Source organism: Lagenorhynchus albirostris, chromosome 21 (assembly GCF_949774975.1).
Source record: "Lagenorhynchus albirostris chromosome 21, mLagAlb1.1, whole genome shotgun sequence".
Taxonomy (NCBI): Eukaryota; Metazoa; Chordata; class Mammalia; order Artiodactyla; family Delphinidae; genus Lagenorhynchus; species Lagenorhynchus albirostris.
This window is the reverse complement of record NC_083115.1, coordinates 18,202,095-18,490,452: the sequence shown is the minus strand read 5'-3', so window position 1 is coordinate 18,490,452 and position 288,358 is coordinate 18,202,095. Positions and strand designations below refer to the sequence as shown.

At 37.9% G+C, this 288,358-nt stretch overlaps 4 protein-coding genes and 1 long non-coding RNA gene across 25 annotated transcripts; 4 read left to right on the top strand and 1 right to left on the bottom strand.

Annotated features, from left to right (window-relative positions):
• Window positions 1-45,511: 45,511 nt before the first annotated feature.
• FRG1 (FSHD region gene 1) lies at window positions 45,512-59,168 on the top strand. The gene is made up of 10 exons (XM_060136259.1): window positions 45,512-45,614; window positions 45,723-45,800; window positions 47,823-47,893; window positions 52,126-52,251; window positions 53,050-53,107; window positions 53,450-53,564; window positions 54,824-54,928; window positions 57,227-57,318; window positions 57,816-57,926; window positions 59,066-59,168. Exons 2-10 carry the CDS (start codon window positions 45,739-45,741, stop codon window positions 59,100-59,102), a joined length of 777 nt encoding a protein of 258 aa, XP_059992242.1. The 5' UTR covers window positions 45,512-45,614; window positions 45,723-45,738; the 3' UTR covers window positions 59,103-59,168.
• A 17,335-nt stretch (window positions 59,169-76,503) lies between these two features.
• On the top strand, window positions 76,504-118,961 carry ASAH1 (N-acylsphingosine amidohydrolase 1). 4 transcript variants are annotated; one of them, XM_060136515.1, is made up of 16 exons: window positions 76,585-76,655; window positions 78,139-78,198; window positions 90,480-90,560; window positions 93,546-93,592; window positions 101,442-101,532; window positions 101,942-102,028; window positions 105,648-105,726; window positions 108,979-109,053; window positions 109,891-109,936; window positions 110,507-110,651; window positions 111,193-111,247; window positions 111,379-111,460; window positions 116,381-116,512; window positions 116,619-116,742; window positions 117,173-117,229; window positions 118,405-118,961. In XM_060136515.1, exons 3-16 carry the CDS (start codon window positions 90,531-90,533, stop codon window positions 118,492-118,494), a joined length of 1,140 nt encoding a protein of 379 aa, XP_059992498.1. In that variant the 5' UTR covers window positions 76,585-76,655; window positions 78,139-78,198; window positions 90,480-90,530; the 3' UTR covers window positions 118,495-118,961. The 4 variants fall into 4 exon arrangements, with proteins under 4 accessions (XP_059992497.1, XP_059992496.1, XP_059992498.1 ...); XM_060136513.1 differs by lacking the exon at window positions 78,139-78,198 and having other exon boundaries at window positions 76,519-76,655; XM_060136514.1 differs by lacking the exons at window positions 78,139-78,198; window positions 90,480-90,560 and having other exon boundaries at window positions 76,504-76,655.
• Window positions 118,962-135,357: 16,396 nt separating this feature from the next.
• On the bottom strand, window positions 135,358-223,821 carry PCM1 (pericentriolar material 1). Of its 8 annotated transcripts, XM_060136207.1 has the most exons (43): window positions 223,604-223,820; window positions 221,949-222,016; window positions 212,191-212,308; window positions 209,948-210,193; window positions 208,328-208,597; window positions 207,506-207,676; window positions 207,204-207,320; window positions 205,520-205,708; window positions 200,588-200,765; window positions 200,335-200,424; window positions 197,720-197,829; window positions 194,828-195,044; window positions 191,583-191,784; window positions 190,472-190,645; window positions 189,785-189,942; window positions 189,207-189,445; window positions 184,843-184,997; window positions 184,569-184,698; window positions 183,415-183,555; window positions 182,700-182,890; window positions 181,130-181,330; window positions 179,810-180,029; window positions 179,575-179,720; window positions 178,866-179,053; window positions 176,258-176,429; window positions 173,145-173,503; window positions 165,561-165,725; window positions 163,218-163,274; window positions 160,688-160,860; window positions 160,219-160,350; window positions 156,291-156,411; window positions 155,172-155,330; window positions 154,559-154,698; window positions 149,620-149,754; window positions 147,288-147,485; window positions 145,626-145,688; window positions 145,237-145,372; window positions 144,779-144,939; window positions 142,160-142,235; window positions 141,310-141,566; window positions 139,163-139,255; window positions 138,954-139,071; window positions 135,358-137,368 (listed from the first exon to the last, which is right to left on the bottom strand). In XM_060136207.1, exons 3-43 carry the CDS (start codon window positions 212,284-212,286, stop codon window positions 137,343-137,345), a joined length of 6,570 nt encoding a protein of 2,189 aa, XP_059992190.1. In that variant the 5' UTR covers window positions 212,287-212,308; window positions 221,949-222,016; window positions 223,604-223,820; the 3' UTR covers window positions 135,358-137,342. The 8 variants fall into 8 exon arrangements, with proteins under 8 accessions (XP_059992190.1, XP_059992191.1, XP_059992192.1 ...); XM_060136208.1 differs by lacking the exon at window positions 163,218-163,274 and having other exon boundaries at window positions 141,310-141,584; window positions 223,604-223,821; XM_060136209.1 differs by lacking the exon at window positions 163,218-163,274 and having other exon boundaries at window positions 141,310-141,584; window positions 189,207-189,442; window positions 223,604-223,821.
• LOC132512637 (uncharacterized) lies at window positions 168,526-170,019 on the top strand. Its single transcript, XR_009538249.1, has 3 exons — window positions 168,526-168,585; window positions 169,005-169,097; window positions 169,877-170,019. It is a non-coding gene; the product is annotated as an uncharacterized LOC132512637 (long non-coding RNA).
• A 318-nt stretch (window positions 223,822-224,139) lies between the features above and the next one.
• Window positions 224,140-280,819, top strand: FGL1 (fibrinogen like 1). 11 transcript variants are annotated; one of them, XM_060136495.1, is made up of 9 exons: window positions 231,961-232,076; window positions 255,667-255,760; window positions 259,697-259,776; window positions 261,944-262,124; window positions 272,491-272,650; window positions 272,892-272,989; window positions 276,118-276,206; window positions 276,376-276,563; window positions 280,460-280,819. In XM_060136495.1, exons 3-9 carry the CDS (start codon window positions 259,714-259,716, stop codon window positions 280,617-280,619), a joined length of 939 nt encoding a protein of 312 aa, XP_059992478.1. In that variant the 5' UTR covers window positions 231,961-232,076; window positions 255,667-255,760; window positions 259,697-259,713; the 3' UTR covers window positions 280,620-280,819. The 11 variants fall into 11 exon arrangements, with proteins under 11 accessions (XP_059992480.1, XP_059992484.1, XP_059992475.1 ...); XM_060136494.1 differs by lacking the exon at window positions 231,961-232,076 and adding an exon at window positions 248,941-248,958; XM_060136497.1 differs by lacking the exons at window positions 231,961-232,076; window positions 255,667-255,760 and adding an exon at window positions 224,140-224,402.
• The last annotated feature ends 7,539 nt before the right edge of the window (window positions 280,820-288,358 follow it).

Below are 288,358 nucleotides of genomic sequence, written 5' to 3'. Positions count from 1 at the left end.
AGATGTGGAAGACAGGCCTGGGTGGGAATGATAGGGGGAGATTGCTGGGGTATGAGAGATAGGTACAGGCGACATGGGAAAGAGAGTAAAGAAGCAGGGTCATTAGAAAGGCACCAAAACCTGATTTCTCCTGCTTTACAGTTTTTACCAGGTATCTCCCTAGGCAGACTCATAGTAACCAAGTTAGAAAGAGACCTGGTTGCTTCCAGCGTTACGAACAGCCATGAAATGTGGAGCATTAAAAGTAAAGAGTCCCAGCCATGGGGGTATTTAACCATCATATATGGGAAGTGCTGGAACATTTTCTGGTGGGGAATCTTTTTTAGTTCAGAACTGACCTTGACCTCTGAACTTCTCACTGTAATCAACAACCCATAGAGCTGCAGCAGACGCTGTCAGAGGATGATTAGAGAGGAGACCAAGCGGACAGCCTTGTTCAACGTATTTTCAAGATAAAATAGTCAGCTGGTATTTTGTATGATATAGTAAATGAAATCATCCTCCTTAGAAATATTTGATAAAATATGTGATATTTTTATGTTGAACAAAAGAAGCCAGACAAATGTGTACATATTGTATGATTACACGCATATGAAGTTTGAGAATAAGCAAAGCTAACCTATAGTGACAGAAAGTAAATCAGTGGTTGCCTGGGGCTGGGAGATGACTGGGGAGGGAGACTGACTGACAAAGGGCAAGAGGGAACTTTGGGGGCGACATAAATGTTCTACATGTTGGTTAGGTCACGTGCACTATCAAAACACATCAAAACTACCTCTAAAATATATACATTTTATTGTATATAAATTATATCTCCACTAAGTTGATAAAAAGAAACTGTCTTTATTTAAATATAAACTTTGAGAACTTTCAGAAAACCATAAAATCTCTACAATTAGTATTCAACACTGGAATACACATAGGCAACCAATCTTACATAGCTCAACCCAGCACAAACAGAAGGTCATCCTGTAACACATAATCTAGATAACAAACTCTCTTTATCAGTTCTGGATCTGATTTTCATGAATTACAAAAAAAAAGAGGGATTCAAAGTTAGCACCATATCCATAATGTAAGTATATTTAGTTGGTTTATTATGAATTTGTTTGTTTCCTGTGTTTAAAAAAGTGTATGTAGTTCTCCTTATGTATGTTAAGTTCATTCATTCTGTCTCAACCAATCCTTCGATTGCCTTTTAAGGTCTGCAGTAAGAACTCCTATTATGAATATCTAGACCAGGTGAACCCACCTGATAATGGCAATAAAGCTCTGGCAGCCAGGCTGGTAGATCTGACCAGCAATACCCCTTAAAGACTGACAGCTCAAGAGGTCTTGCTCCTGTTGGAGGATGATGTACTTGACTTCTAGGACAAACCCAAAGTACCCTAAACCAAAAAGCACTAACAGGACCCACCTGTCTCTGGGTAGAAAAATGTTTTTGTTGTGTTTATCTTTTTATTTTAAATGGGTCAATTTTTTCCAAGCTATAGGCCAATTTTCAATGAGCGTAGGGTACAAGACATCTTTCAGATGTAGCACAGTTCAGTGCAAAAGCATTGAGCTGACTGATCATTGGGAGACTTGGGTTCTAATGCTGGTTCACCTTTAACTAGAGGCATTGCTTCAGGCAAAAAAGGAACCTCCTTAGGCCTCATCTCTTAGATGAGGGGAAAGGGATGGACAAAACATAAGGAAAGATCCCTTCTAACTCTAAAAACCTATGATTCTATATGTCAAAGCCAGCAAAGGATTCCAGACATCACCTGGCCTTCTAAATTTCCTACAGATACAGAAGGGAACCAGACCTGTTCAGGTCATATATGGACTCACAACAAGGGACTCCATATTTCTGAATCTCATTTGACAACCACATCAAGCAGGACATCTCTAGAGAAAAAGATACAACACAAATCACACCTACTTATCTGGAAGGAGTTCTTCTGAATGGGTACTTCCTGCTACCATATACATGGCTACCACAACCATTAGTAAACTTTTGACATACCAGCTAAAGGTAGATACACACCTCTACTGTCTTTCAATAGCATATTTTCAAGGTGCAACCCAAACCATTATCATCATTTCTATATTAAAAGCAATAATCAATTTTGTTCAATATAAATTCAGGCCTTAATAACATTTCTAGAATTTGAAGAACATGTAACACTATTAAACCCATATGTCCCCAGGTTTAAGGGCTGGAATAGATCAAGGGGGGATTTCAGCAAAGTGGCATTTCCATATGTGGTTCTCCTATGTGTTTGCTTACGTTTTTCAACAGCCTCAAAATTTACTTACTAACTGAGGCCAGCTAGAGCAGATTGTTCTTTAATGGAGTAGCTGGGGCCGACCATGGTAGTTGTCCCTTCAGTTGTATTTTCTCAGAATTCCTTGGGTCCTAGGGCCACAATTATTTATGATACATTTCGATTTATAGAATTGTGCCTTCCATAATTTACCTGTCTCAGGGCACAAGTACAGAGAAAACACTCAAGAAATATACATCATTTAAAAGGTGAGTTCACAGCCTGCTGTGAGGGTCAGTAAGCTGGCCTTCTGCCAAACCAAGGCAGGTGAAGAATTCCATCATGTGGGCCTCAAGAGCCACGTTCTAAGAAGAACTTTGAGAATTATTATACAGAAACTCCTCGGTGATCTTAAATATTACCTATAATTAAGCACAAATTGACAAGTTTATAAGAATTTTTTAGAGAAAGCACATGTTTTATACTATCTTCACTGAGTAGTTTCTGCTATCTTGGTATATACAGAGTACTGCGTTTGGACACTGAACCAACTTAGTTTAAATATCTAAATGGTATCTATTCTAAGCAACCAGTGAAAAATACTAATTATACTAATATATGGCATTTCAAATATATTTCAAAATATGACTCTGAGTGAATGCTCAGAGTGGTTGCTCTTTTACTATAATGACATTTATAATTAACCTGTTAGAATAGCTACATAAGTAAAAATGATTGAAACAATTCACCTAATACTCTGGCCCTAATAAAAAAAAATTTGAAAAATGGATGTTTTTCTCTTTGTGCCCACCCATCTAATTGTAAGCTTTAAAATGTGCTTTCATTCATTCAAAAATATTTGTTGCATACCCGTCACTATGCTGGTAGCTAGGGAAATAGAGAAGATTAAAACAGATACAGTTGCTGCCTAATGGAGCATACAGTCTAGTGGGGAAGACAGACATTAAAAAAACAATCATACAAATAACATACATAGTTTAGTCACAATCCATGATAAATGCTAGGAAGCGGGGACATGCACGAGAAGGTATAACTAAGGGACCTAACTCATGTGGCTGATGGAGGAAAAATATTATAGAGGGGGTCTTCGAGGAGTGACATTTCACCAGACATGAATGATGAGTAGTAGTTATCCAAGCAGAACATAGGAGAAAGAGTTTCCTAGGCAGAGAGATCAGCATGTACAAAATCCCTGAGTCAGACAAGAGCTTGGCTTATTCAAGGAACCATAACAGGCCAGTGAAAGCAGCAGAGGCAACGTGAAGCTGGAAAAAGTAAAGCAAGAAAGATCAAAAAGGCATAACAGACCATACTGAGACTCTTTTATTTTACACTAATTACACGAGGAAGAGTTGTTCGTTCTGCAATGTCAAACAGCTTGTTTCCAGGCCTCACTTCTGAAAACACTTGTTTTCAGTTTTCTCCGGTCTGCTCTACTAGTTTTCACTTATTCATCTGTTTACCAGTGTTAGTTTCCTAGGGTGACCAGTACTACCATAAAGTGGGTGGCTTAAAAAAAGAAGAAATTATTTCTCTCACTGTTCTGGAGGCCAGAAGTCTGAAATCAAGTTTATCACATGGTTGCTTCCTACATAGAGGCTCATAGGGAGAAACTATTCTAAGTCCCTCTTCCAGCTTCCTGTGGCTGCCAGCAATCCTTGGCACTCCCTGGCTTGTGGCAGCATAACTCCAAGCACCACATGGCTTCTCCCTGTGTGTCCGACTCTGTCTTCAAATTTCCCTTTTACTGAAGACACCAGTCCAAGGATTAGGGCCCACACTAATCCAGTATGATCTCATTTTACCTTGATACACCTGCAAAGACCCTATTTCCAAATAAGGTCACAGTCACAGATACTACCAGGAAGGTTCAGCACACAACAGGAAGCTACTGAGGAATTTTACCAAGGAAGTGACATGATCATTTTGCATTTTTAACATCACATTGCCTATTAGGTACAGAATGGATTGGAAAGAGGCTAAAGCAGAAGGGGGAAACCAGTTAAGAGGGTATTGTGTGTTCCATTTTTAATAATATAGTAGAATAAATGTTCTGGAAAGTTCTCATATAAAACATATAGAAATACTAAAGAATATTTTTAAATTATTTTAAATATATAATTAGCTAGAAATAATAATATAATTAACTTTAAAGGGGGTAGAACTTTTCAAAGGCAGAAACTAAAATGAGGATTTCAGTCCAGAGTGGCAAGCTGTCACTGCAGCAGGGGTGCAATCAGGTATTTTCAACAACGTCTGGATCTGGAAGCTTGAGCTATATGGTTTATAGGAGACAGTAGGCAAAGCAGGATATCAACCCAAAGGAGTAGTTAAAATTAAGATCTACAAACAAAGCCAGGGTCCACACAGTCAATTCAAAAAGTATGTTCAGGGCTTCCCTAGTGGCGCAGAGATTGAGAGTCTGCCTGCCGATGCAGGGGACACAGGTTCGTGCCCTGGTCCGGGAAGATCCCACATGCCGCGGAGCAGCTAGACCCGTGAGCCATGGCCGCTGAGCCTGCGCGTCCGGAGCCTGTGCTCTGCAACGGGAGAGGCCACAACAGTGAGAGGCCCACATACCGCAAAAAAAAAAAAAAAAAGTATGTTCACCAACTGACAAAAAGAGATGACAAATAAAAATGTCATTCTTGGCCTAGACTCAGGGTGAATAAAAATAAATAGAAGTTTTCCATGACAATAACCACAGGGTTGACATACTCCAAAACTGGGTTTTAAATGATACTAGCTAGTAGGCCCAAGGAAGCTCAAACAAGAAACTATTTTAAGTAGCCCTGGGTTGGTTATACCTTGGAATGCCCAAGCGACACAAATTCTCTGCAGAAGGATGCACCATCAACATAAACTTTACAAGATTCTTGCACGTAAAGCCCAGGCATTTAAACATGAGCTCAATCCAAAACATGAAAACCTGTATTTAAGAGTTAGCAGAAACAATCAACAGTACAATTAAACTACCAAAGACTTCATATACTAGGAATATGGGATATAAAATAAGTATTTTTAATTATTCAAAAAATAAATTGAAATCACGAACTAGGAATAAAATGCTATTTTTAAAAAACAGGATAATTTGAAAAAGAACCAAAAAAACCTCTCAAATGAAAAATGCAATCACTAAACAATTACAAACAATTACACAGACTTGAGGAAATAATGAGTTCCAGAATAAAGTTCAGAGACATAATGAAATGCAGAATAAAGAGTAACATGCTAAGGTTTAACGAAGTTCTATTTATGATCCAGAAGGGGAGAAGAGAGAAAATAAGGAAAGTTGAATATTCCAAAGTAGAATAGATAAAAAATTAAAAAAAAAAAAGAAATCCACATCTAGACACATAGTGAAACTGCATCTAATTTAGTATTTTTAGTGTGTTTCCATCATGATTTATTTGAATATTCAGTTAGGACTTTGCTTTTCTACATAAAAACCATAAAGTGTTTTCCTGTGTCATTAACTATCGTGGGGCATTGGGAGGGGATTCTATTCTAGTAGTTCAGATAACAAAGAGATGACAATGATCTGGATTGGGAGGATAGGAGGTAGGATTAAAATAAATGAAGACAGAATTGTTTAGAGACAAAACTGACAAAATAAAGTGATGAATTGGGTGTGTACTTTAAAATAACTTTCAAGTTACATTGATATACATTATATTTTGACAAACATAAAGGTCTCATAATGTTATGATAAATCAAGCAAAGAACACAAGCACAATAACACCTTCACTGGAAGTACATGAAAATTTCTTACAAAGTCATAACTTGAAATTTTGAGTTCATGTGCCAGCATATTTACCTAAGAGTCAAAAGAGTAGGTTTATGGGAATTATATTTTCTAATAATTTTACCCAGCAGTATAAATGTATATGTTCCCTTCTGAGAAAAGAAACAAAAGGCTTTAAAATAATAGAAAAGAAAAAGTCTTGGCCCTTAGCCAGAGACTCCTATGGTATAATTCCATCTTCACGACATAACAGTGAAATCTATTAAAAATCCAAAACTGAAGCAAACTCAACTCCTCATTCTGCTTTACTAATTGTGTTCTGAGGGCCTTTGCTACATACTTGAAACATACTATATTTTCAAACCTAACTGACTGATTTATGAAGAAACACACATGTGTTTTCTGCTTCACAAAAGCAACCAAAAGCACATTTGGATATTATTAAACTGAAAAGATAAAATATTGCACAGTTCTGACAAATTAATTTTAAAATGTTTCTTTAAGATAAACAGTGTATCAACTATATCTTAAATGTCATCACTTTGGATGATCAACTAAGCAGATTTACAGACAACTGCATGGCTAAAAAGGAATTATTTTGGTCTGTCTGTCAAAAGCTATTATGTCCAAAGACATGCGCATCATCTCCATCCACCCTGTAAGCAGTGGAACCCCCAGTGATAACAAGGAAGATATATTCCACATCATGCATAATTCTTCAAAGTATTTTCTCATCTTAAGATCGGCTCAAAAGGGACCTGTTACAGGGGGAAATAAAATCCTAGCGGTCTCACGAAAGAAAGAACTGTCAGCATTCCATCCTTCAGACTGTAAATCAGAGCTGTTACACAAGTCACATGCTGATCTTATCAGAAACCTGCTTTCTTAGCTTTTCTTTACACATTCCAATCTATCTTCACATACTTTGAGTTTTTTGTGATGAAGTAAGAACTCTAAAATATAATCATTGGTTGCTGGTTTATACTTTATTAACCAGGTCTATGGCATGCATTTGATAAGTCTGAGAAAGGCTTCCACACCTGGCCGGCACCCAGCGCAGCTAGTCATGTGATCCTGGGAACAACCCCTCTGCTGACTGGCATTTCTCTACAAGGTTGATGCAGCCACCCTGAGGCCTTTCAAATTCTCAACTATGGCCCCTTGAAGAGCTGCAGAGTTTGGTAACCTAGGCCACAGAGTTCTGCTCCCTCAGGTACCGAGCCTGGAAGGAGGAGAGGCAAGTTTTTCTTAGGATAAAAGAGGACCAAGACATCAGTGCAACTCACTGATAACATTTTTCTCCCCATGTAAAGGTTATTGGAAATCAAGCTCCAACAAACCCACATCCCACAGTTTTTCTTGAGGATTCATTCATTCATTCCACAAATATTTACTGAGGGTCTACTATGTACCAAGCACTATTCTAGCTGTCAGGATAGAACATTGAACAAAAGAGGCAAAAATCTCTTTCCTCATGGAACCTATATCCCACATTTTGGAAGGCCTCCACTGCCAAAAGGGATTTATTCCTGCTTCTTCAGCATCCAAAGAGGCACTGCTGCACCCTTTAAAATAGATAGACCCAGGAGAAAAAATTGGAGCTCCTGATTATAAGTAATAACTAATAAAAAGGCTATAGCAGCTGAAATGTTACATTCCTTCTCCAAAGCTGATTTTCTTTTTCCTTTTGGCCATGCCTAGTGGCTTGCAGGCCCTCAGCAGTGAAAGCTCAGAGTCCTAACCACTGGACCGCCAGGGAATTCCTGGAATTTCTTTAGTCTTCATAAACATATAGCTGTACTTTTCTTAGAAGAACAGAAAGTATATCAGAGGATGAATAATTTGAACCACTTGAAGCTAAGTGTAAACAATCTGGTACTTAAACTATTCTGTTTCTTAAGAGAAGTTACCTGTGTTCATTACCTTGGGGGGAAAAAAATGTGTCACAGATGTTGGGAAAGTATTGTATTAGTAACAGAAAACCACAGTAATGTGAGGAATCATTCTAGAAAGACTTTAAATCCTCTCTCACCTTCTAGCACATGGGAGGCCTAGGGATCTTTAATAATATCTTGGAGGAGAATGGATAATATCTCTTAGCACATTGACTCTCCCAGGAACTCGAGATAAAAGCACGATGCTGAGGCCCCATCTTTCAGCAGTTTCTACTCACTTGTAGGAAAACAGTGCTTCCTTTCTTGTGTAAAGAATAAGCCTTGTATCCACTATGACTGAATTAATCTTGACATCTGATGAGGAATGAAGGCTACAGAGGCAAATTTGAAAGAAACAGTATTTTATTTTATAAGCTTAATTGAGTATAAGCCTTATATTCATGCTAACTGAATCCAAAAATAAGGTTACTCAACCCAAATGTATATAGCAAGGGAGGATCCATTTTTAGTTTTTCCCTAATTATAAGGCCCACCAGGAGAATAATAATAGGAAGAATTCTGTCATGGAACTGGATCCCACAAAACCTAGATATAAAGAAACGTAAAAATTGAAAAATACAATTATTCCAATTCTCCTTTTTTTGAATTCCCTTCTCTTTTTTAACACACCTAGCTGTCTACATTATGTATTCTCACCCTCTAAAAGCGAGCCTTCCTTTTGTGATACGTGTAACTCAAATATTTCTGTTAGGAATTTTTTTCTACATATGCATTGTTTTATATTGATATAATGTTTATTTTTATAGTCTGTAGATCTCAGTAGGTCATTAAATTAAAATTTTAGATGACTCGAGATGGAAAAGAAGTCATTCTTCAACAGGTAAGCAAGCAGATTAAAATAACTTTGCATCCTTGATCAAAGATATCGACATTCAGAAACAAGGCCGATCGGGGAAGCAACGTGGATATTCAGTAACTTGATCACAACCCACAATTTGTGGGCCCAGAGTGGAGCCTTTGAGTAATTCACAGGGCCCTATGTAATGGAGCTTTAATTCCTGTTTACACAGAGTCTACAGGTTCATTCTCAAGCACAACCCTTAACACCCGGAGAATTCCCTGATTTCTTGACCTTGGAATAGAACTGCAACTGAACTATAGGGAACAGAGCATTTGCTTGGACACCCTCAGAGGAGAAATAGGAGAACATTACCTTCCTAGGGTAAAGGACTCAAGAAGCACTTCTCGACTCTCTGTGAACACGGAACTCTCCCCGGAATGTTCAGAGCAAGCATCCTCCCAAATTCTTTATCAACTCATCCCAGGAGTTTGAGGATGGCTTCTGCTCAGTGTGCACAAGGGTTTCTCACACTCAGCAGCTCTGGCCCACAAGGATCCAGTTTCACACACACCTGCTAGGTATTCCATTCTAGATACACAGTCCAGGATGCAGTAATCACCAATCTCTCAATAAAATAGGTCAAGAGTAGCAGGTCTGTCAATTAAAAATTAAGTATAGGGAGTATATGAAATATATGGAATGGGATTATCTCATGGGGTTGAAAATATATCCAATACTATTTTTATTCCTTCATCACTGGAATATAGAAAGGTATCAGCAAATATGTCTTGGTTGATTGGTTTATTCCCAGTGTATCAAACCACATTATGCATAAGATTTGCCCACAGAGTCATAAAACTGGCCCCATGATAAACATACTCACATAAATGAGTGTCCTAAAGGCTTACCCCTTTGAGCTCTAAACATTTCTTGTTTGTTTCAGAGCCAATAAATAAACCACACAAGAAAAGCAAATGCATTGCTTTACAGTTACCCCTCGTTTTTGACCCAAGAGAATATGATTCAATCTCATTTACCATTTTATCTACCAGACTTAACTTGATAGATTTTGACTATTTCACTCTCCTCAAAAAACAAACACTCCTTCCCCGGTGATATCCAAATTAATGTGTCATAGAGTCCAAAGGCATTTTCAAAAGGAAAGTTCAGAGAATGCTTTGACTAAGAGAACAGTTGGACTAAGTATGTGGCCTCCCAAGGTCACACAAACACAGACATCCAAATGGCAAACGATGACCTGGAAAGGTAAAATTAGTGTTTTTATTACTTGACTTACTGCTTGATTTTATATGTATAGGTTACATTCCGGATGTGTAGGAAAAGAACTCATCTTTTACAGATTGTAAAACAGTGAGTACAGATTCTGCTCTCTAAATAACTGTGTAATTATATCACAGTGCCTACTATTTAACTGTTTTCATTTAAATTCTCACATATCAAAATGCAGCACGTCATTTAAAAATTCACCAAAAGTGAATCCTTATGCAATATTCCCAAATTGCTTATATTACTCTGAAACTTTTAAACTAAACCTCCTTCCAGGAAATTGTTAGGGCTTCCCTGGTGGCGCAGTGGTTGAGGGTCCGCCTGCCGATGCAGGGGACATCGGTTCGTGCCCCAGTCTGGGAAGATCCCACGTGCCGCGGAGCGGCTGGGCTCATGAGCCATGGCCGCTGAGCCTGCGCATCCGGAGCCTGTGCTCCTCAACGGGAGAGGCCACAACAGTGAGAGGCCCGCGTACCGCAAAAATAAATAAATAAATAAATTGTTAGATCAAGATTATCATTCTTCTTATAAGCAAATTAGTTAGCTAAAATTTCCAGAAATGGTTTTCTTTTACAACTATATCCTTACACACTAATTTTTAAAGGAATTTGCTCTGATTTATTTTTTCAGAAGCAAAATCATCATGATATAATACTAAAACCAGACAGATTTCACTGTAAGTCTTTTTTTACTTGAAATGTTTATTGAGATAATCATGGAGTCACATCCAGTTATAAGAAATAATAGAGAGAGATGCTCTGTATACTTTTCCCAGTTTGTTCCAATGGTAACATTTTGCAAAACTACAGTACAATACCACAACCAGAAAACTGACGTTGTACAATCCAATAATCTTATTCAGATTCCCCCAGTTGTATTTGTCCTCATTTGTGTGGGTGGGTGTGTTTATTAAGTTTGGTACAATTTTATCACCAGAGTAGGTTTCTATATCTACCACCACAGTCAATGTACTGGACAGTTCCATTGCTGCAAGAATCCCTTGTAATTTATTATTTTTCACTTGGCACGCAGCTACACTGTGGTAAATGAAAGACACCAAAGTCTTGCCTGGTTTTCATGTATTCAGGTTTCACCCAAATGTGATCTTTCACAATAGCTTTCCATTTTTCAAATTCATTTTTCATAATCTGCCATCTCAAAAGGATCCAGATTACAGCTGCAATTTGTTTAAATCAAGCCTTATTTTCAGCAGCACATCACTGTCAGAAGAGAGAGAACAGGAACATTTTTAAGATGGCAGAAACCATCATAGTCCCAAGGCTGATAAATGTTAGAGTCCCCAGCAAAGTGGATAACCAGAGCCCACATGCTCCTTTGCTTTTGGCCCTGTTGCTGTCTCCCTCTCTCTACTTCTATAATCTGTGTTATTCTATTCTCACCCTTGCTTATTTTTTAAGGAGATACTGACAACTAAAGGAAGTAACAGAAAGGAAAATTTTCTATTTTGAACTCCTAATATCGGAAGAATTTGAAGTCAAGACCAGAAGTTGATACAGAGTAGAAGACACAGGTAATCCAAAAGAGCAGAAGACAGGAGGATAGAGAAAGTGCAATGTTATAAATAGCCATTCAAGTCATTCCACCTTCATGGAGCCAGGAAGGTTCTGGCACAGCAGCAAATTTTAAAATAGAGAACATGGGGAAAACAGAACAGAACTGAATAGGTATGGAAAATAGAATTTAAGAACATAAGGACGTTCGTGTGTTGGCGCCCATAGCTAAGATTCTCAAGCTTACACTTGCAGAGGGCTCCGCTTTTACAGGCAAAGCTGAGTCCAGAGAGGGGGCTGCTCTGTCTCTGTACTGAGGGCATTTCTACAAGTTTCAAGGACAGGATAGCCATGTCAGGACAGTTGCACTACCTCGTTTATCTCAGCCAGTGCCCTTACTGGAAGGTAAAGCCATCTTTGAGGATTTCATAATAAATTCTACTGCTGATTTACCAAAAGCACCCATCTAAATTTAGGGTACTTTCTGAAGTTCACTGGAGAGATATACCTATTTCCCTGGTAGGGAAGGGGCTGGCTGGTTCCGCCAGAGACCCCCTGACTTGGACCTCACACGGGATACAATCGTGGGGCAGCTCCTACCCCTCAGTCATTAGACATCACCCAAGTGAAGTTTGCCCTGTGATGTAGTCATGCTTCATTGCAGTTTCAACTAATTCTACCCTTTGGCATCTCCTTAATTCTACTCACCAACTAAAGGAAAGTCTACTAAGTACCTACGGTTGTGCTGTGAAGAGTAATCAGTGAATAATATTCAATAGTATTCTTTCTACAGCTTCCTACTGCATTGCATTTATGCATGTTCTTATCACATTTTTATGAGAATTATATAGTATAGCATATGGGTTTTCAATAGCATTGCTAAAAACTTCCCATATCTCTTCCTCCTTTGGCCTTACAAATTCTTTTTATTTTAACTAATACAACTAAATTATTAGTCAATGCTAACTAACCCAAGTAAATATGTATTCTATGTTGATTCATCCAACTTTTTAATTCCAGTTCCACTGGAACTGCTAACAGTTCCAAACTTGAGAAGTGTCTGTTTTCAGTTAGTTCTAAAGAAGGTAGGTGCTCCCTCAATGGGCTTCTACAGCACCTTGAACTTCCTGGGTAAGAGCATCGTACTGAAATGGTCTTTCCGCTTGTCAGCTAACCTCAGTATAACACGTCCACAAAGTAATGAATATGTCCCTCTTATTCATCATTGCCATCCCAGCATCTGGGGTGGATATTCGGGTATTCAGTTGTTAAATGAATGACCATAGGTCATTTTCTGTTTGCCCTTTCTGCATGTTGTCTGTTCAGATTGCTGACACCAGTATAACTTGAACACAAAATTATCCCCACTGATCTGTTGCAAAGGAACTCAACCATGCCTTAACACACTTTGACCCTTTTCAATATCTTTTCCCAGCTGCTGTTTTCTACTCCTTGAAAGCATAACAAATCAAAGGACTTCTCTTTTTCAGTAAATTCTGAAAAATAATCATCTTACAAATCATGCCAGGTGAATCTCATTAAGCTCTTTTGCTGCAGTTAATACTAATTCATAAAAGAAAATGTCCTAAATCCTGACTTTAACAATGACGAAAGTTCAGGGACTCATCTAATTCAACTCACAAAATTGGGCTACATTCCTTTTGCCATGAGCACAGTGAAAGGGATTCAACTGACTGAAAGAAAACAAAAGGAAAGGTTAAGTAATTGCATATTAAATTTGTTTTGGGGTGGGGGGAGAATTTCTAATGCTATAACACGGATTTTTTTTTTGAACTGACTTTCCCCATCTTTATTAATGACTTTGGGGAGGAGAAGCAAACAGCATCTTAATAACCTCTGCAAGCAAATCACAACATCCATCTGTGCAGTGTTGTTAACATTCAGAGCTGAGAAATGAAACCAAGTAATACAGTCAGATTAGAAATGGAGGCAGGCAATAAAAATAAGATGCAGCCTATAAGGTAATATCTCTGTGGGGAAAGTTATAAAACACCTTTCTGTAATGGAAGGAAGGTCCTTGTAAAAGTATAATAGTAGAAGAGACATAGAACTGTTATAAGAAACTAAACAGGATTTACTATGAGTGATGACAGCTGAAAAAAGAACAGTGACTGAGGTGTGGGTGGTACTAACACAGGTATCTTGTCCCACTGAGAAGTGATATGGTTGTCTCAAAAAGGACCTCGTAAATCAGCACCACAGTGTTATGCCTAGTTCTCAGGACTTCTGGTGAGAAAAATACAGAAAATTAAAGTAAATTTAGAAAACAGAAAATAGTAAGAATTAAACACCTCAGTGAATAATTTATATGAAAAGATTTGAAAGGTCAGATCTGTGTGGTTTGCCTAAATAATGACTTTGGAGAGATACAACTATCTACAGATGTCTATAGAGAGTAAATATTTAAGAAAACATAAAATTACTTAGAAAGCTACAGAAAACTAATGACAATAATGAGATAGAATGATGAAACTGAGGGGAAAAATTTATGATGTCTTTACTTGGATGTGGTACTAGTCTTTCAACAGACATCAAGCAAACTCCACCATGGCCAAATCTAAAGTTTTTCATTATGTGATTTGGGGATATTTTATGGTACAAAAGAAAATCATAGATTCTTTGTTTTTCATTAATATCTGAGGGCACATTTTCCCCATCCTTTCTTCTTGGGCTAAACACCTGTGTTACCCAATGTGTGTTGAAAATGTGTGGAAAATATTTAAACCTCCGTTCATACTCTTAAAATGGAATATTCAACACTTCTGCACAAATATTTGTCAGTTGGGACTTACTCAAGTGTTGATGCCAAGGTTGGCGTTGATATTATTACAATCACCTTCCAACAAGCCAGGCGGTTACTCTGTCATATGTAGAATTTACTGTACAGAACAAAGAACACTCAGGCTAGGGGTACAGGTGCTATTTTCCAGGGGTTTTCTTTGAATTCTGTTTTACCCTAACTTTTGGGCCCAAAGCCACACAATGTACAATATGCCCTAATCTTTAACCATTTGTATACACTAACAGTATAACTAAAATAGATTCTAATGAAACCAGGTTTAATTTGTAAGTTAAAATCTCATTTTGTACCTAATACAAGTTTAGGACCCAGTCCCCACCCTCAAGAAATTTGTAGTCTTCTTAGAAAGAGTGGATATGTACGTAAAAAACAACTCTCCAGTACAAGGTAGAAAACAATCATCAAATAAATGGGACAGAGACACAGTAAGTGTCATTAAGAGTCAAGACACAGAGAGACTTGGGGGTATGAAGCTAGCCCAAATATTGAGGGAAAACTTTCAGAAAGGATTTGGGCTCCCTATCATTTGTTTGGGTTTTTTTCCCACAAATAAATATTCAGCACCTAGCCTACTGAAACAACCTTTAAAATAGTTTAACTGTACCTGTTGAATACACACATTCATGCGTGCAGTACTTAACCTGTATGCCTACCATATACCAAGTACTATTTTTAAAACCGGAGATACAGCAAAAAACAAAATTAAAGCCCCTGATCTCATGGGGTTTACATAAGGGAGAGGGGGAGCAACCAGTAAAGAAATTTTTAAATGTGTATATAAAATATGTCAGGTTGTAAGAGGTGCTATGAAGAAGAATAAAGTAAAATAAGGGACTAGAGAATGGTGGGGGGACCATTTTAAATGAAGTGGTCAGAAAAGACTCCTCTAATGATAGGGTAATGTTAAGCTGAGGTTTGGATAAAGAGAGGAAGTGAGTCATGGTGATATTTGGTGGAAGAGCTTCCCGGGCAAAGGGTGTCACAAGTGCAAAGGCCCTGAGGCAGAAGCAACCCTGCCTGACACCTTCGAGGATTACCGTGGAAGAGGGGAACATGTTGGACTTGAGAACAGGAAAGTGTCAGGGAACAAGATGATTTAAGGCCTTGTTCACTGTGGTGAGATAGTGGCTTTTACTTTGATCTGAAAAACGATTGCGAGGTTTTAAGCAGATGAAAACATGACCTGTCTCATGTTTTTAAAGGCTTACTCTGGCTGCTCAGTGAAGAATAAAATGCAGCGGACAAGAGTGAATAAATCAGAAATGAGTTAAGAAGCTGTTTCAATAATCTAGGAAAATGATTACAAAGTGAACTAGAGTGAACTCAATAGATGTGGTGAGAAAAGGTGAGATTCTGAATATAGTTCAACAGTGTTTGCTGGTTGGGGTATAAGAAACAAAGAGGAGTCAGGGTGAACCTTCTGACCTAGTAACTGGTACAGTGGAGCTGCCACTTACTGAGATCGGGAAGACTGAGGACAGAGCAGGGGTGGGGGCCGAAGAATGGGAGTGAGGGAGCAAAAATTCTCCTGTGTTTGTGCGGTTTGAGTTGTCTATTACTATTCCAAGCGGCAAGAATTAGCAGGCAGTTAGAGATACGAGCCTGGAGTTCAGGGTGCAGCTGGAACTAGAGATTCATATTTGTGCAGCTTTAGCATGTAGATGGCATTTAATGCCATTGGGCTTCACCAGGGATGAGCGTAGACAGCAAGAGGGCTAAGGATTGAGACCTGGGATGCTCTTGTGTTAAAAAATGAAGGTTTCTTTTACATTTTGAATCTATAAGAATTATGATACAATAGTCAAATGCTGAAACTCTGCTCAGTTCATAATAAAACAAAATTCCTATTTATCAGGTCACCAAATGGCACTTAAAGTTCAGAATTTTAGCAGGGATCACAAACCTTCTAAGAAAGGTTAAAGTCTAAACTCAGATCACTGGCCAAGACTCCGCCTTCCTTGATCCTCCCATTAGGGAATAACCACATCAATAATAACAAAAAATATATTTATGGATCACAAGGTAATGTCATAATATACTCAAAAACAGATCCATTTCGTCTACTGTACCATTGTCATGGACCTATAGCAACAAAACAGTTTGATTAGAAATACACTGTCACTCTCAAGCCAACAGCAGTTTATAGATTCAAGACAAGGACCGAGATCCAAGGAGGCTAAAAAATAATTGAGAACAAGTAGATATGAAGCTTACAAGTAACACAATCAACCAGAATCAGGCAGATAAGCCAGAGGCAGTACAAGTGGCAGGTGAAGCCTGGTAGGAAGACCAAAAACCAGGAGTGTACAAATACCAGAGAACACAACAGATGGGAGGTCCACACAGTTGAGACACCAGTCAGGTATCAGTCAATCAACTGAAGTTTAAACAAGAGGGAGGTAGCCGAGGGGTAGAGGGAAAGGCATGGAGGTCTGCAACAGGAGACAGGAGGGTGCAGGTTATTTGATTACTTTGGAGAATGAGGTGTTGAGAAAATAAGTGGAAGCCAGAACATGGAAGACTATCTAAACATATTAAAGAGTTGGCGCTTGATTCTGTATGTGTTGGGGACCCATGCAAGGTTTCTTAGTGAGGAAATGATGACATCACCACATCACATTTCAGAAAGAATATAAATTCGGGAGGGGTGGGAGGAATTTCTTAAAAATGATAAGGGTCTAAACTCACAGTGGCTGTGGAAATGGAAATAAAGTGGACAAGAGATTTTTAGAAGGCAGAATAAACAGAAACTAGAAGGGGGAATATAGGAGGGGGTGGAGGGTAAGGAGACTCACAGCTTTCTGACCTGAACAAGGTGGAAATAATAGAGACTACAGGAGTAAAAGAAATAGTCCCAGGGGTTGGGGGCGGTGGGGTAGAAGGATATATTAGGTTCCATTTTGAACAGGAGGAGGAGGAGCAAATTCAAGTAATTCATTTTGATTGTTTAAGCCAAAAAAAAGAAAAAATTGAAGCTAAACATTATAGAAGTGTCAAGAATGTTTTATGATGTTGAAGTATAGAAAGCAGGCCCAAGAAAGCAAAACATTTCACGTTTCTCTTCTGGTAAAAAAAAGAAGAAGAATTTTTCTGTTAAGGTTTATGATAACATATTGTTTCAATTAATCAAAGGTAGGCAGCATGAATTTGGATAAAACTAAAAATACAAAAAAATTAGTTGCCTCTCTGGAAAAGGTAAGTCAGTATTTCCTATGGTCTTAAATCATCCTTCAAAATGATGGGACAAATGTGATCCTATTTATTTATCTAGCCTTTTCCTTGATAAATTAAAAATTTATACAAAAATCTTAATACATCTCAAGGACACTAATACACTCCATTGCTAATCTACACTATACTAAAAGTATAAATCAAGGGAATTTAAAAACCAGACATGGTGTTCTAAAGGGAAAGATTATTCCAAAATTCTTCTGCATGCTTTAGACTAATTTCACAATTAAAATCCCTGTACTTTCTAAAATCACCCAACATTTAATAAACCATATCTATAATAATAACAATATTAGAACTTAGTTTATAAAGCACTTTCATTACCTCCCTATATTTAAGAGAACTCTACAACTGGCTCAGTATATTTATGCATATTAGAAAACAACAGTTTTGGAAGACTGCATTTATTAATGCAAATCACAAAGTTTATTTCTGACCCCTGCTATAGGTTTAAGCCCGGGAATTGGTATTGGTTATCATTTGGTCTGTAAATAAATTGCAGAAGGCAGACCATCCCCCCTGGAAGCATTAGGGTAGCAAGGCTCCAGTGCCAGAGGTGAGGTTGTAATTTAGTTCAATCATGCATGTGTTATGAGAACTCTGACAAGCTTCAGCTCATCAGAGTAAGCTTGGCAACACAAAGAAATTCTGTGAAAAAATATTGCACAAAAAGAATCGATCCTCTCTTCTTATCCTGAGATATAAAATGTGAGTTTTGTATCTCTAAAAAGCAAATGAAATAGAAATTCCGAACAAGTACAAAAGTAGGACATGTGACTAACAAAATGCCTCTCATATCTGCCTTATAAAATCCTACTCATTCTTCAGGACTAACTCAATTAGCACCTTCTCCTTGATACCAGCTCTGTTCCTCTCACCAGATACACTTGCTGACTGCGTCCTCTTGCCCAGAACACGAGGTACTGTCTCTGAGGTATTTACCCTTACATGGTAACTGAGTACCTATGGTCAGGGACTTTCCAATTCATTTGTGACTCCCACTACAATTGTCCTGCATCAGGCACACAGAAGACACTCACATTGGTTGAACACTTTGAAACCTTGGAATGCTACACAGTCGTTCCAATATGGGTAATCATTTTTAATAACATTTTGGAAGTTCTTTTGGTGCTGACTTTTTTTATGCCTTAATATTTCCCGTGATAGCAGGTCTTGCCCTTCCAGGTTAGATCTTATTTTATTTTATTTTAGAAACTGTCAAAAGTCATACAAAATCAGGCTTATATCTCTGAACATTCTTTCTTCTTTCCCCCTTGATGCTAAGGAATGGCCTCTTCTTCCCAGGCCAGCTGCTCTAAAAATAAATGTGTTGGATGAACGAACAAGTGAATAAGTGAAGTAAATGGGATATGAAATTGTATAAGGGTTTATTTATTCAAATATGAGGGATATGGGACTTCCCTGGCTGCCCAGTGGTTAAGACTCTGAGCTTCCAATGCAGGGGGCACAGGTCCAATCCCTGGTCAGGGAACTAAGATCCCACATGCCACATGGTACGGCCAAAAAATTTAAAAAATAAATAAAATAAAATTAATGAGATATTTTTTTAAATGAGGGATATGATTGCCAAACTGCTCTAACTAGGCTCTATCCTGACCTTGGCAACCGACAGCTTTGACAATGAAGAGGAAAGAGCCCTGGGTCCCTACCTGCCCCACATGTACTAAGACTTTTCCATTTGCCCAAAGAAGATGCACTTGCAGATGAGAAATAATGGTACAGAGACCTGATCATAAATGTAGAAGGAACTTTGTCCATGAATTTGACTGGGACAGAAGAGATTAAACTGGACTCTGGACTTAAAGCTACTAGACTCTCGACAAGGCAATAACTACCATCCACCTCTTATATCTGCCACGACCTTAGGCTCCAAATAACTCAGCACTAATAATGCCTTGACCAGAGATCCCAGGGACTGCCTAAGGAGCCTGCAGAGCATCATTTCCCACTCTCCTGACCTGCCTCACTTTCCTCCTAGGACCTGCAGGGGCCTCCAGCATCACAGATACCATTCCCTAGTTTCCTAACACCCAAGTCTAGCTCCTCATTTTCTAGCAAGCACCAAGCTTGATTGTGTACCTAACCTCTCAGAAGTCAGACCTCAGCATAAGCCTTGATGGAAAATCAGGGGCAGTTAAAGAGAAGGAGGGAAAGAAGGCACTGTACTGGATTTACACACATGACCACATTTAATCCACATACCATACTGTTGTTGTACCCAGAAAATGGAGACTCAAAGAGCTTAAATAATTTGTCTGAAACTTCACATCTCTACTGAGAACAGAGCCTGGATTCTGAACAGTTAAATGTAGCTTAAACCAGTACGACTGACTTCATCACAAGTCTTATCACTAGCTCTGAAGACCAATCCAATAGAAGAATCTTCAAAATGCTTTATCAGCAATGATAGCATCCAGGGTTACTACTTGGGACTCATTTGAGTTTCTTCTCTATACATAAAGTCAGAGTGAGGAAAAAGAATCTAAAGAGGAAGGGGCGGGAAGGGGTGGGGGGTAGGGGCCAATAGGGCTAAGGCTTACACAAGTGAACCCTAACAGATAATTTGGGGATTTTTCTTCCTTTTTTCCAGATAAATCCAATAAAGTTGTCTATATCTACTATCTAAAATCAATTTGAAATGTGCTCCCCCTCCGACCTTAGTGAATTTATAGACAGAACATAATTCAACTTTAGTTCCTATACCAAAGTTATTTCTTTCAATATTTTTGTAGTATCATTCAAAGCAAGTTTTTTACGTTATCCTTGGCAACCACAAGCAGAATGTTAACAATGCTCAACATATTAGCTCTATTAGCTCCATGAAACTCTAAAGACCTTGATTATTGAGGCAATGAAAAATTCATGCCCTGCTCTGCAAAGCTTTGGCAGTGGTAGTGAGACAACGTCAATGTGTACCAATGAAGTTTCCAATCTTCTGTTTCAGATAAATGGTTTTCATTTTACTGTTTGCTTGTATTTGATAAGGTTATTGGATTGATTCAAGTTGTTCACAGTGCCTTGAAGGCAAAGGATGTTATAGCATCCAGTGTCCTCACAGCTCACTAATGCTTTTCTAAGGAAGGTTCTTGTCATAATACCTGAGAGGGCAACAGAAAATACTCTGCTTCTCATCATATATTAACTTTGCTCTGGAGTAAGTAAATGTAACTACCAGAAATGCCCAATGAGAATTTCATGTTGATGCTTATGTGTGTATGCTAACCGGTAGGTAGACCACAGGAAGAGCCATGGTTCCAAGTATCAGACCACAGCAGGACAAGTATCAAAATATCTATTTTCAATATGGAGCTGAGAATGCTAATAAGAATTCTATTTTCTCCATAAGTATTGTTATGGTCTCAATGTTTGTGCCCCCCCAAAAATTCATATGTTGAAAACATAATCCCTAATGTGACGTAATAGTACTTTGAGGTGGGGCCTTTTGGAGACGATTAGGTGGAGCCCTCATGAATGTAATCAGTGTCCTTATGAAAGAGGCCCCAGACAGATCTCTCACCTCTTCCACCACGGGAGGTTACAGTGAGATGGCCATCTCTGAGGAAGCAGGCCCTCACCAGACAGTCTGCCAGCACCATGATCCTGCACTTCCCAGCCTCCAGAATTATGAGAAATAAATATGTATCATTTATAAGCCACCCAGTTTATGGTATTTTTGTTAAAGTAGCCTAAACAGATTAAAACAAGCATGAAGAAAACTATCTTGACATCTTAAAATACAGATCATTGGAAAGTAAATCCCTCTACCCTTCACATAAACAAACTGAAATTTTTGAAGTAAAACTTACCTCTTGTACTATGCAAACAGAGTAAAAGGATCAGAGAACAAATGAGGAGGAAAATGGTTTCTTTCCTTCAGGAACTTATAATCTAGAGTCAGAAGCTAATACAAAATGTTTGAGAATATTCCAAAGAAAGAGCAAAAACAAACATGAGAGAACAGATGAGAAACCAGAACTTGGGCAAATATTTCAACATAGACAAAGCAGTTCTGACTTGGGAGATCTCTGGAGCTTTTCAACATCCTCTAGAAGTTCTACCACTTGGTTCTCCATCACTGGAGAACCCCCCCATGTCATGTCAGTTTCTTTTCCCAAAGTCCTCCACCTAATTCATTTAAATAAATATCTCTATGTGTACATGTGTGTGTGCGTGCGTGTGTGTGTGTATAAAATGCTCACTAGGAGTTAGGCACTGTTATAAGCAATGCAAATGCAACAATGACATAAAACAAAAATATTTACCCTCATTCAGATTACAGTCTAGTGGGTGAAGGCAGACGACCAACAAAATAAACATGTAAAATATATAATATCCTAGCAGGTGATAATGTGTACAGAGAAAAATAATCAGGGAAGAGAGATTAAGAGTGCTGAGAGAGAATAGGTACAAAGTCAAATAGGATGCTCAAGGAAGGTACAGTGGCAGAATAATGGTCCCCAAACATATCCATGTCCTTATACAGCAAAAAGGCTTTGCAGATGTGATTAAGTAAAGAATCATGAGATGAGGAGATTATCATGTGTTATCCAGGTGGGCTCAATGTAATCGCAAGGGTTCTTAAAAGGGAAAGAGGCAGGTCACAGAGGCAGAGGCAGGGGATGTGAAGATAGAGGTTGGAGTGATACAACCGTTGCCTGGAAGGGGGCCACAGGACACAGAATGCGAGCATCCCCTAGAAGTTGGAAAAGGTAAGGAAATAGATTCTTGCTGAGAGAGAATGTATGTTCTTTTAAACCACTGAATTTGTACTAATTGATTACAGCAGTAATAAGAAACTAATATAGATGATCTCACTGAGAAGGTGACATTTGAGCAAAGACTTGAAGGAGGTAAGGAACCAGGTCTACAGATATCTGGGGGAAGGGTGCTCCAGGAAAAAAGGCAAACAGCGGGCAAGGGCCTGATTGGAAACAGGGCTCTCCACGTGGAGAAGCAGAGCAATGCTGGGAGTCAGGCGAATAGGATGAGGCAGGTCAGAGAGTGGGGTGGGTCAGCTCATTTAGGGCTTTATTGGCCACTGAAGGCACTTCGGCTTATTCTGAGTGAGACACGGAGTGTAGGAGGGGCTAGGAATACTTACAGGAATTCTGAATGTTTACAAAAAGAATAAAAGTGGTGTGCTGGTAAACCATTTGTAGCATTTGCTAATTTCCATGGTGTAAATACTCCCACCATGGTTGATTTCAAGCTACCAGGTGTTTAACAACCAACTCACAAAATTCCCGAATATTTAATTATCCACCTGGGCAGGGCATCATGCACGTGATCCCCACTTGACAGTCCCACACCACCTGCCACTTGGACCAAGCAGTTTATGAGTCACCTGGTGGCAAAATATATAAGAAAGGCCTCAATAAGAATCAGTGAGAGATTAGGAACCAAGACGGCGGAGTAGAAGGACACACTCTCACTCTCTCTTGCGAGAACACCAGAATAACAAATAGCTGCGGGACAATCATCAACAGGAAGACACTGGATACCCACCAAAAAAGATACCGCACATCCGAAGACAAAGGAAAAGCCACAATGAGATGGTAGGAGAGGCGCGATCACAGTAAAATCAAATTCCATAACAGCTGGGTAGGTGACTCACAGACTGGGGAACACTTATACCACAGAAGCCCACCCACTGGAGTGAAGGTTCTGAACCCCACGCCAGGCTTCCCAATGTGGGGGTCCGGCAATGGGAGGAGGAATTCCTAGAGAATCAGACTTTGAAGGCTAGCGGGATTTGATTGCAGGATTTCGACAGGACTGGGGGAAACAGAGACTCCACTCTTGGAGGGCACACACAAAGTAGTGTGCACATTGGGACCCAGGGGAAGGAGCAGTGACCCCAGGGGAGACTTAACCAGACCTACCTGCTAGTGTTGGAGCGTCTTCTGCAGAGGTGGGGGGCTGGCTGTGGCTCACCGTGGGGACAAGGACACAGGCAGCAGAAGCTCTGGGAAGAACTCCTTGGCGTGATCCCTCCCAGAGGCCACCATTAGCCTCACCAAAGAGCCCAGGTAGGCTCCAGTGCTGGGTTACCTCAGGCCAAACAACCAAAAGGGAGGGAACCCAGCCCCACCCATCAGCAGTCAAGCAGATTAAAGTTTTACTGAGCTCTGCCCACCAGAGCAACAGTCAGCCCTACCCACCACCAGTCCCTCCCATCAGGGAACTTGCACAAGCTTCTTAGATAGCCTCATCCACCAGAGGGCAGACAACAGAAGCAAGAAGAACTACAATCCTGCAGCCTGTGGAAAAAAAAAACATATTCACAGAAAGATAGACAAGATGAAAAGGCAGAGGGCTATGTACCAGATGAAGGAACACATAAAACCCCAGAAAAACAACTAAATGAAGTGGAGATAGGCAACCTTACAGAAAAAGAATTCAGAATAATGATAGTAAACATGATCCAGGACCTCGGAAAAACAAAGGAGGCAAAGATGGAGAAGATGCAAGAAATGTTTAACAAAGACCTAGAAGAATTAAAGAACAAATGAACAGAGATGAATAATACACTAACTGAAATGAAAACCACACTAGAAGGAATCAATAGCAGAATAACTGAGGCAGAAGAATGGATAAGTGACCTGGAAGACAGAATGATGGAATTCACTGCTGTGGAAAAAAATAAAGAAAAAAGAAGGAAAAGAAATGAAGACAGCCTAAGAGACCTCTGGGACAACATTAAACGCAACAACATTTGCATTATAGGAGTCCCAGAAGGAGAAGAGAGAGAGAAAGGACCTGAGAAAAAATTTGAAGAGATTATAGTCGAAAACTTCCCTAACATGGGAAAGGAGATAGCCACCCAAGTCCAAGAAGCGCAGAGAGTCCCATACAGGATAAATCCAAGGAGAAACACGCCGAGACACACAGTAATCAAATTGGCCAAAATTAAAGACAAAGAAAAATTATTGAAAGCAGCAAGGGAAAAAACGACAAATAACATACAAGGGAACTCCCATAAGGTTAACAGCTGATTTCGCAGCAGAAACTCTACAAGCCAGAAGGGAGTGAGTGGCATGATATACTTAAAGTGATGAAAGGGAAGAACCTACAACCAAGATTACTCTACCCGGCAAGGATCTCTTTCAGATTCGATGGAGAAATCAAAAGCCTTACAGACAAGCAAAAGCTAAGAGAATTCAGCACCACCAAACCAGCTCTACAGCAAATGCTAAAGGAACTTCTCTAAGTGGGAAACACAAGAGAAGAAAAGGACCTACAAAAACAAACCCATAGCAATTAAGAAAATGGTCACAGGAACATACCTATCAATAACTACCTTAAATGTGAATGGATTAAATGCTCCTACCAAAAGATGCAGGCTCGCTAAATGGATACAAAACAAGACCCATCTATATGCTGTCTACAAGAGACCCACTTCAGACCTAGGGACACATACAGACTGAAAGTGAGGGGATGGAAAAAGATATTCCATGCAAATGGAAATCAAAAGAAAGCTGGAGTAGCTATACTCATATCAGATAAAATAGACTTTAAAATAAAGGATGTTACAAGAGATAATGAAGGACACTACATAATGATCAAGGGATCAATCCAAGAAGAAGATATAACAATTATAAATATATATACACCCAACATAGGACCACCTCAATACATAAGGCAACAGCTAAGAGCTATAAAAGAGGAAATCGACAGTAACACAGTAATACTGGGGGACTTGAACACCTCACTTACACCAATGGACAGATCATTCAAAATGAAAATAAATAAGGAAAGAGAAGCTTTAAATGACACAATAGACCACATAGATTTAATTGATATTTATAGGACATTCCATCCAAAAACAGCAGATTACACTTTTTTCTCAAGTGAGCACAGAGCATTCCCCAGGATAGATCACATCGTGGGTCACAAATCAATCCTCAGTAAATTTAAGAAAATTGAAATCATATCAAGCATCTTTTCTGACCACAACGCTATGAGATTAGAAATGAATTACAGGGAAAAAAACGTACAAAACACAAACACATGGAGGCTAAACAATACGTTACTAAATAACCAAGAGATCACTGAAGAAATCAAAGAGGAAATCAAAAAATACCTAGAGACAAATGACAATGAAAACACGATGATCCAAAACCTATGGGATGCAGCAAAAGCAGTTCTAAGAGGGAAGTTTACAGCTATGCAAGCCTACCTCAAGAAACAAAAATCTCAAATAAACAATCTAACCTTGCACCTAAAGGAACTAGAGAAAGAAGAACAAACAAAACCCAAAGTTAGCAGAAGGAAAGAAATCATAAAGATCACAGCAGAAATAAATTAAATAGAAACAAAGAAAACAATAGCAAGGATCAATAAAACTAAAAGCTGGTTCTTTGAGAAGATAAACAAAATTGATAAACCATTAGCCAGACTCATCAAGAAAAAGAGGAAGAGAATTCAAATCAATAAAATTAGAAATGAAAAAGGAGAAGTTACAGCAGACACTGCAGAAATACAAAGCATCCTAAGAGACTACTACAAGCAACTCTATGCCAATAAAATGGACAACCTGGAAGAAAAGGACAAACGCTTAGAAAGATATAACCTTCTAAGACTGAACCAGAAAGAAACAGAAAATATGAACAGACCAATCACAAGCAATGAAATTGAAACTGTGATTAAAAATCTTCCAAGAAACAAAAGTCCAGGACCAGATGGCTTCACAGGTGAATTCTATCAAACATTTAGAGAAGAGCTAACACCCATCCTTCTCAAACTCTTCCAAAAAACTGCAGAGGAAGGAACACTCCCAAACTCATTCTATGAGGCCACCATCACCCTGATACCAAAACCAGACAGAGGTACTACAAAAAAAGAAAATTACAGACCAATATCATGGACGAATATAGATGCAAAAATCCTGAACAAAATACTAGCAAACAGAATCTGACAACACATTAAAAGGATCATACACCATGATCAAGTGGGATTTATCCCAGGGATGCAAGGATTCTTCAATATACGCAAATCAATCAATGTGATACACCATATTAACAAATAGAAGAATAAAAACCATATGATCATCTCAATAGATGCAGAAAAAGCTTTTGACAAAATTCAACACCCATTTATGATAAAAACTCTCCAGAAAGTGGGCATAGAGGGAACCTACCTCAACATAATAAAGGCCATATGCAACAAACCCACAGCAAACATCATTCTCAATGGTGAAAAACTGAAAGCATTTCCTCTAAGATCAGGAACAAGACAAGGATGTCCACTCTCACCACTATGATTCAACATAGTTTTGGAAGTCCTAGCCACGGCAATCAGAGAAGTAAAAGATATAAAACGAATACAAATTGGAAAAGAAGAAGTAAAACTGTCACTGTTTGCAGATGACATGATACTATACATAGAGTATCCTAATGATGCCACCAGAAAAATACTAGGGCTAATCAATGAATTTGGTAAAGTTGCAGGACACAAAATTAATGCATAGAAATCTCTTGCATTCCTATACACTAATGAAAAATCTGAAAGAGAGATTAAGGAAACAGTCCCATTTACCACTGCAACAAAAAGGATAAAATACCTAGGAATAAACCTACCTCGGGAGACAAAAGACCTGTATGCAGAAAACTATAAGACACTGATGAAAGAAATTAAAGATGATACCAACAGATGGAGAGATATACCATGTTCTTGGATTGGAAGAATCAATATTGTGAAAATGACTATACTACCCAAAGCAATCTACAGATTCAGTGCAATCCCTATCAAATTACCAATGGGATTTTCTATGGAACTAGAACAAAAAAATCTTTAAATTTCTTTGGAGACACAAAAGACCCCACATAGCCAAAGAAGTCTTGAAGGAAGAAAACGGAGCTGGAGGAATCAGACTCCCTGACTTCAGACTATACTACTAAGTTACAGTAATCAAGACAATATGGTACTGGCACAAAAACAGAAACATAGATCAATGGAACAGCATAGAAAGCCCAGAGATAAACCCACAAACCTATGGTCAACTAATCTATGACAAAGGAGGCAAGGATATGCAATGGAGAAAAGGCAGTCTCTTCAATAAGTGGTGCTAGGAAAACTGGACAGCTATATGTAAAAGAATGAAATTAGAACACTCCCTAACACCATATACAAAAATAAACTCAAAATGGATTAGAGACCTAAAGGTAAGACCAGACACTATAAAACTCTTAGAGGAAAACATAGGAAGAATACTCTTTGACATAAATCACAGCAAGGTCTTTTTTGATCCACCTCCTAGAGTAATGGAAATAAAAACAAAAATAAACACATGGGACCTAATGAAACTTCAAAGCTTCTGCACAGCAAAGGAAACCATAAACAGGGCGAAAAGACAACCCTCAGAATGGGAGAAAATATTTGCAAACGAATCAACGGACAAAGGATTAATCTCCATAATATATAAACAGCTCATGCAGCTCAACATTAAAAAAACAAACAACCCAATCCATAAATGGGCAGAAGACCTAAATAGACATTTCTCCAAAGAAGACATACAGATGGCCAAGAAGCACATGAAAAGCTGCTCAACATCATTAATTATTAGAGAAATGCAAATCAAAACTACAATGAGGTATCACCTCACACCAGTTAGAATGGGCATCCTCAGAAAATGTACAAACCACAAATACTGGAAAGGGTGTGGAGAAAAGAGAACCCTCTTACACTGTTGGTGGGAATGTAAATTGATACAGCCACTATGGAGAACAGTATGGAGGTTCCTTACAAAACTAAAAATAGAATTACCATATGACCCAGCAATCCCACTACTGGGCATATACCCAGAGAAAACCATCATTCAAAAAGACACATGCACCCCAATGTTCATTGCAGCACTATTTACAATAGCCAGGTCATGGAAGCAACCTAAATGCCCATCGATAGATGAATGGATAAAGAAGATGTGGTACATACATACAATGGAATATCACTCAGCCATAAAAAGGAATAAAATTGGGTCGTTTGTAGAGATGTGGATGCATCTAGAGACTGTCATACAGAGTGAAGTAAGTCAGAAAGAGAAAAACAAATATTGTATATTAGCGCATATATGTGGAACCTAGAAAAATGGTACAGATGAACTAGTTTGCAGAGCAGAAGTTGAGACACAGATGTAGAGAACAAACGTATGGACACCAAGGGGGGAAAGCGGCGTGGGGCGGGGGTGGTGGTGGTGGTGGTGGTGGTGGTGGGATGAATTGGGAGATTGGGATTGACATGTACACACTGATGTGTATAAAATTGATGACTAATAAGAACCTGCTGTATAAAAAAATAAAGTAAAATTCAAAAATTGAAAAAGAAACTGAATGGGTGATGGAAGTCAGAATAGTATTTACCCTTAGAAGAGGGGTGAGATTGTCTAGAAAGAAGCGCAAGCAGGCTTCTGGGGTTCTGGTTACAAAAGTGTATTTATTTTGTGAAAATTCATTGAGTGTTACTTTAAATCTGTGTACTTTTCCATATTTAACAACTCTTACATTTTTAAAACATGAATGGACTGGATTACAATCTTTGATCCTCCAGTTAATAGCTACACTTCAGGTTCCCCATCTTTAAAAAAAAGTGAAAAACAATAATACCTATTTTGTCTGATTATTGTGGCAATTAATAGAGAAAAAAGAGTTAAGCATTCAACATGCCAGGCCTAGTTTAAACACTTAATAATTTTATTAACAATAATAATAATCGATTATCTGGAGAGTTACCTTTTTTTACAGCAACTGTTAAGATATGATTGTTATTATTAGAAATAACAATAGCATGAGTACATTTAAGAAATCAAAATTATTAAGACAGAGCAAAAATATCTACATACTAGATCTTCACTAATGTTTAGAATTACCAAGAGATGCCACTTTAATTTTCTGACAGCAGAAACCGCCCCCTCTGCCCATCCCTTTAAAAAAAAAAAAGAATCAGTGAGAAGATACCCAAGTTTGACAAATGCAAGATTTTGGAATCTAATTTCTCTTTACCTGCTCTGCCTCATATTAAACGATGAGTTAAAAAGAAGCACTCTTACTTTCTTATCAGAATGTTGCCATTAAACAAACAGAAGACATACTGAACTATATTCAGTCTTGCCTATTTTTCACAGAAACAGTATCAGAGGCCAGCTTCATAAAAGGAGCTATTGGGTAAAAAAAATAAAAAGTTTTAATATACATTGGATCAAACAGAGGGGAAAAAGTAGATGGAGAGGAAAGAAGAAGGCAGGCTTGGCCAAGCCAGTAAATGAAGCTAGACTTAGGAGGCACCAGGAGAAAAAGTAACTCTGCCATGGAAGTATTCAATCTTAGAGTTTTAAGAGAGCAGAGAGACTGTTTAGTCCAACACGATATTTCACACTAGAGGAAAGTGAAATGTATATCCAGAAGCAAGATCCAAATTCAAGATGGGTTGAATAGACATCATATCTGTATTATGTCCTAGGAAAAACATGATCAATATGGAACATAGGGACATTTCTGTTATAGAGAAGAGCATTCCGCATTCTTTCTCTGGTGTAAGAAGCCAGTATGGAACTAATCAAGATTCCTGAATTAATGTAATTCAATGCAACTCAGCACCCTCACTTAAACCATGCTCCTTCATTAAAGTGGGTGGAAGGTAGATGACTGAAGTGGAGGATGGTTAAGCATCCGGACCCCAGGGGAAGCTGCAGGGGGCAAAGGGGAGAAACAGAATAGTAGAGGTGGAGAAAGGATGTGAAGCCGTCAATTTCCCTCACTGCTCCTGGCCGCTGGAGTTATGAGCCTGAGATCTTCACTGGGCCTCAGAGTAGCTTCTGGCTCTATTCATTACTCTTTCCCCATCTCCAGCTTTAGCAAAAATAAAGACATTTTTGACATACAAATGCCTGACTGAATGGTGGGGTTTTAGGGATCCTCCACTCTCCAGGGAGTCATATGGGTTAATAGCCAATAATCCTGGAGATTATTTGGTATCCTACAGCAAATTTTGATTTTCTCTTAATGCCTAGCTGAGGTAGGTAGAGGGTTGAAGTGAGAAGAGGAAGAAACAGAGCTGGCTTTGATGCGTGGAGCTCTTCAGAAGCAATCAGGCATAAACTGGAAACCAAGGGGGATTTTGGAACAGCTCTGAAAGGACAGCTTGAAAGCAGAAGAAGGTAGCTGGGGGACACTGATGCCCAAGACTCAGCTGATAGTGGAGCCCAAGCAATGTGTTAAATTTTATTGTGATAAATATAAATAGCATAAAATTTATCATTTTAACCATTTGTAAGTGAATATTTCGGTGGCATTAAGTGCATTCAAAACGCTTTGCAACCATCACCACTATCCATCTCCAGAACTCTTTCATCGTGCCAAATAGAGACCCTGTACCCATTAAACAATAACTTCCCATTCCCACGTTCCACCAGTCCCTGGTAACCTTTATTCTACTTTCTGTCTCTATGAATTTACCTATTCTAGGCACCTCATGTAAGTGGAATCATACAATATTTGTCTTTTTGTGTCTGGCTTACTTCACTTAGCATACGTTTTCATATCCATGTTGTAGCAAGAATCAGAATTTCATTTGTTTTTATGGCTGAATAATATTCCATTATGTGTATATACCACCTTTTGTTTATTCATTTATCCATAAATGGACTTTTAGGTTATTTCCACCTTTTGGAATTTGTGAATAATGCAGTTATGAACATGGATGTACAAGTATCTCTTTGAGTCCCTGCTTTCAGTTATTCTGGATATATACCAATCTATAAGTGGAATCACTGGCTCATATGGTAATTCTGTTTAAATTTTTGAGGAATTGGCATAATGTTTTCCACATCAGCTGTACCGCTTTACATTCCCACCAGCCATTCATAAGGGTTCCAATTTCGCCACATCCTTGCCAACACTTTTTTTTGTTTATAAACTTATTTTATTTATTTATTTTTGGCTGCATTGGGTCTTCATTGTTGCATGAGGGCTTTCTCTAGTTGCTGTGAGTGGGGGCTACTCTTCGTTGCAGTGCATGGGCTTCCCATTGTGGTGGCTTCTCTTATTGTGAAGCACGGGCTCTAGGCACATGGGCTTCAGTAGTTGTGGCACACAGGCTCCATAGTTGTGGCTCGCAGGCTCTAGAGCGCAGGCTCAGTAGCTGTGGTGCACGGGCTTGGTTGCTCCGCGGCATGTGGGATCTTCCCGGTCCAGGGCACGAACCCATGTCCCCTGCACTGGCAGGCGGACTCTTAACCACTGTGCCACGAGGGAAGTCCTCCAACACTTGTTATTTTCCATTTTCTAATAGCCATCCTAATGAGTGTACAATGTGTTTTTTTAATGCCACTCCTATGATTTTAATGTGTAACGGTGGGGTGAGGGGAAAGCATGCATCTGGGGCTCAATTTTTCATTTGGGTAAAATGGAATAAATAAGCCTCATCTCAAAGGGTGGATGTGATGATTAAATGAGTACCCCATAGAAGGTAATCAACAAATCAACAAATGTTGGTCTCTCTCTCATTCCCTTAGATTTCCACTAAACTTCCTCCTTCAATGTCCAGAAAAACTCTGTGAAGTTTTAAACTATGTAGATTTGACATAGGGCTGATTTTAACTTCTGCTTTGCTTTACCTATAAATCATGGAACAGATGTCAAATGTGTCCTCCATTACCTCTAAATAGCACTACACCTGCGCCCAGCTTTCCTCTGAAATTAAGTACTCATCAGCTCTATTAAACAAACAAGGAGCAGCTGTAATGCTCAAGGATCGTGTGGGATTATACTTTAAAATGACAGCTCTGCCAACACTTTGTTGAATAACTCCAACAAATTGATCCCATTTTTTTCACTTTTTATTTGATGTTGGAGTATAGCCGATTAACAGTGTTGTGATAGTTTTAGGTGCACAGCAAAGCGACTCGGCCATACATATATACATGTATCCATTCTCTTCCAGACTCCCCTCCCATCCAGGCTGCCACATAACATTGAGCAGAGTTCCCTGTGCTATACAGTAGGTCCTTGTTGGTTTTCCTTTTAAATATACCAGTGTGTACATGTCAGTCCCAAACTCCCTAACTATCCCTTCCCTCCACCCTTCCCCCCCCCGGTAACCATAAGTTCATTCTCTATGATTTATATTTAAATGCTGACAGAAAACATCAAGGAGGAGAAAGACTGAAGATGCAGATGAGAAATGGAAAAGTGATAAACAACAGAATCCCTGAAAGCCAAGGAAAGAAGAGACCCAGGGATCCTGTAGAAATTCCGTAGAGGGATCTTTTACCAGAAGAGGGACTTCCTCTAGGGTCATAGGATTGCAGAAACTTATAAATTACAGATAATATCGTACCTAATTGTAAAGCTTTATGATTTTCAATAAACCTGGCTACCCATGATCTAATACAGTCACCCTGTGAATTAAGTGGGGCAGACAAGTTATCTACATTTTACACATGAAGAAAGGAGCCGCAAGATGAAGTGTTTTGCTTGAGGTCACGCAGCGGGTTAGTCCCACTGTCAGCTTTAGGTCACAGGGCTCCTGACACTATTTCACACTGGAAATGTAGACTGAATTAGATAGATACAATGTCAGTTACTATACTTTTAAATCTTGAAAATTAGAAGCTTCTTAGTAAGATTTTTATTCATTAACAAAGTACAAATCAGGGAGTCAGCACCTCAAAATGTTTTGTTACACAAATCACCAGATACAAGGAGAGGTTCCCTTTTCTGCTTATTTGCAAGAATGAAATAGCTCTGGGTCAAATAGAGAAAACTCAAATAGAGGAAGATTATTTTGAAGGGATGAAATTAAACCTAGCACAATAGGTGAATCAAGTTCTAATTAAGTGAAAGATGATGAAGTTCAAAATGAAAGGATTTTACTTTCAGGAATCTGAGATTTGGCAGAGAGGAGTGGGGTAAACCTAAAGACACAAAATCAGAAGCCTTCTGGGGCAGGGAGAGAATATGAGAAACATCAATTAGAAAAGCTTTTCAAATTCAAACAGACTATTAAAACTAGCAAATCCCTAGGACTAAACTCCAATTGGGAAAAACTCTGAAGGAAATATCTCCCACTCCCATGAGATATCAAACATGATTTAGGTAAAAAGCTTTTAGTTTTATGGCTGGGGAGGTAGCAGTAAAGAAAATGAACTTCCTGCCAGTGATTCTTTTTCAAGCCCTGCCAATTCCTGTATCTGGAGAAACGATAAAGAATGTCCAGCCTCATGTTATAAGAGCCGCCGCAGATCTCCAGCTTACCTGCATTCAAGCATCAGAACATCCTAAGTCTGTTTCTAGCCCAGGCTGGAATTGAGAGGAACAGGACCCTTGGCTGTCGTTCACCCTCAACTACACTATCTGTATGTCAGCATAACAGGGCCATCAGCAGTAGGTGTCAGAGAGATACAGATTGCTGGAGTAAACAGCTGATGAAAAGCAGAACCTTTTCTCTTTGGCAGCAGTACCAATACCATGAAGCACGTCTCTTTTGGAGCTTTCCAAACTACTTCAAAGCAAGTTTTCTGGCATGGATCAAGAAAGCCAGGCCAGTTGCCCCTGAGGGCAGAGCCACCAGCCAAGATGTTGATGAGGGAAGGCAGCTCAGGACCCATGCTCAGGCCATGGAGCAGTCCTTCTCAGAGCTCTGTTAGCTCCAGCAAACCCGAGCAACACCTGAAGAAAGCAGAGTTGAATTCTGTGATCTTTGGCCAATCCAAAGGTGCCCAGTTCCCTAGATGACCAGTGCCACCCTCCCCCAGACCCCGCCTGCTCCCTGACGGGTTCACTAAAGATTTCCAAGCTCAATTCTGCCTTCTTCAAATTGAACCAAGGTCTGTTTTAGGTTGAACAAAACTCTGGGACCTAAGTATGAGATCTGAGTTGGCTTTTTATCTCTCTCTCAGTCCTTTATTTTGGTTTTTTTTTTAGTGTTTTAGAAATTTTCCTTAATTTAATCTAAAAGAGAGACTTATGACATTTGAACTAATATGGAAAAGCCAACAGGACAGAGAATTTGGAGTCAGTCTTTCAGAGCCCCACAAGGTATTGGGTTGGCCAAAATGTTCATTCGGGTTTTCCATAAGCTGTTGCAGAAACTTTTGGCCAACCCAATACATGAAGTTTATCAACATAACTCTCCCCTGTGCCTCTCCCCAGGTTCCAAATCTGCACTTTTAGCCACAAAGTTTAAAGTGGCAGCTCCTCCCTGTGAAACCTACAGCTGAGGATTAATTCCTGAAGACTAATGACTTTGAGGAACCAAAGAACTCACTAGTGAAGAGACAGCATAAACGTGGTGGTTCAGAATTAGACTTGCTGCAAATCTCAGCACCATTTCTTCCTAGCTGTGTGATTCTTAGTCTCTCTGACCCTCAGTTTTATAATCTCTAAAATGGGACTAATAACATGTATATCAGAGTATTGTTGTGAGGGTTGAATGTGAAGATATTCAAAATTATTTAATATGTCCAATGTTTAACATAGTGCTAAGCATACAACAGGTACTCAATAAATATTAATAGCCTTCCCAATTCACATCTCCAAATAGTGGAATTTCTGATTGAGACAAGAGATAGTTCCCAGCAGTCCTATGGGAGGCAGTCAAATTTATTGCTAACCCATCAGGAAGTTTGCCTCAGACCAAAACATCACTTTTATGCAAGCCTAGAACTTGGTGAATAAGGGAGAAAACAATCAATGTCCCTAAGAAGACACTAAAGGATTTACCCCATAACATAATTCTCTCACTATACTTGTTCGCTGAATCTCCATTTAGATTTCAGTTCCACACGGTAATACAATTTGCCATAATGGAAGTGATGAGGATGGTATTTGGCCAAGGAACAAATCTCCACATGATGTCCCTAAGATAGATACATATGTACAGAAAACAAAGCACAGGAAAATAACACTTTATTGCTACCTGGAGATTTTCCCCAAACACAGAGAGAGGTCTACTGAGCTGACCTTAAAGCTGGAAGGACTCTGTTACTAACTTGGTCTGGTGCCAAAGCAAGCCAGAGACCCCTCCCGCCTACTTCTCCCAAAGCCCAGGCCCAAGTCTTAGATCTGGACACTCTCTTATGAGAAAGGGACAGAACACCTGTCGGAGAGGAGGATGAGGAAAGCAGCCAGAGAGAGTGTAGTCCCAAGGAAGCCAGGGGAGCTTGCTTAGGTTTTGTTTTAGTTTGTCTTGTTTGTTTTTGGTTGTGTGTTCAGTGAAAGAGAGCAGATATCCTCTACTGCCAAAGGATTAGAATGCAGACTTTTCTTATGCAGCATTTGGGGGAGCAAAGGGGGCCCCCAAAAAAGAAATGACTAGACTTTCTCCCAAAAGGAGTAGTCGCAAGCTAAGTTAGCTCTCCACCTTGCTCATAAATCTTAACCTAGAGTTAGGAAAGTTCTACCTCTAGCTGTGGCTCATAAAAGATCCTTGAATTTGACCAACTATAGAAGTCCATCTTCATGGAGATGAAGTAAAAGGGAAGGTATAATAGAAGCTGTGGGTTTTCTGTCCTCCACAGGCCAACAGAAATGTCTCTACTTCTTACAGAGCTGGTGCACAGAGAGCGTTCAAGTGATGCTTACCCACTGAAAATACCACAGAACTGTTCCTTACCTCACCACAAATATTAAAGATTTCAAAGAATTTTTTGTCTGTATTATGGTACCCTAGTCACAGATCAATAAAGCTCCTACCCAGAAAGAAGTGAGATTTCAAAAGAAAGAATGTTAGCATTCTCTGGGTCTTAAAAAGCATTGTAGGAGAACGGTAAATAGGTCCTGGAATCAAATAGACTTAGATTCACATTCCAGCTATACCACTTATTAATTGTGTGACCTTGGGCAAGTCTCTCAAATTTAGTTCCTCATGGGCTTCCCTGGTGGCGCAGTGGTTGAGAGTCCGCCTGCCGATGCAGGGGACAGGGGTTCATGCCCCGGTCCGGGAAGATCCCACATGTCGCGGAGCGGCTGGGCCCGTGAGCCATGGCTGCTGAGCCTGCGTGTCCGGAGCCTGTGCTCCGCAACGGGAGAGGCCACAACAGTGAGAGGCCCGCGTACCGCAAAAAAAAAAAAAAAAAAAAAAAAAATTAGTTCCTCAGCACAATTAGAACAGTAAGAGTAGTCAATAATAGGGTTTTGTGTGGATTTGTTCATAAATTCTACTGTATGATTTCAAAGCACATGCTTTTACCTACAATATTATAAAGCCTCCTGAGATAAAGCTATTAGAAGTCTCATGTATGCAACTCTTTAAAAATTCTGTAAATATAATGGATTAAGAATGAATAAATCTTTAGATGAAATAGTAAAGTATGGTTTGTTTTTAAGAAATCCAGACTGACAGTTTGGACAAAAATCAAGTCATAATTTTACATCTCTTTTAGGGACTAGATTTTATTAGCTAAGGTGCTATGGACTACATATTTGTGTCCTCCCCAAATTCATATGTGAAAGCCCTAACCTACAATGGGATGATATTAGGAGATTGGGTTTTAGAAAGGTAATTTAGTTTAGGTGAGGTCATGAGGGTGAGGAACTCATAATGGGATTAATGTTCTTATAAGAAGAGAAAGAGAGCTCTCTCTGCCATATGAGGATACGAGAAGCTAGCCATTGGCAGATCAGGAAGAGGTCCTGACCAGACATGAGATCTGCCTTAGTTTTGGACTTCCCAGCCTCTAGAACTGAGAGAAATAAATGTTTTTTTGTTTATGATAATAGGTTATGCAGCTCAAGCAGACTAAGACATAAGAATTCTCTTTTTTAAAAAATCCAGTTTAATTGCAGTCACCTACCGTCCTGAGATGCTGTCTCCTCTCTCCTCCCTTGAAATATAAGCTCTAGGGCTACAGCTCCAAGAAGCCAGACCTCTAACCCAAATCTGAAGAGTTTGTCTCTGCTCCTGAAGGATGTTTCTGTCAAACTTAGACTATCAAAGAATGTTTACTAAGTGGAATGAAACATCTCCATGCTGCTCGCCAGCCAACATCTGCAGAGCACACCTCTGTGGGTTCTGTTGGACCGCTGAGACTACTTAATCCTGCCCATCAGACTGAGGTCTTGGATTCAGCTCGGAAGTCTAGATTCTGGTATCAACTTTGCCCTCAGAATGCACATTAGTGCCCTGCTTAGCTTTGAACACTGAACAGTGAACATTTGGCCATTACCTCTGGCCAGTGGCCTCTCTCCCTGTTTCAATGCCCGTCAGCCTGACTCACAGTCAGCCTTGGCCTTCACCGAATATCAGGCCTGCTGGGTCCACCTATGACTCCATCAAAGTCAGAACATGATCTGCTGGCTCCCGGTCCAGGGTCTTCCCTCAACTCCATCAGTATATATATTAAACAACCAGGCTTGCTTTATTTTCATTTTCTCATTTTGCCACTTCTTAGAATTCTCTTTTTTGAGAATCCTGACCCTCAACATTCCGTAATCCTCTTGAAAGGGACACAGCAAATATGCTGCATGCACAGTGCAAACAGAGGCTGATTTCATTTTTCCATCATCTAAAAAGCACTTTAGGTAATTTCTAAACCAGCAGTAAAATCTATTTATAAAGAATGCTGATTTGTTTTCTGCACTTTCCAACATAGCAGTTCAATTTATTTCCTTACCATAAAAGGAACCATTACTTTTTTAAAACAGAGTTAGTACATTTTCGAAATGTTTTAATTTCAAAAAAAAAAAAAAGAAAACCAACTTGAAAATCAGAGTGTAAATAGCTTTCTTAAAATGGCCCCATTTCAGACCCAGTTTGCTGATTAATGATTTCGCTGTGCTTCAAGGCAGATGATTTCACAGTCATTAGGTGTATAATATAATGATGTTTTTAAGAAGCCGTTAATATCACTAAAAATATAATTATTATAAATGAAATTATAAGGAAAAAAGAAATCTTCACTCTAACAATGCCAAATTTTAGACTAACTTATAAATTATGTTTCTATAAGAAAAACCCTACACGTTTCTTCTATGGGACAAACCTAATTGCACCCTGAAAACTTAATAATTATGGAATAGGAACGACAGTAATTTTTTGAGTACCTTGTGTTCTTGGGAGCAGCTGCCTTGTGTTATTAGAAGGGAAACAGCAGCACCTTGCGGACACATAAGAAAGTAGACACATTTTGTTCAAGTAGAATCAGGTTGTATTAAAAGTATCATTTTTTTAGGTTTCTGTAGTCCTTCCTACATGAGGAATAGTGTCATATTTGTATTTTAAGGACAGCATAGCATTGCTTATAGAGATTGATAAATGATCTCAAAGTGTATTCAGGGAGACACATCATCTAAATACACCTTCAAGGGCACTTTCTAAATTCCAAATTGGGGTGTGGGAAAAAATGAGACAGCTTCTTTGAATGCACCAAAAACTTAGAAGATGGACAAAATAAGTCTTTAATCAAGCAGTATCAATGATGTCCATTCACACAATTCCTAATTTCTGGCAATACTGTAATCTAAAAAGTAAATTCTAACAAGAGTGTAAAGGAAAATGAAAGGAAAGAAGAGCACAACCTTCATTTCCACACTCCCTAACCCCGCTCTCCCTGCCAGTCAACAAAACCGTCCACAAAGTCTGCTTTCTCATCTGAACTTACCCTCTACTCTGTGCTCACGTGGTCCAGGGGATGCTGGGGGGCCCTGAGTCCCTTTCAGGAAGCCTGCAAGGTCAAAACCCTTTCCGTGACAGTACTTAGGTGTTACTTGCCTCTCCCACCCCCATCTTCTCCCCAGTGTACACTGGAGTCTCCCATAAGCTGCCCGGTATGTGATATCACAAGAAATTGAATGTGGAAGCAGATAGGAGAACCAAAATCTCTTCGTTAAGCCAGACACTAAAGATATATATGCAAAAATATAAAACAATGCCACTCTTCTCATCAATTTTAATAAAATGTTATTTATGTTAATACATAATAGGTCTATTTTCTAATAATTTTTAAAATTTCTCAGTTTTAATTTTTAGTATGGTAAATATAGATAGATATAATCCATATTTTAAAAAACTTCTATAGGGTCCTCAATAATTTTTAAGAGTATAAACTTTTTGACACCAAAAAGTTTGAGACCTGACGCTTTAAAGCACATACCCTCTGAAGTAGCTTCCACCTACTCCATTTCTTAAGGACAATACTTGACTGATCATCTCCCATCCCCCTCACCCAAGCTGTGTTGCAAAATCCAGAAACTATTTCTCTACTCCAGGCCTCCCTCATATGGGGAAGTGCTCCATATTCTGGGAATTATTTATTAACTTCTCTACAAAGAGCACCCTTCAATGTCATCAACCTATTTGAAACCACTTTCTTCATACCCTCTCTCTCTAAGACATGTATTTTACATGTTCCTTCTCTCCAGCACAAGTAAATAGGGCTCTGCTTAGTAATGTGTCAACAGAAAAAAAGAAAAAAGAAGATGCTTTGAGGCTTTGATAAGTGAGAAAATAATGATAGAATGTGGTAGAATGTCATATATCTCCTGTCCTGTCATCTTGTACTCTATATATCTTCTGTGTATATTAGCCAATGTTACATGTTGAAGGGGTAAATCCATAAAGAGTATAGTCCAGAATGTCCCAGCTTAGGTCCTTAGAAGATGTGCTCATGATAGCCTACATAACACTCTTGAAATGTTAAATATTTCTACTGAAAATGATTAAAGACTTAAATATAAGACCTGAAAACATAAAACTCCTAAACAAAAACATAGAGAAAAAGTTCCTCAACATTGGTCATGGAAATAATTTTTTGGATGTGACACCAAAGGCATAAGCAACAAAAGCAAAATAAACAAGTAGGACTACAACAGACCAAAAAGCTTCTGCACAGCAAAAGAAACAATCAAAAAATTAAAAAGGCAATCTACAGAATGGGAGAAAATATTTGCAAATCATATATGTGATAAGGGATTAATATCTAAAACATATAAGAAATTAATTCATTAGAAAAAAACCTATTAAAAATGGACAAAGGAACGGAATAGATATTTTTCCAAAGGCCAACAGGTATATGAAAAGACACTCAATGTCACTGATCATCAGGGAAATGCAAATCAAAACCACAATGAAATATCACCTCACACCTGTTAGAATGACTATTAGCAGGAAGACGAGATAATAATTACTGGCAAAGATGTGGAGAAAAGGGAACCCTTACGCACTGTTGGTAGGAATGTAAATTGGAGCAGCCACTGTAGAAAATAGCATGGAGGTTCCTTAAAAAAGTGAAAATAGAACTTCCATATGACCCAGTAATCCCACTTCTGGGTATATATCCAAAGGAAAGGAAATCGGTATCTCGAAGAGATATCTGCACTTCCATGTACGATGCAGCATTATTCACAATAGCAAAGATGGAAACAACCTAAATGTCTGTCTATGAATGAATGGATAAATAAGATGTGGTATATATATGTGTCTGTGTGTGTGTGTGTGTGTGTGTGTGTGTGTGTGTGTACTGTCTCATAGAAACAGAGAGTAGAACAGTCGATGTTTTCATGTCAGATCTATATGTTTTGCCTCCATTTTCTTTTAGTCCAAACAACAGAACACAATTTTAGTAGTTAGTGAAATTAGTCTGGACCCACTGCTCTCATACTGCAATCACTGTTAAACCTAATCTTTTGCCACAAAAACACTGGAGAAGAATGTACCATATGCACTTGTCAAAATAAATTGTTTTACCTTGCTTTTAAAAACTCAAGGTAAAACAATTCCTTCCAGAAAAATTAAGAAATAAAAACTTGGAAATGTAAAATATGTTGTTAAGTCTTTGCATAAGGATGCTAATAGAGCATAAACATCAGTTTTTCAAATTTTCATTTCAAATGAAAATTTTTAAGAAGGGGAGGGTTAGTAATTTGTTAAAAACTTCCCATTTAAATTAACTCAAGTAAATATAAGGATTTTCCTTCATTTAAAGCCCTTTTTACAAGAACACTTTAAAGCATAATTGGTTTCTCCCCTAAATCTAATCCCAAGCCACCATTTACAACTGAACATCAAAGATTTCAGAAATGATTTTGAAGCTCTTGCACCTTACTAAGTGCTATTTGCAACCTCAGACTTCTATCATTTTGGACTTTACTTTTGCACAGCAATAAACACACGTCTCCCATTATTCTCTACCTCCATACACTTCTCTTTTCATTTAATATCTAATTTTTCTCATAGTATTCTTACCCATCTTTAAGTATACAAATGACAAAAGATACAGTATAGTACAATACATATAATATGTGTATAAACATTGTATCTAGTTATAAAATTTTCCTTTTAAAAACTAAATATTTAATTTTCAGAAAAGATAGAAGTTTGGGGAACAACCTTCTCCAGCTGCCAGTCATGAAAACATAAATTCTAGGTCAATGTTTCCCAAATTTGCCTGACCACTAAGAATCATTTGTGACACTTACCAAAAACACATATTCCTGGGTCCCATCAATGATCTTCTTGAATAAAAATCTCTAGATAAGGGGCCTGGGGGTAAGTGTTTCTAAAAAATATCTTCAGTGATTCTTTTTTTTTTGTCCGCACCGCGCAGCTCGTGGGATCTTAGCTCCCCGACCAGCGATCAAACTCAGGCCCACAGCAGTGAAAGCACCAAGTCCTAACCACTGAACCACTAGGGAATTCCCTGCAATGATTCTTAAGGTCAGTAAAGCTTGGAAAATTGCACAAGGATCCCTCTCATTGAATAACCTTGAAAACTTGGCAATGTTAATGGAAAATATGTTAACAGAATTTCCAATTTCTCCCCTTGCTAAAAACATGTTTACTCACACCTCCTCAATTCATTAAGATCCTAGAGGACTTATGTGACTGCTGAAACACACAGAAACCTGGAGGAGTTGAAAATAAAATTAATAAAAAAAAAAGTGGCTGTTTAACTTCAAAACAGAGTGTGGGACTAGAAGGGAGAGTCATGAATTTATCTCTATTCCAGTACAAAGCATCGTCTTAGATTCTACAAACTAGACTGGATACTAATCTACTAAACCATTTGTCATGGTTTTGCTTTGAGTTAGGTTTGAATTGGGCCCATCTTGATTCTCTGGTGCCACCAGGAATCAAGAGTTTAATATTGCCAAAGATTCTTTAATATTCAAACTGGTTTCCATTTTTTTTCTATGTCACAAAGAGCTATTGCTTGAGTGGGAGAATCCTGGCATCACTTACACAACCCATCATACCCACTGCTGCAGAATAAGTGTCCTGGAATACCACTTTGTTCATTTCACCCCACTACTATTTAATCACTCTAAAGTGCTTACTGATTTCATGCAAATTCTTCAGCCAAGGGACTTCCCTGGTGGCGCAGTGGTTGAGAGTCCACCTGCCGATGCAGGGGACACGGGTTCGTGCCCCGGTCTGGGAAGATGCCACGTGCCGTGGTGCGGCTGGGCCCGTGAGCCATGGACGCTGAGCCTGCACGTCTGGAGCCTGTGCTCCACAACAGGAGAGGCCACAGCAGTGGGAGGCCCGCGTACTGCCAAAAAAAAAAAAATTCTTCAGCCAAACAATGACCCCAAGGACTTCCCTGGTGCACGGTGGTTAAGAATCCGCCTGCCAATGCAGGGGACACGGGTTCAAGCTCTGGTCTGGGAAGATCCCACATCCTGCGGAACACCTAAGCCTGTGCGCCACAACTATTGAGCCTGCGCTCTAGAGCCCGCGAGCCACAACTACGGAGCCCGTGCGCCACAACTGCTGAAGCCCACATGCCTAGAGACCGTGCTCTGCAACAAGAGAAGCCACCGCAATGAGAAGCCCGTGCACCGCAAGGAAGAGTAGCCCCTGCTCGCCACAACTAGAGAAAGCCTGTGCGTAGCAATGAAGACCCAAAGCAGCCAAAAATAAATAAATTTATGAAAATAAAATTTTAAATAAGTTAAAAAAAATGACCCCAACTTGCCTTCTCAATCCTAGTTCCCACCACTCTAATCTACATGCCCTGTGCTCCAAACAACAGGGCTGCCCACTGCTCCTTACACAAGCCCTTTACTCTTCTATCTCCATGCCTTTGCTAATACTGCTGCCACTATCAGACATGCCTATCCTCCCCCATCTCCAGCTATCAAAACCCTACCCATTGTTCAAGACCCTTCTCAGATGCCACTTTGACTATTAATCTTCTCCTGATCCCTAGAGCAAGACAGAAGCACAAACTCCTATAACATGTCACCACCACATCCTGCTACAACGTTTTGTTTATATCTTTCTCAGGACACTTTGATATCTAATAATAATAGCTAACATTTATGATGTACTATTTATCAGGAACTTTTAAAAGTATTTTCCTATATTAACTCTCTTAATATTCATCATAACCCTAGGAGGTATCATCCCATTTTATAGCTGAAGAAACAGTTATGTGGAGGTTAAATGACTATGTCATCTAACTTATGAAGACAGCAAGGCTTGTCCACCCAAGCAGTCTGTCTCCAGAAGCTACACTCTTAATTATGTGTTATACTGCCTCTCACTGCACATTATTTATTTAGATGAAGGCCCTTAAGATCAGGCCCTGAGTCTAAGCATCTTTTGTATTCTCCTATCACCAAGCAGTGTCTTTGCAGAGACAGCTGATAAATAAATAAGGAATTGGCTTCCAATGGCCTGCTATTCCTTACCCATCCAATATGTCTACTTGTGTTTTTCTATCACAACCCATCCTATCTAGTCAAGTCACACTCTGTTCCACTCTCTTCATTATCCCACACCAGGATTTAGACTCTTACTATTTTAACTGACATTTAGGTAAGGTCTACTGTGAAGCAGGCATTGGGTACAGGTGTAGGTGAAACAAGGATAAATAAGCCATGGCTCCTGCGTTTAAAAAGCACAGTATTAAACTACAGAGTGAGAAACGAAGACTGTTTGGGGAAATAGAGGAAGTCATTCAAAGATGGCTTTTTGGAGAAAATGAAGCCTGAGTTTGTCTTAAAGGCTGAAAAAAAAGGGTCGCATGAAGAGGGTGGGTAAGAGTCTAAAGCAGCATTCTAGGCAGCAGAAGCAAAAAGAGCTCTCCAACATTTCCAATAATTTTGTGTGACTGGAATTAAGGTGGCAGGGGTTCAGTGGTGGGTAAAGAGGTCACGATCACCAGTTTACTAAGTGATGCTAGGATCTTCCCTCCAGAAAGCAACAGGCTTCCCTTTAATAGATTTTAGGTAGGGGAATAATGATCAGCGATTTATTTAGAGAGATCACTCAGCACTACAGAGGACGGTTTGGAAGGTGGAGAAAATGGAATCAGGGAGGTGGATAATCAAACTGATGAGATCGGAACAGGTGATTGAAGTTGTGAAAGCCTCTCAAGACACCCCCCCCCATATGGAAAGATCTCTCTGATTACATTAGTTTCCACGGTCACCCTCCCACTCTACCTCCGCCCAAATTCCTGCAGCACTAGTGAAATCTTCGGCCCAAATGTTGGCACTTAATTGTCTTTTATTTTATTCCCTATTTGTTTCCTGTACATTACTCGAGTCTCCCTAATTAAAACAGTACAATAAACGTTTACGTAATTGAGATGGCTCGTGACGTCGTCCAAGGCCAGGTAACGCGCTCTGTGTTACCCAGCGCCCCCGCCGCCCCGCTCCCACACGCAGGCTCAGCCCTCGGCCGCGGGGCGCAGTCAGGACCTGTCTGCTGTGCAGAGTCCGGAGGGTTGACAGAGTCATTTATTTCACCCTCTGATCTAACTATCGCCTCCTCCCGAGACCTAGCAGGCGGCTCTCTCCAGAGTGGCTCAAGACGCCGAGCAGGGCTGTGAGACCCGCCACATTCACCAGAGGGCGCATCTCCCCAGTTTCCTCGCTTAGAAAGGCCCTAAGGTTCCCGTTCTCAGGACGGAGCAAATGAACGCTGGTATATTTAGGCCCTCTGCGGTCGCCGTAGCCCCAGCCTGTCAACAGGAAGTAGAATTCTATTTGGGGCTCATTATCCGGGAGAGAAAGGCCAGGGATTCGGGGGAAACACGCCCACTCCGCTGCTGCGTAAGTTCTCAGGGAGTTTGGACTCCAACCCCACTCTTGTGCCTCCCTCGCCTGCTTCTGCCCCGGTTCACGTATCTTGCCCTGAGCCAGCTCCCTGTCTTAATACAGAAGCGTCACCGCGACCATGGCCGAATACTCCTACGTGAAGCCCACCAAACTCGTGCTCAAGGGAACCAAGGCCAAGAGGTAAACCGTGAGTTTGTGCGGGAGAATCTGCCCCGCTTTTCCGACAACCCTCCGCTCTCCTCTCCCTGCGGCTAGGCTGTGGAAGCCGCCGGGAGCTGTCATTCAGGCTCCCAGCCCTTGGGCCTGGCCTCCTGCCGAGGTGGACTCAGTTCCCGGCGCCGGTGCGCAGACGCACCGCCAGAGTCTCGCCCTAGCTGGGCGGACCGATAGCCGAGGAGCCACAAGTTCGGGTCCCTTGATGAGCACCCCCCACCTCCAGATCTATGCTTGGTGGGTCTGTATTAGTGTGATAGTGTAGGTTATAACAGTAGCTTCCTTTATTAGGAATAATTATTTTCAACATTGTCTCCCTCCCACCTAGAAAAAATTAGCTTTTAATGCAATATGTAGATGTGGATTTTGAAAAGGATATGGGTTTGAACCTGGACTCCACTGAATACTAATTTTGTGATTTGTGGCAGGTACGTTAATATCTTTGAGCTTCCACTTATTCGTTTATTGGGAGAGATTAATGATACTCTAAAAGGATTATGAGGATTAAGTGAGATAATATGTACAGTAAGTAACTAGAGCCAAATACAAGGAAGAAGTTATAGTGGTGATTTATGAGTATTAGATTTTTAGGAAAAGATATCTGCCCACTCATACCTCCACCTCGTTTTTAACTGCTATATTTGCTCGGGGTTGATTATTCACAAAAATGTTGAGCATTTCATCCTGGTCTGATAGAGTTTTAGGTACGTTTATGAGAGATGGAAAGAAAGTGTCAAGGAGCAAACTGAAGCCACTGCACTTGAGAACTCTGCCTAGGGGTCTGGCATCAAGAATTTATCCTGAATACATGTGAAACTGTTACTGTCTGAATTCATAGGAGGGAGGGGAGAGTTAGCTTCTGAAAGCTTATTTTGTGATGAAAATACAAACAAGTGTGTCTTATAATCATTATAACTATCAATATAATTAACACATACATAGCACTTCCTATGTGCCAAGAACTGTTCTAAGTACTACATATTAACTTTTTTTTAAAGTCACTCTGGGTTTTCTTTTAATTATTGAGATATAATACATATACTATAAAATTCACCCTTTTAAAGTAGAATTCAGTGCCTTTTAGGATATTCACAAGGTTCACCACTGTCAAGTTGCTGAACATTTTCATCATCTCAAAAAGAAACCCCACAATCATTAGCAGTCACTCCCCATTCTGCTCATCCCCTAATCCCAGGCAACCACTAATCCACTTGTCTGTATCAGTTTGCCTCTTCTAAATATTTCATATAAATGGAATCATACAATATGTGGCCTTTTGTACCTGGCTTCTTTTCCTTAGGATAACATTCTCAAGGTTCATCTATGTTATATTAGTACTCATTCCTTTTATGGCTGAGTAATATTCCATTGTATGGATACAACACATTTTGTTTATCCATTCATCAGTTCATGGACATTTGGGTTTCCACTTTTTGGCATTTGTGAATGATGCTGCTATGAATATTCTTAATACAAGTTTCTGTGCAGACATATGTTTTCTTTTCTCTTGGGTGTATACCTAGGAGTAGAATTGTTAAGTCCTATGGTAACTCTGCGTTTAACTTTTTGAGAACTCCAAACTCTTTTCTAAAGTGGCTGCACCATTTTACATTTTCATGAGCAATGTATGAAGATACGCATTTTCTTAATCCTCACAACAGCCTTAAGAGTTGGGTTAAATTATTATCCTCACTGTGTAGGTGGGGAAACTGACTTATTTTCCAAAAATCACAGAGCTAAGAAATGACAGAATCAGGCTTTTAAAAGTCAGTCTGGCTCCAGAGTCTGTTCTCTTAACTGTAACACAGTATGTACAGGATCAGAAGTGACTTCTCAGGATTAGAAGTAAGAGGGCATATCAATGTATATCGTTGTAAATCAATAATTTATATATCAATGTACATCTTAAAAGAGTCTTCTAAGATTCCATCATATGACAGTATGCAAATCAATATATCTAAACTCATCTATATAAATTATCTCCTATAGTAAGAAGAAAAAGAGCAAAGAGAAGAAGAGAAAAAGAGAAGAAGATGAAGAAATTCAACTTGATATTGTTGGTGAGTCAGTTTTGTATACCTTATTCTGAGAAAAGTTAACATTGGTTGAGATCCCTTTAAAACTATTTTCCTAGTAGGGATAAGTAGTAAAAAGGAAGTAGAAGGAATTTATGACCGACTCATATTTGTCTTAAAGTGCTCAAATATTAGTTATAGATTGCTTTTATGCTCTAGCACAGTAGATGTCACTGCTGAGGCCTTTTCTTCATCATCAGGACAAAGCACAGGAGAGAGGAAACATGGTTCTCTGAATCATTACACTGCTTAATAACCCAGAGATTCTGATATATCATTTTTAAAAAGGCCTAATATAGATAAATATTATTTTGTATTTTATTGTATTTTATTTTTTGTGGTACGCGGGCCTCTCACTGTTGTGGTCTCTCCCGTTGCGGAGCACAGGCTCTGAAGGTGCAGGCTCAGCGGCCATGGCTCACGGGCCCAGCCACTCTGCGGCATGTGGGAACCTCCCGGACTGGGGCACGAACCCGTGTCCCCTGCATCGGCAGGCGGACTCTCAACCACTGCGCCACCAGGGAAGCCCAATAAATATTATTTAACCAAATACATTTTACAAATTATTTTCTCTTTCTCTCTTTTTTTTTCATATTGATATCCAGTTGTCCCAGCATCACTGATAAATAGACTTTCCTTTCACCATTAAAGTGCTTTGGTATCTTTGTCAAGAATCAATTGACTTTATATGTGTTAAGTCTATTTCTGGACTCTGTTCCATCGATTTGTCTACTGTTCTAGTGATATATTTGTCTTGATTACTGTCATTTCATAAAGTCTTGAAATTAGGTTGTGTGAATCTCCCAACTTTATACTTCTTCTTTATACTTCTATACTTCTTTATACTCTTCTAGATCCTTTGCATTTCCATATAAATTTTACAATTTTCTACCATAAATCCTGTTGGATTTTCTGGGAGAATTATATTGAATCTAGGTCATTTGGGGAGAATCAACATTAAGTGTACTTGGTCAAAATGGCACAGAACATATAAAATACAAATAATTTAAAATCATTAACTATTACATTTTTAAGAAAGTTTTAATGATCATAGGATGCTGATAATGATTCTAGGTAAAGCATTTTTTTTTTTACTGAAAACAATTATAGCTATAAGTCAGAAATAAATTATGTAAAGCTCTCACTAAATTATTTTAATTGTGGTAAAATATACATAACAAAATTTATCACTTTAGCCATTTTTAAGTGTACAATTCAATGTCATTAAGTGCATTCACATTGTTATACAGCCATCACCACCATCCATCTCCAGAATTTTTTTCATCTTGCAAAACTGAAACTTTGCACCCATTAAATTATAAATGCCCATTCCTTACTCCCCCCTAGTCCCTGGCAACCTCCATTCTATTTTCTGTCTCTCTATTTTCTGTCTCTATGAATTCAACTACTCTACCTCAGAAGGGTGGAATCATACAGTATTTGTCCTTTTATGACTGTCTTACTTTGCATAATGTCTTCAGGGTTCATCCATGTTGTAGCATGTGTCAGAATTGCCTTCCTTTTTAAGGCTGAATAATATTCCTTTGTACGTATATACCACATTTGTATATCCATTCATCTATCAATGAAAACATGGGTTGCTTCTACCTTTTGCCTGTGAACATGGTTGTATAGATATCTCTTCAAGACTCTGCTTTCATTTCTTCTTGGTATAGACCCAGAAATGGAATTGCTGGATCACATACAGTAATTCTATTTGAAATTTTGTGAGAAACCACCATACCATCTTACATTCCCACCAGCAGTGCACAAGAGTTCCAGTTTCTCCACATCCTCATGAACACTTGTTATTTTCTGTTTTTTCTGATAATAGCCATCCTAATGGGTATGAAGTGGTATCCCATTATGGTTTTGGTTTGCATTTTCCTAATGATTAGTAATGTTGAGCATCTTTTCATGTGGTTATTGGCCATCTGCATATCTTCTTTAGAGAAATGCCTATTCAAGTCCTTTGCCCATCATTTGAATTGGGTTGCTTTTCTTGTGGTTGCTGAGTTTTAAGAGTTCTCTACATATCCTGGATATTTATTCCTTATCAAATACGTGATGTACAAATATTTTCTGGTTGTCTTTTTACTCTATTGATAGTGTCCTTTAATGCACAAAAATTTTTCATTTTGATGAAGTCCAGTTTGTCTGTTTATTCTTTTGTTGTTTGTACCTTTGATGTCATATCCAAGAAACCATTGCCAAATCCAGTGTCATGAGGCTTCTCCCATATGCTTTCTTCTTAGAGTTTTATCTTGATAGTTTCAGCTCTTACATGTAGGTCTTTGATGCATTTTGAGTTAGTATGTGTATATTATATTAGGTAAGGTCCAGCTTCATTTAAGCTAAACTTTTACTAATTTTTTTATTAGTTATGAAAAGCCTGACCTGTTTAGCTGAATAGATAATTTTGTACAGTGTGATTAACTCAATTTTAAAAATGTTTTATTATGGAAAATTTTCAAACTAATACATAAGTAGAGAAAAGAATGTAATGAATCTTCCATGAATATAATGAATCACTGAGCTTTAGTAATAATCAATATTTTAACAGTCTTGTTTCATTTACACACGTGCCCACTGTGAGATAATCTCTCATACATTTTTCTGGAGGATTTTAAAATAAATAACAGATACTAAGTCATTATAAATGTGCATTTCTTACAAGATCAGTCTCTCTCTTTCTCTCTTTTCTTCCTTCTGTTTTGCTCTTTCTTTTAATACATAACACTATCTCATTATCAGACCCAACAAAAATTGGATACAATTTAGGTTTGTACTCAACAGTGAAAAGCTTTTCCTCTAAGATCAGGAACAAGACAAGGATGCCCACACTTGCCACTTTTATTCAACATAGTATTGGAAGTCCTACAGAGCAATTAGGCAAGAAAAAGAAATCCAAATCAGAAAGGAAGAAGTAAAAATGTCACTATTTGCAGATGACAGGATATTATATATAGAAAACCCTAAAGACTCCACCAAAAAACTGTTAGAACTGATCAACGAATTCAGTAAAGTTGCAGAATACAAAATGAATATACAAAAATTTGTTGCATTTACTATACATTAATAATGAACTATCAGAAAGCGAAATTCACAGTCCCATTTACAACTGCATCAAAAAGAATAAAATACATAGGAATAAATTAACAAAGGAGGTGAAAGACCTGTACACTGAAAACTATAAGACATTAATGACAGAAATTGAAGAAGACATGTAGAAAAGATATTCCATGGTCATGGATTGGAAGAATTAATATTGTTAAAATGTCTAAACTAACCCCAGAGCAATCTACAGATTCAGTGAAATTCCTATCAAAATTCCAGTGGCATTTTTCACAGAAGTAGAACAAACAGTCCTAAAATTTATATGTACCACAAAAGACCCCAAATAATCAAAGCGATATAGAGAAAGAAGAACAAGGCTGGTGGTATCACACTTCCTGATTTCAAAGTATATTATAAAGCTAAAGTAATCAAAACAGTATGGTACTGACATAAAAACAAACACATAGATCAATGGAGCCAGATAGAGAGCCCAGAAATAAACCCATGCATATTCCAGGAATATACAGTGAGGAAAGGACAGTCTTTTCAATAAATGATGTTGGGAAAACTGGACTGCTATCTTGTACCATACACAAAAATTAACTCAAAATGAATTAAATGTTTAAATGTAAGACCTGAAACCATAAAACTCCTAGAAGGAAAATATACGTAATAAGCTCCCTGACCTCAGTCTTAGCAATTGTAATTATAATCTGGAGGGATACATAAGAAACAGGTTGCAGTAGTCATTGCCTCTGGAAACCAGTCGTGGATGACTGGAGGCTGATATGAGAGAGTCTGTTCTCTATATATCATTTTGTGCCTTCATGTGTACTGCTACTTGACATTTTAAAAGAACCTAATCTTGCCTGTGGTGGTGGTAACCTCGATCTACATACCTGCATAGAAACATACAAGTGAGTGTGTATAAAAGTGATGAAATCTGAATAAGTTTCATGGATTTGGTTTTGATACTGACTATAGTTATGCAAGATGTTAGCCATTGGGAGAAAGTGATTAAAAGGTATATGAGATCTCCCTGTATTATTCTTACAACTACAAAATAAAAATTTTAAATATGTTATAATGACAACAGCAACAAGTAAGAACCTTCTGTCAAATCCAGAATATAAATTTAAATTACTGATTTTATTTTTTAGGAATCTGGTGGACAGTAACAAACTTTGGTGAAATTTCAGGAACCATAGCGATTGAAATGGATAAAGGAACCTACATACATGCACTTGACAATGGACTTTTTACACTGGGAGCTCCACATAAAGAAGGTTTGTGTCTGGTAGAAGCAATGGAAGGGAAAAGGCTACAGTATATATTTTATAACATTCATTCACTTAGGCCAAATTCTAACAAATCTCGAATATATTCCAAAGGAATGAATCCATTGATTTGACTCTTCCATTTTTTTTCCTTCTTCACTATTTACCAGTTATTGGCAACTCCCTCTTTCCAGTATAAACATTTGAAAACATTCTGTATAGTTCCGGAAGAGTATCCATGGGAATCAAAAACAATATGAATAATTGAAATAATAAGTAGAAAGAAAAAGAAAACCTGGTTGAGTCAAAGGTTTGAATTCCTTTATTCTTTAGACCTTTTGCCAAAACTAATCTGGAGCATTAAATAACTGTTAATAATTTAAAGTTTTCTCATTCCTTTTAGCCCATGGGAAGAAGCACTAATGAGATACGAAGAAATTAGAAGATTAAAAAGCAGTAGCTTTTTGTCTGAATGGCCATCCCTTGAATAACTTAAAGCATTTAGCTTTTTAAATATTAAGTGCTTATTTGTCTATGTGCTGACTGCATTTTAAAATACAAAGAGATAGTATCTTGGAAGTGACTAAATAAGCATCATGCTGACCTATCTTGTTAAGTATGTAAAACTAAACATGAGTTATATAGAAGATAAAGTAACTCTTGATACTACGAATACTGTATTATAATTACATCATAATATAATATTCTTATGTTTGTTTTTAAAAGAGCTACTTCTTTCAAGCTAAAGAGTATCTTTATATTTATAAGAAATGTCAAATTTATTTCAAGTTGTTTTTTCTCCTGTAGTTGATGAGGGTCCTAGTCCTCCAGAGCAGTTTACAGCTGTCAAATTGTCTGATTCCAGGTAAGCTTGAGTTGAACTATAATTAATACATTGTAATACAATATGATACATTGTAATGGAATATTATATATCAATTAAAAGTAGTGTTTTTGAAGAATAATGAATTTGGAAAATGTTTGCTATATAAGGTATTATATAATACTTGTATTAAGAAAGTAGAATATTAAATTGTATACATAGAACTTCATTGTCCAATACGGTAGCCACTAGCCACACATGGCTTTTGAACATTTGGACTATGGTTAGTCTTGAATTTTTATACACACACATACTATTTTTATGTTCCATATTTAATTTCTTTTCGCTCCGTTTTTAACATTGATCTATTTTATTGATCTGAAGAATTGCCCTGAAATCTGGTTATGGAAAATACCTAGGTATAAATTCAGATGGACTTGTTGTTGGGCGTTCAGATGCAATTGGACCAAGAGAACAATGGGAACCAGTCTTTCAAGATGTAAGTACTCTTATTGTTTATAAAAGTTCCTTGTCAGTGAATGGGAAAGTCTCTAACATTCATTGAGAACATATGTTCAAAAAAACCAAAAAAAGTAGACTGCAATAATGCATTAAATTTTTTAAAACCAACATGAATTCATAACCTTAAAAAGAGCTAAAAAAATAGTGCAACACAGGGGAAAAAAAAATCAACAAAGTGAAAAGACAAGCTATGGATTGGGAAAAGTATTTGCAAACCATATATCTGACAAGGTGTTAATGTCCAAATTATATAAGAAACTCATTCAATAGCAAAAGAAAGAAAAATTAAAAAATGGGCAAAGAAACTGAATAGATATTTTTCATTATATCAACAGAAAACACCAACATATGATAAGGCCAGGATGATAAGTCAGATACTACCAGTTATACAGAATTTGAGGGATGTTCATTTCACTTTATTTTTGGGAAAAACACTAAGTTTTAAAATTTTAAATTTAAATGAAAGAAAGACTTAAAAGTCCCTGATGTAACAAGTAAAACTTTGTTACAAAAAGGTACTCAGCAGAAAGATCAGCAGCACATATTTAAAGCACCTTAGACTATACAGCCACATCCAAGCTTACCAAAAGTCACCCAGGTGACCGAAAACCCAGTCCTTACCACCTCAAATAAGAAATTAAGTCAAATCCATGTTATTAGCACTTTTGTAACTGGATATGATAGAAGATTTAATTCTTCCTACACCCAGAAGTCCATCAGACATTGATTCTTAAAGTTCTGAGCAATAAATTCAAAGGCATCGAAGGCTAGCTTTTATGAGATATATTTTCTCTGCATTTTTTTTTATTTTATTGAAGTATAGTTGATTATACTTCAATCAACTATATGTTTTTATATTTTCTAATTATGGAGAAAAATTTAAAACACTACTATTATAATTTTTTTTGTCTTTAAAGCTAACTTTTTAAAACACTAAATCAGTTATATCCTCAATAAATCTCTGAGGCCAAGGGAAATAATTCTATTCCATACAGTTAGAATTTAGTCCTACTAATAGAATATACTAAAAATATTTAATGTGGTTATCTTTGAGTAGTAAGATTATAGGTGATTTTGGTTTTCTTTTCTGTATGTTTTTTTATTTTTCCAGGTTTTCTTCACATTATTTTTCCTGATTACTTTTAGACATGGGAAAAATTCAATTTAGTCTCAAGACTTAAGAATTTTTTTCACAGGTATTCTCATAACTTATTTCTTATTATTTTGTTCATTTAGGGGAAAATGGCTTTACTGGCCTCAAATAGCTGCTTTATTAGATGCAATGAAGCAGGTGATATAGAAGCAAAAAGTAAAACGGCAGGAGAAGAAGAAATGATAAAGGTAATCATGAGACTTTTCTATAGACTAATACATGTCACATGTATGATGTGACTGCTTCTCTTTAAAATGTTGTAATCTGATCCAGATTCGCTGTGTGTAATGCATTAGTGAGGGCCAGAGTGGAAGGCTTAAAGAAACGAGGGAAAAAAGCCTTTTGTAAGGTGGCTTTAATCCTTATAAATAAAGCATAAAAATCCATGTTACATTTTCTCTACTATCAGCATAATTTAAACACATCTATCAAGTATCTGCATATGTTTTGTTTTAAATTCTGTGTCATATATTTGATTTTATTTTTAAAATGTTCTCGATTTTCATAATCCTCAGTTTTACAGTCTTACAGTATTCTTTTTACCTTGAAAAATATCACTAATCTTTTTAAACAAGAATATTAATACCAGTAACTCTTCATTTCATTATTTGGAGTTGACTGATGGAGAAAAAAATACCATTCTAGACAGCTCAGGAATTAGAAGTTTTGGTCTATCTTCCATAGTTTTCTCAAAAGCCATTTTCACTGCCAAAATCTCAAAAAATTTAAATCTAAAACCTAGATATTCTTGTTATATTTTAAAAAGTATTAGTCATAATATTTTTCAATTATATAAACAAAACTACAGCAAGTAGCTGCAGGTACTCTGCTGAGTGAGGCACATGCATAGTTGTCTTTTATCTTCATAGTGTTCCTGTGAGGTTATCTTAACTTTACAGAGGAGGAAACAACCTTTGACCTTCCCTACATCCTCACTGTTTTGATCAGTCACTTCATGAAGTCACACAGATAAAGTGGAGACAGGATGTGTACCCAGGCCCAACTGACTCTAGAAATTACGTTCCACACCACACTACTTCTCAGGAAGCAGTCATTAGAAAAATGCTGGTGGATTTCTGACTCACCTATTTTTAATTTTATTTATATTTAATATTATTGTATCGTGCTTGAATTGTTTTTCATCTGGATTACATTATAAAAGTATGATTATTGAAGACAAGCAGTACAAATGTATGTGTAGTACTTTGCACATCTACAGAAATAAAAAAACACTGTGCTATATATTTATCAATAATTACAACCGTTTTTATATGAAGTACCTGTCAGATTTCCCTGGGTCTGTCTGGTTAGTCAGGTACCTGAAAGCTCTGAGCAATGATAATCCAGGACTCTTTCCACCTTGCCTTTTACATTGCAGGCTCTGCTAGTCTGTGTCAGCATCCACCTTTATAGCCTAGCCTTATCTACCAGAACACATTCCCTCCTGCCAAAAGCAGTACTGTGTCACAGACCTGGCCCAGAATTTCCCCAGGTCTTCTAGGACTCCTCCAGCCAAAACCGTCACACACATATTATTTGCACATGCCTATTGCTCACCAGTTTCTAAGCAATCTTGGAATTGTGCTCTAAGGCACAGAGATCCCTTTCCAATGTGGGTCCTTTGGGTTGCAAATTGCCAGTTTCATGGCCCTGAATTCTGTCCTCTTCTTACCCCCCTCAGTTGATCCTAATTGCTGTATCTGTATCAATTAATTTATGGAATGTGATAGTAAGTATCTGTCAAAACTGATGAAAGTATAAGGAGGATTTAAAAGGGATAGATTCCAATTAGATGAAAACAAATTGTGTTATGTTAAAAGTTTTAATGTGTTGGTAATATCTTATGCATAGTAAAATAGCTACTATCGTAAACTTTCAGTGTTATAAAATGAACACTAAATTGCAGGATAATTTGATCCTACTGTATTTACTTTTGCAGCCAAAATTAAATTAGTTAAATTATTGCCTAATTGGCTTAGTGAGATCTGATCTGTAAAATGCTTTTCAAATAAGTTTCTCTTCGGGCTTTCCTGGTGGCGCAGTGGTTGGGAGTCCGCCTGCCGGTGCGGGGGACGCGGGTTCGTGCCCCGGTCCCGAGGGATCCCACATGCCGTGGAGCGGCTGGGCCCGAGAGCCATGGCCACTTGTCCTCTGTGTCCGGAGCCTGTGCTTCACGGCGGGAGAGGCCACAACACTGAGAGGCCCGCGTACCACAAAAAAAAAAATAAAAAAAAAAAAATAAGTTTCTCTTCAGTGTTTCTGATATAAGGGCTCTAAAGAAACGTATAATAGCAATTATTTAGATAAATTATATATATAAATAAAAACACATATCTAGAATCTGTCTTTTTCTGAATCTAATTGCTAAGTTAACTGTTTTCTTCTTTTGCATAAGAAATCACCTAGAATATTCTTCTGTAATAAGTAAGGTGGAGCAGGGGGAAGATAAATGTGTAACCTGTTGGGTTCTCATCTCCAATATCCAGATTAGATCCTGTGCTGAAAGAGAAACTAAGAAAAAAGATGATATTCCAGAAGAAGACAAAGGAAATGTCAAACAGTGTGAAATCAATTATGTGTACGTATATTTTTTCCTTTTAGAACTGTAGATTTGGCAGTGAGATGCTTCTCAAGGCACCTAAAATAAAATAACCTGAAGGACAAGCAGAGACAACATAATGTAGACTCTAGGACAGAGCACTAAACCGAATGCTTCTCTTAAGGCTTCAGTTTTTGTAATTATCATCCTGCTAGCTTTCAATACTCAAATCACTTGAGTTAATTTATTCTCCCTACTCTATAGAGTGTCTGTCATTGTCAGTACATAATGCCAACCAAATGCTTCCAGGACACAGGAGACTCCAGCCAATATTCCAAATCTTGAATTTGTAGAGCTATCCAAACAACTGCCTCTTTGATGGTAGGGTACTAAAGTCATTTTTGTGTTGAAAAGTTGTATATTATTTAAGAAAAAGTTTTTTTAAATAAAAAACTTTTAAAAATATTTTAAGCTCATCAGTAAACATGTATAATCAAAGTTTGAGATATTTTTCAAGAAAGATATTTTCTTAACAGAAAGAAATTCCAGAGCTTCCAAGACCACAAACTTAAAATAAGTAAAGAAGACAGTAAAATTCTTAAAAAGGCCCGGAAAGATGGATTTTTGCATGAAACACTTCTGGACAGGTAGGCATATTTTTAATCATTTCCAACTATTTTCAGTGGCCAATAGAAGTAGTGTATATAAACCCATGTTCTTTTTTAATTACTGTAATTTTCAAATTTTTGTCTTTATTTTTAATTTTTGAATGTGGTGGTATTACCTTAAAAGTGTCCTCATAAGTCTGGGAAAAGATCACCAAGAAAGAATATCTGGAAACAGCCAGATTCCAAGTGCTTATATATTTTATTGCAAGAAATTCAGGTCTGGCTGAAACTGTTTCATAAATTTATTTACCATCAACTTTTTATAACTATTAGAACCAGGGCTAGAAAGAAGTTCTTTGACTAATTTCAAAATTCAGTGAGTTCTGTTAAAGTAGTGCAGCTTTCCAAAAATGAGATAAAAATCAGTTTAAAAATTTCTAAGTATAAAATTGAATAACAAAATTGAAGCACTTTTATTAAGTTGAATTCAGATGTGTGCAGGATATTTATCATAGCACATTATTAATATTTATTTATTAGTATTCCTATTTAGGTAAGTAGTGTCCTAGATTTACAACATTTAAAGAATGCTTAGGGCTTCCCTGGTGGCGCAGTGGTTGAGAGTCCGCCTGCTGATGCAGGGGACACAGGTTCGCGCCCCGGTCCGGGAGGATCCCACATGCTGCGGAGTGGCTGGGCCCGTGAGCCATGGCCGCTGGGCCTGCGTGTCCGGAGTCTGTGCTCCGCAACGGGAGAGGCCACAACAGTGAGAGGCCCGCGTATCACAAAAAAAAGAAAAAGAAAGAGTAAGGCCTGTGTCCTCTAACTTTTATCACTTATGAAAATACAACATTGCCACCTTGTTAAATAGAAGCTTAGGGCATGCTTAAATTCAGAGGCAATTAAAATCGCTGTTATGGATTTAAAAAGCCCTTAAGCAACATGAGTTAAAGATCAGGAAAAGATTTTTTTTGTAAGAATAAAATCCATGTAGTATGAAACATAAAATTGAAAAGTAAAATTTTAATTAAACTATTTTAATATAGGCAGTGTGGTAATATAATAACCAAAATTGAGAGCACAATTTCTGAGCATGAGTTTATGTTTAGTAGCAGTTGGCTATATAATGACATGTTTCTACATAGATTAATTTTTATTATTTGTTTTTGTTTAAACAGGAGAGCCAAACTGAAAGCTGATAGATATTGCAAATGACCAGGATTTTTGTTTCTGTCTTCTTTTTTTCTGAATAAAAAAATCAGTGGAAGTGTTTTGACAGAATTATTGGGCTGTTATGGAATTACTGCTGAACCAGTTGCTAGATTTAACCAAGATTAATCAAGTTTAATTGAGATTCTCCATGGATGTACTTTTTTAGTCAACTGCAGTGTTTCACATGGAAATGAAACTTAGAGTACACACTTAAAGTACCACAGAATTCTCTTCTTTTCTGGATTTCCTGTCATAAAGCATGAAGTGCTACTCTGTGAAACTGATGCTTCTTGTGCAGCTTGTGGAAGCTGTCTTATTGCTTTACAGTCTTACTTTGCATTACTTAGTACAATAGATGCCTAATCAGTACCTTTAAAAGGAAATTAGAAACTCCCAATCCAATCAGTCAGCAAGGCTTTGATTCTACCTCTTAAATATTGCCCAAATCACACACAAGCCAAACAAATATCAGGACAAGGGGACTGCACAGAGAGAAAGAAATCGGGTATTAAGCAGTGGGATGGGAACAGGAAACATTTTACAAAAGAGCGAGTAGGTTCAGAACAGAGGATAAGAGTAAAATTGGGGAAATTCCCTACTTAGGACAGTTTAGCCACAATGGATATGTATTTATATAATGCTTTCATCCTCACGTGTGGGATGGGATGGGAGCTATTAAAGAGGCTCAGACACTAAGCATTGCTGAGGTCTGCTATGCTGAGACAGTTTTATTCCTAGCCTGTCTCTTTCTGAGTTCCTGAAAACAGTATTCAGGATGTCATCTAACTCTGTGAGTGTTCCCAAACCAGCTTGTGTACAGTTGCCTGGACTTCACCACTGGAAATTCTGCTTCAGAAGAGCTAAGGTTGGCTGAGGCATTTTTATGTTTTTACAGTTCCACATTGATTCCAATGCACAGCCATGACTGAGACCTGGTGCCACACCTTGTCTAATTCTCAGCTTTTATATTTATATTCCATCTGTCCCCAACTCTAGACTTACATGGCCCCTCTACAGCAAGGTAGCTAAGCTACCAACATAAGCCTTATAAAGGAGAAGCTCTTGCTGTAGCTCTGGCCCTAACTTGGCATTCCAATTCCAATAGGTGGACATTCCCCCATATTGCTTTCTCCTTCTTCTGATCCTTGGATACTTACTACTCTGATCCCCCAAAGCAGCAGTTCTCAAGCAGGGCCTATTTTGCCCTCCAGGGGACATTTTGGAATTTCTGGAGGCATTTTTGGATGTCTCAACTGGGAGAACAGGGGGTACTCTGGCATTTAGAGGGTTAGAAACTAGGGATGCTGCTAAACATCCTACAATGCACAGGACAGCACTCCCTTACAACAAAGAATTATCCAGCCAAACTGTCAATGGTGCCAAGATTGTGAAACCTGCCCTAGGACTTAGTCTAGTCCTTGCTTTTGTCAGCTCCCCAACCTCTAAAAAGAAACAGTTCAAATTTATATACATAAGAATTGCCTAGGGGGCTTCCCTGGTGGCGCAGTGGTTGAGAGTCCACCTGCCGATGCAGGGGACACAGGTTCGTGCCCCGGTCCGGGAGGATCCCACATGCCGCGGAGCGGCTGGGCCCGTGAGCCATGGCCGCTGAGCCTGCGCCTCCAGAGCCTGTGCTCCGCAACGGGAGAGGCCACAACAGTGAGAGGCCCGCATACCACAAAAAAAAAAAAAGAATCGCCTAGGGTACCTGTAGATTTCCAAGACCCATCCTTAGAGGTACAGGCTTAGCATATCTAGGATTAGTCCCCAAAACTGACATTTAACAAGCACTCCAGGTAATTCGGAAGCAAGTGATCTGAACCACACTTTGAGAAACACTACCCTCAAGAGACTGAAGTCTTATTTCCAACGGTAGCCTGGTACCAAAGACCATCTGCTGGCCAACTGATTGCCCTGGAACAAACATTCTGTCTGCCTGAATTTTTGAACGTAGTATATTCCTGTACTCCTTGTCACCATGCTCACCCTCATGTTCACCCAGTTCTTGCCCCCATTTGAGAGAGCAGGACTAATTACAGGTCCTGGCAACTGGAGGATACAGATTAAAAATAGCCATCGCCTGCCCTCATGGAGTTTATACACTAGTGAAGGAGGACAACAAATGAATAAAAATTGCAGGTAATAGGTGAGTGTTTCTTCCCTGTTTCCAGCATTGCACTTTATAGAACCCCCATTATGCAATGAAGTTAGTCTGGGAGAGTGGCAGAGATCAAGAATGAATGTTTCTACATATAGTCATGTGGTGCACATTTTTCCATCTTGTGCATGAGCGTATCATGAGAAATTTTGTTTAAAGCACTATCAAAATCAAGATACATTCTGATCAAACATTCCCCTGATTTACTAGTTTAGTAAACTTATCAAAAGGAAGGTTATATACAATAAAAGCACAAGCAAAAAGCTCCCCACACCCAATTTTGACTGCTCACACATTTTCAGATTAGATCATTTTGATTTTTCTATCTTCAAGTTCACTGACTCTCTCTTATCTCTAAACTGCTATTAAACCCAACTGGTGATCTTTTAATCTCAGACACTATTTTTCACTTCTAGAATCCATTTGATCTTGTGGTTATTGCTACTGTTGTTATAATTTCTTTTTCTCTGCTGAAATTTCTTATCCATTCATTAAAAGCCTTTTTTTGGTGTTTTTGTTTTTAGGCAGAATTATAATAGCTACCTTAAAAATCCTTGTCTTCTAATTCCAACATCTGGGTCATCTCGGGATGTCACCACTGATTGCCTTTTCTTTTTAGTATGTTTCTTCATATGTCTGATATAATTAGACTGTATCCTGGACATTGTGAATAATACATTATAGAAACTGTGGATTCTGTTTTGTCCTTCTGAAGAATCTTTGTTGTTTGGTAGGCAGTTAATATGGTTGACCTCAAGCTCCAAATTCTATCTCCCCACAGTGGGCTACAGCTGAAATATCCTTTCAGTTCTTTCAGTTTTAGCTGGGCTGCTTGAAGTCTGCCCCAAAGATTTGGAGTTCTGAGATCAGTGAGAGATTTGGGCAGTATGGCTACTCTCCATGGCTTTCTTCTTTTTTCAGGATTTCCTCCTCACTTTCTAGACTCTGGTTACTCTGAACTCTGTCCTCAGATTCCTCAACTACTAAGACTAAAAGTTTCTATATGAGTTTTAATGGCACTGCCTGGGGCCTGCCCTAAGTTGAAAAAATGTTGAAAATATGATTCCCTTCTTACTAGAATTAACTCCCCTCAAGTTTCTGCGTACTTTTGGTCACTCTCCATTACCTTTAGATGATTTTTAATATTTTGTCCAAAGTTTAATTTTTGCGTGTGTGAGAGGGTTAGTCTAGTCAAGCTACTCCACCATGACATGCTCAAACTCTTATTTTTTCCTTGCCCTCTTCCCAAATTAAGGACCTGTCTGGACCTTCCTAGATACAGATACAAAACTCACCAACATCCTACAGAAATAAGTTAATAAAGAAATCATTAAAATCAATGAATACATTCATACATCTTAAAATAGGCCTGAATTCCTAAAATGGACTCAGCATACCAGATGACCCAGTACCCACCCAAATGCTACGGAGTTCCTGGGTCAGCTCTAGTGTAGAGCTAATCAGGGCATGGGTTCAACTCCTTATTGTAGGAATTATATTTACTCAGTTATTCTAAACTCTTATAACACAGAAGAATATATTAAAATATGCTAGCTTAACATCATATTTTATTAACCAAATTATTATGACATGATAGCTTTCATAATGGGTGAAAAACATCAAAAATTACTTTTCAAGATATTGTTCTTTTATGGTATTATTATCATCAATATTAGCCTAAGGAGATTAATGCAGGTAACCTCTGTGATAATTTTTTCAAGCTCACTCATCTTGAAATCCATTTCATTTAATTAAAAGATTAGAAACAAAATGAGAAAAAGAACAATTTCATACCTTTACTTCCCTTTTCCTCACCCACCTATTAGTTTACAGGCTTTTTTTTTAATGCATATTTTATTAAGTGAACTGGATGGTGTTAAGGCAGGTTTTGCTTTATGACATTTCCTGTGTACTTTACCCCAGGAAAATCTCTGGCACTATTTGATGTATTTCTGTTTAATTTTTTGCCACTGGGCTACTTAAAACATTACTGAGGCTTATTTTCCAAGATGGAGAAAAAACAAGCCTTCTTTCCATTTGGCCTTGTGTTTCAACCCTGCCTTTGTATTTCATTAAAAAAAAACAGATTTTCTTTTCAGACTGCACAGCAAGGACTTATAAATTAAAATCTGCAGGTGTTCTTCTTACAGTGTTCTGCAAACCTAATGAGGTTCTGCAATCCTGTTAGTGCTGCTAGTAGAGAAAAAGGGGCATAGCACTACTTATTAGTGTTTATTTTTCCATCATGCTATTTCCTAATTCTGATCCTTAGATACTAAGTGGTATCGTAAGGAAGAGAACAAAGAAAACAGAGCATGTCTCTTTACTCCTTTAGAAAGGTGTAAACGTAAATATAAATAGACTCCAAGGTAAGGAATCAAGTCATGACTTCTAACCTTAGTTCCCTAACCACACCACCTGACAAAATTAAGTTGTATGGCTGTAGTCATTCACATGGGGATGTCTTCTCATGTCTTATTTTTTCTTTATTATCCCTTATGCTTGTGTAAGTACTATTCCCTGTTTGTTTTTTCTTTATCCTGCTAAATATAATCCCCCAAGGCTTTTTGTTTGTTTGTTTTGTTTTTTTACCTGATACCAGAAAAAAAACAGGGAAAACTTAAAATTAAGATAATAGTTTAGCAGGCCACCAGCATTCATACAGTCTGATGCTACCTGTGTATGCAAAATGGCTTTCTAAAGTGTTTGGAAATCGCCAGTGGACCTCAGACCAATCTAGGCTGTTGTGCAGCTCCTCAGCCCTAAATCCTAGTATAGATCAGCTTTAACGCAGAGCAGCAGGAATTGTTTAAATATATCCCTTCCTACTGTTGTTCAGGAAAATAATTTTTCCCCAAATTCCTACAGATACAGAACCTTCTTGTATGCTCCCTTGTTTTCCATTTTTAGCCCAAAAATCCTCTCTAGAAGCCCTTCTGTACATCCATCACTGCCTCTTCAACCTCTCCCACCTCTCCACCTATGATTACCAACTCTTCTTTTTCCATGTTCCTTTTACTGCCATAGCCTCATTTCACACCAGTGTGCCCTTTCCATAATGTAGAAAAATGGACGAAAACTTAAGCATTTAGCAGAAGGTAAACAAAAACTTCTAATAGACAAATTTCCTCTTGACTCTCCCATGAAAATGCCCCTTCTGACTTTTTCCACGCTGAATTCAGCTCTCATCCCAGTGCACCCAGTTAGAGAATCATATACTAGAGCCCAAGTACCAGTTTTGAAGCTTCTCATTACCCCTCCCCATCAACTCAGGCCTTGTAGCACATACCATCCACACCCATTACCAATGCAGTTCTACACTGCTGTACATCAGGGTCCTCGACCCACACAGAACCTAGTTCCCGGTCTTTCTCTTCACTGAGCCTCCCATCCTCTGTTTCACTGACTTCAGCATTGACACTCTCACGACAATTCATTCCAAAGATTCTGTCGACTCAGCTCAGCTGATCTTTTGCTCCACCTTAAATTATCTACAGACCAGCAAGGTTAAACACTGCTTCTGCTACACCTTCATCCTGCATTGGAAATCCTTATCTCTAACTCTGAACGACACTCCAGGAGCATGACTGTTCATTCTTTTACCAAGTACACTTTTCATTTTTAAAAGTTTTGAAATATACCTTCTCAGTTCCAAGCCCTCTCTTACTATTAGATTTAATTTTCTTGCAGTTAGTGTTTTATTTCTAAACCTAATAAATGATTTGCTTTTTAATACATTATTTTATAGTTACTGAATTCATAGAATATAAAGTATCATTTTTCAATCCAATACTAATATTTTCTTACAACAAAGAAACATATAACAAATATATTACCTCTAAGAAATTCCACATCTTGCCCAATTCCAACTGTAATCAGGACCCTCAGTTTTCTCTTTAATATTAGAAAATTACTAATCAATTCACCATGTGTAAATAAGAAGTGAATAAAAAGTCATTTTATTAGGTCTAAGAACACATTTACTATTTTTCCTTCTGCTTTCTGCCTCCCCCCACTATTCTAATGCATACCCAGGAGTTGGGGGGATATGGTGCTAATAGACCTACCATTAACTACACAGAGTCACAAAATAATAAGTACTAAACGCACTGACTTCTTTCTTGGGATTTCTCATCTCACTCATATCAAACCCAGGAGAAGTGGGGTAGTTTCACCATGATTTTACAAAACCAGGGCTTGCATTTTCAGTAATATAGCAGATTAGACACCATGAATGGCACTCCTTATTAAAACAACTAATACACTGGGTGAAATATTTTAAATATCTTTTAAAACACCACTCATCCACACAAAAGAAAGGAAGCTACAGATATCAAACAAAGGGAAAACAGTAACCCACAGAGATGAATGAGGACCAAACCTCACTCTCACCTGGAAGTTTCTTCCAAATCCTGGAGACTGAGCTTTTGCTTTGACAAGTGTCCAAGATATGGGAGGTAGGAGCCTGGACTCACCCAGGAGGGAATCTATGACTATAAAGGGCTATGCCTTCAAGGGTAACAGTGCATGAGAAATAAATCTTATTGCACAGAGGTGGGTGACAAAGAAAGTTTTTCTTTTGTTTGACACTGAGTAGAAGGAAAGGAAAAAATTAAAAATACACAGAGAAAGAACCATTCATGAGAATCAGGAGAAGCAAAAACAAAAATTAATCATCAAATGTATAATATTAAATAACTATACTTGACATGTTTAAAGAAATAAAACTTATTTCTGGGATATAAGCTGGAAATAAGAGATTATGGGACTTCCCTGGTGGCGCAGTGGTTGAGAATCCGCCTGCCAATGCAGGGACACAAGTTCGATCCCTGGTCCGGGAAGAACCCACATACTGCGGAGCAACTAAGCCCGTACGCCACAACTACTGAGGCTGCGCTCTACAGCCCGCGAGCCATAACTACTGAGCCCCCGTGCCATGGCTACTGAAGCCCATGTGCCTAGAGCCCATGCTCCACAACAAGAGAAACCACCACAACGAGAAGCCCATGCAGTGCAACGAAGAGTAGCCCCTGCTCGCCACAACTAGAGAAAGCCTGTGTGCAGCAACAAAGACCCAACACAGCCAAAAAATAAATTAATTTTAAAAAAACCCTCATTAAAAAAGTTTATAAAAAGACTAAGAAGATTTGAAACAAGAACTTAATAAAAATAAGAACTTAAAAAAATTAAAAACATAATTAAAAATTCAGTGGATGGATTAAACATCAGATTAAACAAAAGCAAAGAAAAAAATAATGAGCCAGAATATAACTGAGTAATTGATCCCAAATACGGCTCACAGAGACAAGGAGATAGAATATACAATGAAATAAAGATCGAGAGACACAGAACATGATGAGAATGTCTAATATATGCCTACTTCAGGTACAAAAAGGAGGTAATAAAAAGAATGAGCAAGAGATAATAGACATAACAACTGAGAACTTTTCAGACATCAGATCTTGGCATACCAGTGAATCCCAAACATGATAAATAAAGATACACACCTAAACACAATACGGTGAAAATACAGAATTACAGAGAAAAAAGTTTCATCTTAAAAGCAGCTGGAAAGAAAAGAGTGATCACTCCAAAACTTCAGCAATTCAGCTGATGGCTAGCTTCTCACTAGCAGATATGAAGCCAGAAAACAGCAGAGGAGTATTTTCCATGAGCTGAGAGAAAAAAATTGTCAACCTAGAATACTATAATCTATGAAACTATCTTTCAAGAATAAGAGAAAAGCACTAAAGCAGAATAAAGACACTGTCAACATAAAAATTGAGAGCATTTATCACCATTAGATGACCATTAAGAGAAGTCTAGGTAGAACAAAAATGATCCCAGAGGGAAGGTCAGAGGTATAATAAGAAATGTGAAGCAAATATACTGAAGATAATAATGAGTAAAGTATTTATAAGATATGAAAAACAATTGTGAATGAATCAAAAAAAAAAAAAAAGATAGGGCTTCCCTGGTGGCGCAGTGGTTGAGAGTCCGCCTGCCGATGCAGGGGTCACGGGTTCGTGCCCCGGTCCGGGAGGATCCCACATGTGGAGCGGCTGGGCCGCTAAGCCTGCATGTCCGGAGCCTGTGCTCCGCAATGGGAGAGGCCACCACTGTGAGAGGCCCGTATAACGCAAAAAAAAAAAAAAAAAAAAAAAAAGATAGCCAAAAAAATTTTAAATAGGCAAAAGACACAAACAGATATGACATGGATTGAATGCTTATGTTCCCCCAAAATTCATATGTTGAAACCTAATTGCCAATGTGATGGTATTCGTAGGTGAGGTTATAGAGAAAAGACGGCGGTCTATGAACCAGGTAGCAGGCCCAGACCAGATAGCAAATGTGCCAGCACCTTGATCTTGCACTTTTCAGCCTCTAGAGCTGCAAGAAACAAATTTCTGTTGTTTATAAGCCACCAAGTCTATGGTAGTTTGTAATAACAGCCCAAGCCACTCAAGATAAATAATTCAAAGAATTACAAAAGCCCATAAATACATGAGAAAATATTTAACCTTATCAACAATGGTATATAGGTAGGTAATCTTTAACACTTGGCTCTCCAGAGGGGAAAGCCCTGATTTGTAATGTTTGCTGATTTCCATGGGGTAAATATCATATGATGAATCAAACGACCAACATGATGTCACTGAACACAATCACACTGTGATGTCACTGGCTCATGAGAGCCCACCCCAACACTGCAAAATAAAACTACAGTGAGACAGCATTTGCAGCCACCAGACTAGTGAAAATTTAAAAGTCAGTCAATACCAGAGTTGGCAAATATATGAAACACTAGGAACTCTAATCCACTGTTTGTGGTAGTAAATAGGGTTAATCGCTTTGGCTGAACATATGCATATCCTACAACTCACAGATACCACTCCTTCAGATCTTTGTATTTTAGGTACAGATGCAATATTAACATCCAGGATTAGATTTGGTCTTTTCCTACATGATCCTGATAAAATGAAGTATAGGATTATGGTTGGTTTGGTTGTGCTTCTTGTATCTTTAATAGAACAACAACAACAAGATCCCTAAAGCTTTATTTTAGAGCCTGAAGAATAGAAAGAAAGCTTATCTCTGAGACATTCTGAGATAAAAGCCAAGGTGTCTTACCCTAGGTCCTTGACCCAGTCCTTTTTCTAGAACTCACACTTCTTCCAAAGCCCATCACAAACTGGAGACTTGAGAGAGAAAGAGAGAGAGAGAAAATGAAAGAAATGTGATTGAGGGAAGAGAAGGGAAGGATAGGCTTGTAGAACCCCAGTTAGCACTTGAATGCATTCCCCACAAAGTATTGTTACTTACAGAAGTTAGGATCCTGAGCTCTGTAAGTAATAAGTCACTTAATCATCATATATTTATTCTACACCATCATTATGTCAGAAATTGTGCTGGATATTGCAGATACCATGATAACAACATAGACATGACCCCTGTCTTGAAAGGGTTTATAGATTAAGGAAGGCAGACTTTAAACAAATAGTAATTAATCAAATAACTACGTGTGCAAAGGACAAGGAAAAGTACAGGATATCTGAGAATTGATTAACAGGGTATCAAAACTTGGTTTGGAAAGATGTAAGTCAGGGAAGCCTTTGCTAAGGAAGATATAACTTAAGCAGAACTCTCAGGAGTTATATGTGTGAAGGCGGCGTGAGAAAGAATATTCCATGCATAGAAAGCCAGTGAGTAGGTACACTAAGGTGGGAAAAAGCATAGTATTTTGGAAAAATTGCTTTAAGGGAATGAGCGAGCGGGTGTGATAAGCAATAATTCCTTCCAGAGAGGAAGTCAGAAGCAATCCAGCTTCTAAGCAGAGCCTTCTGAGCTATGGTTGAGAATGCGGGACTTGACTGTAAGAGTAATGGGAAATCACTGAAAGATATTAAGTGGGGAAGTGAGAACATGCGTGAAGAAGGAAAGACATCTGAAGACCAGGCTCTGGGGCACCCCACATAAAAAGGTCAGTTGATGAGTAGAAACCAACAGAGGATATTGAAGACGTGTCCAGTGAGGAATATAAGAATCAAAGAAGAGTGTTATTCCAGAAGCAAAATCAAGTAAGTGTTCCAATGTCTAAGATATGACAATGGAATTGGGCATTTGAGGTAAAATACAGAACATTGCAAGGGAAGAGGTCAAGAAACCGAGAAAAACCAGAATATTGGAAAAATTGTCTTTGTGGAAGTTGCAATCACCGAGAATACTGACAGGTATCAAATTTAAAAGAGTGACAGTGAGCCAGATGTGAAAAATCTTCAAGGGGTGAGGAAAAGCAGGAGCCATCAGAGGTCTACAGATGACGTAGTATGATGGCACCAGCTTCCAAGTAAAGCCAAATGACTGTGAATGTTTTGGGTGTCGGTAACATCAGGTAGGCCATATGAAAGTATCGGTAGTCAACTACTTATTAACCTACAAAAACGGCAGTCTCATATGGTTCAACCCAATATAACTGAATATATAAAACATACATTTGAATTGTAGTTGGCCTCATAAGTTGATATATATTTATGTTTGTGGTATTTTTCAGTTGTAAACTCCCTTTGATTAGGAATTCCTATTTTACTGCATGTGTGTCTTTCATGGCACCTAGTGGTCTGCTTGGTACTTTTAGTAGGTCATTTAGTACTTTTAATATATATATATTACTATAATTGCTACTGCTGACATATGTTGTCATTTCAGGATAATAATCATTCTCCTCACCTTTCCTGTTTGGGAAATGACTGAGAAATATACACAGGCATCGGGTGGCAATAAACATCAGCTTTACTGCTGATTAAGCTGGAAAAGAGAAAACAACTTGGACCTGAGGCCAAGATGGGATGCCAACTCCTTCTCCTCTGGAATGAATTTATGCACTCAGTCATTTGACAAATGCAAACTGCTTCCCAGGGGCACACCCAATTTCTAACATGACAGGGAGTAAACTGAGGGCAGAGTAGGCCAGGTTGGGGGGCAGCAGATGCAAGTACATACAAAAGGCTCCATTTTTTTTTACTACCTTCTCTCAACGTCTCCCAGAGCCACCCTTTCATGATGCTTTCTTCAAAGTCTTCACAGCCATGACATTAACATAGTATTTTAAAAATTTGTTGGGTAGGTGCCAATTTTGGAAGATGTAGTCAAAGACAGCAATTACTTCCCCCTCCACTCTTGTCATCCAGGACTTACCACTGTGGGCACACAGATCTGAGTGAGAGAGCTAGAGAAGTCAGGCCACACATGTGCAGTGACCCATCCAGCTATTTACCAATTAGGTAAGTCACTCTTCCCCTAGGGAAACATGAATTAAAGGTATTGGGGAGAAAGGTGGAAATTTTCTCCTTCAAGACATCTGATGGTTTTTTTTTTTTTAACATCTGATGGTTTTGTAAGGCCTAAAGCTTATACAATTTGGATGGTCCTCTTTAAAGACAAGAATACAAAATTACAAGTGTAAAATTGGGTAGAAGGTTTGGAAGATGCCTGAGCAAGTGAAGGTCCTGAAACTTAAGCGTTATAGCTTTAAAAATTCTCCTCTGCTCTTCAGAAGGTAGACATATCTATTTTTATGTGTGCATCCCCTAGGATGCTATCAGATACAACAATTCAACTTGCAAGCAAACCAACTTGAACTGGCTTCAATAATAAAGAAGAGTAGTGGCTTACCACAATTAAGAGTCCAGTTGTTGGACAGGCTCTGTGTTTGGTCATCTATCAGCTTAATGTCATAATGACCCAGTTTCTTTCCTTCTCTTCTCTGTGCTGTCCACAGTACCTATTCATCCTTAGGCAGCTCCCTTCAAGTTTACAGCATGAATGCCAGCAGCAATGGAGACTAATAGCTTACTCTTTCCTGTTAAAAGAGAAAGGACAATTGCCTCAATCATAGAGCAAAAACCCTGAGATTCAAACCATGGCCTACTGAATTCAAGAGTCCGAGTGACTAAGGCCGAAGCCAAGCATGGTGGCAAGAGGACTAGGGTAACCTTAAACATCAGGCCAACCCGGGCCCACCTCCAGAGATGAGGCTAAGGATGGGGACACGGTTCATCCAAATCGCATGTCTGTTGTATAACGGAGGAGTGGAACTGAGGTTGGCAAAACATCCACAATATTAAACCAGAGGGTAGAGCATGGAATTAGTTAAATCTATTGATATTTTACAAAATAGTCATTTGATTTACATTTTCCCTTCCATCTTCATTTTTCTCTCCCACAAGACAAAGCCCCAGGGCAGGGATCATTTGTTCGCTAGTTACCCAGCACCTAGAGTAAGTACTCAGAGTTTACTGAGGGAAAAGTGAATTTACCACAAACTTATGAGAAACGACTGGTGGGAAGCATTAAATAGGTAATTATAATGGTTTATGTAAAATGGAACTATGCAGGAATATGAAGTCAGAACAAGAAAAAAAGATTTAGAGATTATTGAATTTGAACTGAATTGACGAATAATTTTCAGGTCAGAACTATATGTCTTATCAAAGAAAGTAGAAATAGACAAAAGGATTTTTTTGTAAAGTGTCTCTTCAGATTCTTACATGTCTGTGGTACCAGGGGTTCAGTAAGACATCAAAAATGATTAACAAAGTAACAGAAAGATAAGTGCAAAATAAAGGATAATTAAGATAACCTTTTGATATATTTTTTTTTTTTTTTTTGCAGTACGGGGGCCTCTCACTGCTGTGGCCTCTCCCGCTGTGGAGCACAGGCTCCAGACGCGCAGGCCCAGCGGCCATGGCTCATAGGCCCAGCCGCTCAGCGGCATGTGGGATCCTCCCAGACCAGGGCACGAACCCGTGTCCCCCGCATTGGCAGCCGGACTCTCAACCACTGTGCCACCAGGGAAGCCCAACCTTTTGATTTTGACATTACATGGGGGGCAATTAGATTAAATGTGAGCAATTAATTTATAGTTTTGTAATGGAATAAAATATCATTATACCTTGAGCCAAAGGTAATAATTTGACATATTTTTCTTTATAAAAGTAAAACATAAAGCAAGTAATCTTGCTTAGTGTGATAAATAAAGCTCCTGGAGGAAAAGAATCATGTAACAGTTTTGCAAGATTTCTGATTTTCCATCTATTTCATCTTTCATTCTCTAGATTCCTTCCTGAAAATATGGATAAAAATCAAAGCTTTGAAACTCAGATTACATTTTAGATATACTAAGTCTTTTCTTCTTAATTAAACAATTCATTGGTAAATACTTCTGGTAAAATTTTTTTAATTTATTATTTTTAAAAATTTTTATTTATTTTTTTGGCCGCACCGCGTGGCTTGCAAGATCTTAGTTCCTTGACCAAGGATTGAACCCAGGTCCCCTGTAGTGAGAGCTCAGGAGTCCTCACCACTGGACTGCCAGGGAATTCCCTAAAATGTTTTTTTTTTTTAAACTGGAACATTATTTCCATATTTCTTTCTTTTTTAGTGCAAACCTTTGAACATTCAGTTTTATTAAATCAAGTCATACCTGTTCTAGGTAATGTGTTATGTGCGGCAGATTCATTAAGGGTTGGGTGATTAGACTGCAATGATTTTAAATCACCTCAGGAACCCAGGAATGTTAGGTAGGAGATTAGAAAAGGTCCACAGCTTGCCAAGAACTTCAGCTATTCTGATAAACAATTCGATTACTGATGCTGACTCTTGCACATTAAATATGTTATCCAAGTCTTACACCTGATGCTTGCTGTGAAGATAGTATTTGAACCACCCTTCCTGCTGACATAATCATTCCTTTGTACACTTAAATACCATTTCCATGAATATGTCAGTGTGCCATAAACCATAGCAAAGTTTCCTATAGCCACATGCTTTGCCTTGGCCTTCCGTACATTTCTAGTACTGAAGAATCGAGTAGATTAAGAAAAAAGATGTAGGTGTAAGAAAAAAATGCATAGGGCTTCCCTGGTGGCGCAGTGGTTGAGGGTCCGCCTGCCGATGCAGGGGACACGGGTTCATGCCCTGGTCCAGGAGGATCCCACGTGCCGCGGAGCGGCTGGGCCCGTGAGCCATGGCCGCTGAGCCTGCGCGACCAGAGCCTGTGCTCCTCGGCGGGAGAGGCCACAGCAGTGAGAGGCCCGCGTACCGGGAAAAAGAAAAAAAAAGCATAAAATGGTATAATTTTAGGGAAGTAGGTTTAAATTTTAATTTGCCTGAAAATAGAATCAATGGTATATAATAGGGCTTTGAAAGTTAAATGCAAAGTTATATGAAAATTAGAATTTTTCATGCCTAAGAATATCATGCTAATTGACGTAAATTTTCTGTATAAAGATTCTGATTTTGCCAGACCATCTAACCAGCAATTAATATCCTCTCACAGGGAAAAAATGTGTTTGGTGACATGTTTAAAGTGCTCTCGGTAGTATTTAAGATGAATGATCTTCAAGGATGTGGAGAAAAGGAAACCCTCATACGCTGTTGGTGGGAATGTAAATTGCTGAAGCCACTGTGGAAAAGAGTATGGAGGTTTCTCCAAAAACTAAGAATAGAACTACTATATAATCTAGCAATTCCACTCCTGGCTATATCCCAAAAAAACCAAAAACACTAATTTGAAAAGATACATGCACCCCTATGTTTATAGCAGCATTATTTATAATGGCCAAGGTATGGAAGCAACCTAAGTATCCATCAAGATGAACAGATAAAGAAGTAGTGGCATATATATACAATGGAATACTACTCAGCCATAAAATAGAAGGAAATTTTGCCATTTGTAGTAATATGGATGGATTTTGAGGGCATAATGCTAAGTGAAATAATACAGAGAAATATATATACTGTATAATATCACTTAATGTGGAGTCTAAAAAATAAAACAAACTAGGGAATAAAACAAAAAACAAGCAGACTCAAAGATATAGAGAACAAACTAGTGGTTACCAGCTGGGGAGAAGGGAAAGGGGAGAGGCAATAATGGGATTATATGAAATCATGTGCATGAAACTTTTGAAAACTGTAAAGCACGGGCTTCCCCGGTGGCGCAGTGGTTGAGACTCCGCCTGCCGATGCAGGGGACACGGGTTTGTGCCCCGGTCCGGGAAGATCCCACATACCGCGGAGCGACTTGGGCCTGTGAGCCATGGCCGCTGAGCCTGCGCGTCCGGAGCCTGTGCTCCGCAACGGGAGAGGCCACAACAGTGAGAGGCCCGCCTACAGCAAAAAAAAAAAGAAAAAAAAAAACTGTAAAGCACCATAGAATTTAAAGAATCTTTCATTCAATAAAAAAAAATGTTTTTAAAGATGAATGATCTTCAAACCAAATAGCTACTTATACAAAAGATGGGAATCCTCTACTTTTTTCTTTTTTTTCAGACTTATTTTAAGGTCCAAGATAATTCAACCTATTTACACATTTGCACAGAAAAGCCCAGGTCTTTACAATAGCTCCTTATACCCTATATAATCTGCCCTACCCCCCTTACTTCTCAGACTTCTACTTTTTTTACCCCCTCTTCCTTCTGCTCTACACACACTGACTTCCTCGCTATAGCCAAACATGCCAGGCACATTCTCACTGTCAACCCTTTGCCCCAGCTGCTCCCTCTGCCTGGAATACTCTTCCCTAGGCATCCACAAAACTAACTTCTTCACCTCCTTCAAATCTCTGCTCAAACATCACTTTCTCAATAATGCTTGTCCTGTTCATCTTACTTAACATTGTGACTCTCCCTACTCTTGATCCTCCTTACTCTGCTTTTACTCTATAACATTTATTACCTTGCAACATCCTATATAAATTTTCTCGGGTATGATGTTTATTGTCCATTTCTCATCTAGAATGTAAGCCTCATGAGGGAGGAACCTCCTGTCTTTTTTTTTTGTTCCCTGCTTATTCCCAATGTTTGGAAAAATGATTAGCACATTGTAGGTGGACAGTAAATATATTTCAATTAATGAACATTTCTATGATCTGCTTGCTCACTTTTCAATCAGGAACCACTGATATGTTTCAAAATCATGTGATATGTTTCAAAAGTCAAACTTCCTCCTCAGAGACAGGAACCCTGTCATTTACCAAAAACCAACCAAACAAACAAAAAACCCTAGGAAAACAGCCTTCAAACATCAATTCTCGTTTCCCAATCTCCAGCAAAAGGATTGTTTGGTTTTTCTAACCAAGTAATACAAATGGGTAAAATTGCAATTTCAAACACACACAAGAAAAAAAAGAATATATGAAGATTTTAGTGATAGTATTCTGAGTTTTACTAAAGCATTTAAAAAAAAAAAAAAGCTAGTTGGATTTCAAAGAGGCTCAATCAGAAAGTAGAACCCAGAGGGTAGGATTTCCTGTTGGACTTCTAAGTAACTCATCCTACTAGGGCGACGGCGTCCATACAAGGGACGAATGCCAAGCAAATACATCTGTAAAGCTGTTTTTCAGGTGCGAAAGCCTACCCTCCTCCCAGGTTCACCCCCGGCTCTGCCAACCAGAAGCGTTTCATCAGTCAAGTGAAAACACACAGCTGCTTCCCATCAGTGAAGGAAGGTTCGCGGCTCTACCTGTACATTCCACCTGTTGTCTAAGTGCAAGGAACTGAAGCCTAAATTCTGTGCCTTGTCAGCTCGGCTGCTAAAGTCTAAATGGGTAATTCACAGTCTTTACTATCCGTGAGAATTAATTATCCCCCCTCCCGGGTATCCCCCCGCCTCGACACCTGTTCGGGGACCCCACAGTCAGGACGAAAAACCTCACTCACTTCGGCCCTGCCCTCCTTAGAGCGCAAAGACGGGTCGCGTTCGCGTGCTACGCCGCGTTTTGAGACCCTCGTGGCTTGCGCCCGTTTCCTGGGCTTTTGGTATCGAGCTGCCCAAAGGCGGACTTCGCCCTGGGCTGTTTGCGGACGCTGCACAGCCGCACCCGGCCGAGAAAGGAGTCGGAGAAGGTGTCCAGCCCCAAGCTCGGAGGTGGGCGCGGCCCTTCGTGAGGCAACTCGTCGGCTCTAAGTTCCTCAGACGCACCCGCCGGCGCGAAGCTGGGGCTGGAGCTCGGGCTCGGCGCAACCATTGCTCGCGGAGCAGTGGGGGGTGGAGGGGACCGACAAACACCACGGTCCTAACGGAAGTGCTGACCCCCATCCTGTGGGTTCGTTCTTCCTCTCGGAAGGCTCCCTTGTCCTGCAGTGCCACCGAAAAGCCCGGCCCTCTCCATCTCCTGCGCGTCCGTCTCCCCCCGCCTCGCGTGGTGCGGTCCAGCCCGCGGGTCACGCTGCGGCGGGGGCGTGGTCTGCTCTGAGCTCAGGTGGTATCTTGTGCGGCCTTTTCTGGCGTCATTTGTAGCGGCGTTCGCAGCAGGAGCGATGCTGGGTTGGAGTCGCCTAACCTTCGTCTTACTAAGCGTGACCGTCACCGGCTCGGTGGCGCAGCACGTGCCACCGGTGGGTGAGCTGGCGGCGAGGGCGCAGAGAGGGGCACGCGGGAGCACGGGGAAGTGGGGTGCCCAGGTGCGGGGCCGGCGGGGCTTGAGGGACATCTAGTCCCGGCAGCATCTTTACAGGGGTCGGTGTTTTCCTGAGCAGAGGTGTGGGTGCAGAGCGGGCTGGGGAATTTCACCCCGGGTCGATTCGGTACAAGCTGGAACAAGGAAACCTTTTGGGGAAATCCTGATCTCTGCGGATTGGTGATTATGATTTGCATACCCTCACGTTTGATGGATTGCATCTGTTCTACCAGTACCAGCCTCCAGCATCCAGAACTGTAAGAGAAAAAGTTCCAGTTGATTTGTGTACATGAGTAAGTGACGAACTTCCTGAGGACTTTGGCATCCTCTGCCTGGTGACGAGGTGCTGAAGGAAAAGTATTAGCTAAGGATCCTGAGGGCCCTGGGAAAGGGCGAGGCATCCCCAGTCAGGGCAATGGGAGCAGCCCAGGCCAACCTAGATGTGGATGCCTGGCCTTTATATCCGAGTCAAGTGAACACTGGGCCTGTGGCTATTTCCCCTTGAGGGAAGTAGCAGGAACACAGACTTGATAACTACAAGAGACAATGAGGGACCAGTTTCACTCTTACTTTGCAAGGGAGGAAGTTGATTCCGAGAAAATGTCTAGAAGCATGACTGAACTCAGGCTTCTGGACATCTGGTCTGGTGGTCTTGCATAATTCTCTTCTTTAAAAGCAATAAGACTGCATTTTTCTTATCAACAGATCAGATAAATAGGAACTTGGGTGCATGTGACCTAAGACTAGGTGAGGATGTTTTTGAATAGTTTAGGTAGAACATTGACTTCGGGAGCAAGATGTGCATTCTCCTCTTTTATTTTATTTCTCTACGGAGAAAAGCTTTAAGAGTAAGATCATGGTGAGATATTACTCAGCCATTCAAAACTGATACAAGATAAAGCAAGTAAAAGTAGAATACAAAATAGTATACACAGCGATTTCAGTAACAGAAAAATACACAGTATATACATGTGGGTGAGGATTGGAAGAGTATAAGGAAAAATAAAATTAGTCTGCTTTAGTGTGGGTAGGGAGTTAATTTACTTTAAAGTGGTTGGGATTATGGGAATTTTTAAAGAATTTTATACTTTGACACTGTCAATGCTTTCAGCCAAAGACCCCAGGAAACACACCTGTAGTTGAAGAAATTGGGTTTATTATTTTGCAGTGAGTGAGAATGCATGCCATGGGCAACCGTGGGGCCTCTCAGTAAAAGGGCATTAGGAAAAACCTGTTTTATAATTTGGACTTTGTGTGTTTCAGGGGCAGGTCTAAGGAATCGGGGATTTGTTCTAGATTGGTTGCTTTTAGAAAGTGAGGCAACACTATGGGTAAAGAAGAAACAGTTATTTGTTTAGCAAGAGAAGGAGGTGTTTGGTGTTTAGCGTGTTACACGTACCTTTGTTTTTGTCTGTGCTTAGAGTCATGAAGTGGCCTTGCTTTGTCTCATTTGATCATGTCTCAGATTAACCTTCACTGAGGTGGGTATTCTGTGAGTTGTGTCTAACAAGAGAAGAGAAATGGCCTGGCTTTTGAGTGTCAGAGCAGCAAGTTAATACTGAGAGGTCTAGTTGTGGACCTCAGAACAGTTTCATATATCAATATCTGTCTTTTATTTTCGTTGTCGGTACTTTATTTTTTCAAGCAAAAGTACTTTAAAAGGTATTTATAGAACAGGAAAAATCAACAGCCCCTCCATGAATTTCATAGTTCTTATCTGGAACAGTGGTTGTCAAAGTCTAGTCTGGCCTCTGGTGTCAATTTGGGAAGCTGCTTCCACAAGTCTTTAATGAAATGAGAAAAATGAGGCCTTGAAATTATTAATTTAGAATGTTAGCTTTTATTCTGATTATGACCTTCCAATTTTTGTTGTTAAAATGTTCTTTTATGTGTGTGAGTTGTTTTGTTTGTTTTAACATCTTCACTTTGTAGAACAAAAACTGGGACTCCTCTCAGTTTTTTAACTGATCTGGAAAACCTGGGGGCCACTGGCTGACAGGATTTTGGGAACTTCACAGAAGTTCAGTGACCTCATCCTTTGACAAGAATAAGCATTTTTTTTTCATTTTGAATTGTTCTGTGATAAACTGTAGCCACACATAGTAACAAAATATATTTCAAAACTACTTTTGATAAATATGATAGTGGGAACTGGCTTTAAATTACAAACAAAAATCATTGGATTTGGAATGTCTGTGGATTTTGTTTTGTTTTGTTTTTGAGGCGCTTCAGACTATGGCATATTTTAAGGTCTTCTCGAGTTATTTGATTCTATTAAGAGATGGTGGTGACAAGCTATCCCACTTCTGGGTATTTATCCAAAGAAAATGAAAACACTAATTTGAAAAGATATCTGCACCGCCATGTTCATTGCAGCATTATTTACAAGAGCCAAGATGTGGAAACAACCTAAGTGCCTATTAATGGATGAATGGATAAAGAAGATGTGATTCTCAATCTCACACACACACACCCACCACACACAATGGAATACTAGTCAGCCATGAAAAAAGATGAAATCTCGCCATATGTAACAACATGTATGGATATTGAAAGTATTATTCTGGGTGAAATAAATCAGACGGAGAAAGACAGATACCATATCTGTCTAATAAATGAACAAACCAAACAAAAACAAACATGTAGATACAGAGAACAGCAGCGTAGTGGTTATCAGCAGCGTAGAGGGAAAGGGGCAGAGGGAGGGTGAAATGAGTAAAGGGGATCAATTGTATCGTGATGGATGGAAACTAAAATTTTGGTGGTAAGCACGCTGTAGTGTATACAGAAGTAGAAATATAATGTATACTGGAAACTTATGTTATAAACCAATATTATGTCAATAAAAAATAAATTTAAAAAATATTTTAAAAAGAGAGATGGTGGTGACAGAAGTGGTGCAAGAAAATCTGGAGAGGGAGATGGAGATGACATCATCCAGGGCTCTGTAGACCTTGATAAGGATTTTGGAATTCATCCTAAAAACAATGGGAAGCTGTTGACTGGTTTTAAAAAAGATGTGATAAATTTCTCACTTTCAAAAGATCAGTTTGGATTGGAAGGGAGCAAGGGTGGATGTGAGGAGACTAGTCCAATAGCACAACCCTCCTGACTTGACGGTTGTGCTATTGGAAAAGGAAAGAAGTGGATGGTTCCGGAGAAGATTCGGAAGTAGAATGAGAAGAAGGAGGGGTTGGATGGGGATGAGGGACTGGCACCTTTCTGAAGTGCTCAGCTGGGAGAATAGTGGCATCACTACAGGAATATGAGGAGGGAAGAATGAAGATCATTTTTCACTCTGGTTATGTCGAATTTCAGATGGCACCAAGACATCCAGCAGACCTTTGGGACTGGAGCTCAGAAGAGGATATTGGAAGTCGCAGGCATATTATTTTGAAGCCCACTGGAGTGAACAATGAGCAGATAGAAGAGAAGAAGAGGCTTAGAGAAAGGCTCAGGGGACATGCATGTGTCAGGTCAGGAAGAACTGGCAAAATTAAAGCAGCAGCCAGAACTGGAGAGCAAGTGTTAGGGACGCTCAGGGGAGAGAGGGACAGGCCACCTGTGTTGAATGCCATTGAGATGTCTAGTATCTGTTGTACTTGGCACCTAGAGGTCATTGGTCACCTTGGCCAGAGCATGTTGGGAGCAGAAAATAGATTGTAGTAGCCTATGGAGTCATCAGAAGGAAAGGAATCAGAGTAGGCGAGATGGCTGTTCTCAGTAATAAATCTAAGCAGATCCCTAAAATGTGTGAAAATTAAACACACTGGCTCAGTAGTGACTTACTGAATCGAACTTATTTTTATGCATCAGCTTTTCAAGTGAGTGATAACGTTGTTGACATTAGCCACTGAATCAGGTTTTAGCAATGATTTTTACAACGTTTTCCCAAATCACTTAAACCCCGTCTGGCCTGGCCAGTTTTACTGTACTGCATTTGTTTTCCACCCAGTACTTTAAAGGAAGGAATACACAGATACCATATGTTTGCTTAGTCAACAAATACTGCACGCCTACTCTGGGCCTGACTGTTACAGATGCTGGGAACAGGTCAGCGAACAAGATAGAGAGGTCTTTGCCCTTATGGAGAGTTTGTTCACATTCCTTTTACCTAAATATTCTCAATTTAATAGGGTACCATTCCATCAAAGGTCAGAAAACAAGTGAAAAACTTTGCATGCTCATTTGAATTTGTTATATATGCAAGAAAACATGCCTTTTCTTATTCAAGTGTGTCTTGAATATGTGTCTGCTCTGTCTTACATAGAGAACACTTTAAGAAACAAATCTTATTTAGAAAATAGTTGTCGGTGAATTAAAGAATTGAATTGAAATTGTCTTGTTGGACTTCTCTGGTGGCGCAGTGATTAAGAATCCACCTGCCAATGCAGGGGACACGGGTTCAGGCCTTGATCCGGGAAGATCCCACGTGCCGCGGAGCAACTAAGCCCGTGCGCCACAACTACTGAGCCTGCACTCTGGAGCCTGCGAGCCATAACTACTGAGCCCCCGTGCCACAACTACGGAGCCTGCGCTCTAGAGCCCGCGTGCCACAACTACTGAAGCTCACGCGCCTAGAGCCTGTGCTCTGCAACAAGATAAGCCACTGCAATGAGAAGCCCATGCACTGCAACGAAGAGTAGCCCCCGTGCAGAGCAACAAAGACCCAATGCAGCCATAAATAAATAAAAGAATAAAGAAAGAAAAGAAGGAAGGAAACAAAAGAAGGAAAAGGAAAGAAAGGAAGAAAGAAAGAAGGAAGGACAGGGAGGAAGGAAGGAAGAAAGAAAGTTGTCTTGCTGAAATTGTTCAGCTTCTTTTCCGATGGTAAGAACACTGGTGTGAGCTATATAATTAAATTACTTTTCACTGCCTTTTTCTGGTTATGGGAATAAGACAAGCACATGAGGGCTTTCTGAACTCTTTTGTACAGTCTTAGAAGCATACATTTCATTGAGGTTCTCATTCCGGAGGACTCAAATATTTTAGGGAGCTGGATGAATTATCTCATTTCTTTTAGGCATGGAGCGTTCAGGTTGCTAATGGAATAATTTTCACTTTATATTTTATTTTCCTAAATACAGTTTTGTCACGTAGCTCTGTAGTTAGTTTTTTTTTTTAGTGAGTGGGGAGGACGTAAAGAATGATTAATTTTGAAGACGTTCAAGTTCTTATTAAATAACTAGAATAATTAGAGAATTCGCTGATTCAGGAAGTATTAACAAAACATTTTACAGAGATTTTCACCACTTTCTTTGGCTTTAGGAAGCAAAAATGAGAGCGCACACACGTGAAAGATTGAGATTTTAAGTTGGTTGTATTTTTTCACCCTTTAACAAGGTAGCACAGTATACCAAGCAGACTACCTAATATCACTCCCTTTCATCTATTTACATTCTATACCTATCATCTGTTTAAATTTTTACTTACCTTGATAAGGTTGTCTATTATTAAAACCATGTATAGTTAAATTTGGAGATAGTAAGAAACTTTAAATAACAAGTGAGCTCACTGTGATTTTATTTCAGGTCTGTACATAGATTTTTGAAGCTGTCTTTCCCTGTTGAGGTCTCCCTTGAAAGTAAGGATGTACCTGTCTCCACTCTACCCCAAATCTAATCTTTTTGTTTAAAATGACTGTTGTTAGAGGCTATTATGCTTAGTGAAATAAGTCAAAGACAAATACCGTATGTTATCGCTTATACAAGGAATCTAAAAAATAAAACAAACAAAAGAATATAGCAAAACAGAAACAGACTCACAGATATGGAGAACAAACTAGTGGTTACAAGTGGAGAGGGGGAAGGGGGAGAGGCAAATAAGGAATAGGGGATTAAGAGATACAAACTACTATATATAAAATAAATAAGCTACAAGGATATATTGTACACTCCAGGGAATATAGTGAATATTTTATAATAACTTTAAATGGAGTATAAGCTATAAAAATTTGAATCACTATGCTGTATACCTGAAACTAATAAAATACTGTAAATCAACTCTACTTCAATAAAAAAATTTTAAAAACCAAAAAAAATGACTTCAGTACCTTATGAACACCTGAAGTACCCTGATCTTATGGCTGCTAGCTTTAAAAATTACAATCACATTTACCCTTTTACAGCCAATTTCTATGCAGATTTCATGTCTTTGTATTTCATGTTTATTTATTGCTGTCAGCATTATCATAGTAAAATGTCTTATCAATCTTAGACTCTTGCATATATGATTAGCTTGCTCTGTTACCTCTGGGGCAGTTGAACTCTCCTAATATTTGATAGAGCACTTGTAACTTCCCTCACAGTCGTAAGAAATATGCCTTGTAGTTTAATTTTATATTGGCTTTGGAACCCAGGTCATGCAGATAAAATTACTAGGGAAAGACGAGCATCATTACATTTCATTTACTCACTGAGTTGATTCTAGTGATCATCAAAAGCCCTGAAGGGAATGCAGATTGTTCCCTATTAGGAATTAAATTGAGGTTTTCTTGTTATCTCTGTGGGAAGCTATGAGAAAGATCAGGGGGAGCCTGAACTGGGGCTCTGTCACCCGTTGTGTAACCTTGTCACTAATGGAGCTGGGCCTTGCATCCAGAACATGACCCCATGACCCTAAAGCTCCTGAAAACTTGAACTTCAGTGAAAAGGACATAAATTAGATTTTTGTGAATCAAATCACATTTTAAACTCACCAAAAGCGCTGATATTTAGAAGAATCTTATAGTGAATAAGTTAGAATGAAGTAAGAGTTGTATTTCTAAAGTTAATACTTGCCCTTCTTATTAAGTGCTGTTCGGAAAATTCGTAGTTTTAAATCAAGATGTTCTTAAGTAGAGTGTTGCTTTTTGGTGTCCATTTCCAATTTCACTAAGCAAGGACTAGTGAATTTAGAATCCCTGCCCTCCAATGCAGTCATATGTTGTTATCTTAAAATAATTTTAGATACTGACAGCTAAAAATACTTAAAATCAGGGTTTGCCTGGTGGCGCAGTGGTTAAGAATCCGCCTGCCAACGCAGGGGACACGGGTTTGAGCCCTGGTATGGGAAGATCCCACATGCCGCGGAGCAACTAAGCCCGTGCGCCACAACTACTGAGGCTGCACTCTAGAGCCCATGAGCCTCAACTACTGAGCCCGTGTGCCACAACTACTGAAGCCTGTGCTCCGCAACAAGAGGAGCCACCGCAATGAGAAGTCCGCGCACTGCAACAAAGAGTAGCCCCCGCTCCCTGCAACTAGAGAAAGCCCGCATGCATCAACGAAGATCCAACACAGCCAAAAATAAATAAATAAAATAATTTTTTTTTTTTTTTTTTTTTTTTTGCGTTACGCGGGCCTCTCACTGTTGTGGCCTCTCCCGTTGCAGAGCACAGGCTCCGGACGCACAGGCCCAGCGGCCATGGCTCACGGGCCCAGCCGCTCCGCGGCATGTGGGATCTTCCCAGACCGGGGCACGAACCCACGTCCCCTGCATCGGCAGGCGGACTCTTAACCACAGCGCCACCAGGGAAGCCCAAATAAGTAAATTTTTAAAAAAAAACTTAAAATCATGTCAGGGAATCACTCTGAAAATCCTCAACATAATGTAAATAAAATGTACATGTAAATGCAGTAAATGCAGTTTTTTAATTTGATATTGTAAAATGTGTATCAAAGTGTACATAGTTAAAGAAAATCAAATAATATAGAGAGGCTTATGATTAAAAAAACCCAGCCGTCTCCCTGCTTATTCTTTCTACCCCATCCCCCTTCTCTGGAAGCAAACACTTTTTTGTTGTTTTTGTTGTTAATTGTTGTCGTGTTTTTCGAAGTATAGTTGATTTACAATATTGCGTTAGTTTCAGGTGTACAGCAAAGTGATTAAGTTATATATATTTTTTCAAATTATTTTCCATTATAGGTTATTACAAATACTGCATATAGTTCCCTGTGCTATACAGTAAATCCTTGTTGCTTATCTATTTTACATATAATAGTACATATCTGTTAATCCCATACTCCTAACTTATCCCTCCCTACCTCCCTCCCTTTCCCCTTTTGTAACCATAAGTTTGTTTTCTATGTCTGTGAGTCTATTTCTGTTTTGTAAGTAGATTCATTTGTATTGATATTATTTTTTATATTCTATATATAAGTGATATCACATGATACTTTGTCTTTCCAATTTACTTCACTTAGTATGATCATCTCTAGGACCATCTATGTTGCTGCAAATGGCAATATTTCATTCCTTTTTATGGCTGAGTAGTATTCCATTGTGTATATATCACTTCTTTATCCATTCATCTGTTGATGGACACTTAAGTTGCTTCTATGTCTTGACTATTGTAAATGTGCTCCTGTGAACATTGATTGAGGTGCATGTATCTTTTCGAATTAGAGTTTTCATCTCAGAAGCAGACACTTTTAACTGTTCGTACTCAAGTGATGTTCAGCAAGATACCACCTCTACTGTCCTACTAGTTATTTGCAGCTCAGTCTGTTTTGATTAATTGGTGCCCATGCCAAATTGGGTGCCGAAAGATCCAAATATCACCCCTGGTTAGCTTTATGAATACTGCTACTGATAATGTGTTTATGCTGAATTTGTCAGAATCCACTTGAGGCATTGTCTGCTCTCATACGTATCCATCTCAATGATGGATAAAAATTTAGTTTACTTTCAACAATCTTCCCTGAACCTTTCTTTTTTCTTTTTTTAAGGGTTACTGAGATATAATTCACACCATACAAATCACCCACTAAAAGTGTACAACTTAATGGCTTCAGTATATTCACAGAGTTGTACAACCATCACTACAATCAATTTTAGAACATTTTCATCACCCCCAAGAAACCCCTCACCACTTAGCCTTAACCCTGAAACCTACTTCTCAGTCTTAGGCAGCCACTAATCTACTTTTTGTCTCTATAGATTTACCTATTCTGGACATTTTCTATAAAGTGGATCATACAATACATGTGACTGGCTTCTTTCACATATCATAATGTTTACAAGGTTCATTCACATTGTAGCATCAGTACAGTAAATGTGCATTCCTTTTTATGACTGAGTAATATTCCACTTATGGATATACCATATTTTGTTCATTCATCACTTAATGGACACTTAGGTTGTTTCTGCTTTTGGCTATTATGAATAATGCTACTGTGAACATTTATGTACAGTGTTTTTGTGTGAACACATGTTTTCATGTCTCTTAGGTTTATACCTAGGAGAGTAATTTGCTGGGTCACATCATAACTCTGTGTTTAACTCTTTGAGGAACTGCCAGACTGTTTTCCAAAGCAGCTGCACTATTTTATATTCCCACTGGCAGTACATGAGGGTTCCAGTTTCTCTACATCCATGCCAACACTTGTTTTATTATTATAACTGCCAACCTATTGGGTGTGAAGTGGTATCTCATTGTGCTGGTTTTTTTTTTTTTTTTTTTTTTGCTGTACGCGGGCCTCTCATTGTTGTGGCCTCTCCCGTTGTGGAGCACAGGCTCTGGACACGCAGGCTCAGCAGCCATGGCTCACGGGCCCAGCCGCTCCGCAGCATGTGGGATCCTCCCAGACCAGGGCACGAACCCACATCCCCTGCATCGGCAGGCGGACTCTCAACCACTGTGCCACCAGGGAAGCCCTCATTGTGCTTTTGATTTGCATTTCCCTATTGGCAAATGATGTTGAGCATCTTTTCATTTGCTTATTGAGTTATATTTTATGTGGAGAAATGTCTGTTCAGATCCTTTGCCCATTTATTAATTGAGTTGTCTTTTTATTACTGAGTTGTAAGATTTTTATATATTCTAGACAGATCTTTTACCAAATATATGCTTTGTAATTGGCATAAATGTAAGGGTTTATTTCTGCACTCTCAGTTCTATTCCATTGATTTATATCTTTATGCTGGTAGTGCACTATCTTAATTACTGTAGCTTTGATAGTATGTTTTAAAATCAGGAAGTGTCAGTCCTCTAACTTTGTTATTATTTTTTAAGAACGTTTTGGATGTTCTGCGTCCCTTGAATTTCAATGTGAATTTTAGGATCACTTGTCTATTTCTGCAAAGAAGCCATCTAGGATTTTGATAGGTATTGCATTGAATTTGTAGATCAATTTAGGGAGCATTGCCATCTTAACAATATTAAGTCTTCCAATCTATGAACAATGTATATCTTTCCATTTATTTAGGTCTTTAATTTTTTTTCTAGTGTTTTGTAGTTTTCAGTGTACAAGTCTTACACATCTTTGGTTAAATTTATTCGTAAGTATTCTATTCTTTCTGATGCTGTTGTAAGTGGAGTAGTTTCTTAGTTTCATTTCAGTTTGCACATTGTTACTGTATAGAAATACATTTGATTGTTGTACATTCATCTTGTATCCTGCAACCTTGCCCAACTTGTTTATTATTTTTAAAAAGTTTTTAATGGATTCCTTAGGGTTTTCTGTAGAAGATCGTGTCATCTGAAAATGAGACCGTTTTACTTCTTTTCCAATTTGGATGCCTTTTATTTCATTTTCTTGTCTAATTGCCATGGCTCAATACTTAAGCACAATATTGAAGTGGGGCAAGTGGACTCCTTAACCCCTCTACCTTTTTCTCCCTTTTCTTCTTCAGTTCTATGTGCTTTCAGTCTTGTTTAGTAAATATTGGTAACATAATTGTAACTGTAATTGAGTCATCTATGCTTCGTATATCTCCTTTCAAAGAATGAAGACGGTAAACAATGTTTAAAGAAGTGTGACTTGAAAACATTGGTCATTGCTCAGTGTGCTGTGATTACATGTCCTTCTCTATAATTCTAAAGCCGTAACTCTAACGGCACTAAAATATATATATTTTATATATATATAAAATATATGTATTCAAATATATTTTCTACCAAATACTCATATTCATGCCAAATGCTCATATTCCTTTTAATTTGCTTCATTTTAATTTGCTTCATATTTATATTATGCCTTGTACAAACTTTTTCATTGGAGTTTCTAATTTCTTTCCCTTTTTCTCATTAGAAGAAGAAAACAAACCTATGCCATCATCACTGTATCCTGTATATTTTTCAGCTTCTGACATATCTTCTCAATATTCTGTCTATTCTTCTTGAAACCTACTGAATTCCGCTTCTAGTTGAGACCATTTTCTTTTTATTTGGACCATTCTTTTCCAAGACTGTAGCTTCCCCCTATAGTTTCTGGTTGTTTTTCTTTTTTCTTACACTGTGTGCCTCTAATCATATTCTCAAATTCTTCCAGCCTTTCAACTGTACAGTTTATTCTGTAGAGTCCCACTTTTTAGGGCACCTGTCTCCTTGATATAATGTTGCACTATTGCTTTCTAGGTCTGTTGACTAGCTGTCACCTTAAGGGCTCCCTTTACCACTCTATGTTAAGTGGGAGCCATTCTTTTCTGGATCCTGTCCCATCTTTCTCTTGGTTTATGCCAGTGTTTTGCTAGAGTACATCTTGAAGTAATTTAAGAAAGAATGTATGGGAGGTGAACTTTCTGAGTCCTTGCAGTGACCTAATAGTAAAGACTTTAAATAAACTCAAAATTGATCGATGCCTTTACCAGCTATAAAATTCTAGTTTTAAATCAATTTCCTGCCAAGTTTGGAGGCATCACTCTCTTCTAGCATTTATATAGCTGTTGAGAAGTTTGGTGGAAGTGTGATTCTTATTCTTTTGTAGGAAACCCACTTCCCCTGGCCCAAAGGCGGTGCTAGAAGCTTTTATGTTTTTCTCTTTATTCTTTATGTTTTGAAATAACTCAGTGATGTGTCTGACTGAAAGCCCTTGTATTCAGTCATTATTTCAAATAATCAGTAGGTCTTTTCATTTTCAGGACTCATCTCCTTTCAGCTGTGGGAAATTTTCCTATATTATTTCTTTCATAATTTTCTCCTCTTCATTGTCTCTGCTCTCTTTCTGGAAATCCAGTTAATCAGATGTTGGTCCCCATGCACTGATTCTCTAATTCTCTTCTTTTTTTTTTCCCTCCTGTGTTTTCTATATAATGTTTCCCCTGTATTCTGGGAGAGATTTCCTCGCCTTTATTTTCCTATCCTTTTTATTTCAGCAGTTACATTTTTTATTGAAGTATAACTGATGTACAATATTATTTAAGTTACAGGTGTACAATATAGTGACTTACAATTTTTAAAGGTTATACTCCATTTATAGTTATTATAAAATACTAGCTGTAGTCCTCATGTTGTACAGTATATCCTTGTAGCTTATTTTATACCTAATAGTTTGTACCTCTTAATTTCTTACCCCTATATTGCCCCTCCCCGCTTCCCTCTCTCCACTGGTAACCACTAGTTTATTCTCTATATCTGTGTCTGCTTGTCTTTCGTTATATTCAATAGTTTGTTGTACTTTTTAGATTCCAGATATAAGTGAGATCATACAGTATTTGTCTTTCTTTGTCTGACTTATTTCACTAAGCAGAAGGCCCTCCAGGTCCATCCATGTTGCTGCAAATGGCAAAATTTCTTTCCTTTTGTGGTTGAGTAGTATTCCATTATGTTTATATACCTTCTTTATCCATTCATCTATTGATGGATGAGCAGTTATGGGTTTTTTTTGCAGTACACAGGCCTCTCACTGTTGTGGCCTCTCCTGTTGCAGAGCACAGGCTCCGGACGCACAGGCTCAGTGGCCATGGCTCACGGGCCCAGCCGCTCTGCGGCATGTGGGATCCTCTCGGACCGGGGCACAAACCCGTGTCCCCTGCATCGGCAGGCGGACTCTCAACCACTGCGCCACCAGGGAAGCCCAGCAGTTATGTTTTTAATTACCTGGTTGAACTTATTTTTTATAACATCTTGTTTTTGTTTTATAGATATAACAGCATATTGAATTTCTCTTGAGGTTACTATTAGAGTATTGAATCCGATATTAATTTATATTATTTTGTTTTATATTTTCCTCTGTTCCTTAAAGTATTGGAATATTTTGGAGCTAGTTTTTTTATTTGTTTCTTTTTTTTTTGGCGGTTCGTGGGCCTCTCACTGTTGTGGCCTCTCCTGTTGCGGAGCACAGGCTCCGGACACGCAGGCTCAGCGGCCATGGCTCATGGGCCCAGCCGCTCCGCGGCACGTGGGATCCTCCCGGACCGGGGCACGAAACCATGTCCCCTGCATCGGCAGGTGGACTCTCAACCACTGCGCCACCAGGGAAGCCCAGTTTTCTTTGTATTTTTCTAAATGTTAGAATAGGAGGCCTTTACTCTCAGGCAGGAGTCGTTAAACTTTTCCTGCACAGGGCCAGATAGTAAATCTTTTAGGCTTTGTGGGCCAAGAGGCAAAATCAAGGATGTTATATAGATATTTATATGACAAGAGAGAAGACAAATTCCCACAAAATTCTTATTGATGAAAATGTTTTAATAACAAGTTAGTACACTTTTTGTAATAGAGTTCTGCTAATGAGAAGAATTGAATTCTTGTGGGTTGGGCATTTGATTTTTGGGACTTAGGGTTAGTGTCCCAAAGTGATTGCAAATGTTTCTATGTTATTCCTGATCTGTAATGAGATTTTACATATTTCATCTTTGAAAATGTCTTTTTGTATAGATATATGGTAGGATGAATAATGGCTTCCCAAGGATGTCCATGTCCTAGTTCCTAGAACCTGTGAACGTGTTATTTTTTATGGCAAAAGGAACTTGGCAAATGTGATTTAGTGAAGAATCTTGAGATGGGGATGTTGTACTGGATTATCCAAGGGGGCCGATATAATCACAGACATCTTTATAACAGGGAGGCAGGAGGCCAAAGAAGAGAGAAGATGCTATACTGCTGACTTTGCAGATGGAGGAAGGGGGGCACAAACCAACGAATGTAGGTGACCCCTAGAAGCTGGAAAAGTCAAGGAAACAGATTCTGCCTTGGAGACCCAGGGGAAACTCAGCTGTGCAGAACCATTTTAGACTTCCAACCTTCAGAGCTGTAACATAATACATTTGTGTTGTTTTAAGCATTAAGTTTGCAGTAATTTGTTACAGCAGCAATAGGAAACTAATACAACTAAGTGCCACCAAAGTCTAATATCAGTCCACGAGCGTATGATTTTAATTGAGTCGCGGTATGTCCGAGAGATTTTTAGTTACTTCTCGGCATTTAGGTAGTAGGTGGAGGAGTTTTGACTGATGAAACAAAGTGGACAAAGCTGTTTTGAGGAAAGGAGATCCCAGAGAGGTTCCTGGCTCAGAGTAGCATTTATTCTGGAGAGTAAGAATAATAGATGAGGATGAAAAGAGTTTAGTTGAGGGGCCAGCAAACAGAAAATAACCCCCATCCCAACCTCTGCACAGAGAACTGCATATAACATTATAGCTAAGCAAAAGACTAAACCCACACACTCTCTTCCCTTCTTCTCTCTTTTTTTCACACATACATACCACCTCAGAGGGTTTTCCTTGACAGAAACTGAAGAGATCATCTGGCAAGAGCAAGGGCAACTTGTATGGGTGTTAGTTCCCTGAGTGGTGGTTGGCAAACTACAGCCTGGCACCTGTTTTTTTAAAGTCTGCGAGTGAGGGATGGTTTTTACGTCTTTTAAAAGTTGGGGGGAAATTCAAAAGAAGATTAATATTTTGTAACGTCAAAATTTTGTAAAATTTACACGTCAGGGTCCATAAACTGAGTTGTATTGGAGCACAGCTACACTTGTTCGTTTGCATTTTGTCTGGCTGCTTCAGCACTACAGCAGTTGGGTTGTTGCAGCAGAGCCTGAATGCAGTGTGCTCGTAGCTTTCATTGCTGCTCTGCACACTTCAGATGACACTTATGCAGTTGTAACTCAGCTGCATTTTAAGTGCCGCATGTATCAATGCACCAGGTTATTTTTAATCTTTAAGAAAATTACTAGTCTAAACCTATCACATCAAAACAAGAAAAGAAGAGAAAAGTGGACTTCAAACTTGCTTTCAGGCCAAGCGGAGTAGGGATTATCTTGTTAATTAGCTGGCAAAGCATTGTGTTTATTACACAGTGACGCTAGAGTTGTGCTAAAAGAATACAGTGTATGTTGACATTACGAGACTGAGCAGTCATCACAGTATTCCCAACTCCTAGGGAAAAAAGTGGTTAGAAAAACAAGATCTAGAGTATCTCATCACAGCAGAATTTATTTACACATTTTACAAAGTAAAATGAGGCTGCAGCCAAAGTAAGTCTCCAAGTAGCTTATTTGTTAGCAAAGCAAGAAAAGCCATTTGCCAAAGATGAGTTGATGAAATCACATTTGCTTGTAGAAGTTGAAGAAATGTGTCCTGAGAAAATTTGTTTCACACTATAAGCTTTTAGCCGAGAACAGTTGCCTGGGACTTTGGCAGCAACATCAACATCAATTAAAGAACAAGGCAAATGATTCCTAGTTGTTTTTCTTGACTCTTGATACTGATCAGTTATCAATATTTATTAGAGCATCCGATGCCAAGTTTGAGACTAAAGAATTAGTCTCTATGAATAGTCTGCATAAAACAACAACAGGCAGGGACGTTTTCAAAGAAGTTGAGAATTGAGTAATTCAGAAAGACCTGAAGTGGAATCTGCCATGATGTGTAACAGTTGACAGTGGTAAAAATTTGTGTGGAGCCAAAAAAAGCTTAGTTGGACAAATGTACAAAACTTCTGAAAATGCAAGATGTTTAAAGCTTGTGGTTATTAAATATATTGTTGATTGGCAGGTACTTTGTGGACAATACTTAAATCGATCATTCTGTTATTATTCAACCATGAAGTTCTTTTGCTCTCATAGATTTTCACTTGAGTGAATTTTGTAAGAAATAGATGCTGAATATCCTGACTGCCCCTACCACTTAACAGTTAGATAGGTTGGCAGCAGTGAAGTTTTACTACAACTTTTGAGCTCAAGGTTGAGACTGAAATTTTTCTGAATAAGAAGAACCACCCTCAGTCACTATTATCGAACACTGAATGGCTTTGGAAATTAGCTTTTGCTAATTTGATACTGAATTATCAAATTGATATTATTTAATATCTAATATTTTGTATTCTAATAATTTAGAAACAGAATTTAAATGCTAATTAAATTATCCTTTGATAATTTAAGTTTACACTTGATGCTGTTACTTAATGAGGTCAAACTAAAATTACAAGGCAAAACAGTACTTATATGGGAAACATACTGTAGTATTTTGACAACAATTAGTGTTTGAATCTCAGGTAATGTCAAGCTACCTTATATACTTCCCATACAATCAAAAGTTAAAACAGGATGTGAGATCTCATTCCCACACAAATTTGCTGCAGATATATTTTCTGAGCTCAAACTACAGTTCTAGTAGTTTCCTTCCCTACTTCTCCTTCCTCTTATTGTGGATTTATACTTCTTAAAAAAATTTTTTTTGTCTTTTACAATATTGGGTCTCCAGCAGAAAGGAGATGAACATGCCTTGGCATCATGAACTAGTAATAAAAGAATGATAAATCACTGGGGGGTATCTCAGTTCCCCCACCATGGATTGAATCCGAGCCACAGCAGTGAACACCCAGAACCCTAACCACTGGGCCACCAGGGAACTCGGTCCATCTACGTTCTTATATTTTCTCTTTACTCAATATATTTACAGTAGAAAAGGGAAATTACAATACCTGGCAAATAGTGCAAATTGCATTGAGTGAAAATGCACTTAGGTTTGAGATTCTAGATGTTTTCAGGGGAGGAAAAGACTTTTAAGAGGCATTGAAATGGTCTAAAGTGGCAGATCACACTTGATTTTGTCTTCACAAGCTTCAGCTGTTTTTGCAGATTTCCTACTCAGTTTGTTTTTCTGAAACTTAATTGTCTTTGTTTTTTAGTGGACAGAAGACTGCAGAAAATCAACCTATCCTCCCTCTGGACCAACGTGAGTAAACATCAGATGATCAAGACTCACTCTGACCTTCGTGGAGACTTTTCTCCATGTGATGATCTCATAATAATAATGACAGTGAATAAAAACTTAAGTCATGTCTTCCTTTATCCTGAGACAAATTTTTCTTCCCTCAGGTTTGTGTATTATGCATTTGGCTAAGACTTTGAACAAATATGAAAATACCCCATGATGAAAATGTCCATTTCTAGCCTTTTGAAATCATAGGAGAAAAAAACCGATTTCCATTCTCCACTAAATTCTTCTATCTACCCCTGAGTATTTTTCTCATCATGACAAATGCAGAGGTGACCTGTGATTTTCTGTGGTGCCTGAGTATAAACTACTGGATCATACTGAAACAAAAAAGTGTAGGGTCTCACGTGAAACATTAAAAAAATTAACCCTGGCATGATAATCAAAGCTATTGAGGACAAAACAGGATTGGAAAACATAGGGATGGGCCAATATCATGTTTTAGTGTGTTTCCATTAATATTTTTAGTTTAGGGTTTTGACCTTTTCATATCCTATGTGGCTAAATAAGCCTGTGGGAAAGACATAAAAACAGCTCACTGGCCCAGAGGGTAAAGAATGTGAAAAAGAAGGAAGAGGTGTGTCGGGAAGGGTAACGTACTATCCCTGCTCTTCCCTCTCGCTAAAAGCTTGCTGCAGGGAAGGGAAGGCAGAGTACGTACAACTTTAACCAGTAATATCAAGATGACATTTCAGTTTTTATGGCACTTCAAGTATATATATATTGTGCTACACTTGTCTGGATTATGTTTTCTAAATAGCCTCTGTCCTAGATACAGTGAAACCATAATAAACTAAATTCTTTGTATTTACTCACCTTTCTGTAGAAAGAAGGAAATATTTGGCAGGAAGTATTTAGAAGTTACCAGTTTCTATGTTGCTATGAAGCCAGTGCACACTCCAGCCCTCTAGCATGGCTCGGTCTCTGAGGCTCTTCCTTTTCATCACCACTGGCATTGTATTGATCTGCAGTGCCTTACTGATTGCGACTGTCTCTTGGCTGCTCTCTCTGCCCCAGTTCATCGAACATTTACTGAGTACCTGCCACATTTAAGGCTCTTTTGTCCCTACTCCCTTTTATGTGTAGGTGTCAGTGAATTGACTGCCCTGCAAACTGTCCCTGCTTGGGCATTTAACTGGTTCCACGTTAGCATGTGTGTGTGTGTGCATGCACGCACATACACACATATGCAAATAAACATTTTTCTTATATTTACACATCTACATAATATAAATATGTTTGCCCTGGTGTTTCTGCTGGATTCCTTCCTACCTCACTGGCTTGTTCGCAAGACAAAAGTCCTTAGCTCCGCTCTGATCTTTGTTCTCTATGAATTATAAATGGATGTTGAGGACTCGGAGAGAAGTGTGGTATTCATATACCTTTGAATGACAACACATCCTCCTGTACCTTTTTTTAAAATTTTTAAAAATTTTTGGCTGTGTTGGGTCTTCATTGCTGCACGTGGGCTTTCTCTAGTTGCAGCGAGCGGGGGCTACTTTTCGTTGTGGTGCACAGGCTTCTCATTGCAGTAGCTTTTCTTGTTGCAGAGCACGGGCTCTAGGCAAGCGGGCTTCAGTAGTTGCATCTCGCAAGCTCGGTAGTTGTGACACATGGGCTTAGTTGCTCCATGGCATGTGGGATCTTCCCAGACCAGGGATCGAACCCATGTCCCCTGCGTTGGCAGGTGGATTCTTAACCACTGTGCCACCGGGAAGTCCCTCCTGTACCTTTAAGACCATCCTTTTTAATCAAGTGCACAGATTCTGGATGTATGCATTGGCAGTTGTGAGGGAGGAGAGAAATACCTGTTTATCCAGCCTGACCGGTCAAATCAGTGCTGGAGGTCAGGGGACTGACAACAAGGGCACTCCTGTATCCAACTGAATCCCATTATCATTTCTTTTCTACTGCTCACTGGTGCTAGCATCTGCTGTCTTATTTGTGTATCTGTGTGTGTTGTGTCACTTGGACTAGTTACCAAACAACCAGGTGGGTTCAGTCAATGATTAATGTTGCTTATGATGACCAGGGCACAGGATGCTAAGTTTCAAAAATAATTTCATGATGTTTATTGTTCACAGTAAAGGAGGAAAATATTCTATAGTGATCACTACTGATTAAATACCAATGCAGTGAGGCTACTGAAATAAGATGGTGGAGTAGAAGGATGTGCTCTCACTCCCTCTTGTGAGAACACCAGAATAACAACTAGCTGCCGGACGGTCATCAACAGGAAGACACTGGAATTCACCAAAAAAGACACCCCACATCCAAAGACAAAGGAGAAGCCACAATAAGACAGTAGGAGGGGCGCAATCACAATAAAATCAAATCCCATAACTGTTGGGTGGGTGACTCACAGACTGGAGAACACTTATACCACAGAAGTCCACCCACTGGAGTGAAGATTCTGAGCCCCACGTCAGGCTTCCCCACCTGGGGGTCCGGCAACAGGAGGAGGAATTCCTAGAGAATCAGACTTTGAAGGCTAATGGGATTTCACTGCAGGACTTCGACAGGACTAGGGAAAACAGAGACTTCACTCTTGGAGGGCACACACAAAGTAATGTGTGGATAGGGACCCAGGGGAAGGAGCAGTGACCCCCAGGGGAGACTTAACCAGACCTACCTGCTAGTGTTGGAGGGTCTTCTGCAGAGGTGGGGGGTGGCTGTACCTCACCGTGGGGACAAGGACACTGGCAGCAGAAGCTCTGGGAAGAACACCTTGGCGTGAGCCCTCCCAGAGTCCACCATTAGCCCCACCAAAGAGCCCAGGTAGGCTCCAGTGTTGGGTTGCCTCAGGCCAAACAACCAACAGGGAGGGAACCCAGCCCCACCCATCAGCAGTCAAGCAGATTAAAGTTTTACTGAGCTCTGCCGACCAGAGCAACAGTCAGCTCTACCCACCACCAGTCCCACCCATCAGGAAACTTGCACAAGCCTCTTAGATAGCATCATCCACCACAGGGCAGACAGCAGGAGCAAGAAGAACGACAGTCCTGCAGCCTGTGGAACAAAAACCACATTCACAGATAGACAAGATGAAAAGGCAGAGGACTATGTACCAGATGAAGGAACAACATAAAACCCCAGAAAAACAACTAAATGAAGTGGAGATAGGCAACCTTCCAGAAAAAGAATTCAGAATAATTATAGTGAAGACGATCCAGGACCTCGGAAAAAGAATGGAGGCAAAGATCGAGAAGATGCAAGAAAGACTTAACAAAGACCTAGAAGAATTAAAGAACAAACAAACAGAGATGAACAAGACAATAACTGAAATGAAAACTACACTAGAGTAATCAATAGCAGAATAACTGAGGCAGAAGAACGGATAAGTGACCTGGAAGACAGAATGGTGGAATTCACTGCTGCGGAACAGAATAAAGAAAAAAGAAGGAAAAGGAATGAAGACAGCCTAAGAGACCTCTGGGACAACATTAAACGCAACAACATTTGCATTATAGGAGTCCCAGAAGGAGAGGAGAGAGAGAAAGGACCTGAGAAAATATTTGAAGAGATTATAGTTTAAAACTTCGCTAACATGGGAAAGGAAATAGCCACCCAAGTCCAGGAAGCGCAGTGAGTCCCATACAGGATAAACCCAAGGAGAAACATGCTGAGACACATAGTAATCAAATTGGCCAAAATTAAAGACAAGGAAAAATTATTGAAAGCAGCAAGGGAAAAATGACAACATAGAAGGGAACTCCCATAAGGTTAACAGCTGATTTCTCAGCAGAAATTTCTCAGCAGAAAGCCAGAAGGGAGTGGCATGATATACCTAAAGTGATGAAAGGGAAGAACCTACAGCCAAGATTACTCTACCTGGCAAGGATCTCATTCAGATTCGATGGAGAAATCAAAAGCTTTACAGACAAGCAAAAGCTAAGAGAATTCAGCACCACCAAACCAGCTCTACAACAAATGCTAAGGGAACTTCTCTAAGTGGAAAACACAAGAGAAGCAAACAACCTACAAAAACAAACCCAAAACAATTAAGAAAATGGTCATAGGAACATACATATCGATAATTACCTTAAACGTGAGTGGATTAAATGCTCCAACCAAAAGACACAGGCTCGCTAAATGGATACAAAAACATGACCCATCTGTATGCTGCCTACAAGAGATCCACTTCAGACCTAGGGACAAATACAGACTGAAAGTGAGGGGATGGAAAAAGATACTCCATGCAAACGGAAATCAAAAGAAAGCTGAAGTAGCTTTCAGCTACTCTTATCAGATAAAATAGACTTTAAAATAAAGAATGTGGGCTTCCCTGGTGGCGCAGTGGTTGAGAGTCCACCTGCCGATGCAGGGGACACAGGTTCGTGCCCCGGTCCGGGAAGATCCCACATGCCGCGGAGCGGCTGGGCCTGTGAGCCATGGGCGCTGAGCCTGTGCATCCGGAGCCTATGCTCCACAACGGGGGAGGCCACAACAGTGATAGGCCTGCGTACCGCAAAAACAAAAAAACTAAATATAGAATTACCATATGATCCAGCAATCCCACTACTGGGCATATTCCCAGAGAACACCATAATTTAAAAAGACAAATGCACCCCAGTGTTCATTTCAGCACTGTTTACAATATCCAGGTCATTGAAGCAACCTAAATGCCCATTGACAGACAAGTGGATAAAGAAGTTGTGGTATATATATATACAATGGAGTATTACTCCGCCATAAAAAGGAACGAAATTGGGTCATTTGTTGAGACGTGGATGGATCTAGAGACTGTCATACAGAGGAAAATAAGTCAGAAAGAGAAAAACAAATATTGTATATTAATGCATGTATGTGGAACCTAGAAAAATGGTACAGATGAACCGGTTTGCAGGGCGGAAGTTGAGACACAGATGTAGAGAACAAACGTATGGACACCAAGGGGGGAAAGCCATGGCGGGGTGGGGATGGTGGTGTGATGAATTGGGAGACTGCGATTGACATGTATCCGCTGATGTGTATAAAATCTATGACTAATAAGAACCTGCTGTATAAAAAAAAAAGTAAAATTCAAAAAAAAAATAATAATACCAATGCTGTGGAACTTCCCTGGCAGTCCAGTGGTTAAGAATGCGAGCTCCCGATGCAGGGGGCACAGGTTCAGTTCCTGGTTGGGGAACTAATAAGATACCACGTGCTGCATGGCACAGCCTAAATAGATAAATAAATACCGATGCTGCTAAGTATTTTTTGCATATTTCATGTAATCTTCACTGCTCTCATAAGGTAAATACTCTTTATTTCTCTAGGAAATTGAGGTGCAGATGTTAAATACTGCAATACTTTAGAAAAGTGTTGAATGAGAAGTGAAACATGGGATTATAGTTAGCCAAAATCATAGTAAGCTTTAGCTATTAAAATAATTTTCTGAATCAGATTAATAACAGTTTTGTCAAAGAATTCTGACGAGTGGAGATTTTACTGTAGAGAGGCTTCTGGGGTCTTCCCACTCCCACTTAACCATAATCCTCTGCTGTAATGAGTTTGTCCTCTCCATTTTTACTTTGGAATCCTATACTGAAAAAGAATCAGGAGTTTATCGCAGATATAGGGGCATGTTTTGGGTTTTGTTGGAAGTTACGCGGGGAGAAGCAGCTGATTGGAGTTCACAGGTAGAACACGTATCTTATGACGGTGCCACCAACGTGCCTGCGTCCAGCGGGCTGCTGATTTATCATTGCTACTAGACGAGGAAATCCAAATGCGTGCTGGCGGAGAGGCGAGGGAGTTGTAGCCCCTGCCATAACAGGAGGAACAGTCATTATTTTACTGAATTGTGGGACAGAATTTCACGTGTGAAATTATGGTTAGAAGCTGAATTCATTTGTTTTTATATAAAGCTTTTTTCTGGGATTTAAGTGTTACAGTATTTAATATAGATATCAGCTACTAAGGAAATGGGAGGTTGAAAGTGCTTTGAGAAAAACAAAATTCAATCTTGTGATTTGGTTTAGATGTATGTTTCCAGAATTGCCTGTGCTTTCCTTTTCTGTCTAAATCACAACGTGAGTGGCTTCTGGTTAACAGTTTCATAGAACCGTATACATACGCCCAGGCCCCAAGCTCAGCAATGTGAATCAAGAAATTATTCATGACTCTAGAAGTATAAATAGGACTGCAATTCTTGACTTTTAGGAACTAACTCATACTCCCTTAACCCATCCCCGCTGTACACATAAGTCTGGATTTATGTCTGTACATTTAAGAGCCTGGTAACATTGTAGCACCCACCAGACCCCACCTTCTGCTTCTCTGAGGCAGGGCAGTAAGGGAGCAAATGCTGGCTACTTTTAGGCCACTTGAAGCTGATCAGTCACTGACTGGCACGCCCTTAGAGGCTATTTCAGTTCAGTAGCAAGTGCCAGAAGGTAATGTTTCTGTGGCGGCAGAGAATAGTTGTAGAGTTCATCCATCAGGAATACGGCCCAAGTCCACTGGTACGGGAGTGGGTGTTTCTATATCCTCATAGTAGAAATTGCTGTGTGTAAACTGAGGAGTAGGACTTTGAGGAATGGGTATGATCAAACAGTGCCTGGGCTTGGACTTACTACAGAAGACTGAGTGTTGTAGTTTTTCTTATGTCAGGGTTTCCGAAAGCAGGCTCATCACACGAGATGAATTGTGCCGAAACACAGCAGTAGAGGGCTGCCGCTGGCTCAGGCAAAACGGCGCTGTCTGTCCTGCTGTGGTAGCTTTTATTTAAGTATTATCTATGTTTACATTTTAAGACTTGTTTTCTTAACATTCCAGAAATGTCAAAGCAGCAACATATGCTTTTATTGATTATACAAGCAATAATGGGCTTTCTTGAAAACATGCCGTGCTTCGTCCTTGAGCGCAAAAGCAGCACAAGGACGTTTCCTTGTGTTCCCACCATTCTGATTATACTGAAGTAGCACAAGGACATTTCCTTGCGTTCCCACCATTCTGATTATACTGAGGACATCTCATGGATCAGTGCCCAAAGCACTCAATGCTTATTCGCAGGCCCCTGGTTTGCCGGGGGTGGGGTGGGGCTCAAAACATCCAGGACTGTTTACAGTTCTGGCTTATTCACATGCCCCCGGTTTGCCGGGGGCGGGGGGGGGCTCAAAGCAATCAGGACTGTTTGCAGTTCTGGCTTATTCGCCAGCCCCCAGTTTGCTGGGGGGGGGGGCTCATGGGTCACATCTCCTTTCCATGTCCTCAGTTATTCCACTACAACTGAGAAGAGAGGAAAGAGAGGAAGTACAGTAGGAAGAGTAGCATGACCGAGGGAATGGTAAAGTTTCTTGAAGTCAGTCATGGGAAGCTCATACACTGTGTTGCCACTCCGGGGGCTTAAAAAGTGACCTTACTGAAGCCAGCACTGGAGTCAGTGGTTTGACAGTAGTGTTAAGACCGTCTAAGAGGGAATTCTGAGACTGGGAAACCAACTGGGGAAGTGCCCAGAGCCTAGACTAAATCTTCGTAGAGATTTAGGAGGGAAAAAAGGGCAGATATTTTCTAGCAGTGATTTCAGCTTACGTATAGCTCTTGAGCCAAAGTTGATTATTTTGCCTATCACCACAACACGTTAACCTTCTAGAACATATAATTCTATTCTAGGATTTCTAAAATGTCTTGTGATTGTATATACAACATACGGCAGAAGCGCTGGGTGGGAAATGAGCTTTTTCTACGAGTTTTGGTTTGAGTACCAGTTTCTCTATTGTTATTAAGAATATGTCTCTAACATATCCATATAGATGTAACTGTCTGACCATCATCAAAAAACTGCTTTTAACATTTCAAGATGATACACCTCTCATTACAGCTATAGGGGTCCGGTTCCGTGGTACACTATAAATCTCGATTTACCACCGTACAAAAGATGGCATGAATTGATGGTTGACAAGGCACCAGCGGTATGCTATGATTCTTAAATCTTTTGTTTCTGACTTTACTGGATATAATTGCATTTGAAAGAACACGTCATGATATTGTGTACCAAGTATTTTAAGAATCTGCTTTCCATGGTTCTCTGCCATTTACAATAAATGATAGTAGAGGAAAGATGTCATTTCTCTGTAGCGTCTTGCTCTTTTTACTAGCCTTTGCCTTTGTTTCTTTAGCTCATATCATATGCATCATCTAAATGGTTAATCAAATGTCATGTTAAAGATGTGTTTACATATACGTTTTTAAATAGTACTCCTCTATTTAGCTGCATATGGGTAAGTCAAAAGGTCTAGATCTGTTTTCATTATACCAGTATTAATCTTAAATGTCAACACTTCTTTATGTGTCTTATCAACTTTTAAATTTATTTTTCAGCTAAAAGTTATAGTGAATTCCCTGAAAAATATGATAAATGCATTTGAGCCAAGTGGAAAAATTGTGCAGTTGGTGGATCAAAAGTTGGTAAGAAATATTATTTCCTACAGTAAATGTTGAACACACACAGGTACACATATACACACACGAGTTCAGCAAAGGCTCTGTTGTTTATTTAAAGGCATAATTTGGACAAGTGTGCTTTTATTCCAGACTACTGTCAAAACTTCAGAGGGACTTAAAATTCTGGGGCTTGGTAATATTACAGTAATAGGACATAAAATAGCATGGCAAATTTTGGCAGTTAGCTGCTCTTTAATGTTTTCTAAAAGTATGAACTCTTTTACAGAGCATTGGGCAAATATCCGCGTTTCATCTGGGAGTACAGCATTTCCTTCTGTTATGTGTACTTAGGTTTGCAAGTTCACTATTGAAAATTTGGGTTTTTCTTAAGTACTTTGCCTGAGCATGTCAAGACACTGAGCGATGTTCTAGATATGACCACATGACACGCTCAGCCCAGCCCTGCCCCTCAGTAGCTGTGACCATTGAAACACACTTGGGTTGTGTGTTTCGTGTCTTTGTGCGTTCACCAGACCATTTCATTTCTTGGTCCTGCAGGAAGATTCCATTTCTCAGACCCTTTTTTTATTTAGATGAAACCAGTAGAAAATCTAGGGCCTGGGCCCTAGAGCCCCCAGAGAGATCCTCATCACACTCTTTCAGTCTTTGCTTTGGGGAAAGGATTGGGGAGGAAACCAAGGCCCTAGGGCAGATGTTTTAACCTCAATAGTGATGACATGTGGGATTGGATAATACTTTGTCGTGGGCACTGTCTGTGCATTGTAGGGTGTTGAGCAGCGTCCTTGGCCTCGACTCACTGGATGCCAGTAGCACCCCTTCAGTTGTGACAACCAAAAATGTCTCTAGACTTCACCAGATCTTCCCCGGGGGAAAGCCATCCCCGGTTGAGAATCATCGTCCTAGAGGCTGGACGTTCCGGGCATACCATCCCTATGACACTTGTACCTGCCAGCCACCAAACCTGTTATTCCTCATGTTTGTGCTCTCAGAGCCTTTGATTAAGGCTATCCTTTATGTTCATACTCACCAGACTTCCCCAAAATACAAACGTTGGCAGAAGCAGTAGCAGAAGAGGCCCCCAGATGCCCCAGGTGCCCTAATCCCCCTAACCTGCGTGTCAGCAGGGAGGGCAGCATGCAGAAGGTTTAAGTGCCCAGACTTTGCAATCAGACATTAGGGGTTTTGTTTGTTCTTTAAACATTGGATTTTAAGGTTAGATCAGTCACACACTAGCTGTGTGTCCTTCGACAAGTTTCTTAACATATGCAACTTCAGATTTCTCTCCAGGGAGAATTTACTAATAATACATATTTCATATTGGTGGTTGTGAGGATTAAACGACTTACTGTATGTAAAGCCCAGTGCTTGCATGTAAAAAATGGTAAACAAGTGTTCAATAAGTCATTTTCATTTGTTAAATTGGCAGGAGGGTTCCACTTGTGCAGTGCTTTGAATTCCTAGGCAAAAAAATGATTTGCCTAGTTAGATAACATTACATATAATTACCAAGTTAGTGGAAAATGAGACTTGCAAATCTTAAACACATTATCTTAGCAAGAGGCTGTAAGCTTAATTCTTTATCTAATTGTTAGTGAATAGTTGCAGTTGAGAATAAAAGTATATATGAATGGGTAAAGAGGATGTGGCATATATATACATACAATGGAATAATAGCCATAAAAAAGAATGAAATCCTGCCATTTGTGACAACATGGAAAGACCTAGACGGTATTATGCTAAGTGAAATAAGTCAGAGGACAGATACTGTATGTTGTCACTTACATGTGGAATTTAAAAAACTGAACGAACGTTAAGAAAACAGAAACAGAGTCATACATACAGAGAATAAACAGGTAGTTGCCAGAGGGGAGGAACAGGTGAGGGAGATTAAGAGGTACAAACTTAAAGTTACAAAATAAAAGAGTCATGGGTATAAAATGCACAGTGTGGGGAATATAATTAATAATAATAATTTAACGTCTTTTTATGGTGACAGATATAACTAGACTTGATCATTTTTAAATGTATAGAATATTGAATCACCGTGTTGTGTACTGGGAACTAACATAGTGTTGTAGGTCAATTATACTTCAAAAACAAAGTAACTTATAGAAAAAGAGATCAGATTTGGGAAGGTGGATTGGATGAAGGTGGTCAAAAGGTACAAACTTCAGTTACAAGATACATAAGTACTAGAGATGTAATGTACAGCATGATGATTGTAATTAACGCTGCTATGTGTTACATATGAAAGTTGTTAAAGGAGAAAATCCCAAGAGTTCTCATCACAAGAAAAAAATTTTCTTTTTTTTTAAATTTTATATTTATTTGAGATGATGGATGTTCACTGAATTTATTTTGGTAATCACTAAATGACATATATAAATCAGACCATGCAAAAGAAGTATGTATGTCCACCATTGAATTTGCTCATGTGTCCGTTGTTTGCTAACAGGATGTGGTAATGCATCTCAGCCTAAGATTGGCTGTTAACCTTACAAATGTTTTGTGAATCACTAGAATACAGATTTGTTGCTATGAGTGTGGGAAGGGACTAGTACATTAGTACCCCTCATCCTTGGGAGATACATTCCAAGACCCCCAGTGGATGCCTGAAACTGTAGATAGTACTGAACCCTATGTGTACTTTGTTTTTTTCCTATAAGTACATACCTATAAGTTTAATTTTTAAATTAGGCACAGTAGGAGATTAACAACAACTAATAATAAAATAGAACAATTATAACAGTACAGTGTAATAAAAGTCACGTGAATGTGCCCTCTCTCTCAAGCTATCATACTGTCCTGTACTCACCCTTCTTCTTTGTGACGATGTGAGATGATTAAATGCTTACATGATGAGATGAAGTGAGGTGAATGAAGTGGGCATTGTGATGTACCATTAGGCTACTAGTGACCTGACGTTACTTCAGAAGCAGGAGCATCTGCTTCTGGTGATCCTGGGTCATCAAGCCATGACAAAGCTGATGGTTGAATGTCAGGAGCAGACAGTGTCAGTGGTTGGGGACCCCAGGTGGGACAGGGTAGGATGGCAGGAGATTTCATCGTGCTACTCAGAATGGCATGCAGTTTAGTACTCATGAATTGTTTACTTCTGGGATCTTCCATTTAATATTTTTGGGCTGTGGTTGACCATGGGTAACAAACCTCAGACAGCAAAACCACGGTCAAGGAAGGACAGCAGTAATGAGGGTGTGATGTTAATGGCTAGAGGGCAAGTTTGAGCAGAGATGAGGAATGCTTGTTGTGATGTTCCTGTGTTGTGAGCCATGTTAGGACATCCAAGTGGAATTATTCTAGTTCATCTCTCTAGAGAATAGGGTGAACTATAAGGCAGGAAGAAACAATCTGAGAATCATAGGTCTCTGCCTAGTACTTGAGATGAGTTTATGAGTTTATGGGGTACACAAGCAAGAGTTATAGGGGCCCAATATTGAGTATTACATAGAATCTTTTAGAAATACCTGATGTGAAAGTGCTTTCAAAAGTAAGCTTTGATCATCTATTATGGCAGCAATAGCTAGTACAAATTATATGTAAAAGAACCAAATCTCAAAGCCACACTTTAGGCTGAATGACTGTTAGTGTATTTGTTTTTCAGCCTGGTCTACTTGGCAACTTTCCCGGGCCTTTCGAGGAGGAAATGAAGGGGATTGCAGCAGTTACTGAAATACCTTTAGGTAAAGTTCACCTGGCAGCTTTTTTTCTTTTTGCGGTACGCAGGCCTCTCATTGTTGTGGCCTCTCCCGTTGCGGAGCACAGGCTCCGGACGCACAGGCTCAGCGGCCATGGCTCACGGGCCCAGCCGCTCCGCGGCATGTGGGATCTTCCCGGACCGGGGCACGAACCCGTGTCCCCTGCATTGGCAGGCGGACTCTCAACCACTGCGCCACCAGGGAAGCCCCCACTTGGCAGCTTTTAAAACATTGAATAAAGTACTTAAAATTTTTTTTATTGAGGTATGGTATACATACAATAAAGTGCACAGATCTTAAGTATACAGCGCAATAGAGGTTTTTAAATGCATACATGCGTGTAATCACAGCTCAGAACAAGATACAGAAACAAATTCCAGCAATCCAGCATGCTCCATCCTGCACTTTCGCACAGTTCTGAGTCCCCTGTTAACCACTGTTCTGACCTCACTGTAGATTAATTTTGCCTCTTGAACGTCTTACAAATAGAGCCGAACAGTATGAACTATTGTCTGGTTTCTTGCACTTATCATTATAGGTAGTAGGCTATTGTATGAATAGGATATTTTTTGTTTCCAGATTTGGGATATTAAGAATAAAGCAGTTATGAACACTCTTGTACATGTCCTTTGATGGGCATACGCACTCATTTCTCTGCGATATGTCCTCGGTCATAGGGTAGCTATATGTTTAGCCTTGTACACTCTGCCAGCCAGTTTTCCAAAGTGATTGTACCCATTGACAGTCAACCTAGTACAAGAGTTTTCGTTTTCTCCACTTGCTAATTCTCCACGTGATAGTCTCAGTCTTTTATTTGGTCCACTTTGTCGAGTGTGTTATATTCGCCCATTATTGTTTAATTTGCATTTCCCTGATGACTAATGAGATTGAACAGTTTTTTGACCTTTTCCTTTCTTCCTTGCTTTCTTCTTCCCTTCCTCCCTCGCTTTCTTCTTCCCTTCCTCCCTCCCTCCCTCCTTCCTTCATTGTGCTTGTTAAATCTAATGCCCCTTTTATTGGTTTGAAGGAATTCTTTATATGTATACTGATACAGGTCCTTTGTCAGATATATGTATGCCAAACCTTCTCCCACACTGTAGCTTGCATTTATTCTCTTATTGGTGTCTTTTGATGAACAGAAATTCTTAATTTTAATGCAGTCCAATTTTTCAATTTTTTGATGGGTAGTGCTTTTTATGCCCATTTAAGTGATCTTTGCCTACCCCCAAACATATTCTTCTGTGTTTTCTTCTGTATGTTTTTGTTTACTTTTTTCATATAGGCCCATTGTGTATCTTGAATTAACTTTTGCATGTGATATGAATTATGGATCAAGGTTCAAGTTTTCTCCAATTGACAATACCGTTTATTAAAAAGACTATCATTCCCTCAGTAAATTGCAGTGGTGCCTTTGATATAAATCACATGATTGCGTGTATCTGATTCTATTTGGGGACTTTCCCCCTAGTGTCATTTGTCTGTTTGTCTTTTCTTACACCAATACTATGCTACTGCAATTACTAAAGCTTTATAGTAAGTCTTAATATCAGGTACTGTAAGTTTTCTAACTTTGTTTTTTTCTTTAAAATTCTCTTAGGTAGTCTAGACCCTTTGCATTTCCACATAAATTTTAGAATCAACTTGACAAAAGAACCTACTGATATTTTCAGTGGGATTATAATACTGAGTTTTCCAAGCCACAAACTTGGTATATGAGATTTCAGCATTTATTTAGGTTATTGATTTCTCTGAGCAGTATTTTTTTATTTTCAGGGAAGAGGTCTTGCATATCATTCATTCATCAGATCCTTTGTTATATCATTTATCATATTCTTCATATTCATCATATCCTTAAATTAAGTATTGGTGTTTTTGGAAGCTGTTTTTAAAATTTCCATTTCCAATTTATAGCACTTAATTTAATGAAAAAGACTTTTTCTGTTGCCCCAAAAGTTTTATTTTTAAGCCATCAAATCAATAGAGTTGTTATTTTAAGTAAACTCTATATACCTTGGTTTTACAAGAGATGACTGAGAATTTCTAAAAATCAATAGTATTTATCAACAAAAGTGGCTAGATTTTTTTTGTTTTTGCTTCTTTAAAAAGATAATTAACATACTAGAAATATGTTTTTTCAGTCTATATGAGAAATGTCTTTAATTCCTTTATTATGTAAAGGACTCTAGCAAATGAATACCACGTATAACTCAAGAGAAAAATGGATTGAGAAGATTAACAGATGAGTCATAATAAAATAAGAGTGGAATTTCACCAAAATAGAAATCAAATGGAAATAAAATAAACATTAGGGTGGGAAAAAAACATATTAAGCTTAACATGTTAACATGAAATGGAACAGAGAAAAAGTGTGTTGTATACCTTCAAATTAAAAGCTGAGTGGTATTATTATTGTACAGGTTAGGAAAAATGTTCAAAAATTAAAAATGTTTTACAATGGAATTTCTTGATAAGCTCAGCACTTATTTTATTGTCTCTTTTCTCACCTTAGAAATATTAGTCACACTCTAAAAACCTGAGCAAAATACATTTTCGGCATCCAGCCAAGACCCAGATGTATTAAATTATCATATTTGAGCCCTCCAGAGAAAACTAAAATGAAGCATATTGTCGAAAACTATGGACATTATGTTGCCGTATAATTCCAGCATGCCCAGATGTTCAGCTTGTCCAATAGTTGCTTCTCTGGGGACTCATTTTATCTTGAATCTGCAGAAAGTACAGGCTACTGAGACACCTGCACCCAACCAGCCATTCAGACTCACTCAGACCGTCTGCGGACACTTACGTATGCCCAGGCAGAAACTCACACGGCGATGATATTTCAACCTTTTCTTTCTTTTTTTTTTTTTTACATCTTTTTTGGAGTATAATTGCTTTACAATGGTGTGTTAGTTTCTGCTTTATAACAAAGTGAATCAGTTATACATATACACATGTTCCCATATCTCCTCCCTCTTGCGTCTCCCTCCCTCCCACCCTCCCTATCCCACCCCTCCAGGCGGTCACAAAGCAGAGCTGGTCTCCCTGTGCTTTGCTGCTGCTTCCCACTAGCTATCTACCCTACGTTTGGTAGTGATATATGTCCATGCCTCTCTCTCGCTTTGTCACAGCTTACCCTTCCCCCTCCCCATATCTCAACCTTTTCTTAAAAAAAGAATTTTCTAACAATGTCATAGTTCTATATATTGACCAAAAGTTTCCTGTCTTTTCTCATAGGAGAGATTATTTCATTCAATATTTTCTATGAATTTTTTACCATTTGTACTTCAATAATAACAGAAGACAAAGAAGGTAAATAAATGTGTGCTGAGGGAAGGTGGGTGGTACAAGGTACAAAGTAGAAGAAAAATCTTTAACTAAATGAAATTAGAACTTGTAAAATACAGGCTTGCTATGTAAATACCATGTGCATGTTGCGTATGGTTTTATAGATCTTGGTAAGTTTTTGAAAGTGAATTGAAAGCTGTTCTTATTTTAAGACCACTGTAATGCCTATTAAAGTTTAATTCAGGTATGCAAAACTCTTGGAAGAAGTGTTTCAGGATTATAAACATTCTTACTATTCTTCATAGTCTACTTATACCCCTATTTATGATTTGATATAAGTACTCACAGGGGCAGGACAGACTTTCTCCCATCATTTTCCAGCCAAGGGACCCTGTGCTCACTTTTCCATGTTTTTCCTGACAAGTGCCCAGTGTACAAGGCACAGGATGATTTACCCTGATTCACTCTTAGTTTTGACCTGTTCTCTGGGTATAGCTGTAGGTGACAATCCCTGAAGGGAAGCATGTTGGTAAGTTGCATTAGATGAGGCTGAGATAGCTGTGTCTGAGTAGGACTGTGTCATAGTGAACCACAAAATGACCACCTACCCTTGTCCCATATTCCAGTCTCAGTTCTCTGGAACGCTGTGCTCTCAGGTATTGGGGGGGAATCTGGCCAGTGTGACAGGGACAGCAGTTTGATCTTGTTACAGCCTATGATATCAGATGCTGCTTAATTCTTATTGTTGGATTGAACAGTTGGGAATATCACTTAAACAAAATTAAGTGTCCAGCTTTGGTTTAGAATCAGTCATACTGTCATAATTGCTGTTACATGTCTCTTCTGCTTACTTTGAATTAGGTCATCTACTACATGCACGAAACATGGATTTTGGAGTATTTCTTGGGTAAGTAAAACATGTGGTGTGTCTCAGTCCCTAAGAAGAGTAGGTTGTATTACACTGATGAAAAGTAAGTCCCAAGTCATTCCCAGAATATGACCAGAAGTAGAGATCCTAGATTCCGTAGTTTTGAGACCAGGTGGGCACACTCTTATTCATTTATTTGAGAGTTTGTAGCTGAGGTGCACCCAGTGGACAGAAATCTGGAGCATGCTTGAAGGCCCTAGATGCACGTCTAGTTTATTGCTTAGAAGGAAGAGTAGCATTCTATTTCATGTGTCTTCTTGACCTTTCTGAAAAAAATATAACAGGGCTTTGTAATTAGAGACCTAAATACTAACCTGGGGTTTGCTAATATAGGCTGTGCCATGTTGGGGGAGTTACTTAACTTCTCTGAGCCTCAGTTTTATCATGTGGAAAATGGAGGCTAAAACTACCCATACTGAAAAATCCTTGTGAGGATTGATCATTAGGGATTAGGTAGATAAAGCACATGGTATAATGCCTGACCATCATTATCATATTCGTCATTATTATCATTGTTATCAAATGTCAACTGAAATTTGTCTTTTGTAGGTGGAATGTAAATAATAATACCTGGGTCGTAACTGAGGAACTAAAACCTTTAACAGTGAATTTGGACTTCCAAAGAAACAATAAAACTGTCTTCAAGGCGGCAGGCTTTGCTGGCTATGTGGGCATGTTAACAGGATTCAAACCAGTAAGGAATCTGTTGTTACATAATTTTACAGGTAGCTCTCTGTGAAAGGTGGAGTCTAAGGAAATGAGGACCTAAAAAGAATATGAAGCCCCAGTTCATCGCATTGTACTTGTTGTTACCTTCCTTCTTAGGTTTGAGCTCACATGGTAGAGAAGAGTAGGAAGTGGGGGTTTCAGAGCCTTTTGTGGAGATAAAGCATGTGGTGGGTCTCAAGGGCTGGGAGTGTAAATCTGGAATCTGGCCATGGGTCTGCCCCTCAAGCAAGTTAGTCATTAAGTCTCTGCACTTAAGTTTCCTGGTCAGAAAATTGTGGCCAACAGCATCCCACCTACTTATCTCACGCAGTATATGTGAAAAATGCCTTGAACTTCTAAAAAAGCTCTGTTAATAGAAGGTGATAGTATCATGGTTTTGATTTTCCTCCCCCCACCCCGGCTCAATTTCCCAATCCAGGACCTGATATAACAGTGTAAAATAGCACAGTGAGGGGGCCTTAAACAGGATGGCTGAGGTTTCTGACATTGCTTGGTTTTCTTTTCAGGGACTACTTAGTCTTACGCTTAATGAACGTTTCAGTACAAATGGCGGTTTTATGGGTGAGTAGAGAGTTCTTAAATAAAATGGGAATTTCATAGCTGTTTTAAGAGGAGGGCTAGACTGTGCCTTCTGGTTAATAGTTTAATGTCTTCTAGAACCTGTGACACTGTGTGTGTTTGATCTCTTCCAGGTGTCATAGAATGGATTTTGGGAAAGAAAGATGCCAAGTGGATAGGGTTTATCATTAGATCAGTTCTGGAAAATAGCACAAGGTAATCTGTTTGGTTGCTTTATTATCAGATTTAATATTTATTATTTTTTTCTTGAGATACAGTTGACATACTAGTTTAAGATGTACTACAAGATGTTTAGATATTTGTATATATGGCATAATGATTACCACAATAAGTCTAGTTAACATCCATCACCTCACATAGTTACACATTTCTTTTTCCTTTTTTTTTTTCTTTTCTTTTTTTATTTTTTCGCGGTGTGCGGGCCTCTCACCGCTGTGACCTCTCACGTTGCGGAGCACAGGCTCCGGACGCGCAGGCTCAGCGGCCATGGCTCACGGGCCTAGCCGCTCCGCAGCATGTGGGATCTTCCCGGACCAGGGCATGAACCCATGTCCCCTGCATCGGCAGGTGGAATCTCAACCACTGCGCCACCAGGGAAGCCCTCTTTTTCCTTTTGATGAGAACTTTTAAGATTTCCTTTCTTTGCAACTTTCAAATATGCAGTACAGTATTATTAACTGTATACACTATGATATACATTACATCCCCAGGACTTATACTTATTTTATAACTGGAAGTTTGTACCTTTTTGACACTTCACCCGTTTTGCCCACCTGTCACCACCCACCCCCAGTCAACCACCAGTTTGTTCTCTGTATCTATGAATTCCTTTGTTTGTTTTTTGATTCCACTTATAAGTGTGATCACATGGTATTTGTCTTTCTCTGTCTGATTTATTTCATTTAGCAAAATGCTCTCAAGGTCCATCCATGTTGTCACAAATGGCAAGATTTCATTCTTTTTTTTTGGCTAAGTAATACTCTTGTATATCTACCACATCTTCTTTATCCATTCGTCCTTAGATGGACACTTAGGTTGTTTCCATAACTTGGCTTATTGTAAATAGTGCTGTGGTAAATGTGGGGCTGCAGACATCTTTCTGAGTTCATGTTTTCATGTCCTTCAGATAAACACTTGGAAGTGGGATTGGTGGTGGTGGTAATGGTGGTTTTAGCTTTTTGAGGAACCTCCATACTGGTGGTTTCATAGTGGCTGCACCAATTTACATTCCCACAAACAGTGCACAAGGGTTCCCTTTTCTCCACACCCTGGCCAACACTTGTTACCGCTTGTCTCTTTGATAATAGCCAGTCTGACATGTGAGATGATACCTTATCGTGGCTTTGACTTGTATTTCCCACCTTCTCATGCACCTGTTGGCCATCTTTGGAAAAATGTCTATTCGGATTATCTGTCCATTTTTTAACCAGGTTGTCTTTTTTTTTTGCTATTGAGTGGTATGAGTTCCAGATATATTATGGATATTAACCCCTCCTCAGATAAATGATTTGCAAATATTTTCTCCCATTCACTAGGTTGCCTTTTCATTTTGTTGATGGTTTTGTTTGTTTAGAAGCTTTTTAGTTTGAGGTATTCCCACTTGTTTATTTTTGTCTTTGTTGCCTTTGTTTTGGTGTCAAATCCAAAAACTCATTGCCAAGACCAGTGTCAGGGAGCTTATTGCCTGTGTTGTCCTTTAGGAGTTTTATGATTTCAGGTCTTACATTTAAGTCTTTAATCCATATTGATTTTTGTGTATGGTGTAGGATAGTGGTTTGGTTTCATTCTTTGCATGTAGCTGTGCAGTTTCCCAAACACCATTTATTGAAGAGACTGTCCTTCTCCAATGTATATTCTTGGTTCTTTTTTCATAACTTAATTATGGGCTCTCTATTCTGTTCCATTGATCTATGTGTCTGTTTTTATGTCAGTACCATCGTTTTGATTACTATAGCTTTGTAATACAGTGTGGAATATAGTTATTCTTCTTTTTCAAGATTGCTTTGGCTATTCAGGGCCTTTTGTGATTCCACACAAATTTTAGGATTGTTCTATTTCTGTGAAAAATGCCTTTGGAATTTTGATAGGGATTGCAGTGAATCTGTAGCTTGTTTTGGGGTAGTTTGGACATTTTAACATTAATTCTTCCAGTCCATGACAGTGGAATATCTTTCTGTTTGTGTCTTCTTCTGCTTCTTTCAACAGTATCTTATAGTTCTCAGTGTACAGGTCTTTCACCTCCTTGGTTAAATTTATTCCCATGTATTTTATTCTTCTTTATAGAGATTTATATATATGTATATAAATTTATTTTTTTTTTTTTTGGCTGCATTGGGTCTTCGTTGCTGTGTGTGGGCTTTCTCTAGTTGCGGTGAGCGGGCTTCTCATTGCAGTGGCTTCTCTTGTTGCGGAGCACAGGCTCTAGGCACGGGCTTCAGTAGTTGTGGCTCGTGGACTCAGTAGTTGTGGCTCGTGGGCTCTAGAGCGCAGGCTCAGTAGTTGTAGTTGTGACATATGGGCTTAGTTGCTCCGCGGCATGTGGGATCTTCCCAGATCAGGGATCGAACCCGTGTTCCCTGCATTGGCAGGTGGATTCTTAACCACTGTGCCACCAGGGAAGCCCTATTTTATTCTTTTTAATGTAATTGTAAATGGGATTGTTTTCTTAATTTCTCTTTCTGATAGTTCGTTATTAGTGTATGGAACCACAACTGATTTTTGTATACTGATTTTGTGTCCTGCAACTTTACTGACTTTATTATTCCTAACAGTTTTTTTGGCAGAGTCTTTAGGGATTTCTATATAGAGTATTATGTCATCTGCAGATAGTGACAATTTCAGTTCTTCCTGTCTGATTTGGATACCTTTTATTTCTTTTTCTTGCCTGATTACTCTGGCTAATACTGCCAATACTGTATTGAATAAAAAGGGCAAGAGTGGGCAACTTTGTCTTGTTCCTAATCTTAGAGAAAAAGCTTTTAGCTTTTCACTGCTGAGTATGATGTTAACTGTGGGCTTGTCATATATGGCCTTTATTATGTTGAGGTATGTTTCCTTTATACCCACTTTTTTGAGATGTTGAATTTTGTCAAATGCTTTTTCTGCATTTATTAAGATCATATTTTTATCCTTCATTTTGTTAATGGGTGTATCAAATTGATTTGTGGATGTTGAACCATCATTGCATCATGCTGTATGATCCTTTTAATATAGTTTATTTTAAATTACTCATATTAAAATATTTCCCAGCTTTATCTTCCACTGAGGAACTATTTCAGAATTTCTTAGGTGAACCTTTGACACTCATGGAATTCTTCATGTTTTGTGTGTGTATGTTTATAGCAAGAAAATGAAATGATTTATTTAAAAAGTTCTGGGGATAGTGCCCCTATGAAGGGAATCTATGAATTTTTCTTGGTGTAAAAAAAAATCCCCACCCATACAGAAAATAAAAATTTGTATAATAAAATCTTCATTTAGATCATAGTACCCCAGTGCACATATGGTCACCTTATCTTTCATAAAGGAGGCAAGAATATACAGTGGAGAAAAGACAGCCTCTTCAGTAAGTGGTGCTGGGAAAACTGGACAGCTACATGTAAAAGAATGAAATTAGAACACTCCCTAACACCATACACAAAAATAAACTCAATATGGGTTAAAGACCTAAATGTAAGGCCAGACACTATAAAACTCTTCGAGGAAAACATAAGCAGAATACTCTATGACATAAATCACAGCAAGATCCTTTTTGACCCACCTCCTAGAGAAATGGAAATAAAAACAAAAATAAACAAATGGTACCTAATGAAACGTCAAAGCTTTTACACAGCAAAGGAAACCATAAACAAGATGAAAAGACAACCCTCAGAATGGGAGAAAATATTTGCAAACGAATCAACAGACAAAGGGTTAATCTCCAAAATATACAAGCAGCTCATGCAGCTCAATATCAAAAAAACAAACAGCCCAATCTAAAAATGGGCAGAAGACCTAAATAGACATTTCTCCAAAGAAGATACACAGATTGCCAACAAACACATGAAAGGATGCTCAACATCACTAATCATTAGAGAAATGCAAATCAAAACTACAATGAGGTATCACCTCACACCAGTCAGAATGGCCATCATCAAAAAATCTACAAACAATAAAATACTGGAGAGGGTGTGGAGAAAAGTGGGAACCCTCCACTGTTGGTGGGAATGTAAATTGGTGCAGCCACTATGGGGAACAGTGTGGAGGTTCCTTAAAAAACTAAAAATAGAACTGCCATATGACCCAGCAATACCACTGGGCATATACCCTGAGAAAACCGTAATTCAAAGAGTCATGTACCACAGTGTTCATTGCAGCACTATTTACAATAGCCAGGACTTGGAAGCAACTTAAGTGTCCATCAAGAGATGAATGGATGAAGAAGATGTGGCACATATATACAATGGAATATTACTCAGCCATACAAAGAAACAAAGTTATTTGTAGTGAGGTGGATGGATCTAGTGTCATACAGAGTGAAGTAAGTCAGAAAGAGAATAATAAATACCATATGCTAACATATATATATGGAATCTAAATTTTTTTTTAAATGGTGCTGACAAACCTAGGGGCAGGACAGCAATAAAGACGCAGACATAGAGAATGGACTTGAGGACACGGGGAGGGGGAAGGGTAAGCTGGGACGAAGTGAGAGAGAGTGGCATGGACATATATACATACCAAATGTAAAATAGCTAGTGGAAAGCAGCTGCATAGCACAGGGAGATCAGCTCGGTGCTTTGTTACCACCTATTTTATATATATATATATATATATATATAAATTTATATTATTTTTTCTAGTTCTATTGTTGAGTGAAAGGTATAGACTATAAGGGTGAAAGGTGATCTCTTGAGACCGTTTTTTTTTTTGTCCTTCAGGTTAGAGGGAACATTTCAGATCTCAGTGTTTCACCACATAGGAGTCAGCGATTGTTTCTTCCTGAGCCATTGTTCACTATCCCTTTTAAAAAAAGGTGTTCCTCAGATATTTGTTTCCCTTTAGTTTCCACAGCTAAAAAATTCCCATTCCAAGTCGACTAAAAATGTTTCCTTTGTTTCAAATGTTTCTGTATAGTTATGAAGAAGCCAAGACTATATTGACCAAAACCAAAGTATTGGCCCCAGCATACTTTATCCTGGGAGGCAACAAGTCTGGGGAGGGTTGTGTGATTACACGAGACAGAGAACAGTCTTTGGATATATATGAGTAAGTACATTTGTTAAAGCAAAATAAGCAGACAGTAAAGCATAGACTGACGTGTGTACAGGTTTAAGGCATGAAACCTAGGAGGAATCTCTGTTTTTGTATCTAGACTCGACCCCAAGCAGGGTATATGGTATGTGGTGCAAACAAATTATGACCGTTGGAAAAATCCCTTCTTCCTTGATAATCGCAGAACACCTGCAAAGATGTGTCTAAACCAGACAACCCAAGAGGTACGTTCACAGTGTCATATACAGAAAGAAATGGTGACTATTAAAGGTTATGTCCATTCTGGCATTTTTCATTGGCCTTTGAAGAATTTATAAACCTCCCATTAGTCATTGTCTCTGGACAGTCCCAACTGAGTTTCTGTTTTGTTTTTAATGTAAAGAGCAAAATTTTGCCGTACTTTTTCGTTTCTTAGTTAATGCCGGACACCACTCTGTGGAGTTGAATGGCAAGAATTCAAGAGGGGAGGAAGAGAAAGAAAGAAAATGTGATATATTAGAATCATCACCTGTAACAGTGACCCCAAGGGAAATTCTTTTATGGAGGAGCAGGGAGGTTGATTGAAGAATGTCTTGGTCTGATGACCCACTTGTGTGGATAAGGCTGCCAACATCTGTATTTAATGTACTGAAAACAACTATTTTTGTGTTTTAGAATATCTCATTTGCAACCATGTACGATGTCCTGTCAACAAAACCTGTCCTCAACAAGGTATTTTTTTAAATAATTAATTAATTAATTTGCTTTTAGGAAAAGAATTTGATCCCATGTTTTTATCTTTCCCTGTTGTCTTGGATTAATCAGAGCTAGAATCCCAAGTCATGTTCAGCTTAAGGCTGCTTTTTAAAATGTTTTTGTGACCAAAGCCGTAACTCTTGGAATGTGACAAAGAAGTTGGTCACTGCAGCTTGATAATGCAGTTTGGTCAGAGTGTTATTTCCAGCTTTTCTTACATGGCATTTGGACTGAGTCTAGCATGTCAGTCTTGACTTCTCCGTCTGTGGGGAACCGAATGTTGTATGCTGCACCTGATACTTGACAAAGTCTGAAGTATCTTTTCAGACAACTTGCTTTCTTAGTGGATTAGGGTTTCTCTTAAACGTTATTACATCCTTTTATCTTATCCCTACTCTATAGCTAAAATATGCAAAAGTGTCCTAATCATCCAATTTGCCAGTAGCCCCTTCTTGTGTATTTCTGATCCTCTGATTTTCCCCATTTGTTCCTTCTCTTCTTTTCCTTGGTCCTTTTCCTAAACCCTCCCTGAAATCAGTGTGCCTCCGTCACCTCTGCCAGAACAAACTGTCCTGTTCGTTAGCATGTGACTGAGAACCCGGCCCTGAGGGAAGCCTTCCTTATGCCCACTGACCCTGCCATACTTCTCATTTTGCCCACTCCATCTTCGTGTGAGCTCACGGTTGGGTTACTTACACATTCTGTGTGAGCTGGGTGTGTGCCTTCTGCATGTCTGCAGAGCTTCCCTCACTGTGTGAGAAATGCTTTCAGGATAAGGATAGCCAAAGCTAAACTGTTTATACTCCATAGTACACCATTCGTCTTTGTAAATTATGCATTGAGGAGGGTTAAGTGAGCCTGAAAGCTTTGGTGGTGAAGCAGTATACTGCTCAGAATTAAGACCTTGTAAAGAACTGAAGATTCTCTCCCACGCCTGTTTATATCATGACCTATTTTAGTTGTTATTGACTTATTAATTTTTGGGATCTTTATATTATATGATACTTATTTTGTATCTTTTCACATATATATTACATATTAATTATTTAATGTTAAGAAACTTCATAAGCAATTCCACAAGAAATGCTAATATGAGGCAGGTCATCTTAGAATTGAAAACATCCTCAAAGTAAAAATAACTTTTCTTTCAGCTGACGGTATACACAGCCTTGATAGACGTTACCAAAGGTCAATTTGAAACATACCTGCGGGACTGCCCAGACCCCTGTATAGGTTGGTGAGCACACACCTGGCCTATAGGGTGCGACCTGTATGACATCAAGATGGGAGCTCACACGGGGCTGAGAAGTACAGCTGTCTGATCTCCTTCAGAAGACTGAGACTGAGGACGGGTTCTCTGAGGTGTGAGCTTGTCCTGCTTGGTATGTTTACAATTCACAGGCTGTTTTTGCCGTAATGGTTGATTTTTCTTATATGCAAATTAACTCCTTATAGTGAAGTACAACAATCATCCAGAACTTACTGTGGTTCATTTCAGTCTGATTCATTTGAGGATGGGGATGGGTAATTACAACTATTGCGGGACCCACCCCCATGGAATAAAGCAAGATTCTCTGTGAGCACAGAATCCTGTACATCTGTGTAATAGTTAAATAGTCCATATTATTCAGTTTTTCACTTTTATTTACATATTTGTATGTTTTTGTCTTTTCTTCCTGGCTCTTACTATTAAAATTAATATACCATTGTTTTTGCTGTCTGTGCTGTCTCTGTTTTTGTATCTAGACTCGACCCCAAGCAGGGGGTCGAGTCTATTTCGAGTATTTTCAGTGTATTTCACTAATTTTGATTGGAGGGGGATGAGACGGGCATTCAGCTGTATGTTTCTCTTCATGGGCAGCACATGGGCTTTTGACTGAACAGAAGTATTTTCTGGGGTTCTTGAAGTAACAGCTTTGCAAGGCAGTCTTTTATACTCAGCATTGAAGTGTTTGCTTTTTCATAACTAACCTACCACCCACTAACCCCAGGAAGTTATTAAATAAATTTCAAAAACAATCCTGGGTTCTATGAATCAATAGTAAATAAGCAGGTCAAAGACTAGTGGAAAATGGGAGGTGAACTGTTAAACTCTCCTAAGTATCATTCATTTAATAAATAGATTTTTAGTTTTTCCTGATCAATATGTATTTTTTTAACTAAGTATAGTTACTAAAAATGTTTTTCAGAAATCTATGAGAAGTGCTGATAGGACTTGTTAACCTTTCAGACCTTCAGTTTTGAAATGTATGACAGTTGGGCAAGACTGTAGCTACTCCATTTCTGTATAATGTCAGCTGTATTCGTGACATTCAGTAAACAGTCATTGGAAGAAGTGTCAGTCAGCAGTCATGTGGGCTGAGTGTGTAGCTCACGTGTTGGTTTGAGGGTGGGGATATGGAGAAATCTGAGCTGAATATAATATTTGAATTAACATTACAAGGGTTATGGAAGTGGGTTATTCAACTTAAGACTAAATGGTCACAGTCTTACATGACTAACCCTAACTCAGTGCTATCAACCGAGTGTGTGTCCAGAGGCAGCTTCTCCCCGACAGGTGGTGTGACTGCAGTGATGCTAGTATTATCTTAGTGAAGCAAGGAGAATTACAAGAGGATTTGTGTTGAAAACAAGATTCGATTAATTTTTTAAAAAATATTCTGTAATGTACACGTTTCATAACTTTTTAATAGAAAATGTCATGAATTTTTCATGAAGTCCCTTGTCCCCTCCAGTTTACCTCAGTGTGTCTTAAAACACTGTCATTTTCTATGTGCGCCATGGCACGCGAAAAGGTTGGAAAGCACCATCACAGAGCTCTGGGTGGAAAGTGAACCCGGAGGCCTTTCATCGCAGCTGCGTGCCCTGGGACAAGCCACCAAGCCTTCCTACACCCTCAGGTCTGCCTTTGTCAAGTGAGGGTTTAACCCCAGTTTTCTCCAGGGTTTTCTTCTAGCTTTATGAATCCAGATTTAAAATGCATCTCAGGTTAGGAGGCAGTTAGGTAGCAGCCGACCGCCAGGTGCTGTTGGAGACGTCAGAACCGTCGTAGTTTTCTTTATTCACAAACATGCATGGGTGAATCTAATCAAAAGTTTTCTTAGTAAGTATTTCAAAATAATGACGACACACTAATTTGCAGAAAGCATGTGCATTGTTAAAGCAGTCATGGGCAGCTAGCTCGGATGCCTCCAAATAGCCTGTCAGTTGGAAGTGGACGTTATTTTTATACACAGATAACATCTGTATAATACATATGTATATCTTACACACTGACAGTAAATTTGTTTCATTTTGAAAACATGTAGCACCTGAGTTCAATGCCAACCCTATTTCAGTCTCAGGAAAACATAATCAATTCAAGTTATGCTCTATAGTAGCCCACTGGGCTAAACAAACAATTTCAACTCCCACATACAGATATGAGACTGGGGTGAGAGCATTATTTCAAAATATGATAAGAGATGGGTGTTCTAACACATCAACTTGCAAGACCATGCATACCCATGTATGTGTGGGTGAGTGAAATCTCATTACCCCCAGGAGCAATGACCAAGGAGAAAAAACTTGATGTTAATAACAGTTTCTGTTATTCACATACTCAGGTACAATGAACCATTATCGCCAAATGGAATAAGTAAGACTTTCCATCTTAGTTACTGAAAATAAATATTTCCTTGTGTACCTAACACCTAATGACTGGCTTGCCCTGTCATTATCAGTAGAGAATTAAGTTTATCGTCTTGACTGTAGAAAATAGATTTTCAGTATTATGTGTTTTATCCTGTTAATTTACAGTTGCTAGATGGAATAAGGGAATCTGTAACAAATCAGTATGTACTGAACAATACCGTTGTCTTAGAAGCCAGGTAAAAATTTATATTTTTCAAACCATTTTCACGTTGAAAATCTGCCATGGCCAAAATAATCTGATATTGAAAATATTTTTCTGTCATCTCCTTAAGCTCTCAATATGCCAAGAGCTAATGTGATGGATTTTTAAAAAATCGTTAAGTTCTTTTTAGGAGAAGAGATTATAGCTATTTTTTTTTCTTTTTTTAAAATCATAGAATTGATGATAGGCTATCCAGCTAGATCCTAGATTTCAAGAGTTGAGTACAAGTGCTTTTAACTTTTTTTTTTCAACTAAGCTACTTAAAACAGTGACAAATTCAGCACTAAAAACACAGAGAAGAGCTAATAAAATTTTCAAGTTGTTTATTAGAATTTTAATCAAAGCGATTATCCTTTGGTGTATCATTTTGTGTAAAATACTTTGAAATAAATTTTTAAATAACCAGTTGCAGCTTTGCCAAGTTAGTTAGAAAACAGAAGTGTAACTTTTACTGAAGAATTTTTTATAATTTTATTTTTGACAATTCCATTAGTTTTCCTACAGAGCAACTTTTTTGCCCTTCAAATTAAAACAAATTTAAAACTTTTAGCACTGAGCAGCAGTATTTTAGAGTTAATATTTTAGAGTTTAGCATAGAAAAACAGGAAGGTGCAATTTTTTTAATCAAGTGACATTTATGACATTGATTTAGAAGGAATGTTTTTTTCATGTTCTGCTTTAGATACTGCCACAAGGTTTACTTAACAGTAATTTTAAAATTTTATTAATAAAGTTATGTAACCTAGGTATAGGTGTGTGGGTTTATACCTACTATACTAGGTATAGTAAAATAAAGGATTTTGTCTGTGTGCAGAGAATACCACATTAAATTTGTGTCAGACCTACTTTTTATCAGTTACACCTCTAAGCTACTTGATGGCTTCTGTACAGAAGCCAGTGGGCTACGTTATTTTAATATTTTTTTGAATATACAAACAATATAGTACTTTATTCCTTTTGGTTAGAAAAAAATTTTTTTTAATGAAAAGAAACAGAAGTCTCTTTATTTCACTCTCTCTAATCCCACTCCTCTCCTGGGAGGTAACCCCTCACACACACTCTGTGCTATGTCCTATGCTTATTTTTGTTTTTCGTTTAGCAGTATTAATCTCCTTCCATGTCACTATCAATTTTCATCATACTTTTAAAATGCTTTGTAGGATTCTAAAATACATTTTGTGGACATTTAGTTTTTCATAGTTTTGCAATTGTAAGTAATGCTACAGTGAACATATTTCGAGTATGTGAAAGTTTACAGAGCAGATAATAAAGATGTATTTAGGTGCACACTTACTTTGTACGCTACTACGGAAGCGCCTGCCAGAATGCTGGAATCTTTATACACTTCCACCAACAGTGGGGAGAACGCCTTTTCCCAAGACAGTAATTGTTGTCAAATGACATCGGTGAACACATTTGTAAGAGTGAGTACAGTTACTCTATTTCCATTGCCAGATTCATTTTCAGAGAATCCCTGGGGCATCCTGTAAAGACATTCCTGGGGAGACGGGGTCAGGTGGGCTACAACTCCAATTTGGCAAAGGGTCCACTATGAGTACTGATAACAGGTGCCTGTGTCAGGGCAACTGAAAAAAAGGAGAAGGAAAACCCGATGGAGGACCCTCTAAACCTGGAAAATCTGATCTGAAAGGGTGGGAAGAAATCTAGGAATTGTGACTCTTGGCCCTGTGTTCCAAGACAGTATTTTCCACCTAGACAGAATCAACAGCTTGTAACTGAAGCACTTCACATTGAAGTCAACAAGTTCAACACTGAGTGGTGTATCCAGGGCTCTACAATTACCATTTCGTAAATCAAGTCATTCTGGAAATACCAACTTACATAACATTCAACCCTTCTGGCTACTGAGTCACTGAATTCCAGAAGCCTTTGGGGACAACAACTTATCCAGCACTGGAATAAGAAAAAGATTCTATTCTGTCCTTCCACAGTGTCTGCCCAGAGATGGATAGAACCAGGCTGGAGTGATCCTTGGCCTTATTCATAAAGGCAATACTTAAGTGGTGCTCTGCTTGGAAGGCTTTCAAGGTACTGCTTTTGTCATGATTACATTTTATCCTAAGTACAAACAGGTCTGGCTCCCTTTTCTATATCCTTCTTACTTCCTGCAGCTCGACAAAGAAATGAACTGAGCGAACATTCATTCAGTAGGTGCACGTACAGTTCAGGAGAAAAGGGATAGTATTTTTAACAAATGGAACTGGAACAACTGGATACTAATCAGAAAATAAAGCAACATTGATCCATATCTCCATATACAAAAATTAATTCAAAATGATAATCAGTGACCTAAATGTAAAAATCTAAAGCTATAAAACCTCTAGGAGAAAACAAGAAAAATCTATGTGACCTTGGGTTATGGAAAAATTTCTTAGATATGATACTACATGCATGATGCATAAGAGAAAATAGTAAATCAGCTTCCATCAAAACTGAGAACTTCTTTAATAAGCACTGAAAAAAGAATAGAAAGCCTCAGGAAAGATTTGCAGATCACTGATCTAATAAAAGACTTTAGAATATATAAACAACTCTTACAACTCAAAAATGAGAAATCCAACAACCCAATTTTAAAAATAGGCACAATATCTGAAGACACTTCAAAGACAACATATGGACGGCAAGTGTGTACATGAGATGTTCCAGATCATTAGTTATCAGGGATGCGCAAGTCAAACCATAATGAGATACCACTACACACGTATTAGAATGTCTAAAAATTACAAAGACTGATGATACCAAGTGTTGGCTGGGACGTGGAGCAAGTGAAGTGGAAGCCTCAGTGTGTAATGGAGGAGTCATGAAAAATGGTACAGCTACACTGGGAAATCCAAACCAGAAACAATCCAGTGTGCATCAACAGATTAACGGATAAACAATGGTGTTATTCATAGGGACAGAGTAAAGGGACAAATTAGGTAATTAAAGAGTGAATCCCACTAGGGTCTGTAAGTAAAGAAAAAAGTATGGGAGACCCCTGTAAGTTAATGATCACTCAAGAAAGCAGGGTTGCTTAGCAACAAAACCATGCAATAGAAGCATGAGACATGCCCCAAAACAATAAAACAATGGTGGCAAGAGACCCACATCCATCCACCATACAGTGAGCTCAGTAAGTTAAATGATGCCTAGCACATGCTCTTCTGCGCACACTAAAAACAAAATATGAGGAAAAGGTGACATTATACCAAAACCTAAGATGATTTGCCATATTTAAGTACATGTTAATATCTTTTTGCTTGGCTTGACCAGGCAGGGACAGGAAGACCCCCCCCCCCCGAACGTGGAGGAGGAGCTGATGATGGAAGCCTGACGTCTACTCGGGAGTGAGGAAGAAGGGGGTCTTTTCTCTCTCCCCACTTTTCCTTTGATTATAAAGCCGTAGCCCACTAAGTTCTCAGAGCCTGGCACCCTCTTGCCCGCCTGCCTGTAAGCCTCACAAGCGTCCTATTCTAGTAGGTCACTTCTTACGTATCACTTTGCCTTCGCTGAATTTTTCACTGAGACATAAAGAACCGGAGCTCCTCGGAGCCCCCCGAAACACCACCTAGCAGTCTCAGTATGTCCATACAATGTAACATTGTTCAGCAATTCAAAGGAATGAACTATGGATACATGCTACAACATGAATCTCAAAATAATATGCTGAGTAAAGAAAGCCAAAGACATACGCTGTACAGCTGCATTTATATAAATTTCTAGAAAATGCAAGCTAATCAATAGTGACAGCAAATCAGTGGTTACCTGGAGATGAGGTGAAGTAGGGCAGAGGTGAGACGGAAGGATTCCCAAGAGGCCTCAGGAAGCTTTGGGGGATGATGGGTACGTTTATTATCTTGACTGTGGTAAGGGTATCACGGGTGTATACCTATGTAAAAACTTAGCAAATTGTATAGAGTTCACAATAATCACTCAAATAAGGTTGTTAAAAATATACCTGGGAGCACATTCAACAACATGGGTGGTCTGCTAGGTACTGGGGATACCATGTTGGGCAAAAAAGAAAAGGCAAGGTCTCTGTCTTTGTAGACACTAAAGACATTAAACAAAGAATCCTCCCTCCCATTTCCTTCCTCAGCTTCCCCTCCTTGCCACACACTCCCTCTCTGGTGACTACTGTGTCACAGGAGGAGGAGGTTAACATCAAAGAGGATTTATTCGATCGCTGCTTCAGGCAAGGGCTGCTAGAGTTAGTGATCCTAGAGTTTGAAGCCAGACTTGGGCGCTATTTAGAAGAGGACAGAATTCTCTTGTCTCTGTACAGATTGTTACATGCATTTTTGTGCTCTTAAAAAAGCCTATTAGCTCTCCTCAGGAAGAGCCAGCACTGGGTTAAAAAAAATGGCTCAAAAATAAACCCACACACCTACAGCCAATTAATCTTCAACAAAAGAGGCAAGAATATACAATGGAGAAAAGACGGTCTCTTCGGCACCTAGTGTTGGGAAAGCTGGACAGTGAAATTAGAACACTCCCTCACACAATATATAGAAATAAATAAACTCAAAATGGTTTAAAGACCTAAATATAAGACATTACACCATAAAACTCCTAGAAGAGAACATAAGCAAAACACTCCCAGACATAAATAGTAGCAATATTTTCTCAGATCCGTTCCCAAGGCAAAAAAAGTAAAACCAAAAATAAACAAATGGGACCTAATCAAACATAAAAGCTTTTGCACAGCAAAGGAAATCGTAAAACGAAAAGACAACCTATGGACTGGGAGAAAATATTTGCAAATGATGTGACCAACAAGGGCTTAATTTCCAAAATACACAAACAGCTCATACAACTCAATATCCAAAAAATAGAAGGGGTAGAAGAACCTAAATACACGTTTCTCCGAAGACATATAGATGGCCAACAGGGGCACATGAAAAGATGCAAACATCGCTAATTATCAGAGAAATGCATATCAAAGCTACAATGAGGTAACACCTCACACTGGTCAGAATGACCATTATCAAAAAGCCTACAAATAATAAATTCTGGAGAGGGTGTGGAGATAAAGGGAACCCTCCTGGACTGTTGGCAGGAATGTAAATTGGTGCAGCCACTATGGGGAACAGTATGGAGGTTCCTTAAAAAACTAAAAATAGAGCTACCATATGACCCAGCAGTCCCACTCCTGGGCTTAAATCCAGAAAAGAGGAAAACTCTCATTTGAAAGCTACATGCAACCCAATGTTCATAGCAGCACTATTTACAATAGCCAAGACATGGAAACAACCCGAATGCTCATCAATAGATGACTGGTTTAAGAAGATGTACACACACACGCTATGGAATGTTACTCAGCCATAAAAATGAAATATTGCCATCTGCTGCAACATGGATGGACTAGAGAATATCATAATAAGTGAAGTAAGTCAGAGAAAGACAAATATTTTATCACTTATATGTAGAATCTAAAAAAATAATACAAATGAATCTATATACAAAACAGAAACAGACTCACAGACATAGAAAACAAACTGTGGTTACCAAAGGGGAAGATGGGGGGAGGGATAAATGAGTATGGGATTAAGAAACTACTATATATAAAATAAATGAGCAACAAGGATTTACTGCATAGCACAGAGAACTATATTCAGTATCTTGTAATAACCTATAATGAAAAATAATCTGAAAAATATATATATATAACTGAATCACTTTGCTGTACACCTGAAACTAACACAATATTGTAAATCAACTACACGTCAATTAAAAAAAAAAGTTCTCAGAACAATGAAGGATGCAGAGTGTACTGAACAGTACCCACACGTATGCTTTCTTTTCTTTATCCTTTCCTTTTAATTGTATTTAAAGTGCTAGGGAAGGGTAATGATAAGGATAGAGAAATAAATTTGACATGACGTTTTATGGTGACAGATGTGGATTTTAAAACATTTCAGTGAAAAACAAGTCAGGAGGTATTGGCATCTATTGTAATACTAAACACCTTCAGTAATTGTATAGATCACAAAGACTTCAAATTAATCTCCTCTACCCAAACTTCTCGGTATAATTTTCCTTGATGGGTCTGATGCTTTGCTGAATTCATGGTGTTTTTCATACAAACAATATTCTTACTTGGCAGAGATGGCCTTCAAAGGGCTTGACCAATCACTGACGTCTCATTTAAACCTTGCTGTCAATACACACAATGTCACAAGAGTTGGTGCAAGATGTATATAAGTATACTCCCCACTGCACCCACCCCTCCACCAAAAAAAATGAAGAAATTAACTCTGCAAAATAGCAAATAGAAAACGGCCTTGTTTTTGCTGAAAAAACATAACGTGATGTTTGTGGTCTAATACTATGATGACACTGTACTTGTTCTCTGACCTCCTATTTGATCAGCATATTCCCCACAGACAAGAGAGGCTCACACTCATACTGCTCTTCCTTCTTTGCCCTACTCGGCCACTCCCTGCAATAATAGGAAGATGCCAATGCAAGCAAGGTTCCATTTTCCTTTAAGGTTAGAAACTATCGATAAGGTTGGCCCTATCCTTTGTTCTTCCCACATCTTGGATCCTCAGTGACAATATTTACTGAACACTAGGGATGTTTGGCTTTCTATTTGGAGAGGTAGGTAGAGTGGAATCCACTTGCTCTGAAGAAGAGTTAACATTAAGTTGTTTCTGTCTCCCACAGGGAGGTTAATTTAGCCACCAGGCAGTAAACAGTGGTGGTGATTTAACAATTACCTCTTTTCTAGAACAACAATTTCAAAGAATCAACCTAGCCACTTCCCTTTTCACAAATCGGTGACAATGAAATCAGCAATGCAAGAATACTGCCGATAGCCAAAGTCCTGCAAATAATAGGTGAGCTGAGTTATTACACAAGTAGTAAATGTTGTAGACAGGTAGTTACACTGCAAAGTTGACAAATACTATCAAACCAAATTTCTGTATAGAGCCAAAAGACAACCTAAATGAATGGAAAGCTATACACGGTTCATGGATTGGAAAACTCAATACTGTTTACATTTTTATTTCCTCAAATTGATCTATTTATTCAATGTTAATTCCAATAAAAATCCCAGCAGCTTTTTTGTTTGTGAAAACTAAGAAGACAGTTCTAAAACTGTAAATGCAAGATTATGGACACAGAATAGTCAAAAGTTCTTGAGAAAGAAGAACAAACTTAGAGGTCTTATGTTGCCTATTTTCAAGACTTTGTATAAAGCTACAGTAACGACATGGACGTAAGACTACACATATAAATGAGTGGGAAAGAGATTCCACATACAGATCCACACACACATGGCCAACTGATTTCCATGAAGGTGACAAGATAATTTAATAGAGAAGGATAGTCTTTTCAACAAATGGTGCAGGCTGGATTTCTATATGGGAGGAAAATAAATCTGATCCTTACCTCACATCATACAAAAAAATTACTCAAAATGGAGGATATATCTACGTGTAAAAGCTAAAACTATAAAACGTCTAGAAGAAAATAGGAAAAAAACCTCAATGACTTAGGCATAGGCAAATTATTTCTTAGGACACAAAGTACCAAGCATTAAAAACAATGACATAACATAATTAACAGCTTCTTTGAAAGAGAAAAATGAAAATGCAAACCACAGACTGGGAGGAAATATTTATAATAAATATATAAGACAAAGGACTAGTATCCAAAATATAAAAAGAATTCTTACAACTTAGTAAGTTGTTTATCTTTAGGATACATCTCTAGAAATTGAACTGCTCTGTCAAAGGATATACATATCATGAAAAACTTCGGTGCATATTGCCAAACTACGGTACCAATTTTCATGGACCATTTAGTAGAAAAATGGGGGGCGGGGGGAGAATCCTCTTCTCACAAACCTTTAGTAGATACTTTTAAATTTGAGTAAAAACCTGGTCTTTCTGAAAGGCTTTCCAATGATTAAAATCTGCTGTCATATCACATCACTGAATTCACTGCATTTTAAATAATTCCATATTCATTTTGATCATATCAATCAATGCATATGACTTACCTATTAGCAGATTTGAAAAAGAATAACTAGGTATATATTTGCATTTTCTTCAGCTGGAACTCTTCCGTCTGAAATACACTACTATAGGAGTATTACACTGTTCTTTTCAAAACTGTTGAAGTGGAGAGAATCTGTCATAATTAAATGAGATAGCCAATCCTACTTAGTAAAATGTAAGAACTTAAACCTCTCTTTGGAGTACTAAAAGAATTTAATCATTTACTCATAGACAGTGAACACCTTCTATATGCCAAGAACTGCTCTAAAGGTTAGTTATATTGCAGTGGACAAAGCAGAGAAAAATTCCTGCCCTTATAGAGCTTACCCTTCAATTGGGAGTAAAGAGGAAACAGACAATAAGACAAGTTAGTAATACAGTGTTGATAAGTAATAGGTAAAGAAATAAAACGTGGCAAGGGAATAAGAATGATTCGTGGAGGTTGTAATTTTAAGTTGGACACACATAGATCTCACTAAATGTGTGCCATAAAGATATCTGGGAAAAGCATTCTAGGTTGAGGGAACAGCAAATGCAAAGGTCCAGCAGTGGGAGGATCCCCAGCATGTTCGAGAAACAGCAAAAAGTCAGTGTGACTGAAACTGAGTGAATAATGGGGAAAATAAGAAATGAGGTAGAGGTAGAGAACCGGTCCCATAGAGTCTCGTAAAGACTATTTTGCTCTTAACTGGAGTGAAATAGAAAGCTACCGACATCTGAACAGAATCACTCTGGCTACTGTGATGAGTTTCAGTTATAGAAAGCCAAGGAAGGAAGACATAGGGGCATTAAGAAACTACCGTAATAATCCAGTCAAGAGATAAGGGTGGCTTGAATAAAGAGGGTAGTAGAAGAGGTAGTGAGAATTATTAGATTCTAGTTACATTTTAAAGGTAGAGCTGACTATTTGGATGTGGGAGAAGAGCTACAGATAATTTCAGGGTTTCTGTCTTGAGAAAGTAGAAGGATGGAAGTGCCATTTATTAGGTGGGAAAACGGCAGAAAAATTAGATTTGGAACAATCAAGAACTCAGTTTTGGACACATCAAGTTCAGAAAACCTACTAGACATTCAAAAGAACTTAAGACTTTGAGAGGGGAGGGAGGTTGTACTGACATATAAACTTGGAAGCAGGCAAGTTATAAATGATGTTTCAAGTTATGAGGTTAGATGAGATCACCAAGGTTTTACAAAGTATAATTGAGAGATCTAAAGATTAAGTCTTAGGGAATGCCTACATTTATTATAAGAACTTCTTTGTACTTCCATATGAATTTCATAAATCTCACCATACAGAAATTCTAGAATGTCAAAGATGGAAGGCTTTAATTTAAAACATCATTTCGTTGTTTACATTTAAGGTTGGGGATGGGGCTGTATAACATCTGACTTTGGTTTTACAAAGCCTAGAGGGAGTAGGAAGAAAAATTGTTACTCTGTAGTAGCACCTTTCTCCCATCCTGTGGAGTTTGTTTCGGGGAACATGCCCAGGAAGATCTCTATTAAGTAACAACAAGAAAGTATACATTTTTTTCAGGCTGTGCCACCATGCCAAGGGAAGGGGCCAGAGCCTCACAAATCATGAAATGACTGACAAAAGCTGGGGTCACATGGATCCTTGTAATTTAATCCCAATTTTCTTACAAAATAAACTATACGTTTTCAACACTGTCTTGTTCACTGTGATTTTAATAAACACTGATAATTATTTGTACAATTGCTTATTAATTTCCATTTTTATTTGTTTTCATAAATCTTCCTTTGAGGGACTTCTCTGGTGGTGCAGTGGTTAAGAATCCACCTGCCAATGCAGGGGACATGGGTTCAAGCCCTGGTCCAGGAAGATCCCACATGCCGCGGAGCAAAATAAGCCCGTGGGCCACAACTACTGAAGCCCACGCACCTAAATCCTGTGCTCCGCAACAAGAGAAGCCACCGCAATGAGAAGCAAGTGCACCACAACGAAGAGTAGCCCCTGCTTGCCACAACTAGAGAAAGCCCATGCACAGCAAAGAAGACCCAACGCAGCCCAAAAAATAAAATAAATTTATTAGAAAAAAAAATCTTCCTTTGAAAGATGTAAACAGTTACCATTTGATAAAATGTAAATACTAAGAGCATCCTTGGATCCAGGATAATTCATTTTGCAGACAGAAAAATGAGGAATAGAGTGGGCTAAAAACATCAGTATGTTTTTGTGCATCATATGTTTCCAAAAGTCATAGTAATACTATCTCTTTATTGCTTTATAATACTTGTCCAAATATTGTCTGTGAAAGAATTTTAAGCTAAAGAACATAGGACTCCAATGTATTAAAATGACTGCTAATACTGATAGAAGAAAAAAGTTGAACTATACAATGTTATATGAAGCTGAGCTTTTAAGTCCTGACAATCCCTTGGAAGGTACAGAGATTTTCTACATGAAATTCTAAGACTAACCACTGACACAATCAGAGAATAAGTTTCAAAATCACATGAAACAAGAAATGGAATATTTATGTATCTCTTTGGTTAGAAAATATTTACATCTTGAAATATACCTTGTTTTTCTAGCTATTATCAGAAATTATACTCAAATATAATAGAATTCAATGACAGATAACAAGCATTATAGAAATTAACCTATTAAACACCTGTATAACCTAAACTTGGCAATTGGTGGTGGTGGAATATAAAGAAAGATAGGGAGGAGAAAAAGGCAATCATATGTGACATAATCCAAATAAACTTGAAAATTATAATCCCAAAAGCTATTTAAAATAGCCAAAGCAATCTTAAGAAAAAAAGAACAGAGCTGGAGGTATCACACTCTCTGACTTCAGACTATACTACAAAGCTACAGTAACCAAAAGCATTGGGTACTGGCACAAAAACAGACACATAAACCTACGCACTTATGATCAATTAATCTATGACAAAGGAGGCAAGAATATATAATGGGGAAAAGACAGTCTCTTCAATAAGTGGTGCTGGGAAAACTGGACAGGTACATGTAAAAGAATGAAATTAGAACATTTTTTCATGCCATATACAAAAATAAACTGAAAATGGTTTATAAGACCACAAACCATAAAACTCCTAGAAGAAAACACAGGCTGTACACTCTTTGACATCAGTCTCCAAAAAGATTTTTTTGGGGGGATATATCTCCTCAAGCAAGGGAAACAAAAGCAAAAATAAACAAATGGAAGTACATCAAACTAAAAAGTTTTTGCACAGCGAAGGAAATTATCAACAAAGCGAAAAGGCTGCCTACTGAATGGGAGAAGATACTTGCAAATGATTTATCTGATAAGGGGTTAATATCCAAAACATACAAAGAACTCATACAACTCAACATAAAAAACAAACAAACAACCCGATTAAAAAATGGGCAGAGGACCTGAATAGACATTTTTCCAAAGAAGACATACAGATGGCCAACAGGCACATGAAAAGATGCTCAACATCATTAATCATCAGGGAAATGCAAATCTAAACCACAATGAAACATCACCTCACACCTGTCAGAACGGCTATTGTCTTTTAGTGCTGTTGAGTGTGTGGAGAGAAGGGAAGCCTTGTGCACTGTTGGTGGGAATAATTGGTGCAGCCACTATGGAAAATAGTAAGGAAATTCCTCAAAAAAACTAAAAATGGAACTACATATGAACCAGCAGTTCCACTTCTGGGTACATATCCAAAGAAAACAAAAACAGTAATTCAAAAAGATACATGCACATCAATGTTCACTGCAGCATTATTTACAATTGCCAAGATATGGAGACACCCTAAGTGTTCATCAATAGATAAATGGATAAAGAAAATGTGGTATATATATACATATACACCCACACACACAAGATGGAATATTACACTCAGCCATAAAAAAAGAATGAAATTTTGCCATCTGCAACAACATGGACGAACCTGGGGTTCACTTACGCCTAGTGAAATAAGTCAGACAAAGACAAATACTGAATGTTATCACTTATACATGGAATCTAAAATATAAAACAGACAGTATAACAAAACAGAAACAGTCTCATAGCTATACAGAACAACCTAATGGTTACCAGAGGGGACAGGGAAAGGGGGGGGGAAGTCAGGGGTAGGGAATAAACAGGTACAAACTACTATGTATGAAATAAATAAGCTACAAGGATATATTGTACAGCACAGGGAATATAGCCAATATTTTATAATAACCTTAAATGGAGTATAATCTATAAAAATATTGAATCACTATCTTGTACACTTGAAAATGATATAATACTGTAAACCAAATACACTTCACTAAAGAACAAAGTCCAAAAAGCTATTGGAAATACTAACTTTGTAGCATAAACTCCATTACTCTACCTATGTCTTAAACATTTTTGGGGGATTTGGGGATACTAAGAGAGTGAGGAAATGGAAAGAAGAGTAAATAAAACTAAATAGGAGGAGGATAACTAGAATGGTGGAAGTGACACTGTGGGAAAACTGCACCTCTAAAATCCATTATGGAAGGCTCTTTAGACTTTGCCTCTTTACCTAAAGAGGGAAGAACTACAAAAAGAGTATACAGCCAGGACATGTCAGAAAAAAATGTTTGTTAGCCAAAGAACACATGGAAGCAATTATGGGTTCTTAATATGTAAGTCTAGTTTTTAAAACTCTGTCAGAACACTGAAAAGTAGGCAAAAAACCTCACTACTGAGTTGTGTAAGTTTGAGGAGAATCTTAGCCCTTCTTTTCCTGGACCTTTCTTTTCTCCAACATGAATACACATATGATACCTTACATTTATATATAGTACCTGTCATCAAGGCATTTCCATGAACACTACTTCATTTGATAAGAGTAACCCATGCCTGTGCCCCTTCTAGGAAGATACTGAGTATCAACTGTGAGGCAACAGGAGATGGAGCAGTGGAGACACTAAATGTACACAGACACAGTCTCACTGAAAGCAAGGTTAACACCAATGCTGAGTGCTACTACTGTGAACTGGTATAGCACTTTATATTTTTCAAAGCCTTTTCATGATGTCATTTGATTAAGAGAATGGCCTTAAAAAGGCAACTATAACTCTGGGGGATACAGTTCATTAAAGGTGAAGATTTCTAATTAATATTTCTAATTAATAATTCTAATTAATATTTCTGATTAATATTCTTAATATTTATAACTATATTATTTATTTTAAATTAATCACATGTGATTTGCTAGACCTATATATGGGGGATAACTAATTACATGTAGGAAAAGTCATAATGCAAGAAATATATTAAGTAGGTGGGAGAACAGAACTGTTATACAGAAACATTATGCTGTGATTAGTTTTCAAAATAACCAAATCAACAGCTTTCTATAAATTGCTGGCCTAAAGGATATTCTGTTGTGGATATTTCTGAGTCTGGGCAGACGAAATGAACTGATAAGATAATTAAAACTCTGTTTATATATGAATCACAGTCATTTGTAGGCATAGAATTTTCCTCTGTTCCTTGTTCCTTAATGGAAAGTGGGTCAGCCAGAGACACTACTTAATATGAGGAAAAAACTAGACATGTAAAGACAGTGAACATTAAAGTAACAATTAGAATTGTGCAGAAAGAACAAGAAATGCTGGCTCTTCCAAGCAAGGTGACTGAGCAATTACACGTGTATACTGAAACAAGCGAAATCCAGAGGCAATTATTTCTTTGACAGATAAAGAACGAGTTTTTTATATTAAAGAAAGTTGAGCAAGAAACATGCCAATCTAATTCTGAATAAATATGAGAATGTTCTGTATGTAGTATATAAGACAGATGTAACTAAAAAACAGAAGAGCATGGCCACTATAAGAAAAATGTCTCAAGTTTAATAAATCTTCTCTCTGGTTGGTTGATATGTCATTATTTTTCTTATCTTGATTTTTTTAAAAACTGAAGTATAGTTGATTTACAATGTTGTTTTAGTTTCTGGTGTATAGCGAAGTGATTCAGTTATACATATATATATATATTCTTTTTCATATTCTTTTGCATTATAGTTTATTACAGGATACTGAATATAGTTCCCTGTGCTATACAGTAGGACCTTGTTATTTTTCTATTTTATATATAGTAGTTTGTATTGAGGGTTTTTTTTTTTTTACACATTTCAAATAGTCAAATAAGCCACAATTCTGGAATAAATTCTAAAGCGTAAATGAGTATGTCAATTTAAATGAAAATGCAATTCAGGGCTGTATGCAGGATATACATTTATTAACAGTGAAAAAGCATTTACCCAAAGTGAATGTTACAAAATACAAAGAGTACCTGCTGCACAGTCTGGCGAGCTCACTCTTTTAGGCATTATTTCAACCTGCGAGGTTTCTCTCTCACTCATTTTGACCTTTTCTTCCTCTTTTATCTCTAACCAAATTTTTAACTTAAAAATGAAGACAAACAGTAATATTCAATGCCTAACCCTTTAGCAACAGTTACCAGGGAAAAACATATTAAACAAGTTATCTGCTCTCAAGTCCTAGGTATTTTAAAACTAAATTATCTACTATAAGAGAAAAAAACAGACCATATTACAACAGCTATAACATAAGTCAAATAAGCAAGTTTGATAAGGTTCACAGATACTACAGTAATAACTAAGGTATAAGTACAACGCTTCCACTGTATCGATCTTTAAAATGCATGCAGAGAGAGAGACAGACAGTCTTAATATGTAAGGCTTGGCTTGAGTATCAAAATGAAGTTTCTGTACAGAGTCTAGAAAACAAATACAGAACTTAAGTATACATATAATGTAACTTATGTTTCAATTTCCCTGAAGTCAAGCCAATTGAATAAGAATTCCTGTTTCTGGGATGATAGTTTTCTGAATAAGTTTTACTAATTCAGAAAGTTGGAGATATATGTCTCACATAATTTAAGTTATGGAGCAATACAGTCAATGCCCTCATAGGGAAATCCTCATTTAATACTCCCTGACTGGACATTATACTTTTACACTGAGGTATCAGGCAAGAATTTCAAAGGAATACCAACCAAATTCTTTTCTTATGGGATACTTCAGTTAATTTTTGACAAATTTAAAAGACTATTTGGAACAATTCTTCATATTTTATTCAAGAAAGAATCTGTAAAGATGACTTAATTGTTAACTGGCTATGTGAAGCCTTACTGGGTATGTGGCAAGTCTGGGATCTAAAGCTACACCACCTTTAAAAGCTGATTTACTTCATGACAAAGAGGTCATGTAGATTTCCGTTACTCAAAACTTCCTCTGCGAACCTGCTTCTCTCTCACTGCATACAGAAGCAACTGCTATGCTTTGGTTAAACTATCATCTCAAAAGGCAAGGTTGTCCGAAGGCATATAGAACTTTAATGTGCTGGTACATAAATTTAGTTCTATTAATCTCTACTTTAAAGATCTTGGTTTTCCTTTTAAAATTAATCACAATGTTACTTTACTTGGCTGTGCAGAAATACTCTCTAATTATAGAAAACTTTTTTTTTTTTACTTTTAGACTGAGGCAACACAGATATGAATTGAAATTCTAGAAAATATTTATCTAATAGATAATTATGTAAGTTCTACGTACTAAGGACAAGTGTTCTAAACTTATTATCCAATTTGAATAGAATATTAATATATATTCTACAATAACCTGGAAACCTTTATAACCTGCCCTATTCTTGCACAGGAATAAGACATGCAAGTATCTAAAAGAACATTAGACCCAATAGCAGCAACACTGGCATTATTTGGAAGCCTGGCCTAAAGGCTGGGCTTTACAATAAATAGTATATTTCTCTAACTCTTGACCATTGCTCTTTGAATAGCCTAATTATACAGAACAGTGACTTGCTGTATAGAATTCAACATAATTTCCAAAAAAGATAGTTTACAGGTTAAGTCCAAACTTTATTTAAAACTACATTTTAAATTTAACGTTACCAAACATCACAATGGGGAAAAAAAATCAAGACCAAAAAAAATGACAGAAAGAAAAAGAAAAAAACCCCACAGTGTATCAAGGCTTGAATCTGTCCAGAATTCAGTTTTTGATGTTTTAAACTGCCATGGGCAGAAATTAGCACACCTACCAAAAATGCAGTGTCAAACTAATTTACATTTTTTACAGATCAAAACAGATGTTTATTTAGTGCCATTTCCATATATGCATTGACTATGTAAAGAGAGTTAGATGAGCCTCTGAAGACATCTCATGTACTTTGGGCTCCCACTGTTTCTGAAAAACAGAATCATAGTTAATGCCTTATAAATTACTTACTAAGTTAAGACCTTATAGAATTTAGTTTAATACTGCTCTCTTCCATTAAAACTTTCACTTCTAATATGAAGTTATTACAAAAGAAACTTAGTTTGCTACAATAATTCCCTGATAACACACAGCAAGAGTTTAAAAGGCACAGGTAAGGGTTTCCATTTTAAGATGGCAGACTAAGCAGATACTTCCTCTCTCTCCAAAAGAAAGCCCCACTAGAAAAAAAAAGATATAAAAATGAATAAACCCAGACCAACAGAAGAAGACTGGCTGTGAGAGAACAGAGGATGGCGAACCACAAGTTCCCAGGATGCTCAAAGGAGACGGAGGCACAGAGAAGAGGGGAGGAAGCTGCAGCCTAGACACACTAGGACAGGCGGCAGTGCAGAGGGTACCAACTGAGTCCTAACAGGCAGAAATGGGCTGAAGAGTGAGGAATTAACTGAAGGTTTGACATTTGGTTTGCACTTCTCTTCACCCTATTTCTTAAAAAAAAAACAAAAAATCTTATATGAGTTTAATCAACTGATGAATTGATGAACAAAAAGAAATCTTTGAACTTGATGCAAGAAATGTGCTCCTCTGAGTGGCCCTTGGGTTGTGCTATTAGACCCATAAAGAAGGAAATCTGGGACTATCACTTGGCTCTGCAACAAACCATATTTATATAGAATCATCTTCAGGAAATTATAGAAGATTCAATTATTATAGTTACAAAAACAGAATGTAAGTGTGTTTACTTTAATAATGTTAATAACGTAGGAATATGAGTAAAACTGAACAGAGAAGGCAGAAGGAAAAGGGGAGGAGCAAGTAGTTGGGTAATGACCAAAGTTGATGGAACTAGAAAATGTATATATTTATAAGAACAAAGGTAACAGGAAAACCAAAAATATAAACACTGAAAGAAGAAGAGGTAGGTCTAAATACTTTCCGTTTGGGAGACAGGAAAATTATCTAATTTTTAAAATTAAGAAAAATTATAAGAATAGTATTCAGAGATCTAGAGGGTCTCCTCCAAAAGAACTGAAAACCAATAATTAAAAGAAACGGGCTCTTGCCAATCATCACTAACTGCTTTATACCTTTCTTTCTTAAGCCATGTGCATATATTACTTTGTTAAAACTAAAAACAGGGGCTTCCCTGGTGGCGCAGTGGTTGGGAGTCCGCCTGCCGATGCAGGGGACACGGGTTCGTGCCCCGATCCGGGAGGATCCCACATGCCGCGAAGTGGCTGGGCCCGTGAGCCATGGCCGCTGAGCCTGCGTGTCCAGAGCCTGTGCTCCACGGCAGGAGAGGCCACAACAGTGAGAGGCCCGCATACCGCAAAAAAAACCCAAAAAAACCCTAAAAACAGAAAAAAATTATCTGATAATACTATTTTATAAATTGGGCAGCTGAACGAATTTTTATAGAACTACGCTTCCTTTCTAATGTTTATCTTAGATATTCCAGGTACTAGTAGCACATTTAAAAAACAAAACAAAATGACAGTATCAAGATTCAGTAGCTTTTCAATATGATATGGTTAAAAATGATAACTCTTACCAGGTTCTTTTAGTGTCTGAGAATTCCCAGCTAGTTCTTCAGTCTGCATTTCACGTAATATTTCACCAGATAAATGGTTTTTCTGTTCTTCTTCTACCATTTTCTTCCTTAGATCTGCCTTTAGAATGAAAATTAAAAATACAAAATCATTTTTCACCTTAACAATATTTGTTATATAAAGACAACTTTAATTAAAGAGAGCAAAATACCTCTGAATATATTGTCAGTTTAAGTGGTAAATCTTCAACTTTCACAAAGTCTTCTTCATCAGATTTTTGACTTATGTTACCAGATTCTGCTTCCTATAAGATTAACAAATTATATTTAATGACGGCAATCCACTCTATCTCTGGATCTAAACCAAAGTAATCCATGCCAGGAGATAAAGCGGATTCTTACATGTGTATATATGTCAGTAATTCTATCATATTTGCTTTTCTTCTATATTCAGCTCAGTGAATAGAACAGAAATCTAGAGTTCACGAGAAGAGCTACACACTTGCAACTATGGGCACACAGTCAAGCTTTTCTGTCCCCATTTTATAAAACAAAGAGCCAGTTCACACAGGTTAGAGGAAAAAATAGTAATAGTAATACTGAGGGCTAAAATAATTAGAACTACTCTTATTACTTGATATGTTTATAGAATGCATCAGAACTGTATCCAGCAGAATATAAGTAAACATTTACAGTCTGTCTTCCTTCCTTCCTTCCTTCCTTTTTTCTTTCTCTCCCTCTTCCTGTCCCTCTCCCTCTCCCTCTCTTTCTGGCTGTCTTGGGTCTTCATTGCTGCGCGCAGGCTTTCTCTAGTTGCGGCGAGTGGGGGCTTCGTTGCGGTGTGCGGGCTTCTCATTGTGGTGGCTTCTCTTGTTGCAGAGCATGGGCTCTAGGTGCATGGGCTCAGTAGTTGTGGCTCGTGGGTACTAGAGCACAGGCTCAGTAGTTGTGGCACATGGGCTTAGCTGCTCCGCAGCCTGTGGGATCTTCCCAGACCAGGGCTCGAACCTGTGTACCCTGCATGGGCAGGCGGATTCTTAACCACTGTGCCACCAGCGAAGCCCCTACAGACTTTCAGTATCAACTCCAGAGGTTCAAACAGAAAGATGAGGTATGAACTTAGTAACTCACAAAAGTTACTAAAAAACACCTCACACTGTTTTCCTGAAAACTGAAGTCTTTTATTCTCCTAGTTCTTTGATTTTTAATAGTATCATCATTCTACCAATTACCCAGTAGAAACCTTAGGTTTTTCTTTTTCTTGAAACATTTCTCACCCATGTCTCTCTATTAAGCTCATTTTGTATTTATATGATAATGGAGGCTCCTAACACAGCGTCCTTGACAACACTTCTTACATAGTCATCGGATTCATCTTCAAAAACAGTGACTTTGACCATTTCACTTTCTTGCACAAAGACCTTCAGTAGTGTTCCCTGCCTAAAATTCAAATTCAAGACCCTCTAAGATCTAATTTCAAGTTAATTTTGATTGAATGCCTCCTACAGTAATTCTATGCACTCATCAAATGATAACAAGAACAAATCTAGTAACTTTCAGTTTTAAATGCAAAATTTTACAGGTAGTGAAGCAAATAAAACAATTAAGAGAGTACTCTTTCTACGAATGTTTTGAAGTATTATAAGCCCCCTTGCTGAGAAGCTGTGAAATCATAAGTATATCTTTGGGCAGAAAACTGATGTTAATTAAAAAATATGTGAAACACATTCTTTAGACCTAAAGGTACATTATTACAAATCCCTTCATTTTTACTGACAAGAAAAAGTAAAGTATATATAACATATACAGCCCAAGGATCCACCAAAAAAAACCTATTTGCTATAAAATTAAATTGAAACAAACGTCCAGAGTAAAACTAAACTCAGCTACTTACATCATAAATGCAGATTTGCTAGCTTACTTTTCTGTCATTCCCTATACAGAGCTAGGGACTCTAGTGCTGTCAAACTGCTTTATTTCCCATCCCAAATGTAAACTTTCAGGGTTATCAAAGATTATGAAGTGTTCCAAACTGTTGAGAAGTCAAGCGTGGATGGCGTAAGAGATGATTCACATATCACTACCCCTTTAGATCTGAACTTGAACTCCCTCAAGGTTTCCATATAAAACTCATCTCTTTGCTTCTCAAAACTATGAAAAGTGGAATTTTAGGTTTTGAGATGGTCATCTTAATTCACTATCACTCTTCTGTTCAAGTTTAAAATAAATCTGAGTAAGAAATAAAAATGTTCCGACAGTTTCTAAACCTAAACACAAAGCAGAGTTGTGTTTATATACTAGAAATGTTAACCTGAAAATGAAAAAATATGCACAGAAATGAAATGCAAATGATACATACATAGTCATTCACTAACACTGGAGATTCAGTATCAGGACTTCCAGCCAAAGAGCTTTCAGGAGTTTCCTGGGCAGATTTAACTTCTTTGACTCTAGGCACCAAGGTTTCAATTTCAGTTAAAGGTAAGGGCAAAGCGTTAGGCTGATTAGATGAATCGATGGTAGTAAGAGCGTCCTTTTGGACAGTGCTGTTTAAAGGTTGCTCATTTTCCAAGATATTGAGGTAACAGGGCTTCACAGGAGTGCTATCTTGGTCATCTGTCATCAAAAGAAAGTCTTAACATTAGTGTAATACAACTGTCATTAAATTTACTATTATACTAAATAAAGACTAAACAGTATAAGTGAGAGTAATCAAGACATTTAAGACCCAAAAGAAAAGGCAACTAGAAATTATCCTTATCAATGGTTCCCAAATTTATTTGACCAGATTCATCTGGGGATGCTTTAAATATTAGATACCTGAAATGCACCTGATTTCTAATGAAATAGGATTTTCAGGAGTCAGGCCCAGGAATGGGTATTTTTTAATTTAATTTAATTTTTTAAATTTAATTTTTAAAATTTAACTTAATTTTTAAAAATCCCCCACATTGGTATCTAAAGATACATTCCTTACAAAATTTTTTTCTGTGTTTAAATATTTGTCAACTATTCTTTAACAGCTGTTTGCAGAAACAAAGCCCTTGTGTTTTCTACAAAGGATTTATGGAGGAAAAAAAGACATACATCAGGTCCAAAACACCTTTGAACTTCTAATGGAAGTTCAAAGAATTTAGATTTTTTTGTTTTTAAGCACATAAAGGGCACTTCAGATAATCTTAACATTGAAACTTATTTAGATTTCTTACCTTTACTAGTAGTGGGTTCTTGTTCCGATGGGACATTTTTGCTTTCCGCTGATTTTTCAAAATCATGCTGTGGAACCTGGAAGGAAGAAGTGATGTCTTAATAGTAGGGCCTAAATATATGGTCACTATACAGGAGATGCTTGGTAAGTGTGGTATGTCCACCCTGAGACCTCAGACAGGGGAATTTTAAAACACCTCCTAAAAGTGTTTCAGGGAGGAGGCGGTGGCTGCAGTTCCAAGGCAGCTCAGTACAAGGGCTCCTCTTCTTAGCCTCGCAGTAACACAAGGAACTGAATGTTATGGACTCCACTAGTTTTCATTGTTTTTTTTCAGACCAGACTCTATCTTAAACTAAAAGACACCTATTTATATGCAGATGTTAAGTGAAAGGAAGAGGAAATGACGAGGAGGAGAGAAAGATGAACAGAGCTAAGTGCCTTCTGCAGGAGGACAGAAAACTGAAGACTCACCTCATAACTGGGTGTACCAGATTCTAGGAAGGAAGGAGTACAGTAGTGGGGTGGGAGCTGGTGACAAGGGGACGGTGCTGGTGGTTGTTTGAAGCTGTTTAAGAAATATGTGGACGTTTAGATTCCCTCTCCCAGGCTCAACAGAAAATGCGAGATTATGTTTTGGAGAAAATGAATTAGTGAGCCTCAGACCAGGGGCCAGCAGGAAAGGGGTAGGCTGCAGAAAGCACAAGTGAAGACAGGATAAAGTGTCACACTGAAACAGAAAGATCTAGTGCAAGTCTGTATAGAGGTGGGACCCTCAGCCCTAATCCTACACCTAACTGCAGAACACCAACAGCCAAGGAGGCAGAAGGATACCAGAGGACCCTCCCTACTTTGGAGAAACTAAACCACCCCAGAGAAAAGACCAATAGGAATTAACATTTGCGATTTTCTGTCAAAAAGCTATACACTCGGCTACCCTATGGTGAAGCCCAAAAGAACCCCAACTGGCTTTTTGATGTATTATTCTTTAATATAAGCACCAAAGGTACAGTGGATATTTAAAGAAAGCCTCTAGGTGGGTAAGAGAAAATATTGCTTCGATGAGGTAACAGGGTGCTATAAAAAAGTAACAATCAGGAAAAAAGTACTTAGAAATTAAAAATGTAACAGTTGAAATAAAAATAATTTCACATAGGTATTAAGGTCAAAGAAATCTCCCAAAAAGTAAAAGAGAAAGAGCAATGAGACAATAAAAGAGAGGAAAAAATTAGATCAACCCATAAGAGCTAATAACGTTTGATAACATTTATTCCAGAAGAAAAGAAGAGAAAATGGTAAGGAAGAAATAAAGGAAATAAAAGAAAATTGACCAAACCTGAAGAACATGCTATATTGAAAAGACAACTGAGTACCTAGTGTAGTGAATGAAAAAAGACCTGCAACGATGTATATCACTGTAAAGTTTCAGAACTCTGGTGGGGGGATGGAGGGAAAGCTTCTAGAGCTAGAAAGAAAAAAAGATATATACAAAGAATCAGAATAAAGAAAGGCAATGGCAACACTGAAAACTAGAAGACAAGGACAGTGCCTTCAAAGACCTGAGGGAAAATGATTTTCAACACTGAAGCATTAAGTTTTCTTAGACAATATAAAGTCTCAAAATATTCTTTGCACTCTTTCTTAGAGAGCTACTGGAGGATGTGCTCCACCAAAATGAGGTAATAAACCAAGGAAGAGAAAGGCAAGATTTGATTCCAGAAACTGAGATCTAACAGAGAACAACAAAGGGCATTCCCTGGCTGGTAGCTATTTAAAGGTCTAAAGAAGAGCCAAACCCAGAATGGAGCAGGAAAGGAGAATGCTCCAGGAAGGACAAAACTGACTAATTGGTTCATGTTGAAAATTCTACTGAGAGGTTTATAAAACTATTGATGGGCATAGCAAAGACTTGGGTTTGTGATGAAAGAAAAGAGAGTAAATAAAAATATTGAGACAATTATTAAATTCAGGTGAAAAAATGTATAAGACTTAGCAATAAATAATATTTGCTTAGCTCAACAGTCAGTAATATTTACATATTTTGGTTAAATCTAAATATTTGGTTAAATACAGATTTAACCAAAAGGTATAATTAAATGAGGTGGACAGGATTAATATAATTAAATGAGGAGCCGTAAGTGACCTAAAAATCTTCACCTGCTATAATAGAAGTCAGTAGGTAATGCCTAATACATAAATGAATAAATGCACACACATATTATTCAGATGTAAGGAGGTAAACAGCAGAAGAAATCATAAAAAATTTTGCCTCTGGGGCAGGATGAGGTGAAGGTAGGAAAGGAAATGATTTTATTTTGTTACATACCACTTCCACGTATAACTAGAAAAAATAAAACTTAAAAATCCAGATCTTCTGAAGTAATCACATAGTTTTTTAGGACTTGTTATCAAAAAAACATTTTTTTTGAAGTGCTTTAAATGTAAACATTGCTAAATACAAAAATAATAATAGTGTTTATGATTTCAATAAGAATATTAAAGTAGTTTGTATTCATGAAAATGAGAATGGTGAAGTTGTAAATTTTAACATCTGTAAAAAGAATCAGCTTTTTAGTAGTTACAGTAAGACTGGTGGAGGGTGTGTTAGTCTGCACTGGAATACCTGATCGTCGTGTTCATTTTCTTCTGTAGTTTCAGTGTTAGCCTGCAGTGAAGTCTGGACATCTACAGGTCCCTCTTCAAATTCTTCTATTTCTTCATCTTCATTCTCATCTTCTCCACTTCCATAATTAGTCAAAGCCTGAGTTTCAGCTTTGGACAAATCTAAGTTGATTAATAACACAATTTTTAGTAAAATTTCAGCTCTTAATAATAGCTACCATTTATTGCATTCCTGCATTGCTCAAGTGCTTTACATACAGTATCTGAAATCTTCAAAACAGTAAGTACTAGAAAACTGTGGTGTAGAAAGGACAGGTAATTTAGTCAGGGTCACACGGAAATTCAAATTCAGAGTTGTTTGACACCTAATTCTATAATCATTCCACTCCACCAAACTGTTTCAATAAGCGATCTATAAAGAACTAATGTATAAACCTAGTCTAGAGCCTTCAGACTTACTAATAGACACTGGACATTCTTCACTTTCTTCATCTTCCTCTTGATCAGAGACATCAGAGCTCACATTTTTGGGACCGTCACCATCATAAACCTCAGATGTTTGAGTCTGTGCAACTGTTTCAGTCTCATCCTTGTCCTAGCCACAAATAAATTTGAGTAATTAATTCCTTAAAGTACATTTTTCAAAGGTATATAGTACGTCTATCATAAAAATTAATAATAGTTATTATCTAATAAAAATATAAAGAATCATTTTAAATTTAGTTGTTTTTAAAAGAAAAGTTTGTCAGAAGAAAGGATATTTTATGATATACTTTGCTCTCAAACATTAAGGTAAAAGCTACTTAAGTTATTTAATCTTTTGTTTCAAAAGAATTATTAGCACATACTTTGTCTTCATCATCAATTTCTCCAGCAGGTGAGCCATGATCTCCTTCAAGAATCCTTTTGGCCTAAAAGCAAATCAATTAAGCAGAACTTAGGGGTAACCATTCATCATTACACTTAAGTACTCAGTAAACCTTAACAAATGCTGCACTTTTTAACCATCATCCAAAGAGTTGAGTGTTTTCTTAGAAATGTAAATTCAACTCTTTCATTTAAATCTTTTAAACGAACAAAACAAAAAGCAACACTGTCTACCGGACATCTCCTTGGATGTGTAAGAAATATCAAGAACTTACTAAATCCAAAACAAAAATTTTGATTCCTTTCCTTCCAAAACCCCATCTTCCTTCAGTCTTCCCAATCTCAGTAAATGGCCCTTCATCCACCCAAATGCACAAGCCAGAAAACTAGGAACCAGCCTGTACTTTACTTTTATTATCCACACTGAAACTATCAGAATGCGTTATTGACTCAATCATCCAAAGGTACCTGTTGTTACACACTCAAAGATAAGACACATAATTTCTTACCTGGACTATTGCAACAGCCTTACAACTGGTCTCTCTGCTTCCATCTCTACTCTTCTACAATTCCTAATCAGTATCATATCCAGACAAATCTTAAACTGAGATTATGTCACTCCTCTATTCCAAACTTTCCCATGAGTTTCCATCATGCTTACAACAAAATAAAATATAAGGTCCCTACCACCGTTTCTAAGGTTCCCTAACTTGGTCCTACCTACCTCTGTGTACCTCATCTCCTACATGCTCGTCTCATTTCAAGTGTTCCTGCCTCCCTGGCCTTCTCTCTGTTCTCCAAAACACTCAATCCTGCCTTAAGAGTCTTTCTTTACACTTAACAGTTCTCTCTGCCTGGAATGCTCTTCCCTTTCATCTTCATTATAAACTCCTCTTGTCCCTCCATGGCTTACCTCCCTTTTCATCCCCTGAAGGAGCCTCGTGATTCCGCCATCTAAAGCAACCCTTCCTATCACTGTTTTATAGTATCATCCTCTTTTATTTTTTTCAAGCTCTAAGCAATGACTGAAATGATGTGAAACTTATTTATGTCTACAATAAAAACATTATAAAAAGTGTGAAAAAGATGGCTTGACTTTATCCACCTTAGGTTTCAGAAAGAAGGGTTATCTGTTTCTGTTTTGGGTCTTGACCTGCTTTCCCTCTCATGATTAGAGTCAAGAAAAGGGTGCTTGTCTAGGGAAAAAGCCTCCTGGTATGCCTTAAGTTGAGGGGAAAAAAACATCCAATTACATATGTGATCAAGACTAATTTAACAGGGTATAAGCAGCTACAGGGATATACAACCAAAGTCCTAACTAATAACAAGCGTAAGTATTGGCTGCGGTGATAAATACTCCTGGGGCATCTACTGGGATTGGCAATAACCACTGCAGGCAGCTGGCCAAGGGCCGGATCCCAGCCCTCCTCTTTCTTCTGGAAACCTGCATAAGTGGCAATAACGTGAAGTGGCTATCTGATAATTCCGGCCACCTGTTCCTGCCTGCATTCCTGATTAACTCATATTACTAAAAAACCTACTTTTGCTGAGGTCAAGTATGATTTTAATTACTCATAATGATCAAGAACTATATTTATATGCTAATTATAACTACTCCTAAAATCAAAATGCATGTAATTTACCTCTTTTGCATAAGACTGTATCACTCCAGCTGCTTCGATTTTCCTTTTGCATCTCTGTTTAACAGTTATACTATTATTATCCAAATCTTGCATGAGTTTAAAGAAAGCCAATTCATTAAATAACACTTCAGATATCTCTACAAGAAGATCTTCTCCACAATCTTTCAGTTTTCTACCAGCAAATTTTGCCAGTGAATCCTGTTCAAAGATAAACCAAATAGCTTTAAAGATTACAGTAAACTTCAACTGTGGGTAAAGCAATACAAACAAGTTTAAATTATAATACTCACCAATGAAAAAACAATATTATTACTTTTTAGTATTGAAAAACTTAAAACTAATGACTAAGACAGGCTAAGAAAAGATATATTAATATTACTAAAAACATGACTAAGTGGGAATCTTGCTAGTTCTGCTTACAGAGTATACAAAAGAACATATGGTCATCCTAGCTTTAGTCCCTATGTAATATAACTGCCAGCCACAAATATATAAGATAAGGGATTCCTAATCTCAGAAGAGGTCCCACACAGTGCCAGAGGATATACATATAAACCACAGTGAAAAGCTGAAGTGCCATGAGAGAAGAAAATACCATTAGAATACTTTTCAAGTTTTCCCCTTTATGTAAGGCAGCCAATCATTCTAATTTAAATGTTCTCTTCAAAATCAGTCTAAAAGTAAACTTTAGTTCTATTTAAGTTGAAATATAGCATCATCAAATGAACAAGTCTGCTATATTCTACACAGTTTTTACAAAACCACTTTTATTTTTCTTTCTTCCTAAAAATATGGACTATGCTATTTAGAAAACAGGCAAACAACTATAATGCTCAGTGCCCCCTCCCTCCCAAAAAACTACCTTATCTAGCACAGTGACGGAGAGAAGTACAAACCCTGGGTCCTTCATGAAAAAAAATTCATTGAATAGGTTTTGTAAGAGAAAAATTAGAAGACAGTAATTTAATCTCTACCTCAAGAAGAATTTTCAACTCTGGGCAAGATTTAATGTAAACTAACTTTTATTCTTCATGTAGATCTCCTTGTGAAAAAAATTAGGAATACGAAGAAAAGCAGTCGGATTTTCTTAGACTTAGGGAAAAAAAACCTTACGTGCAAATTAATATATGGAATCTTCCCACAATTATAACAGTAGACAGAACTGAGGAAGGGCTACATGGATCCTGATTAACAAAAACGTTTAAAGTATCAACAGTTTCTCTTTCAACCTGACTCTAAAATGGAGTTTTTTCTTTCTGTAGGAATAAGTTACCTAGTTAAATTTATAAAAATACATTTACCTAAAAATTATCCTAAACATTTTTAAACAATGCATAACACCACAGATGTCTTACATTCCTTATGTGTTAGTACAACTAGATTAAATAGAGCCAGGACACTTTAGGATCTATTACTATAGATTTATATAGATTATATAAATTTATATAGATTATTATAGATTTCCTGAAATTTATACTTCAGTCTTATTAAAAACAAAATGAAAAATTATAGTGATGGAAAAGCACATCAACCTAGGGTTTTTAAAAATTTGATGGACAAAGTGAAAATACTATCTCTAAAACAAATTTAAATTAAACACAGAATAGGAAGCAAGGAAAAATTTTACAGGAAAATTCTGTAATACAGATGAAAAGAAAAACATATTTTCTAGTTTGGAGCAATAATACACATCACTGAACTATTTCAATGGGAAAACATACTGGTGAATTTAACTGTCAAGATGTTTATTATATGGAGTAATTATGGTATCCCTACTCATTAACACAGGAGTTCTCATCCCTGGCACTGTTAACATTCCACAAGGTGCTACTACCAGCCCCTCCCTGCCTGTTGGTCTGAGGACACTGCTAAATGTCTCCCGGGAGGCAAAACTGCCCCCAGTTACAAACCACTAACTGTCGCATAATTTAAAGTTACTGTTACAGCCTAAGAAGTCTCTACAATCAAAAGCTAGCTTCCGGCTTCTACAATTTCCCAGATTGGTAAAAAAAATTATTTTAGAAAATATCATGGAATACTTTTTAAACAATTCAAACTTGAAATGCTCTTACTGGGTAGAAGAAAAATCAAAACAAAATTTTATTAGAGTTGGGACAGGCCTTAGAGATGATAAAGTTAAATGAAGACACAGGCCCTAATCCAACTTTTTTTAACTAAGTAAGCAATAACCTAAGAAGTATTAAATTGTCATCCCAAATGGATGCTAGAATGAATATCTACTTGAATAAACTGTGTAATGCCAGAAAATGGCAGAAAAAAAAAATCCTAACCGCATGGTACTTATTGAAGTCATACAAGTACAAACTCTTACCTGTAATATACTTCCAAGTTGTTTATGAAAGAACTTTACAAACTCTTTGCTCTCATCGTTTTGCTGGGTAAGAGTCAAAACCATGCGTCTTACTGAGGTTAGAAGTTGAGAAGAGCATACTTCATCCATGTGCTCCTGAGAAAAGTCCTAGTTGGTTAGGCTATAACTTATCTTGCTTAAAAAATATTAATCCACATAATGACATTGTATTTTTTTTGCATAAGCTCTTCAGCTTTTAGATGCACACTTGGAAACTTCGTTCATAAGAATAGCCAAGCTCCCGCGTACAAACATTAAAAGGTTTGCAAATTTTGATTCACTATAGCAGATAATAGCCAGTAAAAGAAACTGGCTGATTCAACATTTTCCATCACTTCCTTTCTGTACTTTAAGGAACTACTCATGCCATGGTTTCCATATTGCCTGTATTCCTATTTGCAGTTCAGTTCATTTCAACTACTCTCACCACCACACTTCACCTTCCACCCAACTTCCTCTGTGTTATCTTCTAACTTCTCTAAGCCTTGGCACTGCTGACATCCTGTGCATTGTAGGATATTTAGCAGCCCTCTGGCCTCTACCCACTAGAAGCTAATGGCACCCTCCACTCTCCCAAGTTCTGACAACTAAAAAACATACCCAGACATCACAAAATGTTATTAGGGTCAAAATCACAGCCAGTTGAGAACTACTGTCCTTTCTTAACAAGCCCCTTTGGGCAACTCTCTTCACCACCTTAATCTTCCTTTAGAAGCATGTGCAATCTACATAATAATCCAAACCAGAGTTAACTTTCTGAGGTGAGTCCATAAAACATCCTTATCAAGTAACCTCAAGGTTCTGATCCTCTTTCTGCCACTAAACTCATTTGGGCAGGTACTCTAACCTTGACTCAGGTTAAGTTTGTGGGGTTTTTTTCCCCTCCATTAAATGTGTGGCCAAAGGTGGCCAAACTAGATGATATCTAAGATCCCTTAAATCTAAGGATTGAAGCTCATTTTTAAAAAATTCATGTGTCAAGGCAGGCAATTAAAAAAAAAAGACAACAGTCCCTGTCTTCAAGGAATCAAATACCACTGGAGGAGTCAGATCATGAGCACATCAATCACTACAAGCTATGCACCGTCCAGTAGGTGATACTTTTAAACTGCAGGGACTGTTTCTTACTCATCACCTAGCACAGTTGCTAGCTCACGGGAGATACTCATTACTTGCTGAATAAATAAGGATCATAAAAGAAGCACACACTAGGTGCCCTAAGGAGCTGTGGTAGCACATCAGAGCTCTGAAGAAAGGTCAGTCAGGCAGAAAAGAGTGACAGCATTTTATATTTTCAATGATGACTAGTTGCACAAAGGGCTGATATATGAAAAAGAAATGGCAGGTATAGGAAATGTTGAGTAGTTTGAAATGAGTATTTATCTAGATGGAAAGCAGTGAGAGAGAAAGCTGGGAAACTAAACCATATGCAGTGGTGAAATCTCTCGACTTCAAAGATATGAATTAAGGTTATGCTATTGGAGAGAAGGAAGTAAAACTAACTGCTCTCAGGGGCAAAATCAATTTTTTCAAACATCAATTTTTGACTCACAGGTGATAGAGGATAAGAGAAAGTTAGGAAGTCTAGCTTAGGTGACTGGGTGTAAGGCTGACACTAACAAAGAAGTTCTATAATCTTAACCAAAAAGTCAAGATTTGAAGTGAAATGAGACATCATAAAGTAGTTAAAATCAGACCATTAGTCCTACTCATTTTGTTGGCCTCAGAAATTGTCTGAAATGCTAAATTTAGTAGGGGATCCTTATGAAAGGATATAACTTAATCAGACACAAAATTGTAAATGCAATAAAATTTCCTGAGATGGTCGCATTCCCTACACATAAAGCTAAATCATTTATATTTTTTAACACTTAGAAAATAACTGTACATATCAAATAAATATCACTACCAATATACCTAATTTAACCAAAAAGCCATGTTTAAAAGTATTTATTGAATTACAATAAAACAAAAACCTAAAAGAAAAAAGGCAATGCTTTGTTGTCTATGCCTAAGATAGAAGCAAGCAATACCTGAACAGTTTGTCAATTTACTTTAGGGAATGGTTTCAAACTCTTAAATGAATATCTACCTATCTATCTATAAGAATATATACATATTCTTATAATTTATAGGAATATAAATATGTGAGGGGGGTGAATACATATTTTAATAAAGGCACAGGAATAACGGATGAAACTGATGTATTTGTCTTATCTCCTCAGATTCCCTTCATCTAGTCTCTGAAGTCCTTCTTGAGTGAAAATACTAAGAAATCGAGAAAGACATTATTCTAGTGGGGAGATACAGGCAAAAAAATTGTGATACGTTGTCATATGTACCAAGTATCCCAGAAGCAGTTACAAGAAGGAGAAATCCTGCCTGCAAGTACATGCTAACATATACGTCAGCTGGGTTCTCAAGGGTGTGACTGCCAGAGGAAGGGTGAAGGGCATTCGAGGCAAAGGAAGTAACATGGGCAAGGTGCCTTTTTGACAATGTCAAGTAGGATACAAGGTATGTGGGAAGGAACAGTTATGAGGCTGGGACCAGGCTATAAAAGTTTTATAAGCAATGCTGAATCTGATCTGGATTCTATAGGCCAACTGTTTTCAAACTATATTTCAAACAACACTTGATCAGTTTGAAAACCAAAGTCAAGGTTTGGTGGATCCATTCACTTACTAATTAATTATTTACTGAGTACCTACTACCTGCATGTACTATACTTGGCACTGTTAAGACAGTAACCAAAACAGTTTAACATCTCTGATGTAAATCTTCCATTACTTCATGGAGCTTACATGTAACAAGAGAGACAGACAAAATAAATAAGCAAATATTAAATAGGTTATAAGGTGACAAGCACTATGAAGATAAAGAAAAGCAATAAGGAGTAGGGGAGATCTGCTCACCCAGTAAGTAACATTTGATTAAAGCCTTGAGGGTTCAAAGGAAAAAGCCATGCAGGTATGTGAAGGAAGAGCATTCCAGGTAGAAGTATCAGCAAGTGCCAAAGCCTTAAAAGTGTTAGCAACGCTAGCAGGAGAGTTGAAAGATTAGAAGAGGAAGCAGAGACAGAAAGAACCATTTGGAGCTGCTGTGGGTGCCCAGGAAAAGGCTAAGTTTTTCACTTTTCACATGGAATAATTTGGGCATAGACAGATGGATCCTCTCTCTCCTCTTGGCTATCACATCTCTTCAGAGAAAGCAGTTTCTATAATTGCCTTTACAAGGATCTCTCTTCTCTTAAAATATTCCAAAGGAAAAAAAAAATATTCCAAAGAAAGCAATTACTTCCACCAAGGGAAGAAATGTAACTATATGGAAACAACTTTCTGTTGTCAACATCCTACACATTGGCAAGTACAAGTAGCTTGTAAGAAATGAGCCCAATGACAACATATTTTGGAGTTTCCCACATCTGAATGAAAAGACCATCTTTTCATTTTTAATTTTTTAAATTTCCACTTTAAATGAGAATGTAAAAGGGGCCATCTCAGAAAGAAGGCCTGGCTTGCACGCTTCTTTCTCTCCTCTTTTGTCATTAAACAAAATTAATGGTACAGCTTACTATTCTCACTGTTAGTAGGAATATAAATTGTTAACCTTTCTGAGGGACAATGCACATAAGGCCCCAAAGCCTTAAAAATATTCATACCCTTAAAGCTCGAAATTCTATGTCTAAGAATTATTTCTGAGGAAATAAAAATGGCATGTGTATTTAAATTTAGCTAAATCATTTAAGTATTGTTCATAATAGTGAAAAAGAAACCAGAATAAACATAAATGTTTAACAACAGGAACTGACAAAATAACAGGCAATTCTGTTCTATGAATACTCAGCACTCACAGTAGCAATCAACATAGCTCACTGCTGGCAGTCCTACTAGTCAACTCTGGCTCTTCCTCTTTTGCACAACTTTTATCCTGGGCCCCAGTTCTAGGCCACCTTCTCTTATCTAGTGCTGGGCTTTAGGTGACCCTACCTACTGTTAGTAGGACCGGATTTCCAAAATATATCCCAACTGTCTACTTCTCCCCATCTTTAGTGCCACACCCTTGTCTAAGCCATTATCATTTCTCACCTGTCTCATTGTTCTTCTGAGCCCTATATTTAATTCTCCACAAACAAACCAGACTTTGTTTCTCTCTTACTTAAAATCTTCTAGGAGTTTCCCTTCGAACTTCGAACAAAATCCAAACTCCTAACCATATCTATGATGTTCTATGTAACTGGCCCTTCCCCCTTCTCCAACATCATCTCACACAAATTTCCTACAGCCACATGATCCTTCATCCAGTTCCTTAACATGCCAAGCTAGCTTCTAATTTAAGGCCTTCCTCTCTCTGGCAGGATCTTGCCTTAAGCTGGCTCCTTATGCACACCCGTTTAAACGTTCCCTCTTTAAAATTTAGCCTTCCCTGATCATCCAGTCAAAAATAGACACCATCACATCACCATATTTTAATTCTCTGCATGGCATGTATGACTACCTGATATATATAGCATGTAAGCTCCATGTTAGCAAAGGTCTTGACTTGTTCACTACTATATGCCAGGTTTTGTGGACAAAGTAGGCATCTTACAAATATTTTTGAATGAATAATGAATCAACAGTGTGTAACCACTAAAAAATACGCTGTAGAAAACAGCAATTCAGAAAGATGTTTGTATTATTAATATCTGAAAAAAGAAGAATGCACAAATATATGGACAAAATATTACAGAAAGGTTGACAAAATATTGACAGGAGCTATCTCTGGGTGACAAAATTATGAGTGATTTTTAGTTTTCTCTTTTGTTTACCTATTTTCTTAATTTATTACAATGGAGTCTTTGGTATGAATTTTAAAAATAAATACAGAACAGTTTATTTTTTTAAGATTAATTGCTTACCTTCAAAAAGGGAATGACTTCTTTCATAATTGCTTTAATTTGCCGGTCCAGTTGCTGCGTATCAATTCTAGGACATGGGACGGTAGAAACTTCACTTACAGATTGCTGTGAACTATGATTTTCAATAACAGGAGTTTCCACTTTAAAAAAGAAAATGCTGTATTAGCAAAATAAAGTCTATGATGTTATATGTATACACTTACGCAAAATTCTAAAGAATATTAAACTCTGATGATTTTATGCTAAAATAACATAATGGAACAGCCATGTAGTTCTAGTACCCCTGATAATTAAAAGAAAAGTGGTCCAAAAAATCCCCATTAGGGCTTGCCTGGTGGCGCAGTGGTTGAGAGTCCGCCTGCCGATGCAGGGGACGCGGGTTCTTGCCCCGGTCTGGGAAGATCCCACATGCCGCGGAGCGGCTGGGCCCGTGAGCCATGGCCGCTGAGCCTGCGCGTCCGGAGCCTGTGCTCCGCAACGGGAGAGGCCACAACAGTGAGAGGCCCCCGTACCGCAAAAAAAAAAAAAAAATCCCCATTACACATCACATGGGGCTCTTATTTTTTTAAATATGGAGCAATGAGTCTTACTTTTAATCAGTTCAAGAACACACCTTCTAAACTATCAACCGTAGTCGGGGCAGCAGCACCATCTTCATCCTCAATAATCCTGCAGGTGCATCTGACATTTGTGTTACTTTCAGTCTCAGTCTTCATACGCTCATATTCTCTCATTCTGGCTAATGCTTGATCTAAGTGAATCACAGTGTTACCTGCATATGGAACAGAAATATTTCTAGAGGATATAAAAGCAAACTTTTTCATGTATTCCATAAAATTTATTAATAAAAAAATAATGTCTGAACATAGGTAAGAAAAACTACCTTTAACAAGTTCCAGATACTGTACTATTTGGGTACTTGGCATACACTATCACATTTACTTAATCCTTAAAATAACCCTATAAAGTAGATGATGGTACCCTCATTTTCACAGAACTTAAGTGACTGCCCAAGGTTTCACAGCCAGTTAAATACAGAATCAAGAATTGGAACCCAGGTCTCTCAGACTCTCAAGTCCATGAATACTTGGGTATAGTTTGATGTGCTACAGTCTGGAAAATGAATCAGGCACCTGGGCATCTTTCTTTTCTCTAATTTCCTTTCCAAATTTAGGACTTGGGTTTTTTTCTCTCTGACCTATGCAACCCTCTAAGCTTTTGTTTTACTACTGATGTAAAAAAATGCAATGTGCCATGCCTCAGAGTTACCTGGGTTTCCCACTATAAATTATATATGCTAAGAAATTTCAGTTCTTACCCAAATTATGAAGTTAACATTTTTATTGAAGACGTGATTGGATGAGGCATTGCTACCTCTGAATTTTTCCTACTAATTAACTGGAGATCTTAAAGGATGACCTTTAAGGGAAAGGAAATTAACATTCTCTGAACTTCTATTAGGCATGCTAGAGAGTTCTGTGTATTTTTCACAAGAACATAGCAAGGTAAATAGGACCTCATTTCCTTAGTATATGCAGAGAGTCAGAAAGGTTAGATGATTTGCCCAAAGTCAAAGAGTTAACAATTCTTGAATTTAGACTGATGGATGGATAGACTTTTAAGTCCACGTTCTTTCCACCACATCTTGCCTTTCTAGACTTTTGTTTCCTTATCAATGCCATTCAAAGACTATATTAAAGTCGTGTTCTAAGATTATAAAAATTTTGCTTACCCAGATCATCTGTTGCAAAAGGCTCAAAATTTGAAGATACAGACATGACACTACCATTATCAGCATCATTTTGCTCACTTATTTTATGTGTTTCTCTCTCAAAGTTCTTCTCAAAAGTTTCCTAAGTTATAGTTTAAAAAAACAAATAAAAGTCACTAATATTTCTTTTAAAATTTTATGATTAATATTAAAAATTTAACATAGAAACTAAGTATTTGCATAAAACACTTAAAACTGTGATATAATGAAAGTTATAAAAAGTTGAATACAGAGAATATTAAAATATTAAGTAACCTTGCAGAACACTTTGTCATTATGGAGATGAAAATACACAGGCCCAGCTACTAATTAAATTCTATCTTGGAAAAGGTAACATTATTTCTACACCATCAGAGAAACTCTATCTTCAAACTCTAACAATGCCTAGTACCTTACTATGATATCTGGTTGTCTCAGAAGAAAAACATGACAGCATATTCATATTTTTTAAAATTAACTTTATTGAAATATAATTTACATACAATGCACCCATTAAGTGTACAGTTTGATGAGTTTTGAAAAATATATGCACCAACGCAACCATCTTTCCTAAATATAAAGACCATTTCCACCAGCCCAGAGAGTTCCTTTGTATCCTCTACACCCCACTCATACGATTTCTATTACCACACATTAGTTCTGCTGGTTCTAGAGCTTTATATAAAATGGAACCACTCATTATATACTCTTCGGTGTCTGGCTTCTTTCACTCAGTATGTTTCTGAAATTAATCCATGTTGTTGTGTGTTTCAGAAGTTCATTATTTTTTAATGGCTGAAATAGTATTCCATTGTATGGATATACCACCGTTTGTTTATCCATTTATCTGCTGATGTTCCAGTTTGAGGCTATCATGACTAAAGATCCTATGAACATTAGTGTACAAGTATTTGTGGACATGTTTTCATTTCTCTTGGATGAGTACCTAGAAGAGAAATTGCTGGGTCACATGCCAAGTTTATGTTTAACTTTTTAAGAAACTGCCAAACTGCTTTCCAAAGTGGCTGTACAATTTTTACAATCCTACAAGCCGTGTGAGAGTTCCAACTGCTCCAAATTCACACCAATACTTCTTATTGTCAATCTTTTAAATTTCAGCCTTTCTAGTGGATGTGAGATAGTACCTCACGTAGTTCTGATTTGCACACTGGTCATTTACATATCTTCTTTTGTGAAGCGTATGTTCAAATCTCTTGCCCATTTTTTTTGAGTTGATTTCTTACAATTGAGTTGTAAAAGTTCCTCATATAGTCAGGATTTGTCTTTTACACAGTCATTTGCCAGATATATGTACTGAGGTTGTTTTCTCCTAATGGTATCTTTTGAAAAGCAGAAAGATTTTATTTTTATGAAGGCTGATTTATCCATTTTTTTCTTTTCATATTTAGTGCTGTGTCCTACGAAATCTCTGCTTATGTCAAAATCATGATTTTGTTTTCTTTTAGAAGTTTTATAGTTTTAATTTTTCCAGGACTGTAAGTAGTTTCAAATTAATTTTTGTGTATAGCGTGATTAGGAGACAGCCTCAATTATATTTTGACTGTAACTCATTTCACAATTGTGTTCTTTCCTAGCTACTCATCTTTTAAAGTTTTCTCTTAAATTATGAAATGACAGGTTTGTCCCTGATTAAAGGAAATGCAGGCATTAGGGAACATGTTTTAAGAAATGGAATCATTTTGCTACTCCTTTAAGTAAGACTTGAAGGTAGATGTACCTTTGCCATTTTATAGCACCCTGGAGTAGAAGATGCAAATTGTTTCTTCCTCTTCCTAAGTCTCAATTCCTCAACCTCCTTGACTATAATCCCCAGACGTCTACTTTAATTCTCTCTTTCACGGCATGAAGACTTCTACACGCTCTGAAAGGTATGTGTAAAAGCTCCATAAATGGAACTCAAAGGACCTTGGCCTAGAAACGTGGAGAATGAGACTCTATATCCATCCAGTATGGTAACCACTAGCCCTGCAGCTATTTAAATAAAATTTAAAATTTAGTTCCTCAATTCCAATAGTCACATTTCAAGTGCTCGATAGTGCCAATAGTGCCAATAGTCACATTTCAAGTGCTAATGGGTACTGTATTAGACAATGAAGATATAAGACATTTCCATCACTGTAGAAAGTTCTACTGGATAGCACTGCTCTAGATCTGCTAAGACACCTACTTATAACGTATTACTGTATCTTTAAATTTTAACTTTAAAACCTTGTCAGGTTAACTTTATCATAAATTGCAGCTTAATTTTCAAAATTTACTGTTGATGATGCAAACCAATGGGTTCAAATCCTTTAAAATAATTGGAAGTAATGCCGCCTATCTGAAATTTGGATAAAAAGAAAGGCACTGGAGTTAAGGCTATAAAATTACTAAAAAAGATTTCTAAGAACAGACACTCTTCATGCTCCCTCAGTAAGTTATTTCAGTACCTAATCAACTTAAATGTAACCTAGTAGCTCCTATTTTTTATGTATACAGCTGGACCACTTTTCATTTCCCACGAAAAAAGAGAACACAATTTTCAATTAGTTAAAGTAACAATTAATCCCAAGTAGCAATTAGTTACATTAATTTGTATTTGCCATTATAAAGTCAACCAAAACCATGTAGTTCTTGCACACAGGTTTATGTTCATAGTAGTATAGGAGTTGGAGCCTAGTGAAGAAAAGTTTTAAGCAGGAAAGATGACCTGGGGAAGTATTGTTTTAAACATGAGTAAAATAAAAGAGCAAAAATTGAGAAAAAGTCCTCAATAATTGTAAGGAAATTACTATACATGAAGAAGAGAAGATGATCTTTTTGAGAAAACACTGTCTTTTCAGAAAAAAACGTGTATGTTATATTAACAATGGGCAGAAACACAGTAATATGCTTCCAACTCTATACCTATAGCAGGTATTTGCTAATCAATTATGACACTCTTATCCATGAATATCCAGGTGCTGAAGTTGGTATAAAAAAGAATGTACTGGGCTTCCCTGGTAGTGCAGTGGTTGAGAGTCTACCTGCCAATGCCGGGGACACAGGTTCGTGCCCCGGTCTGGGAAGATCCCACATGCCGCGGAGCGGCTGGGCCCGTGAGCCATGGCCGTTGAGCCTGCGCGTCCCGAGCCTGTGCTCCGCAACGGGAGAGGCCACAACAGTGAGAGGCCCGCGTACCGCAAAAAAATAAATAAATAAAAATAAAATAAAAAAGAATGTACTTGTTATCCCAGGACCACATATAATCTTTTACAACAGAATCAGGGTCTGAACCTTTAAATAGGTGATTTCAAATGCCTAGTTCATTATCTCCTCAGTATCCTCGTAGTTTGCCATACAGTTATCCAATCCAGTATGTGTGAGGTAGGTGTTATTTGGAGGACATAGTTTATTGAAAATATACATTTTCCTCACCACTCTTTTCCATTTCCAGGCCTTTTTATTTTACTCAAAAATTTCATCAATTTTAATATATTAAATTACATTTTCTTCCAGGCTTTCTTTTGTCTAGGCTTCTCTTCTAACTCAAAGACTAACTCAATTTATCTTGTATTTACTCAAGGGTTCTTTGATCTAACTGCTGTCTGGTTTACTCAATGTCTTGAATGAAGACAACAATTTTTACTGAGTGTCTATTATGACTCAACTCCTATGTTGGACAAAGGAGATATAAATATGGCTATTTCAGACCTTATAACTTATTAATTTTTGGTGTTTGACTGCTGTCATATTGTGACTGAATTTTATACCTCACCTCAAAATAAAGCAATACACTACACTCAGCTTTTTAAAAAAGCTAAAAAACAAATATATTAGGTATACTCACAATTTATTAACAACCTACTTAACTTTTGTTAGCTGCATACTGAAATTATGTCTACAATTTCATTAATCATTATCAGCTTACATCATCAGTAGTAGCAAGGCTTTCACTGGGAGTAAGTTCTGAGTTTGATGCTATCCAAGTACCAGAATTCACTGACTTTACGTTTTCCCCTTCTTTTTCATGGTTCTCAGAAATATGTCTGGATACTATGTCCTAAATAAGGAAATAAGATAGATATGAAAAACATTTGTGTTTAATCACAAAATTAAAAGTAGAAGTAGATACCAGAACAAATGCAATACTCCTGACCTCAAAGGTTAACTATGAGGAAGACATAACATTTAGGATAAAACACTAAAAAACTGCTCAGAAAAAGACTTTATCTAAAGCTACATAAGCTATATAAGATTATTAAAATGGCATGGAAATACATAAAAAAACAGATCAAAATACTTATGGAACAAGGACATACTTCAGTCTAAGAAAGTAACCAGACAGAATGGTGAAAAATGGCAGTACCAGAAAGCGTAGGGGAAAAAATGTTAGATACCTGCAATGCATATAAAGCCCTCTGTCTCAAATAGTCTGTATTCAGTAGCTGAAGTTCATGGAAGAGTTCAATAAGAAAATGTGGACGAGATTCATTTTGAGAAATCAACGTAGCTACTTCAGAATAAATGGTATCCCGCAAAGCTTCAAACATGGAAAAATCACTCCCGGTTTCTGGAAGATATAAAAAGATCAGGAAGTTAATATTGATGAAATACATTCCTATTTCTTTTAACTTGCAACATTACTCTCACCTTTAAACTACTTAAAACACAATTCTATTTCAGAGCTTTTAAAGTGGAATAAAAATCTTAAAATTACCAAGAAAAAAATAATCTTAAAAATATCAAGATATACACTAAATATTTACTAGAGAAATAACATTACTTAGCATTACTTAGAGCAAAGTTATTTCTCAATGGAAAATTTTACACATTTCATAGGAATAATCAGTGGAAATCTTTCAGCACTTGAATGAAATAAGCAAATTGCAAACAATTTTCTTTTTTTGCTAATATGAATTTTTTTACAGAAAAGGAAATTCGTTTATTTTGTTAATGTTGAGAACTAAATGCTGCCAAGGAAACATACTATTTTAAGGCTTATCTAGTTAGGTCTACTGATTCTCAAATCTCTGCAATCATGCTGTATTGATGAAAAACTGAATTTGTAACTATAACAAAATAGGTCAATTTTACTACAGTGTCTTACTGACATACTCATTATAAGTTGGAGCAAGCAGTGAGGATAATGAAGTTTTCAGTTTCACAGAATCTAGGCATCACTCTATTATTTAGCAACAATTCTGCTACATATATTTGTTTATAGCAAAGAATTATCACCCTTAAAGGTATACACTCATACCTTTACTTTTAAGAGCACAAATTAGGAACTGTTTCCATTTTGAGTTCTCTACCGAAAAAAAAAAAATTTCCCAGTGTTCTTCTAGCTATCAAATTCTGTAAACTTTCTAGAGTAATAGTAGAACCACAAGCAGCTAAATATTCAAGTTCTACAAAAATCAGTGATAAGTTTTCAAGAAAGAGAATTTGAAATGTTGAGTGTTTTAATATATTGTGTTTTCACATAAACATGCAAAGATCATTAAGATTTTAAAAATTCACTTTTTGCAAGAGAGAAATTTTAAAAATGCAAAGCAAATGTGGTTTAATGAAAAAACTTTCCATTAATTTACTAGGCAAATTAACATCCTCAGGTCTCAATTTCCACAAGTATAAAATAATAAGGGTAATAAATATGCAACTTCCCTATCTTGCCTCAGACATTTATGAGTATAAAATGAAATAATATACTAAAATTCTCTTAGTAGTTTTAAAATGTTCAAATGTGCTATGTTACTATAAAAATATTTTCTATGAGCAGGAACCAGAACTGTCTCTGTAGTAAATCTCTATTTATAGGAAAAATCCAGGTAAGAAGATGGGATGTCACACAAACTTTCCCAATTTATACACTATATTGTAGTTTGATCAGTTGTTTTAGAAAAAGTTTTTTATTTTAAAGATATAAGAACAAAGCATATTTAATTACCTCTGTATGTGATAAAATTATCACTCTAAATTGTATATCAGTAAAGATTAAATTATTCCCAAATAATGAATTATGCCAAACATATGCTTCATCCCTCCCACCTACAATAGAAAAGTGGAAAGTTTTTGCCAGTTTCTCCTCCTGGACTAAAATGCATTAGTTTAGGCTAGAAAAATCCTTGATCTCAGCCAGATTTGTCTGACTCCATCTTGTTTTTATCCTACTTTCAGAGTTCTGTTCTGCTTTAGGAAGTACCACTGATACATTTAGCTTCCTCCATGCTAGGTCCTTGTTTTTTTTGTTTTCTTTAAATTCCCCTAGAGGTTCATACAGGCTTTTCTTTTTTACTCATGTATAGCACAGGAGGCATTAAAGAATATTTACAATTCTAAATCATACAGAACCATGTCTAAAGAAAATTCATAGTTTAAGGACAAAAATAGCATTCTGCAATTTTCCATGACCTTTATGTATCATGGTCTTTGCATGTCATAGTTGTTTTTGTTCAATGGTTTATTTTTTTATACATGTTGACTGGTAAGGAAAAATAAGAACTACAACAGAAGTCATACACAATACTTAACACTGTAAATCAGAGCTAAGAATAAAAGTAACTATATTTTTGTTTCCAAAAAATATGAATGCTCATAAGCATTTAAAGAATACAAGATAAATAACTTCAAATAAAACACTAAATTATAAAAATGTTTTCTATTACCTACATGAATGTGTTGGTTATGTTACATACACTAACAGAAAATGAAAATAAGAAAAGCAGCCAATTTTACCAACCAAGTAAAGAATTATAAATGAAAACCTTCAGAATTTAGTAAGTATGAATTCTTTCTCTTTTATCAGCCAAATAACAAATACACACTAAACTAAATCTAAAAAATTAATTAGAACAATAAAACTAAGGATTTTTAGGACCAATGGAAGAACTAACAAAAAGTGGACACCAAAACTAAGCAGATTGTTACCTGGCGCTTCATTGCATGCATTTCTGTTAGACTGCTGTAGTATTCTCCTAGCATGTGCTGTAGGAAAGGGCAGACATAAGGATGAACATAAAATGTGTATGAATAGTAAAGACAGGGTCTGTAACATGAATAAATGAATGAAAAAAAGAAATAAGCAAATTTCTTTAAAATCGTTTGCCTGAACTGAAATGTTATCACAAGGTATGGTTTATGCTCTGTTTAAAAATAATCTCTCTTCAGGGAAAATATCAAAAGATCTGCTATAAACTTGTGTTGATGTGACTGATGATGACTATCATAATAAACTTCTACCATTCACTCTTAGAAGCATACACATCAAAGGGAACCCCCCACAACCCCCGAGGGAGAAGAGGACTGTATACAGTTCAATACTAGCAGCCGTATATGCTACAATCTAATGATCATATAACAAAAACTACTCTTACGTGCTATAAAGAATTTTAGGGTAATGCTTAAAACTATAACTGTCTTTTTAGAAAAGAGGAGTATTTATATTATTCAAACATTTTTTTAGTTCACCAAAATTTGATGGTTATATGTTTCTAAGTGACAGTAATAAGATCTGAAGTACTATGACCAACTATCAATTATTTAGGTAACTGACATCTAAGTTATTAAGCCTATCAATTTAGTGCCTTTCTCCAACCTCCACCCAACTGTTTATTGTTTGAAGACATCAGTATTTGATAAAGATAGTGAAAGGAGATGGAAACTACAAAACTTTGGTAAAATGCTAGGGTCGGAACAACAGAATTGATATGTTTGACAAAAGGATCTTGGACTTAACAGGAGACCAGGATTGAAACTTCGGTTCTACCATCTGCTAGCAATACAACCTTGAGGAGGTCATTTCAAAATATGAATAAATGTGATGTTTCTTTTCTGATTACAAAAGTAATAAATACTCATTATAAGTTTTATAAAATATAGAGGAGTTTAAAGATAATAAAACCACTATTAACATTTTGATGCATTCTCTTCCAGCTTTTTTAATCCAGATTTTTGTTTAAAATAGTTGGAATCATAATGTTCAGTCAACACCTAAATCTCAATTTCTTCTTTTCACTTTTGTTTCCTTAGGATGGATGCCTACAAGTACTGGGTTAAGGGCATGACATTTTTCCCAAAAAACTGTACCAGTTTATACTACTGGTCCTTTATGAGCACTGGGAAAAAACAGGCACCCCCTCTGATCATGTTTCCTCATCTGCAAAATGAAAACAAAATGAATTCAAAGGATTATGAGGCTCAAATGAGATGAGTAATTTGTTTAGTTTGCAAACAGTAAAGCATACTACAAATGGTAGCTACTATTATCATTTTCACCAAGGGTCTTACTGACAACTGAAAATGTAGAGTCTATATTTACTGCCTCCCTCTCCATATTTCTTTGAGACGTACTTATTCTTTATAAATCAGGGACGTGCCAGTATTTACTTAAACTAAAATGGCGGCAAATACTTATGACTCCATTCATTCAGTAAACACTCACTGAGTGCCTACCATGTGTCAGGTTCCATGCTAACATTTAAGATACAAATATGAAAAAATATTATCTACTGCCAAAGGAACCAAAAAGGTGATACAGACACTTAAACAAGTAAATACTACATAATGTGATACAGGCAACAAAAGAGGTTTACACAGGCTATGACAGAAAAACAAAAAGGAGAAAGGGTAACCTCTCCCAGCTTGGATTTGGATACAGTTCCAGAGTTGCAGAATTAAGATTTTACTTAAGAGCCAGCAGAGACAAAGGCCAACAAAGAGCAAAAAGGACTTGAGGTAGGAAGGACAACTGCTGAGGTAAGACAACTGCTGAGGTGGCTATGGGAAAACTTCAGTTTAGTGCCACTGAAAGAGTCAAGTTCAAGGCACAGGGTGTGAGAAATGAGTCTGGAGAGGCAGGAAGGAATCAAATCTCTGCTGGTCAGATATGTTACATTGAGGCATCTGGACTTTCTCCTGCAGGCACGGTGAAGGCCAAAGATTTTAAGCAGGGGAACGATGTGATTTTATATCCAACTCTTATTCAGATAATATTTTCAGAATTTCAAATTAGGAGTACCAAATTAATGTCAACTACACTTGTTCATTCAGAATTTTATCAAAATGCATCAAAAGATAGTATCACAATAACAATAAAATATATTTCCAGTCTACACTTCTTGACATCAAGAACTGTGTACTGTAAACTCTACTATAAAACCTTTCACATGATAGAAAAGTGTGATAGATGAATTTTAAGCTTGTTTTAATACAGCTTTTCAAATCTAAGGTGAAGAAGTCTTTAAATTAAAACAAACCAAAAAAAGAACATACCTGAAGATATTTCTGTAGACCTACTATATCTTATTACTTTTTCCAGCTGCTCATGATTCTTTCTGCTGAATACTTTTGCTTGAACAGGCTCTTCAGTCTGGGCTGAATGTCTGTTCCTACTTTTGCAAGGTTCACATGTGCTAGACATACTGGCACTTTCATACCCTTGAGTAAAAAAAGTGACAACTGTTATCAGTTGCAACTAACTCAAACTGAAAGGGAAATTGATTTCCATAGTGAAACAGTATAGGTCACTCAATTTAGAATGCTGTGAAGGCCTGGTATAACTAGAAATCAAACTAGTAAATAGTATGTTTCAGAAAAATCTTTGCGATAACCTTTGTAGGCACAGGATAACAGTAATAAATTCTAACACTTCATTGTCCTTCAATATTCATCTCAATGAATACATCCCAACTCAAACTACATGGCAGACCTTATATAACCCAAATTCTCTACTAGACTCCAAGCTAACAATTTTTCAGTATTAGGAAATACAAGAAAGAATCACATCTAATCTATATATGTCCATGATAGACAGAAGAATAAGGGGCATTAAATAATCAGATGTCTGCTTTTGTATACCTTTTGTTTAATATGACTTGGTATAAATGGTATAAAGCCTTCCCCACCCATAGGTTATACATATATTCTATTAACTCTTCCAAGTTTTAGAATTAATCTTTTTTCAGTTACTTTTCGGCATCTAGCACAAGGTAGGAATTCAACTTTATTTTGTTCCACATGGATAGTTGGTTACACCTACCCTTTTCCCACTGAATTAAAATGCAACCTTGGTCGATATATTAAATCTCCACATTTATTGGGTTTTATTTCTGGGCATTCCATCTATTTAACTTATCTAATCCAATGCCACAGAAGTTCTACACTATGTTTAAACACCTGGTAAGACAAGTCCTATCTAGCTTCTTTTCTTAGCTATTTTTGGACACTGGTCCTTCCACAGAAGTTTTGAGATCTTTTTCCCCCAATTTCAAAAACAATCCATGAGGATTCAAAATAGAAACACATTAAAAGTATTTATTAATTTGAGGAGAATTTACTTATTTTTAAATATTTATTTATATATTTATTTGGCTATGCCAGGTCTTAGCTGCAGCACGGGGGATCGTTGTTGCAGCGTGCAGAATCTTTAGTTGCAATTTTATAAATTCTAACTTAAGAACATAGTTATGCTTTTATATTTGCTTAATCTTGTTTCGTGTTCTTCAAAAAAATTTTTATAGATCTCGTACATTTCTTGTTAAATTTATTCCTAAGGATTTTTGGTCCCAGTAGCTTTGGATACTACTATGAAAAGAATACTCCCTGCCACTTCCATTTCTACTGGGTATTACTATGATAGAGAAAAATATTTACACACTTATTTCATAATCTTATTTCATAATTACTTTACTAACTTAGCTAACTTAGGCAGCTGTTTTCCAGTGTCTCTCGGGCTAGCTTAGAAAATATATAAAATTTGTTTCCCTCCTTTTCAAATATTTATTCCAATCATTTAATCTTGTCATAATACTTTCCAACCAATGCTAAATAATGATGGTGGTAGAGAGGGAATCCCTGTTAATTCCTAATTTTGATAGAGATATCTCTGGAGTATTTTCATTTACAATAGTGCCTGTAAGTGGCATCAGCTAACAGCCTTTATTATATTTAAATAACTGCCTCTCTTTCTAGGTGCATTTTCATTAGGAATGACTTAAAATTTTATCTAACCTACCACTATGATTACATGACTTCTGTCCTGTAATGTGGTTGACAGAATCAATTATGTTGACAGATTTCCTGATAATAAATCACGATTACATTTCTGTAATAAACCCTGCTGACAACAGTCTAATACTCTTTTCATATACTGGCAGGTTCAATTTGCTAGTATTTTACTTTTGAATTTACATTAATAGCTGAGATTAAACTACTGCTTTCTTTACTGAACTGTTACCTCTCCTTTTCACCTTCCCTTATATAAAGGTCTCTATCTGATTCATATGTTGTCTCCATAGTTTTCTTCAGATAGGATACACCAGTATGTTTTTTCAGCTTGACAGGTGAAGAGTCTCTTGTCAGAGAGTAGGATTCTTGAGTTGTAGTCCCTTTTTGTCCACGAATGGATGTCATTTCACTTCTACTTTTTTAGGTTTTAAGTAAGACTGTCTGATGTCAGTTTCTCTTTTTTCTTTATATGTAACTTGTTCTTCCAACCTGGAAGCTTAGAGGATTTTTACTTTTTCCTCGGAATCCAGGAACTGTATCAGTCTATACACAGGGGAGAAGGGGTGTGTACTTTGTCTCCGTGCCTCCTGGCTGGGCAACAGTCAGCTATTTTGATCTGCGGTCTTGAGTCTTTCTTCATTAAAGATTCCCCTTTATTATTTGTTGAATTACTGCCTCTCCACTTTTTTTTTTCTCCTTTAGAACTCCTTGTATATCAGATCTCCAAGATTTGTCCTTAAGCCTCTAATCATTTCCCTCTTTATTTTATCTCTTAGTACTTTTTGCTCTGTGTAATGACATAGTTCTTCCCTTTAATTTTCTAGGCCAGTAATTTGGAACTTAATAGCATTTGTCCTCTTTTTCAAATAATCTAAACATTAAATGTGAAAATCATTTTTTCTAGTTCTCAAGAATTTACGTTATAATTCAATCTGCTTTTTAAAAATAATTCAATCTGCTTAAGTATTCTTATCATTTTGCTCAAGTGAGTATTTCCTTCAGTAATTCTGTTTTTACTAGATTTTACCTGTTCTAGTGGTCTGCTTCCATGACTTCTCTCTGGCTGCTGGTCCCTTTTATGTGCACTGTTATGTTTACTGGGTTAGCCCCGACTCTTATCTACCCTTCAGGCTGGACCTGACTGCTGGGCAGCTTTAATGGCAGCACGCTGGCAGTGCTTGGGAGCCTCATGCCCATGGTGAAGCAGTGGTCTGGCTGGCAAGCTGTCAGCCTCCCATCAAGACGATGAAGAAGAAAGCCTCTCGACCCCTCAGGCTCCTCAGCTGCAAAGGTAAATGCTTTACCGTGTTCAGAGTAGGTAGGATGCCGCTTCTTTTTTCAGTGACACCCTTTCCCGTTAGTACTTTGAAGTGGCAAAAGACTGCTCCTCTTGGAAGGGAGGGAAGCGCCCTCCCCGTGGAAGGAGGGGTTGCATGGATCTCCTCCAACAAAGTTTTCTCCAAGAACCACAGGGCTCTGATTTTTGCTCACTCTCTGAAAGAGCCAGCAGAACCTAAAGCCTTGCTTCTTATCTCTCTAGATCACAACGGCTGCTCTGTTAATAACAAATTAGTTCCCAATATATTGTCAAATTATTCTCTGTGATATCCTATCTGGATTCAACTTCCCTTTCTTTCTCTAAGGCCATCATTCAAGTTAGGACTTCATCATCTCATGTATAGGTTCCTGATTTCTTTGTTGGTCTCTCAGACTCTCAAGCCACTCTCATTCAATCTGCATGAAACTTACCGGAAAAAGAGCCCTGTTGGTTACTTTGGACTACTACATAAAAAGCAATAAAAGGTATGACTGCCAAGAGTAATATGTAAGATGATATAAATGGTAGTACTATTGCTTATTTAATTAACAGCAAACATAGCTCTGAAGAAAATAAAGAATGTTATTCTAACAAGAACATTTATATAAATGAAATTAAGCTTCTAACTGCTGTTACTGAATCATGTGAAAAGTGCTGAATGGATTCTAATCAAAATTAAAATATGTATTATGCAGCATACACAAAATTCTCTTTAGGGAGCCCCAGTAGTGAGGGGAAAAAAAAAAAACTCAGTCATCTTCCAAAAGAGCTAAGACTGTGAAGAGAAACATGCTATAATTTTTAAGATGCTATAAAAAGAGGGAAAAAAAAACCCCATGGTTTTACATGAGTCCCAATTTAAAAATATCAAGGGCTAGATTTCCAAAGTTAAGGTACTACTGTTGATTTGTTTCTCTTTGGGACACTTTAATAGTAATCCTCCAGGGAAAGTAGAAGATTTAATGAAAGTCAGTAATACTTCAGAGTAACACTGGCCAGGCCAGCTGATATAACAACAGCAACAACGACATATGATGGTCATTATTATAAGGGGGTTATCTCCTGTCTTTCTCAGCACAAGTGGCTGACAGAGCTGGAAGAAACAGTATTTCTAGTTGTGTCTCCAATACAGGGAAACAGCTCAGCCACAGCACCCTGGAGACCTTCCATGTACCTACACAGGCCACACTGGGAAGGACTGAACCGTCGCTGAATCTAAGTCTTGGCGGAAGGCCTTATGATTTTCCTCTCTTTCCCCTGAAAGGCTGTCATGAGAGAACTTCTCATCTCCTCCTGGGCTCTGATGAAAACATGAGACCAGTTCGCCTCACCCCCTGAGGGTACATCTCCATTCTCGACTGTGGCTTAGCTACAGCACAGCATTGGCTCCTAGGCTACAGGGTGCCCCACCACTCATGATGCAACTATCATCTGGCCCCTTCTGTTTCAGCGTCGCCCTTGTGGTGAGTGGAATAAGGGACACAGGGAGCTGGCACCTTTGGCTACCCTTCCTTTCTCTGACTTCATTAAATAATAAACTCTGAATCTAAAATGGGCCACATCTGTCAGGGCTTATCTTGCCTAATGCGAGACATCCATTTTATCTCAATATTCATTAGTGAGCAAGAAGAGTGGGGGAAGAAAGAAACAAAAAGGTTCAGGACTGGGTGGAACCCAGAAGTCAGTATACTAATAGTCTCATCCAATTTCCCAAGACAAGAATGAGGACCATCTAGACTATACGCTTCTACTCCTCTCTAATACCATCAAAAGAGGAAATGGGTCTGGTAGACTGTAGCCAAATTATGGGTCTGTAAACCAAGTCATATGTCTGATAACTCAAGTACCCAGCAAGGCAAGAAGTCACGCTCAACTCATAAAGTCTGAATTTGAACTGAAGCTTAAAAGATAATTAGCACATAATTTGTAAAATCTTACTCTGCATGCAATAATATGTATCTTTATATATAAAGACCTTCTAAAGATTACCATCATTCATACATTACCATCATGTGAAACAAAGTTAAATGAAGATTTAGCATGCTACTTCTGGAAGACTGTCAACATGTGCAAAAAACATAGAAACAGCTCAAATTTGGAACAGTATAACTGGCTGTACTATATCTTTTAAGACAGCAACTTAAGTCCCACTGTGCTGGCCTATTTGTCATATCCTATTTCCTTCCCCAGTTCTCTCATCTTCTCTTCTTGCTTCACCCTGACTCTGTATTACTTTTCCTATTGTTACTACAATTTGGAATGCTTTCCAATCTTCCCCCCATCGACCTCCATTCCTACTTCCTTTAAGACAGAGTAAACATTCTTTCTTCTAAGAAATCATGGCTATTCCTATCCCACAAAGAGAACAAACGCAACATAAATTAGTGGTCTAGCTCAGCACTTCTCAGACTTTAATGTGCATATATTCGTATTAAAACATCGGGGATCTTGCTAATATGCAAACTGAAAAACAATGCGTACTGATTCAGTTGGTATAAGGTGGGGCCCAAGAGTCTGCATTTCTAATAAGCTCCCAGATGATGCGGATGCTGCCTGTCCATGGTTCACATTCTGCATAGCAAGGACTTAGCTCATTTGATTTTGCTACATATTATTTTGACTCTGCATATATTAGTTCGGTTCTGCTATCAGGTCTTTTACCTTTGTGTGTGCACCTTAAAGTGGAGCTCCCACTAACAGATGGTCTTAAAGCCCTCTTGAACAAATGTGAATGTGCATTCTTGGCAAGTATTTTTATACTGAAGCATGAGAAAAGAGAGCAAATAGATCAGAATGTCAATCTTTGCCTTGAAGTAAAAGAAAAGCTGAATTGTATATCTGGAACATAATTCTTCAGAATAAAGGGGTTTCAAAAATACAAATACACCAGGATTTCTAGGCTCAGGCAGACATGGCCATATGCTGGCTGAGTGCCCTCTAAGACCCTGCTACTCAAACTGTAGTCCACAGACTACACTGTCAATGCTGGTCAACAACGCATGGGAGAACTCGTTAGAAATGCAGGCTATCAGGTCCCTCCTCAGACTGACGGAATCAGACTCTGACTTTAAGCAAGATTCCCAAGAAGATTTGTATGAAACATTATCAAGTTCAAGACGCACTGCCCTAGCACACTCAAAATAACCAGCTGAATGAGAGAACGCTGGGATAACAAAGGTTAGTTTCTTACCATTTACTCATATGACAAAAAGCATTTTGTTGGAGCAACTACGTTAATAAGAAGTTCAGAGTTACCCCGAGGGCCTCTCTCAAAATGGTCACTATCTCCTTAAATCCTCTCTAGTGGCACCAAGAGTGACCATGGAGAAGGCATCGTAGTTGTATTTTCATTCATTTGAATGGTTTCAGATCACTAATCTACTAAGTAATCAGCTCCTCCCAAACCTAAATAACTGAAAAATTATTTCAAAGATGATAATGTGTATGCTGAGAAAAATGTTACCCCTGTTCACGATTGCTTGTTTAACCATGAAATCAGATTCTTTACATGGGAGTAGGAGTAGCAGCCCAGGACCTTAGGAAACATGAGGTACTGAAATGAAAAAAAACGTACATGTATTCTTTTTCACATCCATAGTTTTCATCAGATTTTTCAAGGGTTCCATTATCCAAAGATGGCTGAGATGAATGCTGCCAAAGCTTACAAGTGGATTTTAACTGCAGAGTGTCCCAGGACCTTTACTACACTTATAATGTACTGTGAGCTTCCAAGAGAGGAAGTTAGTAGGTGCAGTGAGTTTTCACAATTTTCTGATTATAAGCCTAGAATATTTTGCTCTTAAGCACCAAATACTATCTCCTTGAACGCAGAACGACCTTTCAAGGCCACAGCCAAAAAGTATCCCTTGCAAACTGGAAGGAGCATCCTTTAACTATAATATTCCAGATTTTAGCTAGTAAATCAATTTTTAACCAGTGTTAGACTTCACTAAGTTCTTCAAAAATCATAAAAAAATCTATTTTTTAAAGAAGTGGCATGCAGTGAACACTATAAAGAGAACTTTGATATTATACTCAATGACAAGATTCAATAAAATATGGATTAATGTTTTCTCCTATTAACTAAGGTTCAGTTCCTGAAGGACTAAGAGCAAACTTGTTCTAAAAGTGACTTCACCTACATGATATCCAAAGACTGCAGTGTAGTCACAGGCCTGCATTTCTTTAAATGAATCCATCGCGGATCTAGCCAGAAGTCACCAACGAGGTCTTGCACGTAATATTAAACAAGAGAACAGTAAAAGTTCTGAGCTCATAGGAACCACATACGTAGTAAGAAGTTTCAAGAAGCACAAAAAAGAATAAATGCCATGTTTTAAAATAGCTACACCATTAAACCCTATTTGATAAATTTTATTTAAAAAGTTCTCAAAGGTAACTAAAAATGACTTTGCTCAGGTGGGTCTACAACAGTGCCTCCTCAACAGCCACACCGAAATGATACACGCCAACATGTGAGAGTAAGTGTACCAACATTTATGCTGATCAAGTCAACAAATTTCAGTACTTACCAATATTTTTAACTCTGCTTTTCAGCTGAGTAGAATGCCTCTTCTTACTCTTTGATTTGGGAGTTTTATCTTTAGATGCCAGGCTGGCCTGTGCAGATGCTTTTCTTGACTTGAATGTTTTAGTTACTGTTGTTGGATCTACTGGGTCAGGCATACTGCTAAAGCTTTCTAACGACTCTTCATCAAATTGGCGTCTTCTCCTACTGGTATCTAATTGATTTTTGCGATTACTATTTGTTGTTTTCTTTACAGACACTGCACATCCAGTCTTGAGAAATGGTTTTTCTACTTCACCTTCTTGGTCATGTAACCATGGTGTCCTACTGTTCTCCACCTCCTCTTCGGGCTGTTTTTGATTCCTTACCAATGAAAATAAGTTTTTATATATTACAATGATATATTTCTATATCTACTGAAAACTCCAGATATACTTATAGTCTACTAGTAGATTCAGGTAAATAAAAATTGTCAACAGGCTATAAAAATATTCCCACAAAATACACATTAAAAATGAAAATGTTACACAGGCTAAGGTACTAAATTACTTTAAACTTTAATCTTAGACCTTTCTCACTAAACCATTTTCACTAGTGAGACTTCCAAACCAAAGGTCCAGCATTCATGATGGAAAGAGTGGGAAGGTAAGATCAAGGGAGGATGGGACATACAAGGAAAAAACAAAAAACTTAAAAGAAACAACTGAAAGAGAACCACAGTAAAAAGTTTGGAAACGTACATGGATCTGTGTCACCTAAAGCAGTTCAAATATAACCAGAATCTGGTGAAAACAATTGGCCATGTAACTAGTAATTTATTTCTCTGCACATTAAGTCTTATTTAGCTCTGTTAGCTTAGTGTCATTTTCCAAATTTTATCTGCTAAACTTTGGCATCCCTTAATATGTTAATAGGTATTCACTGGTTATCTAAATCTGGGAAAAAATAGGCAAAACTAAGTTAAACAGGTCTGCGGTACTTCTCAGAACTTTCAATATGCCAATGTGTTTTATAAATGTCTTCGAAGGGAACATAGTGAACATGCTGTCTGAAACTTTTTATGACAGAACCTGACATGGACAAAAGAGTTCCTAAGAATATAATTTGGGAGACATTGATCTATAGGGATTAATTCAAGACAAAGATTAACAAACCTACAGTTTACATGCCAAATTCAGCTTGCTGCCTGTTTTTTTGTATGGCCTGAGAGCTATGAATGATCTTTATATTCTTAAATCGTTGAACAAAAATTAAAAGGAGAAATATAGTTTATGAGACATGAAAATTACATAAAATTCAAATTTCACTGTCCATAAATCAAGTGTTCTTGGAACACAGCAACTTATCTGTTTACATATTGTTTATAAATGCTTCTGTGCAAAAATGGCAGAGATAAATGGTTATGACAGACACTATGGTCTGCAATATTTACTACGTAGTCCTTTATAGGAAAAGTTTTCTGACCCGAGCTAACAACTACAATGTTTTATCTGACCTCTTTGTTATCTCCAGCCATTTAATTCAGGGAACCTATAATAGCTGAAATTTTGGAAAGAGATGAGGTCCAATCTGAAGTAGGTCTAATATCTAAAATAATAATACTCAGATGCATCTTTTTTTTTTTACTACCAATTACATATAAACTATAGATAATAATGAAGTAGGGACCTTCCAATAGGAAGACCATTCACTAAAGCTTTGAATAAATTTTTATTGCTTGTGATGGAGATTCATTCAACCACCATTTCTCAATGTCAATTGAGCACTAAACACTGTTTTAGGCTCTGACAATAGAATACTTTCACAGAGTAACACAAGATTTAGTAGGAAAAAAAGGTTAGTGCAGATAAGAAAAGGAGTCAGGCAAGGTCAGGGAGGTCTACCACAGGATTCCTGGAGGTGAACACCAAGTTGAATTCTAAGAATTTTTGGTTAATTAAGTAAAGAACAAAACCAAAATGTTCATGATTTAACAATTAAACTGTCAAAATGCTAATTTAAGAGGCTGAGACATGCCCACACACCTAACTAAAGGGAGAAGTAATGTGACCTATATATTTATAAAGGGATAGGAAAAACAAAATCATAGAGATACTTCTGACAGAACAAGTATTAGGCTCAACTGACCTCTGATTTTTCCTCCTTTTAAAAAGTTTTTCTGAAGTAAATAACAACAATAAAAAGGCTATAATCTTTTTACCAGCAGGCTATCAAAATCATTTTCTGGATTAAAACAATCATTAAAAACATTATTTATCAAGCCATAAAAATGCTTTAAAGAATGATTAACCTGAGCCAATCCAATGAGTCTTTCACACACTATTTGGGTCAAAATTATAACTGGGAAGATTATCATATTAAAAAATAATAAATGTGGGCTTCCCTGGTGGCGCAGTGGTTGAGAGTCCGCCTGCCACTGCAGGGGACGTGGGTTCATGCCCCAGTCCGGGAGGATCCCACGTGCTGCAGAGCGGCTGGGCCCGTGGGCCATGGCCGCTAAGCCTGTGCGTCCGGAGCCTGTGCTCCGCAGCGGGAGAGGCCACAACAGTGAGAGGCCCGCGTACCGCAAAAAATAATAATAATAATAAATGTTAGAAACAGAGAGAAAAAGGAATCCTGACTATGTATTGCTAAAACTTCCTTGACAAAACTTGTTTTTATAACCTAATAGTACTCAATATTACATTTGGATGGGCCTTAGGAACTTACTCTAATCAGGGGCCATGAATCAAACAAAGGAGCCATCACTTTGTAACAACTATCCTCCAGCAGTTAATATTAGTTTCTATTTCTACATCAATGAACAGTGAACTGGTATAACCTTAAAGACAGATATCAAATCAAGGCCAAAGACACTCTATGGGTTAGGTCATATCCTTCCAAAATGAACCTCAAGGGACACCCTGATCAAAACTCTGAACTGCTCTTGTACAAGGGTTAGCAGCAGGTATACACCTGAGTGACACCTGGCAAGATGTCAAAACTTCATATTCCCAACACTATCAAGTCAGACAATCACAAACATCCTCCCTAATTACATTCTCAAATTACAGATAATTAGATGTAATCACAAAGTGATGTTTAAGCAAATAATGGATTATGTTTACAATCAAGTACCTTCGTTTTTCTGCTCCAACAGAAGAACTACTTTCAAAAGGTTTTGGAAAAGCCATGTATTCTGTTCTCCCTGAAAGATTCTGGGCTAATGGTTGCTGCTGTTCAGTGGGTGCAGAAATATTTTGAGAAAAATCTCCAAAATTAGAAGGAAATAAAGGGCTGAAATTCATACCTAATAAATAAAAACAATGGGTAAGACAACAATAAAGAAGCACCTTTAGCCTTAAAATGAAATTAAAAAATCGTTTTAATTAAATATGCCATTCAAATCCACCAAAAGAAAAATTTGTGATTAAAATAAAGTAACACTCATTTACTCAATCACTGTTTTACAACTCAGTCTGCTATGTTTTCAGCATTGGTGATTCAAAGATAAATACTGATCCCCAACCCCTTAAGACCTAAAAGTTAGCAAAAATAATGCTTGATATTTATCAGAGTATTACTGGGTACAAGACTCCACTGTAGGCACGTTACATGTTACTTCATTTAATGCTCAAAACAACACTGTGAAATAGGTATTATATTCATTTTACTAGTGAGAAAATAGGTTTAGAGATCAAATGCCTAGTAAATGAAAGAGCAGGTTAGATCTCGGGTCTGCATGGCTCCAAAGCTTAGGTTCTTTACACTCTACATGGGAAGTAAAATATAATCACATACTTAATATATATTGCTGTATCAGAGGTATTTACAAATGGCTACTTACAACTTGTGGGAGAAGGGGATCAGGGAGGGTTTCACAAAACTGAACTAGATTGACTGTGAAGAATGAACAGTCTTCGTACAGGGTTGGCATGGGTATAAGGCATATTATGACAAAAAGGAACTGCATGTGCAATTTCTTACATTATTTGTTTCTTAAATGCCTACTCAAACAATACCTGCTGGGACTTCCCTGGAGGCACAGTGGTTAAGAATCCGCCTGCCAATGCAGGGGACACAGGTTCGAGCCCCGGTCTGAGAAGATCCCACATGCCGCGGAGCAACTAAGCCCGTGTGCTGCAACTACTGAGTCTGCGCTCTAGAGCCCATGAGCCACAACTACTGAGCCCGTGTGCCAAAAGTACTGAAGCCTGCATGCCTAGAGCCTGTGCTGCACCACAAGAGAAGCCACCACAATGAGAAGCCTGCGCACTGCAACAAAGAGTAGCCCCCGCTCGCCGCAACTAGAGAAAGCCTGCAAGCTGTAACGAAGACCCAATACAGGCAATAAATTAATTAATTAATTTTTTTAAAAGTCTGCTGCCAATATTAATCCACACCTAAGAACTAAAAACCTTGTTAAATTGTTTAACGGCCATTGCTTTTATAATCCTGTTAAGAAAACACGCTGTATCTGTGAATATTTATATTCACAAAGCCCTCCCAACCCTTTTCCTCTTCCTATATTCTCTGGCAAACACCTTCAACTCCTCTCCCTTCATGACTCACCTCACCTAACTGATCATTCTACCTCCAGAATGTCTTTAAAATTACTCCTTTTTCTTTACCGCTACTGCCGATGCCTTAGGTCAAGCTGTCATTCCTTCCCTGCTATTACTGCAATTGCCTTCCAGTCACCATCTATACCCTTAGCACCTTCCCTCCAATCTCAATCAACACTATCACTAGTGTAATCTTTTTAAAATACAAACCTCATGCTATTCCTCTGCTCAACATCCTCCAATGGCCCCTCTAGTAAGCAGCAGAAAGTCTAAGCTTCTTTGCACAGCACAAAGGCCTCCACTGCTCACCAGCCACATCAACTACTACTTCCCCTGTCATGGCCCTAAACACTAGCCATACTTCATGACCTCTAAATTCCCTAAGTAATATACTGTTCCACTGCTTTGTAACTCTAAGTGGTTCCATTAATCAGAAAGTCCTTTCCCTTCTAATCTCCCTGGAAAAAAATTATATTCATTCTTTAGCTTTAATATCACTTTCTCTAGGAAAAAAGAGATTTGCTGATAATCTCTTGCCCCAAGGAAAAGCAGGTCATTCACCTCATCTGCACCACTGCTACAGCACCCATGGCAAAGCACTAAGCATTTATTAACATTCTTGGCTTCTTCGCTAGACTCTAAATTCCTTAAAGCATCAGGCTTAACATCTTTGAATCCCAGTCATTTATATAGTGCCTGGCACATGACAGGTACAGAAAAGTCTGAATAAAAGCCTAAACTAAGTAAAAGTAAATATAAGCCTAAGCCAAACACCTTTACTCTAGTGGTATATATCTCCCTACCAAGACACAAAGCTCCTCTACAAGAGTGTTGCCTTATTCACCTCTTCTCTCCTAATATTTTACACAGTGCCTGATGTACAGCAGCCAATAGACAGGTTAATTCCCTTTCTCCTTGATAAATACTTGTTGAATAATTCAAAGGTAAAAGACTAAGCAATCATTCATAATTTACTTAATTTCATTAGCAACCACATTCAGTTTAAGAGTTCACTATAAAGAATCAATGTAGAAAAGAGTTTATAACTTTCTTTGCCAACATTTCCTACCACTCCAAAAGGGACTGATAAAAATCCATGCAACAGACAAATGTTATTCTCAAACACTCTGCATTTATTTATTTTCATTTAAGTTTTTTCATTTAAGTTTTCAGCCACCTACCTGGTGCAAATGATGAAAAATTAGTAAACCCCGGTAGGTTGAACAGATTTACAGGCTGTGCTGGAAAGCTGAAAGGACAAAATAAACTGGGAGAAGGAGGGTGTGATGCACTACTGACTCTTTCCTTGCTTCCAGGTTTTTCTGGATGATTTTGTTGGCGCATAAGTTCATTTAGCATTTGCTTCAACCTGTAAAAATTTAAGGAGTCAGTAATTTAAAGATCTGTTGTATTACCATCTATGTAAAGTACATCCAGAAAGAATATATGTAAGACATGATTCAACAGTATGTGGAACAAACTGACTGCTCTGATGTTTACAACAAATATCTGCTTGTCCTGCATGCTTAGTTCAGTAACTTCGCCTCTGCAAGAAGAACTGTGCTTATTAGCACTTCTAACAGATAGTAGGCATAATTACAACACTCATTGTTTATATTGTTTACAGCTTTACTGAGGTATGATTTACACACCATACAACCTACCTAAGGTAAGTGTAAAGTTGAGTACTATAAAAATTTTTTTTAAAGTCAGGTCTACGGTATTAAAAAGGAACATTGAGCAATATCTCTGCTTATAAAATTCCCAAGTGTCAGAATATTCAAAAATGATATTTGGTTCAGGCCCTTTTCTCCCAGAAGGTAACTGTAAAACTCTTGCTCAGTTTTAGCACTTACTATACACTCTCACTACTTCTAAGAAACAGATTACCTTTGTACATTATTCTGTTGCCATGTTAGCTGGGTATAGCACTGGTTCAACTGGTGCATTATAAGGTGTACTTGAGGAGATGCAACATTGCTGGGCATAACACTGTAAGGGCCCGTGAGAAGAGTTTGTAGCAGACAAGACAGAGTCTGTGGAAAGAAAATTTTCAGAATAGTTGCCGATGACATGAGAAAAACGTGTACTGCTTCAAAACCAAGATAAAAAAATTCTACTTTACCTGCTGGTCTTGCATCAAAGTCTGACAAATATTGACACTGAAATCAAGTTGTTTCTTTAGCTGATTGATTTGTTCTTGCCACTGTTCTTTCTCTTCTACATAAGAGAGTTCTGACACCCAGCGAAGGTTTTCCTGACGCTGCATGCTGATATTCTGTTGTCTTGTCCTGGCTAAAGGACGATAATTTCCATCTGCTGAAAAAGGGCGATTGTTCTTCCACCTAACACAAGATTTAAAGCATTAGGTCATCTTATGTAATTATTTGGTTTTTAAAATCTGGCAATAAACCTTGATACCCTGGGTCCATACGTCTGTATTCTCTTCACAGGACTTAAAATGTATGGAAAATAGAATGAGAAAAATTCTGGATTTCTAGTCTTGTACACTATCATTTTTCATTCCTTTCGAATCTTTTTTCATTTATGTTTTACCGAGAAGTGTCTATATAATTCTGTATTCTTCAAAATGAAAACAGTTATGGGACTTCCCTGGTGGCACAGTGGTTAAGACTCCACACTCCCAATGCAGGGGGCCTGGTTCGATCACTGGTCAGGGAACTAGGTCCCACATGCATGCAGCAACTAAGAGTTCACATGCCACAACTAAGGGGCCCACGTACCGCAACTAAGGAGCTGGCGAGCTGCAACTAAGGAGCCCACCTGCCGCAATTAAGACCCAGTGCAACCAAATAAATAAATATTAAAAATAGGGAGGGCTTCCCTGGTGGCGCAGTGGTTGAGAGTCCGCCTGTCGATGCAGGGGACACGGGTTCGTGCCCCGATCCGGGGAGATCCCACATGCCGCGGAGCGGCTGGGCCCGTGAGCCATGGCCGCTGAGCCTGCGCGTCCAGAGCCTGTGCTCCACAACGGGAGAGGCCACAACAGTGAGAGGCCCGCGTACCGCAAAAAAATAAAAAATAAAGTGAGGCACTCTTGTGGGACTGAGCCTCTTAACCTATGGGCTCTGCTCTGACTCCAAGTAGTTAGTGGTGGAATTAAATTACATTGTAGGACACACAGTTGGTTCAGAGAACTGAAGAACTGCTTGGAGTCAGAAAGACCTGAGACTCTTAAAATCAAGCAAAAAATTAAAACAGCAAAACTAACCTATTTTTAGTTTCCTTTACATGATAGGAGTTATGATTTGCATGGCTAGGAGGACACACGGAAAAGCTAACCTATTTTTAGTTTCCTTTACATTATAGGAGTTATGATTTGCGCTGCTAGGAGGACACACGGAAAAGCTAACCTATTTTTAGTTTCCTTTACATGATAGGAGTTATGATTTGCGCTGCTAGGAGGACACACGGAAAAGCTAACCTATTTTTAGTTTCCTTTACATTATAGGAGTTATGATTTGCGCTGCTAGGAGGACACACGGAAAAGCTATCATGGGAGCCGGCGTCTTGCTCCTCCTCCTCCTCGTCTTCATCTGTCCGAACTGCTTCAGAAAGGTAACCATCTTCATCTCCTTCTTCATCTAGTGCACACTGGGTAGAACCTCCCCAAGTTGCCATTGTTCTAGAGATTAAGAGACAAAACACATGAGATCATTCTGGAGATGAGCTAAATACTTTACCGCCTATTATGTACCAGACACTGTACCAAAAAAAAAATATATATATATATATATATGTATCACTGCACCAAAAAAAGTGTATGTATATATGTATATATATATATGTATATGCATATGTGTGTATATAAAATTTCATTTAGTCATAGTAACTATGAGATGGGTGGTACTCTCCAACTGCTGTTATAATCTGTTTACGCTACCTTCCAGAAAACAATTCTTCATATAAATTAAACTAGTAATCATATCCCCTGGAACTTATTCCTAAACTAAACCCCTCTCAACTTTCAACTTTTCCTTGAGTCACAGTTTTCTAGATTAGAGTTATCCAGTAGAACTTTCTGCAATAGTAGTAATAATCCATATCTGTGCTGTCCAATAGAGTAGCCATTAAATACACATGACCAATGAGCACCTAAAATGTGGCTGGTGTGACAGAGAAAATGAATTTTTAATTTTATTTAACTTTAAATAGCCACCTATATTTAGTGGCTGCCGTACTGGAAAGCACAATTCTAGACCCATGGTTCTCAAACCTAGATGTTTAACAAAACAATATAAAGAACTTTTTTAAAGTATAGATGTGTGGTACACAGAACACAATAAAATATTGAAGATATAGTTTGATCAATAAAATTCATATTGGCACTCCAAGAACAGGAATAGTTCTTTTATGAGTACGAAAGAGAGTAAGGTTTAGTGCAATGTTGCAGAAACGCCATCTGATACCAAAAAATTAGGTCATAACAAATTTGGATTTCAAAATTTTAGATCTGAATACTACTATAAAGATAAGTAATTAACTGATCTTATAGATGACCAATTCTTTTAGAAATATTCTAAATATGGAAATTTCAAACATAAATCCTAAAAACTGAATGTTTTATACAATAAAATGTTTTCAAATTCTTAGGAAATTTACAAATAGCAGACACTCAATTTAAGTTTAAAAAAACCCACTTATTTCTGGCCTGATAGAAAAGCACTACAAAGTATCAAGCATTTTCTTTTTATAAACTTTAAACTTAACTAAGAAAACAAGGCTTATATACTCAAGAAAATCTGTATCACCATTTGAGCAAGCATCTTGGTAATTTTTGTAAATTTTTTAAAAAGAGAGAAAGGTGATGCTGTGAGAAGTTAGAACAGAAAGTAGCTGGATTTAGTCAAACTGAGTCACAAAGGTGATGCTTAAAACACAAGTCTCACTGCAACAGCAGATTTGTGCTATGATGCAGAGGGGAAATGAGGCTGCCTATCCTATAGGCCGTAAATAGGTGATATTTTAAAAAATGATTTAAACAGCTCTCTTACTTTTCTGTTCTACTCTGTTGAGGCGTACACAGGTTCTCAGACCCATCACTTCTCAGTGAAACAGCCACTGGAGATGTAGTTTCAGCCAGACCTTGCCTCCTCTGATGTTCAGCCATCAAAGCTTCTAGCTGCTTTCTTCTCTGTCGCAGCTCTCCCCTTAACATTTCGTGTCTTCGCATTTCTGACCACAACTGTTATTTTAAAAATTAAGGCAAGTTGGTGTAAATATCGGGACTTGTTTTAGCCTTAAAGAAAAACAGCCTAATACTATTGTCAATACCAACAAATATTTCTATTCTCACTCTATCCTTTTTACACTGAGACACCCAAGAAGGCCAAAATGATATTTTAGTAATAAGAAAAAATTAGGCAATCGTTAATTCTTCATGAAAACAGGTAGCACCCAAGTATACTTTATCAACTATTAGAAGAAAGTTACAATGTTTTCTATAAATCCCATATAAATAAAATGCCAAAGGACAGGTTTTTCTAATTGAAATGATTACTATTTACTATAACTAACCCTTACATATAATTCTGCCAAATATTTGCTAATAAAGGGCAAGGCTATTTTGAAAATATACAAACTTAATTACTTTTTGGAAAAAATTATTTCTTCCCACAACTAAAAGACACATAATAGGCTACATTTCAAAACATGTTTCACAGATATTCAGTTTTCTTCCTTAAGACTCAGGAACAAGGTACAACATACCTCATTATCTACCACTGAAGGATCATCAGGTTCAAAAGCAGATCTGCTTGTACTGGCTTCATTTTCATTAACAGTTGGGGTTGAAGTAACAGCTGGCGTATATTTTTTTGTGGGACAATTACCCGCACTAGTGGCTGACAGCTAAAAAAGAATTAAAACTATTATGAGGAATTAAAGCAATTATATGTTAATTTCGTAAAAACAATTATTTCACTGCTTCTCTAGGGCTCTAGTATCATATTTAATTTATTACCACCAGATTTCAATTGCCATCATGATCTAAAGAAAATCTGACATAAGCAAACAAAGATGAAAACACACACTAAAGTTGAACAGTAGTAACCAACCCTCCGAAACAACAGAGACATGAGGGATAAAATGTTACTGTGGAAAATTTCACATACTCAACCCAACTCCGACATATATTCCTCTGCACATTAGTTAGATTGGGAACGAGAAAAAAAGGATTAGATAAAGTAGAAAAGGTAAGTGTCTAGAAAATAAAGTTATATTAGAAATATCACTTGATATGTTTCCCTTTCTTTGAAAACAAAACCTGACTGAAGAATAGAGCTAACCAATAAAGTGTAGGAAAAATCTCAAAAAAGAATTGATATTCCCCTCCCATATTAACCCTCCTCCTGATTACCTGACATGGTCAAAGACTGCACATTCTCTGTTCAACTCAAAAACCCATGCATAGGGTACTATTTAATAAGCATATATACATTTAATATTCAAACTACAAAAACAATATTTTAATTTCCCTAAAAAACTCATGATGGCTTAACAGCTTTATTATGTAATTTTAGGCCAGTAAAAAATGGAAATGTTAGTCCCTTAACTGCCAAGTTCAAACCAGAATATTTTAATATAATACATACTTATAAATACTCACGTTCTGAATCCACAGCCAGCCGGCCCAACAAGTGAAAGAATGGGAATAATTAGAGTCAATTCCTATGTGCTACCTTTCACAGTATAAATGTACATCCTTAACACATTTCATTTGTCCATCCATTACATTAATCATAAAATTAAGATACAAATCTATCAAATTAGCACTAAAAAAAGACAAAGAGTACTTTCAGTTGACATTAAGATTTTAAATATCTTTCTTCAGACAAACAGAAAGAAAGAAATTTCCTAATTACCTGTAGGTCAGGACATGCCTTTTGCAATGCTTGAATTTTCTCTTGAATCTCAATCAGTTTCTTTCTTTCTTCCTGCAATTGTTTGAGCTCTCTCTGTTGCTGCTGTAGTTTAGCCTCATAAAATTTCTCTCTATAATTAAATTGACATTATATTTGTGGACTCCAGTAAATCTGATAATAGCATTAAGCACGATGTAATACAGTACCTAGCGGAGTACCTTCTCTCTAATAGGCACTAAACTTTTATGACCTGAAAGCCAGAAGCTTAACATACCTTGCCTTTTCATTTACTCCAGCATCTTTCTGTGTTTTATTGGTATTTCCTCTAGTGTTATTTGCATTTTGTTTGATGTCTTCTTCTGCTGGGTAGAAATCATCCAAATTTGAGGTATTGGCAGAGATAACTCCTTGATCTGCTGTATCATCATCCTAAAACAGCATCATTATATTAAAACAATCTTGATATCTAAAGACATTATCCAATTCATACCTTAGTAAATAGAACTAGGTTGTAAAATTAACATAAAATTTAAAGCAGTAGGGAAAGCATATGATTTTGAGCAATGAAATTCATCCTCTACCAATGGCAGGAAATAAAGTACTAAAACTAAAAACAGTACATTAATAATTTGAGTTGCCAATTACCCAGCAATGGCAAGTACTAGTTTGCCTTTTCTTTCTTTGACCAGATTCTAAAATCAAAGAAGAGCTTTCTAGAGAATATGAAAAAGATACAAAATATATCATTGGAGCTTGGAACTCTTGATATTAGATACTTTTTCTTCAGATATGACTTTTACATTAACAATTTAACAACCAATGTCTATTACCACTTGTTCACTTAAAAAGCTTTCCATTTCCTCATTTTGGTCTTTAGTTTGCCAAACAAGTACCAATGGCTCACAATACAAAAACGAATGAGAATGTACCACCTCAAATCTGTAACTACTGGAAAAACAACAAAAGTTCATATCTTCCTAACAGTAGATACGTATCTTCTGTTGAAATCAATGTGCTTATTAAAATGGAGGACTGGGCTGGCAGCGCACTGGTTAAGAATCCGTCTGCCAATGCAGGGGACACGGGTTCAATCCCTGGTCCGGGAAGATCCCACATGCCACGGAGCAACTAAGCCCATGCACGACAACTACTGAGCCTGTGCTCTAGAGCCCGTGAGCCACAATTACTGAGCCCGCATGCCACAACTACAGAAGCCCGCGCACCTAAAGCCCGTGCTCTGCAACAAGAGAAGCCACCACGATGAGAAGCCAGTGCACTGCAATGAAGAGTAGCCCCCGCTCACCACAACTAGAAAAAGCCTGCATGAAGCAACGAAGACCCGACGCAGCCAAAAATATATAAATTTATTTTTTAAAAATCTTATTAAAAAAAAATGGAGGATTGGAGGTAACCTATGACATTTTCTTAAAAACATTTAATATTGGGCTTCCCTGGTGGCGCAGCGGTTGAGAGTCCACCTGCCAATGCAGGGGACACGGGTTCGTGCCCCGGTCTGGGAGATCCCACATGCCGCGGAGCGGCTAGGCCCGTGAGCCATGGCCGCTGAGCCTGCGCGTCCAGAGCCTGTGCTCCGCAACGGGAGAAGCCACAACAGTGACAGGCCCATGTACCGCCAAAAAAAAAAAAAAAAAAAATTAATATTGTATACTTTATATTTACTCATGCTTTCTCTGCAGAAATCAACTGAAACTTTAACCTTTGGAAATAGAGAGTTAAAGCTAACTTTGATTGTAAAACTGTCTGATCGATTTTAAGCTTATAGACATGGTGTTATTCTGGTCTTCTCATCAATCTAAAAGCTAACCTGATTTATTACTAAAATGGTAAGATTAAAAAGAAACTGAGTTGGGACTCAAAAACAGAGAAGAAGCTGGATCATGAGGCATTTTCCCACAATAAAAAAGTGGAAAAACCAAAGTATGAAAAAAAAAAACTACATAAAGTTTCAGATTGTCACCATGAGAGTGTCTGAACTGAAATGATATAAACTCCGAAGCTAAAAGTAACTGACTAAAGAATTATTGTTTCAACACATGCTGCATCACAGACTAAGGAACCATATAAGGGCCATATAAATTGTCTAAGCTAATCTAATCAAGAAGAGTAATAATAGTTTTATACAATCATGATAACTATGTAACTGTTTAAACCTTCTCCTGAGTCTCTTGGGAAAGGATACAAGTAAGGGCACAAGCAAAAGAAGACTACCCTTAATAAAATAAGTAAAATGTATCAATCTTAAACATATAAAAACTTGGGGAGTTTGGATCATTTGTTTTTAAATAGCTCTCAGAATGAGGACCCTTAATCCCTCTGTATTGCAGTTTTCTCATTTTTCATACATGTTATTTCAGGTCTTAGAACACTCACTAAAGCAAAAGAGCTGCATTCAACATAAGCCTGAAATTAAGCTGATTCATCTATAAGCCACCAAGTTATTCATCATTTCTGATCTATTATTCCCACTCGGGCAATCTGAGGAGAGGAGTCATAAAGAAAAAATGAGAAAGTAATTAGCAAGTACAATGATGTTCAAGATAGCACAACCTATATTATTATTTGCTTTAGAAGCTGTCTTAATTTTTTCAAATGGTACTACTGTCATACGATCAAAGTTCAAATAGTAAAAAAGATGTTTAGAAAAATCTCCTTTCTATCCCTTTTCCCAATTCCATTCTCCATAGGTAACCAGTGTTACCAGTTTATGTATCTGTCTACAGATATACTTTGAATATATAAGCAAAAATATATACATGTGTACATAAACCTGTATGTGTTTGTTTGTATACATGTGTTTATGCTCCTTCTTCCCTTCAACACCCCTTCTTACAATAGGAAAACCTTCGAAAAAGCCAAAAGCCAATTCCAGTAATGGTTAAACAAGCTATATGGTATCTCAATAAAATAAAATGTAATCAAGGGTATAAGGAAATGGATTCATCCACCACTGCTTAGATATCAATTAATATAGTCATTCTGGAGAGCAATTAAGCAGTGTCCATTAAATTTAAAATGTGCAGGGCTTCCCTGGTGGCGCAGTGATTGAGAGTCTGCCTGCCGATGCAGGGGACACGGGTTCGTGCCCCGGTCCAGGAAGATCCCACATGCCATGGAGCGGCTGGGCCCGTGAGCCACGGCCGCTGAGCCTGCGCGTCCAGAGCCTGTGCTCCGCAGCGGGAGTGGCCACAGCAGTGAGAGGCCCACGTACCGCCAAAAAAAAAAAAAAAAAAAAAAAAGTGCATAAACTCTGACAAAGCAATTCCACTTCTTCATATCTGCTCTTGAAAAACACAAATGCATCACAAAGCTTGTGAAAGAATGTTCATTGGATTGTTGTTTCTAAATAGTGAAAAACTGGAAACAACAAAAGTAAACATCAATAGGATGTTAGATTAACTAAACTAAGGTCCACTGATAGTACAGAAAACTATATTGCAGCTAAAAAAGAACTGTATTTACTGTATATATATATATATATATAAAACATATGCACAGTAGCATCTGTGAAGGAGAATGGGATTATGAATGAAGGCTCAAAGGGAATTTACTAGTAGTGTTTCCTTTATTTAAAAATGGGAGCACATTCATCTTTCACTTGAGTTACTCAAAATAAGTAGCATTCCAAAAGAAGTTGTGAATAACAATTTAATTTTTTTCATTCACAAAAAAATTGTTTTTCTATACATTAGTGTGGTTAATTTTAATGTTCTATACTTCATTTTTTTCAACCTAACACAAGCTAAGCAAACCTAAATGAAGACAAATCACTCATTAATTTTACCAGAAGTTTTTTGGCTTCCAAAAATCATATAAATTTCAATACTTTAGGAAGTCTCTCTTAAAGATATTTTTATAGTGATTATGTTACTAAGAATATATATATATATATATATATATATATATAAAAACAGATGAAAAGGAATGATTTTAAAAAGTTCAATCATTTTTAGAAAGTTTTATACCTAGTCTAATAAACTGCAAAAAGCCTCTGGACCACATCAGTCAATATACAAGTGTGAATTGTTACATAATTTCACGTTCATACATTCAAATGGCTTTTTAAAATTTACAACTAATAGTTCCAACTTTACTTGTTTGGCCTTACTGAATAAGACAATATGGTTTTTCTTCTACATCAAGTGAGTTAAGATCTCAGCCAGAATGTCAGTCTCAACTCTGGCTCTGACAATGGTATAACTCTGGTCAACTAACACCTTTAATCTGTGTATCTGCCTCACTGAGATGTTACCAAGTTCTATGTGATATAGAACTGGGGTCTCCAGCAAAAAAACAAACAAACCTGTTTTTATAATAGTTATACTGGTACACAGCCATGCTCATCTGTTTGCATACTGTCTATCACTGCTTTTGCACTGAGTAGTTGTGACAGAAACTGTATAGCCCACAAAGCCTAAAATATTTACTAAGTCACCCTTAGAAAAAGTTTGCTTATCTCTGATAATATGGCATGTAAAGTGCTAAGCATTTAAACCTGGTATATAGTTAGAACTCATTAAATGTGTACTAGTATACTTATACCAACATAATTATCAAACACATAAATTTTACAAGACTGTCCATTTGACACTTTTTTTTTAAAATACAAGCAGTATTTACCTGCACCAATGCAACAAGATCTTGTAACTGTCTAAGTTTCTGTTTTGCAGCCATAAGTCTGCTGATCTTCTGTTCAAATTCAGCATCTTCAGGCGTCTCATCAACCAGACTGCTCCGATGACTAGATAATGACGCTCCACTGACTGCCTCATCTTCTGCTTCTTCCTCCTCCTCCTCCTCACCTTCACCTTGTGCAACGTGAATCCCCTGTTCTCGTTCTCTATTGTATCGACAATCTGCTGAAAACATGTACCAGTGAAATCAATACCTTAATAAACTTAAGAGTACTAAAGAAAGGAATTCCGGGCTTCCCTGGTGGCGCAGTGGTTGAGAGTCCGCCTGCCGATGCAGGGGACACAGTTTCGTGCCCCGGTCCGGGAAGATCCCACATGCCGCAGAGCGGCTGGGCCCGTGGGCCATGGCTGCTGAGCCTGCGCGTCCAGAGCCTGTGCTCCACAATGGGAGAGGCCACAACAGTGAGAGGCCCGCGTACCACAAAAAAAAAAAAAAAAAAAGAAAGGAATTCCACTGCCCAAGAATAATATGGTAAAATTATCTGTGAATAGAGTCAATCATACCTAAAGAAGGAGGCATGTTTAGAGCCCTTATGTTGGCAGCAGATCTGTTGTTAATTTCACAATTAGAATTAACTGATCTCCCATCTCTATTATTAGAAACACACTGTGCATTAGAATTACTATTTACTTCATTCCAGGTGGCAGCTACTTGTGGATTTCTAAAAGAAAGAAAACAACCTGAAGTTATTTAAGGTAAAAAATATATGTAATAATAAAAAAATCAAAGTTTTACAACTGCTGATAAAATAATTCCAGACTATGAACATCATTGGCTATTTCCCCATTTAAATTCATCCTCTAAATAAACGGCTCTTGCTTTTCACTAACTTCTCCTATTCACACATTTAAGAAGAAAAACATCTAAAAAAATCAAAATTACAACCAAAAAAAAATCAAAACTACACCTAAAAATAAAGAGGTAGGAAAATGAAGTTACGTACTTCTTATGATTAACTTTTAGTTGATCTAACAAACAGCAAATTTACTAAACTACTGTGTTCAATACTTCCCAATTTGTTTTTCTTTATAGAACAAGTAAGAGTACACTAACCAAAACAGCAGACTTACAGGAGAAAAGCTTAAATAAAAGGCAAACGGTAGGCACTCTACTGAGGTTTCTTTTGTTTCATATTAAATGTATTGTTAGGATGAATATGTTAGAAAAACAACTTAAAAAAAAGTTCTTACCGAATGTTAGTAACAGGTTCAGAATTTTCATGCTCGGAATCATATTCTGACTCTTCAGTTTCTTCTTCTTTTGTGTTTTCATTTACAGCATCTGTCATCATATCTGATGTTTGCTCATAATAATGAACTAATTCTCTTAGCTCATTCAACCTCTTTCGAACTTCATTTAACTTCCTGATAAACAACAAAAACATTTATATTAACACCCATTTTAGCAAAATAAAGCATACACTATTTTCATACAGTAGCAGCCAGCACAAACAAAATTTAAACCCAGTCAAATATCCAGGGGATGTGACTATAATGAATGTAATTTCAAGTATAGGTTATTCAAAATCTCATCACCTTATTTACTTATGTTGTGTTACGGACAAAAGCATAAGAAACCCTCTTCCAAGTGTTCACTTTAAGCAGGTATAGATGTTAACATCTTAAGTCTCAATGTCAAAAATATTCCTATGTTTCTTAATAAGTATCAAAAATGTAAAGTACTAAATATTCCATTAAAATAGGACCTCTTAGGCAAATCAGGTATGCAGGCATTCCTGAGCATTCACAGAAGGTTCCCAATTTGTCTACAACATATAGAGATCTACCAGTTACCATACTATATAACATGTTTACCAAAAAGAATAATTAGGTTGTTGAATTTTTACTGAGTCCCAGGAATTATGCCAATGTTTTCTAATCCTTAAAACACCTTTATGAACAAATATATTATGCCAGGTGAAGAAAAAGAGGCTTAGTGAGGGTGCTATTTGTCCACAGTCACACAACCTTGTGAGATACAATTCCAGGGCTGTCTGACTCTAGAGCCTGGGCTCTAAACCATTTGAATACAGAAATCTTTTAACTGTAGTCCCTTTATTTGGAAAACAGGAATACTTTAGCTATAGAAATTACATGTTACTACAATGTCACATTTCTCTAGGGCAACTCAAAGATGCACATATAACACACACACTTATTCTACCACCATACCACTTAAGAATGTTTATCATATCAAATTAACTCAGTTTTTCCAGAATTTTCAACAAAGAAAAAACCCCCAAGATTTATCCCCATTATTCAATTCTAATCTATGTAAACAATGTTTGTAGAAATGTTTTACTGGAGTTTTTCAGTTGGATTTAGGTGGCCTTCATTTTCACTCTGATTCTGAGAAACCAGAGAAGCAGCAGGATAAGGAACAGATGATGTGAGGCTATTGGATTCTCCATTGACAACTGGTGTTAAGCCTACAGGAGCAGAGGGAGCTGCTGTTGTACTTCTCTGATCCACACTCCTTTGTGGGGAGGCTGAAGAAGGCACAACTACCAAAAAAAAAAAAAAAAAAAAAAAAGACCAGTTACCATAAATAAACAAATACAGCATCAAACAACACATTCATAGTTGGCTCAGACATAGAAAAGTAAAAGTCATTAACATCTTAAATCCTGCAGCTTTAAAATGTGAAACTTAAGGATATAACCAGGCCACTTGTTTATTAACATGTCTTTCAACCAAACACAGTTAAAACAGAAAGGAAAGAATAAGGAAAGACAAGATGGAAACCAACAAGAACTACGATATTCTACCTTGAGAAAGTAACGAGAGTACTCCTCTGATAAACTTGGTTCCAGGTTAAGTTAAATAGAGCCACTGCATATGATGTGCAAGCACACCATCTACAAATCTTTACAGGGCAACCCTAGCTGATTAGGTCCTTGAGAATGTTCCAGTCCAGAGGGATTCTATCTGGTCTCCAAGATGGAACTTTTCTTGTTCCAAAAGATAAAGCAAAATTGTTTAAGTGACTGTGGTACATAATACCATGAATACTACTCAGCAATAAAATTTTCTTATTAGATGATGATTAATCTTCTAAGACAGCTCTTGAACTACATTTTAATTACTTTTCTGTCCACACAGATCAGACAAAGATATCTTATGCTTTCATGGGTAATAAATGAAGACTAAGAATCTTTGTGCTTCTCTCTCTCCTACCAGTTTATTTATTTTTTTCTTTTTATTTATTTATTTCTGGCTACGTTGGGTCTTCGTTGCTGTGTGTGGGCTTTCTCTAGTTGCAGTGAGCGGGGGGTTACTCTTCGTTGAGGTGCACGGGCTTCTCATTGTGGTGGCTTCTCTTGCTGTGGAGCACAAGCTCTAGGCACGCGGGCTTCAGTAGTTGTGGCTCACAGGCTCTAGAGTGCAGGCTCAGTAGTTATGGTGCATGGGCTTAGTTGCTCCACGGCATGTGGGATCTTCCTAGACCAGGGCTCAAACCCCTGTCCCCTGTACTGGCAGGCAGATTCTTAACCACTGCACCACCAGGCAAGTCCACTACCACTTTAAAACTATCATCATTTATCTCTTCCTCAGTGACAATCGTCATTTGTTGCTCACGTTATCCACTGTTACAGCTGGTTTCCAGTAGTCTTTTCTCTCTATTCCTTGACTGTTCTACCTTTTGCTCTGCTTTCACTCTGTTTCCCAGAGAAATATATGATTTTTTAGTCATCAGTAGACAGAGTGCTACTTTAATTATGTGTATAAAACTGACCACAAGCGTTTGAGTACAACTTTGGAAAAACTAAGTTTTTCTTGGCTGTGTTCATCTGTTTAGGGAGGATGGGCACTGGGATTAGCTTCTACTCTAGAGGAGGCCGAGGAGCAGCACAAGTCAGGGAAAAGAAAGGAGCACGTCTCAGGGCAGAAACAGTACAGTTCTTTGAAGGTGGCAGACAACTAGGGTGAAGTACAGGGATCCAGAGATGATGTTTCTATCCCTGTCTGTTCTTTATTAAGACAGCATCTGGAATGCTAAAGAATAATGACCAGTTAGGGTTGACCCTACTGATTCCAATACCCAATGCTACAGCTCCTACTACCAACTGTCTGAGTAAGAGGCAGAGACCAGGCTTGGGAAGGTAGGTGGCCAAGTGAGGACTAGTAACTGAATCTGAATTAGACAAAGGCAGGTAATCTGTAGAGCAGAAAAGACAGTTCCTACAGTATAACTAAGATGACTATTGGCTTTCCTATATAACTAGTACAATCAGCCCTCCATATCCAAGAGTTCTGCATCTGCGGATTTAACCAAAAGCAGATAGAAAATATTCAGGAAAAAAGAAATTCCATAAAGTTCCAAAAAGCAAAACATGAATCTGCAGCATGCTGGTAACTATTTATATAGCATTCACATGTATTAAGTATTGTAAGTAACCCAGAGATGATTTAAAGTGTACTGGAGGATATGCTTATGTTACATGCAAATACTATGCCATTTTAGATAACGGACTTAAGCAGCCTCAGATTTTGGTATCCGTAGGGGTGTGGGTGTGGGTGTGGGTGTGGGTGTGGGTGTGGGTGTGGGTGTGGGTGTGGGTGTGGGTGTGGGTGTGGGTGTGGGTGAGGGTGCTGGAACCAATCCCCCATGGATACTGAGGGATAGTTGTATAACTCTTTAACTAGTATACCTAGGATGACTATATGCCTTTCCTAGTCCCACCTAACTATTTATGTATTTTAAAAAATGGGGAGTGTTTGGGACTTTCTGTACTAAATAAGTTTTTCATATCTCAGGTTTTTATTGTATAAATACTTTCTAAATCTGTTTCATAGTTTTAAAATCAAAGTACTAATTTGGTTTAGCTTTTCCTTAAGGAAAAATTTTGGATATGCGAAAAAGTGCAGTATTATTATGTCAAAGTGTCTAACAGTTACCTTCTCTTATACTTTTCCCTTATTTAAAATCCTACCGGGCTTCCCTGGTGGCACAGTGGTTGGGAGTCTGCCTGCCAATGCAGGGGACACGGGTTCGAGCCCTGGTCCGGGAAGATCCCACATGCCGTGGAGCAACTGGGTCCATGCACCACAACTGCTGAGCCTGTGCTCTAGAGCCCGCACACCACAACTGCTGAAGCCCGCGTGCCTGAAGCCCATGCTCCGCAACGGGAGAGGCCACACGGTGAGAGGTCCGAGCACTGCAACGGAGGGCGGCCCCTGCTCAACGCAACTGGGGAGAGCCCGCGTGCAGCGGCGAAGACCCAACACAGCCAAAAATAATAACAAATAAATAAATTTATAAAAAATAAAATAAAATCCTACCAATTTTTCAAGCCCAAATTCATTCTTTTCCTTTTCTGAATTTTACAGAACAGATCTACCATCTATTTGGCTTTACCATACATTGCCTTGTTACTTAAAAACTTGTATGTTACTTTCACATACAAGTCCTATTTCCCCACAAAAATTATAATTTTCTTGAGTAACTATGTGTTTATTCATTCACCAAATATTTACTAAGGAATTATTACATGTTGGCATATATACTTACGTGTCCTCTACCTAACACTGCTTAGATTTACTTACAGGATGAATTGTTCAAATGCTCATCTCGAAGTGTATGAAGTTCTCCAAGCAGCTTGTCCATTTTTTGTTTCTTTTCTTGTAACACTCTCATTTTGCTAAAAAGCTGGACTTTCTCATCAGGTAAATGCTCTGAAACTGATGGATTTCTGCTCTGAGAAACCTCCCTAGTTAATGAAAGACTTTCTGCTTGTCTTCTATTGTCTGGAACAGGTGGAGGCTTTAAAAAAAAAAAAAAAAGAAAGAAAAGAAAGATTAGGCGACTAAAGCTTGCAATCTCATTTTAAAAATGCATAAATTGGGCTTCCCTGGTGGCACAGTGGTTGAGAGTCCGCCTGCCAATGCAGGGGATACGGGTTTGTGCCCCGGTCCGGGAAGAACCCACATCCCGCGGAGCGGCTGGGCCCGTGAGCCATGGCCACTGAGTCTGCGCGTCCGGAGCCTGTGCTCCACAACGAGAGGCCACAGCAGTGAGAGGCCCGCGTACCGCAAAAAAAAAAAAAAAAAAAAAAAAAGCATAAATAGGGCTTCCCCGGTGGCACAGTGGTTGAAATCTGCCTGCCAATGCAGGGGCCACGGGTTCGAGCCCTGGTCTGGGAAGATCTCACATGCCGCGGTGAGCCACAACTACTGAGCCTGCATGTCTGGAGCTTGTGCTCCGCAACAAGAGAGGCCGCAACAGTGAGAGGCCTGCGCACCGCGATGAAGAGTGGCCCCCACTCGCCGCAACTAGAGAAAGCCCACGTACAGAAACGAAGACCCAACACAGCCAAAAATAAATAAAATAAATAAATTTTTTTAAAAAATGGATCATATATTAAAACAGCATAAATATTCTCTCTCATTTTTTCTTTTGACTGCACTGGGTCTTCGTTGCCGCACGCAGGCTTTCTCTAGTTGTGGCGAGCGGGGGCTACTCTTAGCTGTGGTGCGCAGGCTTCTCACTGCAGTGGCTTCTCTTTCTGTGGAGCACAGGCTCCAGGGCAGGCGGGCTTCAACAGCTGTGGCATGTGGGCTCAGTAGTTGTGGCTCGTGGGCTCTAGAGTGCAGGCTCAGTAGTAGTGGCCCACAGGCTTAGTTGCTCCGCAGCATGTGGAATCTTCCTGGACCACGGATCGAACTCGTGTCCCTTGCATTGGCAGGTGGATTCTTAACCACAGCGCCACCAGGGAAGTCCCAAAAATACATAAATATTCTTTATAAAAAGAGATAAACATTAGTGTAGGTTGTGCTGGTCGGTAAGTATATATGCCTTTCCTATTCCCAAATTATATACATACTATTCCCTGATGTGCCACCATATCTATATAACAGTATATATATACTGTTTTATAGACACACATAACTACACAGTGGGGATTCACTGGATGTTATTAACTGGATCTAAATTAAGTGCTAGAAATGCCATATTTTATATAGAATAAACCTTCAAAAATCTCATTCTCTTGCCATCTTTTTAGAACCACAATCATAAACTTTAACTTCTTAACCTATCAGTTTCTCCTATCACTTCTTTGCTACTAAAAAAAAAAATTTATGAAACATTTAAAAAATCCACTAAGGATTAGGGAATCATATAATGAGTAACCAGCACTGAGCTTAGTCAAATTTTAGTATTTTGCCACATTTGCATCAATTCTTTCTTTAAGAGAAATATATTACAGATAATGGCTAAAGCTTTATACATAGAAATCCTGACCCCATTACTCTCTTGAGATAACCACAATCTGGAATTAGACACCTACCATTCTCAAACGTATTTTTATTTTGTAATACCTATGAAGGTATCCATAAAAAAAAAAATACTTGGGGCTTCCCTGGTGGCGCGGTGGTTTAGAGTCCGCCTGCCGATGCAGGGGACATTGGTTCGTGCCCCGGCCCGGGAAGATCCCACGTACCGCGGAGCGGCTGGGCCCATGAGCCATGGCTGCTGAGCCTGCACGTCCGGAGCCTGTGCTCCGCAACGGGAGAGACCACAACAGTGAGAGGCCCGCATACCGCAAAAAAAAAAAAAAAACAAAAAAAAAACACACTCTACACATTTTAAAACATAAGCTAAGTGGTATCCTTCTTAAACTTGCATTTTCATTCATTACCTCTGGTTCATTTCCTGTAATCGGTTACAGGATTTCACTCTATGTATATATCATAACTTACTAATCCATTTTCCTGTTCATGGACATTTAGATTGTTTCTGCTTTGCTATTAATACAATGCTGCCATGAACATTCTTGTATGCATCTCCTTTTGAACAGGGTCACTAGAAAAAATGTACTAGATATTGCTAAATAACTCTCCAAAGTAGTTAGATCATCTTCTTTCATTTAAACTTGGGTCAGCAGACAGAAGATAATGCATTGTCAATTATACCCATTTCCAGTGGAAGGTACTAATTCACCCTTTCTCACTCAACAGACTGAAATTTTGCATTTATATCATTATTTACAAAGGTCATCAAATTATAACACTTATTAACTCTGAAATTAAACTTAAGAACTTCCTTAAAATTGTTAGTAAAACATTGCAAAAGCATAGATTCACACTAACTTAAGTTTAACAGTTGTGACTATTAACAATCTTAAAGGTGAAATAAGAATGCGTCATCTAGGAGCATACAAAGGGGAAATTTCACTAATCACTTCATTCAAAGTAGATATTTCCTCTAAATTAGTGTTTCCCAAAGCATAGTCCCGAGACTTCCAGCACTGGAATCACATGGTGGGAAGCCCACCCCAAATGTATGCATCATAATTTTGGAGGTGGGGGGATCCCACTGACCAGAAATCTACATTTTTTAACAATCATGCCAGGTGATATGTATGCTCAGTAAAGTTTGAGAAGCACTGCTTTAGTTAATGTGATTTTAAATCCAGTATACAAAAAAAATGAAGTTACCTGAGAATCACGAAGCTGATTATGAAAACGCTGAATTAAATCATTCAATTCTTCATTTAGTTCAGATGTGATACTGACTCCAGATAGGCTACCTGTAGTTTCTGTTACAGCTGGAAAGGAAGTTAACAACTTTCATTCAAGCAAATAATTTAATAATTCATTAAAGCAAATAAATAAAAAACAACACTTTAACTTCTGAGACGCTAAAAAGAAATTTGGGGGGAAAAAAGAAATTTAAAAAATCTCAACGTTATTTGAAACTAGTTAACCTTCAGATTTATCTGTCAACCAATCATTTTATAAGTTTCCACCTAACCTGAAAATAAAGGGACACTCACAAAACTCTAGTATAGTGGTTCATCTTTTTCTGTCCCAACATTCAAGGAGGGATACTGTTACATCCCAATTAAGAATAGTGACTCAACAGAGTCTGGGTGTGGGAAGGTCCACCAGGTTGGGTTGGAGGCGTGGCGGGCAAAGTGGTTCGTCTGAAAAAGCACAGCTAATTCTGACCAGTCTCAATCCCCACCTCCCCAACAGAATCAGTGTTGTAGTACAGGGGCTGGCAAACTTTTTTTAAAGATTCAGATAGTAAACATATTAGGCTTTGTGGAGATATAGTTCTTGTCTCAACTACCCAACTCTGCCACTGTGGGGCAAAAGCAACTATATACAATACATAAACAAATGGGCATAGCTGTGTTCCATAAAATCTTATTTCAGGCAATGGGCCAAATCCAGCTGGCTATATATAGTTTGCCGACCCCTACTGTAGAACAGATAATTTATTGAAGGAGTTGCTTGTGATACAAGTCATACTAAAAGACCACAGTTTTTATCTTCCTAAGGCAGTATTCTGATGACAATTTTCATAATAGTTACTCTCTATTGCTCAAACACCCCATGCTTATCTTTCCAGCTCTAAAAGAGACAATGACTATAAACTGTTTCTGTTTTGAAGGAAAATATTAGCTTTTTCAATGAGAAATTAGAATTACAGGGCAGGGTAGATTCCCATGTATCCAGTCCAAAGTACTTGGGGACAAAAAAAAGCAATTACAGTCTAGATAACACACAACTTGCTAGTTAAATGGTTAAAGGAACACTCTTTCCCATGACAATTATGTTGCCTCTCTTATATACCTAAAGATTACTGTAAGTTTGTTTTTCATCAGTATTCTTCTGCAAAATCTCATAAATGCAAGAGAAAATCTGTTTTCAATCATTAACCTAAAATTCTTTTTGAAATAGTACATAAAATAAATTCAAATTTTAACTCCTGTTTATTCTTCTCCTGGTACTTGTCTCATAATAGTACATTAAAAAAAAAAAAGAAAGAAAGAAAGATTATCTGCTTACTTAAAAATAAAGGTTTATATTCAGAAATAGAAGACCCCTGACCTGGAACTCAAGAAATCTGATTCTACTAAAATTCCATATAAGCCTAGGCAAGTCACGAGTTCTGTGTTAAGAGTTCCTTCTCTCTAAAGTGAGAATTATAAAAAAAGCCCTGGCGACTAACCTACAGTTTTGTGGTGATCAAATGAGATGATGTAAATATAACTATTTGAAATAACATAACTATCACAAGACAGTCTCTGAAATCTGATACTCCAATCTTGAAAAATATTTTAAAAGTTGGTCATTAACCGAACTGTATTTGTCATTGTTAAAATATTTTGTTTTTTCCTAAATCTAACAGCTAATGATACTTTGAATTTTGCAAGGGAAAAATGGGGATGAAAATTTGCATATTATATACTATTATATACTATACCATATATATTCTATACGACTATATAATTATTACAAAAGAGTAAGTTACTTGCAAGTCATAAAGTTCCTTATGAAAATGCAAAATTAAATTACATATAACAGTGATCAGAAGGCTGAGCCAGTGGGCTAGGTGTGGACAACACGATAAATTGAGTAACAACAGGGTAACCACAGTAAGGACCTAAAATGGAGAGCTCACAGGAGATAAATTATTATTAGACTGTAATGACAGACTACTAGAAAATATAATTTGGCTTTAAGTTTTAATAAGTAACAATATGTTTTCAACTTAATGAGAAATTAAACACGTAGGTTTGCCAATAACAAGACAAACTATAAAGTTAGACTCAATACTAAAGAATTCAATACAAAGGATGGGGAAAGGTTTCTTAAACAAGATCCAAAAATACAAAACTTAAATCACTAAGATGTATACTTTAAATATCTTATAATTTTATATGTCAATTATACCGCAATAAAGCTGAAATTTTTTTAAAAATGAAAAAAAAAGAATTCAATACAATTTCCATCTAAGTGATACATGGGTATGAGGGAAAGAAGGAGAAAGAAAAGAACATTTCTGAGTCTCAGGGAGACTGGATAGGATATAAATTTAGTTCAAAGGAACTAGTGCATACAATTTGATACCTCACTACTCATGTCAGAAGCCAAAGAAGCTTACATTTATTCACTGTCTCACTTAAGGTTTTAACCCTTCCTTGGCAGGCAAGCAAAGTACAGCAATCCTAGTTAAATAAAGTACAAAAGGCAGAAATATAAGCAACAAGAGCCCTATAAATTTGAGGTACAAAAACAGAACTACATCCTGTCCCTTTTACCTCTTAAGGGTACTCTCTGATGAAAAGGAGAGCGAGCTGGCTGTCTGCACGGTACAGTATGATGGCCAGGAGTTGTCCCTGCAACCTTTTCTGCATAACCAGAGAAAAGCACAGGACAGGGTAAGCCTCACATGTAGGTTTCTAAACTAGACAACAATCAAGATCTAATTATATAATAACCAGCATCCACCTTGCAATCATATCATTATTTATTGAGCCTTACTTATAACAACATTCTAAGATGGTGGCATACCAGAATCATCCATCACAGCAATAGCTTGCTCTGCCTTATGCTGCAGAGCAAGAAGAGCAGCTTGTCGTCCCTGCAGAGCTCTCAGCTGCTCCTGCTGCTGTAACATCCTTTTTAATAAATCATGTTGTTTCTTCAAATTTTCTATCTCTTCCATAGGCTCCTGCTGAGGATCTCTGGCCTGAAAAATAAGACCAACAACGCTTATATCTTTTAAAATCCATGTTCCTATTTCAACTACCAACGGCAAGGTACATACATAGATAATAAATTAGTATTAAATATACAACCCTAGATACAGACTTGAAAGAAAAAGAGAAAGAGGAAAATGATGACACAGAGACAGCCTGTCATGTTAAGAATTAGATAGTTAGGTAATTTCAAGGTAAAAGACCATATGCATATGCTTAGCATGAAGAATTAACAAAAAGAAAATAAAAGAAAAGGCATACAAAAGGAAGACAGGAAGGCCGACACACACACGCGCGCGCGCGCGCGAATGAGGGATCCAGACCAGGCCTTACAGAAAAGGAAGAGCAGATCATACCAGGCTAATGCCCTAAAAGTAGCCCTGGAGAAAGAACAGACTAAAAAACTCTTCTGCCCCATTCCTAGAAGTGATGTTTAAAAACCAACAAAACAAAAACAAACCAACTATTTTCTAACTACGGATGGAAATTTTTAAAATATACTTTTTATTTGATTATTTGATGTGAAAGGCTTTAATTTACTTGCATCACTTTATATTATCATACAGTAAAAATATTATCTTTTGCATCAAAGATATCATTACTATTTTTTCTTTCAAAAGATGCTCATTTAATGCTGAGTCTGAGGACATAAATTACTTTGAAATTCCCCCCAAAAGATAACATTTTGCCTAAAAGAGGAACAGATTAAATAGCTGCCACTTATAAGGAATTATAAAATTTTAAATGTTAATCTTAAAACTATTCAAGTGTAACCCAACCAGAAAAAAATAAAGTCAATTAATCAAAGAGAGAAAGTTAAATACAACCTGGAAACAATAAATAAGACAAATTATGCATGAACTGTATACCAAATTATGCATGAACTGTATACCATAATGGTATTTTTCATCACTGATTTGCCTTTTAAAAAATTCTGTATCTTAAAAGTTTAATGATTTTAGCTAATATTTACATAAAATATTTCTATTAACTTAGAAATAGTCAATTTTAAATTTGCATTGCTACCAAATTGGAGACTTTAAATGAATGATCTCCCCTGGCTCTGACCAAAGTTAACAAGGAAAATAAACCTCAGTGATTTCTTTTCAAAGTAAAAATGAACTGATCTGTTCTCCCTATGTACATTTGATTCCAAGAAAAATTATGGAGAACACAGACGGCTCCAGAGAAATTCTCTTCTGGGTAACATTCCTTAACAATACTTTGCAAAAACCTCTTCTCTTTACCTCCCCAAGTAGGACTCATTAGTACTGTAAATAAGAATGAGTAACTGTGATAACTTGGCAAGCAATAAAAATAATTACATGGCTCAGAATTAAGAACTCAAAGAAAGGAAGCTCAAATACAAAGTAGAAGACTACAGTTAGAATGTTTGATGTAGGTATCAGAGAAGCCAGGTCAGTGCTCTATCCAGGACTGGCCAACTAGACTCTATGAATATGGAAGAGAAATAATGTACCTTGGTTAAGCTAGTATTTACTGGAGACTTTCCAATAAACTAAAGCCATTTTCAAATCAAGTACAATTTACCCAGTTCTCTCCCATCTTATACAAGTGGAGTTACCTAGTTAACATTACATTCATTCCTATGAAAATTCATCTTCTTAGTTCTTGCTCATTTCAAGACTATTTACATCTTGAAAAAATAATTTGAAGGGTGAGAGATAACTATCAATCTGAGATAGGTAGCCATCTCAGATCTGATCCAAATTAATTTCATCAAAGTCACTGGTAAAATATAAAACCAAACCCAATCAGGTACAGATTTCAGTGGAACAACTTGGAGAAATCTCTCCAGGTTGACATCAATCAAATACTCCAACAAAGCATCAGTGATAAATGACTAAGAAGAGAAACATTACACAAATAAGGCAAAAAGTCATCTAGGAAAAAAGAAAACCATCAAGAATGCATTATCTCCATCTAATTCATAATCCTCCCATCTCAAAAATAGTTTAGACCTCAAGCTAACCTTAAAGCTATCTAATTTTGAAGAACTTACTAAACAATTTAATATTATGGTTTCTTACCCTTTAAAATGCAAACTTTTAAAAAGAACTTTAATCCTTGTTAGTCACATTTATTTGCAAAACTTTGATACTCTAATTATAAAGAATTCTGAACTTCAGATTTTTCACTAATCCAAAGATGAATTCCCAACAATTTTTGAAATTAGTGGAGTTTTATTACTGCTTAATAACTTTTCCATCCACATAAATAACATTTCAGACTAATAATTTGAAAAGATGAACTGAGGGAGGTGGGTGGAACTACAATCAAATATAAAGAAAGGGAAGATGAGAAAATGGCCATAAAAATACCTGGGGATAAAAACATGACAAGAAGATGGTACATGGAATAGAAATCCAAAAAAGGAGGCCAGGACTATACGCATCCTTCAAACACATATTTTCATTTAAACGTTTTGAGTCACTTTCAGTAAGTACATTCTTAGTTTACAAATTAAAAAAAATAATAACTTAAGCATGAAATCTCGAGTTGCATACAGGTAACACATTTCAGAAAACCCTAAGTCTTCCTTTCCTCTACTCAACTGATGTTCTTCCAATAATTCTTCATGGATCCAAATATATTTTTATGGCTGAAAAGTACTTCAGTTAATATGTATTCTAAGTTTTGTCATCTGAAAGGTGAGAAACTATAAGCCCAGAGAAGATAAAGCTGTGATTTATCCAATATCACAGTGAGGGGAAATCAGATTCCTAAGTTCTAGGTTAGTGTTTTTTCACATCATACTATCTGCCCCAAAATTACATCCATAGACTATGTCTTCTGTATTTAAAACTATCTCTGAAGAAGCATAGTCTAGTTTGGGAGACAAATCTAGCCCACATGAAGTAACTAGAAATGATAAAAACGATAGCAAAAAATGAGTAGATGGTATTTTTAAAAGCTTATGAATGCTCTAAGAGCTGAGATTAAGTGTGGGGGAAAGATGAGTATGGGAAAACAATGAGGGCATGGGTATTCAGGGAAAGCTCTTTTTAAAAATTATGCAACGTCATCGTGTCTATAAAATATTTCATAAAATGGACTCTGCCCTTGTAGGCAACTCAAGAATATCAATTATCTCCTATCAAGCTGCAACTCACAAGGTTGCTTTAAGCTCTGAACCTCAGTTAAGACACCAACTTTTTTCCCTAGTCTTCTAACAGAATACTACATTTTGAAAGGATGTTAAGGAGGGAATGAAGGTAGGTGGGGAGAACAACAGATTCTGCATAACAGAGAAAGAATAAAGTCAGTCAGTGGGAATTAGGGTTTTTTCTAAGAAAATGAAATCATTTTATGAACACAGTACTGATAGAATTACCCTAGGATGGCCCAAAGAATCAAAAGATTAAAAAGAATCAAATTAAAATAAACTCCAGAAAGAAGTTCAAGAGAAAATAATATTTATAAGGACATTATTCAAAGAAACTTAAAACAGAAAAGTGGTTTTTAAAAGCAAACCTAATGCCTTAGGGGAAAAAAGTAAAACTGGAAGATGCTATGCTGTAGTAACTGTCAACTCAAGTTCTGTTTGTCACTATTCAGAAGACTTAAGAAAGGAACATTAAGTTCCAAAGGATCTATTTCCCCCCATTCACTTTCTCTTCTCCAATGCTAGTAGTTTTAAAAATAATCAGCTACTTTACTATTCTGTTGAACTGGGACACCTTTTGCTTAACACTTTATAGTAAGATCACTATAGCTGACTTCAAACTATATCTTCAAACTCTTGTGGGAGAGCGGGGAGACACCATAATATCTAGAGGTTAAACTTTGTCATTTTTAAACGCCACAAAAATATAAAATATGTACATAACAGAAAGGAAAGCCTAATCCTAGGTAATAAGCTAGTAATAAAACATAGGAAATTGGTCTTATCTATACTCAATTATTAAAATAGTACTTTACTCCTGTCAAATATGAGCACTTTTACAAATGCCATTTTTTTTCAAACTGTTTTAAGTGGAACTACACAAATAGTTGTCTTTAAACCTTTCCTGAGTGTCTTTATGCAAATCATGGAAAATTAAAAGAACATTTACAGCAAACTTTGGAGAAAAAAGTAGCAAAAACATCAGGAAACAAGTCAACTGGATAATTTTTTTAAAAACAGAATGGAAGAAGGGATTTCCAATGGGAAGAAAAATATAAACAAAAAAACACTAAAAATATTGGGTTGGTCAAAAAGTTCATTTGGGTTTTTCCATAGGATGTTAGGGAAAAACCCAAACAAATTTTTGGCCAACCCAATATTTCATTATTAAAAAAACAGGAAAGCTAATTGCTTGCTCTATTTTTTCTTTCTTTAATGAATGACTACAGGAAATAAGACAAAACTTAAAAATACCATCTTAATCCATGAACACAAATATCAGAAACAAAAGGCAACTAATGGTCAAGGTTTAAGAATGTGTTATATTTTGAGTTCTCAACAGCAAAAAAAGGAAAATGGATTAAGTTTCAAGTCCTTTGTTAATACAAATTAAAAACAGCTGCCACACATAACCCATGGAGCGGAGAATAAGAAAGCAGAAAAGGAAAAAACACGAAGGGACAGCATTTTACTAATGCAAATTACAGTACAATTAACCATGTTAACGTACATATTTAAAAGTTAATAGCAACAACAAAGAAGAAAATAAAGGAGAGGAAATATGAACAAAAGAGGTGCTCATTTAGAGACTTCCCAAGTTAATATTGTGAAGTATACCTTTGAGGGAAATCCACGTTTTCGGCTATATTTCCTATTAGGCCTCAGTTCCCTGTCATTCTGAGGAGGTCTGTCACCTTTCCCTTTTGGACTTGTTGTAACGTCAATGTCTGAAACCTGTTCTTGTGAAGCTGAATTCCCTAGTTTGTCCTCAATGCACGGCCGAATTCTCAGACTAAAAGATGCCTCCTTTATTAAATAGTGTAACATATTAATTTCTTAACACAAACTCCTGTTTAACATATAAGCCAGTCTTGTAAATAAATATAAAAAATTACAAGTCCATCTTTCAGAAAATCAATCCACCCTCCCCCAAGTGGCAATAAAACTTTAAGTTAGACTTTTAAATTCCTATAGACTAGACTCTGGGCTTATTATAATTAAGTGAATATCATATCCTAGGTAATAAGCTATACAACAATTGCTGAAGCATATTTCAACATTTATTCTGCTGTTATTAACTTTCAAAATTTCCTGATTTAATGATATGAAAGAAATTCTCATCATGGGGAATACGATACACACTAGCATATAAGTTATAATAATCATCTATATCATTTCCCACTCCTCTCCAACAGAATTCCTTTACCGACATGCCCCAACCCTTCCACTTCTGCTGGAATGAAATGTGAGAAAGAAATTAGTCCCAGCACCACTGTAAATAGAAAAACAATTTCCCCGCAGCAGAATCCATTCTTCAACAACCATTTGGATCAAGCCCTCTGAGCATCTCCTGGTGGAGATAATGGAGAGAAAAAAAATTCAAATTTCCTCTTCAAATCAGGAAGGGCAAGGAAGAGAAAGGAGGCAGACAGGAAACTATGCAGGTCAATATTAAAAGGAAACAAACCCTCAAATTCCTAATGCTGAATGGTACTTTGGAACATACCTTGGACACAAAAGATACACGTGGCTATCCTTTCACAAGAAAGGCATTACTGATAACAGACTTTCAAGTTTACTAATGCATGGTTGTAGGTTCATCTGCTAAAATTAAAATGCTTAAAAGTATACTAGTTTCATACTAACGTCTACGAACTAAGTTTATTTTATAAATCTTTCCTCAAAGTTCTGTAAATTTCTGATTATTTTTCCAAAAGACAGTATTTTGATACATTCCATTTTGCAGAGTTAGAATTTATAGTATTTTTCTCACTGGAATAAATCCCAAAGTAAATGCTACCCTGTCCCATTTTCATCTCAATTTATCAGTCGCCTGGTTTTGCTTCCGTTCTAAGCTAGCCTGAGAAATGAGAATCCTAACAGCCTTTTAAAATGGTTCCTCAATGGGAAATTAACTTGGAGACTTTTCCAACAGACGACGTGCTAAGCAATGACACTGTACTTATAGCTCTTACATCCACAATGAATTTTAACTTTCCCAATGCTTCTTAAAATGAGTAAAGCTGTGCTTAATGAAACAAACTAGAAAAACCAGGTTTCTGCAAATTGAAGATCAGATATTATTAGATTTAATCAACCATTAAAACTATTTTTAATGCTAATAAATAAAACTTTTAAACTTCCATGTTCAAAAAGAATATATACAGCATTAACAATCTGAGGGTTTCTTCCCTGAGATAAACTTTTCATTAAGGAATGCCTACAAAAATATCATCGTGAAAAACGGGGGAAAACTTTATATCTTCATTTCCAGCACTTTAATTACTAAAAAGCCGCTTACCGTGGTATCTGAAGCCTCAGACTGCACATCTATGTTTAGCGATGTGCTCTCAGCTACAGAACCAGATCCCACAGCTGAATCTATAGTCCGAACATCCTCCTCCTCATTTTCTCTAGCCTGAAATATTTTAGCGGTATAAATCATACAACTATTAAAAAGGGCAATAAAATGTTATAATGGATGGCACGATTTTTTGAAAATGTATTAACTCCTCTGGGGTGGCATCAGAATGTCATCAGTACATGTACACTGATCTACTACAAAAATAACTCAATACGTTATTTAAAGGGTCCAAAACTTACAAGAATTTTTTGGAGAAATTTCATATATGACTTTTCTTGTTCTTTAAGGTGATCTATTAGATGAGTAAGGCGCTCAACATTAGCAGATCTTTCATTTTTCTCTACAAGATCTTCCCGCATGGAACTAGCTTTAGTAATATAGTCACGAATCTGAACAAGCCTGCTTACAATCTGCAAGGGAAATATTTGGGGTGGGGGGGAATTATAATTATAGATTTTAATTTCAAATAACTAAAGATACTTCTAGGTTTATTGTGTGAATTCATACATGCAAAAGATCTGAATCAAATTTAGAATTTAATCAAAACATAACAGGCAATACTAACAATTCCAATTACTGTTAACTTAAAAATTTCAAAATGTGTTTTAGTTTCATTACTTGGGAACTTCATTTTATAAAACTGCCTATCAAACATTTATATAAATTTCTCTACTGTTTATATATTTTATAAATAAATTTTAAAAATTAAGATACTTTGAAAAATAATTTTTTCAAAAAATTATACAACCATTTAAAAAAATTTCTACAGCAATCTATTAATCACATTGCTCCCAATTGCTCTTCACTAAAAATTAGCAATACAGCATTTGGCAGATGAACAGAAGTCTTAATTTACCTTACTATGCCATTTCTACAATCATTTTGGTAAAAAGAAATTTACACCATTTTGAGTAAATCTGAGATATTAATGAGAAAGGTCAGAGAAGTACTTTAATTCTACCTAAAATTCCTATGTGCATAACCCAATATTTTTTTTAAATCTTAATGAATCTACTTTGAGGTTTATGAAAGCAAAGAGCAAAAGAAAGAAGTTTTATCACCTGGCTGCTCTCCATTGCAGGCTCTCCTCTCCCATCTTCTTCAGAGACTTGACAGTTTTGCAAAAGGTCATTACTTAAAGCAGAAGCAAACAACTCTTTACATTGTGCTGATCCAATCATTTCTCTCTTTTGAGGATTTACAGCAGCATCTTTGCTCTTGTTAGTATTAATCTGCATAGGCAAAAAGTTGAAGGGCTTTCGGTTTTCACTAAGCTGACGTTTGTTGTTAGCAGCTGTTGCTCTACCTTGAGAATCACTTCCAATGCTTCTCTATATATGAAAAAGAAACCAAATCCCACAAACATTAATCTTTCAAAATTAAAAAAATCCAATGTTCTTAGTTTTACCATCAGATATTGATTCACAAGGTGCATATAAACAGATTTGCTGTAAGGTTCAAAACAGCTTCAGACCTACAAAATTCTTTTAGTAAAATATCAAAATTCAATTATGACATCCTAGGCCTCATTCTGTCAGACAATTCAAATGATGAATATGAGCAAGACTAGTCTAAATGAAGTAGCAGGATTATGAATCATATTTATAACTCATATTGCTAGTCATACTTGATCACAGAATATAACATAGGCTTTGGACCCAATGAATCAATGTTAATTAATATGAACATCAACATAAAGATGTGTCAGTGTAGGACTTCCCTGGTGGCACAGTGGTTAAGAATCCACCTGCCAATGCAGGGGACACGGGTTTGATCCCTGGGCCAGGAAGATCCCACATGCCACGGAGCAACTAAGCCCATGTGCTACAACTTCTGAGCCTGCGCTCTAGAGCCCGCGAGCCACAACTACTGAGCCCGCGTGCCTAGAGCCCGCGCTCCTCAACAAGAGAAAACACCGCAATGAGAAGCCTGCGCACCATAAGGAAGAGTAGCTCCCGCGTGCCACAACCAGAGAAAGACCACATGCAGCAAGGAAGACCCAACGCAGCCAAAAATAAATAAATAAATTTTAAAAACAAGATGTGTCAATGTGAAGCATTGTCTGATAAAGTACTCAACTCAGTGCCTGGCATACAGTAAATGCTCAATAATTAACACATAGGTGACTAAATGATATATGATCATCACCATCATACCAGACTTGAATCTACCTTTATGCATATTTGGAAAACTTATCTCTATGAAGTACAGATGTGACAGTAAAATGTTAAGAGTTCATTATTATTTCTACTTGCTTTTAGTTCTAAACTTGATTTCAGTGATTATAAATACAAACAACTGTTTTATTCTAAACTTGAGATAAGCCAGCACATCCCACACTTAACAAATGACAAATATTCTAAACTGGATATTCCCTTTTGCTTAACAGCAATCTTACTCAGTTACTAGCATGCATAATTTAGTTTCAAAATGAAATCATTTAAGTTAGTCATACAGTATAATAATAAAGTCCCAAGAGACTTGTCCTCAGCAAGTTTAGAAATAAGGACTTTATTGCCCTCCAAAGAACACAGTACCATCACAACGGATTAACATTCTCTCCATATGCACAGAAACTAAGAAAAAGGAAATAAACAGCTCAAATTTATTAAGACAAACTATTTAGTCTTTTGCCAATATTTTCCATAGTCATAACTTGATTTTTAAAATAATTTACAAACCTGATCTAAATCACTGAAGTTTATCCGCTGTTTAAGTTTCTCCAATTCTGCCTGCTCGGGAACAGACATCTGCGTCATGTATCTACTATGCGGAAACGTATGTGGAGTCTTCGTTCTTCGCCTTCCAACTCCTGGCGATGACTCCGGAGAAATATCATTAGTTACCCTTTTATCACTTTCTACACCAAACTTTTTCTTATTCTTTTCTGATGATCTATTTGCCTTCTTCTGTTGGCCACCCCAATCCTTTAAAAAAAAGTACAGGCAAAGGTTAATCTGGCCTCTATCAAATCAGGAAAATATTTTGGTACACTTAAAAATTTTTGGTCTTAAAATTTTAAATGACATTTTTCACATAAATATATAGTCTTAGAGACAATTATTTACTTGTACTAACCCATTTTCCCTCCACTACACCTAGCCTAAATTTCAAACTGTGCTGAAATTATAATTATTCAGAAAATAATTACTTTCCTATCATAGATCATTAACAAATACAAATACCCAAACTCCAAACCTAGCGTCAGTCTGAATATTTTCAAAAGCGTTTTTAAAAATGGTTCGTTACTATTTATAAACTGAATAGTGAAATAAATTATATATATCTTTACTGGCCTCCTTTAAAGTCAGTATATATAGGTAGACAGATCTGGAAACAACCTGTGTTCTAAAGCAATTATTGTTATAGGAAGAAACGTCCCACTGTGTGACTCCAGGCAATTTATTAAACTTCCCAAGATCTCAGTTTCCTAATCTCTAAAATAGTGTCACCTTTAAAACACGATTAATAATAACATACATAACGGGAGGGTGGGACAAACTGGGAGATTAGGTTTGACATAAATACACTACTGTGTGTAAAGTAGATAGCTAGTGGGAACCTGCTGTATAGCACAGGGAGCTCAACTCGGTGCTCTGTGACAACCTAGATGGGTGGGATGGGGGCGGAGGAGGGAGGTCCAAGAGGGAGGGGATATAGGTATACACATAGCTGATTCACTTCATTGTACAGCAGAAACTAATACAACATTGTAAAGCAATTATACTTCAATAAAAAAAATTTTTTTAAGAAAAAACGTACATAAAACAGCTAGCACAGTGCCTAGCATATAGTAAGCAATAAATATAACTATTATTTTCTATAGGCAACAATGTACTACATGATAAGGTCTAATATGAAATGACAAAAAATGCTTAATTTTTTTTTTCTTTCTTTCTTTTTTTTTTTTGGTACGCGGGCCTCTCACTGTTGTGGCCTCTCCCGTTGCAGAGCACAGGCTCCAGACGCGTAGGCTCAGCGGCCATGGCTCACGGGCCCAGCCACTCTGTGGCATGTGGGATCTTCCTGGACCGGGGCACAAACCCGTGTCCCCTGCATCGGCAGGCGGACTCTCAACCACTGCGCCACGAGGGAAGCCCAAAAATATGCTTAATATTTTAACTAGAAAACATTTTTATTTACTTAGCTATACTCACATAACGCATTCAACAAAAAAGATATAAATTCCCACTTTATCCATATTGGAAGAGTCTTTTAGTTTTACTTTAGTAAAATCTTTTGGGATAGTTTTCTCTTTTATAATAAAACTCCTTTCTCTACAAACTGTCCCTCCACCCAAATCCATGTGTAGGTGTTCCTGCCAACCTCTTGTTCTACTTACCCCACCCAATCCTGGCCATATATGACTGGAAAAGAGATGCATATCTAATCCAAATTGGGATAATCATATGTTAAAATTTCAAATTGGAAATAAGAGATAACTAGTCAGTATAATATTGCAGCCATAGCTGAAAACTTCAGAATGAAGAGGCAGCCATAGTATACCACATGGACCAGAGAGGAGAGAAAACTGGTCTGTGAAAAGAAGTTGTGTTAAGCAGAGGCACACAGAAGCAAAGAGTCAGCGTAATGAAAAAGTAATTCTTGACAACTTTCTGGTTGCATTTTCTAGTCCCTTCCTAAAACCCAGCTATATTCTTTTAAGTTGTTTTCCATAAAACATCTTTATATCCTTGTAATAAATCTCCTTTTTGGCTTAAGCTAACTCAAGTTGATATGTTACCTACAAACAAAAATGTCTTAAAGTAATATAACAAATAGCCCAGGGTCATTTAATATCTTGGACAGCAAGAAAAAATGTGTTTTCGAAGAGTTTCAGTGAGTATGACTTGGCTAAGTCAGGGGAAAGTTGCATTCTAACATTAGCAGCCAACGACACACCATCAATAGTAAGATATCCTACCATGTTGTTGAGTCGGTCATCAACACCCTCATTGCTCCAGTTTGGTAAATCCTGATCATTCATGCCTTCTTCAAAAGGACCTCCTCCTGTGGCCATACTGGCTTTTATAATTAATGTTCTGCAAAACAAGTAAAAACTAACTTTCCTAACACATAAAAACAAATTGCAATTTAAATAATTCCATGAAGCTTAGCAATATGAAAGAATATCAGAAAAGCTGATTTTATGAAATAAAAGAGGCACTGTCAACTACACATCACAGACGAAATGATTTAGCTGCCATAGCCATAGTACGATTAGCATGCATTAAGTAGCCAAAGTGATGGGGAGGGGAAGGAAAAATCTCAGAATATCCACTGTGTCAGCTGGCTTGCATACTTTAAGGTTATTCAATTTAATTTATTCAACACAATCCTAAAAGGTAGAGTAATCAGGTAGGAAAAAGTTATTAATAGCTAGAACCAAAACTGCTCTTCGAAAAGAAACTAATACCCCCAAAGACCTGGGCATTTGTTTTGTGTCAAAGATTCAAAGAAGGTAGAATGGCTCTGCATGGAACATGAAGAAAGGTTTGGTCTTAATGGGAAGGTAATGGTAAGCAAGATGAAAAGAAAGCAGCAAGAGAGAAACAGGACCAGGTAGGTGAAATGGCCGATAAAAACCAAGAATACAGTGGCTAAAAACATTTAAACATAGCGATGTCTCCTGCCCTATTTTAAATTTATTTATTTATTTATTTTATTTTTGGCTGCATTGGGTCTTCGTTGCTGCCTGTGGGCTTTCTCTAGTTGCGGCGAGCGGGGGGCTACTCTTCGTTGAGGCGCACGGGTTTCTCACTGTGGTGGCATCTCTTGTTGCGGAGCACGGGCTCTATGAGCACAGGCTTCAGTAGTTGTGGCATGCAGGCTTCAGCAGTTGTGGCTCGCAGACTCTAGAGCGCAGGCTCAACAGTTGTGGCGCATGGGCTTAGCTACCCCACAGCATGTAGGATCTCCCCAGATAGGGATCAAACCCATGTACCCTGCACTGGTAGGCGGATTCTTAACCACTGTGCCACCATGGAAGTCCCCCTACTGCCCTATTTTAAATTATATTACTGCTACCTCATAGTTTTCCCTAGATCTTGATATAGTCTACTAAAGTCACAAATTCTCCCCACTAAAAAAAAGTGGGGATTTTGTGAAAATCAAGGAAGGTACTAAATTTCACACCTGGGTCAAAGAGCTGAGAAATGGAAGAAGCAATAGTACAAGCAAAGGTTCAGAAGCATAGATGATCATGAGAAAATAAGATTTCTACATGATCTCGTGGAGGACTTTGTATTTCCACTGGGTGTGGAACTGCTCGGGTTGGAGGGGGACTGAGTGAAAGGGGAGACAGTGAGATAAACTTTATCTGTAACTCAAGGGGCAGGGTAAGCCATTAGACATCAGGATTATAATAGGTTTTTCAGTTTACTGATACTAACATTAACATGCAAAGAAGTCAGTTAATTTTGTCAAGGTCATTCAGCTAAAAATGTCATAAAAGAATACAAATCCAAGTTGCTTTGATTCTAAGATCCTAACTTCTCCCACTTACTAGAGTATAATATTAAAAGGATTTTAACCATCCATGACAAAGCAGGATTTATCCCATGGGGATTTGAATGCTAGGATATATATTAGAATAATACATTACATTAAACAGGTTAAATATTATCATCTCAAAATAAAAAGTGATAAAATTCAACACTTAATTTGAAAAAAATCTTAAAAAGTACAAATACATTGGTACTTCCTTACAGGTATGTGTATTTTTATGCTGTTTATTTCAATAGCATTTATTACTTTTTAAAAAAATTTTATTGAGGTATAGTTGACGTACAACATCATATAATTTTCAGGTATAAAACTTCAAATTTTTTAAAGGTTATACTCAATGAGCATATGTTACTTTATTTTATTTTATTTTTTTTTATTTATTTATTTTTTCGGTACGCGGGCCTCTCACTGCTGTGGCCTCTCCCGTTGCGGAGCACAGGCTCCGGACGCGCAGGCTCAGCGGCCATGGCTCACGGGCCCAGCCGCTCCGCGGCATGTGGGATCTTCCTGGACCGGGGCACGAACCCGTGTCCCCTGCATCGGCAGGCGGACTCCCAACCACTGAGCCACCAGGGAAGCCCCATATGTTACTTTAAAAATTTTCTAAAGAGTTGAAAAGTATATTTTAAACCAATAGCCAATGATCTTAAAATAAGATATGAAGAATATTCCTATTAAAAGACCAAAACGGGGCTTCCCTGGAGGTCCAGTGGCTAGGACTTCACCTTCCAAGGCAGGGTGGTGGGGTGGGGTGCAGGCTGGATCCCTGGTCGGGGAGCTATGGTCCCACATGCCTCTTGGCCAGAGGACCGAAACATAAAACAGAAGCAACACTGTAACAAATTCAATAAAGACTTTAAAAATGGTCCACATCAAAAAAAAAACTTTAAAAACAATTTTTAAATAAAAGACCAAAATACATATTAGTTATTTAGCATTGTTTTGAAATTGTTTGTACAAAATAGAAAAATATGAAACAAATATTAATACTGAAAAGAGAAAAGGTGGTATTCTTAAAGAATATTCATTTTAAAAACGTAGAGAACTTCAAAACATCACAAATAACCAGTTAGAAATATACTGGGTGGAAATGATATCACTTATAACAGTGGCAAAAAAATAAAATTATCTAGGAATAATATAGTTTTGCCCTATGTAAAGAAGAATTATTTTTTTAATTGAAGTACAGCTGATTTACAATGTTGTGCTAATTTCTGCTGTACAGCAGAGTGATTCAGTTAAACATATATAAGAAGCACTATTAAACTCTATAAAACAACATAACAGAAATGTGAATAAGCAGAAAAACAAACTATGTCCCTTAATGAAAAGGCTAAATATTATAAACATAATACCATTTTTTCTAAATGTATAAACTTAATTAAATACTAAGAAAAATCCCACTGGAATTCTTCTTGGAATTTGACAGAATGATTCTAAAAGCCATCTGGAAGAATAAACAAGTAGTTGGAAATAAAATTATCTGAAAAATAAAAGCAAGAGTTGCAAGAGAGGTCAAGAGAGTAGAAAACTAGTCCCAAGATACTCAACCACGTTGAGTCTATATGGTTATATTAGTACCGCCCAAAAAGAAAATCCTCAAATACACCCAATTCAAAAAATTTAATGACAAAAAGTAATTATAGCTAACATCTATTTTGTTCACTATATGCCAAGCACCATGCTAAATATTTTATATGCGTTTATCATTTAATCTTCACAACAATTGTATGGTATTGGATTATTCAGTGGTTGGGACAATTTGCTAACAATGTTGAAAAAAGTTTATTTAGAGCTTTAACAGGCTTCCTAAACTAGGATGCTTCATCTTAAACACAAACACAGAAAAATGATTTGAGTAACTATTTTCTCAGTTCTCCCAAGGATGGTACATACCCAGCACCATTCCAGACACACAGAAGGGGAATTAATTCACAGTAAAAAACAGATGCCTTAGAGCATTAGAGCTTAATTCCCTCCCAATTGAAAAAGACTGCCTTATATCATAACACCAATATACTATCTAGTAGATTAAAAATAGAAAAATAAGATGAAAGAATCAAATAACAGACAAGAAAAAAGAACAGACTTGAAAAATAGAGATTTTACTTATTTGGAATGCAGAAATAAAAGGACTATGTTCAACCGATTTGATTCATATACAAGTGAATCCCAAGTATACTGAGAATAAATAGTAAATGACAAATTGAGAAAAAAATCTGAAAGAAACAGGAAGTATATAGTTAGTATCTTTACTATATTAAAAAATGCTTGCATGAAAGCAATTTTTGGTTGCAGGTGTAGAATGTGATTTTTGCTCTTTTCTGTCTTATATATTTTCAGCAATATTTTACATCATTTTTTATACTAGAAATATATTTAAGAACTTTGCAAAATAACTGATACTCATAAAGAGGTATGCCCAGTGAACTGAAATGACTCATTTAAATGAAACATTTTACAAGTACCTTTTTCTCGATGTACTAATATAATCTGTAATATTAAAGAACAGGAGCTCAAAAAAATACATAAGCAGTAGAGGTGATAATGATACTTAACATTACTAAAAGCAATTTATCTTAAAATGGAAATTAGAACAGAAAGTTATTAAAATATTTAGGAAAAACTCTTACCAATTTTTTTGGTAAAAGAGTATGTTACATTTTCTTTTTTAATATTTATTTATTTTATTATTTATTTTGGCTGTGCCGGGTCTTAGTTGCAGCATGTGGGCTCTTAGCTGTGGCATGTGGGATCTAGTTCCCTGACCAGGGATCAAACCCAGGCCCCCTGCATTGAGAATGCAGTCTTACACACTGGACCACCAGGGAAATCCCTTTTTCTTCTTTTTTTAATAGAGTATGTTACATTTTCTATCAGTTGAGTAATAAGGTAAGTTTACTTTAAGATAAATTATTAAGACTATATTCAGAGATGTTTTATACTCATTTTTTATTATGATGAATTCCCCCTAAAATGAAGAGCTTTTTCTAGGGATCTATTTACAGGCTAATGACTTTGAACACTATTAACGTAAGTTTCTAAAACATGGTTTAAAAGGCACACTCCTAAAGAAGTAAAATTATCAGTATGAAGCTAAAGAAATAATTGCATGTGAGTCAATTCTCAGTGTATTAACATTCAGCTGATTTCTCTACGGGAGTAGCTATCTCGCCCTACAAAAGGGAGAAAACAAAGGCAAGTCATTTCTTTTTTATGTCAACCTCTCTAACCACCTCAAAGTCACCATTAAAATTACAGGTCTCTCTCTACCTTCTAAATTTTATTCTGTAAACAGATTAATATAATTATTTATATAGTTTTTGATTATTTTATGATGATTATAAACTATTACTTGTATAGAAAGACTTCCAATAATCAAAAAACTAGGTATGTAGAGAAGAGGACCAATGCAAGAAAAATTTTTATGGCAGAATCAAAGAACTTGGTGACTGTAATGATGTGGGAGACGAGGCAGGGAGGAAGGAGTTAAAGGATGACTCCCAGATTTCTAGCTTGAACAACCGGGTATAGGATGATACATTCAAAGTAATGTGAAAAGAAACAAGTTTCTGTTGAGAGAAGATGAGTTCAGTTTTAGAAATATTTGAGATGCCTACTGTCCACCAAATTAAATGTCTAGTGGGCAAATACTGATCTTTCAGAAGTGAAATCTAGGCTAGAGAGATTTGCAAATCATCAACTCATAAAAGAACTTAAAGTGGAAAAGAAGGCTCAGGGAGAAGATGAAGAGTAAGAGAAGAAGACTGAACCTTGAAAGACACTGATATTTAAGAGAGAAAGGAAAAGAACACTAAGAAGGTACAGAAAGACAGGAGGAAAACCAGAAGAATGTGCTAGAAAGGGGGAGAAGTATATAAAGAAGGAGGATATGATAAGAATGCCAGATGTTACTCTGTCATATAAGGAAAGCAGTGAGAAGTGTACACTTGGATTTAGCAACAAGGGGGTTACTGACAAGCTTGGTAAGAATCACTTCCATAACAAATGCATTTATTGATGGGAAAGGGAAAAAATAAAGGAAGTAATGAGGTGATTTTTTCAAGGAATCAGTCTGTGAAGGAAAGCAGGTGGCGATGGTCAAGAGGAAGTGTCCTTAAAAGGAAGGTATCTTGAGCACGTTTAAAATTTGTCGGGATAGAGCTCACAGAGGGAGATAACGAAGATGCAAATGACAAAGGAGATAAATTGTGTGGTCTCCGAAAAACCAGGAGCAGCTGGGATCCAGGGTGTAAGAAAAATGATTAACTTCAGAGAGGCAAAGGAACACCTCTTTTATTGAAACAAAAGAAAAGAAAGGATACAATTGGATACAGCCTGGTTAGCAGATTTGGTGGTAGGAAGCTGAGTTTGTTAAGTGAGGTGAAGTAAAAAGGATTGCTCGTTAAATGTGCAAGGGTAACATGACAGTGTCTGAGAGACTGGGGAAGAGTGACGTGGGCAGCACTAAGGACTCAGATGAGAGCAGTAACATTCCCTGACATCACTAATGTATCACTAATCTGCAGTGTGAATTTTTTTCCCCCAGAAGTGCTCATCAGCCTTGGTATAAACACTCCATTGAATCCATCCAAGGTTGGGATTCTGCCAGGCAGGCTTAATAGAAAGACAATGAGATGGAAAAGTTGAAGCCATTGGAAGATAACTAGTACAAGTGATGGATGATGGTATGTGAAGCTGAATGGGGATAAGAGTAAAATTCTACTTCAAACAAGCAATTCTGTGCATCCTATGACCTACTAAACTAAGTTGAAACTATTATTTATAGGTTTCATTTTGCTATTTTTGACAGCCTTATTTGGTTCCCCTATCTTATAAGGATATGAAATGCAAAAATACCACGGCAATTTATAAGTTACTTTCAGTGACTGATCCTTCTGAAGAAAATCCTGTTGTAGGATTCTTACTATAGAGAAGTATTATATATATCTAAGTAGAATATCACAGTATTAATTACCATGAAAATACCAATGGTTGACTAAAGTTACCTTTGAAATAAAAATACAAAGTAAAGAAGAAATTAATCAAGAAAAGAAAAAAGATTATTTTTCCTAAAATCTTTAAAATTCAGATATTATTTCTCAAATAGTATTAAATTACTCATAACTGTCTTTGGAAATACCTTACTTCTCACCTGACAGCTGTAAATCAAGGTTTTAGAAATACTCATCCAAATAAAATAAGGTAGAAACTATAGGTTTTTTTCTAAATATTTACTTAGAGTCACAAAATAACCAAAGCTGGTACTTTATGTTATCTGCACAAGTTTTCTAAAGGTTGCATTATTTGGAATATTTCTTTTACTAATTATATAAAGGAAATACAAGCATACTAAGCACTTTTAATGGAAACTGAGAAGAAAATACATAAGTTTCTGGCATTATGTGATTGTTTAGTTTCATTTGAGGAATTTCTCAATTTCTTCTCTGTACCTAAAAACCATACAGATCTTTCCCTTGGTTCTTTCAATTTGACACTTCCTAAAAATTTCAATAATTTTCTAGAACTTAAGATATCTTTCTATAATTACCCTCTTTAAATTAAAAAAAAATTAAAACTCTTAAGGTATTGGGGGGAGGAGAATGAATAGACTGCAACAATAGACTACAATATATAACACTCAATTCGAATTATCAACAATTTAATTAGACCTATGTACCAAGTATTGCACTGGGTCTCTCTTATGGTACAGTTGCTCTGTAGAGCATTTCCACACCAAGAAAATTTAATATATCCTTGCTCTCTACAAAAGCAAATGAGAGTCCTGAGGTCAATTAAATTCTGCTTGCTAAAACCTCTCCCTCTCTGCAATTTATATTCAAATCTGTCACTTCCTTATCACTGATTACATATAACTCCCTGGGTACATCTATATGCCCTGCTATAATCAATCCCAATCTTCACTGCCACTCCATCCCATACTCATTACTGATAACAGCTCTTCCTATGATCCCTTTCCACTGGACCATTACATACAAACTCCCTATACATCCTCCATCTGTTCCCAAATATTCCTCCTACTTCTTTGGGTTCAATAAAATCCCAAGTCACTCTAAAAGCACTATTTCCTTAGAAATCCTTTCTAAAAGAAGATGCTACTCTTCCTAGTCTTTCAGATTCATGGGGGGAAGGATACCAATTGCAGACCATTCTTATTTAACAATGCTTAACCTTCCTCTTTCGAACAAATTAACCACCAAAAATACCACTCTCCCTATCTTGGGTACCATTTCCTACTGTCCATCCCAAGACAGTCTTACACTTTTCTTGGTAACAACAGGTTCATGGTTTCACTCTGCACCTCATTCTCTGCTTTCATGACCTGAACATCTGTAACCATTTTTCTAAACTCTGACCTCAGTTCCAACATCCATCTCATCTTCTCTATTCCAATACTATTTCTACTCTGAAGAGATAATTTGTTCAAGATCCTGAACTTCTGAAATCCCTCTTTCTGAACCTAAGACCTTGCATTCTACTTCTCTCACTTGCTCATGGCCCTGCGGAACACCTCCAGCCCCTTGATCATTTCTCTTTCCAGGAATCCATTAAACCCTCACTTTCTTACTCAACCCCAAATACAAACCCAAGTAAGCCATTCCAAAAATGACTTGCTAGCATCCTTGGCCTACTCAACTATTTGCCCATTTTATGAATTCAATTCTGGATAAACCTCATTACCTAATCTCTTTGCTTCTACTCTCAAACTCAAAGGTAAGGTCAAATAGTTATAAAATGGCAATGACTGTGTCCACTATTAAGGTGTATTATACCATACTACACACTCACACTTGCAAAATGTAGGTTTACTCACTGAGGTAAGGAACTTTATCTGTTTTGCTCACTGCCACATCTCTAGTACTTTATAGCCATTAAGTCGCACATTGTAGGCACTGAATTAAATTTGTAAGATGAACGTACTGCTATGTACCCCCTTCTGGCTTCTTAATAAACTCCCTAGTGTGATTATTCCAAACACTTTCTATTTTTTCCAAATCTCACATACATTTGCCTCCTTTACAAATGGCCAAACCTCCTACTGAGAAAACGAAGGTCTTTTAAAATGAGTTTAACTCAAGAGCCCTATATTTTTATTCTATTTTATCCATCTTCTCTAATGTGTTAAAAGGAAAATTATTTTATGACTAATATTATAACTGTTTTTATTTTACCAAATGCCTATTACACACTCCAGTATTAAGAACTCTAATCCACAAACTCACATTTGACTTTTCCCGAGTTCCACTTTTCTTGTTTTATTGTTATACTCTTTCAATTAAAAGAAAAAATTACCAAGAATTATAATTAAGATATAAATCAATGACCAATCTATATTTTCTCATGATAGCCTATTTCATAAGGGAGCTGAAGATTTGTCTGCTTTCCTGGAAAGCAAGGATATAGTAAACATATTTTAAAAATGGTCTGCCTTAAAATTTTAACAATAGAATTAAATTTTCTGAGTTTTTTTTAAAAGACTAATTATTGCTGAAATGCTTCTAACAAAAATTTCTTCTAATCCTCATCCTTTGGTCATTTAATTTCTGAATGGTCCTTGGCAAACAATTACTTAACTTTCCCTCAATGAACTTACATTGACTTTTTTCTGCTGGTCAGAGAATATCTTTACATAACCAGCATTTGACAATGCACTGTGCATACAAACTAATGTTTAAAGTAATTTTAGACAGCTAAAAAAAAAAAACAAAAAAAAAAACAACTTCAATCAATAGTATATATAATAAGCTCAAAAAGTAGAGGTTTGTGAATAAAAAATAGGAACAGCCAACTTATAGAAAAGTTGTACAAGATGACTTAAGAGTAAATGAATTCAGAAGAAGAGGCTATCCAAATAGTTGTTACAGGACACATTCAAACTGAAATGGGCTGAAGAAGAAATTCTGCGAAGACAAAGACATTTAAAAAGGTATTGCATAAGCTATTCTAGTATTTAATAATTAGGAATAACATGACTCTTTTCAAACAAAAGTATGAAGGCAGACCAAAGTGGCATGCCAAAAGCACAGCAAACAGGGCAACAAACCTAGATCGTTTGTTTACTACACGCACTGGTATTTTATAACAGTCTGCATCATAAGGTCTTCTTCAACTATAATACAAAGGCCAATAACATACATAATGATGTCAAGTTACCTGTTTAGAAACTAGTTTTTGCAGCTCAGAAACGGCTCCTTTCCTGTTTCACACTTCAAAACTGTTGTCTGTTTATGATTTAAAAAAAAAAAATCACTTCAGTAAATTACACTATGAAGTACAGAATAACAAATACTGACTATATTTATAACCTGAAGTATGTTCAGGAAATCAACAGAAAAGGAAAAATCTAATTTATCACTATTTTAAAATCACCTTACTTTCATCTTTTAGGAAAACAATGTGGTACACAGGTTTAAACCCTCCAACCTTGTAAGATCCTACCAAACAACAGTGTGATACCTTAATACCTACTTTGGAATATAATGTAATCATCATGTAAAAAATCCATGCCCAAGTTTACTCTTCAGATTGATCAAGTCATTAACTTCCTGTCACTCAAAACTTCCAGAACTTTGCAGACCCGTTGATGAGGAAAATGTTTCTTTATTTAAAAGCTGGCTACTTTATTAAAAAATAACCCTGTAACTACATAAACACAAGGTTTACTTTCAGTCCAAAAACTCAGAATTATAATGGTTCCCAGTGGCTCTAACTGGGAAGGTGATAGGGAAAGAAAGGAGCAGGTGCACCGAAGCTTGACAACACCCACTCCAGTAACCAGAGAATACCAGAAGGCGGAGTCTGGAAAGCAGCGATGGGGCGGGGGTGAAAGGGGCGCCCAGAAAGCCCGCTTCTTCCAGCGCCAAGACACGATCCGTCACCCGTAGAGCAAACGACACAGATCTCCAATCGGTCAAAAAAACTTTTTTCTTTTTTCAGATAGGGCGAGCTCTTGAGGAGTGAGCCGCGGGATGAAAAGTTTGGGCGACCCGCCTCCCTAGCGGGGCCTACTACGTAACCCCCAAACCCCCGTTTCTGCAAAGCAAGCGATGTTCCCCGAATTCCATTTGGCATTTAGTTTATCCCCACCCTGGGCCCATCCAAACTGGACCAGCAGTAAGGGATGGCGAAGGGGCGCAACGGCAGAGGCGAGGGAAGAGCTCTGAAATGAACATTCCCCTCGCAAGTAGAAACCCCAAAGCCAGGAACGCCTCCCGCGGCCCTTCCGCTCTAAAAACACCCGAGACAGCTTAAGTCCCGCTGCCCACAGCCCAACCCCGAAGTCGCGTCGCTCCTCACCGGCCCTTCTCCACCCCAAATTCTGGACCTCGAGAGCCCCACCAGAAGAGAATTTGGGGGGTAGGGTGGGAGAGGCGCAGTGACGAAGACTACGGCCACTAAGGCCCCTTACTATGGAAAACTAGACCCCCTGCCCCTGGCAACCAAACCGTAACCCGCCCCCCCCGCTTCCTCCACTAGCAAGGGACATTCCTGGAGCTCCAGAGTCGCAGGGCGGCCTCCTCCCCAGGGCCAAAAAGAGAGAGGGGCGGGGAGGCAAGAAGGAGGGTTCTGTGGTCGCCAAGATGCGTCCCTTGAGGCTCACCCCGATATCGCGTCGGTCGGTCCGGGGTAGGGGGCGGAATGCCTGGCCAGGGGACGGGAAGCAAGCAGCAAAAAAACCCCAGGAGCCCAGACAGAGGCGTGGGCCCGAGACCAGGCCCTACGGAGTCAAGTGTCCCAGGGCCGTTGCTCTCCCGCCCCTACGCCGCGCTGCCCTCGGTTGCCAAGGGCTGGGGACGCTCAGGCATTACCTGTAAACGAAGCAGCCGCTCCCGCCAAGGGCGGAGTAGCGGCCAGCCCCCACGAACCGCCACCGGCGGCGGGCCTCCCTTAGAGACCACAGCAGGGAGAGTCCCCAAGTTTCCTGGCTGCTTAGGGCCCAATGGCCGCCTTTTCTACCTCAGCTACTCGGCTCCAACCGTCGCAGCCACCGCCATCTTAGGCTCTCATTGTGGTGGGAGAAGAGGGGCGGGGGGACTGCAGAGGGGGCAACGCGCCGGGAGACATGCGCCGTCTCCTCGGCAACGGCCGCGCGGGGGCGAAATTCGCCTGGGCGGGAGCCGCAGTGCGATCAGCGCTCTAGACTGGAGTCATGTGACCGGCGGGAGTCTGCGGTGTCACCTCTGGCTCCGGAGACGGCTGCCGATTACACAAACGAACCACCAGGAACTACATATCCCAGAATGCCAACTCGCTCTCGGGTTATACGCGCCCGCACGTTCGCCACGAGGGAAATGACTATAAATCCCAGCATGCTGGGCGCTTCCGGCTCTTCCGGCGAGGAGGTCGAGGCCTGTGCGGAAGCGGATGGAGCCCTCTTGGGCAGCTGGAAAAAGAGTGCAGGCGCGGTCTCGTTTTCTGTGGGTGGGCGGGTGGTGCCAGCTCCGGAGAGTGCCGGAAGGAGGAGAAAAGGCCGCGGACTGCGGTCGCCCACTACCCACATCCCGGTCACGAAGGGGTGGAAGCAAAAGGACCTTTACAATTTGGGCTTAATTTTACACCTGAGGAGATAAACCCACGCGAGTTAATTGGCCAAACGTCGTACAGCTGGTCAGTGGGAGAATCATCAGTGTTAGTAATTAACTCCACCTTGGATTAACGCCCTAGTTTCTTTAGAAGAACCAGATGATTTTAATCAAAATTTAATATCGAAAAATGTTCTCTAAAACTATAGTCTCTGAAGTCCCTTTTTATTTACTCTCTTTTCTCAGCAGCAGCCCTGTTAAGGTTAGTATATAAACAGGTTCTCTCTTAAAACAAACCCCCAGAACACGGTGACAATTAAGGTCTTCAGTGTGGCTACCTGAAAGTTTTAAACACTGGTCAGTTTTTCTTTATTTTTCGACAGTTTGTAATTGTGGGATAACTGTTTTAAGCAAAATAAGGGTAGGAGGAATGAAGAATGGGTATCTAAGTTCCAACAGCAAATTGTTCTCAGTTACCAATGGAATTTGTTCACAAAACCAATTAATAGAACTGCATCTCAATAGATGATTCAGGTAAATCAAGCCCTTCGTGCTACTGTAATTTGCAACTGAATCCAGGTTCAGCTTCAGTGCAACGATCTTTGACCCTTTGTCCTGCATTTTTTAAGTACTTTTCTGTGCGTCTAACAGTGCTGATTACTTAGGTAACAAAAACATAGTCCCTGCCCATTAAGAGCTCATATTTTAATGAATGATGAAGAAATAGGGTGTGATGTAAATAAACTCTGTTTTATAAGAAAACAAAGTGCTGTGGGAACTCCCAGCACCGAGCAGCTAATGGATTAGGTGTTTACTGTAGTCCAGTGTGCCCTAGGCCTCATTGTAATTCCACCGCACACTAGCTCTAAGATCTTGGGCAAGTTACTTGACCTTTCTGAGCCTCAGTTGCCCCACCTATGAAATGAGGGGGAGGAGCTAATAATATTGCCTACCTTAGATCTTTTTTTTTAAAGTAGTGTTTATTCTGTACTAGGCACAGGATTAAGCATTTCATCTCTTGTGGTTTTCTGAATTCTCACAACTATCCTGAAGATACTGGTTCTACATCAGTTCCATTTTACTAATGAGAGGTTAAATAAATTGCCAAAGTTCTGACAGCTCCAAGTAGGAGAGCCCAGGTGTAAACTGAGGTCTACTGACTCCTCGAAGGAATTTTTTGATTAAGAAAATGCATGGGAGGGCTTCCCTGGTGGCACAGTGGTTGAGAGTCTGCCTGCCAATGCAGGGGACACGGGTTCGTGCCCCGGTCCGGGAGGATCCCACATGCAGCGGAGCGGCTGGGCCCGTGAGCCATGGTCGCTGAGCCTGCGTGTCCAGAGCAGTGAGAGGCCCGCGTACCAAAAAAAAAAAAAGAAAATGCATGGGAAAAAATACTGGCACATGGTAAGCCATAATCATCACCATCATCACCGTTTTGTTTTATACATATATATTATTATTTTTAAATATGTAGAAGCTATTGTCATTGAAACAATACAGATGGATTCAAAAGCACTACTGAAATCATATGGTCATTATGTTCTTTTAATTTGTGAACCCTAAAAGATGCCAGTGCTATTATTGGTCTGTTAGGTGGTGGGAGAAGTCTGAGAAATTTTTACATTAAAATGGGGTCCTCAAACTAAATATGGGCATTATTGATCTTAGCAGAGGACAGAGGACCCCCCAAATGATGAAATTATCCTGGGTTTCTAAAACCTTCACATCTAATTTAGAAAAACAAACTATGCAAATGAACCAGTTTAGCATCAGTAGTGTATGAATATGGCAAATAAACAATACAGTAAGTGCTTTAGGAATGCAGAGAAAGAGTACATTATATTAAGTATATTGTATTATATTGTCTCAAAGATGATGATAGCTCCAGGATTTCTATGTAGGATGAAATTAGGGGCAACAGTCTGGTGGAAATGTAAATGGGGAACATAAGTAGCCTTTAAGAGATATAGGTTGAAACTACATCTCAGTTTTCCACATGTAAGTAAAACTTAAACACATGTATTAAAGGTGGGTGAGGAGGCCGAAATGGAAGAATGATGTTCAAAGGAAAGGAGCACACCTGTAACACAGATAATACATCCAGAATAAGCAATGAATAATACAGAAAACAGACTGGGTCAAGTAGGGGATTCATGTGGAGATGGGGAAGCAGGAGAAGAAAGCGAGAGCCATGAACAGGTTGGGGCCAAACTGTAAAAAATCTTAAATGTTGATCTGAAATGTTTCGGCTTTGTTCAACAGATAATGTGAAACTAGTTGAGGGTTTGGAAGAGGCAATGATATAAGGAAGTAGTTGTTTTAAGACTTAATCTAGTGGCAATGTTTAGAACAGACTAGGGAGAGCAGAGGAGAAGGGAAAGACAAAGAACAGGTGGTAACTGGCATGAAGTAATTAAGGCCTGGCCTAAGGTGATAGCAGAATGAATCAAGTGGAGGAGTTGGAATCTGATGGTAAATTAAATAAGCTGTCATTGCTGTGTAAAATATTTGTTTCTGTTATTTGATATTTAGTATGACATTGACCAGAGGGCTCTTAAAATTGAACATTTTGTGATATATTATTTATCTCTTTAATGAGTTCTGTACATTATTTATCCACAGATAGATTTTAACCATGGCTAGAGCAGAAACCCTGCCTTTTATGCTTCTTTATATCCCAGATGCCTTGTAGAGTTCATTTATTTTGATGTTCATTAATTTGGTCTTTGAAGACGGTTTTCTGCAGTACCTAGTTTTAACCTGTAGGTGGCGAGAGAACTTAAAGGTAAAACCTTCAGTGACCACTATACTATTATAACTGAATTTAAGATTGTTTTTATTATGTGATTTTTGATACACTCAAGAAAATGTATGACATTTATGTAAATTATAAAGTACAATAAGAAAAGAAACACTCAAGAATCCACTTCCTAACCTAAAACATAGAAAATAATCAGTATATTTAAGGACCCCTCTGCTTTCCACCAAACTCATTCCCCTTCTTTGCAGTCATAAGTACTATCTTGAATGATATCAGTGTTATAATTCCTTCATTTTCCTTGTGTAACTATATGTATATATCCCTAAGTAGTATTTTTTTAGTCTTGCTTGTTTTCGTACTTCATATAAATGGTATCATACTGATTATATTCGTGCTTGATGTGCTTTTTGATTCCTCATTATGTTTCTGCAATTCATCCATGTTGATGGGTAGAAACACAGTCTGTTAAGAGCAGAATGTAAAATTAATTTTTGAATAATCCTACAACTGAATATAACTGATTTTATCTTTATGCTTTATCTTAGCTTGTGGGTAACTTGATGAACAAAGAGATTGATCATGTCACCCAGGGAACTAGTTGGAGACCTCTGGCCTAGTTCTTATACCTTTCGGTTAAATTTGAGCACTTCACTGCTCTGCCTTAATTTGGCCCAGAGTTTGTCAATCTTGACATGGTTGACCTGTAGGGCTGGATGATTCTTTGTGATGGGGGCTGTGCTGTGTGCTGCAGGAGCCCTGGCCTCTTGCAGCCTGTAGCCCGCTGCCTCCCTGGTGATGACAAGCAAAACTGTCCCTTGACATTGCCCAATAACCCCAGAGTCAGGGTGCGGTGGGCCGTGTGGCTTAAGGGCAGAATCACTCCCAGTTGAGAAACACTGTCTTGTCTTTGCATTGAGAAAACCGTGTTAATTATGATTTCTCTTATGTACCTCTTTTGCTCAAAAACCTGAACATATAAATAATTAAATCAATTAATTACTAGGTAATTATATCAACTAGTTATATCAAATCCTCATGCATAAGTAATGTTTCAAGGCTCTTCTTACCTTCTTCCGTTTCCCCCATATCTAATTACTACGACAGCTCTCATTACTGCCTAGTTCAGACTCTTTATTACTAGATTCCAAAATACCTAATTGCTGCTCTCAGCATACAATATTAATGTTTACACCAGTCTGAACTGCTCTTTCCTTCATAACCAATTTATGGTCCTTTTCATTCAAAAATCACTCTTTCAATAAATGTAACCCTTGTGATTCTGACAATTCCATACATATTTGCAGGTCATCAATTATTTTTTTTAATTTTTTAATTTAATTTTATTTATTTTTTTATACAGCAGGTTCCTATTAGTTATCCATTTTATACATATTAGTGTGTACATGTCAATCCCAGTTCATCCCAGCACCACCCCTCCACCGCCACCACTTTCCCCCCTTGGTGTCCATAGGTTTGTTCTCTATATCTGTGTCTCTATTTCTGTCTGCAGGTCATCAGTCTTTACATGGCTTTCCAACTCTAGAGTTGTAATTACTATACACTTCTTCCTATATTTTCCTTGTCTATATTCTTGGGGGTCTGTGTGTTTTTACCCCACCTTCTCTATTCATTGTAAACCTGATCAGAGCTGCAGTAGTGCAGTCCTATGTGCAATGCTTGCTTCCCAGGAAAAAATCAAGTTGAAGGGTTTTTAAAAAGGTGTCCTGAGTAACAATAAAAAACTGGAAAGAAAATAATCTATATCTTTTCTCCTAGCTTCCCACCACCCCTACAATAGAAAGTCTTAAATATAACTAGATGTAGGTTGTTAATAATTAGAGAAATCAGGTAATTGGGTGGGAAGGTTCCAAAATTACAGAAATATAGACTGATAGGAATTTTGTTCTGTAATTCATATGAAAAATATTAAAAAGGTATCAAAAGTAATTTTCAGCTTTTACTTTCAAAACCCTGTTATTGAAACTAAAATTATATGAAATAAGAACAATTGCCATGGTTCTAAAGGAGTAATCTGGAGTAACTACAAAAGATGAACTCTGGGTCAGAAAAGGGTCTTTTCTCACATAAATAAGGAGATCTGCAGGTCTAGATTTGGTATATGCATGAAAATAAGGGTGGGCTAATGAAGGAATATCCAACATGATTGGCGTTACATTGAGCCATATTAAATTCACTGCATTATATAGTGAGGTACAGCTGTATATGCTATGATTTTTGCCCTTTTACCATAAAAAGGCTTCCCACACTGCATTTCTCCTTCCATAAGAAAGATTCTAAGGTCAGGGAGAACTGGCAAAACATGTGTGAACTCAAATTAACCAGGTAAAAGAGGTTAGAATGTTCTTTCTTTACCAAAAGAGGACTAAATGTCCAGAGTTAAAAACTGGGAGATATTGAATGGACAGACAATCTAATCTAGAGAAGGAAAAAAATAGAACCCTGACAATAGGTGCAGCAGAATGGTGTAGAGCAGGGGTTGATAAACTTTTCCTGTAAAAGGCCAGATATTAAATATTTTAGGTACTGTGGGCCATATGGTCCCACTACTCAATGATTGTAGAGTGCAAGCAGCCAGGTAATGAATGAGCATGGCTGTGTTCCAATATAACATTGTTTTTGGACGCTGAAATTTAAATTTTATATAATTTTCACGTCACAAAATATTAATCCGCTTCTAATTTTTTTCAACCATTTAAAAATATTAAAATAGACAGTGGGCCCAGTTTAACCCAGGGGCCATAGTGTGCTGACCCCTAAGAGAGCACTGAACATTTAAAGTTTTTAGATAATTAATGATAGATCAAGGGAGAAATTAACAATGAAAAAAATGCAGTTTTACTACTTTGCAGGATGGTCATTATACAAGGAATCTTTTGAACTAATTAAGAGAGGGAGAATATCAAGCAAATGCAACTGAACAATATTTGTAGGTATTAGCTTGTTCCATTTTCTGATATATTTTCTTTTCCCCCATTCAGACTAGTTATAGGCATGCATTGCCTCCATGAAGGATGATCCCAGGCAGTCACACCAGCAACAAAAGATAAAAATTTCAGACATGAGAAAAAAAGATTAAAATCAGAGCAGTTTCCACGCCTTACAATTTGTGAAAAGAGGAAGACTTGATGGGAAATCAAAAGAATTTGATGCTTTCCCTTGCATCTCTGAAAAGGAAGAGGAGGAAGGTTTAGCAGCAGCCTGTGTGGACTGCTGACTGAGGAGAACTAAGAGGGGCCAGTATCTGTGGCAGGAATAGAGGGTTCTCGTGGCACAGCGCAGACCTCGCCTACCACAAGCCCCGAAGTCAGTGCAAGAGAGATTAGGTTTCTTCAAGCCCAGAGAATATAGTCTTGAAATCCAATTAGGAAAACAAGAGTCACATTTATCTTTCACGTGTAAGTTTGTGGCATAAGAAATATACCCACTTTACTTACATAGTTCAAATGTCAGCTACCTGAATATTCCCAAGCGCCCGAAGTTGTTGGGATAATCACATCTCCGTCGCGAGGACAGCAGGAAATCTGATCTCATTTGCCGACATCTTCTAGGATCCTTGGAGCTAATGTTTTTCTGTTATTTTTTGCTTTTGCTGATTTCTTGATTTCTCTCAAGTCTAGCCTCTTTGGGCTGTTCTTTTTCTTCATCCCACATCATTCCCAAGGCAGAACATGGCCTCTTACCCTTTATTTTCTCAAAATACCATGGACACAAGGCACCTCTCTGTGGTAGCTTTTCACTGAGGATTTGGTGTTAACAGTGCAAGGGGGTGAGGAGAAAGAGGACTTCGTGCTGCAGCAAACATCTTAAAAGTGAATATTCGACACCCCTGTTGTTTAAAGATCTTTGGCCATAGCCTGGAATTTCTCACTGGCTGCCTCCTGCCAACTTTCTGTCGTCTTGATGGATTCTTCACATTCTGCTGCCCATTCCTATCTCACTCACTCCTGCCTTTTCACCCTCTTCCTCTTGGGTTATCCATGGAAACTCCAAATTCTTCATTAATTATTTGTTATCAGAACAGTGTTTTTCCCTTGGTCTTGCTTCTAGCCTGTCCCAGCTAGACCTACTATTAAGATAAACAATGTTCTTCCTCTGCTACATGAGTTAGTGTGACCCATTTCCTCAGCATGAAGTTCTAAGAAAGTTATGTCTTCTCTGAATGCTAAAATTAATTGCATATGATTCTTAACTATCCTGATTAGCAGATATTGTAACAAGAAACATTTCCCTCCATTTCCCTGACATCCCCTCCCTTAATATTCAAGAATGGAATGGGGGATGCTTAACTCAGTTCTTAGGAGCCAGTCTTTTTTTTTTTTTTTTTTTTCCGGTACGCGAGCCTCTCACTGTTGTGGCCTCTCCCGTTGCGGAGCACAGACTCCGGACACGCAGGCTCAGCGGCCATGGCTCACGGGCCCAGCCGCTCCGCGGCATGTAGGATCTTCCCGGACCGGGGCACGAACTCACGTCCCCTGCATCGGCAGGCGGACTCCCAACCACTGCACCACCAGGGAAGCCCAGGAGCCAGTCTTTAGTCCAAACACATAGTGGAGAGAGAAGGGTAGACTGCCTAATTTTCAAGATGGGTCCCACTTTTTGTCCTTTGTCCCACTGCCCTCATCTTATCACTTTTGAAAACATTCCCGTATGATCTGAGGGCATCATTATCCTCTGCAGCAGTGATTCCACTTCTGGTCTCTTAGAAGCTTTTCATGGAGTGTGGGGCATTGGGAAGATGTGGAAACAAGGATTCTCCTTATAATGTTTTGCTCCAGGTTTAGGTTGCCCTGAGCTGTCACTGACTCAGGCTTTTTGCCTCTGATTCGCACAGATGCCCGCACAGGCTGTAATGATGTTCTAAGGCTGGGCGACCCCACTACCTTCGTGTAAAGCTAGTAAAGCACTACAGCAAGTGGATGAGAACATGCTTCTGAGACCAGACTATTTCAAGTCAAACCCTGGCATATGTGACCTTCAGTAAGTTACTTGCTCTTTTTATGTCTCTCTTGTCTCACTGACAAAATGGGAGTAAAAATAAGAATGCATATCTCAAAGGGCTGTTATGAGGATTAAATGAATTAATACACAGAAAATGTTCAGAGAGTACTGGCTCACAGTAAGTGATATATAAATGTTTACATTTATTATACTTACAAAGGAGGCTCTGTGCTGATGCTGACTTAGGCCTCCAAGTTTTCAGGATCCATTCCTGCATCACATTTTAGCAGAGGTTTCAAAGCACTCACAGTACACCACTTTGGCTGAGTCACAGTGGCTTTAACCGTGGGGACTACTTGACTACCAGTGGATACTGACACCAAGGTTAGATCACCACAGGAAAGAAATTGGATTTTATCTTGTTGATTATGGAGGGCCACTTGAGCCTTATTAAACAGAGGAGTGATGTGATCACATTTGTTTTTATACAGATAACTTTTTTTTTAACTGTGTAAGAGATGGTCACCATGGGAAGGAAACTGGAAGTAGATTGATCAAAGAGGAGGTACCAATAGATTATGCTAAGGTGTTGAGGACACAAATTAAGATTGCAGTGGCAATGAGGTTGTGACAATGGGGCTGATGAAGAAAGTTTGGTATTTAGGAAGTAGATTCAATAGGACTTATTGACTAATGAAATGAAGGATGAGGGAGAGGAATGATGTCTGATAATGCCAGGATTTTGAACTGAATGAGTGAATAAATAGGGGTTTTTCCAACTCATTGTGTTCTCCCAAAGGCAAGCCTTTTCCTCCAGGGAAAAGGAAGAGGAAGAGACTGTAATGAGTTGACTGTTGGCCAAACACAGAGTTACAGAGAGAAGTGAAAGCTGGCATTAGATATTTGGGAGTTGGTACACACTAACATTCAGTGGACTAGAGAGGAAGAATACTCTATTAAGAAAAGATGAAACACTTGGAGGACACCCAGAGAACTAAGAGGGAGGTGTTTTAGGAAAGCCCACTGAAGAATAAGTTTTGAAGAAGAAGGAGCATTCTGAGAAATCAGTAAGAAACTGCTCTGAGGAGACTTGTGACCTAATTGTGAGCAGCTGCAGCGAAGTGAACGGATCAGAAGTCACTGGCTCTGGTTGAGGGGTTAATAGGAAGGGAGACCATGGAGTCAGTGAGTGTAGATCGCCCTTTTTACAAAGCGTGGCTGGAAGGGAGAGAGAACAATGAGAGGGTAGCCAGAGGCAGGAACAAGGGAGATTTTAATTTTCTAGAGTTTAAAAGAATTGAGCTTGTCTCTAGGATGAAAGGGGGACAAGACTATGGGTAGAGCGGGTGATGTTAAAAGTAAGAAGGGGAAAGATAATTAAAAGAGTACAGTTCTAGACAAGAAAGAAGAGGCTGGGATTCAGAGCATAGGTAGAAGGAATAGACTAAAACAAGAGGAGCCAGTACCTACAGAGGCAACCCTCAAGCAATGAGGGGCTGGAGTTACTAGATATATACCCCAGGTTTCTTGCCACATGAAGGGAAATTCTGATGTGGGTCTCTCCGAGGGTCCATCAGGTTTGTGTGTTTTTTTAATAAATGTATTTATTTTACTTATCTGTTTTTGGCTGCATTGGTTCTTTGTTGCTGTGCGCAGGCTTTCTCTAGTTGCGGTGAGCGGAGGCTATTCTTCGTTGTGGTGCGCAGGCTTCTCATTGTGGTGGCTTCTCTTGTTGCGGAGCACGGGCTCTAGGCGCGTGGGCTTCATTAGTTGTGGCACGTGGGCTCAGTAATTGTGGCTCGTGGGCTCTGGGGCGCAGGCTCAGTAGTTGTGCAGGGCTTAGTTGCTCTGTGGCACGTGGGATCTTCCCAGACCAGGGCTCGAACCCGTGTCCCTGCATTGGCAGGTGGATTCTTAACTACTGCACCACCAGGGAAGCCCTGGTCCAGCATGTTTGTGCCCCATTTGCCTAGGGCTGTAACCCACTCACTAGGCACCCTTTATTGGCTTTCCTCCCTGATCCATCTCACTACTCCCTCACTTATGATTCCTGGAATCACCCCCCAAGTAAACTACTTGCATCCAAATCTTTGTCTCAGGCTTTGCTTTGGGGGACCCCAATTTAAATAGATTTTGAGTTAGAACATTATCCCAGGCTTTCTAATTCCAAGTCTTGGGTTTTTCCAGCCAAATCATACTTTGTCACTTTTATTAACCTTTTTGCAAACTGGGTACATGGCATTGCCCAAATACAAGTTGTGCTTTTTGCTTCTTTTTCTTTGTCCATGTCCATGTATCTTCCGATGAGTAGCCTAGGATAAGGATCTTCTAAAGAAAGATGTGTAAAAGCAGTAAAAGCTAACTGCCAACTTGTGTTATTATCCTTCACTTCCATTGTTTCTGAATCCGATCCTTCATTTTTTTGAGATGATAGGTAGATAGATAGATAGGTACTGTTCATCTGTGTCTAAAGTTACATCTACATTTTCATCTACAAAGTCATCATATATATGTATTATTTATATATATATATGCATTTAAAAAATAGATACAGGCCAGAGCAGGACAGGAATTTGAGAGATGAGTAGGGGCAAGAGGATAGTAATGTATCAGAGTTCCTGGTTGGTTTCTGACACTAATTTGGGCAGAAGTGAATTTATTGAAATTTACTGGAGAATGCGGGATTCACAGAATCAGAAGTCGTCTGGGACCATCAGGCTTCAGGATGAACAAGCATTAAGAGAGCTCTGGAAAGCCAAGAAACAGAAAGCAAGGGGCAGAGCACCTGTGTCATAGCCTGTACCATCTGGCCAGCGTGCTGCTGCCTCTGCTCTTCTAGGTTGCGTGACCTCCTTGTGTCTCTCCTTAAATGTGCAGATGCTGGAGAAATTGTCTAATTCCTGCAGCCCACTGTCCTTTGGCTCCTGCGGTGGAAGTGCAGAATTATTTTCCCCAAAAGTTACGGAGAAGCCCCAGACAGAAATAGAGATGCTGTTAGGAGGAATAGAAGCTGGGAGGCAAAAGAATAACATGTCAACTGCAAATCTCATCAGTTAACCAGACAGGGCTGTTGTCTAGGGCTGCCTGTTGACTATGGATGACACAGACCTGGTCATTGATAAATGAATAACCATGAAGATCTTATGATCTAGGATGCATAATGTTCTTTGGCTATAATATGTATAATGTAATGTTTAAAGGACAAACTGAAAAAAATGGGAATAAATCTAAATAGGTGTTAGCAGTGGAATGAAAACATGCTAAATGAAATTGCCTCAGAATAGGAAAATAATTATTGGCATTTTCTCTGTTCTGAACTACAGGTCAGAGTTGGCTATCACAGATCCTCTGAGAAAGATTTCTGCAGACTTAATGAACAGCATGGGCAAAGGCACAGAAACAGAAAGTACAACTTGTATTTGGGAAATGGCATATATCCAATTTGGCTGGGGCGGAGAGAACATGAGATTGTTCAGATTTTGTGTGTGTGTGTGTGGCCTTTTATACTGTTGAAAGCTGAACAATCCTTTTAAAGACACTTACCTGTTTTGCAAACCTGCTTTTAATCCTCATGTAGTTTGCATGATCAAATACTCAAAATCTGACTCTGAATCTCACCAATTGAAATTCATAGCTCATATTTTGGCCTCTTGTTTTCTTTTATCCTTTAGTAGTCATGGAGAGCGATTAAAAGGAATGTGACATATTGTATACCAGTGTTCATAATAGCATTATTCACAATAGCCAAGAGGTGGAAACAAGCCAAATATCCATCAACAGATGAATAAACAAAATGCATTATATACATACAATGCAATATTATTCATTCTTAAAAAGGAAGGAAATTCTGACACATGCTACAGCACGGATGAATCTTGAAGACATTGTGCTAAGTAAAATAAGCCAGACACAAAAGGACATATAGTGAATGATTCTTTTTATTTGAGATACCTAGTGTAGTCAAATTCATAGAGACAGAGATTAGAGTGTGGTTGCCATTGTTTGGGGGAAGAAAATAACAGGAGTGATTGTTTAACGTGTGTAGCATTTCAGTTTGGGAAGATGAAAAATTCTGGAGATGGTTGGTGGTGATGGTTGCACCACAATGTGAATGTACTTAATGCCACTGAATTATACACTTAAAATGGTTAATATTATGCTATGTGTATTTTATCACAATTTTTTTAAAGGCATCTAACAGTCTTTCAGTGTCACAAAAAAGACACAACAATAGACAGTGTCTTGGGTATCTAGACTCTGCTCTCCTCCACCAAGTGAATGAATAATGCCTGTGATTGTATCCACAGATGTAAGGAAATGGTGACACACCACCTCCAGATCAGCCCTTCAAGGGAGAATTTGTTGCCCTGTTGCCATCAGGGCAACAGGTGTGCCATCAGCCCCTTTAGGAGCTCCCTCAGTTATAGAGAGCCACCTCTGGCCAAGGTCTCTCCCCTCCCTGGGCAGCCCACGTGTAATGTCCCATCAAGCTGGGAGTAAGGTCCAGCCATTTTGGCCAAAGCAGGATACCTCTGATGGGCTATATTAGCTCAAAACTCTGCATAGGTTCTCCCTTTGCCCAAACCTGCTCCCTTCCACGGGGTGGATCACAGGCCACTCCCTCATAAACATCCCGAGAACAAAACTTTTTAGCTTCCTGGAGAATATAATCTGAATGGACAGACTTAGTTCCTTTAAAATCAGCAAGAGGAAAAAAGTGTTACCTACAGAGGAACAAGGATGCTAGCAGATTTCTTGCTGGAAATGATGCACGTGAGAAAACAGTGGAGTAACCAGAATGCTATATGCAGAAACTAAGGCAAAAATACCTTCAGGTATACAAAAACAGAAAAAAATCAATCACCAGAATGTCCACACTACAGAAAAAGTAGTTTGAGAAAATTCATTGAACTATATGCTAATGATTTGTGTATTTTTCCTGTGTGTACCTGTGTGTATTTTTTGCTTTGATCAATAGTTTATGCTTTAAAAAAAAAAGAAGCAAGAATAGTTTACATTTATCATGTTATGACTGTGGGCAGCTTTCTTCTCTACAATCTGGCCCCTCCAGTCCTGGCTGCCTTAGTAACTCCCTGATGCTTTCATACAGGTCGTCTTTTTCATTTTGCCTAACTTTTCAAGTTTTTCTTGGTAGCAATTTTGTTCTGCTACAAGCACTTACATTATTAAAGCAGAAGTTTCTGTTACTTTTCTTTATTGCAATGTAAAATTCTCATTCTGCTACAAGAGTGAGTGAGTTTGGCAATGTTAGAAAATGATTTTAGGAGCAAGGTATTGTCTCCAGATTCACCTCTTCCCCATCTCACAAATAATTCTAGATTATTAAAAATCACTTTTTTCCTTTCCTAAATTAGCAATGTATATGAAACCATTAATTATTTGTGTGTGTATTATTGCTGCCTCACTCTCTATAGATCAAACTCAACAGTCCTAATCTTGTTTCAAGACAATAGGAAACTAGAATTTATTGCATGACTTCTGTGTATTAGGCCTGATAGTAAGTAATACTTCATGTAAGATGCCAACTTGATGTAAGTTACCAAGTTTGAATCTTTTATTATATGCTATCACAGATAAGGAATTTTATTGTTCCATGAACAATAAATATTTTTGAGCCTCTATTGTATGGTACGTATATGCTAGGTGCTATGGATATAGAAGCAAGAAAAGAGTCCCTGATCTCTGTTTAATGACGAGAGAAACTCCAGTACACAATATAGTGATGTGTGATATAAGAGAGTAAACACATAGGAAAACATGTAGCCTAGGTGGATGGGCTTAGGGGAAGGGCAAGTGGCCAGGGAAGGCCTATTTCATTCATAGAGGGTACAGAGGGATTATTGGAATATTGGAATAGACAAATAAAGGAAAAGAGGACTGGAATACACACACACACATACATATGTATACATATGTATACACACACATATATCAACCATGTATATATATACATATATATATATATATGGCAGCAATAACAAAAGAGCACATGTAATGTGGTTGAGTCATTGGTGAAAATAGTCGTCACAGGAGATGAGATATTAGGCTTGCCAGGCATCTTTATTGAACCAGAAGATATTCTAGTAAACTGGATGGATCCCCCTTTCTTCATTCTTTAAGTTTCCTGATTGGCTAATAGGAAAATGGTACATACTGGGAGCCTTCTTTATTTACAGAAGTTCCCCAAGTAGTCATGTTTGGTAAGAATCTCTACCCCTGAATCTATCATCTGTGGGCAAGAGAGCAGGCATATAGCCCCGATGTGTGGGTGCTGTATGTCTAGGTGTACGCTGATATATAAGTGACTAGGCTAATTGGATTCTCTCTCCCGGGGCTGTGGAATTTGTATGGAAAGACACAGGGGCTAAACTTCCACTGAAATTAAATCATTTTAAGGGTGCACACTACAGAACAGATCCAAGAACTCTTGCTGAGCATTTTGGGGCAGTGCATGTTCTGTCTTCCTCAGCTTTTTTGTGGCAGTCTGTTATTGATTCTGTTACTTACCTTAGTATCCCTGTAATAAATTCATTTGTTTATTTTTGCTCAAGATGACTGGATAAATTTATTTCTTTAGCTTATAAGCAAAAACAAAAAGTGGATTACTCTGAGATTAGGCTTTAATATTTCATAATCTTTGATTGCTAGAGGTAGGGACAAAAAGTCTAAAAGTTCTAGAATTTTCCCTCAATATTTCTAAGGAGGAAACGGGAAAACACTTCAATCTTAGAGAATCACTTTGGTGTGTATTCTTGGTCATGCACATGTATGGACATCTATTCTTTGTTTTCGAGGTAATCCTAGTTATTGGTAAAGTCATCCACATGCAAATGTAAAATTTTTAAATGTAAATTTTAGAAGTTTAATATGCCAGCTTCTGGTCTCAAATGCACATGCAGAAAAATAAATTCATTGTAATGAAACTTATGCAGGCTAACCAAACAATGAATCAGAATGTGAGTGTAATTGTGCACAAGAAAACTTTTTTTTCTCAGCATTATGTAGTTCTTTTGAAGCGAAAGTAAGAAACTATATCTCAAAATTTCCTGGGGGTCCAGTGGTTAGGACTTGCTTCGACTGCCAGTGGCACGGGTTCGATCCCCGGTCCAGGAAATAAGGTCTCGCAAGCTGTGCGGCCAAAAAAATTAAATGAACTGTCTTAGAGCATTATATTTAGGATGTCTTATTTTTTTCTAAGAAATAAAAAATATTAAAAGCTGAATGAAAAATAAGGACAAATTTTATTTTTTAAATTTTATTTATTGATTGATTGATTTTTGGCTGCATTGGGTCTTTGTTGCTGTGTGCAGGCTTTCTCTAGTTGCAGCCAGCCGGGGCTACACTTCGTTGCGGTGGGCTTCTTATTGCTGTGGCTTCTCTTGTTGCAGAGCATGGGCTCTAAGTGCGTGGGCTTCAGTAGTTGCAGCACGTGGGCTCAGTAGTTGTGGCTCGCGGGCTCTAGAGCGCAGGCTCGGTAGTTGTGGCACAGGGGTTAGTTGCTCCGCGGCATGTGGGATCTTCCCGGACCAGGGATCGAACCCGTGTCCCCTGCATCGGCAGGCGGACTCTCAACCACTGCGCCACCAGGGAAGCCCCCAAGGACAAATTTTAAATTCAAATGTACAAATACACTTCTGTCAATAACATGTTTTTAAATTTTCTGCTAGTGTCCAGAAATTTTGTCAGGATAGCTAACAACTCTGGGAATTCTACTTTTAGTTGTGGTCATAAAAGTATGAATCATCGTGTGTTTTCCAATTAGTTGGATGATGTTTTAAGAGGAGATAATATTTTAAGAATCTAAAAACTGGAGGAAAAAAGCTCACGTAGAAACAGGATTTAGGTACCTGAATGAAAAAGATGTATAGCAAATTTATCAAAGAAAGCAGAGAAGTCATACTGGGGAGTAGAGCGAAAGCAGACGCTTGTGTTACCGCCCATCTTCCTTGGGTCTAAAGGCATATTTTAAAATGTGGTTTTACTTAACATGAGCTCTTGTTTTCTTTTTTCTCCACATATTTTTACACAATATAGCTGAATTTCTTCTTCATGTATTTAGTGTAAAAAAATCTGTTTTCTATTAGAATTTAACATTTATTTGGTTGCAATTGTTTTTTTTTAATGATGTGATCTTATGGGGAGATTCTTCTTTAATAAGAAAGATGTTATTCTTCAGAAGCATAAAATATATGCAATTCTGAAGTCCTTGCATACACATCGAAAGAAAAACAAACATTCCTTGCCCAGAGCTCTTTTTATTCTTTACAGGGAAAATATATTGAATAAGAAAACATCTTTTGCACTTTGCCCTGTTAGGCAACTAATTCAGAGTTGGTTAGATACCAGAGGGAAAAAATTTCAGATAAGCAAGAAACCTCTGAAAAGAAGAGTACTAAATAAGCATTTCATTTTATCTTAACTGGTAAGCAGGGGAGGATACAGGTTTTGTGAGACCTGAAGCTATACATTTTGGGCGATCTGTCCAATGTCTATTAAGATTACTTTTTACGTGCTTTATGTAGCCGGCCAAGAGGGCCAGTGAGTCCTCCAGGAAACAACAGTGCATTTGAAAAATTCCTTCTCTGGCATTCGGTTTTCCTGTTTTGGATCCTGTATATAACAGAGTTCAATCAGAGAAGCAGAGCCTCTAGGATATATAAGGAATGACCTTAGGCTATTGTGTGTCTCTCAAAGGCCCTTTTCTTAAGATAAGATGCCGGAGGAGTTCGAAGGATGGAGGGTAGGTGAGTGAAAAGGGTAGATGGCTGTAAGTAAGGGAAGCAGGAGCTGGAGCCCATGAGGACGGACTGCAAGCTCTGTCAGTTCTTGTTGCCTCTGACCTGGCTGTTGTGGCTTTCCTGTAGAAGCTGAAGCCATTGTCATGTGCTGAAGGAAGATCCAGGGGAGGCGGGGCAGCTGCAGGCCTGGCAGAGATCTTATGCCAGCGAGATGAGCCAACAGATAGGCAACAGCATGTGAGAGCTAAAAAGCCTGCCGCTTCATTTCTGCCCTCCAAATCGCCCACAAGAATCCCAACTCTGGCAAGGGAAAGGGCTTTCCGGGAAATGAACCCTTTTTCTTGGTTCCTTTTCCTTGTCTTCTGATGTATCGATCTTCATTCGCCCTTATTTTTCTAGATCGTATTGTCAGACTCTTTCTCAGAAAGGCTATGTTAAGGTAGTTTTTTGTTTGCTGTTTTCGTTTTTGTTTTTTTAGTTCTTGCACGTCTGAAATGGCTTTATTCACATTTCACACTTGATTGCTAGCTTGGCAGTGTAGAGTCCTGATTTGGAAAATATAAATTCCCTCAGAACTTTTAAGGCATTCTTTCTGTGGAGAAGTATGATGCCATTCTGAGTCTCAGTACTTTTTATGTGATTTCACTTCTGAAAGCTTTGTGCAGCTTTTCACTAACACTGCTATTCAAAATTTTATCATGATTTGCCCAAGGGGTGGGTGTTTTTTGTCTTGTTTTTAAAGGTCATTGTGCTGGACACTAAATAAACTCAACTTCAACTCTTTCAGTTCTGGGAATTATTTTTCTATTGTTTCTTTGTTAATTCACTCTCCATTTTGTTCTGTCTCCTCTTTGAAAGTTCTGTTAGGTACATGCTTGACTTCCTAAAATTATACCTCTAATTTTCTTATCTTTTCTCTCCTATTTTATTCTACTTTCTGGGAGGTTTCCTTGAATATATATTCTAATCCACTCAGTGAAGTTTGTTTAATTTTGATGATTTCATTTAATTTCTTTGAGCTTTTTGTGTTAATTGTTCCTTTTTAAATAAAAATAACAGCATTCCATTATTGTTTCTTACTTTTCTGATAATACTAAATATAGTTTGGAAGTTTTCTTCTTCAGACATCTCCCATCTTAAAAAATAAAACAAAACCTTTTCTTTACTTCCCATTATAGCAGTTGCACTTCTTTTTAGCTATGTCCAATTTATCCCCTCCCATTCTCTCTTAAACTCACTCTGACCAGGCTTTCACTCCACCATTCCACTGAAACTGACCTTGTCACAGTCTCCAAGGACCTTCATGTTTCTTCATCCAAGGATCAGTTCTCAGTCCTCCTGTTACTTTATCTGCTAGACACATGAATGACTCCCTTTTCCTTGAAGCATCTTCTCACCTGGTTCCTAGGATGTCGCTCATTCCTGGTTTTCCTCCTACCCCACTGACAACTCCTTTCTACTATTCTTGCTCTTTGTGCCTCATCTCCCCAGCTTCTTAACATTGGTTTACCCCAGGGCTTGGTATTTTTACCTCTTCCCTTCTGAATCTGTACTACATCCTTGCTGTCCTCATTCTTATAACTTTAAATACCATTCTTTATGGTACTGACTTTAAAATATATATTTTCCCCTAACTGTAGACTCTGTAATCCAACTGCCTTCTTCACATTTTCCTTGCATGTTTAACAGTCATCTCAAACTTACCGTTTCCAAAATAGAGTTCTTCATCTCTCCTCCTTGCTCCAAATTGTTATTCTTTCATTCTTCCCCACCTCAGCTTATTGACATGTCCATCTTTCAGGTTGCTAAGACCAAAAACCTTGAAGTCATCTTTGACTTCTTTTTTTCTCTCACAACTCTCATTCAATCTGTCAGGAAATCATTCTTCTACTTTGAAATTATATCCATTCCTCTTCACCTCCACTATTAGCATCCTGTTCTGACCTGCCATCATTTCTTGCCTGGAGTATTCCTCTAGTCTCTTACCGGTCTCTCTACCTCCACTCTTGTGCCCCCCAATGTAGGTCACATTGTATTATTTCTTGGTTCAAAAATACCTCAGTGGCTTGCCCATCACTCAGAGTAAAAGTCCCATTCCTTTCAACAGACTAGTAGTCTGTCTGTAATCTGATCTCTGTTATCTCTCTGAACACATCGACTGCTTGCTTCCTAGCTATTCCTCAGACATTCAGACACACTTCAGCCTCATAGCCTTTGCACTAGCTAGTCTCTCTGCCTGGACTTCTTCCTTCCTCCCTCTGTCCCCAGATATCCCCATGATTTACTTTCTTCTCTCCTTCAAGTCTTTGCTCAAATGTCGTCTCAATAAAGCCTTCCCTGGCCCAGTCTATCTAAATTTGCCTCTCTTTCCCCCACCCACTCACTAAGCCTCTCCACTGACTTATTTTTCTTCACAGTATATGGCAGACATCACTTTCTAACAAATCTATTTATTTATTTCATTTAATGTTTACTTCCACCTTTCTGCTAGAATGTAAGCTCTATGAGGGCAGAGACTTTTGTCTGTTTTGTTCATTACGGTTTCCCCAGCATCTAGAACACTGCCTGGCCCCCAGTATTCTGTATTCACTGGGTTCCATTTTTATTTTTTTCTCCCCTTGTTTTTATCTCTGTTTTTCATACTGGAGACATTCTTCAAATGTCTGGTGACCCTTGGTTATCTCTATGTAAGGCACCGACAAAGCTAACAGAAAGCTAGCTTAATGTTCATGGGTAGAGTTTGTGGACTGGTGAGATTCAATATATGCTTAGGTGGTGAACTGGCATATCTGTGCAGGTTGCATTATATTTTAGCATCCTTAATTTTTTTTCCTGTGGGGCCCTTCCATTTCTCCCGAGAAGAACCCTGTCTCTTGCTAGGAAATACAAACCTGCCTGACAGCAATCTTGTTTGAAAGAGGTGCCTGGTTGTACTTTTTCTATACATGCTTTATTTTAACTTCTCTGTTTGTGGCTCCTACCTTTCAACATTCCTGCTATCCTCAAATGAAAATAAGGTCCAGATCAAATTCTTTTAGGAATAAAAAATGGGCAAGTGGTAGGTAATATATGAATAAAGAGGGTAGGAGTTACATGGGCTGGGGAGGAGGCTATAGGGTCCAGCTACACTTTTTATATTATTTTACCAATCCCCTTATTTTCAGCCTTGACAGTCACTCTTGAATTTTGTGGTTCCTCTAAAATCTCTTCCAGTAAGTTGTTGTAATCTCTTATCTCTTCACATATCATTCCTGTTTGCTTTGACATTGTAGGTTTATGCCTTTCTATTTCTTTGCTGTCATCTTAAAGGGATTTGAGGAGGAAGCACATTTTTAAATGTGTGGTCAATCCACCATATTTAACAAGAAGATTTTGGTGACAATTTTTTTGTTTAGCTAGGAGCAGGGCCATTATTTATCTTTGGAGAAAACTTTTCTTTTTCTTGGTGGGTGATACTTTAATGCGCTTTTATTATGCAAAATATAGCACAGATTATATTCTGAAATGGAAACTTTATGGGAAAAAAAGCAAAATTTTTCTGCATAATCTATAAATTGTATCTTAATTGTAGGTATAGAACCAGTAGTGGTTAGTACTTTATTGGCTGGGGATGTAGAAATTTTTTCCCTTCTTATAAAGCAAGAGAGGAATTAAGGGTAGGATATGACCAAGGACATTCTCTACATGGAGGATTATGTAATTCCTTCAACATGTCAATAGTTTGGGTCCATTGATAAGGGGAGAGATGGCCCATGGGGGACCTCTATGGAGAAGAGAATACTCATAGCTAAAATTCCTGTTTACATTTTCCTTCTCTGCATTGTAATTTCTTTCCATTATCCCCAAAGTTTCAGAAGCTTTGCAAACTTCACAGCTTATCAAATGCTTTTGTTGGGGTTTCAGGGAAGGGGCTTGTGTCCAAGTCTAGATTAGGTTAGGGAAGGAGAAAGTGGCCTTTTCCTACAACCACCACTTACATTTTGAAATCTGCCTGGTAGTAACAGCAGCGTTTCAAGACCACCATGGTCCCAGAACTCTAGGAGTTGGCCAGGAACAGAGCAAAGCAACTAGATTTTTTAGGTAATAATATAGATTTTCCAACTGGATAATTACAGCAGCTTTGTGATTATCTGTTTTGAGCCCCAGAGGAACTATGAAAGGGATCCCTAATTCCACAGGACTCTTTACTGAAGTCTCAGTTCCAACCTAGTTTACTCATCCGTTACACATACTCACCAGCGTTGCCTAGTTATCCATGAACTTTCCTAACTTTGATATAAAATTTTAATCCTCTTTCATAATATGTTCTAGGAAGGTTTCTTGTAGATAATAATAAATAATCAAAAAAGAAGAATTTAAAAGTGGGAGTGGATCGTAGGGACCATTAGATCCAATAGCTTTTTTCACAGATGAGAAGACTGAGCTTCAGAGAGGAGCAATGACTTGCTCAGGAGCATATAATGAGCCATGACAGAGCTTGGAAATTAATGCAGTTCTCTCAGTCTTCAGTAAAACGCTTTTATTCCCTTGACCATACCATTCATATTGACATGACGTGGAGTAATTAATTCAGGACCCGTTTATTGAGCATCTATTAATTTAAACTTTTACTAGTTACATAGACAATAGGAATAGGTAGGGTGACTCACTAGTGAAATTGGTTTAGTCTCACTAATTTTAAAGTGCTTTTCCATAGTAATTTCTCAGACTTATGCTACATGAGAATGTTTTATATCCTTTCAGGACTCCCTATGAGATGATATCTAAACCAATATTATAGGAAGTTTATATATTTAGGAGTTTCATAACCTCCACCTGAGGAAGCTCTGTTAGTTGCCTGAAACGAAGACTAGTTTTGTTAACCTCTTTCCTTGGTATTTAAAATATGTTCCATCCTAAATATTTTGATAAAAGTCACATTTTTAAGTTTAAAATGTGATCACAGTATTCAGAGCACAGGATTTTATAAGTCCCATAAAAGGTACCTCCCCCTTCATTGGGAGTCAAGGTTGGAAAATATAACTGTCAGAAATGTTTGCTGGTAGAATAAAGGATATACGATCTGTTGTCTAGTTCATGATGGGGCTGAGAACAGACAGGTTCACTGCTGCAGGCAGGAGCGGACTGGAGTTGGGGAGACCTGGAATTCAACCTTCCTCTTGGGACTGGGTCAGGTATCAGGTAAGGGGCAGACACAATATATAGTCCAGAGGGTTTGGATGACAACTGTGTTATAACTGATGTATTAATTGAGAAGCTTCTCTGAATATGGTCTTCCAAAAGGAGAAGGAAAAAATTCGTCGGTGCTCATTCTTGGGTCAGAGAAGAAAAGTTTATCTAATTACTTTACTTTGAAAAAAAAAAAGCCTCTAAGTCCAATGCTCTTTATTCATGTTCTTTGTTCATCAAAATTCCTTTTGCTTGATTTGCTCTGGGGCAATTTTGTCCACCATGAGGAAGTCCTCTATGCAAATTCCTAAACAGGTTAGCTTACCAAGCAATTCTCTTTTCCTAAATTAATAAGTTCACTTTTCTGTTTTATATATCCCTTGAGAAACTGTTAAGTATGAGTCTGTTCTCCAGAAAATAGTCACTTAGGGTAAATGTGTAAAATCCAACTTCTAGACAAGCTAATTTAAGATGTAAGCCTAATGAGCTCACTGTTCTGCTCAGTGAAGCCCCTTTGAGAAGCTGAGCCCTGTATGCTAAGTGTAATAAATGAGACTGAGAAAGACAAATACTGTATGATATCACTTATACATAGAATCTAAAAAATACAACAAACTAGTGATATACCAAAAAAGAAGCAGACTCACAGATGTAGAGAACAAACAAGTGGTTACCAGTGGGGAGAGGGAAGAGGGTGGGGCAATATTGGGTAGGGGGGTAAGAGGTACAAACTATTAGGTATAAAATAAGCTATAAGGATATACTGTACAACATGGGGACTATGGCACATATTTTATAATTGTAACTGGTGTATAACCTTTAAAAATTGTGAATCACTATATTGTACACCTATAACATATAATATTGTACAGCAACTATACTTCAATTTTTTAAAAAGAAAGAAAGAAAGAAAAAAAAAGCAGCCATGCCCTACAGTATGCATCCCAACCGTTCTGTTTCTGGTCCATCTCCTCAAACACTGGATCTCACCTGCCCTTCTTGTCTCGTTGTTTTCTCATACTTCTGTCAGCCACTGAGCTGAGGTCTCATTCTCATTTCATAGCTTTGGTACAATTGTGCAAGGTCACAAATCTGACATTTCCTGATGCTCTGACAATGCATCCATGGTCTACAGTACTAACATTCCTCCCAAAAAGTTCAGGTTCTGACACGCCTTCACAGAACATTGACCCTAGATTCTGTCCTTATCGTCTGATTAGCTTTTCCCAGGTTTCTCTTGAGGCCATGGTGCTGCTCGCATCCTTGACAGATAGCATTGATCATCTTTAACGGTAAAGAGCACAGATTCTGAGCCAGTCTGCCTTTGAATCCTAGCTCTACCTCTTGCTCATTGTAACTTGACCTTGGGCAAGTTACTTAAACCTCTGTGCCTTGGTTTCCTCATTTGTGAAATGGGGATAGTAACAGTACCCACTGATGGGGCTGTTGGCGCTGAATGAGTTAGTATATTTACCACGTCTGGTACATAAGGGTGCCACGTGTGATAGCTGCTGTTACTGGGACATACAGTTATAGGTCCCTCCTCTGAGGAAGTGAGCTCAGGGTTTACTAAATGCTTGAATGGGAAGGAGGCAAAAAGGATACAAGGAGCAAAAAAATAGGTCTGCATTTCAAAATACTGCATTTTACCAGAGGCAATTATCAAATCAGCCAAATAATCCCATACCTTTGCTTTTGAAGTTTAACAGCAGCAGCTTGAATTCATTATTGTGAATGTGTAATTTCCACTTATCCCATGTGTGTAAACCACTTCAACCTAGTTGACTTTTTCTTTCCAGTAAATCGTCAGGATTACCTTTTCCTTAGTAAACTTGAAAATTTCTGAGTGAATGATGAGAAAATGCTTAATGGGAAGGCCAAACACCAGCAATACTTTAGTCCAGAAAACAACAAAGAACAGAGAGAAAAACAACTTTTTACTGGAATCTGAGTTAATAAATAGGGATCACAGAACAAACAGCAAACAACAGCGTGAGTTACATCAGAATGAAAAAAGAAATGATGAACCTGGGTTTCCAGTCTGAAACTATTGTGCAATGTGATTAATGGCGCTAACATCTTACACATTAGAAAATCCTCTACAGTTTAAAACAAAAGGAACAGCTCGATCAGAGGATAATTGATGCTTACAGATAAATTTCACAATTTTGCACCTCAGGGAATATTTTTGCTTTTCTTAAAGATCAAAGAAATTGACTGTTTCATCTTGACAATTATTAACTTACCACATTTTTAGAACTAAGAAAAATTTGGCTTCTCTCCATATTGTAGTTGAAATGAAATTTTAATCCGTATCTTTTTTTTTTTTTTGCGGTACGCGGGCCTCTCACTGTTGTGGCCTCTCCTGTTGCGGAGCACAGGCTCCGGACGCGCAGGCTCAGCGGTCATGGCTCACGGGCCCAGCCGCTCCGCGGCATGTGGGATCTTCCCGGACCGGGGCACGAACCTGTGTACCCTACATCGGCAGGCAGACTCTCAACCACTGCACCACCAGGGAAGCCCTAATCCGTATCTTTATAGGTAAAATTTTATTATCGTTAGTACCAGAAAGCAAAGCTTCAACCAAACTTTGGTTTTACTTAATCTTCAAGTGAACATTATTGAAGTTAGTCAAAATTCAAAACTTCTGTGGATGAGCACAATAGTAAGAGGTCAACAAATCAGAGATATGTTTTTATAAAGATATATTATTGGATTTTTAGTAAAAATTCATGCAAATAGGAGAAAAAAAAGAAAAATATCAGAGTACTGGGATTTGTCCTTGAATTCCCTCTTTTAGTTTTCCTTCCAGTTAAACTGATTTCCTCATCTATTTGTTTCTGGACTAAAGCCAGAATCAACACAGTCCCTATTTCTAATCAAATAACAGAGAAGCAATTACAAAGTCTGAATGCAGTTGGAGGAGCCTGGGAGACAGAGTGGCTGGACCTCGCCTAAGCTGTGTCTCTGACTCATTTGTGACTTCAGGCAAGGTATTTAACCTCTCTGCACATTTGACATAATTGTAGTAATGCTAGTTGATTTCCTAGGTATGATATTAAGCATAACTCAAAAAACAACTGTTGGCCCTTGAGAAAGGTCAGGTTGATTAGAGAGACGGCTGCTTCTGCCACTTGGAAAAGAGATTTAGAATTACATCTCCTTCCATTCCTGGTACATTTTGAATGAATTGGATGAGAATTTGATGTAAATAAAAAGATTTGCAGTTTTAATATACAAAATGGAAAATAAAATGGATGATGTTATAATTTCCTCTTCAGAAGTAAAAACTTCAGAAATGTTCTTTATTTCTTTCTTTTGGGAATCAAACTTATTTGGCTTTTTGAAGCTTTCATTGAGTATAAATTCTTGAGATAAGTAACAAAGATACTGTTATATTCCAATACCAGAAAAAGGGAAAAAATTAGAAGAAAATAACCCAAAAGGAGTCTCTAAATCTGTTTATGGGTCATTTTAACTGTCTTCCATTAATATGAGACACATTAATATGTCTTACACGTTACCATTTGTGAATGCTAACTTATTAAATATGCTTCCTTCAGTAACTTTTTCTTCTTTTTAATTTCTTTTATCTGTATCCTTTCATAATAGCTCACTTAAAACAACCATTTTTGAATTACCATTACATGCTAGTAATGAACTTGTGTTTGGTAATTTTGTTTTTAAAAGTTAACATGTCAGCTGTAGAACATTTTAGTCCCAAACTTAAAATTTTTGTGTTTAAATTTAATTTACTATAATCAATTAAAACTCAAAGATTTTATTGGGAAAAAATGGACTTACACTTAGAACAATTTATATCAAATGATACAGTACATCAAAGAATAGCCATTTGAAAACTGTTTTAATTTTATAATAATTAAAATTTTGAGATAGACCAAAGCAAAAACATTGTAAAATAAATACAACTAGTTGTATAGTGAGGAGCGAAGTAATCTGATATAACTTCACCACAATCCAGGTTTGCAGTCTAATGATGGTTTACTATGATGAATGATGGAGATCAGAATTTCAAAGCAAGTTTCTTATACCTAAACATTTCTTCAATATTATAGAAGATGGCTGGAATTACTAATGGAGGCACTGGGGAATTTTAAAAGACTTAAGATATTCTCAGGAATTATTTTAAAGATGATCGAGTTAATATAATGACTTTTAAATATATATAATAACATTTGAAATGCCTTATTGTTTAAGGATCTGCCAGACTAGGGGCTGCCTCCTTTCTCTGGGAAAGATCAGATTTGATTATTTTAATGGCAATGAATTGGGAATTCAATGGCAAGAGAAACCTGCCAAAGCTTTTTCACTGCCCCTTTATTTTCTTTCTTTTCTTTTTTTAAAATATATTTATTTATCTATTTATTTTTGGCTGCGTTGGGTCTTCGTTGCTGCGCGCGGGCTTTTCTCTAGTTGTGGTGAATGGGGGCTATTCTTCGTTGTGGTGTACAGGCTTCTCATTGCAGTGGCTTCTCTCATTGCAGAGCATGGGCTGTAGGCACACGGCCTTCAGTAGTTGTGGCATGCGGGCTCAGTAGTTGTGGCATACGGGCTTAGTTGCTCCGCGGCATGTGGGATCTTCCAGGACCGGGGCTCGAACCCGTGTCTGCTGCATTGGCAGGCAGATTCTTAACCATTGCACCAACAGGGAAGTTCCTGCCCCTTTATTTTCTACCAAATATAATGCATTACAATCTGTATATAATATAATTTCCCAGCATCTCCCAGAGCACTTTTTTTGTTTTTTTTTTTTTTTTTGGCTGCGTTGGGTCTTCATTGCTGCGCGGGCTTTCTCTAGTTACGGGGAGGAGGGGCTACTCTTCATTGTGGTGCACGGACTTCTCATTGCAGTGGCTTCTCTTGTTGCGGAGCACGGCCTCTAGGCATGCGGGCTTCAGTAGTTGTGGCAGGTGGGCTCAGTAGTTGTGGCTCACGGTCTCTAGATCACAGGCTCAGTAGTTGTGGCACATGGGCTTTGTTGCTCCACGGCATGTGGGATCTTCCCAGACCAGTGCTCAAACCCGTGTCCCCTACATTGGCAGGCAGATTCTTAACCACTGCTCCACCAGGGAAGCCCTCCCAGAGCACTTTTAACACACACTTTCACTTATGCAAGAGCCAGATTCAGATATAGATATAAGAACATAATTTTTTATTGAAGTGTAATTTGCAATGTTGTGTTAGTTGCAAGTGTATAGCAAAGTGATTCAGTTATATATATAGATATATATAAAACAAGGACCTACCTATACAGTAGGTCCTTTTTGTTTATCTATTTTATATATAATAGTGTGTATATTTTAATCCCAAGCTCCTAATTTGTCCCCACCCCTCTCCCCTTTGGTAACCATAAGTTTGTTTTCTATGTCTGTGGGTCTGTTTCTGTTTTGTAAATAAGTTCATTTTATCATTTTTTTAAAATTCCACAAATAAGTGTCAGTTGCTTCATTTGTAAATATTTTCTCCCATTCTGAGGGTTGTCTTTTCGTCTTGTTTATGGTTGCCTTTGCTTAAAAGCAAAAGCTTTTAAGTTTAATTAGGTCCCATTTGTTTAATTTTGTTTTTATTTTCATTACTCTAGGAGGGTCTATTTTATTTCTTTAGGCAGATGATATGCCCTCTCTGAGCCTTGCTTCCTCAGATGTTGGCAGTGTTCAACTGGATGATCTCACTTCCTTTAATTATATTTTGATTGTGTGTTCTAACCTCATGGGATAATACTTTGTACTTCAAAAATCTCTTTTGTGTTTTAAAAAAAACAACTATTTTCCATCTTTATTTTCTTTTGCTTGCTTATAATAAAACAATTATCTTGCTTCTTATTTTCTGTAACATTAAAAAACTTTATATATTTATGACTGTGTAGTTGATTACATGTTAAGAAACCTCCGTTATGTGGAGGGTTTTTTTGTTTTGTTTTGTTTTACTTTTTGCTACTTGAACTTCATGGTAAATTTTAAAATTAAATAATAAATGACCTTAAGGATACAAATGAGATTTTGTTTTAAATAGGAGCATACCTGTTGTAATTTTGCTCAAGAAATATATTTATTACCAACTGAAAAATGAGTCAAACTAATAATTTATTATGAAATAGCTATGATAATGTCTTTAGCCCATTAAGAGCCAAATTTTAAATATTTTAGGTATTAAGTTTTCAGTTATTTTTTTTTCCTTTGGGGATTTTATAAATCCAAATATCTCTTTTAAAAGTAACTCTTTTTAAGCTATCACACACTGCAATGTCATATTTGCAAATCAGTAAAAACCTTATGAAAGGCATAGTTTGTTAAGTGTTTCTAGTTGTCACTGGGAGTGGGGAGATGATGGAGGGAATCTGACAGGGACATCTAATAAATTCAGCAGACCAACTGAATTCGGTCTCTAGTAAACAACTATAAAATTGCAATAACATACTGGGAAGTTCTAAAATTGTAACTTAGGTTCACAATTTTTCTTCTCATCCATTCAACAAATATTTTGTTGGGTACCTGTACTGGGTTAAATTGTGTCTTCTAAAGTGATATGTTCAATTCTAAATCCCGTTACTTGTGAGTGTAACCTTATTTGGAAATAGGGTCTTTGGAGATGTAATCAAATTACAATAAGTCATATTGGAACCTTAATCCAATGACTGGGGTCCTTGTATTAAGATAGAAATTTGGACGCAGAGACATACAAAGGAAGACAGCCATGTGAAGATGGAGGCAGAGAGTAGAGTTATGTTGACACAGGCCAAGGAATGCCAAAGATTGCTGGCAACCACCAGAAGCTAGAAGAGGCAGGGAAGGATTGATTCTTCCTTAGAGCTTCTTGAAGGGTGCATAGGCATGCTGACTTGACTTCATATTTCTATCCTCCAGAATGTGAGACAATAAACTTCTGTTATTTTAAGCCACCCAGTATGTGGTAATATGTTGTTATTTTAAAATAATTTTAGATAATGACAGTTAAAAACACCTAAAATCATGTCAGGGAATCACTGTCTGAAAATCCTCTACATATGTAAATTAAATCATGAAGTTTTAAAATTTGATATTTAAAAATGTGTATCAAAATGTACATAGTTAAAGAAAGTCAAATAATACAGAGAGGTTTATGATGAAAATCAGCTGTCCCTGGGCTCATTCCTTCTACTCCATCCCCCTTCACTGGAATCTAACACTTTTTTTGTTGTTGGGGTTTTTTTCTGTTTTTCTGAAGTGTAGTTGATTTACAATATTGTATTAGTTTCAAGTTAATATTTCATTGTGTGTATATATGTCATTCTGTTCATCTAGTCATCTGTCAATACACATTTGGGTTGTTTCTACCTTTTGGCTATTGCGAATAATGCTGCTGTAAACATTGGTGTACAGCTATCTGTTCAAGTCCCTGCTTTCTGTTATATCTGCGTTTTCACAGTATGGAGGTTTGTTCATTTTTCTTTTTAAAAGTAGCCTTTTTAAATCACAATTTTACATAGTATTGAAAAACATGTTAACTGAGAGAATTAGCGATAGTATTAAAGTCAAAGGGTACTTGCCTTTTCTATTTTGAAAAAGGATAGATAATTCAGAAGCTGGTCAGTATAGCAGAAAACATTGAAGATATTTATGATTCAAGTAGAAAAGTACTACATATAATTCATAAACCAGACAAATAGCTTTTTGTTCTTTATGATCTTTAGAGAGCACTAGTTACTATCTCAGCTCTTCTTAGGAAAAAGATCAGTGATAAGTTTACAGTGAAATACTACTCAAAATCACAGACAACAGTAGATACATTGACAACATATACATATTTTTTCCAATGGGATTTATGGAATACAGACATTGAAACTAATTGGATTCTTTCTTTTTTGTTTCTCCTCATATTTTTTTTCTATCTTTCATTCTGATGGAGGAAAGGAGGCACATTTTTCAGAGATTTGTTGTATTTTATTAGGCCTTAATTGCATATAATTATGTCTAAATGAACAAGATTAGACCACTGGTATAGCTAAATCTAAAGAAAATAAGTCTTACTATATCAGTGTTTGACTGCTATGCCTAACAGGAAAGGTGGAAATGTCTTCATTCCATATATACCTAAATTGTCATAATTGTAGTGAGAATTTATTCTTCTGCAAGCTCTTTCTTTACAAATAGAGTCTTGACAGATGGACCGATGATAATGGCAGATCCTTCCAAGAGCTCCCAGACAAAAGAAACATGAAACTACCCCCAGGATCAGGATGAAAATGTATTTGTTTATAACATCAGATGTCTTGGATCAGGGTTTTTATTTCAACCTGAAATTTTGCGAATTTTGTAGGTATGAACTCAACATAAGCAAATGCAAAGTTTAGGAGACTACTGCATTGCAAATGGGCTCTGACTTTATCTTTCATATAAAAAAGAGCTACCTAGATGAGTTTTTAATAGAATTCCAAGATTATTTTATCAATTAGAAGATACTGATAGCAAGCCTATTCATCTTCCTTCTCAATTTGTTCATACTTCTGTTTGCTTGCATTTTTCTTGTCATGCCACTTCTATCCCCTCTAAAAGCCCACAGAGCAGGGGTGGGGAGGGTCTCTATTTTACATTGGAAAACATTTTAAATGCCATAATTAACTTAATTTTCTCTACATGTTAATATAAGCTAATACTTTTAATATAATTAAATATATTTAAAATAAGCTATATGTATAAGCATCTAGTATACATAGCACCTGGCATAAAGCAGGTACACAATACGTGCTTGAACTTAAAGAAAACTAGCTACTAGGATAACAGAGTAAAATATCCATTTTCCTAAACTGTTGCTACAAACTTTATCATATGCATGTATAAAAGGATGACTTACTGAAAAAAATGGGTCTATAAATGCTCTTTGGAACTTTTCTGTAATGAACAATTGTATGTCTTCTTGTGTTTTATCTAATTTCTTTGTCCATTTAGCTGTGTAATCTACTCAGCACTTCACTTCCTTCTGTGTATTTTGGTTATTTTATTTACAATGTTGGATATTTTTAACTTTATTTTTTTATTAGTTATCTATCATATACATATTAGTGTATACATGTCAATCCCAATCTCCCAATTCATCACACCATCACCACCCCCCGCCCCCCTGCCCCACTTTCCCGCCCTTGGTGTCCATACGTTTGTTCTCTACATCTGTGTTCTCTACATCTGTGTCTTTATTTCGGCCCTACAAACCAGTTCATGTATACCATTTTTCTAGATTCCACATACATGCGTTAATATACGACATTTGTTTTTCTCTTTCTGACTTACTTCACTCTGTAAGACAGTCTCTAGGTCCATCCACGTCTCTACAAATGACCCAATTTCGTTCATTTTTATGGCTGAGTAATATTCCATTATATATACATACCACATCTTCTTTATCCATTCGTCTGTTGATGGGCATTTAGGTTTCTTCCATGACCTGGCTATTGTAAATAGTGCTGCAATGTACATTGGGGTGCATGTGTCTTTTTGAATTATGGTTTTTTCTGGTATATGCTACAATGTTGGATAAAAGGGTTAAATGATAACAAGTAAATTATATACTTTCATGGTAAATTAATTGCTATCATATGGATTTCTGCCCAGTGTTGTCATATAGAAAGTTTGGTCTTTAAGTGCTTCTCTTTAAACTGTTAAGTAAATATGGACACAGAATGTAATTTAAAATAAGCCTCCCTTCAGACAGAAAAGAAATAAGCAAAATATTGTGCCTATACCTTTCCTGTGTGCATAAAAGAAGCTTGCCAACTGATGGGCTTCTTTGGAGAATGATCAGGTAAGAACATAGCTCTTTTGTTGGGGAATCTCCCAATGTCAACTTTTGAAGATCTTTTCTGTGACATTATTCATTCCTCCAGAGAGGAATCACACAATCTCTGGCCTGGAAAATAATAGGAGGAGTTTAGAGCTGCCTGCGTGACTATCTAGCTGCCAGGATGGAAGTAACCTGGGGAGGGCTCAAACTTATAGAACAGTGTCTCTCTTTTGACCTCCATTGTACCTGTGGTCATGATACCTGGAGTCTCTTTGGTTCGACCTTAATAGAAATAAGCCTTTCAGGGCTTCCCTGGTGTCACAGTGGTTAAGAATCCACCTGCCAATGCAGGGGGCATGGGTTCGAGCCCTGGTCTGGGAAGATTCCACATGCCACGGAGCAACTAAGCCCCTGTGCCACAACTACTGAGCCTGCGCTCTAGAGCCCGCAAGCCACAACTACTGAGCCCATGCTCCACAACTACTGAAGCCTGCGCGCCTAGAGCCCCTGCTCCGCAACAAGAGAAGCCACTTCAATGAGAAGCCCGCACACTGCAACAAAGAGTAGCCCTTGCTTGCTGCAACTAGAGAAAGCCCGTGTGCAACAATGAAGACCCAATGCAGCCAAAACTTAATTAATTAATTAATTAATTTTTAAAAAATATTTAAAAAAAGAAGAAGCCTTTCATTTTTTGATGGGGTGGGAAAAACCTTATTCACCTGGCTGTTCACAATTTAGGTGAGAAGCTGGGTATCAGCCCATTACCTCCACCCTGCCTTCCAAGCTAGTGGTCACCTCCAAGCTAGCACCATCTGGGATACTGCAATGCAACCTAGCTTGCTTCTTGTGGTACTCCCTGCTGCTACTGCTTGCTATTCAGTTTTAGCAGCTCTGCCAATTCCCCTGTGTGCTTTTTGTCATCTGGTTGACATTGTATGCCAGGTGTTTTCTCCTCTCCCTTTCTCTTCCACCTTGTCAATCCATGTCTTTTCCATTTTTCTTTACTCCTTTCTAGTGGGGTTTTGTGAGAAAGAAAAAAATGTATGTGTTCAATCCAACCCAAAGTTCCTAACTCCTTTTTTTTTTAATAAGATGTTGGGGGTAGGAGTTTATTAATTAAATAATTAATTTTTGCTGTGTTGGGTCTTTGTTTCTGTGCGAGGGCTTTCTCTAGTTGTGGCAAGCGGGGGCCACTCTTCATCGCGGTGCACAGGCCTCTCACTATCGCGGCCTCTCTTGTTGCGGAGCACAGACTCCAGATGCGCAGGCTCAGTAGTTGTGGCTCACGGGCCTAGTTGCTCTGCGGCATGTGGGATCCTCCCAGACCAGGGCTCGAACCTGTGTCCCCTGCATTAGCAGGCAGGTTCTCAACCACTGCACCACCAGGGAAGCCCCCCTGACACCTTCTTAACACTTATTTTCAAAAATATACTTAGCCCATTGTTTTCCCCTTGACAAGGATAAGCATAGGAGGGGGAGTATGTCACTGCAAACAGACTAGCTTTATGGCAAGGAACTCATATTTTTCCCTCTGAGAAAGATTTTCCCTCTCGGGGAAATTCTTCTTCAGAGGCAATAACTAAACTTTTATTAGGGTCGCCATAATAAGTTAGATGCTAGGGATACAACAGTTATAGCAAGGTGTGGCCTTTGCCTTCAAGAATCCTATTCTAAACAAAATAGCATGGACAAAAGGAAGCAGTTGGAGAGAGACATGTAGAAACAAATCAAGTGATAATTCCATCTCGCCTGGCACAGTGCCTGGAGCATAGCAGGCATGCAAACAGTGTTTACTGAGTGAATGAATGCTATATTTGTTTGTAAACAGAGTATGGGATCACAGTGGAGGAAGTAATTAATTTTGTCTTGAGAGGTCACCTGGAAAAATTTCGTTTTTATATTTAATTACATATGGTTTAATGTAGATTAAGTTGAAATATAATACATGAAACCATATGTAATTAAATTTATGTTGTCTTTAACTTCCCTTTTAATATTTATTTTCATTTCTTCCCCAAAACATTGCCTTGATGTGGCAGCTGTATTTTATTTTCCCACAGCATGTGGCGCAGTGCTGAGCAGATAGCCAGTAATCAGTAAATGCTTGTTGGCGCCACCACTCTGTAGGACTGCTTCTGTTTAGTGCAGCTGTCTCCTCTCCTGTCAACCTGGCAGGAGACCTGTCCTCTCCTGCCAGGCTGACCTAATGTTCCTTTGCAGAAGCACATGACTTAGGAACAAATAAGTCACAGCCATGTTTAGGAGTGAGAGTGGTGTTCACTGGAGAAAGCCAAGTAGCAGGGCCTCTATACCTCTGTGTAGCCTGTGTCCCTACATATATATATATATATATAACAGGTGTATATGTATATAGAAAGGAAGGCCATGCAGAATACAGGTTGGGGGTCACGGGCTTTCAAGGTGGAAAGCCCTCAGCCCAATTGCTGGGTCTTCAGTGACTTAAGCTCTCTGATCTATTCATTTGTATGATGAGGATAATAGTAGTTGCCTTATAGAGTTATTTGAGGATTAAATAAGATGCTTATAAAATGCATAGCCTAGGACAGTGCTAGGTATGTAATAAAAAAAAACATCAGCCAGAAGTAAAGTTGTGTGAAGTAAAATTATATGGTTTTATCTAGGAGACTCTTTATTACTCTCTGTACTGCACAAATTTCACATATTTAAGAAATTCACATTATATCTTGCAGTGCTTCCCAAGATGCCCATGCATGCTATTTGTCCCTGAATTTAAGTAGTGCCCCTCTCATTCTGTAACTTTTTTTTTTTTTTTTTTTGGCCCCAGAAGGACTGAGAACTACCTATTTTGTTAGCATAGACTGGAAAAAAAAATTGTCTATTAAGTCCCTAAATCCTTGTTTTTCAAACTTTGCTGTATATTGGAATCAGCTGGGAGTCCTTTAAAAATTCTAAGCCCTGACTGCCACCTTTAGACATTTGATTCAATTTCTGGGCGTGGAAATATTTTTAAAGCTCCCCAAGTGATCCCAATGGACAGCAAAGTTTAGGAACCACTTTTTAAATTATGTAAAAATTGAGAAAGAGATACATGAAAAGGACCTAGTGGTCATAGATTTTATAAGAATAAAAATAGGCTGACAAATAATTCAGTTGATTCTGGTTCTTTTTTTAGCAAAAACCATAGGTATCAATTTGTTTGAAGATTTTCTGCCCTTCTAGGCTCCTTAGCCTCTAAAATTTATGAAAATTCACCACTGGCAGCATACAGAAGTTATTTTGAGGATGAACAAAATTTTTCATCAAGATTCATGAATTCAAGACTGATTTAAAAAATAATCTCATGAAGTGGTAAAGTTAATTTTCCTCTACAACTTTAAAGAGAGATTAAAGTTTTATATTATCTTGGTAGCTGCCTATACATTAAGACACTGAGAAAAATAATGCATATCACCTTCTATTTGTTGTAACTTTTTCTTTATCCCTTTTTGTCAAAATAAAAAGCCTTCCATATACAAAATGAGTGACTGTTCATTTAGCACTTATCATATGCTAGGGTGTTTGAAAATATTACATCAAAATGACCACGGTCCTATAAGGTGAGAATTATGAAGTCTATTTTACAGATCAGGAGCATTTTATAGTAAGTTGCCTAGGGTCACACAACTAGGAACTGGCTGAGCCAAACTATGAAACCACGTCTTTGTGCTTAAAGAGCCTGTGCCTTTTTCATACTCCCAAGAGCCAGAGTTCCTCTGTTTTTGCTGTGGAACTGGTTCAATTCTATACAAGGTAACAGTGAGCATCCTTCTGTGGGGAGAAGCCTGGGAAAGTCCAGGAGAATTTCCATGGCGACTGTCAGATTAGACACAGCCTGGAGCTGTGTCTGACCTCCTGGATCACATTGAGTCAAGCCGCATTGGCCTCATGAAAAATTCACAATAAATTAAGTTTATGAAATTCTTTTTGTTCTTGCAGTTCTTTCAGTGGGAAAAATGGTGAAGATGATCAGTTTCATCCTTCTCACCACTGTTCTGGTGATGGGCAGGGAAAGCTGGGTAAGCTCATTACAAAAGCTATTGTTTTAAATACCCACTTAGATCTGAATTTTCTTTTATTTTGCAGAAAGTCTATAGTAACTTGTCACTAAAAAAACTTAACTAGGGGGAAAATGAAAAAGCACCTGCCACGTAATAGGCACTTATTAAGTGCTTTAAAAAAAACCTTTAAAGTAAAAATCAGTATTCACACTAAGTAAAATCTTTTTTATTTACTGGGGTTATTTGGGTGGTTGCATAATAGTAAGAATTTAAAACTGTCTTTTGAAATTGACCTTGAGCTTTCCACTATCGGACACTGTCAGTGTAAACTAAACAGATTATTTGAAAGTAATTGCAATGAACTTGTGCCTCTCTCCATTCATGAGTAAAAAGGGAAAAACAATCATTTACTCAAAGTTCTGGGAGAAAGAAAACGCCTAAGTTTTAAATAAGCTTACTAACACTGTATATGTAGTCACATAAAAATTGAACATCCTTGCCCTGTAATCCTTTAGTTATTTTTAAATTGTATAGTCCACTATATTTAACAACATCACAACCAATTTCCCACTATTAGAAAGCAACACAGGATTCCAGATGCCATAAAATGTCTTTGCTGTTCATTTTTTAGACAGGTATAACTCAGGGGGCTAAGCAAATAACTCATTCAGAGAGGATAAATCAAAGAGAGTTGAAGAGAGAGTCTGAAAATAAGTTAATAGTCCTAGAGAAACAGCTGGGAGAGCTTCAGTGACTTGGGCCTGGAGACAGGAGGGAGGAGTCCTCTACTATCATTTCTCCATTCTCTTGCTATATGACCTTCAGTTTAGAGGCTGAATTTCTATGTTTACATTATAGTCCTTCACGGGAAGACAATGTATTTTCCTCTTTCTTTTGCCCCAAACAGAATATCTGAGCATGCTGTTCAGACAGCCTAGCAAAGTGCCCAGAACACAGTATGCCCTCATATTTATGGAATGAATACAAGGTAGCACATAAAGATAGAAACAGGAAGTTATGCAATTATAAATTGGGAAATATGTCTGACTGTATTCAAATGCCTATTTTAGGAAATAATGTATATAAAAGTAGTGTAAGGCACTTACATGTTAAAATTCATAATTTCTCAGCAAACATTTATGCTTATCACAGGAGATCATGACATGAGCTGCAAATAGAGTTGTCAAAGTAAAAACAGGAAAAAGGCAAAACTTTGTCTTTTGTCCTTTCTCTTCACTATCCCCTAGTAACTCTCCCAGCGTTGAGTACTTAAGGGTCTTTACTGCAGCTTCTTGGTCTCAGTAGCTCTTCCCAGGAGGCACACCTCTGCAACTCCCCTTCCCAAGTCACCACATTTGCTTTAGCTCTGGAGAAATCCACTCAGTCAGATGCCACGGTAGAAGGAAGCTGATAAACTCTTTCACATGCAATATTCTTGGGTTATTTGCCTTTTTTAGAGAAAGTAAACAATTTAACCGAAAGACTCAGGCTTCTGCATCCTGTTTTGAAGTAATTAAGGGAAAAACAATAAGTAAGCCAAAAGGTAAAGTGACTCCAATAGAATTTCCAGAACAGGTAAATGGGTAAGATACTCAGGGATCTGAGGGTCTAAAGTAGCATCCCTTAGAAAGGTGACCATGTGTTATCAGGTTATGAACATTCAATATATTTTTTAAATGTATCAATACAAAAAGGTCATTCAAAAGCCTTGTTTATTTTAGAGACTGACACACTAGTCACATGTAATGATGCTGTAAAGCACTTTCCTGTTAAGAAAGCACTCAGGCGGTGATATGTAGAGTTTGAGAGTAGGATCCTTGAACTGGATATGAATCCTGACTCTTCTTGCCCGCTGAGAATTTCCTGTTTCCTTGAGAAATTGCAAGTTTCCTCAAGGATGAGTCCCTTCCTACCTCGTGGAATCGTTACGAGGATCAAATGAGACAACCACTCTACAGCTCTTGGTGTAGTCAGATTATTTTATATCATTTTTTAGTTCAAGCACTTTACCGTAAGCCGTAATTTCTTATTCTCCAAATAACAAACAGTGTTAGAACTTGCAAAACACTTTCTGGGTAGAATATTATTCTGAAACGGGAGTTGGGGACAAATTTGAATCGTTAATTTATCCAGCTTGTTCGGAGCGTTTAGTCTTCCTAAGAACGAGATGCGCGTTACTCTGCAGGCTCTCGAGAACTGCCTGCAGGAGCAGGCGCGGCTCAGAGCCCAGGTGCACCTGCTTGAGACCCGGGTCAAGCAGCAGCGAGTCAAGATCGAGCAGCTTTTGCATGAGAAGGAAGTCCAGTTCCTTGATAAAGGAGAGGAGAATAGCGTCATTGACCTTGGAGGCAAGAGGCAATACGCAGGTCAGAATCTATGTTTCTTATGTGTTTCCATAACTTACATCATACACCCGTGTGCAATGGTGGTGCTAGTAACTTGATCACTTCAGGTTTTGCTAAAGAGCTTTTCCTATTCCAGTAACAAGCAACATGAAGCATTATACCAAATTTAAACGTCTTCTACTCTATTTTAACCCCTTTCTCTCTGTTATCTCTGCAAGGGACATTTAATAGCATATGCCAATTATCTGAGGATCCCAATAGTTTAATTAGAGATCATGACAATGGACTGTTTAAATATCAGTGTGCAAATGGCAGATTATATTTGTGAAATTTTACAGTTTTTTATTTGTGTACTGTATCTTGCTTCATTTCATTTATATAATTTTCCCTTCTGAAACCCTGACATGCCTTAGGATAGTAAGTAAGGTAATAGAATAAAAGGGCAGGTCAGGAAAAAGAATCAGAGTTATTCAGGAAAATAAATCATTTTCCTATTATTTATGTTTTATGTGTATATTTTACAGTTTGGTCATTTTCCCTTTGATTAGGCCAGGTTTCCCCCCAGAAACTAAATGATCTTAAACTGCTAACGTATTGCACTTATCCCTACACATGTCCTGTTCCCTACAGAAAAGTATTCACCTGATTTCCTCCAGGCAACTTTAAAATAAACAAATAATAGTTGTCACAAATGAGAATGACATCTGGAATGCTTTGTTCTTATATACTATAGTATGTCTACTGTACTGCCATGATATATTATAATTTCTCTGTTTATGAGCCTATCTTTGTCAATTAACTGGATACTTTAATAAGGTCTGGGATGATGTTTCATGCACTCTTTCCTCCTTATTTCCCATCAGAGTCCTTGGAACATGCTAGAGCCTCATATTTATGAATGAAAGCACGGTAGTACATAGAAATAGGAATAGCAAGATAAGCAATTATAAATTGGGAAATATATCTGACTATAATTGAGAACCTGTAGGGGCTAATGAGATGCCAAGCTGATGAGAATAAAAACATCTTTATTTTGTGTTTCTAAATATACTCATCAGTGTTAGATATGAGTTGTGAGAATCTTAGAACATATGCTTCAATAAAATGCTCCCTTTTTCTCTTTTTACTGAGATCCTAATGTCTCTTTGCTCAGTTTCTGCCCTGAGTTCCTGACTCTGTTGTTCAGCAACTTGATCCTTTGCCCTTGATCCTTGGAGTCCAACTGCCTTCCCCACTTTAGGGGACAGAAGGAGACCAGAGCCACTGTCCTGCAGAGTGGGGCTGGATACGGAGCAAGGATGGCGTGTGGCTCTGAAGCATGGAACAAAGAGGAACCAAGGACCGCTTGGGTAAAAACAGGCTTGAGAAACAAGGGACGGTCTGAAGCCACCACAGGGGCAGAGAACCAGGAACTGGAACCTAAGTGGAGAATTACTGGGAAGATTAAGCAAGACAGTGAAAGAAGACTCAGGAAAGCAATTGAACAGGAAGCAGAATCAGTAGTGATTTCTTGAAGACAGTGATTCTCATGAGAGTCACCTGGTGACCTTTTAAAATGCTGATGGCTTGTCACAGTTTCAGGGACGCTGGCAGAAGACGAGAGACTCCAGGGTCAGAGACATGAGCTTCATGTTTGCACCAATGTGTCCAGCCTGCAAATACCAAGGAAGCGGTGTGGAATAATCCAGGTGGAAGATGTACAGGCAGTGGGCTAGGTCACAGCTGAGGAACCCTGAGCTTAGGAAACCTCAATCTTTTATAATAGGTTACAAGCAAATCTGCCCAGCCTTTGTACCTCAGAGGAAGCAAACAAACCCGCCATCTGCTCTGGTGCAGCCGCTATCTCTATCTGCCCAAAGCTGTTCACTATAGAAACATCCTTGAAAAAAACAGTCCAGACACAAGGTCTGTGTGCAAAATGTGCAGAAATGCAAGTGACCCATGGGAAATTATAAACAGTGCCTGAGCTCCAATCCAGGCCAATTAAATGATAATCCCTACAGGGTTGAAAAGGAGTACTTTCCCTGTTGGGTGTGGATGACCAGATCAGGCTTCTTACCAAATTTATTCCTACAGGCTGAAAAAGTCCAAGATTCCCTGAGGTCACAAAGCAAAGGCTTTATTTCTTTTCAGGTAGGAGGTGGGGTCCTGTACCAGTTTGGTACTCTTTTTTTTTTTTTCTGCCGCACTGTGCGGCATGTGGGATCTCAGTTCCCAGACCAGGGATCTCAGTTCCCCAACCAGGGATTGAATCTGTGTCCCCTGCAGTGGAAGCCCATAGTCCTAACCACTGGACCACCAGGGAAGTTCCCAGTTTGGTACTCTTTTTATTGGGTGTTTGGGACCTGGTTGTAATATGTTTAGGTATCCAACAAGGAGGCTTCAGGTACCTATCCTGAGACTGCAGTAAATGTCAATAAGACACAGATTAGAGGGTAAGATCTCACTGGGTTAATTTGGTCAATCATTGTGGATGACAGGATTGATTCACAGAGAAGTGGGTAATCAGAATAGTCAAAAAGCCATTTGATTGATTACTCTGTCTTATGGGCTGAATCATGTTCCCCCAAAATACGTATGTTGAAGCCCTAACCCTCAGTACCTATGAATGTGACTGTACTTGGCGGTAGGGCCCTTAAAGAGGTGCTTAAGTCAAAAGGAGGCCATTAAGGATGGGCCTTAATTCAATCTGACTGGTATCCTTATAAGAAGAGGAAGTTTGGACACACAGAGAAACACCAGGGATGTGTGTGCACAGAGGGAAGACCATGTGAGGACACAGCAAGAAGTCAGACAAGAACAGAGGGTTCAGAGAAAACCAAACCTGCTGACACCTTAATCTTGGACTTCCGAGCCCCATAACTGTGAGAAAATAAATTTCTATTATTTAAGCTACACAATTTGTGGTATTTTGTTCCGGCAGACCTAGCAAGCTAATATACCTTACATTGCCTTAGATATCAGCTTCTGGCTCGGGAAGGTAGTACTTTTATAAAGAAAAGTTACTAGAGGTGTCCTTTCATCAGGGCTTGTCAGGGCTCTGGGCCAACCAGTGACCATTCTGTCATTGATTCACTAGAGGATATCTTAGCTGAGAGATCTGTAGTTTGTTCAGAACCTGATTGACCTGTGGAATGTCGGTGAGGTCAGAGATGTAAGGGGCTGAGAGCCATGATTGCTCTGGAATGGAGTGTTCCTGGTGGAGGAGTGAAGCATGTTTGGGGTAAATTCCTCAGTGGTGAGGCAGGTAGATGAGTTGGCAGGGGTTATTGTGAGGTAGCTTCCTAGGCTATCTATTCCATTTGATCAAGGAGGGAGTGGACAGTCAGATTTTCACATCGCTTCCTAAATCCAGGAGACATGTTCCGTGTCAGTCAAGATCATGTGTCTTTAAATGCCTGATGGGGGATGATCTTTTTGATGAACAGATGGTCAGTGACTGGTACAAATGAGGAAGCCCTTTCAAGGAATAAAATGTGCCGTCTTCAAAAGATTGTCTACCATCATCAAGATAATGTACTTTCCAGGAGATGTTGCTCAATGAAAGATGTAATCCAGTGTGTTCCTCCCACAGGGGCACTTGAGGATCAACAGAGGATGCTGGAAGAACACTGCAGCCAATAGGGCAGTGGAGGGTGCCTTCCTGGACAGGGCCTGGGGTGTGCATGGCTTAGGCATCTGCTCTCTGCCACAAAGTAGTGAATCAGACCTGCCATCCTCACAGTTTCTTATCTCCTTCTACCAAGCACGGGATGGGGAGAAATGAGGTTGTCATTCTGAGATATGCTCATAGATTTAAAGAGACATTACAGTTACTAATTCTAAACATTGAAAAGACATGGGTACTGGACCTCTTTCAAGTCTAACACAACAGATCTGCCTGAGACCTAAAATCATTCCATTATAGCGCCTGGTCAAAAGCTGCATCCACCAGAAGTAGCAGCCAACTGGCCCCATCCACTGCCCAAGTCTGTGGTCAGCTAGTGGCCATATTATGACGGGGCTATCAAGCATTGGCTTAATTCTTCTAAGAAGCCCAGTTCAATCTGGAGCCACGGGCGCCTAGCCAGCGGCGAAGTAGGAATAACATGTGTGCTTCCCCTGCTAAGTGTAAAACCAGACAGGCAACCCATGAAACTGGCATGTTCTGACATAACCGACTCTAAAGAAGAAACACTGGAAGGATCGCTGTTGCCAGTGAATTTTCCTAGAAGAATAGCAGAGGCTGTTATAGAAACAAAGTAGATTACACAATGACTCTGGGCTCCATCATAATGGCCTGGATCTGCCCTCTGTGGATGTCCCTGCCCTTAGTCACCCAAACACATATAACAGTCTATTTTAAAGCAAGGTTAAGTCTTGCCTATTGTTTGGAGAATGGATAGTAGCACTACTAACAATGGTCTTCAGGCAATTTGTTTAACTTCTCTATGCCTCAGTTTTCTCAGTTGTAAAATGGGGATAATCACGGTATCTAATTTAGAGAATTTTGAGAATTAAATGAATAAATACATGTAAAACAATGAGAACAGTGCCTGGCACACAGTAAGTACTCATAAATATAGCTATCGTTATTTTTTTTATGTTTCAAAGATAAATTGTTACACAATAAACTAGATACAAAACTACAAGGGATCCTGACAAAAATGAAAAGATTTATCTATATCTACCGTATCTATTTCTTGCCTACCCCAATTTCCTTGGGGAGAATGGATATAAAGTCTTTGCCATTCAAATTTGACATAACTTCCAGCATGACCTTGAATTTGCTGCTGTCACCCTCAGCCCCTGTTGTTCTCTCTCCTGTAGCCCCCCAGGTCAGAAGAGGGGTCAGGGCTGGGGCAGGGAGGTCAGAGAAAGCAGCCATCAAAACCCCCAAGTGCATAATCAAAGCTAGGGAAAAGAGAAGAGTGGGAGTGGTACAAGAATAGGAGAGAGAAGAGGTTGTAAGCGCGAAGGAGAGTCTTTGATTCCAGGGATGACGCTGCCTCTAGACCACAGGGGCTCAAAGTAGAATGATAAGGAGTTAAAAGTATCTTTGGGGGCTTCCTTGGTGGCGCAGTGGTTGGGAGTCCGCCTGCCGATGCAGGGGACGCGGGTTCGTGCCCCGGTCTGGGAAGATCCCACATGCCTGGTCAGGGAGCTGCATGGTGCGGCTGTAAAAAAAAAAAAGTACCATTATTCCAAATACCAAACCAAGCTCCAGCGTGTCTATTTAAACAATCTAAGTGGGTTGTCAACACAGATTCAAGTGTCAGATAATGGCAGGAGGCAGGCAGTTGGGTGTTTGTTACAGGGACTGTGCAACCAGTCCTGGGGAGAGTGAGGTTTAAGCACTAAAACTCTCACCCCTGTGTTGAGAGTGCTGGGAGCAGAACTTAGGAACTTAGGAAACTTAGGAAACAAGGAGTAAGGCAAGAAATCAGTTACTAGGAAATTGAAATACCAAGGACAGCGCAGAACTGACTGTATAAGTAGGAGTTTGGTAGAAGAGTCATAGGGACAGGGTCTAGACAAACTATTATAGTGTGTGTGTGTGTGTGTGTGTGTGTGTGTGTGTGTGTGTTATAAAATTATAGCATGTATAATATGATAGATAATAGACATTCTAGATGACTGTTTCTGGGTATAACAGCTAAAAAAATTCCAGAAGTCAGTAGATCTGTTTTTATTATGATGTGTTTATGATGGTGTGTTTATGATGATGCAAGCATGAAGGAGAAGGAGGAGTAAGCTATGAAATATAAATCCAGTTCAATTGTATTTTATTTTTCAGCATATAGGAAAATAGTACTAGAGAGCCTACCAAGGACAAACACTCAATAAATAAAATATATAATAAGACATAAATTCTAAGAAAATATATAATATATTTACATAATATATAATATTATATAAAATATATAAAAATTTGCTCACACCAAAGTGTATGTTTTTGGTCTCCTTAAATTAAAAAATTAAATATACATGTATATGATCTGTAGAAATAAATTTCTTTGTTCTTATTTACAAGTTACTGTATTATTACTAAATCATTTTCTGAATTCTAATTCATCTCATAGTAGAAAATGCCTAATTACATACAACCTAGCAATTTTTGAAAACAATGCACAAAGCACATGATTTTTTTTTTTTGCAAAAACAGGTACAAAGTTTATTATTAGAGACACAGCATACATGTGGGAGAGCACACAGAGAAACAGTTTATTTATTTAAGACAGAAGCGAGGCAGAAATACACACCCAGAGAGAAAGGGTGTGGGTGTCCTCCCTAATGAGGAGCGCAGTAAAGAGGGGGTCAAATCATGTATATAGGGCAGTTCTTCCAAGTCTTTGTTTACCTTTGGCCAGTTATCTTGTTTCTTTTTTCACACCTGACCTGCCCTAGAAATCTCTCCAACATGCATGCACATCTTTTTGCCAAGATGGATTTCAGTGCAGAGGCCTGTGGGGGATTTGACAACATTTGTTATAGGGTCGTGCCTCTCCCTTTTTGACCCCTGAGGAGCTTTTCTGCACATATGCAGTTGGGGAGGTAATAGATGTGGTCATCTTATCTCTTTACTCTAGCAGAGCTCAGCTCCTGCCCTAACTTTGTCTTTGGAGTGTCAGGGAAAACAAAGCTCCAATTTACTCCGCTGGACAAACTCCAGCTGTCCAGCCCAGGGCCCCATCTACCTCCTATCTCAGTATCTTTTTTTTTTTTTTTGAATTTTATTTTATTTTATTTTTTATACAGCAGGTTCTTATTAGTCATCCATTTTATACACATCAGTGTATACACGTCAATCCCAGTCTCCCAATTCATCACACCACCACCATTTTTATACAACATATAATTAAATGTATTTTTTTAATCTTTTGGGTGTGATTGAATTATGTGCCTACATTAAAAGATGGTAGTACCAAATTCACACTAATTGGTGACAATCATAGCAGCCTTTGGTATCTCACATCTGTTCAGCCAAGACCGCTAGTTTAACCACGCCCACTTCTGCAGGAGTCCCCAGTCTTTATGAGACAGTATCTTAAGGCAGTATGTGTAGTGGTTATTGTAGAGAGTCCAAAGCCTGCTTTCAAAGTCCAGTTGCCCTTGCTAGCCATGGCCTTTGCGCAAGTTACTTGACCTCTATGTGCCTCATATTCCTCATCTGTAACATGGAAGTGATAAGAATACCTATCTCTTTGTTGTAAAGATCAAATGAGTTGGACTTTCCTGGTGGTGCAGTGGTTGAGAGTCCGCCTGCCGATTCAGGGGACACGGGTTCGTGCCCCGGTCCGGGAAGATCCCACATGCCGCAGAGCGGCTGGGCCCGTGAGCCATGGCCGCTGAGCCTGCGTGTCCAGAGCCTGTGCTCCGCAACGGGAGAGGCCACAACAGTGAGAGGCCCGCGTCTCGCAAAAAAAAAAAAAAAAAAAGAATCTGCCTGCCAACGCAGGGGACACGGGTTCGATCCCTGGTCTGGGAAGATCCCACATGCCATGGAGCAACTAAGCCCGTGCGCCACAACTACTGATCCTGTGCTCTAGAGCCCATGAGCCACAGCTACTGAGCCTGCGCACCTCTTGTTGCTCTGCAAACAAGAGAAGCCACCGCAAGAAGAAGCCCACGCACCAGAACAAAGTAGCCCCCGCTTGCCGCAACTAGAGAAAGCTCATGTGCAGCAACGAAGACCCAACGCAGCCAAAAATAAAAATTTTTAAAAAAGAGCAAATGAGTTAATACATGTAACATGATTACAAAAGCATTTAGCATTTAGCTCAATGAATGTCAGCTATCTATCTACATTATTATATCTTCTCTCCCTTGTTTTCAGAGGAAAGAGCCCACCAACCCTCCCCTACAAGAATATTGCAACTTCCTCTCTCTCCTCTTAAGTTTTATTTTATGTTGCCTGGGGGTAAGGATGGCAGTGGTAGGGCCAGTTCTGGCATTCCCCAGCATGCTCTGTGGCGTGGTGGCTGAGTTCATGCTGGCCTTTCTTTGAGTTTAGAATGTGGGGTACTTAGTGCCTTTGGTTCTCAGCTTTGGGCTCAGCCACCATTCTGGGACAAGAGGAAAAAGCTCATTTGGCAGGCTGTCATGTCACTTTTTGAAGCTTCAACATTCAGCCTTCCAAAATGGCTTGCTTTCTGCATGATCAGAGAAAGTGTTCACCTCACCCAGTTTAACACAGTGTTTATCAAACAGAGGGCAGGTATCCTTGGCCTCACTCTAGCATTATGTAAGTATCCAAAAATTCTTTTTTTTTTTTTAAACTCCCATGAACACAGAGCTCTTTAGCCCTTCTCCTGCCCTTCTCCTGCCTATTCTTGGGGGCATTGAGTGTGTCGAAACATTTTGAAAATCATAGTTTTAAATATTTAGCTAATATTTTAAACACTACCTTGCTTGAACTTTCTATCACAGTGTAAGTCACATTTCCCCCAGGCAGGCTCCTTAACTTATTTGCATAAGCAATTGAGCTACTGGCACTTTTTTGATGTTTATTTATTTGTTGCGGTTTTGTTTTTGTTTTTTCAGTTGAAATCCTTCCTCTGGATCTTAAGTTGTGTTTGGCATTTTCCTCTGGGAAGAAGAAAAAATTTTTAAAAACTTAAACTCAGAGTTGGCATAAAATAAAAACAAATAGAAAATGTTGGCTGAAAACTCCATATTCACAGAGTTTTCCAGAGGCAACTGTTATAGCTAATCATTTTCATATTTGCTTGGAAAATAGTCTGGAACTTGTGAGTCTTTACTATTCAGCTCTTTGGTAGGTAATTAAATGTAAGCAAAGAGCTCCTTTCCTAACAACGTTAAAATCTGCTTACTTTAATGAAAAATATTGTGTGATATACTTGATCACGGATGTAAGCTTTTGAATAACATTGAACTAATTTTAGATAATCATTTTCCCGTTGTTTTTCTGCTTGTTTAATTGCCAAAACAGGATTTTTTAAAAATAATCCAGCATGTATAAAGAACACTTGGGCTTCTGAATCTCAAAAATAAATATATGAATAAAGCCTAAATTGTTAGAAAAATGAACATTACACCAAAGCAGTAGTATATGATTGGTCTCAACCTGATAAGGGTTTTTAGAAAGTGATGAAGGTTCTTTATTTTCATTTCTCTTCTGGTTCCTATTGGCTATTCAATCTATTTAATGTGGAGTATATTTTATTTGTAACAAAATTGTTGTAGACAATTTGGCATCAAAACAATGAAAGTGAAGAAAGAACTTAAAATATGCTAAAAGGATGGAATTATCCAATCAGGAAGAGAAATTTTTTATTGGGTACAATTTAACATAAAACATTATATTAGTTTCTGGTGTACGACATAAGGATTTGATATTTGTATGTATTGTGAAATAATCACCACGGTAAGTCTAGTTAACATCCATTGCCATACGTAGTTACAGAATTGTAGAAAATGTTTTTTTTCTTAAAAAGGAAGGAAATAAAATGATAAGGGTAAAATTTGAAAGTTTGTGATGTTAAATTATGGTATTTTTATTCAAAAGTCTGTGACTGGGTGTCCTTGAAACTATCTCTTTACAGTGGCCACGAATTCAACTACCCTAAAACATAGCTTCCTGGGCGTCTAAACAACAGTGAGTCCATACTTGCCATATTCTCGAAGTCAGTACAGATCTGCCTAGATACGACCCAATAGATATTAATTTATCCCACGCTCAAGTGGTTTAAGAAACAGATATTACTTTTTGGTGACAAACTGGTAGCTATGTTTGCTTCAGGGGTCAAAGAAATACCATAGCAAAGGAGACTGTGGGGACAAAAGTAGAATCTTGCAGTTTTCAGCAAAAACATCTAAGAATGCGTGGACTGTTATAAATTTCAGTGTGTTAGTAAAAAATCTGATGAGACTGGGAGGTTATAAGAATCTAACCAGAAGATAACTATTTTGAGTTCACTTCCAGATGTTCAGAATGACTTATAATGCTCTAAGTCAGGATAATCTATATTAAATTATTTGTTTGGTGTTATATTTCTACTTTCATTTTAGTGTCACAGGAGAGAAAATTTCCTCTGTTCTGTCTGATAAAGCTATAAGTTTCACTTAAATATACTGTGCTTAACTGAAACATATACTTTTAATTGTTTTCTACAAGAATCAGAAATGAAAAACCAGATACATATTTCACTGTTTTATTTTTTCCATGATCATATCAAGAAGGCAGATGCTAGTGAAATACTAGGAAAAGAAATAAATAAGAATTTCCTAATAGCCACTGGAAATGTACAAGATTCAGTTTTAAACAGCTGCTTATCTACATCATGTATTTATCTGTCTCCATTAGTATTGAGTAATCTCATTCAGAGGCTCCCTTTAAAAAAAAGAGACAGATAACAAGTACTACATTACCTTGTTTTCCAAACAGATTGTTCAGAGATTTTCAATGATGGGTATAAGCAGAGTGGATTTTACCAAATCAAACCTCTCCAGAGCCCAGCAGAATTCTCTGTTTATTGTGACATGTCCGATGGAGGAGGGTGGACTGTAATTCAGAGACGATCTGATGGCAGTGAGAACTTTAACAGGTGTGTTAATTATGACATAAGGATTTATCTGGAGTAGGAAATGTGAGGTTTACAATAGGTTAAGCCTTTTTATTATATCCTGAAGTGTATTAATTAGACAGAATTTCATTCTCTCTTAATAATAATAAAATACATTAGCTAATCAAGAAAATATTGGGGGTAGGGATGGAGGTGCACACCTTGGGTACTGCAAAGGTCCATTTGGATTTTGCTAAAGTCAGCTTTCACTTTAATTTTTTAGAGACTGGAATGACTATGAAAATGGCTTTGGAAATTTTGTCCAAAAAAATGGTGAATATTGGCTGGGTAATAGAAATCTTCACTTATTGACTACACAAGGTAAAGTTTGCCTAATATCAACTTCATCTGAAATACAATAAAAAGAACACAAATATTTTTCACTAAATCATAGACAATAGAACTAATTCAGTAACTACTATGGTTTGCAGATGGCAATGATCACTTTGGGGCAATAATTCCCTTTGTAAAACGTGGCTGCTTGCACCTGGGTTGTAGGAGGGAGATTTCTCATATATTTTTGTTCTGTTCCTTGGAAGGAAAGCTAATGTTATAATCATTCTTTTTAAATGCCTTGAGTGCCTCAAAATATATATATTGTATCAGTTATCTGTTGGCACAATAAAACTGTGTAACAAGACATAAATTTAGTGGCTTAAAACAACAACTGTTTCTTATTTCTCACAGATCTACAGGTTGGCTGGGTGGCTTTGCTGATCAGGGCTGGGCTCTGCTAATATTGGCTCAGCTTGCTCATGGGTTGGTGATCAACTTCCTGGTCACCTGGAGGCTGGCTGTTCTAGGCTAGCCTTGGATAGAATGCTTCAGCTCACTCCGTTTGCTCTCTCATCTTCCAGCTGGCTAGTCTGGACCTGCTCTTGAAGCAGAGGCAGAGGTCCAAGAGAGACAGTGGAAGCACATAACGTTCTTGAGACCCAGACTCAGAAATGGCACACAGTCATTTTCAGTGCCTTCAGCAAGTCACAGGACCAACTCAGCTGTAAGGGGAAAGGAAATAGACTTAATGGGAGGAGTTACGAAGTCTCATTGCAAAGGGAAGGGTGAAGAATTGAGGAATTATGGCAGTTTTTTGGAATCAAATACCACAATATACTAAATATTTTTGTTCCCATTCCATTTCCAAATTTTATTTTGAAAAATTTCCAAGACACAGCAAAACTGGAAAAAGTTTCAACCTACCACCGAGATTTTACATTAACATTTTAATCCCGTATCTATCCATCTAGCCATCCATCAATCTATTTTTTTGGACATATTTCAAAGTAAATTGTGTACATCTGTAAAAGTCCCCCTATATGCTTTTGCATGGATATCTTTAACTAGAGTTCAATATTTGTCTAAAATATCACGAGTTTAATAATACGTTTTCCAAACTTGTCTTTCCCATGCTCTTTTGCTCCAATCCTTTACCTTCCTTACCTTAGTTGCTATCTCAGATTATAGTCAGTTCCACTCAAATCTGATTCTTAATGTTTCATAAAAGGCAACTGTATTGCTCAGGAAAACATGCTAAATCACACTGGCAATACACTAAATGTAAGAGCAAGGGTTTATTTTTTCCAAATAAGTTAAGGAAAGTGATTGGTGCTTCTATATTCATAATAGTATGATCATAATTATAGAGATCTTTGAGACACCAGAATAGTAACTCAGAGAGGATGGATAATCCTAGATGTCTAATGCTTTCTTTGTATATTCTTCTTGTGATCAGTGCTCTCTAAATTTCAGTGTATTTATTATCCCACTTTTAAGTGTTTTATGATGGATATATAACATTTATCATACCAGCTTCTGTTTCTTTCACACATTAATATGCATCTGATTTCTTGTTGAAACTATGAAAACCCCAAGAAGTAACCTTTGGCTCCTTCTAAACATACAAAATTCAAAGTTATTTTTCAAAGTATTATTAAGTGTTTATTTGCCCAGATGCGCTTTGCCAACACATCTGCTTCCCCTTCAGGTTTTGATTGGTGTTTCAGGCTGGCTACTCTCATGGTAGCAAAAATGTATTGATCAGTTCCAGGCGTCACAACTGCATATCACATCATCCCAAGGAAAAACAGTGCCTTTGACCTTGCATTTCTTAATTATGAGAACCTTAAAGGCTAAGGAGTTGCCTCTGAAAATAGCTTTATCCCCATTATACAAATTTTGGCTGAAGTGTTTGCAATAAAGTTAATTTAGAAATGGTCTGTAATTCAATTAAGTTAATTTAGAAATGGTCTGTAATTGAACTTTTATTTACTCATTGACCAAAGAGATATTTAGATGGTTACCTAAAAGTCTGAATCTCTTCTATAATACAAAGCACTTTTTTTAGGAGTCTTGACTTAGCCTGTGTTACTGCTCTTGTCCCCTTTGCAGTCTTAGCTCACATAACATTTAGTATGTTTTGATCAGATGAAAGTGGCATCTTCCTTGAAACCCCACTTTAGAGAGCTCCATGGGACAAGGAATTTGTGGGGCCAGAGTGCCTCCTAGACTCGCTCCAGTGGTGGGGAATCCAGGATTCCCTGCCCAAAAAGCCTTGAACTTGTCTCCAGGACCTGCTCATGCCTCTTCATCTGTCCCCACTGTGGGACAATTATACAGCTGGTGTGTGCACCCCTAAGTCTGAGGGGAGGTAAAGAAAGAGCTTTTATTTTGATGTAAAAAGAGCGTGGGTGTGCAGCCTGGAACGCCCATGCGTGTGGGCAAAGCCCCTTGCTGTGTGTGGTGGAGACAGAGGTGGAAGAGAAGGGAAGTAGACCACAGACCAGGCCTGCATGCCGTGTCTCCATGTTCCAGCCCGGAACTGGGAGGCAGCCAAGACTAAATTCAAACCTGATCTTACAGGTCACTGTGAAAGTTTATTTATCAAAGTAGGAGGATTGAATATAGTTATTATCTAACAGTTTGATTTATAACTTTTTATGTTTCTGACAATAGTTCTATTTCTGAAAAAGAATAGTCTTTGTTATTTGCAAATGATGGGACAATGAAGAAAAGATGATTACTTGATGATAACAACTATTTCAGTCATTATTTATATTTAAGATCAACATTCTTACCAAAAGTAAGAAAAAGAGGATAAATGTTTAAACGTCTTAAAACTTCTTTTATTGTTAGATCTCTTAATCTACTTACTAAAAACTGACTTGCTTTCTGTTGTTCTTTGCCAAGTGAATTACACTGGTTTTTACCTGTGATAGACGTAGTAGAAATGTTCTACCTTTAATATTGCGTCCCTAATTTTTTTCGAGTAAAGTACACAACAAAACATTCACGTTGTAAATACAATGGAGTCACTGCTTATTCTTTGGAAACTGACTCATGGCAGAAGGAAATGGTCTAAGTAAAATAGAGCCGCAAATTGTTTTTAAGCCTCAGTAAGTCAGTGTCATCTTACAAATTAAAAAAAAAAAAACTACGATTTTTTTTTTCAGGAGACTACACATTAAAAATCAACCTTGCAGATTTTGAAAAAAATAGCCGTTATGCACAATATAGAAATTTCAAAGTTGGAGATGAAAAGGTACTAACATTTTCAAATAACTAACATCATGAATTAACATGTAAAACATACAATATAAACCTGAAGTCAGGGGAGACAAAAATATGCAATAGAACCTAATCTTTTATTTATTAAATAAGCCTGTTAAAATAGTAACAACTGATAATGGAAGTCACCTCTTTTCCTTTAGAATTCCTATGATTTGCATATTGGGGAATATTCTGGAACAGCTGGAGACTCCCTGGCAGGGAATTTTCATCCTGAAGTGCAATGGTGGGCCAGTCACCAAAGAATGAAATTCAGCACATGGGACAGAGATAACGACAACTATGAAGGGAACTGTGCAAAAGAAGATCAGTCTGGCTGGTGGTTTAACAGGTTTGACATTTTATAAACATAATTGTAGTGGTGTTGATGATTGCTCACTGGTGGGCATTAATTATAATATATGAGGTAATGTTGGTCTTCTTTGTGATACTGGTATTATTAAATAAACATCTTTATAAGAATTCTTAAGTGATGAAGTACCTTTAAGGATTTGTTCATTGTGTACATTAGTAAAGCTTGAAAGATATATCATAGAAATAAATCAAATTACTGCTTTTACAAAGATTCTTTGCAAATGGAATCATGGGCGAGTTATTATAAGTAGTGGGTCACAAATTGACACAAAGAAATAGAGAACATTTTCGATGTTCTAATAACGAAGTAGCTCTCCACCTTCTCGTATCATACCAATTGGCCATGTTATTGTAATTTTTTCTGTGTAATACTACTTTTCATTTACTGTGACTTTTATTAAATCATTGAATCCAAGCTCCTACCAATGCATAAGTTTCCTTTACAACATTCCTGAAATCTAATTCCACCTTCTCATTGAATACTTCAATGTTACTTTATCAGCAAACTTATTCCATTTTTGATTGTACTCAATCAGTTTTTCTTCATTTTCCTTTTATTTGCCTGAAATCTTCCTTCTTATTACTCTGCCAGTTTTTTTTTCTCAGTAGCTACAGAGTAATTGTATCCTTTTTCAACTTAAGATCTTCGGGTGCTGGATAAGAAGATATTTATTGTATTCCTCAATGTTTTCTCTTCTCTAAGCTAGATATGCCTCATTCCTGTAACTGTTCTCCACCCACGATGATATCCAGACAGTACCCTTTGTTGTAATCACAAAGTTAAGGCAGGAATGGAAAAATTCACACAGTCTTCCTTAGAAATAACCTGATAAGCCTGCTATGTCTGCAAAGCAGATGTGCTCAGACTGTTAGGCAGTACATGAGCTTTGAACATCTTTTCTATTTAGAAGACAGGGGCCCCCTCAAAATAACTTTGCATTACAGAATCTTTAGTATTTCTGGCATGCCGTGTTTTCCATGTAATTGAGGACTAATCATTTAAATTCCATAATCCAAATGTTAACATTTTTTTGATTATGTAAATACTTTAAAAACATTAAGCATCCTCTATTTTATTAAGTGGAGGTATGCCAGACATATGTCTATTTTCCCTAAAATCATGAGAATCGCCATTATGAACATCATGTGTTATTGTGACGTGCTGATTTTAGAGTTGTAGATTCTATGGAGGTACAGCTTGTTGTATATAGTGTGGAGTGTCAAGTTGAATCTAAATAGTTGTAAAAGCACTATTTTATCTGGATTTTGCTTTTTTCCAAGTTTGAGTCCATTTAATTTTTGGTCATTTTGTAAGGGAAGTGGAACACACACAGCAGTGAGAGAAGACAGAGAAACAAAGTTATCTTTCCTGTTTAACAAGTTGAAGGTGGTGTTAATCTTTTTCCCTGGTGGTTTTCTTGTTCTCTTAAAACCATCTTTATCAGCTTCTCTTCATCCTCCTTTTTCTTCCCGTTATTCTAAGTTAACCTTATGTAAGAATTATCAGCATTATGTAAAACATCTATAACTCACAAAGTTGCAAGCATCCCTTAATGTTTGTTTTGGAACAGAATTCCATACACGGAAATACCAACCACAATGTTACTGTTAGCAGGAGATCAAAACTAAGTACCTACCCAGTTGAACAACAGCTGGCACACAGATTAACAGGGGCTAATAAGCGATTTACTTGACTTTAAAGATAGGGGTTCAGGAAGGACAAAGAAAGGCAACTCAGTTGCTGGAGCCACCCAAGGAGCCTGCATTATCCTTGGAGGCAAAGGAGATGATAAGGCTGTGCAGGTGGAAAAACAGAACAGCTGGAGAAAAAGTCAATTGTTCCAGGAGCTCAGTGCTACTTCTACCATACCTGCTCCTTCTGTGGTTTAACTCCATCATCCTCTTCCTCCTTACTCTTTATTCTTCTGTCCCATAGTTCTTCCAATTTACATGAAATCTTGGCACTTCATAAGTATATTCCACTTACAAGGCATTCCTTCTCTGCATAGCAAACTAATCACTGAGTGTTGACGTCTTCTCTGCTTTTCTGGTGTAGCATCTCATGTGTGTGCTCACAGCTACTTCTTCACCAAGGAAGCCCCCATCTAGCTTCAAGTCCAGGCTGTTCTAGAGCCTGGAAGATGCTGGAAAATTGGTCTTAGAATTCCTAAGGTTTCCTGTGTTGACCAGAGTCAGTTTCCTAATAGCATTCAAATCACAGACCAAATAAAAAAGTACATGTAGTAGATGTCTCTAGGAAGACAGAAATATATCAAAATGTATGTTCTGGAGGCTCAATTTAGAGTATTTTGTCTTTCTTTTTTTTTTTTTTTTTTTCGGTACGCAGGCCTCTCACTGCTGTGGCCTCTCCCATTGCGGAGCACAGGCTCCGGAGCACAGGCTCCGGATGCGGAGGCTCAGAGGCCATGGCTCACGGGCCCAGCCGCTCCGTGGCATGTGGGATCCTCACGGACCGGGGCACGAACCCGTGTCCCCTGCATCGACAGGCAGACTCCCAACCACTGCGCCACCAGGGAAGCCCAGTAACGTCTTTTGACGTTACTTTCCATTGCAGTTTTTAAAACACAGTAGGCTCTTAGCACTTGCAGATTTAGCATACATGGTTTGGATTAGTTACATCAGTTTAAGTTACGAGGACAGGACGGTCAGCAGGAGAGAATTACAAGGCGGGTAAGGGATTCAAGCCAGCCACTCAGCATTTATGGGTAAATTATATGCTCTCTTTGATTCAGTAATTTAGGTGCTTTCCAAAGATTTTAAGAACTATTCCTTGTGAATGTTCTCCTGATGTCCTAATGTCTGATATCTTTTCATTGGTTATATCAATAAATATACAGTAACTAATTTCATAACAGTACATAGAGAATTATCACCTGTCCTCAGTTTATCCATATCAGGAACAAAATTTACAGATTCCAAAGGAGGAAGGGGGACATTTAAAAATTTGTGATAACCTAACCAACTTATCTAGGTTGGAGCAATAAATGTAAAAAGTTAACTCAGCAACTAAGACAAATGATTATTGTCTGATGGCTGGGGAAATTTTAAATGGTGGTTTAGGTTTTGTTTTCTTATCCTTGAGCTTAAAATAATTGACGTACTATTGACTTTTAAGAGGGAGGAAGGGAATTTTAATTACGAAAGCTAAGTCTTGGCAGCAGATAGATGAACACTGTAAGTGTAAAGTATACGGGGGAGCTGGCAAATAGAGCAGCACGCCACGCCTTGCCTTGTTAACCCATACTGCTCTCGCTAAGGCTCAGGCTTACAAGGTCATGTTTTTGCTTGCTTGTTTTCTCCCTCCCCCCCTCCCTCCCTCCCTCCCTTCCTCCCTCCCTCTTTCCTTCCTTCCTTCCTTCCTCCCTCCCTTCCTTCCTCCCTCCCTTCCTTCCTTCCTTCCTCCCTCCCTTCCTTCCTTCCTCCCTTCCTTCCTTCCTCCCTTCCTTTTCTATTAAGAACAGAACTCCTTCTTTATCAGTACTCTATGAGTGGCCTAGGTTTTATCCTGAGAGTTGTTATGGTACTAAAACCCACCAGTTTAAAAAACTCATGTTGTAGAATCACTTGGCTTTTGGAAACTGATAAATATTCCCTTATCTAAAAATGGCAGAGGGAGTTCCCTGGTGTTCCAGTGGTTAGGACTCCACACTCTCACTGCCAAGGGTGTGGGTTCAATCCCTGTATGGGGAAATAAGATCCCACAAGCCGCTCGGCGTGGCCAAAAAAAAAAAAAAAAAAAGGCAGAATTCATAATTAAAATGTTTTTAATCATTTGCTAGCAAAATAAAATGGTTTCTTTCAAAGGGTATTTTTCTAGTCTGATTGTTTTGTGTTTATTTTTCCTCCCACTAGGTGTCACTCTGCAAACCTGAATGGTTTATATCACACTGGCCCCTACACGGCTAAAACAGACAATGGGATAGTCTGGTACACCTGGCATGGATGGTGGTATTCCTTGAAATCTGTGGTTATGAAAATTAGGCCAAGTGATTTTATTCCAAATATTGTTTAATTGTCCCTGCTGGGCTTTCATTTCTGCAGTTCATCTTGGTTTAAGTGATTTGAAAAATAGCAAATCTGAACCTTCACATGTATAATGATGGCAGTTGTTATGTGCACTACTTTTCTTACTTGCCTTTATGACTTAATGTACTTTCAGTACAGCAAATATGTGATATTCACCAAATAAATGTAGATTATGTTACTATTTAATTGAATTCCTATGTGCAGAGGACTACAATAAGAGATTATTGCTGAACAAAAAATAAAAAGCATAGAGTATATACATGACTTGGGAGATAACACAGCATAAATTTATAATAAATTACATATGAGTGCAGTTTTAAAAATACATGAAAAAAATCCAGCAAATAATGGATTGCTAAATCAACTGCGTGGATAATAAATATTATGAATCGAGAATGAACTCAGGTCTCTGACTGCAAAGCTAGAACTTTAAATACAACCCAGGATCTTACTCACTATAAAACACTTTCTCGTATTTTTAGGATGTTTATGTAGATTACACACTTCTTTCAGAAGCCTCAATTTTAATTCTTATACCAGTCCTGTGAGGTATTATTATCCCCATTTAAAAGAGCTGAGAATTTGAGGATCTGACAGGCTGTTATTGCTCCAAGTTACAAAGCTAATAAGTAGGGGAACAAGGACTCAAATCCAAGTCTTCGCATGCTGAATCAAATGTATTGCACCCACGCTGCAACTTCTGGGATGTGTCAGACACAGAGGACGCACTTCAAACCCACGTGAAGTTTTTTGGATAAAAACATACACTAACCATACAATCACAAAAATATAAATACTTCTAAAAGCTGATAAGTATGAAGAAAAAATGTGTGCCTGGGGGATGTATAGCAGGGAACCTGACCTGACTTGGGGAAGGGGGGTCAGAGAAGTTTCCCAGAAGAACTAACTTTTTGAGCTGAGATTTTTTAACTAGGTGTTATGTGGGAAATCATTGCAGGCAGAGAGAAATCCTTGTGTAAAGTACACAAAGCAAAAAGTGCATGGAAACAAAAAAAGGCTAGAGAGGCAATATGATTTAGTGATCTTTACATCCTTAAACCAAGGATTCTGCCAGCTAATAGCTGTGTGACCTTGGGTAGGCTACTTAACTTCTCTGAACTTCAGTAATCTCATCTGTAAGATGAAGATTATAATAGTACCTGCCTCATAGGGTTGAGTTGAGGATTACACAAGTAAAGTACTTAGAATAATGCCTTGCACAAAGTAAGCAGTCAATAAGAACTAGCCATAATTATTAGTGAAGTTGGCATTAAGGGGCAATAATAACAGATGTCTTGAAATAATGGGTCACATAAAGATGTTAAGGTTGGGACTTCCCTAGTGGTCCAGTGGCTAAGACTCCGCACTTCCACTGCAGGGGCCGTGGGTTCGAGCCCTGGTCGACAAACTAAGATCCCACATGCCTCCCGGGCGGCCAAAACAAAACAAAACAAACAAAAAAGATGTTAGGGTTAGTTGTACTGATACTTTATCCTCTAAACAGTGCTTCCCAAAGCAGGCTTCTCAAACTTTAATGTCATACCAATCACCTGGGCATCTAGTTAAAGTGATCCTGGGGTGGGGCCTCAGCTTCTAGTTGATTAACAAGTTTTCAGGTGATGCAGATTTAGGAATCTGGTCTAGGGATCCCACTTGGAAAAATGTAGGCAACGGTAGTTCTGTGGAATAGTAATAGTTAATACAGGAAGAAAAGGGCTCCTTGATCAAATGAGTCTAGGAGAAGACACAAACTTCAACAGATTTCTTCTCTTGAGTCTTTCTCAGGTCCTTTAATATGCTTAGGCGCATTGTGAAGTTCCAAAAGGAACATACAGTAGTCCCCCCGCTTACCTGCAGTTTCCCTTTCCAAGGTTTCAGTTACCCACCGTCAACCATGGTCTGAAAATTTTGAATAGAAAATTTCAAAAATAAACAATTTACATTTTAAATTATGCAACTTCTGAGTAGCGTGATGAAATCTTGCGTGCATCTGCTGCATCCCGCGCGGACGTAAATCTTCCCTTTGTCTGGAGTTTCCCACCTGTTACTTAGTAGCCGCTTCAGTATCCGATCAACTGTCCGGGTAACGCAATGCTTATGTTCAAGAGACCCTTGCTTTACTTCATAATGGCCCCCAAGCGCAAAAGTAGTGATGCTATTTGTTCGGATGTGCCAGAGAGGAGCTGTAAAGTGCTTCATTTAAGTGAAAAAGTGAAAATTCTCAGTGAGGAAAGAAAAAAAATCATCTGCTGGGATTGCTAAGATCTGCGGTAAGACCGAATCTCCTTTCTGTGAAATTGTGAAAAAAAAAAATTTGTGCTGGTTTTGCTGTCGCACCTCAAACTGCAAAAATTACAGCCACAGAGCATGGAAAGTGCTTAGTTAAGATGGAAAAGGCATTAAATTTGTACAATAAAATGTTGTGGGAGAAAGAGAGAGAAAGAGACCATGGTCATATAACTTTTATTACAGTGTATTATTATTTTATTATTGTTATTAATCTCTTACTATGCCTGATTTATAAATTAAACTTTATCATTGGTATGTATGTATAGGAAAAAAAACGTATATATAGGGTTCAGTACAGTCCACAGTTTTAGGCATCCGCTGAGGATCTTTGAATGTATTCTCCGCAGATAAAGGGTGAACCATTTTTGCACTTTTAGATCTAGTTAGGAGTGTGTTCAGCTGCAAGATGTACATCACTTATTATGGAAGTCCAGACAAATGGGGATTTGTTCATCTTATATAACAAGAACTTAGGAGGTAGGAGGTTGCTGACCTTGGTTCAGTGCTCTGCAGTGTGGAAGCTGATATCTCTGTAACTCACTTTGCCCTCCCTTCAAAATCACAAGTTTTCTACTTCAGTTTCTACTTTGAGTCCCTTTGAAAGCAGGAAGAAGGGCGAAGGGTCAATAGACTTCAATTTATGCCTTATTGGCCAGAATTTTGTCATGTAGTTATTCTATCTGGAAGTAAGGTTGTGAAAGAGAATATTTAATTTTATAGTTGCTAGAATGTACAGGGAAGAAAAGTGTTTGTCATGGTTCCTGAATTTTTTTTTTTAATTTATTTTATTGAAGTATAGTTGATTTACAATGTTGTGTTAATTTCTGCTGCACAGCAAAGTGATTCAGTCATGCATATATATTCTTTTTCATATTCTTTTCCATTATGGTTTATTCCAGGATATTGAATATAGTTCCCTGTGCTACACAGTAGGACCTTGTTGTTTATCCATTCTATGTGTAATAGTTTGCCTCTGCTAATCCCAAACTCCCAGTCCTTCCCTCCCCCATCCCACCCTCCCCCTTGGCAACCACAAGTCTGTTCTCTATGTCTGTGAGTCTGTTTCATAGATAACTGAACTTTTTTTTTTTAATGCAGTCTTCTGGGAACAGTGTTCCACAGATCATACTTTGGGAAGGTATAAATAATGGGGAACCAGTGGCAATTTTAAATATGGGTATTATTTGCTCAAGTAGTAGCATGAAGACCTCATGCGATTAGGAGATCAAAAGAAGAAAAGCTTTTAAAGGACTAAAAAATGATTTTATAAAGAAGTGGGAGGAGAGCTAAACAAGTATAGTGTTACATAAATCTCAGTGTAATAGTTTTTCAATGCAGAAGGAATGAAAAAGAATTTTAATGCCATAAAAAGATGGAAGAGAAAGAGTTCTAATGAAAAACCTTTGGATTTAGTGATGATGTTATTTGTGTCCTTACGCCTATTTCAATGGACCTAGTGGGGAGAATAGCCAGAGAGCAGGAAATAAAAGCAGTTAGAGAGAATAGATAGGTCATTTGACTTTAGACATGAGAGAGGGAAGTTGGACTGGTTTACCTGAAGTCAAAACATGAGGAAGACCCCGGTATAAACAAATTCCTCTAAAATTTTACCATTAGAGAGTGGTTTGTTAGATTTTACCCCTTTTTAGAATGCAAATAGGCTTTTGATTTATATCAGGTGATTACATTATGGCAAAGAAACTTGAGCCCCTCCCCCCTTTTTTTAATAAAACGAAAGTATAAAGGAAATGCAAGAATGCTAAATACCTTACATCATTGCAGAAGAGGTTTCCACCAAAAGACAAATGATATTTTTCACAAAAGGCGGATGGGGAGGTGTCCCTGAAAGTACCAACTTCACAAATTTGCCCAAGATCTACAATTTCAGAAAGGATGCAAATCATAAAATCAAGATCCTTCCTTAGAGCCTATAATCTATTGTTTGGTCAAAACGAAATTCGTTGGGGAGAAAGACAAGTCAACATTTAGGCAGTTAGTCTTCTCCAAACGATAAACGAGATGGTTTAATGTTTAGCTATTGCCCAAGAAGGTTGCAGTCTAACTGAGGTTTAAATTTTATCTTTGCCTTTTTTTCCTCTGACAAATTACTTTACATCTCTGTGCTGAGTGTCCTCATCTCTAAAATATGAATAATAATATAGTTACCCTATAGTAGTGCTGTGAGGATTAAATGAGATATACTGTGCTTGGCATGTACTAAGTGCTCCATAAATATTTACTATGATGACAGTGGTGGTGCTATTGAAGATGAGGAAGATAAAAAAGGAATGTAGTAATGGTGAATTGGAGTGCTCTGTGACCTTTACCAAGAGTTGAAGGTGTGAGAAGAGAGATGGTCAGAGAAGGTTTTCCAGACAAGGTAGCAGATAAAATGAATTATGACTCTGGATAAGCTGTATTTTCTCTGGACAAGCTGTAAGAGCCCCCCAATCCAGGTTCTTCATATTACTGGAATTTAAAATACTAAAAAATTAGGGACTTTCGTGGCAGTCCAGTGGTTAAGACTCCGTGCTTCCACTGCAGGGGGCGTGGGTTCAATCCCTGGTCAGGGAACCAAGATCTTGCATGCCACGCAGTGCGGCCAAAAAATAAAATAAAAACTAAAAAGTTAGAGAAACCTGGTTTACAGACCATCTGGTCCAGTGGTCTCTAAAATGGGCTCGGGGGAGCCTTTAATTTTGATAACGTGCCTCAGGGTCACTGTAGGGAACAGGAAGTTTTCCTTTTTTTTTCATTCGACACAGCTCTTTTTATCTATTTTATGTATTTGGTTTCCACATAACACTGCTATATGTTATGGGGTTTTATTTGTTTGGAAAAAAAGAATGCTTATCATCTCTAAAAGAAGGTTTAGACCTCTTCATTTTTTCAGATGGAGAAATTTTCTGCATTTTTGCAGAGGACAGGTATTTCTGGGGAAGGACTTTGTTACTTCCTCGACTCACATGAATTAACAAGCATTGTAATCCCAAGACTGTACCCTGTGTTCCAATGAATATCAGCACTTCATTTAGAACAGTGCCTTCAAAAGCCTATATACCCAGTAAAAGCCACACTCTATGGTGGGCAAGTTCATGACAAGCTGCAACCTTTGCAAGAGGATAAAAGAGCGAATTAGGCGTTCTCTCATAACAAGCCGACTTGACACAGGGTATTGTGTCAAGTCCCGGGGCATTGGCACCATTTGCAGTTTCTAGGCCTTTCTAATTATAGATGTGCTATGTAACATTGCCTCCACCTGCACCTCTAACAATAACAATATTCAGCACTTAACATTATCAAAGACCTTTCCAGATTGAACTAATTAATTCATACAATTCCAACCATCTGGGACAGATAGTACTATTATCCAGGTTTTACAGACACAGAAAACTTCAAAAGAGGTTTCTCCAAGGTCATATAGCGATTGGAATGAGGCCAGGAGTATATTTTAGAAGTACTAGGTTTTTTAGTTCATTGGAAGACGACCTTACGCAGTTTAGATTTAGGAGTAATTTGATTTTTTTTTTTCTTCAGGGTGCTAAACAGACACCCATTTGTTGGATACTAGCTCACTCTCTGTTTTCTACTGTGGCTTCTCTCCCAGAAGAATGATTAAACCCTTAGGAATTATTGTGCACGTCATAATTCTTTGGAATAACAGGTAGTTTGGGAGCTCTTAAAGGTGGCTAAGACAAGCCAGCTGTTTCATCTCTTTCACTTTTGTCCTTTAATTATACCTACTCTATCTCTTTTCAGTTGAGTGATATTGGAACACAGAGCTCTTGAAATGTAAAATGAAACCTCAGAAAAATCAGCTAGTTATAAAGCCTTCTCTGTCCTTTTCTGGTGACCAACTAACTAATTGAGATTCTTAGAAATCCCATACTCTTCAAAGAAGGTCTTCTAGAGATACCAGCTTTTTCATCACCAGTTTTTTTTTTTTAAGATTAAAAATAACTTAACATTTCCCTAGTTATGAGAAAGTTAAATCTGAAATAACACTAAGTAGCTCATGGGTGGAAAATCATCATTCCCTTGCAACTTTTGTCCTATTCTAATAGTTGTGGTTTGAAAGAGTATTATATCCTCATGTATTCACTCATGTTGAAGAGGCAGGAAATTACATACTTAAAAAAAATGATTATGCAAGGTAATGTCAAATTAAAATGAAATCCTAAATGGAGTTCCATGTTGCCTCAGAGACCAGTAGCACCAGAAAAAGAATGTTTCTGAAAACTCTCAGAATATGTAAGTAATTTGGTGAATATGATTAAGAAATTTTTCTAAATAGGGATCTTGGAAGCCTAGGTTCAAAGAACATCTGCATCTTGTTTGTGTATGAGTCAGCATGTAGTAGGATGTGTAACTCAGAGGAACTGGGAGTTTGGAAGGACCATGTGTTGTACTTTCAAGGCTATTTTTAATATCAAGCTGTCAGCCTGGGCCACTTACTTTTTAACAAGGTGCATAAACAAATCTGATTCACCCCAAAGTTTAAACATCCTTGGTGTCATTCCTCAACACTCTTCTCATTCAGAGAAGCTGAGCCGTTTGACATCTTAGTTTTAGTTCAAGGACAGTCTTCCAGGTTGAACCCCAATGTGATAAAACTTGATGTGAAAAGTTCAGATCTATAGTCTCATACGGTTTTCTGAAACAGTGCAAGAAAGCAGCACCTCAGTGATGATTACAGCATGCAGATGGCCCACCAAAACAGAGCCTTCCATTCTAAGATGTGACAGGTCCTCAGGACAGAATGCTTTCTGGGCCAGAGAATGCTTTGAAGTATAAAAATTTAAATATTTTGCAATAAATACTTGTATACTTTACCTGAAAAATATTTTGCTCAAATTTCCTAAAGTAACAGAAAGAAAACATAGGAGTGAATTTTGTGAAGTGGTTAATTGAAACAGTGGTGGGGTATGGAGACACTCTTGTTAGCTTTTTCTAACTCTGGTGTTTATGAACTTGGCGGGAAGGGTGTACCAGACCTGAGGCCCTTCACAGGGTGGCTGTGCTCTGGGTTCTGTCGTCTTGGTAAGACACCGTGAGCACTGAATGCGGAATCGCCCGCAGTGTAGGCCTCACCTCCCTGCCTACACAGAGTGGAAACAGAGTGACTGCCTGCCTAAGTGCTCACAGGCAGTGTTGCAGGTCTGCTCCTGCGGCTTCCCAGGCGGGCTTCCCAGGTGTGGCTTGCTTACCCTGCAAAGTGACAGTGGCAAAGGATGCCACCCAGAGACAATTTTCTTTGCAGATCAAATCCTAGGTGAATCCAGGCTTTCTCCTCTCCTGTCTTTAGTCCTTCCTCCCTAAGGAAGCAGCCCAGTGAACTCCCTAGACGTCGGCTGGCAGAGGCCTTCACACCTCACCGCTGCTGCACCACGTTCTCTGCCTTGGGTGGCTCAGGGTCTTCAGAGAGGCTCTGTGCGT

Bases quoted from the DNA above. Each gene is read 5' to 3' on its own strand.
- FRG1 (XM_060136259.1), top strand. From the start codon at position 45,739: ATGGCCGAATACTCCTACGTGAAGCCCACCAAACTCGTGCTCAAGGGA. The intron at 57,319-57,815 runs GTACGTATATTT...TTTTCTTAACAG, and splicing joins CAGTGTGAAATCAATTATGT to AAAGAAATTCCAGAGCTTCC. The intron at 57,927-59,065 runs GTAGGCATATTT...TTGTTTAAACAG, and splicing joins CATGAAACACTTCTGGACAG to GAGAGCCAAACTGAAAGCTG.
- ASAH1 (XM_060136513.1), top strand. From the start codon at position 76,578: ATGCTGGGTTGGAGTCGCCTAACCTTCGTCTTACTAAGCGTGACCGTC. The intron at 109,054-109,890 runs GTAAATAAATGT...ACTTTGAATTAG, and splicing joins AATAACAGAAGACAAAGAAG to GTCATCTACTACATGCACGA. The intron at 117,230-118,404 runs GTATTTTTTTAA...CTTTTCTTTCAG, and splicing joins CAAAACCTGTCCTCAACAAG to CTGACGGTATACACAGCCTT.
- PCM1 (XM_060136207.1), bottom strand. From the start codon at position 212,286: ATGGCCACAGGAGGAGGTCCTTTTGAAGAAGGCATGAATGATCAGGAT. The intron at 156,412-160,218 runs GTAAGCTGATAA...ACTATAACTTAG, and splicing joins GCCTTGCTACTACTGATGAT to GAAACTTTTGAGAAGAACTT. The intron at 154,699-155,171 runs GTGTGTTCTTGA...TCTTTTTTAAAG, and splicing joins TACGGTTGATAGTTTAGAAG to TGGAAACTCCTGTTATTGAA.
- FGL1 (XM_060136497.1), top strand. From the start codon at position 259,714: ATGGTGAAGATGATCAGTTTCATCCTTCTCACCACTGTTCTGGTGATG. The intron at 276,207-276,375 runs GTACTAACATTT...CTTTTCCTTTAG, and splicing joins TCAAAGTTGGAGATGAAAAG to AATTCCTATGATTTGCATAT. The intron at 276,564-280,459 runs GTTTGACATTTT...TCCTCCCACTAG, and splicing joins TCTGGCTGGTGGTTTAACAG to GTGTCACTCTGCAAACCTGA.